At 37.6% G+C, this 288,358-nt stretch overlaps 10 protein-coding genes, 1 non-coding gene and 2 pseudogenes across 63 annotated transcripts in view; 7 read left to right on the top strand and 6 right to left on the bottom strand.

The window, feature by feature from the left end:
• Positions 1-5,022, bottom strand: part of LOC126968982 (nuclear receptor coactivator 2) — an 11,742-nt gene extending 6,720 nt beyond the window's left edge. The window contains exon 1 of the mRNA XM_050814242.1: positions 4,503-5,022. Within this exon, the coding sequence (XP_050670199.1) occupies positions 4,503-4,675 (173 nt within the window). The 5' untranslated portion in view covers positions 4,676-5,022. The remainder of the gene's footprint in view (positions 1-4,502) is intronic.
• A 26,437-nt stretch (positions 5,023-31,459) lies between these two features.
• Positions 31,460-33,332, bottom strand: LOC126968919 (pyruvate kinase-like). Its single transcript, XM_050814117.1, has one exon. It carries the CDS (start codon positions 33,213-33,215, stop codon positions 31,521-31,523), a length of 1,695 nt encoding a protein of 564 aa, XP_050670074.1. The 5' UTR covers positions 33,216-33,332; the 3' UTR covers positions 31,460-31,520.
• Positions 33,333-36,531: 3,199 nt separating this feature from the next.
• On the top strand, positions 36,532-93,543 carry LOC126968882 (serine-protein kinase ATM-like). 2 transcript variants are annotated; one of them, XM_050814010.1, is made up of 35 exons: positions 36,532-36,830; positions 37,218-37,311; positions 37,456-37,620; positions 41,460-41,689; positions 42,807-42,905; positions 43,953-44,192; positions 44,273-44,406; positions 46,573-46,800; positions 48,019-49,109; positions 49,211-49,635; positions 49,717-50,175; positions 50,985-51,305; positions 51,669-52,225; positions 53,172-53,343; positions 57,901-58,141; positions 59,833-60,071; positions 60,613-60,881; positions 61,935-62,139; positions 63,053-63,341; positions 64,027-64,494; positions 64,867-65,068; positions 67,140-67,305; positions 68,032-68,138; positions 68,635-68,742; positions 70,230-70,456; positions 77,827-78,039; positions 78,953-79,117; positions 80,947-81,053; positions 82,410-82,526; positions 83,967-84,068; positions 84,731-84,918; positions 86,400-86,506; positions 87,243-87,357; positions 91,539-91,666; positions 92,954-93,543. In XM_050814010.1, the coding sequence occupies exons 1-35, from the start codon at positions 36,630-36,632 to the stop codon at positions 93,145-93,147; spliced, it is 8,373 nt and encodes a 2,790-aa protein (XP_050669967.1). In that variant the 5' UTR covers positions 36,532-36,629; the 3' UTR covers positions 93,148-93,543. The 2 variants fall into 2 exon arrangements, with proteins under 2 accessions (XP_050669967.1, XP_050669968.1); XM_050814011.1 differs by lacking the exons at positions 49,211-49,635; positions 49,717-50,175; positions 50,985-51,305; ... (21 more) ...; positions 91,539-91,666; positions 92,954-93,543 and adding an exon at positions 47,816-47,919 and having other exon boundaries at positions 48,019-48,149.
• Positions 42,566-42,637, bottom strand: Trnaf-gaa (transfer RNA phenylalanine (anticodon GAA)). The gene has a single exon. It is a non-coding gene; the product is annotated as a tRNA-Phe (tRNA).
• Positions 93,544-96,934: 3,391 nt separating the features above from the next.
• On the top strand, positions 96,935-100,575 carry LOC126969015 (B9 domain-containing protein 2). 2 transcript variants are annotated; one of them, XM_050814284.1, is made up of 4 exons: positions 96,935-97,104; positions 97,185-97,310; positions 99,742-99,967; positions 100,046-100,575. In XM_050814284.1, the coding sequence occupies exons 1-4, from the start codon at positions 97,017-97,019 to the stop codon at positions 100,137-100,139; spliced, it is 534 nt and encodes a 177-aa protein (XP_050670241.1). In that variant the 5' UTR covers positions 96,935-97,016; the 3' UTR covers positions 100,140-100,575. The 2 variants fall into 2 exon arrangements, with proteins under 2 accessions (XP_050670241.1, XP_050670242.1); XM_050814285.1 differs by having other exon boundaries at positions 97,209-97,310.
• A 348-nt stretch (positions 100,576-100,923) lies between these two features.
• Positions 100,924-137,191, bottom strand: LOC126968907 (cullin-3-A). 31 transcript variants are annotated; one of them, XM_050814071.1, is made up of 16 exons: positions 137,046-137,191; positions 136,760-136,923; positions 134,325-134,522; positions 133,994-134,179; positions 131,559-131,762; positions 127,604-127,783; positions 122,702-122,896; positions 121,477-121,653; positions 119,672-119,842; positions 116,392-116,499; positions 114,916-115,040; positions 110,990-111,239; positions 107,930-108,099; positions 104,683-104,821; positions 103,870-104,022; positions 100,924-102,817 (listed from the first exon to the last, which is right to left on the bottom strand). In XM_050814071.1, the coding sequence occupies exons 2-15, from the start codon at positions 136,817-136,819 to the stop codon at positions 103,870-103,872; spliced, it is 2,316 nt and encodes a 771-aa protein (XP_050670028.1). In that variant the 5' UTR covers positions 136,820-136,923; positions 137,046-137,191; the 3' UTR covers positions 100,924-102,817. The 31 variants fall into 31 exon arrangements, with proteins under 31 accessions (XP_050670028.1, XP_050670027.1, XP_050670059.1 ...); XM_050814070.1 differs by lacking the exons at positions 136,760-136,923; positions 137,046-137,191 and adding an exon at positions 134,962-135,141; XM_050814102.1 differs by lacking the exons at positions 127,604-127,783; positions 131,559-131,762; positions 133,994-134,179; ... (1 more) ...; positions 136,760-136,923; positions 137,046-137,191 and adding an exon at positions 127,470-127,570.
• Positions 101,594-102,655, top strand: LOC126969018 (uncharacterized). The gene has a single exon (XM_050814288.1). The coding sequence runs from the start codon at positions 101,594-101,596 to the stop codon at positions 102,653-102,655; it is 1,062 nt and encodes a 353-aa protein (XP_050670245.1).
• Positions 136,949-141,701, top strand: LOC126969183 (uncharacterized; annotated as a pseudogene).
• Positions 141,702-142,743: 1,042 nt separating this feature from the next.
• On the top strand, positions 142,744-148,989 carry LOC126968990 (uncharacterized). The gene is made up of 5 exons (XM_050814254.1): positions 142,744-143,134; positions 143,251-143,446; positions 143,536-143,712; positions 143,811-144,223; positions 144,460-148,989. Exons 1-5 carry the CDS (start codon positions 143,130-143,132, stop codon positions 144,488-144,490), a joined length of 822 nt encoding a protein of 273 aa, XP_050670211.1. The 5' UTR covers positions 142,744-143,129; the 3' UTR covers positions 144,491-148,989.
• Positions 148,990-151,090: 2,101 nt separating this feature from the next.
• LOC126968998 (anti-apoptotic protein NR13-like) lies at positions 151,091-207,062 on the bottom strand. 2 transcript variants are annotated; one of them, XM_050814264.1, is made up of 6 exons: positions 206,792-207,062; positions 170,808-170,994; positions 166,589-166,737; positions 165,562-165,822; positions 153,065-153,223; positions 151,091-151,537 (listed from the first exon to the last, which is right to left on the bottom strand). In XM_050814264.1, the coding sequence occupies exons 3-6, from the start codon at positions 166,667-166,669 to the stop codon at positions 151,388-151,390; spliced, it is 651 nt and encodes a 216-aa protein (XP_050670221.1). In that variant the 5' UTR covers positions 166,670-166,737; positions 170,808-170,994; positions 206,792-207,062; the 3' UTR covers positions 151,091-151,387. The 2 variants fall into 2 exon arrangements, with proteins under 2 accessions (XP_050670221.1, XP_050670220.1); XM_050814263.1 differs by having other exon boundaries at positions 166,499-166,737.
• A 16,481-nt stretch (positions 207,063-223,543) lies between these two features.
• LOC126968934 (ecdysone oxidase-like) lies at positions 223,544-244,059 on the bottom strand. Of its 20 annotated transcripts, XM_050814142.1 has the most exons (4): positions 244,022-244,059; positions 241,130-241,299; positions 228,203-228,333; positions 223,544-226,911 (listed from the first exon to the last, which is right to left on the bottom strand). In XM_050814142.1, the coding sequence occupies exon 4, from the start codon at positions 226,662-226,664 to the stop codon at positions 225,204-225,206; it is 1,461 nt and encodes a 486-aa protein (XP_050670099.1). In that variant the 5' UTR covers positions 226,665-226,911; positions 228,203-228,333; positions 241,130-241,299; positions 244,022-244,059; the 3' UTR covers positions 223,544-225,203. The 20 variants fall into 20 exon arrangements, with proteins under 20 accessions (XP_050670099.1, XP_050670101.1, XP_050670120.1 ...); XM_050814144.1 differs by lacking the exons at positions 228,203-228,333; positions 241,130-241,299; positions 244,022-244,059 and adding an exon at positions 228,147-228,180; XM_050814163.1 differs by lacking the exons at positions 228,203-228,333; positions 241,130-241,299; positions 244,022-244,059 and adding an exon at positions 228,035-228,050.
• Positions 244,060-252,343: 8,284 nt separating this feature from the next.
• LOC126969014 (transmembrane protein 222) lies at positions 252,344-253,387 on the top strand. The gene is made up of 4 exons (XM_050814283.1): positions 252,344-252,609; positions 252,680-252,890; positions 252,965-253,095; positions 253,170-253,387. Exons 1-4 carry the CDS (start codon positions 252,473-252,475, stop codon positions 253,246-253,248), a joined length of 558 nt encoding a protein of 185 aa, XP_050670240.1. The 5' UTR covers positions 252,344-252,472; the 3' UTR covers positions 253,249-253,387.
• Positions 253,388-268,943: 15,556 nt separating this feature from the next.
• Positions 268,944-276,894, top strand: LOC126969184 (uncharacterized; annotated as a pseudogene).
• Positions 276,895-288,358: the final 11,464 nt, after the last annotated feature.

Genomic DNA, 288,358 nt, shown 5'->3' on the forward strand with positions numbered 1-288,358 from the left:
CTATATATGTATACTATCAGAAGACAGAATGGGTATACATACAGTTTTGTTACGAATGTAAATAAAACCATAACTAATAGCGTAATTATTACTAAACAACAACATTAATAACAACAACGGTAACAGAAAATATGTATCTAAATAACCTCCAAATAATCCTATCTAGACACTGAATACACGCAAGACGTGTTATAAGAATGAAATACAGCATTGGTTGGAGAGGCGAAGGTTAATTTTCCAAAATTTGATTTGATTACCGAATGGCGAATACCAAATAAAGAATAGAATGAGTTCGATGTGAAAGAGACAGACACAGCAGTAAAACGACGCCTGCCGACTACCGAGGAGCCCCACAAGTCACAAGGCAACCTCTCTGCGACGGGCGACCGCGCAACCTTGAAATAATAATGTTCGGAATACAACAACCGACAACGCGCCATAAGCGTGCTGCGTGACCAGAAATAGGCAGTAGATCAAACCATTTACCATTCGCAAATTTCGCTTATAAGGGCCCTTCTCTGTAGGTATATTTTGTGGCATTGAAATTATTACCCATCTACAAATGTTTGTCCACTCGAAAAACAATTGTATCTTTCTGCAATTTTGTAAGATCGTCTTGCAGTTTGCATTGACAGTGAATCAGTGAAAGTTGATAAGTATTGGCAGCGTTATGCGAATCAAGATTTCGCTTTTACAATAGTTACTCAACAGGTATTCGTCATGAATCACACTCTTCGGCCTGTTGGCGATTAACTCAATGCCTTCAACAAAATATAATGTATTGTAATAGACTCTATTCTGTTTATGATTTTATACTTTCATCATGCCTAATTATTACACAATGACTTAGTGTACCTACTATATTGTGTTACATATTGACAAACACTGATTATTCTTAATAACAAAAGCGTTCAGTACCTAGTTGTAAACTAATCTCTATGACTAAGTAACCCAGTTTAAGCAGAAATCAAAAGAAAAAGAGGATGTTTTTAAAAACTTGTTACAATGTAGATAAGAAAATTCCATGTTACGTAATAGAATACCTAGGTCCTTATTTAGGATGATTATAGATGCGTTACAATATTAATTACCATGTAGACATATTATTAGGTTTAAGTTATAGGTTCCCACTACATTAATCATGATATACAATACATGACCATCAGTGACAAAGTTGTTTCAGTATATTTATGTTTACATAGTTAGTTTTCAAGATGAACATATTACCTACTTATAATGTCGTCGTAAACGAAAAGGTTTATAGTACCTCCTCTTTTTATTGATATGATTCTGAAACATATTTGGACAAAATTAAGTCCAAATTTTACATTTAGGCGTGAGCCAAAAGCTGAGTGAAGTGATAATTGTTGCATAAACATTTTAAACGTTGCATCTCAATATAAATTTCAAAAGAAAAGTTTTAGTAACTTGAATCTTAATTCTAATATAAAATTATACAATGTGAATATTTATTTATATGCGTATTAAGTCGCATTTATAGAAAGGATTCCATATACTTATATTTATTTTTATAATTTGGAATTATAACGTATTTCGAACAAGCGTATTTAATAGACAGATATGAGTAGTTGTGTAGCTAAATACCTTAGAATTACGTTTGAGGAAAACTAACATCTTCCATGCTTTAACAATAATAATATGATCATAATGATTGATAAATCTCAACTTGGAATCAAATAGAAATCCCAAATCACAAACAACTGGTACCTTATTTAAAATCTCCTTGTTAATTTTGTAAGATTCAAGTTTTTTTTTCGCTTGGAGAATTTAATGTGTGAGCACTTGTATGCATTGTTTTCCATTTTATTATCAACACACCAATCGTATGGTCTGCTGTATCATCTATGACAATCAAAAAGAGAGTTGGTCCTAAATGGAACCCTCGGGGAAAGCAAGACTTTGCTGTGAAATCATTGGATTTATAGTCACCCAGAACAACGCTCTTGGTTCTATTTCTCAAATAATAACTAAATCATTGCAAAGGTTGCCAAGAAATCCATAATGTTTTAATTTTATTAAGTATCTCATGGTTCACTCTATCGAATGCACTATTAAAATCAGTGTAAATAGCATCAATTTCATTACCATTATCTATATACTATTTATCTAGTTTGTAAACTGTAGGTTTGATGTAGTTGAGCAATGTTTTAAAACTCAATGTTGATTGTCTTTTAATTATATTACTTAAGTAAGGAGTTACTGCTGATAAAAACGATCGTTCAAAAATTTTGGAAAAATGTGATTAATACAGGAACTGGGCGTTATTATTTTTGATGTTCTCTCTATGGAACTTTTGATATAATATAGGAACTATATTTGCAATCCACAAATCAGTAAAAATTTAAGTTTGCATGGATTAATTGACATGGATTAATCTCTAACGGTAACGTTAAGTGCTTGAAAGTTTTTAAAGTTAGGCGGAATACCATCGGGGCCAATTCCTTTCCTGGGATTAGTAAAACGTAGTAACTTAAAAATATTTATTTCTCTTGTTTCCACATAGGAAATGGAAAACTAGGGAAACGAGGAAAACTGGAAAAAAAGATTGTAACTATCAAAATTACAAACATTCATGTTATCCTTTGTAAATATTGATTGGAAATTAGTAGCAAATAGTTCTGTTATGCCTTGCCAAGTTTGTGAACTTATATCGTTCAATTACATCTTAATAGGTATTTCGGATGACAAATTCCGTTTATATTTAATAAACGGAACGAATGTATGTAATGTTTACAGGCAACTTAGCGAATTTCCTAGAAATTGAGAATCATAATGTTAATATAAGGATCAGACATAAACTTGCTACACGTACTCGGTTAAGTAGAGTTAGTAAGACTGTAGGCGATGTATATTGCTTTAACAACATGCCATTACAAAATAAAACAACAAATTTTTAAAAGAATTGTTAAAACTTAAAGAGGTGGTCTAAGTTATTTGATGATACCACAGATTGGTATACATAAAACGGTATTACTCTTCGAATATCATAGTTCTAGGTCAACTGAAAATACCCTATAAATGTTGATTCTCTTGAGATTATCGAAACTTAAAAGTTTTTTCACAGCTTCAAGAGACTGTCGACTTGAGTGTAAATTTTTAATTTCAACTCGATATATCCACGCGTTTCTGAGATAAATGTTCTTTAAAGACAAACATAATGATCCTATAGGGGTTCCGGTTTTTCCCTTTAGGGGTACGGAACCCAAACCCGGCTTGAATTTTCGAATGATTGGTAGTTTTCGCCTAAGTGATTTTAAATCCTATTTAGATTAAAATATTTGAATTTGATATTTAAATTATAATAATATGTTATGTATCAGCTCATAGTTACAACACTATGTACGGTGTAATTATCTCGTGCACCCGCACTTCTTCAGGGTTATCAGACTACATAATGGGTTTGGAAAGTACTAGGATTATTACTAATTCATAATATCATGTCGATGCAGATAATGCATAATATTGTATTTTTTGATATGATATCATCATATTATATTCATCATCATAATCATAATAGCCGGAAGACGTCCACTGATGGATAAAGGCCTCCCTAAAGATGGCCACGACACGGACGATCGGTCCTGCACTACCCTCATCCGATATCCAAAATTGAGAAACGGGAAAGCTGATTGCACAACAAAATGATGAGTGTACCTACGCACTACACAACGCTGGTTCTGACAAAGCTCAAAGAGAAGTAGGTATGAAGATAGTAACAAAATTGATACAAAAAGATACATAATATAAATAACAATGTATTGAATCACTTGATCTTGCGCAAATACTATATTATGCAATATGTACACAATAAAGGTTTTTAAACAGACTAAGCACAACAGAAACGTGATATAATTAAGTAATAGTATAACACCGAAGAAGTCTGACGTCATTTACAACAGTAACAAAAATCCTATTCGTTTCATCTGTTAACAATTTATATTTTATATAAATCATAAAATTTGTTATACAATATTTTAAAGGTGCATAATTTGGCATGATTACTCTGTAAGACTGTAGGTACCAGAATATTGAAAACCAATCAGTGCAGATCTCCATGAAAAGTTAAATAGAAAATTAATCAATCAAATGTTGTACATATTATTTTTTGTAAGGAAAGGATATTTCAAAGGACTCCCAAGACCCCTAACGTAACGATTGATTTTGTAAAGTTAACAGAATTAGGAAACCCTCAAAATTCTATTTTCGCAGACAAATTACATTTTCTAGTTCTTCTTATCTAGGATGCTTATATTATTGTTGGAAAAAGTGTAAAAAGCTTTCCGATTTTCATGACATCAACAAAGTTTTTTACCACTGAAACCACGACCCATGAAACTTTGAACGCGACTGCAGTTGCGTTATATGCGCGATACCTTATTTTCTACGTAATAATTTTATTAACAAGTACGTAGAAAGCATTCCCACTGACACATCCAAAATAAAAGCTCCTTAAGCTATGTTCAGCAGGAATCAGCGTTTACCTTGACAATGTTTTGACAACGGCTACATCAATGTCGAAAAATATATCAACAAGCTCCTCAACATCAGAATCCGATGTCGTCGGGGGTGTCAAGTGAGCCGACTGTGGCACCCCATCAGTGGAGTGGTTGCCAGCGTCCGATAGAAATAGTGCTGCCTGTACCATCGGCAACATCTCTAAAAGTGGTCACCGTCCTGCACCCTTCTGCCTCCACCGTCAAACAACTTAGTTAAACACAGTTTCAATCCGCGTCCAAACACACACTGCATTGCGCCACGCTTTCCGCGACGCTATTTTTTAAGTGCTAATAAATTACCGAACAAAATAATCCAACATTCACCACGGCTAAATGAAAACATACGATCCAGCGTTTAGTGTTCACGCTTGCCGCTTGGCAAACATTCCTTGCAGAAAACGTGCAACGTTCTTATTACGCAGCTATTAAATATAATGCGATTTCCTATCGACAAGCGAGTCGTGCAAAACGTTCGCTACGAACGACGATGAAAGTCAACTGAAAGACGAGACACACATATATATACATCCTTGTTGTTTATGTCTTCACAAATTTATCAACACAGCGCGGTGCTAGGCGTCGGCGCGATACGACACGAAACATCGACTGTAGTTACTGTACAAGACGAAAAATTTACTGGGACACACTCAAACTACTTCTGTCGCAGTCACACTTATTGCTGTTTTATATAGCTCTACGCTTCGAGGTTCTATTATTATTTTTTTATTATCTGTTATCTCTTTCGGCAAAACGATATCAGTCTTCATCTCGATAAAGTCTGAGACTGCTAGTTTTAATATTATGTAAATAAATATAACTGTATTCATAAATTTTGCAAAATAAAGTTACTACTTATATGTAAAATTTTATTTATATGTAGGTAGTTGAATTCATGTGAAGCCAAGATAAAATCACGAGACATTCAAACGATTACTAGCATAAACAGCATGCAACAAACACAGATAAAGAAACATTAATACAAATGGTATCAGTAAGCCCGAGATACCTAGATAACATGAATAGTGAATACAGTTTAGGTGCATAACTACGTATAGTCATGAAAGTGAAATGGAACAGTATTCGTGTCAAGTGCACAGTATAGATAACAAGGTCACTCATTGCATAACAATCTAGTTATATTTTTGTGAATCAATCTTACTCAATCAAATTGGTACATTTTGTGCTAAAATATGTTTAAAAATTGCAAAAAACGTATTTTGCTTTAATAAGTAGTAACTAATAAGTGACAATAAAAAATAGGCGATTCCAAAACTTTGCCTCGAGATTTCAAAATAAGAGAAAGTACAAAAACGCTACACTCACATTTTGAAAAAAATAATGACTGTTAGAAGATCTGCGAATGTTGCAAAAATAAATGAATGAAATTCAAATCGAGTTAGCAAATGATAAAAGGACATTGATAGTGAAGCAAGTAAGGAGGCATATTAAGTAGAGGAAGATGAGCGTGCGGCATGTGCAGATATCGGTGCAGGCGGCAGGCGGCGGGCGGCGGGCGGAGGCGGAGGCGGCCCCGCGCAACTATGTCAGTGGGTCACGGCAATGACGTGGCACATGGCCGCGGCCGCGCCGAGCCGCGCACTTCATTCTAATTCCGCTTCGTCGGTCTCCGTGTCATCGCTTTCCTATTTATTTACACCGTCTCCACACTGCATTCGATATTTGTCATTATTTTGATGTTACATAACAAATATGGACATGTTCTGACCACCTAATTAACAATTTTTCTTTGAATTTTTTAGGGATCTAGAACGGCTATGACTATAACAACAAGAATTCACGAGGATAACAATCGACCTTGACAATAATTATAATAATTAATATAACTAGATGATGCATTAATTATATATTGACCTGTTTAGATAGCTATAACACTTTGCATTCTAATCATAATGAATTTTAATTCGATGATCCTATATAGATGATTTTTACATAGTGAAATAGTTAAAACTAATCAAGGCTAACGAAGGGAAGTCGGAATTTACATGATGAAAAACGAAGTTTAATTGTAAAAATTAATCAAAAGGCGTAGTCCCTGACCCATGGAAGTCAGCCTTTAACCGTTCAATCCAAAAATAAAGAAGACAAAGCGGATCCGGCAAACTACTTTCCTATAGCTATTACCTCCCTGATCTCCAAAATCATGGAGAGCTTAATTAACCGCCAGCCCTTGGTATACCTAGAAGGTCACCAGTTGATTAACGACCGACAGCATGGCTTTCGCCATGGTCGGTCGGCAGTTGATCTTGGTATACCTAACACATAGAAGGTCGGCGGCTATTTGAAAGCAAGGGGGAAGTCCTGGCAGTTAGCCTAGATAAAGCGAAGGCCTTTAATCATTTATGACACATGGCGCTTCTCTCAAAACTTCCACCAATTGGGCTTCCCGAGAGTTTATGCGTGTAAGTGGACCTCCAGCTTCCTCACTGGGCGCAGCATACAGGTCATTGTTGATGGTTATTGCTCGAACCCGAAGCCTGTGAACGCTTGAGTTCCCCAAGGCTGTGTGCTATCTCCGAAACTGTTTCCTCTGCATATCAATGATATGTTGGACACCTCCAACATTCAGGAGGGCAAGGCTATATTGGCTTCAAAGAAGCTGGTTGTCATAAATACAGCACGGCAGTACTTCAAACCGGCCCACATTCTAGCGCTCTACATAGCGCAGGTCCGGCCACATATAGAGTATTGCTGTCATTATGGATCTGGCGCACCCCAGTAGTTAGTCATCACGGAGAGTGTTCCGAAGAGCTGTTTCACCTGAATCCTGCCCCCAAACTCCACCTACACACGACACGCCACAAATAAGAATATCATCCCCACCATCTGGATGAATGGCGGGTCTCCATAGTGCCGTTTACAAGGATCTTTCTTCCACTTACTACAAAGCTGTGGAATGAGCTTCCTTATGCGGTGTTTCCAGCACGATACGAAATGGGTACCTTCAAAAAAAGCACACCTTTCTTAAAGGTAGGCAACGCTCTTATGATTTCCTCTGGTTTTGCAAAAGAATGTGAACGGCAGTGATTACTTAACAGCAGGTGAACCTGTTTGCCCTATTTTTCCATAAAAAAAAGTATGGAAACGGTACTAGAAATTGAAGGAAATTATCAAAAATAAAGAAATAAGAGAAAACTATTTAATAAATTATGTAGAGCCAGCCAGCCCCCACGTATGTCTGCTAGAAAAGAGCAAAGCAACATATACAATTAGAAGTTTGTCAACATTCTTAGGAGAGAAGCATGCTCAAAGAAGAGAACAGACAGATCAAAAAAAGGTAATAGCTATAAGAGAAAAAACATGTTACAACTGTGAAAAAGCTTAAACGTAGATGGACGGGACACACAATAAGAGGTAAAGAGAAATGGATATCCACTTAAATATAAAACTAGAAAAAGAGGAAGATATTTAAGATGGGAAGACGAAATTAAAAAAATAGCAGGAATAAAATGGACTAGACTGGCAATTAGCAGAGAAGAATGGAGAAAACCCTTTACGAAAAGATACGGTTGTCGACGTCGTCTGGAGTCAGGAGCACGAGGATTCAGCTAAAACTTAATAATTTTAATTTAAAAAAAATATTAAACTATTATTATAATAATATAAAGTACGATTGAAACTGCCTCGAGTTATAGGCCAATGTCTGACAGACTACAATATCATCCGGAAGCGGCTCCTCGAAAACCAACAATACTAATAAATACTAAATATGTCATCATTTGCATAATATTCATAATATTTTGGAAAAATTTCCCCTTTTCAATTTTAACTGTATTAATAAGTTTCTGATGAAATAACTGGAAACATGTGGATTTGAACCATTGAATCGATAAAATTCAGGTATGTTTTGTGGTTTATTTAAACAACACGCATGAACAACATGATTAACATTCGAGAACTGAGAAGGACTGCTCATATCAATTTTGTTGTACCTCCGAGGTTGTTTGTAAACAAGTTTTTAATCCCATGTATGTGCTTCAACTGATAGGCTTCATAACTCAGTATATAATCTCTAATTAGTGTCTGCGTTATAAAAATTAATGTGTCCCGAAAGGTATCGCTACTTTTAAAATACTGATGAATACTTTTAACTAACATTTTCAATTTAGTTATTAGAGCACTATTAGAAGCTTATTTGTGGTTCTTTCTACTTAAACTGCATGCACCATTATTTTACAAATTAGTAACATATTTATAGGTGAAATACAGAAAACCAAAGGCAGATATCTCATTATTTTTATTGATCAATTGAAACTGACAAAGCTTCCATACAGGGAAGCTATCACATTATGTTAATAGATGACCATGCCCTATCCTAACACTAATTGATACATAATATTAGGTCAGCGCTAAGCTCTTATCCTGTAACGTAATAATTATATCTGTTGGTAAATAACAGCTTAAAATGGCCTAGACTCCCGTATAAAACCATCATTCACGTCACTCAAGTAAAACAAACCGCGCTCCCAATACATATACCACCAAGATATTTTTTATATATTTTTGAAGCGAAGATTTTATACGGACGTTCAGGCCCCTCGCCGTGCGAGTTCTTCTCGAGATAAACGTCAGATTTTCAAGCGTTACACGAAAACGTCAAATTTAGGACCGTTACACGATATATATATATGTGCATGCAGAGTGGCAGCTGCCGCGCGCTCCACAAAACCAAAACGTAAATAGTTTTCTGTATGGAATTACGATTTCGAAAACTATTTATTAAGCTATGAAAGTAATTAGTTATTATTTTCAAGTAAAAATTGGTACTCATGAAAATTATATTATTTTGTTGCCGCTGCAAAATTTATGTTAACATTCCTACCGAGATATTATATCATATGCGAACGCTGGAACGAGATAGTATATCATATCCAAAGAATATGGAATAGTAGTGTAATATGGTGTAATTCAGATCAAACAACATACATTTTTATTCAAATCGAATTTGTCTCTCTTTCTATCGCGTGACTCTTACCTCTTCTGACGACATTAGGGTTGTCTTCTTTACCTAAAACTGTACCTACCTAGTATAAGGTCATCTTATAAAAATAGCTCAGTTTTTTCTATAATATAAAGAGGTATGTTATCGTAATTATTTTATATGTATATTCTTTCGTTGTCAAACCTACATTAGTTGTAGATAGTAATGTATGCATTGGAAGACTACGACATAGTCAGACCTACTTTAGTATAGGAAATAAATAGATAGCTTTCATGAATGGTCATTTAATTATAAGAATAATCACTTTAAATTAGATTGTTTCGGTCTTTAGGAAGCTTATTTTTTTTTGTATTGCAATGTCCTTTAATATGCTATGCTTTTTTATGTTTCTCCATTTTTAAATGATCGGTCTAACCGGTGAAGTAGGTGACAAACAATTTGGCTTCGCCACACAGATGACCGCGAAATCACTCAAGGTTTCGAGACCCAGTTTTCCGATACTAGGGGAGGGACTAATGGGAGTGTTTTCGTGGAACGGTGATACGACAAATAAGGTTTAATTAAGTGACACTTCCGAGCAAACTTAGTGTTCTGGGGGTTAAATTGGACAAGTTCCACCCCATTCCGCGCAAGAGAGGACTCGATAGAAGTCAAGTTTCGTCCAGCACCGATCAGGGTTTCACGAGAGGCCTGCATGGCCCGAGTATACAGCATCTCCAGTTCTATCATCTGCATAGTAATGCATGTGGGAGGCGTCCTACATAATATCATTGGTATGTTAATATTTATTTTGTTTTAAAAGTAAAGTTTCATGTATCATGTTTTATATTCAGACTTAGGCCCCTTTTCCAATGGAATTTAATCAATAGGCAGCAACACAATATGTGAGCTCTTTTTCGATTCAACTAATGAGTTTCGTTTCTCTTGGGTGGCTTAGCAATTTGATGAAATGAGACCACTAATGGAAATATAAATAGCTAAGGGATGACGTACAGTTCATTTTAATCTCATAATAATAATTATGAAAGTAATTATTAGTCTACAACATTCCAAGCTACATACTGTCAAGCTCATTACATCATGTCAAGTACTATGAACAAAATATACTAACACTTCTGTTTAGCAGTGACTGTTCAGTATATTTCTCAATGTATGTATGTTCTCAAGGTGTTCCAATAATACAAGCTTTGTCGATGTTGATATTATTTTCCTTACAAAGAAATATGCGTAGGATTTTCCTGTTGTATGGCTCAGGTTTGACATTTCAATTTCCTCAAAACCACACCCCACAAATTGGAATACCATCCTCACCAGCCGGACTTGTAGCGCTCCAACGAACGACCGCTGAGGATTCTTGAAAAACCCAAAATTTTTCTGAGCGGCACTACAATTGCGCTCGTCACTTTGAGGCATTTGACTCATTTGCCCAGTAATTTTATTAGATACGGCGCCCTTCAAACTGAAACACATTATGTTTACACATTACTGCTTCACGGCAGAAATAGGCGTAGTTGTGGTCCCATAACCTAGCCAACCCATAATCTAGCCGGCTTCCTCTGCCTCCCACTCGTGATGAAGAGCAGCGCCATTCAACTGAATGGTGGTCCGTGAAGCTCACTGTTACCTAAACAGTCGTCAGAGTGAAAAGGAAACCTCACGAGTGCGTTGGTCACGTGGGCGTTGGATCGATCACTCGCCGGGCAGCCGGCCGCGAGAGCGCAAGCGCGAACATATGCTTTCCTATCGACCGACAACTTTTTAGCTAAGTCTTTTGAGGCAGGTTAGGCTTTCAACCTGGGGTCAAGGTCATGTTTCTTCCCGCTAAAGGTTGCACAGATGTATACGAGTGATTTCCTTCATCACTATTTACACTTATCGAGTTGCAATGCTATAAGTTTCAAACATACAATACGTTAATATCCACAGACACTGAACGAGCCAATGTTAATGACCTTTATTCAAATACCTTCAAAAGGAGAAGCTATGTTGACTTGTTTTTACTTTTATAAGGCAAAATACTAAGTGATACAATATAGAATTGTATCGCTATATTATCTAAAATATTGTTACGAGTTTATTACTAAGGACATACATAATATTTGAAATGCTGGCTTCTTACTATTTAGCATTAGTACATCGCCCCGACTTACCAGACAATTTGATTTTTTACTTTAATTTACTTTACACATTATTACATAATATACAAGTTATCAATAGTTTTCGCGGAAAATAGTTCACAACAACACAATAGGTACAGATACAGCGCGTGTTAACAGGTGAAGAAGTACTTTTAGTTTAATGTCTTTAATCTTTATTAGTTTATATTGGTTTAGAATTTAGATAATTATCTATTGGTAACTATTAGTCTTACTTTTATTCTGTAAAAAAATAGTCTTACTTTTATTCTGTAAAAAAAGTCTTACTTATATATATATATATATATATATATATATATATATATAAGAAATACACTGTCATACTTATCTTATAACGAAGCTGACCCTACAGAGGTTGTTCTATCCAAAATTAAAAAAAATACTGCTGTTTATAAACATGTCAATAGACATCGCAAAAACCTTAACCAATTAAAGAAGTAAGAAGCAAAACAAAAACGTATGTCTGAATAATTCATATATAATTATTTATGTTAATTTAGATTTGGATTTGCAGTGTCTAAGTCGTCTTTTCTCCTGATAATGATGAATTTCTATTACTGCATCTCTCAGAAATAAAATAATTTGAAGCAGTAGTTTAAGAATTATAACTAGTCAAAGTTGTTTAATTTTGTCACACACTTCACCGATCATCAAAACTAAGGTTTCATTTAGTCCTCGACCAACAACCTTAGGCTGCTAAGGTATAGATAGGGCTGCTAACGATTGTCGTCAGCGCGACGTAGCGCCACGTAGCACCACGGATGGTACGCGCTACGCTCGACGCCGGTCAAGCGAGTCAGCACTGAGTGTGCGTTCTTAGTCACGGCGCACCGCGTATGGCAGATTATTGCAGGAGGTCTACTCGCAAAATCCACAACGATATATTCGGAACGATACGATAATAATATGTTATGTTTTTAAAGTGATAACCCTCACTTCTAGGATTAATACACAAATAAAATTTTAAAAACAAAATTTTATGAACGATTTTTCAAATTTTATTTGTGTATTAATCCTAGAAGTGAGGCTTATCACTTTAAAAACATAACATATTGTTTAGATTTACAAGAGCGACATCTCAAGTCAATTTCCTAATATGCAAACATTGGGGTTGAGCAGGTTATCAACTGTAAAGTTGATCCTATAGATGAACGAAAGAAAGCCACAACCTGAGAGTTGAACAAAGCAAACAGAATTTTATAACGGAGTCGGTACTCGAACGGTTAGCTTAGTTGGTTACAGCACCGGCACGGAACGCCGGAGATCGTGGGTTCGAATTCCGCATCGTTCATAAAATTTTGTTTTTCAAATTTTATTCGATACGATAATACTCCGAATATTTCGCACCTACTACACACATACACCTCTACTCTAACAAGTGTTCGTATTCCATATCGTTTATCGTAACAACATCGTAACCATAGACTAATATGTTGAATTTTTTACTATGTTAGAGTGAATGAATTATGCGCAAACCTTGAAAATGTAAATATTATCTGTGCTATGTCGCTGTTAAGTGTCAAAAGTCATAACATAGTTTAGGCGCTAAGGATGTAAATGTAAATATTCAAAAATTTTGTAACGAATATAATATGACCATTTAAAATTGAATAAATAATACAAAACTTGCAGATAATAAAATGTAAAAAAAGTAACTCAAGCCTTCTCGTTGACTTCCTATTACTCAGGCGGCCATTTGCATTACTTTCTACGCATAATAACGATCAATTTGACTTAAATTACTTGGTAGTAAAAAAAAACCGGTTGAATATGTAATTGGTGTTTAAATATTTGTCGTATGTTTATTTATTAAATATACACCAAAAGACTCAAGAAATTGACTCCAAAAGTACAACTATTACTTGAAACGATAATAGCAACGACAGCCTAGAAGGTGTCGTTGAGATTATCTGAAAAGTGACGTTTGATTATTTGTCAAATTCGAATATTCGTTTCTGACATTTTCAACTAAGAGTAGGGTTAGGACCGATAATTCAGTTCGTTCAATCATCGATTCAACATTGATTACGATGTAAGAGTAGGATTCGACACGACTAATGCCACGATAAATCGAATATCAATTGTAGAGTAGGCCCCCAGAGCGGATTTACAAGTCGATATCTGTTCCTTGCGCACGCGGGAAAGTAAGATGCAAAAATATAAGTATGAGTATCAGAAAGATCGCAATTTACAGTTCGCAATTTCCGATAACGAAACTTATCGAGGACTGACTAACTAGTTTTCGAATTAATAGGAGTTCTACTGTATTGAGTAAAATACTGGACTTTACCGTGTACGTCGTCTAAACAGCAGGCAGTTTTACGCAATTTTGGTACATTACCCAAGATATCTCTTAAACTAATAGTCAGATTTTAATGATTTAAGGAGAAATAGTATCTACATTAAATGTTCTTTATGATAAAGTAATAATCAATAAAAAGGCATTCAAATCACGGAAATAACACTGATGAATGTCAAAAAATTACGATTTACTTAATGAATTTACCGACATATTGACATATTTTGTAAAAAGCCTACTTAAGGGTAGCTTAGAATTTTATTCTAATATATATAATTCTCGTACCCCTTTTGTTTAATATCAAACTCCTACGAAACGGCTTAACCGATTTGTATGAAATTTTGTGTGCAGCAGATCTGAGAATCAACTAACATCTATTTTTCATACCCCTAAATGATAAGGGTGACCCACTCCTATATATATATTTTTTATATTTTTTTGAGATTTTTTTTTATTTAATTATGATGCAGCATTGAAAAATATATACAACTTCACACTTTTGTGTGTAATTGTAGAACGATATTTCGTAGGTCTGAGAATCGGCCAGCATCTATTTTTAATACGCCACAAATTTTAATTAAAATTATTTTTTTTATTACTTTATATGGCAATACAACGTTTGCTGGGTCAGCTAGTTATATATTATAGATATTACAAGTATTCTAAGTTCCAGTATCTTACTTTGCAATCTTTCAAAATTATTTGAATAAAAATAATATACCCACAAAAAGTCCACATTTTTGGGCAACCGATACATAATTTGATTGTTACATTTTCATTCTGTACAAACAATACCCTGTTTATTAAATAAAGTAGCACATGTTAAATCTCGCTGAGCCGGATGAAGAAAGCGCTATTGGCCGCGGCTTGCGGGACTCTGCCCGGATTGATCGGGGCCGCATTGTTCGCGCAGCGAGCACCAGGGTCGCCATGGAGACCGCCAGCCGAAGATGCCGGCGCGCCCGACACGACGCCATCCTAATAGCTACTTTCCTATACGTACGTAGGTAACACTAAAAGTTTTGTGTAACTTAAAAATACAACATGTTATAACCAAAATATTATGTTTATTGCTTTTTCTGAATTTCATGAATTTGGCTCATACCAATCCCCAATAGTCCTCGAATTGTCTCCTAGGTAATCCGCGGGTTTTCTTATATTAGCCGCTTAACAGTGGCCACCTTATTTACGTTGACGGCAGTTTAAGGCAGCGCTTCACGAAATTCTTCATATAAAAAAACCCGATCTCTCTCTCAGATTCAGCAAACCATCGCCTCACGGTGGTCAAGCAAGGTGCTTCTCTCCCAAAAGCATTTTGAAGACGAGCGGTAGTCTTGCGGAGTCTCCTTTATACAGGATGACGGCTAGATTATGAGTACCACAACGGCGACTATTTCTGCCGTGAAGGAGTAATGTGTAAACATTATTGTGTTTCGGTCAGAAGGGCGCCGTAGCTAGTAGATTTTTCAAGAATCCTGAGCGGCACTGCATTGTATCAATAATAACCATCAACTAAACGGCCTGCTCGACTTGTCCCTTATTATCATAAGAAAAAATTAGGAAAACGGTTGTCCCTAAATGTCGCCACTGAAACATCCCGCCAATTCCATACCTAAACGCTTGAAATTGTACTTAAACGATTTTGGGCTCTTCGAGCTCAAAAATATAATTTGTTTTTCTTGAGCTCTTCGAGCGGAAAGAGTAAGCTGTTCTATGTTATGACAGAACTTCAATAAAATCCTATTTTATAAATTTTAATTTTCAAACGTGTGCCGCGTGGCGGATGAATGAATATTCAAAAGTTATCGCCGTTTGAAAAGTCAAAAAAACAATGTTCTATGAAAACATTTACATAAGCCTTTGTTAAATATTACCAAATGAACAAAAATCTGTAAATTCATTCGCAAAACATGCAAAACTGTTGTATAAGTATTTTACAAAATAACTTTCACTGCAAGCAGAGAAAATTTAAAAGTTGGGAAATTATTGATTCCACCCAGTTTTTAAAAAATCGAGTTTTCTTCAGATATCGACGTTTTTGCTTTTCTTACAATTTTTAAGGAGATGTATGTATGGCTGACTGCGTGTGTGTGTGTGTTAACATTCGGAAGGGCTTGACCAAACTGACATTTTTTTACAATTTGGACCGGTAGATTTTGATAAATCTCAAAGCAACTACGAAAAAAATTCTTCTAAATGTGTTTTTCTTTAAATAATTTTTAAACGGCTGTACTGACTGAAAATTGCGTGAAAATCGGTTTATTCATTGAAAAGTAATTTAGACTAGAACAGCTTTGAACCCTAATAGCTCAAAATAACACAAATTATATTTTTGAGCTCGAAGAGCTATAGTAGACCGCACTATTTGAAACGTTTGGTATGGAAGTTGCAGGGATGGTCTTTAGGGGCAACCGTTTTCCTATTTTTTTTATATGGAAAAGGAGGACAAACGAGCTTACGGGTAACCTGGTGTTAAGTGATCACCCCACACATTCTCTTGCAACACCAGAGGAATCACAGGAGCTTTGCTGGCTTTTGAGGAAGGTGTACGCGCCTTTTTAGAAGGTACTCATGTGGTTTGGAATTCAAATCCAAATTCAAATATTTTTACTCAAAATAGGATGTGACATCACTTATTGAAAGTAAAAAAAACTATTACCCATTCCAAAATGAATGCCTCAGACCTGAGAAGAATGGGCACAACAAATTGAGCGGTCTTTTTTTTCATCAAAAGATATGTTTACAAAGTAATATTGTACAATTAAAAACAATTCTTTTGAATAACGTAATACTTTTGTTTTGAACATTTTCTGGGATCTTGTTGTAAAAGCATATACATCGCCCCACAAAAGACTTACTAACTCAAGTTGAGTTAGCCGAGTAGTAGGCATTATAAGTTTATGTCTGTTCCTGATGTTAACGTTATGGTTATGACAGTTTCTAGCAAATTCACTTATGTGCCTATGATGATACATTACATTATCAAGAATATGTTGAGAAGCAACAGTCAAGATGTTATTTCTTTGAATTTTGCTCTCAATTATTCCTTAGGGCCTAGGTTATAAATAGCGCGAATAGCCCTTTTCTGCAGCACAAATATAGCATTAATATCGGCATCGTTGCCCCTTAGCAAATATACCATAGGACATAATATTATGGAAATAACTAAAGTATACTAGTCGCACCTGTCTATGTCAGTTAGTTGTCTAATCTTTTTACCCGCGTATGCTGCAGAACTAAGTCTGTTCGCCAATCCTTCAATATTACCCCATTGTAATTTGGAATCCAGAGTAATGCCAAGAATATAGCATTGCACCGGTTTTATCACCTCTCCGTTTAACAAAGCAAATTTTATATATTTCGTTTTCTTGCTATTTAACAATAGGTTATTAGCGCGAATCCAGTACATGATGTGAGATAGAATATCGTTTACTTCGTCATACATGTTTGGTTTCTTATCACTTTGAAAATCAGTGAAGTATCGCCCATAAACAATACTACCTTATGTTTTTTCTCTATCGTCCCGGAAACACAGCATAAGGATGCTCATTCCAGTTTGTAGTACGTGAAAAAAAGCTTTTGAAAACCGAACTGTGGATGACCGCCACAAACCCAGATAGTGGGGATGATATAATTTGTGGCGTGTCGTGCGTGGAATTCAACGGCAGGAATCAGGTGAAACAGCTCTTCGGAACACTTCCCGTGATAAATGCTGTAGAAGACACACAATGAAACGACGTCTTTAAGTGACGCCAAGTGATCTAGCCATTCACAGAGCACTAGGACCCCGACGATTCGAGATGCTCTGCGTTGTACGCGGTCGAATGGCTCGAGCTGATAATGGGGTGCGTCAGACCAGAGATGACAGCAATACTCCATAAGTGGCTGGACCTGCGCTTTGAGAGCGCTAGAATGTGGGCCGGCTGGAAGTATTGCCGTGCTCTATTTGTGACGCCCAGGTTCTTCGAAGCCAATTTGGCTTTGTCCTCCAGATGACCGCGGAAATGGCAATCACTCCAGATTTCGAGACCCAGTTTTCTGATTCTAGGCTAGGCTTTTTAGGCGTGTTGTCAAAGAGCGATGATTCGACAAATGGTTTTTTTTAGCTGTAAACGCGCAAACTTGAGTCTTTTGGGGGTTAAATGGGACAAGGTTAAATTTACCCCATTCCGCAAGAGAGAACTCGATAGAAGACACAAGTTTCTCCCGGGACTGGGCGAAGATTTCCGGAGGGAGACCTGCACGGCCCGTATATACGGCATCACCAGCGCTGTCGTCGGCATTGCAATATATGTTTGAGATGTCCAACATATAATTTATATGCAGAAGAAATAGGATAGAAGCACACAGCCTTGGGGCACTCCAGCGTTCACGGGCTTCGGGATCGAGCAATAACCTTTGACAACGACCTGTATGCTGCGCGTAGTGAGGAAGCTTGAGGTCCAATTGCATAAACTCTCAGGAAGCCCAAAAGATAGAAGCTTTGAGAGAAGCGCCTTGTGCCATCGCGATCAAAGGCCATCGCTATATCCAGGCTAACTGCCAGGCCTTCCCCCTTGCTTTCGATAGCCGCCGCCTATCTTTGTGTTCAAGGCTGTAATGCCGTTCGTTGATCAAATGGTGACCTTCTAGGTATACCAAGAGCTGGCGGTTAATTAGGCTCTCCATGATTTTGGAGAGCAAGGAGGTAATAGCTATGGGCCTGCAGTTCAATCTCTAAAGTTATTTTGTACTGTGTAAAGAGTAGTTGCTTACAAGTGACATCATTAGTCCACACTAGCTCAAGCTTCAAATTTCCAAATGCCTTGCGATATCTAAATTGTATTTTCATATGCAACTTATTATTATTATTACTTATTAAGTATTTTAATTATTAGAATCTAATAAAAAAGAGCTTGCATAGAACAGGATAGTATTCAAGCTGGCACCGTATCAACGACTTATATAGTCTGTTAAACTTCTTAAGCTTATTTTGTTAATGGAAAAAGAAAGCAAACGAGCGTACGGATCACCCGATAGGAAGTGACCATCACCCACACTCTTACAATACGAGACAAATCAGAGGAGCGTTGCTGGCGTTTTAGTACTGATAGGTGAGTTTATTATATCGTAGCGTCCTGTGAAGGAAGTCCAGTCAGTCCACATTCAGATGGTGGAGATGTCTATTCAAGTAATCTAGTGATCAGGATCAGGTCAAGCTCGGGACACTCCCTAGCGCCAAGTAATCGCGATCCAATCCAAGAGCCGTGACTCGGGCAGCTCTCGAACGGTTCGAGCTGATATTGAGGTGAACCAGGCGAGAAGTAAGAATATTACTCCATATATGGCCGGACTCGCGCGTTGTAGATCGTCTCGTTCTTGACTGTTTCTGCAAAGCCAATTTGACTTTGCCTGCCTCTAGCCATCAACATAGCCAATCGCTTTAGATTCAGTATTCGAGAATCCGTATTCCAATACTAGGCGAAGCATTAAGGGGAATGTTTTCGAAGAGCGGTGATACGACAAATGCAGATTTTTCAGTGGTTTACGCGCAAGCTTGACTCTTCAGGAGGTTGAACTGGTTGTATAAAAATCTCGAGAAGCACAAATGTAGGAAGTTTTGAGAGAAGCGCCTTGTGCCATACACAATCGCAAGCTTTTACTATATCCAGACTAAATACCAAGCATTCTTCCTAGATTGCGATAGCCGCTGCCCATCTATGCATTAGGTTAACCAGAAGATGTCGGTCGTTGATCAACTGTTGACCCACTAGGGCCTAGGCTCTATACCAAAATGTTAATCATGTTTTCCATGATTTTGTATAGCAGAGGACAATAATGCATAGGTGTTGGACCGGAGCTGTCACCTTTTTAGGAATCGATTGGACAAGGGATGAAAGCGGTAATATCGCCGACAATTCACGAGTACATGTTCTGAGCACGATGGAAGAAATGTCAGCCCGCTCGATTTCGTTTTAGCTTTATTGACTGTATACACTCAAGTTGAGAAATATGTACGTGGAAAATGCTTATGCTCAGTAATTATGCTTTATTATTCTTGCTTTGCTGTTAGGCAAGTTTCTTAATTTAATAAATAAAATAAACAATTACCCATCAACTGTTGCTACAAATGCTTTTTTGATCAATAGTAGTTACATACCTTGCATTTTCGTTGGCCACGACTTGCATAAATATGGCAAGAGTGGCGCCATTCAGCGTCTTGTCTTGATGATCCGTGGCGACTCTTAAGCAGATTTAAGACTCATGTGTAAAGTTCCTGGAGGAAAAAAGAAGGAACGTAGTTATCAAGGCCTAACTGAAAACATATTGCCTATCTAATATGAATTCCTTTAAACAAACTACGCCTAGTATAAATATTTAAATCTCACTGGAACCTCTACAAAGATGGCATTCCCCTATCAGACACGTCCTCCAGACTGTTCAGTGCTCATGGTCAAACTTGTATGCATAAATAATGTTCTAGTAATAATTGCAAATGACTTACCAAAGCGTAGAGCGTAAATACAAAAATAAGATGTTATAATTTACTTCGTACAGTAGTTATTATTATTATTATTATTATTATTATTCCTTCACAATGAAAATATAAACAAATGATGGGATAAAGTGCACTACATACGTAAAAATACATGAGTCATTGAGTACAGTGGGTGCATCAATCCAAACACACAAAATAAATAAATAAAGGTATTATGTAGGCTCTATGGATTTGAAGCGTACACTATCCGAGCGGCAGAAAGGGAAGAAGATAGACGCGTTTGAGATGTGGTGTCGGAGAAGGATGCTTCACACACCGTGGACGGCTAAGAGAAGAAACAAGTCTATCCTGGAACAGATTCGCATTGACAGTAGATCGTCCACAATCTTCTATCAAAACATTCCGGGGTATTTTGGCCATATTGCCTTTAATAATTAATTATAAATAATTTAAAAAAACTGATGGTCACAGGCAAGGTGGAGTACAAAGACCACGCGGACGATCACCCAGCTGGTGGACCAGATTAAGACAGTCACCGGCCTACTATTTACGACCGCAGCAGAGGACCGGAAGGATTGATCACTTAAGCATTACGAAAACTTTGAAGTCTGGACTCGACCTTCAGAAATGAAGAATGCGACCAAGAAGAAGATTATGCGGGCATTTTATTAACGATCAAAAAGAGGATCAATCAAAAACACGAAATTTTAAATTATAGTTTAGTTTCCGGTAACAGGATCATTCAACCACCACAAGTAGCGCCCAGTCACTAGCATGAATCATCTCCAGCCATCGCCAACTTCGACCATATTTAAGAGAAGGGAACCGCCCGCCCCAAGCATATAATATTACTTAAAACTATGATAATTATTTATTAGATGTAAAATTGTGAGACCCGTTACTTTTCTTTTAAATAAACTTCAATATTAATATATTGTGTCAGGACTACAGGATTCGGAAAACACCAGCGTAATTCAGCAAATAATTTAATTCTCATAGTAACAGGCACTACACTAGTAACACTTGGTCTCACTATCACTATTTTGCGTTATCACTATGGGACCTGTAGTCACCAGGTTACCAGGCTGTTAGATTGGGACTTCAAATCATAAATCTATGCACAACCAGAGATTAGGTCAGACAGGTCCCTACCCTGAAAATACGAACTCACATACCCCAGATTCATGCAAAAATGATGTTCTTTATATCAGAAGTTCTCCACCTACCTCCCATCCCTTGCGAACCACTTTTTGCTGGTGGAGACTGGAAGCACACTGATTGGAGCTCCAGGCTTACAACAACTAGAAGCACAAAGTTGAAAAAGAGCCTTGATAGACTGAATGTTTCAACATTTTTAATGGGAGAACAAACAAATTGGCCAACTTATTCTGCCAAAATACCTGACTTGCTGGAGTTTTGTTGTGAAAGGTATCACATCAAACTATGTCAGTATTAACTCATGCCACAACAGTAGCTCTCCTCCAGTTTTATTAACAATATCAACAACTGTACTGATCAACTGTACAACTTTAGGACCTAGGTTATATTAAGTGCCTTTAGAGCTCTTCGAGAGCACAAATTTGGTCATAATATCAGCAGCATCGCCCCATGTGAGCAACCACTCCCTAAAGACACCCTAAATCAGCACCAAATACCTAAATCTAGAAATAATATTAGTAGGCTTGATCCTCTGAAGAAAATTTGAGACATTTGCCAGACACTTGAATCTTGAATCAGGACTTCCTGATGGATCTACAACTAAAGATCTCACCTCCTAGGTAAGTACTTAGAGTGATTCGGAATCTCGGAAATAGAAATGTGCTCCGGGATATGACCTATCCCCAAAGTGGTATAAGAACTTTAGACGATAATCAGTACATTGAAAAGGCAGGCTTCGAAAAGCAATATAGTTTCGAGTGAACATATTCACACTATAAAACATATCATAGAAAAATACAACAAATATGAAAAGCCAATATACAGTTTTTATTGTCTACTCCAAAATATTTCATAGTCACATTCTGCCAGCAAGAATTGGAGGCCACCTACATCACACCTCAAAAACATTAATGACTAACCCACATAAAATTGTAATTGTTTGGTCATACTTTACCCATATACAGAGTGTTCAGATAAGGAGATCTGCTGTCACAACTTTGGGAGTTCGAGAAAGACTTTAGGAAACTGGACTGGGAAGACAATAATTTAAGGTTTGCTGATGATATAGTCTTCTAGAAGATCCCATTAAACTGAATATCATGAATAGCAATGGCTGGAACAAATATTGGGCAAGAGAACATAAAAAGCGAAAGCCTAAGCATACATATGAAAACAAAAAATGTTCAACACCTGTATTCTCCCATGCTTAACCTATGGTTGTGAGATCCCGGTCTCTTACAGCCAACCAAAGAGAGTGACTGTCAATCAGCTATGGAGAGGAATAACTCAACAGATTCAAAGTAGGTTACATTCTAAGACTCATTTACAGTATCAATGATTGCAAATCCAAAGTAGAACAATAAATTAAGTTAGATAATCAGATGCAGAAATGAGTCTGTATTATGGTAGACCTGAGACGACTTAGGAAGAGAGCATGTTAGAAAAAACAGTCCAGTGACAAAATAATATGAAAAAGAGTTGCTGTGGAGGCAAGTACCCACAAATGGTAAAGCCAAAGGGACTAGAACTAGTGCTATAAAAATAACATTGTTCTTTTTTATATGGAAAATAAGAACAAAGGAACCTCTTTCCACAGCTTTGCAGTACCTGGAAGAAAGGCACTTGAAAACAGCACTGTGGAGGACCTAACTGTGAAATCCGGCGGAAAAGAACACTCCCCATGATTAATGTGGTAGAAGACAATGAAGCGCCCTCTCTATTGAATAACAAGTGATCCAGCCGTTCATAGAGCACTGGGCCCCCTACAATTGCACACAAGGTCAAACGGATCAAGCTGTGACTGGGATGCGCCAGACCAGAGATTTCAGCAATACTTGCTAACTAATAACACTGGCTTGAAGTATTTTTGTGCTCTATTTATAATGATGTTAAACATACAAATATTGGTATGTTATTAGTATTAAAGATATAAAATTTGCGTAAAAGGTGTATTAATATAATCTCTATTAAGCTATTTTATATTTTGAGTTTTCGAAGTCAGTTTTTAAAACATACTTTTTTTTTATTTTTTACTTTTAAGTATCATTAATCAGGTAAGCTATAAGATTTCGTTGCTTTTTATTGTCATATATTAAATAGTAATTTTTTTAAGTAGCTATGGATAGGCCTACTAAAGGTTCAGGGTGCCTTAAACAGTATAGATCCCCTATTTCATGTTCTTGTGAGACACTGAAATATTGTGAAGATTGTTTGTTATCTATGAATGACAGGGCCCTAAGACCCACTTTTCAGTAAATAGGTAAATAATAATAATATATAATCAAACACCATATGAAAACTCCTAAAAAAGGCATACACAAACTAATAATAACAATAACCAAAAAATAATAATAACATCCACATTAACAAAAATATTCATAAAATGAAAACTACTGGGCCAAACTATGACAATTTTTTATGGGACTAAAATGTGCCATATAATGGCAAGCATTCCCTAACCAAATAAAGAATTATCACAAAAATCGGATCATAAGTCTCAGTGTAATTGGTATAAATACATAAAAAACAATAGAATTGCACACCAAACTTTACATTAGAAAAAATATACAATAATATAGGTACATAACTCCAAAACAAATATCCATATTTATTAGAAAAAAATATAGGCACCTACTGGGATTCGAACCCGGCATGTCTAGCTCAGTAGGCTGGGTCATAAGAAGACAATCAATAAGAAAATAAATCACACTATGAATCCCAACATTTATCAAGAATTTTTAGAATTGAAAGTGTTATTATTTGCTTTTAAAATAATATAGTATAATTGACCTGAATTTACACAAACAAGTTCGGTTTAAATTTAAATAATTTAAAAACCAAACAAATTTATTTATGTTTAAACATTATAAACCGTATTCATTCAACCCTAGTTATATGGGCAGGTATTTGATTAGTATATAATGTAGTAGTATATAAATTGTATACTGAAATGAATCCAATTCAGTATAGTTCTTAAACTGGAATTTGTATTTTTTACCTTTTTCTTTAGTAAAAATGAAAAATTTTAGAATGTAGAATAAAGCCCTCTTACAGGAGAATTTTGAGTTTTACTGAGGTGTTATCTCTCTTTTACATTTTGATTTATAAGCTTGTGAGCCAATAATTACAACAATAACATGACATTTACTACAAGTACAGCCGATTGAATAGAAAGTTATAACCATAATTAAATACAATAATTATAACGTTCATATTATTTAGGTAACACTGATGTTGTTTCAAGTTCTCTGTGACGTCATAACATTGACAGTCAATGCCAGTAAACAATCGCTATTTATTCAGCGTTGAAATTTAGTTTCTAATAGTCAACAATAATAATGATGAAGATCAAGACTGTACCTCCCATAATTCATATTTGAGACATGTAAAAAGCTTATGTTTTGGCTCGTAGCTGCAGATTACCTCCTGGTTGACACTAAAACAACTGAATAACATGGCGGCGTATTGTCGCAGCCGGTCTGATTACAATTAACGACGCACTTTAAATATTACTATTTATTTACCTTATTATGAATAAGACAGTCCAGCGGAGCGAAGCACAAGAACACAGTTTAGAAATATAAAAATACGTTCATATCTAACAAATTGAAGTAAAGTGACGTAACATTCTCAACCTTCACGGTCGCACAGTACAAACGAGTAACACCGTACCAATTTATATATTCAACATTTCACAGTAATATTCACATCACAATGGGTATGACAAAATTTAGTAAAAATCATTCCAAAATCAAGGAAAGTAAAAGAACGCGTTTTATTATTCTCGTACAGAATGAACATGACACGCAGTCAAGCAAGTCCGTAAATTGTATTAAATTTTATAAAGTATTTTACCGTCGTAGACAGACTATGACAGCAGACAAGCATTGAGTTTTTTTTTTAATTTTCTGACGTGGTAACTAAGAACTTTAAGTTATGTCGTTTTTATTACTTCATTTTTATACTTTTCATTTCACAGTTCACGTAATCTGTTTACTATGGTGATCTCTTTTGTTATCCTTCAATTGATTGAACCAAGGTCTGACATGTATTTTTGTATGCGTACCATTCCCGTTATTGTCTTGATCTTTCTTGCACATATCTAAAAAATGTAGTTACTTACGACATCACATTTAAAATCTCAAAAATAACAGTATTGCTAAATAATTAAATAGTGGCTATTTAATGGATGATATTTTTAATGGATGTTATTATACGTATATACCTTTCTCTTCAATCACTCTATCTATTATAGAAAACTGCATTAAATTCCGTTGCGTAGTTTTAAAGATTTAAATATACATAGGGATATAGGGACAGAGAAATTACTTTGTTTTATACTATGTAAGGTACTTCGAATTGACTTCTATGTCAATTCGAAGATTCCTTCATAATTTGAGATTTTTGAGTGAAACTTTTTCACATTGTACCTCTGTAGTTCTTTTTTTTTTAATGTGCAACATTCAATTATCGACTTTCAGTTGTTTATTTTATTCAGTTAAGACAACAAATATAGATACTTCGAAAATTCGAGTGATTTTTGAATTCGAGTTCCGACGCGAAACTAACGCGGTAGAAACAGCTCGCAACATCAACGTTGCGTTTGGAGAGGGGACTGGTATTGAACGCACCGTGCAATTTTGGTTTTAACGCTTTCGTCATGGAAACTTTGATTTGAAGAACGCACCACGTGGAAGACCACCCACACAGGTGTATAACAATGAATTGAAAGAGATCGTGGAAGCCGATCCGAGCCAAACTACCCAGGAATTAGCGGCATGGTTTAACGGTACTTTACCACCAATATTATCTCATTGCGTCAAATAAAAAAAAAAAATTAAAATGGGCGCCTCGTGATTTGACTGATCTGCAGAAAGAAACGCGTGTTGAGGCTTGTGTTGCCTTGTTGAATCTGTCGTGTAGATAAATATGGTTGGGCCATTACAAACGTGCGAACTGAGTCATAAAACATTACGTCAAAGGGATGTGACCATACCGCCGATATGCCAATAAGTGTGAGCGATAAAAAGGATTTATGACTCAGTTCACACGTTTGTAATGGCCCAACAATAATTAATTAAGATGTAGGTAGACATGAACATTGTCACTGGTATGACGTGAATGGTCTATATTATGATGTGACGTCATGGCGTTGGAAAATATCTTGTGGTTTCAATTCTCGCTCCCAACCTTGGATATTATAGTGGTGACGTTCCAACTATATCGCCAGATGAGTAAATAAAACGAAACAGAGACTAAGCTTCATATAACCAAGTAAAACGTTTGCACTTCTACAACCATTCATCACATATGTCCCGGATCATTATGATACGGGACATGTGTGGGTGTCCACTGGCCGCTTGTTCTTATTGCGTACGTGGTGAAACTGATTATAACTGGTTTACGATTGCACAGACAGTTGACAAGGGTTAGCTCGACACACTTATTGTTTTATTAATTGCAAGCCTGAATATTTAAACAAAAAAGGGATATTATTATATTACTAGGTTGTTAACTGTACTGTACATAATAAAGTACATAAATAATATGAGAAAAATGTGTGCGTGTAATATTTACGCGCTAAAACTTAATAATAATTAACTTAAGAATAATTTACAGATACATAAATTCGTTATAATTATAAACCATTAGGTAAAGCCGTGTTACCAACTAAGCACTCACATAGTACTGAAGAGTTAGGGGCATTGTTAGATTTATTTACTTTTTTTTTCTCGGACAAGCTGACGATATAACCTCTTTCAACCTTTTTTTTGAGCAAAGTTGGCATTATATTCTCTACCTAGAATAAAAAAATATTATTTTATTCTATTTATTATATGTAAAAGATTTCCATTAATAATTGACTCATCACGAAATCTCAGAAACGACCAAGCCTACAAACTTGGAATTTGGCAGGTAGGTTCTTAATAGGACATAAGTGTCAGCTAAGAATTTGAGAAACTCCTCCCCTAACTGTGTGGAAGGGGGGGGGGGTGAATTTTTTTTGACGTTAGAAACGTGAAAATCGACATGTAGGTTACTAGCTTTAAATAAAAAAATCTGTGTAAGTCATTTTGAGAGTCCCCTTTTTAGGGTCGTAGAATGGGGAGGTAAAGTTTGTGTAGAAAAGTTGTAATTATATTATATGGGGATGAAATTTTGTAAGGAAAAGTTTTAATAATTGTTAAACTGAAGTTTGGCAGGTCTTTTTATCGAGTAGGTACTAAGAAAAGATTTTACGAAAACACTCCCAAGGGAGTGAAATTGGGTTTCAAAATTTGGATGAAAGTCTTATGAAGTTCGGCTGTAGCTGTTTTTTTATATATGTACATATTGGGTAGTTACTGGAGGAAATTGCGCTGCGGCTGAGAGAAAGAGCTATTATTTCTCCAAGAAACGACTCCCCACCAGTATTAATAATCTTTTGCTAGAAAAGCTTCCCGCTGTTCAAATAAAATATGAATCTTTAGACACTGTATTCTACGTGGTGACAATTAATTAAGCACAGGGACAAACTTTGACTGTAGCCGGTATAAATCTCAGAAATGATTGTTTCTCGCATGGCCATTTATATTTGGCGTGTTCCAGACATAGTTCACCAGATATATTAATTATTCTTCAACCCGAAAGAAGAACTAGAAAATATGTTGTTTAGAGGGAAATTTCATAAAATAGAACTGTCAGCTCTATATTTAAAAAAAATATATAAAGTAAATTGCTACCTCTATAAGTACGAACTATGAAATGCGGTATTTACTAGCAGTAGGACTTATATATAATCTCATAGAAAATCATAAATTAAACGCAGACGAAGTCGCGCTTAACTGCTAGTAATAATAATATAATAATAATATTGACACAAAAAGAGTAAAATGTTCCTAGGATTACGCGATTTCATTTAACTGATTATTATTATTATTATTATTTTCATTTTAAATTATATTTATAATACATTAATACCATTTGCTCGTTTTAAAATTTTCATTCATCAAATAAAATAATTGAAAATAAGAAGTTGAATGTTATATTATTAATTACCACACATCAATATAACGAGGTTACCCTTTCTATATCGGACGGTGCCAATGGGCACTTGTTTTTACAAAAAGGCAGAGATGGGTAGTGCCGTTTGGCACTGTTTTACCTAACCCAGTTTTAGCGCTTATTACGTGAACAAGATGGTCTATTTCCCTATTTAATTATGAACGAATGAAATCCGATACAGATTTCGATTCGTTGCGATACAAGGCCACCAACATTCGACGTCATAGCTTTACGGACAAAGCATTTTTGTTCACTTTTTCCCGGGTGTCGCAGCGAGCGGTTCACTTACAAGACAGCGCACGAAGATTGTTCTTTGTGGAGTTATACCTATTAATCTACAATTGCTATGTCTGTATACAAAACTGCCGTTGAGTGGCAAGCTGACATATTATGTCTGCTCGCGGTAGGCGCGCGGATATATATTTTTTAATAAATATACACTGATAAAATAAATTTATATTAAATATCCTACCGAATGGTATATAAATAAAAGTCTAGAAGCTAAATATCTATTCATAAAATCGTTTTGGAAGAACGGCTTCTAACGCGAGCAATTTCTGTTGATTACCATCTTCGTGCGTATGTTTCTGCATGATATATCTTTTAATATTGAATTATTTTAAGTTTTATAAAACTACGTTACAATATATCAAAATATTACTATGAAGGCATGTATATTTTGGTTTTATTTTATAAAGAACATATAATGCTTATTACAAAAACATAAAAGTTAGTAAATAAAACAAGTAATTATCATTGAAAATCATTATTTATTCTAAAATAGCTGATACCCGCGACTTCGTCTGCGTACACACATGACTAAGTACGTAGTACTTATAAAAATCTTTATTTCTTGAAACTTTATATTAAATGAAGGTATCGCCATATTTTATCAATTAAGATAAAAATAATCTGATAGATAGTTGACAATTGTAAATAATCTACCAACTATAGTTAGCTAAAATTAAGTTTCTGTTTTACCTCTTGAGAAAGTTAAAGATATAAAAATTCTAATTAGTTATTCATTTTAAACTATTCTTTCAATTTGATTTCTGCACGACGGGGGTCACATCAAAGGAAAAATGAAAATGTTGTTTTTATTTAATTCCGAGCATTTTCATATTTATTCACCTTTTAAACCTTATCTGGACTTCGACAAATAATTGAAGACCAAAATTAGCCAAATCGGTCTAGCCGTTCTCGAGTTTTAGCGAGACTAACGAATAGCAATTCATTTTTATATATATAGAAATACCTATTTTTACACTTATTGTCGAATGAAAAGTCTGTGTGAAATAAAATAAAAACACGATATGAATAATTTATACGTGGTCTTATAGCTTGTTTCAGTGACAGACACTCGAATCACCCTAGTTATAAGCATTTTATTACTACACGTAAAATAATACGCACGGGGAGAACGCTGCGCGAGCGCCGAACGCATGCCGAACTTAGGCGAACATGTTGAGGCGGAGAGCGCCGATGGGGGAAGGGTACTGAATATTAACGAATATGGCTATATGGGCTCGAACCATTTGCCTGTTCTGATAATGGACAAAGAAACCAAAAACCAGATGGTACAGAAACGTGACGCCATCTTGCCGTAACGGACTTCCGGTTCCGTTGCATTGTCGTCCAGTTACCTCGTAATCGCGCCTAAAAAAGTTTTACTTCAATAAAAATGTATCATATTTAAACTATCCCAAGGACTACAGTAGGTATGGAAATACTTGATTATATTTATATTTGTATGATCCTATTGTTTATGGGAAGAGAGAAGTTGATCACGGTATTGCAAGGTTTTACTTAACAATTGTTTGTTGGGTTGGTTGGTGTAATATTATTTCCTTAAGCTAAAATTTTGTACACCTACATAACTTTGGTGGCAATGCAATTGTATGATATGATACATAATCTAACGCTGCAGCCAGGATTATCTCTTCAATAAAGAACTCCTCAACGGCTAGTTGCACGGTCAAGAAATTTTGTATGTAAGTTTCGTTTGATATCTAATCACTTTTTTTACTACGAAATGTTGCTGTAGTGATGATTGTCGCCTTACGAGGGTAACTCCTTATTAATTAGTAGCAAAGACGCGAAATACTGTATGTAAATATCTCTTAGTTAGCTTAGTATCTGCACCGTTTTATTTACTCATGTGATATCGCTGACAACACTGTTAATACAATGATTATTGTGAAGTTTTCCGAATTGTTCCAGCCTTTCAAATAAACGCGGATAAATAAATAAAAAAGAAATATTTCAATAGTGCAATGACTTAATCTACAGGATCTACTTTAAAGCATATACTTCAATTGAATACGCTAAAGCGAAGTCGTCAACAGATTTCCCTTAATGATCTGTGGTAGGTGCTTGAGCCCAGCCGTACGATGGTGGTGGGCGTTGAAATCACCACAAATCACGAGCTCTGGGTGGGGCAGATGCCCACAGAATCTCTAGCCATTTGGATGTGCTCAAGGAGCCGGTCTGTATCTGCGCTGCCATTATAGCAGCCATACAGGCTTGCGCAGATTAGAAGATGTTTATCGCAGTTTGTCCGTCGCACGGATAGATCGACGTCGACGATAAGATAAAAAAGACAAAACTTCCGGATAGGCCACATACCGAAGAAAACAAAGTGACAAAGCTGCTATTCACGTAGCTTGAAGGGAGATACTCATAGTTCTTTGGGCTTTCCGGCCTAAATCAGTTTTATTATAAGAGTTAAGACGCAACATGACAGCAATCATATAGTACCGGGTTAAAATAAAAACAAAAAGATCATAAAATTATATCGACGGTTAAAAATATTTTGGCAAGCATCCTCGATTATTCAAAGAAACAGACTTACAATATCCATATTATTTTATTTAGTTGCAAAATTTTATAGTATCTCAAAAATTTTACATTAATCAACTGTTATAGTGTCACGAGAACTTGCATAGAGTAGTCGTATAGCATCACAGTAGCCAACACCACGTCTAGATGCATTCACAACAACATATGCATCCCCAGCTCTAAGAATCCTCTTAGCCTTACAATAATCAAGAGCAGCATGAATACGCGACTCAACTTCTAAAACCCAAGTAGGTTTTGCTATCTCAAAGTAATGCATTGCACGTACACCTCGCCAAAATCGTAATTGTCGTGCAGTATGACAAGCTCTCGTGACTGCTACAACCGGGCATGTAGGTTTTGCGTGTGAAAGTAACTTTGCTGTACGGCCTGAGTTTGTGAGACAAATAATGACAACTGCTGATGAACGCATTGCCAATTCAACAGCATTTAGAGATATGGCTTTAGTCGGGTCTTCTAATGTTCCTTGCATTAAGTTCATTTGTCCATAAATCTTTGGCCGCCAAACAATTCTTTCGGCATGTCTACATATGACTGCGGCAGCAGCGACACACTGTTCTGCCATTTTAACACCATCATAGCCAGGTACAATTTTTTTAAGAGGTGAATCATAGTGCAGTTCTAAGGACAAAACATCTGCCCCGTCCAAAATGAGGTTGGCAATATCAGTAACACATAATGTAGGAATTTGTTCATTTAAAACAGCTTTAAATATACAAGGCTTACCCGCATAATTACATTTTGCTAAAATTATTTTCTGTGCTATAAAAATTTTTTCAACCGGTAAATCTGTACTAAGGGTACATCGATCGACATATAAGCCATCTGATTCGTTTAATATATTGTCGATGTTATCGAGACCTAAAACAGTTTCTATTCCCGCAAAAATAAGAATATGTTTTCCCTTTTCACCCAAAATATCACGGATTGATCTAATATCCATTGGACCTTGAGCGTTTGGCACTAAAACTCCATCGACATCTGAACCGATAGCCCAAGCCAGTTGCTCTTCAATGTGTTCGAAAGGTTGTTCTAAGGATCCATTAACTGATATCGTTTCTAAACTTTTATTTGTTTTCTTTAAATCTATTTCATGTGGGGCTCTTGATATATGGACTGCCATTTTTGCCCCTAGAGTTCCACCAACAGAAACAACACATTCAAGAGAATCGTCACCAATTTCGACAATGGTTAGTTTTATTTTATTTTCCGATAAACTATCTATAAATATAACGTCACCAATTTGAAGGTCTGTTAAATGGTCATAACCAACAAAAAGGCAATCAGCAGTTCCACTTTCTCGCCAACTAGTATCTGTTGTTAATCGAATATTATCTTTTTCAGTTAATTCAATTGTTGTATGAAGACCCTCCTTTAAATCCCCTGTAACAATATCAGGGCCTCTGACATCAACAAGAAGAGCCAAAGGATAAACATATTCTAACTCGGCACTATAATTATAAACAGCTTTTCTTATGCTTTGTACTAATTGCCCATAAGCGTCGGGCTCTAAATCACGTATTTTGATTCGAGCTACTGTCATTCCAGATGCTATTAATCTTTGAATTGTAGAAGGTTCTTTGTTATACAACCCAACTTCACACATAAATCCGGTTTGCAGTTCGTCACAAGGACTTTCGTGTATATTAAGTGTGCAATAATGTTTTAGCAAGGAAGGTTCAAGAGGTTTTTCCTTTTCTTTCATTGGTGGCAACGCTTCGAGTGGAATATGCCAAGGTAATGACATATTATATACAAAATTTGATTTTTTTTTCAAAAATATGTGCTATAAAAAGGAATAATACTCGTATTTAATGAAAACATTTAAGAAAAATACAAGAAATAACAAATCTGAAATTTCCTGACAGTCGGAAAGATGTAAATAGATATTTTTTAATGCATTTGAATATTTATGGTTTCATGAACAACTATTAGTATACAGTTTCCATAGGTTATTTTACTGTACATAAAAAAATCTAAAATATTCTGTAATTTTGTTGCTAAATATTTTTTTTTTTATATTTTTAATTTGTTATTGGTTTTTGTTCAGAAAATAATAAGAAATGTCAACTAATGAACGTATGCTGTTTCAAGCTGCTTTTTTTATTGGATCCACCATTTTTGCCAAGTTTAAAAAAATAAGAATTTAAATCCCTTTAACGCCACTTATCGATTGAATTAAAAGTTTTGGGGTTTTTCGTTGGAGTTTTATTAGTCGCGCATATTAATGCATTTCACCTAGACGCAAACAACCGAGGCACAATTTATACCATATAAGCTTAGTATTCTAGCGTGATATATTAAATTTATAGTTTATAATTAGATCATACTGTTAATTTCTGGATCAATATAATACCACTTAAATAATGTTCATGTTATTATATTTGTTATTTAAAACAGTTGTTCCAGTCTTCTTTTGTCTTGAATGGCCTCTTGAAATGCAATCATCGCCATTTCAGCGCTTGGAAATCGTAAACCTACATCATGATTTATATAGAACATGGCGATCAAGCAGTATAATAAATAAAAGTATATTTCACATTCCTGCACTGCAAAAATCTCTGTGTTTTACTTTAAATTTGCTGCTAGGACGTTTCTCGTAAACTTTTTCGTATACTCTGGGCGTTTCGTTCGACTTCCATAGGGAACGATTCGGATTATTGTATAAATTCATCCATGCGCTTCGGGGTATATAACCTGACTTGCTTAACTGCTAAAGGCATAACATTCTGGGGGCAGTAGTCGCTTCATCGTGTGTCTTCTACCGCATTTATCATGGGGAGTGTTCCGAAATGCTTGTTTCCAGGACGATAAGACATGGGTACCTTGAAAAAAACGCGTACACTTTTCTAAAGGGCCAGCACGCTCTTTTGGTTTCTCTGGTGTTGCAAAAGGATGTGGGCGGAGGTGACCCTTACGCTCGTTTGTCCTCTCTCAAAAATATTTTCCTTGAACTTAATTGAAAACATCAAACGAAAGACTGTAATAAAAGTAATAATAAATCTCTTGTTTCTTCTTTATCGTAGTGTGAATATGAAAACTAATTCAGATTTATGTGTCATTAGAAAGTTAAGCTTTGCTGAAGTGACAAACTGCTGAGAAGCAGCTCTTGAAAAAACTCGAAAGTAGCATTAAGACAGCTACACGAAAACAGTGTCAACCAGGAATTCGCTGGAATGCAAACGGACTTTTATAGCACATACACTATGAAATGAAATGAAATGAAATTTATTTGCAGGAAACATTGTACTTAAGGTACTAGCTGCAAGTAGTCCTCATTGCAGTTAATATTGACATGTGTCTGATTTCACAAGAGAATCTTATATTGAAAGTACATACATATATAGACAAACTTACATTCCATTACTGTATTGAATAACGCAGCACGAGGAGGGCGTGCCGTTATAATTCAACTCCACGAAATTTACAAGCGCGAAGAACAGGAAATACAAGCAGTTGCTGTTTGTGTACAAACCAAAAGATATCCTCTTACCACATTGGTATTAATACTGCCCACCAAAAGATAAGCAGCCCTGTCTCACTCCCCGTGTAGGTATCGAAAACGTAAATACCTACACGCGGCAACCACGTCGCGGTCGATGTCGGTGTGCACGAGTGCTCATGAGCGAGCACTGACGCATGCGCTTGTTTAGTTAGTCACTTGTTTCACTGATCCGATCTTTATTTTCAAAATGGAGAAATATAAAAAAATACAAAACACATGAAAGTTTATTGCCAAATTTAAATTTTTTAAGCTTCTGAAAGACGCTGAAAGGTTATCTTTTAAAATGGTTATTATTAATTATTAAATTAAACTTATTAATATTCTTTCATTTTTGCTTTCCCAAATGTATTTTATTATTATACATACTATTATTATTGCATATTAAATAAAATAAAAATTTTATTTTATTGTGGGTTCCTACGTATTTAGTAAGCCTAAATGCGGCCATAAGGCGGCCATTTTGCAATCTATTTGCCGACGGCATTGATGATGAATGGGTGCTTTGTTTTAGTTTAATACATAATGTGCGCGCTAATATTTAACATAAATATTTAATATAAACAAAATTTTATTGCATTTCTACCTATAATCTCTAGGTTTAACATTTTATTTCAATAACTTGGGTTCAAAAACATAATTTAATTATCACACATGTTGATTTTCTATACTTTTAACTACTTGTATGTATTTTTATATAGCCATAGGTTTAGACGTTATGTAATTATTTCACTTTTAATTATGATGATTCTTCATTCTGGTGCTCGCCATCGGATAATCTCAATCGCGTCATTGGGACGCTGAAGTACCTAACTGACAGCTGCCAAGGCGGGCTTTGCAGCACAGAACACTATTTCTCTAACGAGCTTTGCAGTGGTTATAAATAATGCTCAAAGTTATATAACAAATTAGTATTGAATTCGTATACATTATGGTAAAATCAATATAAACAACATACTGTCATAATTTAATTTTGATAGATGAAGCGGCCCTATTAATGGAAAACTTCCCTTGATCAAACCTAAAACATCCAAGAAATAAAATTCATTTGTACTTGATTAGAATTATGACCATAGATTATACACTACTTTTTTTTTTAATGAAAATACGGGACGAGACTAGCAGGACGTTCAGCTGATGGTAATTGATCCGCCATTGCCCATTACAATGCAGTGCCGCTCCGGATTCTTGAAATGCCTAAAAATTCTGAGCGGTACTACATACAAACAGTTAAATTTTAAGTCTCATTTGCCCAGTAATTTCACTAGCTACGGCGCCCTTCAGACAGAAAGACAGTCATGTTTACACATTACTGCTTCACGGCAGAAATTGACGTCATAATGGTACCCATAATCTATCCGGCATCCTGTGCAAAGGAGCCTCCCACTAGTATATACACTAGATAATGACACTATACCTTTTTTTTTTTTTCTTCTTTTGGCAAACACTATACCTGCGAATTGTTAGCATTAATCATTATGTCAAAATTAAAATGTCATCTGTTAATTTTGAAAGTTACCTACTAATACGGTAATGCTTCAAAATTCAAAAATCAAATTTTTGTACTTACCTACTACTTTGTGTTTGTTGTAATTCGTAGATTTTTAAATAAATTATTAATTTTATCTGGTGCATGTTATTTCTATTGATCTGATTAAAATGTCGTTAGAGTCATCATTAAGGGAAATTTGTGCTAATTTAACATCTATTCGAGCTACTGAGAGAAAAAAGAGTGCGGAAACTTTGAAAGATATGTTGAGTAGATCCGCAGTTCCTAGTTTACTAACGGATAATACCAGGAAAAAGTCCGGGTATTCTTGGAATCATCTATTCGGTGATATAAATGACTTCATTATTAAGGTTTTTTTGTGATATACTTTTTAGAACTACAATAATTATAAAATGTACCTAAATAAATATTGATTTACTACACCAAAATTGGATTGTGATTAATTAAAATTTTAAATTCCTACCAATGTGATGATATTATATCCCATAATAATGATATGAAAATATATTTCGTTACATCAGAAATATTTAAAAAGATAAAAGAGTAATCAATTTAATTTTCTCGAATTGCTAAAATTTGTTATAGTATATTTACAATATGTTGCAGAACTCTACAAAGCTTTCTTATTACATTATATTGATGATAACATAAAGTAATATTGAAAATAGTAACTGAAAACTTGAAACTCTAAAAACAAGAAATGTTGTTAATTCAATGCTTTTTAATTTATTTTGTAGGAGTCCGAAAAGTATGAAACAAACAAAAATTTTTATGCAATTCTTGGTCTCTCTACAAGTCTTTTAAATCTATGTGTTTCTGGAGCAAATAAAGGCAAGTTTACTAAAAGAGCTATGAAATACATCTTTCTTATAACAAATTTGTAATTTACCCCTTTATAAAATTAATAACCACACATAATATTCCTATATGAATTAGTAAGTGTTCTTTGTGTTCATTTTTATTTTTATGTTAAAGGATCAACATATATCAAATGTGATAGTATTGTGGTAGCATGCTTTAATATTTTTAATGATAATCGTTTGAGAAAAGCTGTTGGAGATGCATACTACACTTTGCTGTACAAACATGTGTTAAATATAGATCATTATATTGGTTTTATGTCACCAGCTTCATGGGAGAGTAAGTTTTCTGTTTTATACATTATTTCTATATACTTGATTCCTGCATCCATATTATACCTTTGCATGGCATTTCCACAAATTAGAATATCAATCCCACTATCTGGATGTGTGGCGTTCTTCCACAGTGTGGTTTTCAAGGAATTTTCTTACATGACAAGGAAGCTGTGGAAAGGGCTTCATAGTGTGGTGTTTCCGGGACTATATGATATGGGTCCCTTCAAAAAAAGCATGTATACCTTCCCTAAAGGCCGTCAACACTCCTGTGATTCCTCCGGTGTTGCAAGAGAATGTGGGTGGGTGATCACTTAGCACCAGGTGATCTGTATGCTTGTTTGTACTCCTATTAAATTTATCCATAAAAAAAATTAGGTAATTACCTCATGATAAGTTTTCATTTTTCGTACTTTGACTAAAAGGCAACAGCAGAGAAGTTACTTGCAGTTATTGTTAATATAAATTTGTAATATTAGTACCCAAGAAGAGACTTTTATTACAACAAAAAATCTGTCTTATCTAACAACGTTCAAAGTGGATCCACTTTGACCCAAGCACCTACTGAACTGCATATCAAAATGTTAAAAAAAATTACCTATAGAGTGGTTATTTTATAAAGCTCAGTTTTTGGTCTATATTATGAGTAATAGGTATGTTATGATTATTTTATTAATTCAAAGTCAAACCTACATTAATTGCAGATAGTAATTTATGAGTTGGATGACTACAACTATGTCAACATAGTTTATTTATCCTTCATATGTACCAAACTAGCTCTAAATAGCTCGTGCTTGAAAAGAACCATGGTGCAAACTGTACCTGCACACACTCTCTTAGGTATTACATTAACAATAACAAACAGCTTTTTGTGGTCGGCCATTGGTCTATGTAGGACGAACGAAACACAACTATTGGACCTACTTAGTATATAGGTAGCCATCATGAATCAGTTTAAATTATACATAGATTTTTTAGGAAGCTTAAACTAAAATTTGGATCGCAAAGACCTTTAATATGCTTTCCTTTTTTATGTTTCTCCATTTTTAAAAGATCGGTCAGGTCGGAGAAGTAGATGAAGTTCGCGCGTGCGTCACTGCTCGCTCGTGAGTCCAGTAGGGACAGGATAAGTGGATAGTCACGCTATTGTGGCCGCCGCTTGTACTAATAAGATACAAACACGGGGAGTGAGACAGACCGGCTTCTGGTTCTGCAAATTTTTTTGCGCTCGCGTGAGTTGCGTGATTTTTGTGTGTTGTGTGAGTGATATTTTTGTGTATCAAGTACTAGAATGAACAGTATTTCATGATGAAAAACTACCACAGATCGCAGGGAATATGAAGTACATATTGCCCTTCCACTCGGTCTGGAGTTGCCGACGTGCAATGTTTTCCAGCGTGGTGACGCAGACCAGCGACGATTTGTCAGGAGGAAGTGCTGGAATTGTGATGACCACGCCAATATTTATGATTTCTGCGTGAAGAGCTGAGCGAGCAGTTGGACGAGCTTTTTAAGCAAAACGTCGTTTTTTAAGCAAACGTGGTTGGTTCCAACATGACCGGGCTGCGTCCACTGGTCGAGGATGTCTCCAGAAAGAGTACGACACTTGTCGGATCGGATGAGGTCTTGTATCCTGTCGCCTGACCTCACGACGCTCTATATTTACGAGAGCCCAGATCAATACTGATTTCGATACCATTAAGTGTTACACGACGAGGATGGTGCTACATCGGGCCCGTGCAATCTCGTGAAACGTTACACAAAAAATTTCGAATTCGGTGGCGGCGCGGCGCACATACTGCGGTTGAGATACGCTCAGCAAGTAGACATAATTACAAATTGTTTTAAGTACAACATTTTTGTTATTTATTAAACATAACGGGTGATTGAGTGCAAGCTATGTGCGGTCGCCACCCGCGGGCCAACGAAGTAACTTGAATGTACTTGGCGTGTGGGCGGGGAAACACCACAGTGGTCGATGGCAGTGGTTCTGATGGTGTCCGTGGCAGCAGATGGTCCAATGATACAAGGATCCAAGCATTTAGAATTGGTTATTTTATTACTTTTTATTTCACTTTTTAGTGCTTATTTCCTGAAAGTAATAGTTAATATTACGGGATTTTTTATAACAACCTGTTTGTAGACCCCCAGATGTATTTTTTGTAAGTGTAGTAACTGTCAATTTAGGTGGCAAATTTATTTATTTAATTTTTATCACATAAGCGAAGTTTTTGTTAACAGTCATACTATAATTAATAGGTTTAAGCTCGTCAGGAATAATTATTTATGGATATGTGATCATTTAAATAAAGCAAAAAAAGCGCGTACACCTTCCTTAAAGGCCGGCAACGCTCCTGTGATTCCTCTGGTGTTGCAAGAGATTGTGGGCGGCGGTCATCACTTAACAACAGGTGACCCGTACGCTCGTTTGTCCTCCTATTCCATAAAAAAAAAAAAGGGTTCCATAAGACTACCTTGAGGTACTCCATTTTTACTAACTAAATACATTAAAAATACAAATACTTGTGCGTAGTCAAAGTCAAATAAACTTTATTAAATTAGGCTTAAACTGAGTGCTTTTGAATAGTCACTATAAATATTTCATTTAGATTACTGAATTTCCCATATTATGTTCGGAAAAAGATCTTGCAAGAAGAACATATAATAAACTAAACAGCCATACTTTTCAATCAAATAGGGTATTTTACAATGTTATATTCATTCATTCTATTTTATAAACAAAATAAAATACTATACATATTAAATTATTATAATTGAATTGAGATGCTTTAGTTAGAATTCCTATGTGTTTAAAGGGATTCTTTAGAATTCAGATTATAGATGGCCCTAATTGCGCCTATTTGCAAAAACAAATATTGTTTCGATATCAGCTGCTTTCCCCCATAGCAAAATTGCATACAACATAATGCTATGGAAATAACTGAAATAAATCAGTCTTCCTGTGTTAGCATCAGTAAGATTTTAAATTCTTCTGATAGCAAAAGTAGCAGCACTGAGCTTATTTGAGATTGTTTTAATATGAGGCCCCATTATAGTTTTTCTAATCTAATACTATTCCAAGAAACGAAGAAGAATCTACAAATTTTAAAGGTTGCCCATTTAATGTTATACTTCTTCATATTTTTTTTTACATTTGGTAGAGAGAAATCAATACATTTTGTTTTGCTCCCGTTAGGTGACAAATTATTCACCCTGAACCATTTATATATGTTTTCCATGGACAGGTTTATTTTATCTAAATTCTGTGAATGTCTATCATTATTATAAACTAATTAAGTGTCATCTGCAATTTTTTTATTTATCTTTACGATATGCTCTAGGTTTGTTAGTTTTAGTTATAATTATTGTTCTGTTTTATTTTAATATTTTTGTACAATGCTTTTATTGTGTGTCTAATAAAAGATATTATTATTATTAAAACTTGTTTAATGTGTTTCATAAAAAACAACTATATTTTCTATGATCACATCCCAAAGATAATAAGAGAGGTATCATCAAATAGGAATTTCTCATCAAAATTAAAAATACACCTTAGTCAAAACTGCTTATATTCATTAGACGAATAGTTTTGATTAAAAATTTGATATATTTTTTTAAATAATATATCTAATACTGCTATACTAATCTTTTGTTAAATTGATATTATCATAATTAGTGATTAAGAAATGAATTTTGTAAAATTTGCACGTCATAAATGTGGCGAAAATGTACTTTATAATATTGTATGTATGTGTATGCAAATAAAAACTTTGACTTTTCTTGACATAAATGCATAACATACATATAATATTACCGAGTAGAACCTCAGATAACTATTTGTTTTAGGTCTCTTGGACACCTGTATTAACTTATGTCTCACAAATACATCACAGTTGGACAACTTAACAAAGCTAAAGCTTTTATGGCTTGTCCTCAAAAAATCCTCTGGAAATTGTCAATTGATATTACCTCTCAGAGATTCTCTAGTGGGGCTCAAGAAATGTTTACTAAGAGTAGAGCAAGACAAAAAAGTTCAAGATTATGTAATGGAAATAACTTTCTTGCTTCTTGAAGTGGTAAGTTTTTATATTTTTTTTAATTGGTGTTTTATATTTATTTATTACTAGCTGACCCGGCAAAGCTTGTTTTGCCATTTAAATTATTTTAAGAGTTACACCGTTTCCTCAACATTATAACATTACTTTATTTTTCTAAAATAAAAGATTGGTCTTAATAAACGTAGCCTAAGTTAATTCTTATTACATCACCTACCTTCCAATAAAAGTCCCGTAAATCAGTCCAGCCTTTTAGGAGATAAGCCGGAACAAACAGACAGACAGACTGACAAAAATTTTAAAAAATGTTATTTTGGTGTATGTACCGTATATATATTCATATACATATAGTAAAACGGTTATTTCAATATTACATACAGACACTCCAATTTTATTTATATGCATAGATTTCCAGAGCTAAACTGGTTTGCTGATTTAACAGTTCTCTATCTTCTCCTCCTGAATATATTCTCGATGATAATGAACGTTTAATGTATGTAATTTAAGTTAAGATTGTTTGTATATCTTTGGGTAATGCCTGAAAATAAATGATTAATTATTATTAATATTATGTACAATACTTAGATCATTTATACATCTAGATAGACTATGACAGCTGTGAAAACGTTGAAATAAAATTGACTTTAGAACTAACCTCTATTTTGAGCAATTAACGCACACTAACAAGTGTTATACATATCGCGAGTGTAAGACATAGCTTGTCACGCACACTAAACTAATATTCCTGGCCTGTTTTTATCGGTTGTCTTACAGCAAGAGACTCTATCTAGAAGTATAATTTAGCTTAGGTACAATATTTAAACAACTTGTTTTTTTTTAAGTGATAACCACCATTTCTGGGATTATCTACACAAATTAAATTTGTAACACAATTTATGAACGATGCGGGAATTGAACCCGCGACCTCTCGCGTTTCGTGCGAGCGCTCTTCCACTGAGCAAACCGTTCGAGTGACGTAACCTGAGAGTTGAACAAGACATACAAGATTTAGCAACGCTGCAATGTGGAAGAGCGCTCGCACAGAACGCGTGAGGTCGCGCGTTCGAGTCCCGCATCGTTCATAAATTTTGTTTTCAAATAGGCACAATATTTGATGTAAAATTCTCAAAATTTACAGTTATCACCAGAATGCCGTAAATATGTGTGTGAATTCTCAGAAAGTATATTACCAAGTATTTTCAAGTTTTATGAGCAGAGCATGGATACCAAAAAGAAGGTGGGTTCGTTGTTTTCCGAATATTTACGCTTTTTTTTTAACCATAACTTTTATATATTAAATTTAGTAATTGTATCAAATAATTTCTTAAACAAGGGACTTTTAAGATTAATCTCGCCTTCTTTCGGGAGGCGCAGGATGTACGAGTTGTAAACCGTACATAATATTGGTGTTAGCATTTTCATTGTCATTTGCCGCGATTCATAAACGCGTGCATTTAAATTCCTAATGAAATAAAGTTAGTTATCATTCATCACTCAATCGGAACGGTTTTATTTATCATAACTCATCGTTCCACTTTATCATTTATCATTTTATACCAAATGTATGGAAGGTTAAAGCATTAGCCCTTACAATATCCTTATGAGCTATTCTGGGTATTTGTGTGAACGGCTTTACGGCCCTGCGCTTCCCCGAGGCGTAATAAGAATAGGGGAGTCCCAGGCCCAAGGGTGTCGTCAGAGGCGACTTAGGGCTTCTTAGAACTGAGAGAGTCACGCTGCCGTCTTATGACGTCAGCACAATCGGGCCAGACTTGTCGGGGTTACTTACCACACTCGCACAGAATACCGGCGTGAAGTGGCGGCCTAATACCGCTATGGTTAATGTCGAGGACCGGATGCCATTCGCACAACACGCCACAAGTTAGGAATTCATCCCCAACATCTGGTTGTGTGACACTACTTCACAGCGCGGTTTTCAAGGAACTTTCTCCCAGTTTGTAGTACAAAGCTGTGGAACGAACTTCAACGACATGGGTACCTTCAAAAAAAGCGCGTACACCTTCCTTAAAGGCCGGCAACGCTCCTGTGATTCCTCTGGTGTTGCAAGAGATTGTGGGCGGCGGTGATCACTTAACAACAGGTGACCCGTACGCTCATTTGTCCTCCTTTTTCAAAAAAAAACACTATCCATTGGGTGAAATCAGCGTGTAGATAGGCACAGTAGTTTTTGAGTTTATTAGAAATTATATGGGTAATAAATATTCAATATGTTTTCCAAATTCAATTATTTTAAAGTTTAAATAATTATCTTATTTTATTTCAGCTACTTCTGTTTCGAATACTGCATGTCGCAATATCGGTTCACCATCCATTAGGAAAGTTGTCGTCTGAAGAGGGTAGCATGGCTAACAATTGGGTTGATTGGAATAAATGCAAGCTGAGTATCTTAGAAATCGTTTGTCTTGAAATGAGCTTCGTGCACAGATCAACTAAACAAAGTGCTTATTATGCAACTCAATACTGCGATAGTTTTTATGTGGTATCAGCCCTGATTTACTACCAGGTATTGTAAGGTTAAATAATATTAAAAGAATTATAAAATCATATGAAATAATAAAATGAAATAATGTTACCATTTAATAGGTATTCAATGAGGATATGCAACATCGAATTGATGAAATCAGTGAAAATGCACCTAAAAGGCAGAAGCGCAGTTTTAATAAGCTAAAGTCGTTCAAAGATTTAGTAGAAGAACTGCGGTCACAGCACGAACCAATGTAAGATTATTTGAATAAAATATAGTTAACAAGCTGACCCGACAGACGTTGTTCTGTGCGTAATAAATATAAATACTGTTTTTATGAATTTGTCAATAATATTTCATAACCAGAAGAATTATTTTGTAAAATATACTCCTTGTCAATGACGTTTTATATTATGTATATAGAACGTCAGTGCTTCCTGTTGTTAACTATATTGAAATTGTTTCACAGGAGAACTGTCAATAAAATATCTCATAGAAAATATGTCCATACAAAAAAATGTTACAATTAATAATAATTATGGGTCTCAAATCAAAATAAAAACTATCCTATCTCTCAAGTTGGACTAAACTGCACTCGATGAAGTAATCCCCATTAAAATCCGTGCATTAGTTTAGGAGTCCATCGCGGAAAAACAACGTGTCACGTAATTTATATATATTAAGATTATAAACTTTGCTTGCTCCAAAATTAAGAATAAATTAGTTTTTAATTCAATGGGTTGATATAAGAAGAGTTTTAGTAAATATAGATAGTACTAGCTGACCCGACATACGTTGTTCTGTACGTAATAATAGTATATTACGCACCTAGGGAGAAAAGAAGGGCATTCTCACCCGCGGACTATGACAATCGCGTGTGGCAATGTCCTACTTATCTCACGTGGTGCCTATACGATTTTTTCCCACCTGGATGAAAAGGTCGCTTTAAGTACGAGGGACAATAGTCGTCTTGCCGGGAGAGAATCGGCCAATTTTGTCCCTCGTACCGGGAACTTAAAGCGATCTTTTTTTTATCAAGGTGGGAAAAAAAATCGTATACGCACCACATACATGGAAATGCGAAAAAAATTAAGTGCTGTGTTTTATGAAGTTGCCAATAATATTTCATAACATCAAGAATTATTTCGTTAAATATGCTCCCTGATGTTAAAATACTGTATCTTTCACAGCAGAACTGTCGAACCGTGCGTCAATAAATTCTCTCATAGGAAATATTTCCATACAAAACAAATATTGGAAATAAAAATAATTATGGGGAATACGAAATTAATACTATCATATCTCTCAAGTTGGACTAAAGTGCACTCCATGAAGTAATATCCATTAAAATTCGTTCATTAGTTTAGGAGTTCACTGGGAACAAACATCAGGACACAGGATTTAAGATTTAAATACTTATAGCTATTTACCTGAATGAACTCTTTTTATAGAGTTAATCTCAAGTAATCAAACTGTTATGTTAAATTATTTTTATATGGGTAGCATTTTTGTATTTTGATGAAACTAGGGACCATCAATACCTCTTTGGAACTATTTTTAGGGAGTTTTGATTTTTGAGAAGATGAGTCAAGATCATGCCTCTAATAATATTATATCACTCATATGCAGTGAAGGTAGGTAATTAAAAAATCTGTTACTTATCTGCAAAACAACATCTTATGTAGATAATAAAATTGAATGACAATATTTTATAAAGCACCTTTTGCCTACATAGATCTTGCACATTTTATAATATGTAATAATAGCTAAATTAAGACACCTTTGTCTTTTGTATTATACCTACATACCCAATGTGAAGTGAAATGGTCGGAGTTTTCTCCTTACTTTTTTATAAGTTAATTTGTTTTTTGATGTGCAATCATTATTAGTTATAAAAATACATTTATTTTCTCAAAATTGATTCCTTTAGAATTCTTTTTGATGTCATTTCTAATATACTAGATGCTACTACCGCTTCGTAACAAATGGCGCTCTCAGAGAAAAGAAGCGGTGCAAGAAACTCTCCCAGCATTCTATTTTTTGCGCTTTTTTCAATAAAAATATACAATATTGTACAGTAATTTATATCGCTATAAAATAATCATAATCTAGTCCCAGGGTGTCCGATCACTTAAATGTGAGTAATAGGATTTACGACAGAGACATTTTTTAATAAAACATTTAAATTTATTTATAGATAATGCCTGAACAGTGGCTGGGACTTTATTATAAAAGTGTATACATTTACCCTTAAAGCTAGTATGTATCTTATGAAGCCTACTAGAATTAGTTACAAGCAATCCCTTATTTCTAGTGTTATAATAATGAAAATCACTATTAAGAGCAAAAAGGTGACGATTTTTGTGAGCGTATATTAAATTTTCATAAGTGTACTGACAATGTAAATGTTCTGTTTCAGAGTCGGTATTATATATGTGTATTTAAAACACTTTGATGGATCTGTATCAACTACAGATTATGTTGAATTAATAAAAGTTGCCGAACTATTGATACAAAATCAGAATTCGAATATTAATTGGAATGAATTTAGTGGAATGGTGTGCCTTGCTATTGAATGCTTAACAAAACGCAGATATGACACTCAAAGCGACGAACATTTGATAGCTTTGTGGAATGCATGTGTTAGGTAATTTGACATACATACTTATATAATATTAAAATACTGATGTGAGAAAGCTCACTCTCAACTAATGACAATTGGACGTACTTCCTGAAAAACGTTCCAAAGCCACAAACATTACATTTTAAGGAATTCGTGCTTAAAGTTTAATAAATATTAGTGTATGTTGATTGGGCTACTAAGTCAAGATGTCATTTAAAGAGTGACAGTAGGGCTGCCATTTTTTGTCAGTCCATTAATATGAATCACGTGACCAGTTTTGTGTTCTTAACTCAATTTCGACATGAATGTGGCTTGGAACGATTTTCTGGAATAACGTCTAATTTATATATTCCTGTTAAGGCACCATGTAACGGCCTGGCCACGGGACAGTCGCTTTAGCGAATATTTGCGCAGTGCGAAAGGCGAAGCGTCTAGTGAACTATAATAAATGTATCGAAATGTAGGTACTGGTAATGAACTGTTTCAAAATCTTTTAGAGGGTTCATATTCGGGGTGTAGATAAAGTCTTGTATGCAACTGTTGATAATTAGGTATTATAACACTCATGTGATACTATTATCACATATCAAACCCACATACATGTTTTAATACCCCTTATTACACAACAGTTGCATAAATAACTATTAACAAATATTCAACTAAAATAATATTGATTAAAGATTAAGTCAACCAATGGCAGTTTGTTAGTTGCAAACAAAAGTTCACAACAGCATACCTCGTATTATGATCGAAGTTATCTAGTATAACTCCGATAACCACTGACCTGTATAATTAACACTGGACAGGCTGTTCCATATGTCTGACAGCAATTTTTTTTCTGTGCCTTTTTGAAGCGCCATTCGCGTGCGTCCAGAGAATTAGTTTTGACGCATAATACTAATGACTGCGAATTAATGGCTGCGAAGGGATACTTACAATACTCTGAAGTATTTTGCATTTTGAATTAATTTCGTTCGTTTTCCGTGTTATTTATACTTCAAGAATCAATGTTATAAAGTACACATTTTTTTGTAAACAGTTTTCCACCACATATCATTGTTTGGTGAGGTTGTCATCACTAGTTTTAGTACCGCAGACTCTCGCTAAATGGCCAACAGCACCAAAAGGGCGAATATCAAACAGGTACACAAGCACTTTGACAGCTGCCAGTCCAGTGGTATATAGTAGAGGTCAGTGTACTAGACTCTCAACACGTTCTTTATTCAAAACCCTCATTTTCAGAAATGCAGGCCAGCTCAACAGCGCGCATCAAGCAATGCATAAAATTTTGACATTACTTTTGAAATTGAACATCTTGAATTACTCAAATGTTCAACCTCTTCTAAATTATTATTTGAAAGAAGGCATGGCGGTCAACAACTACACTCTAGATACATTAATCCATGTGTATGATAAGTATTATAGTAGGATATGTTACGTCGATAAGAGACTTAAGCTGGTCACATGGATGACTCAAGTGAGGGGATCTGATGTTGATAATACACTCATGAGAGATTTTTTCATGAAATTAATTTCAAATGAAAACTTTGATCTTAATGAAAAGGACTTACAGGATAATAAGGATAGTTTATATGACCTATTGTTCAACAGCATTGAAAAAAATATCTTGTATACCAATTTTCAATACGACCTACAGGAAGATAAAAAAATTAAAAAACAAACAGAAAACAGTGTATTTGAAATAAACAAAGATGTGAATAAAATGATTATAAACTATTTGCATGAGAGATTAACTGAAATTTCGGTATTAGAGAGTAAAGTTGAGATTGCAAAGCATATTAGTCTCATTTTGTTATTTTACAATTCTTTATTAGCTTATAAAATAGTGACAGTCGATGATTTAGTGTCTACAGATTTCTATTTTTGTGTAACAAATGCCTTGAAGAATCTATTTACAAATCTTACTCGGACACTACGATCTGATATTCAAATTCCAGACAAAATCGCATTACTAAAAGAAATTCAAGTGATATTTTCCTTGAAATTATGCAGTTTCATCAATAAAATTGTTCGGTCATGTGTAGAAGAAGATTGTTTCCATAGCATTAATGAAATACTCAAGAAGACCATTGTTGATGATGAGGATCAAGAAATGTACGATGAAGATATAGAACTAGGACTACCAGGTCTCAGACATCAATGTGTATATTTCCTAGCTTCCTATTGTTCTTACGGTCACAATTACACAGATGAAATAGTGAAATGTATTCTTGATGCAGATATTTATAATTTTAATCATTCTTATGATGTGGAATGTATTTTTCGGTGTATAAATATGGTGATTCAATTTGATGAGCAGAATCAATATCTAGGTAATTTTTTACATGATTACTTTTAACTGTAAATACTCGTGTGAAATTAGCTTCAAAATGACTATGGCTTACAATACAAACTCATATCTAGTAATTTTCAGATTTAGTGTTCGAACTTTTACAAACAATGTGCAGAATGCTATTCAGAAATTCTGAAGCTAGCTTGGAGCTCTTGAAAATTTTACTAAAACTTGTGGATGTAATTTGGTTAAGAGAAAATGATGTCATGCGTCAGAACTGCATAATCATGGTGAAGGGTTATCTGAATAGATGTGTGAAATTGTTTTATCCGCCGCATGTTGCCGTCTTGGTATACGAATGTGTGGCGCGTATTGTCCAACTAGACTGCGAAGACACAATGGACCTCAATACGTCCTTTAGACATATAATTAAGGAAAGACTGACGGATAATATACTGAGTATTAGAACATACTGCTGCTACTTAGTTAAGTATATCTACAGTGACATGAATGAACAGGACGTTGAAGACATAGCGGAATACTTGAAGGACATTTTTGTAGTGAACGTAAGTCGTCAAACACTATTTCTATATCAATTGTTGTTATTCCTGTAGAAGTGCGGTGATAACGAGGCTATATTATTTCAGGTGTCCAGCAACAATGAAGATATACTGAAAGACGAAAGATTGAATAGAACCCTGAGCGTGTTGCACAGTTTCAATGCGCTAATACAGCTTAAGGAGTCGATGCTACACTATGTAGTTTTGAAAATAATTTCAACTCAAATCGAAAAATCACTAAGCTGTCGAGTAGTTAAAAGAGTATTAAACACAATTACTGATAAGACAGCTAATAAATGTTTTGATGATTATATTAATGTTAATATGAAAAATGTTTTATACTTTTGGTTCCATCAAGGTAAGAGTATTGATGGATTCCCATTTCAATTGTTGGGATATAACAACGTGGAGGACATATTTTCGAAGCAAATGAAATGGCTCGTGGCCAGTGAAATATTGTGGTGTAAGGATGGTTTCATCGAGAAAAGTGACGCGATTGGATATCTTGTTGCTAACGGCACAAAACGGATGGAGGATATCATAGAGGTATCTACAATAAATGCATATACACTGTACAGTTAAACCTCTTCAAGTTATGGTTTAAGACATTTATTGTTCCATAAAGGAATTTCCACTTAAATGGAACTTACAGGCTATTTTATAAAAAGTGGGTAACAAAATTGCATCTTAAAGCGTACAGGAAATTATAAAGTAATTAAAATAGGCTAATTAGTTAAGTATAGCTTATATACATTTCTAATTTCTAATACAAATATTAAATAAAAATCATAATACAAATATTTTATAAAAATTATAATACTAGTGGGTAGTTTTAAAACTACGTGACCATTTATGTCAGCCCATACGAGTTCAATGGGATTAAGCTCGCATAGTCTTAGGACTTCCACATTATATTTTTTGCGAGTTCATCCACAGAGTATCTTTGGTACTTCGCCTTTACGTCATTCACTTTCTTTCTTATTTTTTTTGTATCATAGCTTACTTCTTTATTACACAGCCATTCTTGAATACTTGCCATTCTCCATGCTGTGGTGGTATTTTTTTCTTGGCGTCTTGAGTGGTAAAGAAAATACCGCCACCTCATATTCACCAAGTTTTGGTAAAATATTTTGCAACCAGAGCTCTGAGCGGATCGCGTACATTGACTCATGGTAATCGCATGTGTTTTTTGACTTAAAAATATATCATCACAAATTTATTATATTTACTTTTTGAAATGTCGATCTCTTAAAGTTAGGTTAGTTAATTATTTATCTTCATTCACAGATTGGAGTAATTTTTTATTAATGTATAATAATTATTAAGGCTCAAAAGTTGAAAATATTGTTTTTCAGATGTGTTTTTGTTCCATCATAATCCTGTGTCTGCCGTACATTGTGATCGAGAAATACAAATTAGAAGATCAAAAGAGCACAAGTTTTAAGGCCGAATTGGAATGTTCGAGTCGCATGTTCCAATCTACTCGGAAAATATTAAAAAACGATAAATGGAGTAATTTATTTGTCGAGAATATGGGGGAGCTGATATTACTAGGAGCCTCACATCTCTGTGATTTTAAGGAAGCTAGAAAGGAGTTCAGTGAAAAATTAAGTTTAAGAAGCCCGACGTACACATATTCGAAAACTGTTTTTGTTGCTATACTTAAATATTTCGGCGTAAGTTCGGCCCGCACTAATAATAATACGTAGGTCACACTAGTAGTTTTGCGTATATTAAAAAAACAACATGATATAACCAAAATATTATGTTTATTTATATCTTTTCAAAATACCCTCCTTTACATATTATCGAACAATTTTTAAAAACAGGGGGACCACAGATCTAACGGCAAATTTTCTACGTGCTGATTGAACGCTAGCACTGCCTCTTCGGAATTGATAAAAGTGATACCTCTCACCAAATCTTTGATTTTGGGGATTGACTTCCGATTAGCTAGAAGTGCAAATCTTTTAGTGTGCCCCATGTACATTAAGTACGATTACTTAAGAAATCACTTATTAATATTATTTTACTTTCAGGAGCTTATCGATGGAAACATAATGGAGTATTTATGCGAAAATCAGCCTTTAGTTATTTTGAATATCCTTTTTAAACTCTGGGGAAACGTTGTCACCGAGAATGTATTGGAATACAAAACACTAAACGTTCATTCGTTCTTAACCTTTGTCGAGCATATTCCAATAGGCTTCCAATCCGATAGAGTATTGTTTAGTTTTGTTTGTATGAGTATAACGAACGCGATCAAAGCTTCGCAAACAGAACGTGAGCTAGATATTTTCGTAAGCGCTCTAAAGATCGTGCTCGACCTTCTAGCCACAAGACCGTCTGAAACTATTTCATCTCTGCGGAAGTCTGTTATTTCAAGAGCGATGTCGATTTTGAGTAGCAATAATGTAGTATCGGCAACGTCTTCAAGCAGAAATCTACATCACTGTTTCATTGAAGACAGAAGTGGCGACGTCGTGGATTACATCGACCTGGTGATGCTGAAACAGAATGAGGACAGTTTGACCGTGTCATCCACACAATTCTTAGACAAGCTTTCGGCCTACATTAAAAATATGTCTATGCCAAAGTAATTTTATGTATTTATTCATTCATAACTTGCGTTACGTGTGACTTAGTGACTAAACAGTCATGATGATATTTATTGTCAGGCTATACAAACTGGTCAGAATAATTGAGTGCCCTATCGTTTAATGTACCATAATATAGAATACGAAACTCCTGGTTGCACCACGTACTAAAACGAACTATTATAAAAACTAGATTATATGCAAGATTCAAAATAATTACAATAATAACTATGATATTCTAGATATCTTCGTGTTAGAAAAGGATAAATTGAAGAGTGAAATTATAAAATTACACGAGTCTAAAGCAGTGCCTTACTCATTTGTTTAAAATATATACATATTATTATCTACTAAACACTCACATACGCATTCACACCCACACACAAACATACACACATAATAAGAAACGCGAGGCAGCTGTTCTGTAATACAGCTTGTTGTAAAACTATTGTAAAATAATATTGTCAATATGAGTAATCTATAATGGCCTTATGAATAATGTTTTGTATTATTGTCTAAATAATTACTGTAATGCTGTTGATTACCAATAAATAAATAAATAAGTATCACATGCACCTCGTAAGTGATAGCAATGAAAAGCAGAATTATTGAGTTGTAACGTTTTTTAAACAGCCTATGAATTAATGAATTAAACATTGTTTCGACTTTTAGTATTCTGGTAAACTATTATAGATTTGAGTTGACATTGGGCAAGGACCTGTTAATATCTTTAAATTGTTACAAATTTAAATCAATTATACTACCAAGGAAGACGCTGTGTTGCTAGGCCCGACGATCTGGTCAAGATCGCCGGAATACTTTGGATGAGGGCAGCGCAGGACCGATCATCGTGGAAATCTTTGGGGGAGACCTTTAAGATGATGATGCTACCAAAAAAAAATTGCTTTTTTTATCACTCTCATAGCACCGATTTTTTAATTTCAGCTTTGATATATTAAACAACTTAAAAATATTTTTAAGAACAAATAGTTGCAACGTTAACAACATGTGTCGGAACTTGAAAATCAATGGTTTCTCTGAGGAATGTTCAAACAGTTTGGTTCATCGGATTATATACGTACTCTGGACTGTACTTAAAACGGAAACGGATGAAAAGGTAACTAAGATAATGCTATACCGACTTATTGAAGTAGTATCTACTTGCCAATGTTTATATAATGTATATTGAATTCAAAAAGTGTGTGTGTAGTTATGTATGCACCCAAGAAGTTATACTTCTTTGGCCTAACGAAGCAAAAATTATTAAAATGATTTATTCCTCGTGCAATTCTACGTTTTTAGAAAGAACAATTTTGTAAAAATCTTGCAAAGATGGTTTTGACAATGAATTATTGAATAATGTATACGGCTGTATGGGCTTGAACCCATTGCCTGTCCTAAAAATGGATGAATAAACCAAAAAAATAAAATAACGAATGACGCAAACGTCAGAAAAGTTTAGGAACCATCTTCAACGTGTTACTTTTGTGTTACAGTGATGAATTAAGTTGTTGAGCCAAGGTTTATTTAAAAAAATATATTTATTTCAAAAATTACATTGCAAGTCTATTATACAATAATCTATCTACTAACTAATTACAATCCATATATACTTATTTTAATGCTTACAAACTAAACATTAAAAAAACTAAACATTCCCCACTCTAATGTTCTAATTAAAGTGCTGAGGTGGAATTGCACCTAAAGCTAATTTGGGTAGGGCTGTCACTCTTAACTCCCCCCTCCTAAAGCGAGAAATTATCGGAAGACTTCTTAGGCTCACGATAATTTCGAAAAAAATTGAATTTATATAAAACAAAAATGACAAATAAGAAAATAATAACATATAAACTTAAAGCCCATACACTAACTTTGTCCATCACCACATATTCTTGAATTTTATTTTCACTAACACTATATTTAGCACTGTTCAAAATTTCTTTCACATCACTGAAGTCTACATTTCGAAGATCAAGTTGTTTTTCTCTTGTCTTTAGTATTCCACGTAGATTTGGCATTGATATTATTGAAAGTTTATACCTTATATCTGTAGAATTCAAAGATGGTTCAATGAAAGTATTGCCAATTTCAGTTCTACAAGCAATTCTAGCTGGATAAATTAATTTAAAATGTTTCTCTATTTTTGTAAAAATATCTAGTAATTCTGTTGAATTAATGATTGAATGATGCAAGGTATATAGTTTACTAAAAGCTATAGCAGTTTCTACCTCTTGAATGATATCAAATATTGTTCTAAAGTTATTTAGAATACTGTAAAATTTATTCATTAATATGATTTCATTGATATGATATATATTTTCATTGATATGATTCATGGATATGAAGTCAGAATCTCTCAACAAGCGCGCGTGTGCCGCCGAAGTTTTTACGTCAAGTTCATTATTTACAATAATAACGTTTGTTAAATAAAATTATAATATTGATTAACTTGTACAAGTATTATCAAAGTGAAAGAAAATATAATTTGATTAAATTCAGTGCAAAGAAGTTCATACGTATTTAAAATTTTTTTTTCTACCCTCATTAAATAAACTAGATTTTTTTTTAGTGTTGTTGAGGCATCTGATAATGCTTCAATAATTGCTATACATCCTGTTAACTGACCAGTTATATTCCTTTCGTGTTTCTCAAATTTGTTTGTGCTGCTGCAGTAGTTGTATCAATGTCTATTGATTCACTTCAAAAATCGTTGGTCGATATGACCACAGCTTTCGCCACAAGATTCGAGCAGTTCGAGAATAACATCCAAAACATTAAAAACACAGCAGCCGCTTCAAATAATATTTCAAACTTCAACGACGTAGCCGGGGACTTTTACGCTTTTCGGTCATTTGTAATTGCGTCACTGTCGACGCTTCACAGGCAAGTAGAATTACTTCAGAAAATATCTGACCAAGCGGAGATGAGGTCCAGACGTAAAATGCTACTGGTGCACGGAATACCAGAGCATAGTAAAGAGGCACATCGTCAAACAACATTCGGCAGCTGTCGTTAAGAACCTAACCCAACATCTTAAAACCCCCAAGCTGGATGTGACTTTCATTAGTAGGTCACACCGTGTTGGTAAAAATAAAAGTTATAAGCCTCGGCCCATACTTGTAAAATTTGAAGACGTGGATTTAAAAAAATCAATATGGTTTAGTAAAACTGCCCTAAAAGGGTCTGGAATTACTCTGTCTGAGTTTCTTACCCAAAGACATGAGACTTTTATGACTGCCCGTCGAAAATTTGGGGTGAACAAAACCTGGACAACTAATGGTACTATTTTCATACTTGATTCAAAGGGATCGAAACACAGTGTGAATTCTGTCGCTGAATTAAATGCTATTACCACCGACACAACGCACGAACAATTGAGAGCTGGAGAGTGTGGTGCTGATCAGAGGCAGGAGGCTGCAGGTAACACCAGGCCAAAGAGAACTAACAGGAATAAGTAAATAAGCATAAACTAAACTTAAGTAATAATTACACAAATCAAATCCTTCATTTAAATTACTTCTTACAAAGTTCTTTTTCATTTAAATTACTTGAATTAAACTCCTTGATCTAGTTTTTCTATTTCTAAGTATTAATCTCCATCTAATTCTATTTTGTTTAATGTCTCCCTACTCCTCAACTTGTATGTCTACTTTATAAGGCTAGCAACATTTTGTAACAAATTATTTGTTATTATTAAACACTGGACTCTTGTTTATAATACTAATTTCAATTTATTCAATGTTAAATTGATAACTAATTTCTAACTTAGACTTCATTTATTTGATAGAACTGAAACTGAAACTGTGAATCTTGAAATAAGTTTGTACTTTAAAGTGGTATATGATAAATGTTCTACAATATGTAAGCATTACTTGATTATATGTGCCTAGTCAACATAATATAATATTAGGTAATATTGTTTACATTTTTGTGTCACTATTTACCTACGAGAAATTTAATTAACTATATATTTAATAAACTTAAAATCAAATATTAAGTTTAGAGTTAAACTATATACTTACTTTATACTACTTTTTGGTGAACAATAAACTGCATTTAAACTTTATTTATAGTTTCTAATTGTTTGGTTCATAATATAATATATCAGTTAATCCAATTTAATAACATATGCATAAATAGACAATGTTTGTAAGTCTGTTCTGTAAGTATCTTCATTATATACCTTCTCTCTTCGTAGTGAACTTGAGAAAGCTTTTATAGATTGTGTTAATATTTTCAATGTTTTACACATAAATGCTCAGAGTGTGCCTTCTAGCTACACTGATATGCTTGCTTCATTTGATTGTAATAATATTCATGCAATTCTAGTGTCTGAGAGCTGGCTCAAACCTTGTCTTCCTTCCACTTCCTACTCCTTACCGGGTTTTCAGCTTGTCCGCAATGACCGAACCGGCCGAGTCGGCGGCGGTGTTGCAATATATATTCGTGAACGATTCTCATATTCTAAAATAAGTGTATCTCCTCAGCCACCCCCCGGCGACTCTGCGGAACATCTTGTACTTGGAGTCAGCATATCACACTCCAAAGTACTATTGGGTGTGTTTTACAGTCCTTCGTTAGGCGTTGATTATTTTAGTTCATTTGAATCCATTCTTGACTGTCTTACTCCATTATACGAGCATGTGATCATAATGGGAGATTTCAATACCTGCATGTGTAAAGTTAATCATCGCAGCAGAAAGCTCCAATCAATAATTGACTCCTTCAACTTGCAGTTACTTCCTTTAATGCCTACTCATAACCTACCTAATTGTGAATCAACGATACTTGATCTAATAATTGTATTAAAAAATAACCTTGTACATAAGCATGGTCAGTTCACCTCAGTGCCTTTTTCATATCACGATCTGGTATTCTTGTCCTATAAAGTTCGTTTACCTAAATTAAAACCTCAAACAGTCTGGCTACGTAACTTCAACAATCTTAACATGGATCGTCTCAACTATGATGCTAGCAATATCGATTGGACAGTAGTATATAATACTGACTCAATTGATACCAAAATCAGTTTTTTCAACTCTCTAATTTTACAGCTTTATGACATGCATGCGCCTCTTAGACCTGTTAAAAAGAAACATCTCCCCGCTCCTTGGGTCACAGATGAAATTAGAACATTAATAAATGCAAAAACTCGGGCATTAACAAAGTACAAAATTAGCAATTCTAGTTCCGATCGAGTTAAATATAAAAGTATCCGAAACCGATGCAACAGAATATGCAGGGATGCTCAACAACGTCAGATATTTAAATCAGTCGATAATCCCGATCCTGCTAAAGTTTGGAAATTTTTAAGATCACTTGGTGTTGGGAAACAGCAACAAACAGTTCTTCCTGCTTCACTTGACGTCGATTCTCTTAATAGGCACTTTTCAAAGTCTCCTGTTTTTCTTGATCACAATACAAAGCAAACTACACTAAATACTCTCTCTAATTTCATGAAACAAGCTCCTGAACCTTTCTCTTTCGTACCTTTTACTGAATGTGATGTCAGGAATAACTTACTATCTATTTCCTCAAGAGCCAAATTAACATATTTATAAGTACTTGTTATATTACCTAAATATATTATGTTGCATAGGTCGTAAATGGCCAATGCCTATGTGATTTTAAAATGCATGGAACTGCAATGGTTAATAAGTTTTCCTATTTTCAGATCCAAATTGAAGCATGCAGTTGTTTAGCAGAAATAGCCACATACGATTTAAAAACCCTGGTGACCGTGCCCCCCGCGAGCACCGACAGAGTACAAGAGCTGACACCCAGACAGTACTTCACATATATAACGCTATGGTCTTTATCGAGCGCTCTGTTTGATGAGAACCCAAGTATAAGTATTAAAGTTGCCAAGGGAGTCAATCGCTTATTAAAATTTCGGGACAGTGAATTAACTTTAGGTAATGGTGTATTAAATTATTAAAACTTTCGTGAGTCATTATTCAATTATCTATTAATACGGCTTTAGTCACGTTTTTGTCTGTGTCGGTACCGACTAGTTTCGGACCATTCGGAGGTCCTGCATCAGGGTGAGGGTGGTTTGCGATAACGTCCCACCTCTAACTGCGGACTTGAGCTCGGAGTGAGCGGCTGGACAGGGCGGGGGCGCGGGGTGCGCCGGTGATGACGAGCATGGTATCACTGACACTGTATCACTATTGAACACCACACTCACCCTGATGAAGGACCTCCGAATGGTCCGAAACTAGTCGGTAGTCGGTACCGACAAAAATGTGAGTAAAGCCGTATTAATAGATAATGGTGTATTGTTCGTTATTATAATTTCTTTTTACACATATTAAATTTGAAAACAAAATTTATGAACGATGCGGGAGACGAACCTGTGAACTCTTGAGTTCTGTGCGAGCGCTCTTTCCGCTGAGCCAACCGTTCGAGTGATGTATCGTTGAGAAATCTTGTCCATCTCTCAGGTTGTGGCTTCATCTACAGGATATTGTTGATACTTTTCAGTTGATACTGCTCAACCCCAATTTTTACATATTAGGAAATTAACTTGAGATGTCGCTCATTCAAATCTAAACAATTTGACTTAGTGCAAAGAGCGCTCGCACGGAACGCGAGAGGTCGCGAGTTCGTGTCCCGCATCGTTTTCAAATTTAACTTGAGTAATGAATTCCAGAAGTGAGGGTTATTTACTTTAAAACTTACTTACTTACTACTTACTTTAATAGATAAGAAACCATTTTTTTATATCAAACTATTCGTTCCTGTTTAATTTTTTTTGACTTAAACTCAGAAACCACTCTTCCGAAGTGGCAGTAGATGTTGATTTTACATCAAGATGAATCCCTAAGATTTTTGTCAGATAATATGCCGACGAGCTCTATGTTATTCATATGTTACTGTCGCAATTTTATGTATAGTTATTAGAGGGATCCGGATGGGAAGAAAGTTAATAAAGTGAACGGGGCAACCGACCACAGAGTACAGATGTGAGGAATGTTTTTTTTTTATGGAGAAGGAGGACAAACGAGCGTACGGGTCACCTGGTGTTAAGTGATAACCCCCGCCCACATTCTCTTGCAACACCACAGGAATCACAGGAGCGTTGCCGACCTTCAAGGAAGGTGTACGCGCTTTTTTTGGAGGTACCCATGTCGTATCGTCCCGGAAACACCGCACAAGGAAGTTCATTAGCTTTTTAGTACGTGGAAGAAAGCTCCTTGAAAACCGCACTGTGTAGGACCGCCACACATCCAGATGGTGGGGATGATATCCTAACTTGTGGCGTGTCGTGCGAAGATGGAGTTCGGCGGCAGGAATCAGGTGAAACAGCTCTTCGGCACACTCCCATGATAAATGCGGTAGAAGACACACAATGTGAGGAATGTGAAGAAGTGAACGGATATTGACGTTTAGGACTTAGTTTGTTAACCTCCGGAGGGCGCATTATTAATAATCATACCGTGACGGGTGGCGGTGATTGATAAGATAATGTACCATGCACACAGTCCATTGAGGAGTGACGGCGCAACTTACAAAAAAGTATTATATTAAAGGTCTGTTGTACATCAAAACTTTGTCAGTTATATAGTCAGAAAAAATGGACTGTATGAGAGTTTCGTTTTAGATTTGGACGACATTAATAAAGAAATGATCCAGCCATTGGCTCCGTCAAGTTGTGAGATTTTTGCCGAGTACACAATTGACAGTTCTAAGTTCAATTTGTACAACAGATTGGACTCTTGGGTTCCAAAGAACAGCGAACAACATTTGCAGTGGATCGCTCGGATAACTACATCTCTGTTGGACGTCATTGCTGGGGCCAATAATTTTGCGGCGGCTGTCAGTGCTGTCTGTGGCTTGAAGGTAATTTACGTCTTTAGGTAAACTCACTTTTAGTTACTCTATACAAAATATATTTCCAAAGCTATTTCTTTGTTATGTAAATGGATAAAGCTTGTATCGTATAATTCTTAATGATCTCATTTGTCCTTCGCAATATTACTGTTTATGTTATTTTTTGTCACGGTTGTAAAAACTTGATGTTACGGATTTACTCCATTTAAATACAACGACATCTTGAAGTGAACTCGGGAACGGGGCAGCTTAATACGCCTTTCTAACCGGTATTTTGTATAAGATTGTTCCCCCATCCTCCTCTCAAAGAGCTTTGTAATTTTTACTTACGCACGAATATACGCAACATTGCATTTAAAGATAACGCATGTTTTACTTCTAAATTATATAGTAGTAGTATATCTTATCTGTTTTCCTCACCGCTACTGAACACTTCATAATTTTTATTTTCGTCCTTGGAAAACCACCATTTCTTCCTCTTAGCAAGTCGTATTTTTTAAATACTCCTCATTTTGGTGTGTTCCATAACCTTTTTATCGATGCATTTTAGCCAAACGTTTGTGTGAAAATCTTACCGTCTGTGTTGGGAATCGTACTGGAGACAAAGACGGACATCCATATGCAAGTTATCAGCGAGCAAATCAATCACTTTTTCAAGTTCATCTGGGACATGACGTTTGACGACAAACTCGAGAACACCGAGGACGGCACTGGAACACGCCTCACCAGTAAACTGAATTATAATCATAAAACTATAATTCACTACGTGCTCAATGTTGTTGATTTCATCAGACTGCAGGCGAAACACTACAAGGCCAGGTCAGTTCCATCAAAATAAAGGAGATATGGTGAAGCTTGCTGAGCTGCACATGCTTTATTCTTGTCATACCTGCTTTAATAACTTTCTCCAGTTACCAACATTCATCAGTTCATCATTTCAGCCGCAAGGCGTCCACTGCTGGACTAGGGCCTCCCCCAAAGATCGCCATGATGATCGGTCCTGCGTTGCCCTCATCCAACCTATTCCGGCGATCTTGACCAGATCGTCGGTCCATCTTGTGGGGGGGCCTACCAACACTACGTCTTCCCGTAAGTGGTCGCCACTCGAGGACTTTACTGCCCCAACGGCCTGTCCATCGAGTTATATGCCCTGCCCACTGCAGACAATGAGCTTCCTCACAAGACCCATAGTCAGCGACCGCGTCTGCATTCCGTATGTCATCACTGGACTACTTTGGACGAGAAGAAATTGGACCTGCCCAATTGTATAATTTGTCCAAGGTAGACGTACTCATCAACAAATTCGAGAATACAGTTCCCAACTGCTACGGGAGTAGGTGCGACATGGACATTAGACATGATCTTCGTCTTGTCCATGTTCATTTTGAGGATACTTCCCAAGGGGAAGCTGTATTGAGCCCTTCGTGCATAGGGCTTAAGTCTTCCGTGGTCTCTGCCATGATTACGATATCTTTAAATGGCTAGCTATGACTATTAAGATGGTTTTGTAATGTTATGAAAGCTGTTGAATCAACAACACTGACGTTATCTTCAGTCGGCGTAGAAGGCCGTCCCTCACGCAGATCATCCGTTGTAAACTGTTATATTTAATACAACTAGCTTCTACTACCTTCTTCTTCATGGACTTCTAATAACTCTCAGTGTCACCCTCCTATATTTTCCTCAGTAATAGTAATCAATGCCTTATTCTCAACCATTTGCTCCGTATATATAGTCGACCGAGGCTTTCTAGTTTCTACTATAATAGCGCTTGCCATTTTAAAACGCATAATTATTAGACATCTCCAATATTAATATTATCTTAGAATATTTATGATTTAATAATTATAATGTGTAAAATGGTTTTGATAGGAGGACGCGCTCGGAAACATTAAACTATCTTCATTTAGATTACAACAAAGTAGCGTGGGCGGCAGCTCTGGCGGACTTAAACCTTGTCGCAATTTACTACGGCGAACTCTGGGCGTCTGCTGAGAACAATAATGTCCCTCCTGCTTCCCCAGACGCCACCACCAATTTGGACGGCGGTTGTCACTTACAGCGCATTTTCAGAGGGGTAAGCTTAGTATAGAAACATCTTTAAACTTGAAGTTAGATTCGTCGGCGGTGCCCTTCCATTGTCGTTAAGATTCGAGTTGCAGGCAAAAAGAGTACACAGAAGATCGGCTTTTTTCTTTTGCCGTATGCAACGATGGCAGGGACGACTGGCTGAATCTACCAACCTTTTGCAACACCAAGAGCTGTTCCAGGACACGTGGCCCTGCTGAGACTTCCGGACGATTTGCCGCTTAAAGAATCTGGAGGCACGGCTGTATTTCCTTTATCGAACTTTGCAGTTCGGATCCATTGTGGCCAGGTTTAATACGCATGTTTTCTGAAGTCAGCTACTGTTTTAACTCACGCATTGAACCAGGGCGGTGTGCCGGTTTCCTAAAAACATTAGGAAATAGAAAAAATATTTCAGATATCGTAACTAAACACACAAATGTATGAGGCAAAAAATATCTCACGAAAGTAGCAATCATTTACAATTTCATTGGATGTTATTGTGTGCGTTTGTACAATTCACAATTTTATTCATAAACGATACAACATCGCCACCGATAGTAGGTATTCCTACATTTTACACTATGATTAATAAAACCGCACAGGGAGGCTCCTTTGCACAGGATGCCGGCTAGCTTATGGGTACCACAACGGCGTCTATTTCTGTCATGGAGCAGTAATGTGTAAACATTACTGTGTTTCGGTCTGAAGGGCGCCGTAGCTGAAATTACTGGGCAAAAGAGACTTAGTTAACACCTTACGTCTCAAGGTGACGAGCGCAATTGTAGTGCCGCTCAGAATTTTTGCCCTTTTCAAGAATCCGGAGCGGCACTGCATTGTAATGTGCAGGGCGTATCATTACCATCAGCTGAACGTGCTGCTGAAACACGGAACCGGTCGTAATTACCTCTTCAATCTTGCAGTGTTTTGTCTCGATCGGAGAGATAGACGCAGTAGAAGGGTGCGGCACCGCGCACTTGACAAGTGAAGAAGAGAAGAGAAAACATCTCATAAACACGGGACAGTTCGCCGACGCGTTACTCTTGCACGACATAGCTCTGTCGTCTGCAGCGATGGACCACGAGCTGCAGTACGGCGCTGTCACGTCGCTGCACAGATCCGGGATGCATCATCTTGCTCTCCAGTACATCAAGTCTTGCCCAGACCACGAACATCTGAATGATGTTAAATACGACTGCCTTTCGTATCTGGGTATATTATTTTATATTTAAAATTAACTAAGTTACGCTTTACGAAGTAGACAGTACTCTGACGTTTTGTTTTGACTTAGTGCCGATAACCTTATGTTAGATTGAATAAAAAAACAAATGGGTATATAAAATTTAAATGTAGAATATGCTACATCTCTTGACATTACTATTTTTTCCAAATTATTATGTTTTTTATCTTCTTCTCATAAGCTCTACTTTTTCGAACATATGGTAGATTCAGTAAAAGAACTATTAAAGATTCAAATGTACTTAGTTTCATATTCTACTGTGGTAATGATAAAGTTCCAGGAATACGCACTTGTGATGCCTACTACTCAATCAAATCAATAAAGTCTTTTGCATGGCGAGGTTTATATTATGTACTATTATTACAACAGGAATCCGGAAACTATAAAACACATATAGTGTTGCGAAATTGAAAAGATTTTTATTTTTTATTTTTGTATGAATAGACCTCCCCCGGCGTATTTAAAAATACGTATTAATGTAATGCAACTGATCTATATAATATCTTTCTATTCAATGGGTAATAAATTTTGGCATTCAATAAGCTAACTTAAAATCCTATTTTTAATAAAAATTATAAGTTTGAAATTAAATATCAATAATTGTATATTAGGAAATTAGATTATCATAACCGATTTTTGTTTTGTATATTATTATAGGTGATTGGAGCGAATTCGTCGATACACGTGAATTGGCAGAAAGATCAAAGTTGACTACAAATATAAACTCCGCGACCAGAATGTTCCGGTACGCTTGTCTAAAGGATTGCCTAAACATAGTTCCAGTAGGAGAATTTAAACAGAAACTAGACATTCCTTTAAATCAAGCCAAGCAAACTATAGCTAGATTATGTCGAAGCTTAAATATGGAAAACAGTCAATGCTTTTACAAAATTATAGCCAACTTGCACCTGTTTCGTGATATTGACAAATATTTCGCTGTAAGATGTGAAAAGGCACTGTTGACTCAATTAATTGACGACTGGCGGATAGAAAACTTACCGCCTTACAAGGATTTTAAACATCTCGAAGCTTTGATCTCGCAGCGCAGTTTGATACTTCAGCATGCAGCTGAGAATTATAGGCTGTTTTCCGCTGATATTATTAGCTTACAGTTGCAATATGCAGGTATGTTTACTTTTTTTTGTATGAATACGGGACGAGACGAGCAGTACGTTCAGCTGATGGTAATTGATAAGCCCTGCCCATTACAATGCAGTCCCGCTCAAGATTATTGAAAAACCCAAAAGTTCTGAGCGGCACTACAATTGCGCACGTCACAAGATGTTAACTCTCATTTGCCCAGTAATTTCACTAGCTACGGCGCCCTTCAGACCGAAACACAGTAATGTTTTAAAATTACTGCTTCACGGCAGAAATATGAGCCGTTGTGGTACCCATAATCTAGCCGGCATCCTCTGCAAATAAGCCTCCCACTGGTAAAAAGTTCTACTACTATATACTTTCATTCGTGTTTTATACCAATACTGTTATTTTTAGAATTAGGATTGTCCAATCACAGAGTGCAGCTGGCTCAGCGTCTAGTTTCCATGGTTAAGAAGTTCCAGACGTCCAAAGAGATCATATTACTGGAAAGTAAAATAGCGTGGCACAAAGGTCATAAAGATATCGCCCTGTCATTGTTACATGAGAATGTCGTCAACCAATCACAAAATGTTAAATTAACAGCTATGTCTTTGAGGTAAGTACTTTTTTTATTAATTTATTATTTGTTTACAGCGCCAGTAAGTTGTTACAATACTTAATAAGTGTAGGTATAGATGTAACAGCTGTAACCTCAACCGCTCACACATCCTACGGTCTCTTGTTATGTATTTTTTTTTATGAAAATAGGGACGAGTCGCGCAGGACATTCAGCTGATGGTAACTGATACGCGCTATCCATTACAATGCAGTGCCGCTTAGAATTCTTGAAAAACCCAAAAATTCTGACCGGCACTACAATTTTGCGCTCGTCACCTTGAGAGATAAGATGTTAAGTCTCATTTGCCCAGTAATTTCACTAGCTACGGCGCCCTTCAGACCGAAACACAATAATGTTTACACATTACTGCTTCACGGCAGAAATAGGCGCCGTTGTGGTACCCATAATTTAGCCGGCTTCCTGTGCAAAGGAGCCTCCCACTGGTAAAACATTATTACATATTACATGATGTGAGGACAATCAGGTCTCCTGGTGGCATTTGTCGTGGATCGACCTGGGGCTCCGGGGTGAGGTGGACGGTCACACAGCACCGACCGATGCATACAAAGCAGGATTTCCGCAAAGTAACGACTACTTCAATAAATTTTCAAATGTCTTTACTCTATGCCCTAAAAAGCATTGTTTATCGTACTTTAAAATGTCGCCCAGAAAGCACAGTTTTTTGGTGCCACAGACAAATCTTGAAATGTAGTTCATAGAAATATTAGGTAATATGCAGTACATAATAGAAATATCTAAAAAGATATTTCTTAAATAAATGAGAAATTCAAGTATTAATAACAATTATGGTAACTAGAATTAGATTAATTAGAGTGTATAAAAATACGCAATTATTGTTATAATTTTTAGTGAAAATTATATCCATTGTTTTTGAAGTCGGTTGTTTTATTTTTATTTTTTATTTATCTCAACGTTGAAGTACTTCGCGCTGCATTTGTTCTTGGGTTACTGAAACTGTTTTGATTTTGCCTTTGAACTACATCCTAATATATATAAATAAATAGTAAAGTGTCCTGATGTTTGTTCCCAGTGAACTCCTAAACTAATGGACGGATTTTAAAGGGATTACTTCATGGAGTTCAGTTTATTCCAACTTGACAGATAGGATAATACTTATTTCCGATAATTATTTTTATTTACAATATCTGTATTGTATGGACATATTTTCTATTGAAGGAATTTATTGACGTACGGTTCGATAGTTCTGCTGTGAAACAATTTCATTATAACAACAGGGAGCATATTTTTTCGAAATAATTCTTGATGTTTTGAAATTTAATTGATAAAGTAATAAAAACAGTATTTATATATTATTTTTATTATATAGTATTTATATTTATTTGACGACCGATATAGCCGAATGGTTAGTGACCCTGACTACTAAGCTAGAGGTCCCGGGTTCGAATCCCGGTAGGTGCAATCATTTATATTATGATGAATATGGATGTTTGTTTCCGAGTTATAAATGTATATATGTATTTATGTATGCTTAAGTAAGTATATTGTATTAAATATATCGTTGTCTTGTACCCATAGACAGGCTTTGCCTAGTTTGGGGCAAGATAGTTTGTGTAAGAGTGTGTCAATATCTTCTAATATATAAAATTAATAGTTAAACAATGAACTCCCCCGAAATGGCTTGACCGATTCTCATAAAATTTTGAGTGCATATTGGGTAGGTCTGAGAATCGGACAACATTTATTTTTCATCCCCCCTCAATGTTAAGGGTGGTTAAATTTTTTTTTTTAATTTTTTGACATTTTTTTTAAATTTGTTGATTATGAGTCAGCATTAAAAATACATACAACTTCAAATTTTCACCCATCTACGATCAACAGTTACTTTTGTATCGCGATTTTAATATCGGCAATACAACGTTTGCTGGGTCTGCTAGTTATATTATATTTATTATGTGCAGAAAAATTACTGTCGGGTCAGCTAGTTACATTATAATTTTGCCTTATCTTACTATTCTTACAAAATGTAAGTTTTGTTGTGTTTTATATTTATTTTATGTTACGTGTATATATTTGCTATAATTTTTAGGCAGTATGGGTTGTGGATGGCGGAGTGTAAGCGAGAAAACGCGAGAGACATCATAGAAAAGTACCTCGAGAAGAGTCTGAACGCTTTGGGAGATCGGGAGCATGTGCAAACGAGGCTCAAAGTGTACTTCGATATCGCCAAGTTTGCTGATGCTGAGTATAAGCAGGTTTATAATTTTTACTATCATATCTTTACCAGTGGGTGGCTCCTTTGCACAGGATGCCGGCTAGATTATGGGTACCACAACGGCGCCTATTTCTGCCGTGAAGCAGTAATGTATAAACATTATTGTGTTTCGATCTGAAGGGCGCCGTAGCTAGTGAAATTACTGGCCAAATGACACTTAACATCTTATGTCTCAAGGTGACGCGCGCAATTATTGTAGTGCCGCTCTTTTGGGGTTTTTCAAGGATCCTGAGCGGCACCACAGAAAGGTAATTTAACAGACTATAAATGAAAAATATTTAATTTTAAAACTTTATCGGTGTAAAATACGACAAGCCGTCAAAATGCGATCAGCCGTAAAAATTATCAGTAGCAGTCGATTTAAAAATTCTTTTTTGTATTATCTATGATGTTTTAGTAACTATTCTATTACTAATTAGTAACTTTGAAATATGTTTTAGTAATAAAAAAATACTACATTCATTAGTAATAATCGAAATGTAATCTGTAGGTAAATCAAAAATAATCATAAAAAATGCATGACTGATGGGCAGGGCGTATCAATAACCATCAGCGTTCAGCTCGTCTCGTCCCTTATTTTTCGTGAGTTAATTTCCCTCGTTACTTAATGGTCCGACAGACATTTTGTAAGATAGCCAACATTGTTTATTCAAAGTTTGTCAAAGTGTCTCCGGCTATATTTATAATGTTGATTATTGTTTCACAGGTGGTAGCCTACATGAATTCGACGACGTTTGAAAACAAAGTCAAGTGTACAGAGAACATGAAGGGAACAGCGGCCTCACTAAAATCATCACATAATGCGCTCACTAAGTAATGAGATTAAATATGTCACTCTTATTGTCTCTATCTCGCTTTGTTTGCTCTCTTTTTTACTATTTATATCATGTTTTGGTAGAGGTAATATTTGTTTTAATTTAATATTCAAGGTATGTGTTTGCTGTGTGTGGGTTTATTAAAGAGTACTTATTAACCGACTTCGAAAAGGAGGATGTTTTTTTAATTCGATTCGTATTTTTATGTATGTACACTGATTACGCTGAAATTTATGATCTGATTTTTCCGTGATTCTTCTTTAGTTTGATGCGGAATGTTCGCCATTTGGTCCCATAAAAATATGACATAATTTGGCCAAATACTTTTTATTATATGAATATTTTTGTTAACGTTGATGATGTTATTATAGTTTGTGTACTGCTTTTTTAGGAGTTTTCATTTAGTTTGATTATATATTATTATTATTAACACCACTACGCAAAACACTACTGTAACACACCTATCCAATGCAATAACAATATGTTTCTTCTAGGGATGAAAAACGAGCATTATTAGCAAACAATGCATTCAGAGAGTTGGATGAGGCTGAAATCGAGAACACCAGAGCAGAGAAACTAAATTTTTTGAAGTTAGCTCTGAGGTAATCTTGGCAATATTTAGTTAATGTTATGTTATGCCATTTTATTCTCGCTTTAAATCATTTTTAGAGACTGACAACTTGTAATATATTGTATCTAATTCTCTCGGCTGAATCCCATACCTGTTTGTGTCTCTATCGTCTCGCTTTTTCGTTTCATCGAGTTTCAAATCACAATGATTCTAAAGAAGTTTCACTTCAATAAATGAAAGATATGGCATGAGCTAATATCACTAACCGCTCTACCATAACAATGCTCGGTACTAAATCGTTCATCGTTCGTTTATCTGTATCGTTATTTAATGTAAAGTCAACCTTATTTCTGGCTGTTAAGGTTTAGTTTCGATTAGAGACCATAATTAACGTGACAATTCGTTCTTTAAATTTTTCCAAACGACGAGATTTTTGTTTTTGTTTAATAATCATTTTTAAGTAACGTAAAGCAGAAACTGATGAACTAACCGAAGTCGAAGCCTGTGTTTGACTTCATAAGTAAAGTCAAACGTTTCTTTGTGGAACTACATTTCTCTTGCCGTTTTTAAGTCCGTTGCCTAGATCTAGAACACATTCTATCGTAAATAAAACCGAATACAATTGGATAATCGTGCTTATGAACTTAAGTTAACTTAGAGCATAGGCCTATTTCTGCCGTGAAGCAAGCAATGTGTAAAGATTAATGTTTCGGTCTGAAGGGCGCCGTATCTAGTGAAATTACTGGGCAAAAGGTTTTTTGGGAAGAATCCTGAGCGGCACTGTATTGTAATGGGCAGAGCGTATCGATTACCATAAGCTGAACGTCTTGCTCGTCTCGTCCCTTATTATCTAAAAAAAAGGGGAGTCATGGGGTCGAAAGTTGTGAATGAAATTTGTGATTAGTGGTTTGTTGATCTTTTCGAATTTATTCATGGAAAAAAGCACGGCATTTCAGTGAAGATATATGCAAAAAGACTTATAAGTTAATTCCATTTGAAATTTTACAAAAAATAATGCCGCATAACAATAATTTTGATCCAAATATTTCTACAAGTTTTGAAATTCAAATTCAAATATTTTTATTAAAAATAGGATTCTAAATCACTTAATGAACGTCAAAAACTACCACGCTATTCAAAATAGACTGCCTCAGACCTGAGAAGAAGAAACTCAGCGGGTCTTTTTTTTATATAAAAATTAAAAAAAGTTACAAAAAAAAATTGCAATGTAATATCGTACAATAAACATTTATAATTAAAGAGCCTGAGGGTATTCGCTTCATTCCCAGTCTGTGGGGTCATTAAGAAAATCGTTTATGTTATATACCTTTCCCCCACAAACGTTTTTTAACAATTCTTTTAAATTTCGTAACACATTTGTGTTGTACATTTTCTGGGATCATATTGTAGAAGCATATACATCGGCCAATAAAAGACTAACTTGACTTAACCGAGTAATAGGCATAACAAGTTTATCTTTGTTCCTCGTATTTAGGAAGTAAATGAATATTATTTTAGGTACTACCTGTTATCGTTGAAACAGAGTGATGAGAACAACCTGTCTGTGTTTCGTGTGATATCTCTCTGGTTCGAGAACCATTTGCTAAATTTGGAGGATGCAAATGGCCTGGGGGAGCTGCTGCAGACGATACCTTCGTGGAAGTATGTCGCCGTGCTGCCTCAAATAGCGCCCCGCCTGTCGCAGGATGACACACCGTTCGCAAAACATCTGAGAGACATTATCAGTAAGTTAAGGTTAATTACCAGAGGCTCCTTTGCACAGGATGCCGGTTAAATCAAATCAAAATCAGTTTATTCAAGTAGGTCACGAAAATGACACTTATGAATGTCAAAAAAAATAAAATATTTTTCTTATTGAATCTACCGCTACTTCGTAAAGGGTTGAGCTAATGAGAAGAAGTAGCAAGAAACTCATTGCCACTCTTTTATATCAAGATCTACAGATCATTTCAATTACAATATAATTTGTAAAATGTAAAATGATGCAACAAACACACTCAAACGTCAAATAGTCAATGTCTTACACGAGTAAGTCAAAAAAAAATGTAAATTAATACAAAAGTTATTGAGTACAGTAGCTGCATCAACCACATACACCATAAATCAATAAAGGTATTCTGTGAGCATTTTATAAGCGATTATAAATAAATAAACATGTATATATCCATACATATATATGTATACACAATAACTTTAAAGAATCTGAAACCGAGTCCCTGGCAACAGGATCATCCCGCCACCACAAACAGCGCCCGTTCACGAGCATGACGCATGAGCCAGCCATCGCCTCCCTCAACCATATTTTAGGGAAGGGGACGACCCGTCCCATGTCGCCGCCACAAGCAGTGACATTTAAGCGAGCATGATGAAACCTGTTACGAGAACTCAGCAAACAACAATAAAATAATCCTAATACATCCATATAATCCTACATATCATGCAATACTCACCAAATACCTCTACTTACAATTTGATAATTATGCTTAAACTTGTAATTAATATTATATTTTTACTAACAGTAATCAAAAGCTCAATCCTTTAGGGTAATCTAATCAAAATCACCTTATTCAGGCAGGTCAAGGAAATGACTTTTCTTTTTATATCCACCTCCTTTGAGGGTTGAGCTTTAATAAGAAGTGGCAAGAAACTCTTTGTGGCAATCACTCACAAATCATTTCAGTTATAATATATGTAAAGTGATGCAGCAATAATACTCAAACAACAAATACTCAAAAAAAAAATGTAAATTAATACGTAAAAAACAAGAGCTATTGAGTACATTCACGGCCGACTACTACTGTATCAACAATAATACCAGGCCATGGTACAGTAGATGCATCAATTCACACACACCGTAAATAAATAAAGGTATTTAGCCAACATTTTATTAGCAATTATAAAAATATAAAAAGTTTAATTTTAAAACCATGAGGCAGAGTTTCCGGCTACAGGATCATCCTGCCACCGCAAGCAGTGCCCGTTCACGAGCATGACACATGGGCCAGCCATCGCCTCCCTCGACCATATTTTAGGGAAGGGAACGACCCGTCCCACGTCGCCGCCACAAGCAGTGACATTTAAGCGAGCATGATGAAAACTGTCACAGGAACTCAACCAAATAACTAAAAACAAGAATGTTCATCTAAACTATATTCAACAACACTCACTGTTTAGTGAGTGTTGTTGAATATAGTTTTTAGTTACCTCTACCCACAATTTGACCATTTTGCTTTTAGTATAACTTATCAATTTTTCAAAAATTATTCATAATTATAAATACTTATTTAAGGGTAACTAAAGCTCAAATCTTTTTAGAGCAATTCATACCCATGCTTTCTTATCATCTAAATAATCCTTTAAATTGTAATATGATTTTTCCATAAGTTTATGTTTAATATAGGCTTTGAACTTGTTGAGAGACATTTCCGTTATGTTCTCAGGAAGCTTATTATAAAATCTAACGCAATTACCGATGAATGACTTGTCGAGTTTACTAAGTCTTACTAGAAGTGGGCATTAACAGTTTATTTTTGTTTCTAGTATTAATATTATGTTTTTCATATACCTTTTGAAATTTATTGCCATTTTTATGAACATACACTAAATTTTCATATAATATATATTGGTTAGAAACAGTCATAATTTTAAAATCTTTAAATTTAGATCTAAGCGACTCTCTTGGTCCCATACCACAAATTGCCCGAACAGCTCTTTTCTGCAGCACGAAAATAGAATCAATATCAGCAGCATTACCCCATAATAATATACCATATTATGACATAATGCTGTGAAAGTAACTAAAATAAACCAATCTTGCAGTTTCAATGTCTGTTAAGGAAACAGGTTACATCATGGGTACCATAACTGAAGGGCGCCGTAGCTAGTGAAATTACAGGGCAAATGAGACTTGACATATTATATCTCAATGTGACGAGCCTATTGGTAGTCCGGCTCAAAATTTTTGCATTTTTCAAAAATCCTGAGCGGCACTTTTCCTTACTATGTTATACTTCGATATTTAAATGTTTTTTTATAATAATAATAATAATAAAATTTATTGCCTTGAACTTAATTTAAGTATACAATATCAGCTCATTACAAAACATACATTAAGACAAAAGGGAGTAGGCTCAGCTTATGCTGCTTGAAATAATATTTTCATGCAGCGCTGGTTTTCAGCCATTCCCATCTCCCTAAGGTGTAAGGTGGGATACATAGTAAAGAGGGCAAACTAATAACGATTACAATGCAGATCTAAACTTTATCTAAATGTATCAACCTCTGTATAAATTATGAGTGTATTTGTGAGTGTGAGTGTGTGTGTTGTATAAATATATGAGTGTGTGTCAATGTGTCAGTTTAAATGTAATATGAAACGAGTTGCAAATGTTATGGTTTAATCATGAAAAATATTTATATAAGGGAAGTTCTTTCCATACACAATAATTAAAATTTTCAGCTTCCTGTTGTTTTTTTAACAATGCCATTTTATATTTACCCTTCAACTGATTTATATTTTTTATCATTCTAAGAGGTGGTGGCAAATCATTCCAAATACGGGAAGCCATGAATTTGAAGCTGGATCTATATCTTGTTGTTTTGTAGTATGGTATATTTAATAAGTTTTGAGAGGCAAAACGTGTACATTTTAAATTAGAACTTCCGCTCCAGTACAATTTTTCAAATAAATATTCAGGGCGCTTGCTATAGATAATTCTCTTTATACTACAGGCATAATACAATTCTCTCCTAGCTTTCATATTAAGTATTCGTTTGTTGTTTAAATATGGAGCCTCTGTTTGGAACATGAAAGGAGAATCGAATACATGCATTTTGTACCCGCTGCACTGCTCTCTCCAATTTATAACTAAGTCTGGGACCATATGTTGTACTGCAGTGGTTGAATTGGGAGAGGACAAGTGACTCAGTCAATGAAGTACGTAATTCCTCTTTTAGGTATGGCCTTATTTTATATAATGTTTTTAGTTTATAGAAAGCAGTTCTTATTTTATTGTTAACATGTACCATAAATTATTGCTCGCCGTCTAATGCCAGGCCCAAATTACGTGCAGTTTTTACATATTCTACTGGTATATCATTTATTTTTACTTTTTCGTTGCAGTTACATATACATTTAATTTGGTTTTTTGTTCCAAGGGCTAACATCTGCGATTTAGCTGGATTAAGTGACAGCGAGTTTTTTTTTGACCAATTGTAGATATTTTCTAAGTCCTGATTTATTTTGCGTATAGCGTCTTTGACATCCTTGCCTTTGAAAGAGTAATACAGTTGCGTGTCATCAGCGTAGAGGTGGTACTTACAAGTTTTTATATATTTGGGGAGGTCAGCAGTAAAAATGGAGAAAATTATCGGGCTTAGCAGAGAGCCCTGTGGGACACCTCTTATCACAGGCAGGAACGAAGAAAGAAGTTTTTTACCAGTTTTGTCTTCAATTTCCACCATTTGGCTTCTACCGGTCAGGAACGTTTCAAACCAACAGCAAGTATTTTTGGTGAAACCATAGTGTTTTAGTTTCGACAGCAGTATTTCTGAAGGGATACAGTCGAAGGCCCTAGAATAATCTAGCAAAACTAGTATACTACTATATCCCATATCCGATGCTTCTGTCAAATCATCAGTGATATGTAGAAGGGCTGTTTCTGTGCCGTGACCCTTACGAAACCCAGATATTTTGGTATTACTTTTATATTGTCGAGATAAGCAACCACTTGATCTAGGACTACTTTTTCTAAACATTTGGATAGTACGGGTAAAATAGAAATTGGTCGTAAATCATTTAGTCCATTAACAGTTGTTTTTTTTGGTATAGGTTTAACAAATGCGTTTTTCCAACAAGAAGGGCATTTATGAGTTAATATTGACGTGTTAATGATATTTGTTATTATAGGCAGAGTAACTTCAACGGTAAGTAAAATCATGTCAATGTCTAATTTATCAACTCCCATAGCTTTAGTTTTGATAGCCTTTAAAATATTAAGGACTACCTGCTCTGATGTAATTTTCAGTTCAAATGCTTGTTGTATACTGTCTTTTTCGTTTGTCGTAATTTCTATATCTTCTTTGTTGTATGGGGGTAGATTTAAAAAATGAGCGTTTATTTCATTTGGGTCTTTAAGGTGGTCCGGTAAAGAGGTGTTGACTGATTTAGTAATCGTAGTAATATTTTTTATATTTTTCCACAAGAGGGCTGGTTTGTGAATATTGTCATTAATAGATGTTTTTGAGGTATCAGATTTAGTAATGTTTGCTTTCTTTAGAGCTTTATCTCTTAGGTTCATCATAATTTTTAAACTGTCTGTGATCCATGGCTTAGGTGGGCCTCTTAGAACTGATCTCTTAATTGGGGCATGAAGGTCGAATAATGTTAAGATATGATCGTTAAAAGTATCAACCATATGATCTACATCATTGAAGCTGTTGATAAGATGCCTGGGAATTAAATTAAGGTCAGATTTGAATAAAGTCAGATCCATATCATGGAGATATCGTTTTGAACTTAAACGTTTTGTTAAGCCTTGGTTTTTTAATATTAAAATATGTCAACACCATTGCGTGATCGCTTAGGTCTCTGTTATGAATTATATCAACTTTCTGACATTTGGATGGAGTGTCAGTTAAGATAATGTCAATCAATGTTTCCGAGTTATCCGTAACCCTAGTCGGATCCTTAACTATTTGATGTAAATTATGTTGATAGCAAAAAGATAATAAATCTCTTACCTGTGGCAGATCTTCATTGAGGAGATTGATATTGAGGTCACCGAGAAGACAGCTATAGTTGCAGTGCCCCATCAGGTTTACTGATTCACTAATGTTATCTATCGCATCACGGACGCTGACACTCTCGGGTCTATAAGCTGTACCGATAGCCATAATAGCACCTGGTAATTGAACTTCCAGCCATAACTGTTCAAGAGCAGTGCTTGGAAGTTGTTTAATGCGAGCGACTATCCCGTTTCTGATAAAGAAACCAACTCCACCACCTCTCCTTTGACCGGTTCGAGCCTTGTGAATAAATCTGTAGTTGGTCACCGATGGCACAAGAGCTTCTTCCCCTTCTTTTATCCACGTTTCATTGAGCGCACGGATATCTGGTTCATACTTTAATAAACTTATCAATAACTCATCCGTCCCTGTATTCAATGATCTTGCATTTAATAAACCTATTTTCAAACATTTTTTTGAAGGGTTAGCCATTAGGGATTTTTAAATGAACTACTTTAATAAACAATGTGCAACTAATATTTAACATTTGTGTATGTTTATGTGTTTAACAGTTCTGTGTGTTTAGTGTGAGTTCTGTTTATAAAAATATAAGCTTTAAATGTAAGTTTAAAATAAGAAGGATAGGAAAATAAAGGCTCAAATATTAAGATTTTCCAAAAACCCGGAATAAATCATTCTCCTCACGTATCCTGGAACGTTCTTTTCCTTGCTCTTGCCGTACATAAATTTTACCGTGGCGTGTCCATACATATTTAAATTTGAGTTCGCTGGCTAATAAGCGGGCTTTCTGAAATAAGTATCGGTTCTGTCCGCTGAGACGTTCATTTATATAGAGAGAGCGTGTAGGGCCTGGAAGCTGCAGGCCTTCGGTGTTAACGCCACGGCGAACGCGGGCGGCGGTTAGCAACGCGTCCCTAGTCTCACGGCGTGTAAGACGCACGATAAGCGGTCGTGGTCTATACGGTTTGTCTTTCTCTTCTGGACGCCTGGGCCCGACTCGCTCCACGTTGACAATATCTTTCTCATTGATACTGATGCCTATTTTATGTGCAACGGTCTTAATAATATGCATTGCACTTTCGTTCTGAACTTCCGGACACCCAGAGATTTCAATATCGTTTGCTAATAATGTTTGCTCTTCTTCGACTATTTTTATACTGAGCTTCTGTATTTTGTTCTCCAAAACTGACAAATCGGTCGATTTTTCTAATTGCGACACTCGATCTTCAAGCTGTTGAATACGGGAGTTTTGCGCCTTAATGGTGTCCGTCAAATTAATAATAGCGTCCTTAATGCCAGTCATTTGTGAGTTAAATAGCTCACTCATGTGTAGTTTCAGTTCTTCCATTATTGAGAATTCTGCTGTAGTATCCGTAGTTGTAGACCGAGCTGATGGATTTTTTACACGCAACGTGACATTTTCATTCTCTGTATTTTTTTGAGTACGCTTAGATCCTTCACACTTGTTCGTTACATGTTGCCGGACTTCGTCCATTGTTGTGTCAATGTTTCGAACTGGAGTATTGGTATTGCCTCTTTTTGGTATTTTATTAAGGCACTCAGGGCAGTTCCATGTATCCTTACGTTGCATCAAACAATACAGTTTGTACGTCACGTTGGCACAATCCAAGTCGTATTGTCCTTTACATATTAAACACTGTAAATATTCTTTCTTAGGTAAGGCATTTCGGCATCCAGCGCATTTCGGGGGTGAGTTCATCGTGAAAAAGACCAAGCAGTAAAAATTCCTTTTTGCTATTTTAATGCCTAGGTAATATATTTTAAAGCTATGTATTCAAAAGATTTATAAACAACCTTATATATATAATATTATGTTGACAAGCTAGATGGCGCTAGTATGTTTTATTTTAAAAATTTAAAATTACTTAGCATATAGCAATTATATTAACAAATACAGATACTTAATAAAATAATTTATATTGTTCACACTACAAAAAGTACTTCTCTTATAATCTCCTTCAATCAGGTGGCTGTAATGTAATGTTGTGTAGGTATATTACAATAAGTCACTTAGCTTTTGAAGGATGATGCAATAGTTCCGAGCACAAGATCACTAAATTTTAACTGCACTTTTTACTATATTTAACGAATATCAAGTTTTGCTAACACTATATATGTTTTATTGGAGCTTAAACTATATTTATTAACTTAATTCACTCCTATATGTGCACTTTTTCTATTAATTTCAATTTTTAAACACTAAGTCAATGTTTACACTCGCTTAGCGCCCTCTAGTCAACCTGCATACATACATGCATTTATACTTAAACTATTGGGATACGGGCTTGTTTGTTACTAAACGACCCACGAATTTTTTAAATTACAGAGAGATGTGCCGAAGAGCATCCCCACCACACGTTACCCATACTGTTCAATCTCAAGAACTCCGATAAAGATCAGAAGTGTCGCAACCCGAACAGGTCATCAGTTACTCCGACAGGACAAGAACCCAGAGTAGTCGCTGCTGCATCGCTGGTCGCACAGCTTGCCAGCGAAGGCTTGGATCGAGTCGTGTCGCATATGGAACAACTGTGTGATGGTGAGTGACGTTCTGACCTCATATGGGTTACCAGCGCTACAGTACATCCGTTGGCTGGGAGCTGTCAATGTCAGTGATGCGATTCGGCAGTAACAATGCAAAAAGTTTTTAGGCACCTATAGGTCCCTTCCCTTTGTCGAGAGAATTTCCTTTTTGTACATTAGTATAATACCTGATTTACACCATTGCTTTGGTACTGTTTCTGCGTCCAAAACTAAACTTTTATTGAATAGGTTTGTCAGGTTGAGTTAAATTGCTGGTTTAAATGCTTTATTGTTCCATCTCTCTCTACACCTAATTAATTACTTAATCATGCCTCGACGATGATCATACATCGGAGACAGTACGACATTTGCCAAAAAGGATTGTTTGAGTTGAAGTAACGAAAATTATGAATAGAAGATGTTCGTTAACATATTTTAATATACGAGGTATTATACTAAGTATACTTACTGATGGATTACGAATAAAATATTTTAAGTAATGTGGACATACATTTGTGTTAAATACAAATTTAATCCTGCGATTTAATTATGCAACTGGCTGATGTGACACTGATGATCTACTGCGAACCCGGGAAAGCCGAGTTGCACGTACTACTTTGTATTACAAATGATTTATGTGGGTCCAGGGGCAAAGCCCCGGTGGGGGGTTGGTCAACCTCAATTCAGTTTTGATATTTCGATTGTGTTTTTATTGTTACTATTTTAGCAATTTTATCTATATTTGCGTGTGCCAAGTAAACTTTTTGCACTCAAACAACAGTTTCATTTACAAAAACACTCACGCTTAATTTTAAAATGGGCAAACGGCTCTTTTTCAACCGTAACAGCGAGCGCCAAGATACTACTTTTCCCGCATGAGTAATACAAAATAATTTTTCAATCTTCATATAAAAACGTATTAATTCCAGCAACAATAAACTTTGCGTACTTTGTGCCGACGTCAAAAGATATTGGCAAACCGTTGCCCATACCGAGGACAGAAGGAATATCCAAGCTTCAAGATTTGAACACAATTCCTGTGCCCACGGACACTGTTGCTATTAGAAAGGACTGCGATTACTCTCGACTAGCCAGTAAGTAGAGTATTCTTAAATCGTTTTAGTTCGATGGTTGATGGTGGGTAGCTCGTTACAATCCGGTTACTAGACTCTGCGGATTAAACGCCGAGACGCCTCTGTAGTCATACTACATTATATATTTAAAACGATACTAAAACTGCGACAGGTGGTTTCACCCATTCCGTGTTACTTTCGTGATGAAATGTGTAGATAAGTCTGGATCTCCAGCTCTGCATGACAAGTTTTATTACAATCGATTTAGTAGTATTTACCTTTATACCAGTGGAAGGCTCCTTTGCACAGGATGCCGGCTAGATTATGGGTACCACAACGGCGCCTTTTCTTGCCGTGAAGCAGTAATGTGTAAACATTAATGTGTTTCGGTCTGAAGGGTAGTGTGAGATTACTGGGCAACTGAGCGGCATTGCATTGTAATGGGCAGGGCGTATCAATTACCATCAACTGAAAGTCCTACTCGTCCCGTCCCTTATTTTCATAAAAAAAACAACCACTAATTCACAAATAAGCTAACATCTATATAATTATGATATACTAATATTCGAACAGTTATCGGACAGAGTAAAAAGTGGCTCACCTGATAGAACTCAAACCACCGTCCATTGACATCAGCAGTACCAGAGGTCAAGGTATGTCTTGCCGGCCTTTGAAGTAAACTATGCTTTAAACTGGAGGTCCCTAAGTCGTATCTCTTCAGGAATACCCTTCCGAAATTAGCAGTGCCGCAGGGCACTACATTTTTCAATACACCAAAACCGAGAGTGCCGTACGGCACACTATACCATCACTAAGTTCTGACTCTTATTTTGTTTAATAAGGTGGTTTATTTTTCATGGTCTTATAGCATGTTTCCAAAGCTTTCAGATACATTCACTCAAATCCTTTTTATTGGCTAGGAAGGCATGCGGGTACACCCCCCTTCACCATAGTCTCAACCCAATAAGACGTCCCAGACACGTAACGGTAGACCCGGATGACGACATCACCATCGCGAACGCGACACCCACACAAACACCGACACAGACACGCACACACCGCCTTCGCAGGCGTAGGCGCGGTCAACCACCGCAAACCACTGGCACTCGTCACTCTGACGATGGCCAGCGGCCCGCACCCTAGATACACCACACATTGTTTTGATACCCGACGAGACGTTAGTCCTCGTCCTGTAATCGTTTCACTACACTCACTAACACACGGACTGACTGACGGACTGACATACATCACTTACACAACCACAAACACACTCCACAAACAGACACAAACACAAACATACATGCACACATACAAACATACATACATACAATCATAAACACATACACACACACTTACATACATTACACTAAACATCACCACACTCGCCGGCGAGTGTGTTCTTCTCATCTTTTCATCTTCATTTTCATTTTCATTCTCTCTCCTTCCCACAAGCACACAGCCAGTCTGAGGTTCGAGTCTCCTTAGGAGACGCCCCGCGACTGTTGTTGCGTAGTCTTTGCAGCCTCCACGGCCCACGTCCTACTTCGCTGTGAAAGCCAGGGCTGCTAACAGCACAGAGGAGGTTTTAGTCGGTATGGGGCGTCCGCTTACGCGGACACTCGAGTCCGACATATTACGTAATAGTATTTCCTCCTCTCAAAAAAAAAAAAGATCCTTCTTATTATAAGCAATCTATTAATACACGTAAAATAATACGCATTGTTAGAACGTTGCGCGAGCAAAATCCCGTTTCCGGAACGGAAAGGATACACGGGCCAGTTCCCCACATAGTTCTACAAAGTGGGTGCGCGAGGCTAAATTTGTTAATGTAATTTTATTTTTGATTTCAGCGTTTGCATCATTTAACACTTATTATGAACTAGTTGGCGGAATAAATTTCCCAAAGAAGATATCGTGTCTTAGTTCTGATGGCAGGAAAAGAATTCTGTTGATAAAGGTACTATTTTCATGTTTAGTTTTATTGTCTTGCAGAAAAAAACATTAGCTGTTCCACAAAGTCGTCAAGTTTATCATGAGATTTGAAGTATTGAAGTTAAACTTCTTTAGGCGTGACTTGGGGGTAACTCAGAATATTAACGTTAGAACGTTAGTACTTCCGGCATAAAAAAGTCTATTGAAACAATTATTAACCATTATAATTTAATGGTTTAAAAAATTGTTTCAAATTGCTCAGTAATATGTTCTGAAAATCTTCAAGTGTATTTGTTCATTTATGACTACTTTGTAATAAATTAAAGTTCTCAGTCTGACGTTTGCGACATTCGTTAATTTTTCTTCGTCCATCGGACAGGCAAAAGCCCATAGAGCCATATTCATTAATATTCAATAACAACATTGTATAGATATGTGTGATATTAATAATTTAATTATTTTTATTCGATTATTTATTAATAACACGGCTTTAATAATTACGGCTATATTAATGTAAGCATATATTTAATGGTATAAATTGAATCTTCTTGTCTTTCAACTTTTTAAGAATATTTGTTATATACTGGATGTCCTAGAATAGGTGGTACAAACAAGGGGAAACGAAAATAAAATATTTTGTCTATGAGCTTTCAGATAAGCAAATAAAGTATATATATGTATCTGTTAATAATTCATAAAATTAATTATAATTAAGCTTTACTTCAATCGCGCGTGATGGTAAAAAATCGTCACGTATTCATTTCATCTGAGCTGTTGAAGCTTGTCGCGCTGACGAAGAATAGTGGTCACAGAGCAATGCTCTATGTCTGTCTCCTATTATGGATGTGATCTTATCACTAATTCCTTGCAACATATATGTAATATTAGACGCTAATAGTTATTTATGCAACTATTGTGTAATAAGGGGTATTAAAACACGAATGTGGGTTTTATACCTAATTATCAACAGGTGCATACAAGACTTTATCTACACCCTACACACTAATATGAATCCTGTATAAGAAATTCTAAAACAGTAAGCTTACTGCTAACATTAAAAAAAGCGAGTCCTAGTAATCATAATATCACCCAAAGGAGTGTTATTATGAAAACGGATGATATAATGTTGTACTGAATTTCATTACAACACTGATTTGGATGATGTAATAGTTATTAGGCCATTGAGTGTTTTAATGTTGGCAATAAGCTAACTGTTTTAGAATTTTGAATAGAGGATTTTAAGCATGGGTGTAGATAAAAAGATAAAATCTAGGGGATGTAAGCTAATATGCATGTCATAATAATTAATATAGTTAAATTGAAACATGTAAGTTGTGTATTGGGCCGCGATATAATGATCATAATGTACTGTTTGTTGAAGGGAGAAGATGACTTAAGGCAAGACGCGGTGATGCAGCAAGTCTTCAATATAGTGAACACTCTCCTGCAGAATGACCCAGTCACTCACCGGAATAAACTCCTTATTCGGACTTACAAGGTATCAATTACTGTTATGATTTGATGAAGTAATAATTACAGCCATTGTAAAATACTCTATTTGATTGAAAAGAGAGGCCGTTGAGTTTCTTGTATGTTCTGCTCACGAGCTCAAGTTTTTACGAACATAAGTAAATTCAGTAATTTAAAAAAAAATTGTAGTGACAATTCAAAACCGCTTAGCTTTGACTTTAATTTTTTTTTATGAAAAAGGAGGACAAACGAGTGTCACCTGGTGATAAGTGATCACCGCCGCCCGCATTCTTTTGCAACACCAGAAAATTACAGGAGCCTTGCCAGCCTTAAAGGAAGGTGTACGCGCTTTTTTTGAAGGTACCAATGTTGTATCGCCCCGGAAACACCGCACAAGGAAGTTCATTCCACAGCTTTATAGTACATGGAAGAAAGCCCCTTGAAAACCGCACTGTAGAGTACCGCCACACATTCAGATGGTGGGGATAACCTAACTTGTGGCGTGTCGTGCGAAGTTGGAATTCGGTGGCAGGAATCAGGTGAAACAGCTCATCGGAACACTCCCCATGATAGATGCGCTAGAGGACACGCAATGACGCGATGTCTCTACGCAACGCCAAGTGATCCAGCCGTTCACAGAGCACTGGGTCCCCGACAATTCGAGCTGCTCTGCGTTGCACGCGGTCAAATGGATGTAAAAACGCCCAGCAGTGATGGTCTCGTCACCCCTGAGCTTTTGTACTCATTGAAACTTGAACTTCAAACAGACTAAAGAGTTCCACATCATCAGTTGAATTAACAACGAAAATTACTACATTCAAAAGATTAAACGACCACGGAGATGGATGATGATGTCTACGTCTCATAAATGGCACATTTTCAACTTTCAAGTGTCTAGAATCTATATGATACCATAATTTAAATATTAGATGTGTTACGCTAACATTAAGGGCCTATATTCGGCGTTCAAATTCTAAATAACAAAAGTTTGGAGTCGAGATCTTTTTTATTGAAAATTTATCAATATTATCACGGACTAGTAAAAAAATAAAGACTCCGTGTCACCTTACATAACAGTGTAGCATCAAAACAAGCCGATTAACGTGTAAATACATAGCCCCACGCACACACTTACACTACTACAGGCCGATAGGCGGTCATTATGAGAATTGTCATCGTCTGTGACAGATCAGGTTGCGTCTCAATGAAATATTTTAAAAATGCCGTCGTGCGTTGTGAAAATGTGTAAAAACGATACTTTATAAGTATTTGTGGCTATAAATGATTATTTAAGGGAGAAAAAATTGTGTAACAAGTATCCCCCGTAACCGCACACACATTAGCATAACGGTGCTTCACTTGCTAATATCACGGCGAGGAGTCCTTATTTTTTTTCTCGTCCGTGCAATATAATATACGTTTGACGTGTGGTAGTTAATTCATCATCAGCCGTGTTAAACTGTTTCAGGTAGTGGCGTTGTCCCGCAGAAGCGGCGTTCTGGAGTGGTGCGAGGGAACGATGCCTCTCGGTGCTTACCTGATGCAGGCTCACACTTACTACAGGCCTCAGGTACGGGCATAATATGTGGCACGTATTCCAACACATGTCTCAACACGTGATCTGTGTTCAAGTGTATTACAATTTTGGCTGTTTTATGCAAAGCATAAGGGCAGTGACAACACATATTTTAAATCTGCTTGAAAACGAACCAGTGCTTTCGAATAGCTCGTCACCACAAAATGTAGACAACAACGATGACTATGATGCGTGGTTATGGTTAAATCCGAATTTAACTCTCCTGCTCTGTTTGCCCCGAGTCAACACAGATTTGCCCCCTCCAGAATACGCGGGGCTGACTGGGCATCCACTATTAGGTACAGGTCCTAGTGGACGCCTAGTGACGGATTCTCTAGGACTACATAGCCTGGTATCGTCCTGGAGTAGTCTATGTTTAGTCCGTGCTGTCATTTGTATTTGGTGGGGTAGGCCTCCGATTACCCCACACACCGGACGAAACACAGCGGCAACATTTCACGCCGGTTTCAAGTGGGAGGGTGGTATTTCTCCGGACGAGCCGGCCTAATTCGGTTGTGTCCGTTAGGAACCAACATTGCACTACCACTCATAAAATTCAGCTTTACAAATGCAAAGGCACTAGGCTCAAAGGGGCCATACGTAGCACAAAAAGAACAGAAAAAGTATGTGAACCTGTGAAACTATTAATAATTCAGGACATAACGCCGACTGCTGCGCGTCACCGGCTCAAGGAGTGCCACGACAACAGGAAGTCCAACAAACACAAGCTGATGGTGTTCAACGAGATCCTGCGCGTGTTCCGCCCGGTGTTGCACTACTTCTTCACCGAGCACTACGGAGACCCCGTCACATGGTACGAGCGCCGTCTCGCCTACACCAGGAGGTAAATCGCCATCTTGTTTGTCTTGATCACTTCCCGGTCTTATCCTCTTTTATCCATTTTATTTTTGACCCCTCTAACATCTGGCTTTTAGCAAAATCTGAGGGCCTACCTTGAACTGTTATTCCGATTCAATTGGCGACCTAAAATGAACTGCTTTGCTATTTCATACCACGACGTCATTAGAGCTTTCCAATTTAGGTTGACCTCAAATCAAGTCGGAATTTGAATCGCAAACTGTTTTATTTTGTTTATTCATTCGTACCATGAGGTGATATTTCAATCTAAACTGGATGACACATGAAAATTTAATTATTTTATTAAATTTTAGTTATTAGTTTTTAGTAATAATATTTTAGTTATTAGCAATAAAAAGGGCTTAATGGTATTATTTGACGCTATAAAGAGCAATTTTAAAATTTATTTATAGTAATTTCTACGCAAAAAAAAACGCTAAAATCATATAATTATAGAGTTCGAAACGCAACGCACATGGTTCGGGTAAGAGAGACAGGCTTATGCAACGATTGTACAGCGTCATCTCTTTCTCACACCGCGGACCACAGACAAATTTATTTCGTTCATTCTTCCATATGCGATTCAAACGCCATTCAGTTATAGGCACTTCAAGGTACGAAACTTAGCGATTCTGTTTAGGTACCTAAAAGGAACTGCATCGGAATTGAATCGCTAATTAAAAGTTGATGGTAGGCCTTCTGGACTCATCTGTGAATAGAACTTGAATACAAGCTTCGTCGTTCCAATTTCAATGATTGCGATGGCATGCGGGGCGTGTGGCGGGCAAGTGTGAGTTTATTCGGGCTTCAGTCCTTCTGCTCACAGTGTACCAGGGGCGTGCATTCATATAGACAATTAGGCAATGCTTTCCTTAATTAGAACCTAAATTAATTTATACCACTGTTTTTTATGGAAAAGGAGAACACTCGATCGTACTGGTCACCCGGTGTTAAGTGTTTCTCTTGCAATACCAGAGGAATCACAGAAGCGTTGCTGGCCTTTAAGGAAGGTGTACGCGCTTTTATATGAATGATGAAATTAAAATTATGAAGTCATTATCCATACATTTCTATCATTTCACGGAAAGGTTGTATATACATGCGTTACAAATCTGGCGACCTAGACTCAACAATCGTGCTCCTCGAAAGAAAGAAGTTTCTGTTGAATGGACAGACACGTGCCTGCCACTCATCCAACGAGCCCATCCGAATTTCTGTTTTGATAAGTGTTTACAACTGTGATCTAATGACGAGCCGCGCGTCTCCAGCGCTGAACAAACATACCGACATTAAATAATGAGTAATGGTTTACTTTCGAACGGTTGGCTCAGCCGTGGGTAAGAGCTTTGGAGGCGTTGTTTGAGCCCGGCATTGTCCATAATCGTGATACAAATATAATGTTTGTATGTAACATGTGCTCCCAGGAGTGCAAGGGAAATCATTTAATAAATACTAATTTGCTTTTAGTGTGGCGACGTCGTCGATGGTCGGGTACATAATGGGGCTGGGAGACCGGCATGTGCAGAACATATTGATCGACAAGACGACGGCACAAGTGATACACATTGATTTTGGTAAGTGCTTGTGTTTATCATATTTTTATTTGAGAGAATCTTCACCCCTCTAGTAAAATTAAAAAATATATTCCATCTACAGTTTTAGCTGGGGACTTTCTTTTAGAAAATTTCCTATCTTTCGATATTAAAATTTCATTTATTTTTTAATATATTTATACAACACACCGTCAGCTGTTTATAACTATTACAACGTTTGCGAGCGATATTTTATTATTTTAAAAATCATCTAATGTCATGTCGTGGTCGACTGTTTGCAATATTATTTTGTATGTTTTTATTTTGTCACTTTTATCATGTAAGTAGGTTTTGTTATTATAGTTATGTATCATTAATACTCAATAAATACTAACTCGCCTATATATGGTTCATATTTTCTGAGATTGCTGTCGAACAAATAAGCACTTGTTGACTAGACTTGTTCAAATATTTATATTAATAATTAATAATAAGTAACTTCATAATTATGGTTGTCTCATAATTAGGCAATTAATAATATTACTATTAATCTCTGTAATACTAAAGTAATCACTGCACTAGTTTTGCTGGCCTTGCTATTCTAGTTATACTCATAATATGGACTGTAATACTTAATATTATAATTAATAATATTTATTACTTATTAAATTAAATTGGGATATATTTTGTGGGGATTGACCTCGACTGATTTATTATTTAAAAAGGTCGTCTTATGTTATATTATCTTAAACTCGCTTACTAATAGTAATTGTTGAAGGTATTGCGTTCGATCAAGGCAAGACGTTACCCACGCCGGAGACGATCCCGTTCCGCCTCACGCAGGACATCATAGCCGGGTTCGGTTGCTGCGGCGTCGAAGGTATATTTAGAAGGTAGGTGCTGCTACAGCTGGAGGTCGTCTCCACACCAGTAGGTCTACTCGCAATATATCGTTGTCGATTGACAACGATATATTCGGAACGATACGATAATAACCCGAATATATCGCACCTACCCTAGTCCAACAAATGTTCGTGTTCCATATCGTTTATCGTAACAACATCGTAACCATAGACTAATATTTTGATGTTTTTACGATGTTAGAGTGAGTGAATTATGCGCAAACTATGTATAATCTGTGCTATGTCGCTGCTAAGTGTCAAAAGTCAAAACATAGCTTAGGCGCATAATACCATGCCAGACTCTGCACCACTAATTTGCATCATTTACACAAAATGTAAATATTAAAAAATTATGTAATGAATAATATAATATGATCATTTAATTATTTATTTGTTTACATTAAAGTTTACAAAAGAAAATACTTAAACCTAGCCTCAGAAAACCACACGGGTTTGTAATATATGCTAACAAAGAGTTAATTAAATCTAGGTACATTAACTACAGAACATTAGTGCCAGTTAGGTAAATTGTGGAAATATATTTATTTTGAGTGACTTAAAAAGTATGATTTCAGTTTTTTCTTAATATTACGAGGATTTATACAGTTCGGTACATCAGTGGGTAATTCAATAATTAGGCGAGGAACTAGGTAAGCATTCGTTCGTTCGCCATATCTATTGAGCGCGCTCGGAGCGCATAAACGGCCCCGAGTGACGGCCCGCGTGCATACAGGATGTTGCACTTTATCCCAGTATTTAGTATTGAAAAAGTTTTCTTTTAACATTGAATATTTCATCAGTACCTGCATCGGTAAATTTTTGCAATGTTTAAAAAGTTCAGTTTCGGAATAGTCACTATGATTTTTGTTAGGCAAAAGTTTTAATATTCTTTTTTGCAGCTTAAATATTTCATTCAAATAGGAGTTATATGTACGTCCGTAACTACTCAAACCATATTGTATATAAGATTGAGCTAGACAATTATATAACATTAATTTTACATTAAAGGGAATACGATTTCTTAAAATCGTCATATTAGCTAAAAATTGCCTAAGCTTATTGCAGACGTATTCAATATGGTTATTCCAATTAAATTTACTATCTATATGTAGGCCTAAATATGTAACAGAGTCGACTACTTCAATAGCGGGGCATTTACAAATGCTGTTATTTGAGTGCACTACAACTATGGTCGTGGGCAAGAATGTCATCCATTGGACGTTTTGCGAGGTTTGGTGATCTTATGGTTATTAGCTTAGTTTTACCTGGGTTAATTACCAAATCAGCAACGTGACACCACTTATTCAATGTATTAAAATCAGACTGCAGGTGGTCGCGAGCATTTTTAAGAACTTTATCAGCGATCAGAATGCATGTATCATCTGCAAATTGATAACAGATGCAGTAATTTATGCATGTATGCATATCATTTACATATGAGAGAAAATGAAGAGAGCCCAGCACTGAGCCCTGCGAACCTTTTGTAGATGATACATGCCTACTATATGCAGTATCGATCTTAACTGTAAAAGTTCTATTATGGAGGTAATTTTCGCACCATTTTAATAAAGGTCGGCGAACACCACAACTAGCAAGCTTCTCTACCAATCTCAAAAGCACGCGAAAAGTCAATAAATATAGCCAGCACATGTTCTTTTTTATTCAGATGATCGTTGACTTCATTTGTAAATTTTTAAATTTAATTAATATTAAATTATTATTAATTTAATAAATATTACAAAACTTGCGGATAATAAAATGTAAAAAAAGTAACTCAACCCTTCTCGTGGAATTTCTCAGGCGGCCATTTGCATTACTTTCTACGCATAAAAAAATAACATATCAACAAAATGACTTAAATTACTTGGTAGTAAATAAATCCTGTTGAATAGTATATAATTATTTTAATTTTATTTATTAATATATGTATATTGTATGGCAAATATATCTATACAACTTGAAACGATAATAGCAACGAAAGCTTATAACGTGTCGTTGAGATTATCGTAAAAATGACGTTTGATTGTTTGTCAAATTTTAATATTCGTCTCTGACATTTTCAACTAAGAGCAGGGTTAGGACCGATAAAATCGAAAAATGTTTCGTTCGTTCAATCATCGTTTCGACATTGATTGAATACGATGTAACTAAGAGTAGGAGTCGACACGACTAATTCCACGATATAACAAATCGATCGATGTTAGGAGTAGGCCCCCTGGCCGGCCATACTCCGCGACAATATGGCGCTGACACTCGAAACGACCGTCGGTGATTCGCGCGTTTGATCCAAGCTGATGTCTATGTTGTGGATATGGTGATAACTGTGTATCACGTTTGTTTAAAACAAAAATGTAGTACAGGTTCCGCTTGATAAAATTCTAACAGCTTTAGTTTGTGCCAGTTACTCCACGTAACGTCTATTTTACTGCGAGTATGCGTTACATGCGGTGGTGTGACACAATGTTCACACCGCACGAAATAACAATAAATGTGTTAACAATACGAAATGCGAACCCATATGTCGCGGAAGCAACGAGCGGCCTGATAATAACGCATATTATTAGACCGGAGTCTTCCTGATTCACCAGTCAGCTTGATAATTTATGACAAATTGTGTTAAACACATTTAAACTTGCTTCTTAACCCTTACATGCCCAGAACTATTTTTAGTCTCCGACTTCTTTCATTTTTGGATATATGAGTACTTGAGGGGTACTTATAAAAACTTCCTTCAAAGGTATTAGATGGGAGGGGGGAAGGGTGTTTCTTTAATGGGTCGAAAATTACCCCTAGGGCAAATGTGTTACCCATGGGTCGTGTAATGAAAGCGAGAGAAGCATTAACCCCACATTTTTTGTACGCCGTGACTGTTTTATTTTTGCACAAAGCATAGCTATCCACGTTTTAAAGCCAAAAAAAATATTTAAAATAAATTAATAATTCTATCTCATTCTCGCCGGCTGAATAAAATACATTTACCTGTTTATGTCTCTATCGTCTCGCTTTTTCTTTTATCGAGTTTCAAATGACAACGATTCTAAAGAAGTGTCACTTCAAAAACAGAAAACTAACTTTGAGACATCAGAAAATTTCGTCCAATAAGCTCAAACTTTATACTTCCATATTATTCGGCCGTGTAAACGCAAATTTAAACAACAAATAGAACAAGCAGGTCTACATGAAAGTTTTTCAACCTTTGATCATATCCACACTATGGGACAGATAATTGAATAGTCCCAGGCATTCTCACATACACAGAAAGGAGCCTAAATCTAATGAAGAAAATTGATACATTTAAAATTTCATCACAAAAAATTAAAAAATGCAATTTAAAGCGCTTAAAAGATTTATGACGCTGTGGCTGCCCAGTGATGCCATATTTGAAAAACATCTTCGGGATATCAGCAGATAAAATATGGCTAAAAATTGGGGAATTGACCACGAAAACGTTTTTGCCCGTTTAAAACAAGTTTAAGTTTTTTTTTAAAAAAAAGAGGTTTTGTGCAAGTACTCGGTACGGTACTAGATACTCGATATTTGGGTGCCACACTGCAGGGCAGACCAACTGATTTGGATATCTACTGCAAGCAGCTGGTACGATTAAAACAAGAATTTGACAGAAAGTGGGCGGAGTTTATCAATAGAACATAGGGTCTGTCATCACCATCAAGCTAGCCACAGGCCACTCAGTATCAATGAAGAGAGTTTGGCTGCGTAATCTTTTCATATTTCCATCTGTTTTGATATTGTCGCGTGGCAACATTAGTTTTAAGTAATGACTTTAACATTGCAAAATTACAGTTCCCCTCACAACCTTTCTTCTATAAATGTCAACTTCAATTTGAATTTTCATTTTATTACTCTTGCTGAGATCTTTCACGAAGAGGCACCATCTTGTCGTTTTAATATAGCAGAACCTTAACCACGCACTCAGGCTACCTAAGTAGAAAGTTTAGTAAATGTTAGGCATCTAAGTCCCCTGCAGATCTCTTCAGAATTATTTTTGCATTATTAACCTCACGTTAGCATCAAGAGTTTTTTATCAGTAGTCCCAAAATGTCTACACCAACGTGATCATGTGATCACCTACTAGATGTCACAAAGTCATTGAACAAGATTGCACATACGTGCTGTCATTAAATATAGATACACATAATTATTTATGTTTGCAGATGTAGCGAGAAGACATTGCAGTTACTTCGTGACAACCAAGAGACTCTGTTGGCTATATTGGAAGTATTGTTGTGTGATCCTCTATATCTGTGGATCGTACCGAACGCCGCCGCGTCTTCTAAGTCCAGTAAGATTGCTACTTTTATTGACCTAGAATCACACCCGCCTCATATTGATATACTTAATCTGACCAAAAATACTGTTACAATTAAAAATAAACAAAATATTACATTTGAATTTGGAATCTTGTCATTTTTATATGATTGTTCGTTTTCTCATTTTGGCGCCAATACATTGTACAATATTTAGTGATATTAAAATGGAGTGGGGTGATAAAAATAACCGAATCGCTGTGATTGCATTACACAAAGTAAGCCAAATGCAATTCATACGCTTGATATTAGTAACATGTTTGTGTACCGGGCTAATTAATAGAGATCTCCTCTTTTTATGGCAGTAAAAGATCTGGACGTCCACGTAGTGTTCGTACGAGAAAGGTGGTCAAAGCTGTAAGGAGAGAATTCGAAGAAATCCTGTCCGAAAGCAAATATTTTATCTCGGAAGATGAAGATAACACCTAGAACCATGTTGCGTATTTTAAAAGATGACTTAGAACTTGCAGTCTATACTGACGTTCTGGTTATTTCTGAACTGATAATTTAAAAAAGAATAGGGCGGTAAAATCGAAACAACTATTGAAGCGGTACGCAAAGGGAGGTCACAGAAAAATTTTGCTTACGGATGAGAATTTTTTTACAATTGAGCAATATTTTAACAAACAAAATAACCGTATTTATCTCTAAAATCTCTAAAACTCTAAGGAAGCTTCCCAATTAGTCAACGTTGCACTATCCGACTTCAGTGATGGTTAGGTGGGGTTTTAGCTATGAAGGAGTGACTGAGCCATACTTTTGTGAAAAATATATCAAAACATCGGCACAAGTGTATCAATATACCATTCTTAAGAAAGTAGTGAAGCCCCTTAACAACACCATGTTCAATAACCTAGTATGGTCCTTCCAGCAAGACTCGGCGTCGGGTCTTAAATCTCGTTCAGCGCAGTCTTGGAAACGAACGTTTCGGACTTCATCATTGATGAAGACTGACTGTCGTCTAGTCCCGATCTTAATCCGCTGGATTATGATTAATGGTCAGTTTTAGAGAGTACGACTTGCTCTAAACGCCATGTTAATTTCGAGTCCCTAAAACAATCCGTACGATTGGCAGTGAAGATTTTTCCCATGGAAAGAGTGCGTGCTTCAGACTCTATTGATAACTGGCCTCAAGGTTCAAAGGACTGTATTGCAGCCAAGAAACGAATACACTGTAAAAATTAATAAATGTTACTGGCAATAGATTTTTTTTCTTTGTTTTAGTATCTATGGAATAGGTAACATATTGTCGTATTCCCCAGACAGCCCGAGCAACAGCGACAGCAGCGGGCTGGCGCGGCGGGCGCTCTGGGCAGTGAGCAGCAAGCTGTGCGGCGCGGGGCGGGGCGGGGGGGGCGCCGTCTCGGTGCGGGGGCAGGTGGCGCGGCTGGTGCGGGAGGCCACGGACCGCACCAACCTGAGCCGCCTGTTCCACGGCTGGCAGCCCTACCTCTAGCGTGCAATGGCATCATAGAGTCCGTCTCATGAAACAAGTACCGCGGCATTTAATGGAACTAATTAAGTTTTATGCTTTTGTGTGTAACAATTTAATAAAACAATTAAAATAAATGCTATAATTGTAATTTTTGGGAAGTCAACATCGGTAGAGATCAAAGAGTATATATTCACGAGGCTAGCAGATTATCTTCGTATGACTGCAGCGCCGCGTCTGCGAGACTTCTTTTGTGAAACGGACTCTACAATTTTTGTACAACTTTCCGCCATTAATTCAATCTGTTTATTTGATTACTTTAATTTGTTTTGATACTATTTTAAATTATATTAATTAAATAATATTATTGTCATAATTATAAGTTCTTATTATTTAATTACACTTAATGTTTTATATAAAGAGGATTGTTTTATTTGTAATTTTAAAGTACTTCTTGTACGAGAAGAAGAATCCGATTAAAACGGAGGAAATAACTCTGTTGCAACTTTGAAAGCTGTGGTACGTAAGATATATTTACATGACGTATGGAGACTTAAAAGTACAAGAAGTACAACTGAGAATATATTTGAATATCTTAACGATTTAAAGCGAAAGCGCTGTAATAACAATAGAGGAATTAAAAAGTAAAACGGAAAGTAGAATTCGTCACTGGGCGTCCAACAAAGACAATTTAAACACTTAGTTCAAGAGGCAGGAGTCCCATAGAAAATGAGAAATGTCGCTTGTATGTAATGCGTACGAAATCTTGACACCAACATAATAACCTAGTGACGTAATAGCAGAGCTCCCAATATAGTAAACCAATGTAAGAGTTGTAATCAATCCATAATTTTTATCGATTACTAGCTGACCCGACAGACGTTGTTCTGTATATAATAAATAAAATAATGTTTTTAAATGAATTTGTCAATAATATATCATAACATCAAAAATTACTTCGTAAAATATGCACCCTGCTGTCGTAATGAAATTGTTTCACAGCAGAACTGTCAAACTGTGCGTCAATAAATTCTCTCATAGATATTATGTATGGACACATCAAAGGAAAAACACATTTGTTGTTTTTAATTTAGCAACATTTTCCTATTTATTCACCTTTTAAACCTTCTCTGGACTTCCACAAATAATTCAAGACCAAAATTAGCCAACTCGGTCCAGCCGTTCTCGAGTTTTAGCGAGACTAACGAACAGCAATTCATTTATATATATAGATTAACTATACTATACCAATATGTATATTCTTATATCGACAGTTACATTAATATAAATTTGATCTAATTTTAAGGTTCACTTTGTAAATTTTAAGATGGACCTAAGCCAAGTCTAACAAGTTTAAACTAGGGATACGTATAACAAAGAAAAATACAATTGACATAATTAATATTTTTTTAAATAGTTTTGTTTTACTTTGTGTAGTAGTTTTGGTTTAGACAGTCTTTGGTATTAGTTTTTCAGATGTTGCAATAAATGTTTTTGAAGTCGAAGTCGTGGGTCCTGAATCTGAAATTATAACAGAATATGTAACTATATATATAACAGAAATTCGTTAACCGTAATTTTTAGGCTTTAAATATTTTTTGCATGTACAATCCTACTATCCCATTTCCTTCTAATTTGTACTTCTTTAACGAAAAAACTACTGAATGGATTTTGAATAATGAAACTTTACAATAATATAGCTTACACACCAGAATAACATAGGCTATAATTTCAAAAATATTTTGTGAATTATCCAAAATATAAAAGAAGTGTGATGTAAGTAGAAAAGAAATCTGCAGGCTATTCATGCTTGCTCCGCAAAAATCACAGGATTTACAAATATACATATTATAATGTTTATTGAAAATGTTCATCTTAAATAATCCTACAAAAAAGTGAATAAATACAATATAAAATATTAATTTATTTCTAACGCAAATTTGATAGTAAGTGCTTTTATCGCATCTGGTATAAAGTAGATGATTTTTGTCTTTTACACTTCATTATTTGGACAAATATTTGAATAGTTATGACGAAGACGATATTATGTTGTAGTCCGGGTCTGTGTTCGAATGGCACGGGCGCAAATATTAAATCGCGTAAATATTGTAGAACGCGGGCGTGGTTGTGTCCTTAATGCGAATTATCAAGGTATTTCGTAATAGTTTTATAGGTTTTTTGTGCTTAGGAGACACGTATAGGAAGATACATTATTTTTATTAGATTACATCGGTATGTTACTTTACTTCATACTTAACAGTTACTTACAATCATTCCACGACATCTTAAATGTTTGTGGTTGTTACTTATAACCGAGCCCTATAATTAATACGGTCACATTGTAGGTATTCGTACGGTACGGGCCTCTGGGTCGTCATAACTTTTCCTGTAGAATATACGAAGGTGATCAAATACTCTTGCAGTTTTCTTTCGATGATCCAATTATGAGTGATCCTCAGCAAGTTGACAATTGTGAGGTCACACCTTTAAAAAACAGTACTGAGGATCTTTCTTCGTCATAAAAGGTGGGATAAAGGATTCAAGATAACTTAATGTGCTAAGACTTGAATTTACCGATTATTTTTGAAGATAAGCATTCTTTATTAGCTTATTATTTGTTCTTTAGGGCTTACCTTTCTTTATCCAAAAATAATTTACCCATGAAAATTCTCTTACTCCCATCTGACCGGCCAGATTTTAAACAACATATTTTACAACTTTTATTACATTGTATAGCTTAGAAATTTTCTACGCATTTATTCTATAAATAATTAAGCAAAGTACCATGAAGAATACACGATAAAGTAAAAGAAAACGACAATTCGTAACAAAAATTGTTAAGAGTCACTTTTATTTTGAATAAATGACATGTCAAATGACACTCAAACCAAAACAAACAAAAGAGTCGAATATATGTTAAAAGCGAAACAGCGTTTACGGCCATTATTTTTAGTACAATTTCATACATTTTCAAGTTTATTAGAGAGTTGCGCCAGGCTGGCGTCCACCATTAGGACCTGTACCTAATAGCCCAGGCTGCCCCGCGTATTCTGGAGGAGCAAACAGAGCAAGAGGCTCAAATCACCCTCCACATTCGCTATGCTTAACCGACTACTGGATGAGATGCTAGCATTAGACGTGGTAGAGCCGAATGATAGCGGATGGAATAATCCAGTACTGTACTACTGGCCGCAAAGTCAAAGAAAAAAAAGAACGGAGAACTTCGATTCTGCCCAGACAGTCGCAAATTAAACGCCATGCGTAAAGGTGACGCGTACCCTTAACCATTAATATCTCACATCCTGAATCAGCTCCGCGACTCGAATTTCTTGTCCTCAATCGACTTAAAATCCGCATTTTAGTAAACACCACTTTTAGACAAGGAGAAAAAAGCCTTTACCGTCCCAGCTGGCGGTCTTGTTCACTTTAAAGTATTAATGTGTTTTTTTTGTGGGTTCTATTTTGAGGTTTGAGCAAATAAAACCCATTTAAGCAACTGTTCACTTTCAATCTTAGCCGGATTATACTTCGTCACCAATTGCCTTACTGTAAATACTATTATTTTAAACTTATCACAAATCACTGCACGTTTCATACTAAATATAATTTTTTACATAGGCAGTCCCGCCTCTTATAACGTAGTATTTACATCCTCTTTGGTTCGTATTTACATTCCTTCACCCAATTACCTATACTCCAAAGAGTATAATAATATATAGGGCTATACTCTATCGATGGATGATCGGAGTCGTTGCATATCAAGTTGTCACCGTTACCATGGTAACGAATACCAGTCTACAAACAAAACAAAGATTTTCATCTTTTATTGTGTTAAATAAGTTTGCATTATTTAATATTAGTAAAGAATATCAACCTAGAATAAGATATAATTAATGGCAGAATTGCATATATTAGGACAGTTAAAATATTCCATATTTGGAAATAAGAATTCGTTATTCTGTCGATATTCATCCCAAACTGGTTTGTATATTAGTAGATTATTAGGTTTTATCATTCTTTTCCTGTTTTCATTTTAACTAGGTGTAAAGATTTTATTTAAGGGCCAAACTGGACCCTAATTTCAGGTAGTTCTGAAGGACAAACATTATCGGGAAAGCCAGATCATGAAGGGCGCGTTATTTGGTCGCATCCTATAGATTTACATTTTATAACAAAAGGAATACAAGGTTGGTTTTATTTATTTCATTTTACTGATTTCTATAGATATTTTTATTATTTTGTATGACAAACCTTGAAAACGTAGACGTAATAATTGATATTCATAAATCGATATTTAATTAAAGATATATTTTTTAAATAGCTTTCGTGCACCCCTACAAAAGTTCGTCACACGCGACAAACACGGTAAATTCGTTTAATATTGCGGAAATCCCAAAAAGTGACTGAGCTTTTGCGAATGGTATTTAAACAATGCGTTTTCCCATAAATTCGTTGAATAGCGCTTGCAGTTATCCTCGAAATATAAAATGAATTTTGTTGACTAGAGCACAGCGGACAGAAAATTGATGAAGAAAAGTAAGAACGGCGGATGGTCCCGTGAGTACTTAGAGTAAAGTCTTGGTCTGATCTTTTTTTTGCTTCACCTGTCCCTAAACTTCGATATTATGTTAATGATATTTTGTTTGTTTTATGTGTGTTCCTATTAAATGTGTTGTGGTATATAGGTATAATAAATAAAATATATCATGACTCCCACTTAAGAGGCCTATTACATTATCAATGTGATTTTTCAATAAAATGCCCTTTCAGGCGTTCTTATTCAGAGAAACTGTTATTCTTCGTCAGTTTTGTCTTATTTTATGTTAGACATATAGATTATAGAATAGTTATTAATGTCGTTCATAGAGGCCTCGCTTTTCGCAAAATTGTATAACCTATTTAATTGAAATAAATTCAAAATTCCGAAGTAAGTTTTAATAAAATGCGCATCGCCACTTTTTTAAGCTACTTATTTTTACTATGGATTGATATAATATAACTAGAAAATTTATTGAATTAGGCGTTTGTTTTTCGTATATTTCCAAAGTTTGTGAGTTTTCTTAAGTACTTATAAATTCTGCTAAGATTTGTCTTTAACCAATTCGACACGTGTTTCGCCTCTACACGAGGCATTCTCAGGAGGACAGGAGAGGATTGATTTCAGAATTTGGCCAGATAAAACTAAGCAAACGAAATGGAAAGTTGTTGCTCTAGTAAATGATTGAGATAATATTTCGAACACGTTGAAGTGGGATGGGAAGCATCCATAATAATACTACTGAAATAAAATGCACTAATTCGCATTTCTTTATTCTTAGTTATTTAATTCAACATTTAAAAAAATGTGTTTATTTACTTTTTAATAATAAATAGCCTCTATTGAAAGGGACGCAATAGTTTATGAAAGGGACAGTACATAATATTAATATCAAGAAAAATCAGTTTACACTTCACTTCACATGTGAAGCATAACGCATAAGCAAACGATAGCAACGGAATGAACGAAAAATAATTGTTTTTTTATTGGCTTTACAACTTGGTAGGGTTGGTTTCTAGCCATTTAGTCTAAAAATATTATTAATGAAGCCGTCTAGTCTGACCCAGACTGATTGTTACGTTATATCCACTGTTTTTCATTTACAATTGTCAGTTTTTAGCCTCCCGTAGCCATGCTAGCGCTCATGTAGAGTTTTATTTACCGGTACTTGTTTTACCCGTTTTGAGGTGAGATTTTTTTTTATTTTCTTGAAAACTATGCATTACCCTGTAATAAGAGTGGTAGCATTATAATCGTGGATTAGATTATCAACTACAATGTTTTTTACCTCCTAATTCTAGGGTCTACTAAGTTTTTACCCTCACTTGTTCTACAAAACTTCAACAGACAGAAGTGGATAAATTAATATTTGTTAAGAAAAGGACAACAAAAGTACCTATTATTATCAGACTCGAAATACAACCAAACACACAAAAATTCTAAACCGGTAGATTTTTTGTCTGATTCTTAAATGGCAAATATTATACTTCATATAACCTAACAACTTATAGAAAACCTATCCAAATTGTTTCATAGTAGAGTAGGTAGTTACAGCCAGTGTCAAGAATATTCTGTTTTGTAATAAAATGTTGTTAATAATCAATGCTAACTAACATTATTTCTGTTTGATATTCGCTATTTTGGCGCTGTTGGCCATGCAGCCAGCGGTACTAAAACTCACTAGTTTACACTAGTAGACACAACCCCAGTAAACATCGATAGATGGTGAAAACTATTTACCTACAAAAAAAGTGTGTACTTTATTACGTTAAAATATACATAACACGTAAGACGAACGAAATTAATTCAAAACGCAAAAATACTTCAGAGTAGTACGTTCCTTCGCAGCCATTTGTATTATATGTCAAAATTAGTTCTCTGGACGCTTGCGAGTGGCGCTTCAAATAGGCACAAAAAATTTGCTGTTAAACATAAGGACCAGGTATGTCGGATGTTCGGTTCGCGTGTGAGGATTTTTCTGTCTCCCCTCTTCCGTCTCTGCCACGCTCACTATTCAAAAGTTCAGAAAGTCAGCTTTGGCTCCACTTTCAACAGTAATAGATTAATAACTTTGTTTCTAGGTTGGCCGAAGCTACTGCTTCAAGTGAGTTGCTTGGATTCTTTAGGCCGTTCCTGGTTAGTTGGCTACGGTTGCTGTAACCTGCCTGCAGGGCCCGGCAGCCACACAATAAGAGTTCCTTGCTGGATACCGGCTGCGACTTCCATTACTGATAAACTCAGACAGCACTTCCTGGGGGGCTCTCATCAACTAGCTCGCACTGATATTATTGCTTTAGGTACAGACAGGTGCGCAGCCCTGCAATCTAATTCAGCTTTATTTAGTTAATCATTCAAACTCTCTTTGAAATATTACCTCTATTTCAGGGTGAATCTTACAACTGAGTCTACAGGCCTTGTAGAACTAGAAGTTTGTGTTGTTCATAGAAACTTTACTCAGTTTGGAATTGAATATAAATAAAATGCATCCAATCAATTATTTAATTTTCACTTTGGTGTCGATTCTAATACAATTTTGCGTAATGGATTTGATTCAAGATAATGGTGAGATAAGCAAAATTATGCGCAATACGAGCTTAGAAAACGGAGAAAATAGTCTGCACAGCGTTTTAAAAAATATCGCTGAAAAACCACATGGCCTTTATTATAGAAATTATGAGAAATTATTAAGCCCAACACACACGTATGACAATGCCTCAGTATTTGATGTAACTATCCCTATATCAACAACAATATTGGATTGGATTTATGACGAAAACATGTCAACAACAGAAGAAACATATACAACCACGCTATTTGTAGATACAGATAATACCACCGACGTATTAGATGTGACAACCACAACATTGACAACATTATTGTCGAAGAAAACGGCAATAAGTAACGACTGTGCTTGCAATATATTGGTTCGTTCATGGTTTCTAAATGTTCAATTATATTTAAAACATTGAATTGTTTTTAATTCTCATATACTTTACAGTACAAGACATGTGATATTAATTGCTGTTGTGATGTTGACTGTGGAGATATTGAAAAAGATTTATTCAGTGACAATTGTGAGAACCATAAAGTATGTGGTGACACAGAAGACACCACTCTCAACTTCTGTTCTTCTGACGCTACATGTTTAACTAAAACAACCAAATCTTATTTCGTCGACAATCTTTTTTGTATTGCAAAGACAAACTTACCCCCCAAGCAGTTAACAATTATTAAGGTAAACGAACAAAAATAAAACAGACAAATTTTGTGTATTTTTTTTTATTATCATCAATTTTTGTTTTTTTATACAGTTTGATCTGGCAGCACTTAGCATGTCTCCAAAATGGCAGAGTTTTATTCCGAAACAAGACTTCAAATTTGATTTCAAAAGGACCCTTTACAAATACAACGATGCCATCTGGTTGACATATAATGGAACAATTTTCAATAGTGGTAAGACATGATTCACTTTATTTGGTTGTAACTAAAAGTAATATACCAATGGAAACAATTCATAAGTATCGAGTATTTAAAAATAACTGATCAAAAATACATTAAAGTGTAGGTTTTCTGAATCATTTCTGCTACGGATTTCTGCTGCTTTCAGAAATTCCAATACCCACCGTTAGTGGTTACTGCAGTACAAGAAAACCAATACAGTTTTTGGTAAACGAAAACATAAAGTGTATTGTAAAATTGGAAGATCTTCACATGTTCGAGATTTACACACACACCAAAGACGCGAGTGTACTTAGTCCCAAGACGGAGGCGGCCAACAGTAATGCTGTGGTATGAGTTATGACACACTTATAGAAAATTAAAACAGTATCTTTATTTAAAATTATCTTTACACATATTAGTTATTTCATAATTAATTAAACAAACAAAGATAATATCTAACATTAAATTATGAGAAACTCTCTTTTCCAGAATATGTCTACGTTTCATTTCATAAAGTGGACTGTGATTGTTTGTGGCAGGCGCGGATGTGAGTCGTACGACCCGAGCACGCACGAACTGCGGTACGCCGGCGACCGCTGGACGAATATTGCTACGTCTGTTACCTACCAGCTTTACTACTACGACTCCAAGATAACAAACGCTTTAATAATATTGCACGTTGAAGATGTCGCCGCTGACACGCCCGCGCCTTACGTCACACAGAGCGTCCGAGTTACGTTCTATTTAGCCAACGACACTATAGATAATATCATTCAACTGAGCGGTAGTCCCGGATACGTCTGGGGTCGCCCGGTCATCATATCGACAGCTGACAACAATCACACTCAACATTTCTTCAATAATACTTACAAAAGTAACATTTTAACAATACCAGCCGCGAGAGATGGAAAGTGTGTATTAACAAAAGTATCGCACAGGATTGTTCAATTTGGAGACAACAAACAAATCAAATGTAGATTACATATTGAAAAGAAAATATCATCAAACGCTACAAATACGTGTGACCAAATACAAAATATCATTTTTGAATTGCTCAAATTGAACCAAACTATACAAATATCTGCGTATGGCGATCCACAATATAGAGTCAATAAAAACTGGTTACAACCGTACATGTTTGAGAAACAGCAAATCTATGGGCGATTTTACAATGAACAAACAATATTGTCCTGCAGTAATTTAGTAACAAGGATCGGATACGTGTTCGCTTACATTAACGTCGGCGACGCGATTGGTGGAGAGGGAAGTGAGATAGTGCAAGTGAATGTTGAAGGCGGCGCACACAACGTGACATTGTTAGTGGAGGACGCTGTCACGGTGACAGGCGACATGCTGGTGACGGTCGACACGCGCTTCATAGACGTGGTTGGGGCGACCGTCACCGAGTACGGTGTCGCGCCACATTTGAACATTCACTTGCCAAAGAGTTTCTTCGTTCCTTCGAACTGCGCCGACAAGCGAGCCGCCGGGCCTTCCTACGTCAGACTTACATTAATTTTTACTATTATGTACATGAACAGCGCACGAACGTAATGACGTCTTATCCATTTATTAATATTAGAGGCAATAAAATAAACATTCTTTTAAAACTAATAATTTTTTTATTTTTCAATAATTTAAATACTCCCGCGTAACTTTAATCACTTTAACTTGGCGTCCGCTAATCGAGAGCTTAACAATCTCGAACCTGTTGGCCTGAAAACAAAGCCACATTGTTTTATCGATTCATTATCAGCCTGAGTGATGTTGTGACATTTATATACATTAGTTGTTGTACAGTGAGCTGCATGCAGAGCGCTTTCGCACGATCCGTAGCCGTGGAAACACGGTCCGAAGAAGACGAAGAAGTATTTCTATGGTAGTGTACGTACTAGATCCGGCCTCCGTCATCCGATTGCTTTCCGTGAACCGACAGAAATAGTTCTACGACTACACCGGACCGTAGTTTCACGCGTACGGATCGGATTTGCTCGAAAGCGCTCTCACAGTTCGAAGAAATAACGATCATTTTACGCGATACGTTAGATAATTTAAACGTGTAAATAGTGTCTTGCTGTTAGACAACCGATAAAAACAGGCCAGGAATATAAGTTTAGGGCGCGTGACAAGCTACGTCTCACAATCGCGATTTGTATGACATTTTTTATTAGTGTGCGTGAAATGCTCAAAATAGAGGTTAGTCCTAATCTCTCTTTTGGCAAGTCTATCTAGAAGCGTGATACGTTATATATTTACAAAACAAAGACACAGCGCACTCGCATATGGGAATGAAAAATGGACTGTAGAAAGGTGTACCAATCATACGCTATTGAATCACGCGCAATTACTGATATATATATAGAACGACTCAAATACATACATGTACGCACCCAAAATGTTCGGTCCCATATTGCAAAAATAAATATGGCGCTCGTTCGAGGAGTACGGACTACTACTTCTACGGACGACATTTTATTACAATTTTTATTTCTATCTGGAATATAATTGGACGTAATTCCAGAAAAACGTTCCAAACCGCAATCATTTCAAAATTGACATTGACATAAAATGGCAGCCCTAATGTCACTCCTTAAATGACAGCATGACTTAGTAGCCCAACCCCCATGTATGGAGTACACTAATATATATTTAACTTTAAACACGAATTCCTTAAAATGTGATGTTTGGGGCTTGGATCGTTTTTCATGAACTCCGAGCAATTCCAAAGTCCCGTTACAAACACTGAGACAAGGGTCAGTGGTCCGTACCTATGCGACGTAGGTGTACACCTTGCGGTCGTCGGGAGTACGCGCCAGGTACTCCCGCTCGATCAGACCCTCGATCCTCTTCTTGATGACGACCGGCGACGGCAGGAACCGGGCGCGGAGCTGCTCCGTCACCTCCGCCACCAGGAGCGTGTGCTGGCCGCGGATACAATAACACTTTGTTAAAACAGAACTCCCACTCAACAAACGACATATATACGTGGTTGTGCGGAATATATTATCTAATATAATATACTTTATTTCATTTTATAATATTATATATAATACTTTATTTCATTTTTTTACACTCACTGCAAATAACTTAGATTACAAAATGTACAATATTTATTATATAATACTTATATCTTATTATCGATAATTGTAATAATACTCCGGAGAATATGTAGTTGCCGCACCGTTAAAACTTGGGATTCTGAGTAAGTAGGTTGGTAGAGTATCAAGTGTAAAAAAATTAAATAAAGTATTATTATTAAAAAATATGCGACTGATTAATTAATAAATTACGATAGAATCATACTAAGTTATCAACGAGATCGTCGCTGTAATACAAAAGATATCGAAACAATGCTATAACTATGCTATGTAATTATCTTTCAAACAAATAAACTTAATATAATTTTGTTTTGATAGGAATATTCTTTATCTACACCCATGCTTTTAATCCTCTATTAAAGATTATGAAACAGTTAAACAACTAAATTTTAACAAATGGACAACATTTCTGCCGTGTCTTTACGGTCTAAAGGGCGCTGTAGCTAGTGTAACAAACTTAACAATCAAATGTATATAACTCACAGCCATTCTTTTCCTGGCCTTCATGATCCTCACGATGGCGGCCTCTATCTCGTGCTTGCGGTCCTCGTCCACCTTGTTGCGGGTCTCGCGCCGCTCGGGCTCCGACTCACCCTTGGCCGCCACCGTCTGAATCTTAACTCTGTTAACAACAGCATCAACCTTAACGATCATCTCATTTAAAATTATATATCAGAGCAAGTCATCTGGTGCGGACTCATCCCGCCGCCTCCGCTCTTACAGCAACCAGCGGAATTACGGAGCGTTTCAGCCTGAGGAAGGTGTAACGTGTCGTATCGTTCTGGAAACAACGCAATGAAGCTCATTCCATTGTTTGGTGGTAGATGATAGAGAGTTGGCCATCAAAGCCACACTTCAGCGGAACGCCAAGGCCGGGATGATGAAGGATGACGTTTGTTGTGACGTGTCGAAACGAAAGTGGAATTCAAATCGAATCAGGTAAAAAAGGCTCTTCAGAATTCTCGCCGTAGGATAGAATATTCAAGTCGATAATTTCAGGCCGAGTCAATAATAAATATTTATCGCTTCGATTTAAAAATTTTGTTACGCGTTTCCCCACTTTAATAGTAAGTATAAGTTTAGTTGCCATCGAAATTCACACAGCCGACCGCTAACGTCCACCATTTTTTTGCTGCCAATGACTTAAAATAGTTTTATAGAAGGGTCCAGAAGCTTGGACCGGCCACTTAATGACAAGTTTTTTAATTAGTAAAGATAATGAGCGATTATATTACAAATTATTGGAAATTGAAGCGAGTGAGACAGATTGCTACTTAATTGATTCAGGAGGTACAATCCCTTGAGAGTTAATGTCTGTGTTTTCAAAATTTGCGCTGTGACCTATGTTATATTTACTATATTTCCAACAAGGAAGTATGGTATATGAAAGATAATATGGCAATACGGCCCGCAACGTTTCAGTGATTCCTCTGGTGTGGCAAGATAATGTCGGCTCACAGGTGATCACTTTACAGCACGCTAAGCGCTGTTAAGTGTGAAGGTTTAGAACACGGTCGTATAACTTTACTAACTAATACTTTTTCTAAAAAAGGTGAATGAATCACTACTTCCTTCGAATATGCGGGGGAGGACTGTCTTTCGAAAGTATTATGTATTCTGGGTGTCGTAAAAGGCGACTATGGGCTTTTTAGAAGTGGGAGAGCCACGCTGCCGTCTTATGACGTTAGCACAATCGGGCCAGATTCGTCCGGGTTAATAACCACACCCGTACAGAATACCGGCGTACAGAATCGGCCTAGTGCCGCTATATTTCGCATAGGTTAGTGTCGAGGACCGGAGGCAATGCCCCCCCCCCCCCACTCTCGCTCGGGCTCCCTTCGGATTCTGGGGAGAGCACAGAGACGCAGATATCTCGACCTAGCGATACGTCATACGTACGTATATTAACGTACCCCGAGTACAAAATTATTCACAAATATTTTGCCTCAAGCCGGGGTATGTGTGTACGTTAGGGAGGATATCTGCTGTCGCCGTCTCGGCAATTTTGAGGGTAGGGACCTCTCTACTCTCTGGCTCCGTGTAGATTTATCATCTATGCGTATGACTACAGGTCCCATAGTGGTACCGCAGAAACCAATCATCTCATGGGCTGCGTTCAAGCGGTAATTGACGACGTGCTTGCACAGATCCCCTCCGCTGAAATCTGTCTTCGGAGATTTCAACGGGCACAATGCCGAATGGCTTTGATTACGCTATTGGTATACCTAGAGGGTCATCAGTTGATCAACGACCGACATTACGGCTTTCGCCATGGTCGGTCAGCAGGTGATCTTCTGGTATACCTTACACATAAATGGGCGGCGGCTATTGGAAGCAAGGGGGAAGGCCTGGCAGTTAGCCTGGATATAGCGAAGGCCTTTGATCGTGTATGGCACAAGGCGCTCCTCTCAAAACTACCATCGTTTGGGCTTCCCGAGAGCTTGTGCAAGTGGACTTCCAGCTTCCTCACTGGGCGCAGCATACAGGTCGTTGTCGACGGATATTGCTCGAACCCGAAGCCCGTGAATGTTGGAGTGCCCCAAGGCTGTGTGCTATCTCCCACGCTGTTTCTTCTGCATATCAATGATATTATGTTCGACACCTCCAACATACATTGCTATGCAGACGACAGCACTGGTGATGCCGTATACACGGGCCGTGCAGGCCTCTCTCGAGAAATCGTCGACCAGTGCCGGGAGAAACTTGTGTCTTCTATCGAGTCCTCTCTCGAGAAGGTCGCGGAATGGGGTAAATTGAACCATGTCCAATTTAACCCCCAGAAGACTCAAGTTTGCGCGTTTACCACAAAAACCCCCATTTGTCGTATCACCGCTCTTCGACAACATTTCCCTTAAAGCCTCGCCTAGTATCGGAATACTGGGTCTCGAAATCTCGAGCGATTGCCAATTTCGTGGCCATCTGGAGGGCAAAGCCAAATTGGCTTAGAAGAAACTGGGCGTCACAAAGCGCAGGTCCGGCCACACATGGAGTATTGCTGTCATCTGTGGTGTGGCACACCCCAGTATCAGCTCGATCCATTTGACCGCATACAACGTAGAGCAGCTCGAATTATCGGGGATCCAGTGCTCTGTGAACGGCTTGATAACTAGGCATTGCGTAGATATGTCGCTTCATTGTGTGTCTTCTACCGCATTTATCACGGGGAGTGTTTCGAAGAGCTATTTCACCTGATTCCTGCCGCCGAATTCCACCTTCGCACGACACGCCACAAGTTATCATACCACCCACCGTTTGGATGTGTGGCGGTCCTCCACAGTGCGGTTTTTAAGAAGCTTTCTTCCACGTACTACAAAGCTGTGGAATAAACTTCCTTGTGCGGTGTTTCCGGGACCACATGGGTACCTTCAAAAAAAGCGCGTACACCTTCCTTAAAGGCCGGCAACGCTCCTGTGATTCCTCTGGTGTTGCAAGAGACTGTGGGCGGCGGTGATCACTTGACAACAGGTGACCCATACGACAGTGAAAAAAGTTTTTTTTTTAGTTTATTGGCCAATACAGAACAAATACATACATTTTTATGAAATAAGTACCACGAAAACCATCGTTCGGTTATAAAATAAATAAATAGGTTATAGGTTAATAATAATCGGTTATAGTTAATAATAAAAAATAATGAATGGTGTTATATTTATTTAGGTTCTTAATGAGGTACTGGCTGATTGCCTGTACGTGGTGTGGCACGTGTGTGTGCGTGTGTTGTGTGTGTCACCTGTGTAGTTTGGAGGTGAAGGCGTCGTTGACGTAGAACTGGTGCGAGGGCTCGATCTCCTTGGTCTTGGGGTGCTTGATCAGAACCCGCTGCGTGGGCTTGCCCATCGCCAGCGACTGCAGGGCGCGGACCAGGTCCTTCTCTGGCACGTCCGTCTCGTTAAGTATCTCCTGAAAACGTGCTTCTAACCATAAATTATATTTATTTAAATATATTAATAAAAACAATAACGTACTTCACAAATAGGATTATATTCATTTTTAACCGACTTCGAAAAAGGAGGAGGTTCTCAATTCGTCGGTATGCTTGTTTTTTATATTTGTTACCTCAAAACTTTCGACTGGGTGAACAGATTTTGATAATTCTTTTTTTATTTGAAAGCTGGTGCTTCATGTGTGGTCATTTGTAATTGGTCCAGATCTGACAATGGCATCCATGAGAAAACTATAAAAGTCTTAAATTTGCTATACATACGTATAGCAAAGTAGATGATAAATTTACCAATAACTCAATATCGCGCCAACCGATGATTCTTTTGTTTAGGTTCTGATTATGGAATCCATGACAGTAACGGAACTCTTTAATTCTTAGGAGCAAATTAACGATTCTCGGCCGAATCTTTTTTATGCTATTCGGATTTTTAAGTCTTCTACCATAACATAGTTATGGTCAATTAATTGTCGTAGTCGAATATGATGATCAATGGGACTCCTTAACGACTTACAGTAAGGGTGCAATCTGTGTCAGAATTTCTAACTGTCTGTAATCAAATTGCAAATCGCTTACGTTCATTGCTGCATTCAAATTTTTTTGTTAGTTAGTGTACTTCAAACTCACTAAAAATCAAAAAATAAAAAATATTTTAACAAAAAAACAACCGACTTCAAAAACACTATTCCAAAACAATAGGTATATTATGCACTAAAAATCTAATTCTAGTTACGATTATTGTAATTTTTGGAGTCGGTATCATCCAAGATAATGTAACTACATATGTATGTATTTAAAAACCTATCTTGAACACATCTAACTATGTAGTTATAGGTGATGTGCTTGAGCCGTCAGGAGGCGAGAGGCGAGAGCGGGTCGCAGCGGAAGGACACCGATTCCAAAAATAACAATAATCGTAACTAGAATTAGATTAATTAATTAGATTGTATAAAAATACGCAATTATTTTTATACTTTTTAGTGCATATTATATGTATTGTTTTGGAATAGTGCTTTTGAAGTCGGTTGTTTTTTTGTTAAAATATTTTTTACTATAGTACTTTTTCTCTAACATAATAATATTATAATGTTCATCAATCATCACCGAAATCGATTTTATAATGATTGTGGACGTTATGAATGTATTGTGGACGATCCAAAGATCAAGTAACAACTACTACACAAATAATAATACCGCGCATGAACGAGGTCGAGATCATAAGATAGATTGAATAAATGACAATTATTTATTGCACTAAAAATAATGTAAAAAAAGTTGGAATTAGTACATATTATTAGATGTCTTTGTCATGGTTTGAAACCGTAGAAAATTTTGCATGATTGACAGTAATTAAGTTGGCAATTCAGTATTAAAATTTACAGTTTACAAACCTACAAACAAAACACGATCAGTATAAAAATACGCCATTATTTTTTACTTTTTAGTGCATATTATATCTATTGCTATAGTTTTTTTAAATTCGGTTTTATTTTTGTAAATCTGAAGTACACTAACTAATTTGTCTGAAAATATGTATTGCGTATTGCAATTTGCTTACAGACAGTTCGACACTGTGACACAGATCGTACCCTTACTGTAAGTCGTTAGGGAGTTCCATTGATCATCATATTGAACTACGACAATTGCTTGATTATAATGACGTTACGGTAGGTGACCTTAATATCCGGATAGCATATAAAAGATTCAGCGGAGTATCGTTAATTTGCTCCTAAGAATTAAACGTTACTTTTCATGGAACACGTCAGACAACTACTACAACTACACTGGACGTACATTCATTCCAATTAAAAAAAGAATAATCGAAATCAGTTGGCGTGATATTGAGTCCATTTGTCACACAAATACAAAATGCAAATTTGTGACTTTTGGTTTTCTCAGGGATGCCATTGTCAGAGCAAGACCGATTAGGAGCACCACACGGGAAACACCAGCATTCAAATAAAAAGGGAATAAAACTTGGAGACACAAAAAATTGATATCCTATAGTTACTGAAAGGAAAGGAAAGGAGCCAGCCAACATTCAGAATTATAAAACGTAGAACACAATTCACCCCGATGATAAAGCACACGCTAGAAGTGTAGTCAAATACTAAATGCCTTACATGAGTAAGTCAAAAAAATGTAAATTAATAAGTAAAAACACAAGAGTTACTGAGTACATATAGTAGAATACAATAGATGTTTCAATCCACACATAGCGTAAATAAAATAAAGGCATTATGTAAGCATTATATTAGTTATTATGTAAAAGAAATATTATATAATTTTAATTAAAAAAAATATAAAAAATAAAAGAAATAAAATAACATGAAGCAGACTTTCCGGTGACAGCATCATTCAGCCACTACAAGTCTCACCATATTTTAGGGAAGGGAACGACCCGCCCCACTGATTGGTGGCACGAGATCTCTACCAAATAACAAAAAATTATGTTCATCTAAAAATTATACAATACTCACTAAATCCCCACAAACAAGTATATTTGTATTGTTATTATTACTAACTTTAAATAATATTTCATTCATAATATTTCCAAAAAGGTCGTATGTTGTATAAATATATATTGGTCATAAAGCGCGTACAAGGTGTACTTATGTGGCTTAAAGGCCGCCAACGTTCTTTTCCTCTGGTGTTGCGAGAGAACGTGGGCGGCGGTGATCACTTAACACCAGATGACCCGTACGCTAGTTTGTCCTTTTCCATAAAAATATCAGTTTACTAGTTTTAAGTTTATCACGAACAGACAGGCGCGGCCGGGGTATCAACAGTTTAAATATTGCAGATATCCACAATCTGACGCAATGTTGTTTGTGAGCGCGGGACGCTTACCTCGTAGGTGAGCCTGTCTCGCTTGTTGAACAGCAGCAGCACGCACATCTGGAAGGTGGACACCTGGATGATGTGGCGGCGGGGCGCGGGCGGCGGGCAGGTGGCGGTGACGGCGGTGACGGCGGCGGTGACGGGCGGCGAGCGCGGCGGTGACGCGGGCGGTGCTCCGCGGAACGTGGCGTGCAGGTCGGCACTGCCCAGCTGGGGCTGGAGGGACAGCTGCCGCCCGGAGTGCTTGGCGAGGTAGAAGCTGGGGCCGTTGTATAAAGATACTATTACTACCGCTTTGAATTAATTCATTAATTATTAAAGTGAATATTTTCCAAGTATAAAATTAAGATTGATAATGCGACTTTTATACCCTTAATGGAATATTATTCCAAAAAGTTTTAGTTAAATATGAAAAATGTGAAAAAAAGTTTCACTTCATAAAACCACTGCAGGTAGATGGAAAATAATTTCGGGTGAGCCTTATAAATTTTACCAGTGAAACTGGTATTTGAATATTACATTATATTTAATTAAATAAAGAAAAAGGAACAAGATAAGCTTAAAAAGTTAAGTTTCACATAAACTTTATACAAACAAAGCATAAAATAAAAGTAAAGATGTAGTAGTGAACATAATAAAAATCCAATACCAATAATTATTGTCAGTAACTTTAAAATATTCTTAACCATTAAGCAGTCCTTAATTTACGATGAAATTATCACTAAAGAATTCAGGAATATTATAATAGCATTTATTTATGAGCAACTTGTGAGTTGTCCTTTAAAATTTATCAAAAGTACTGCGTTTATAGTTGACAAATAAAATTAGAAAAACAAAATTTTATGAACGATGCGGGACTCCACCCACGACCTCCGGCGTTCCGTGCCTGTGCTCTAACCAACTGAGCCAATCGTTGGAGTAACGTATCGTTATAAAAATGTTGTTTGCTTTGTTCAACTTTCAGGTTGTGGCTTCATTTACATGATCTACTTTACAGTTGATAACCTGCTCAACCCCAATAATTGCATATTAGGAAATTGACTTGAGATGTCGCTCTTGTAAATCTAAACAATATGTTATGTTTTTAAAGTGATAACTCTCACTTCTAGGATTAATACACAAGTACAATTTGATTTTCAAATTTTATTTATATTTTTATATGAGTTTATTGTACATAGTTATTACTATGTACAATAAACTCATATAAATAAAAAGCATGCCTTTTAACAGGCAGAACTAGTTTGTTCCTTCTCTGAGCTCTCAGAGATCTTCCCTCATCCAACTTAACTGTAACATATTAAAGTTTTGAATCATAATTCAAAGAGTTGTTGGAGCTCTTTGGTCTTTTTAAGGGAATATGGCAGTAATAAAAAAATTGAATATGTCAAATATTTTAATACTAGCAACTATGGCTCCTATGACGATAGAGACACCATAGCAAACCTTTTTTTCTTCATGAAATGTTTCCCTAATTATTAATTGTTGTTATGTTATATATTGAAAACCTTCTACGGAATTTCATGGCTAAATGCTATTTTCATCTTAAATTGTTTATAACATTTGCAATTTTTTAAATGTAGTATGTCCGCAAAATCAGTTTCCAAAAGATGCGTATGCTTAAGGTGGAAATATGCTCTTCTCTTGAAGCAAAACAAAGAATGAAGGGATAACAGCAGCCGGTAATTGATTCCACAAAGTGGCTATGCGCTGCAAGAAATTTCTTTCAAAACGCGCTAATCTAGAATACCAGACGTCAATGTGATGAGGGTGATATTTAGTATTTTGACATATGTCCGGTGGTGGAATTCCCGACCAACTCCACTGAGCACTCCCCGTGAACCCAGATCTCTACGCGAGCGTCAAAGAATCAAGCCAATCGGAGATGACTTGATACGTCAAATGGAACAAAGTGGTACTGGGGAGCGCCCGCCTAGATGTGTGAACAGTACTCCATGTGAGGCCGAATCTGCGCCTTTTATAGGTGCAGGCAGTAAGAAGCTTGTAGTAAAGTACTGTCTCTCCTTACTGAGTACACTAACTTCAACTGAGGCCAGTTTGGCCTTCTCTTCCAAGTGACCACGGACCTGAACGTCACTCGATATATCGACGCCATGTATGCCGATACAGGCTGTGACAATTAGAGGAGTTTACTCGATCGAAGGGCTAACTTGTGTCGCTTTGTACAAATTTACCGCCAACACCTCTCTTTTCGATTTAGCCGCTTTCATCCATTTATGAGTAAGATAGGAGATCACAAAACAAAATCTGTAGTGGAACTCCCGTGTTAACGATACAGTAAGCAGAATAGTGATAGTACATAACTTTCAATTAACAAAAAATATCTAAATTGTTATTTATATCAATTATTAACCAAATGTTTTAAGTTTTCTTAAGTGTTAATTCCGCCAATATTTATTTTTATACAATTCGACACGTGTTTTGCTTCTACACGAGGCATCCTTAGGACATGTTGCCTCGCCAAACTGTGGCACGAGACTAACACTAAAGAAAACTCAAAACATTTGGATAATTATGGATTTCCACTAAGTAACGCCCACTTCAATTATTTTTTTTTATATCATTTATTATTATTATTTTATTAAAATGTTTACCACATTTTAATATTGTCCGCTGCTATATATTATGACATAAGTGAAAATAATAAGTGTTAAATTGCAGTGGGGCCCCATATTGAAGGATTGGCGAAAAGGCTTAGTTCTGCAGCATATGCGGTTAAGAAAATTAACGGTTAACTGACATAGATACGGCGAGATTAGTATACTTTAGTAATTTTCATAGTATTATGTCCTATGGTATATTGTTATGGGGCAGTGCGGCCGATATTAATACTATCTTTGTGCTGCAGAAGAGGGCTATTCGCTCGATTTATAACCCAGGTCCTAAAGAATCATTAAGAGAAAAATTTAAAGAAATAAACATTTTGACTGTTGCTTCTCAATACATTTTTGATAATGTTTTGTATATTCATAAGCACATTGAGGAATTTTCTAGAAACTGTGACATTCATAATGTTAACACAAGGAACAAACATAAACTTGTTATGCCTACTACTCGGTTGGGTCGAGTTAGTAAGTCTTTTGTTGGGCGATGTATATGCTTCTACAATATGATCCCAGAAAATGTACAAAACAAATGTGTTACGAAATTTAAAAGAATTGTTAAAAAACGTTTGTGTGGAAAAAGTTTTTATAGCATAAACGATTTTCTTAATGACACCACGGACTGGGAATAAAGCGAACACCCTCAGGCTCTTTAATTATAAATGTTTATTGTACGATATTACATTGTAATCCATATTTTATATTAAAAAAAAAATCCGCTGAGTTTCTTGCGCCCATTCTTCTCAGGTCTGAGGCAGTCTCTTTTGAATGGGTGGTAGATTTTGACGTTCAATAAGTGATTTTAAATCCTATTTTGAATAAAAATATTTGAATTTGAAAAGTTACAGGCAATGTGGAAAAAATAAATACGGTACTTATTATAAACTGTAAACATAACTGTTCTATTCGCTCATTCCGCGTCTACGTCATAAGTTACGATACTGCGTCGTCATATTCTAACTCAAATCAAATAAGAGATATGAATCGATCGTGGCGCTGTGAGTTATGTGCAAATATTACTCGTACAACTAGAAATGATGAAATGTGAATTCTACGAACAGTAATGAGTAAAAAAGAATTGAGTGACGTTTAAAACAACTGAAGGGTTTGATAAGCTTGGATTGGGACCTGAGGCAGTCCTTGTGCGAAGTAATGAGTCTGTCATCGTCATTAACTTGTTATTTTGGTATTAACATTGTTTTCATATTCTTTCTCATAAAAATGTACAGTTTCAGAACAGGCTAATCAAAACTGTTTTTTTTTGGCCTTACAAGTAACGGCGTATATAAATGAGTGTGTATATTGTGAACGTACCTTCTGAAGACCTCGAAGGCCATCCGGGGCGCGGCAGGGATGTTGCACTTGGGCGTCGCGCTCTGCGTGGGCCAGAAGCCCGTAGTGAGCACACGCACCGACAGGTCTACGCCGTGCAGATTGTTCTGTGCACGTCAAAATACTGTCAAAACAAGGTCTTCCGCCCAAGTTCACTGACATATTTCTACATTCAATCGTAATCCTAATTAGGCGATCCGATTGGTATTTAAGCTTTGTAGCTGTTTTTGATACTTTTAATAAATCATGTAAGTTTTAATGGAGTCAGTAAAGTTTCATGTGATTAACAGCCGCTTAACAAATGTGGGTTAATTGTTTAGTTATGTTGTCAGTGACGTATTTACGTATTCGAACAGAACCACAAGATGGATTGATTCGGAGTTCCTGAAACTTATTTAAAAACATAACCTCAGTTGTTAATCCTATCTTCCCAAACTTCCGTTCAGTATGGGACTGGATTATGATGATAATTGAAAATTATTGTTTTTCTCTATTTTTGTGTGAAAAACTTAATGCGGTTCACAGAATACATCTACTTACCAAGTTTCAACAGTATAGTTCGTATAGTCGGACAGACAGACATGACGAGTCTATATTAAGGGTTCTGTTTTTTGCCATTTGGCTACTGAACCCTAAAAACATTATTTTTTTAATCAAAACAGTGAAAATAGTTCTTTCATTTAATGAGTTATTGTTGCTAGCTAGAAATCCATATACATATCTTATCATACCAAGTGCTTTAACTAACTCTCCTATCCTCTAATAATTGCTTTTATTTCTAAGCTCAACAGACCGACAGCGCACTTCATACTACAGCGGCAGTCATACAAAATCGAAATCCGAAGATTCAGTCGACGGGTCGTAAATTTTCCTATTACGAAAGTGTTTCAGATCCAAGTTCGCGATCAGAATAGAAACACTTTATTAGCAATAAAAACATACACCTTCAATTTACAGTATAAATCTTAAAATAATAAATTAAATTAAATTAAATATAACAAAAATTATTAAACTATAAACAACAAAATTAAATTAACTGTGCAGCGCCTGCTAAAAGAAGCTGACTCTGGTTTTCAACAGCCCCTCGTGACATTTGGAGTAAACAGCTGTTGTAGTCTTGAAATTGTAATATTTTTTTTTGTCAAAGAGGATGAATATCATAATGTTAATTAATCAACATGTTAAAAATGTATAGAGTTATAAAATATAAATAATTATAATTATTCTGTCATTTACTGTCTCGTTGTTTGACAATATTATGATCGTAACTTCAACAACTTCAATTTATATGATTGTCTATGGTTCCGAAACGAAATCCACCCGCACTATTCGGATCCTAAGTACTTCGATAATAGTATTTAATTCGAAGAACATAGTTCTTTCGTTTCGGACCTAAACTTCGGCTTTCAATTCGTAATATACCTCCTGAACCCGCGGAATATTACGTGGTCTACTTACACCAGAAGATATAATATGTTCCTTGAACTCCTCCATGATTGTGTTTGAGACGGTCATGTCTTTGAACATGCCTTCAAGTTTGGATGTGAACTGGCAGCCGCATTCAGTCTGAAATAAGTACATTTCACATTGATCATAAAGTTATTATAATTTAGTACTTTGGATCCCAAATCCAAATGGTGTCGCTAGTGTAGCTGACGCGGAGATGGGCGTCGGGTAGCGGACGACGCAATGTTGATTGGCGAGTAAGAGGTATTTTGAAAGGTTTTGGATTCAAGACCGTATAAAATAACATTCTGAATACTTCACTTACTTTCAAACGTGAGATATGATAATATATCCGAACATTGTTAAAATATTAAGGAATAACTCTTAAATTGGCAAGATGTGCTCAAATGCTGTAAAAAGAACATTCTCACTTCAGCAATGACAAATAAACATTATTTCCCAGCTTTTTTTATAGCATTAGTTACTTTACAGTTTTTCCTTGAAAATAAGATCAACACTGAGCCCCTACAGGACGTAGAACTTTGTTAGGTATTGGAATCAACCCGCCGGGGTATAAGGGGTATCTTCGTCGACGAAATAGTTTATAGTTACATATATATATATACATATAACTAGTCGACGAAAAAGTGAGAATGTAGGTGGCGGTGATCACTTAACACCGGGTACGCTCGTTTGGAGGACAAACCATTTTCCATATAAAAAAAAAACTATTAAAAACTTATGATTTTTAATAATTAATTTGAATCATAGTATTTTGTAATCTGAATATATATCTACAACTAAAGACTTGCTTAAAGTCTTTCTTACTCGTCTGCAAAATTCTTTACGATTCTCATGCAAGGGTTCAAGTTGGATACAATACATACAAAAGACTTTAAGCAAGTAAATACATAAAAGTTTAGATTGACACTTACAACGAGTGGACAATAGGTATTGTAAAGAATTTTGCAGATCGTGTGTGCTTTAGGATGGGAAAGGCTATGCTATTCTTGAACCGTGTTGTCAATGTGTGAAACATCACCAATGATACAGTGAAAGTCTCTCGGTTCTATGTCTTTAAGTAGTTCTTCAGTCTGGGGAAAGGTAAAAGGTAAAGATAATACAAGGTGGACCAAAAGTTCCTCAACATTAGGTTGAAACAAGGGAATTGTAACAACGTGAGCGTGGCTCCCTGTGTGTCACATATTACAGGATTTTTTAAAAATATATATAATAAAAATAAGGGACCAGACGAGCAGGACGTTCAACTGATGGTAATTGACACGCCCTGCCCATTGCAATGCAGTGACGCTCAGGATTCTTGACAAACGAAATTCTGAGCGGCACTACAATTGCGCTCGTCACCTTGAGACATAAGATGTTAAATCTCATTTGCCCTGTCATTTCTCTAGCTACGGCGCCCTTCAGGCCGAATCATATTAATGCTTACACAATACTGCTTCACGGCAGAAATAGGCGCCATTGTGGTACCAATCTAACCGGCATCCTGTCCGAAGGGCCCGCTCACTGGTAAACATATGAATCCGCATACCAAATGATTTGAGTTTTCTTGAGTGTTTATTCCGCCAATATTTGTCTTCAAACAATTCGACACGTGTTTCGCCTCTACACGAGGCATCCTCAGGGGATGATGACTCGCCAAACTCTCGACGAGACTGACTGACTCTATTAAATGAACACTCAAGAAAACTCAAAACATTTGGATGATTAAGGTATTCCGCAAAATAACGCCTACTTCGCACTTTACGGGCCGCACCAAATGTCTCCGATCCTACCAATCCTCAAATTATTACCACACATACACCCCGCACGGAGATGGAGCGGTGCTAAATACTCCCAGGCAAGTCAGGATGGATTTACAACAAGATAATTGGAACAGCTCAAACTTACATGTATGAATATTTAAAAATAATTTCAAAAAATTTTTTGTTTGGTAAAGCTATAACATAGAGTTGATAATTGGTACAATTATCGCTAGACATTTAGAATTAAATAAATATTAGTTATAATAATTCATTCAAAATTATGATAATTAAGTTTGGGACAATCCAGATTAAATTCATAAAATATAATAATTTTAAGAGCTTCTTACTTTAACTTAAAATATCCGGACGACCGAGCCTTGCTCGGATTTTTAAGAATGTACAAAACTTGAACACAAAAAAAAACTAATAGGACATCTGGATTCGAACCGGAATCTTCTGCTTTCCGGATCACCCAATGTCCCATCTGAGCTATTATAGTCTTGTAAATAGTGTCGAAATTTACCTTTGTATTCTAATGTTATTGTAGCTGTTTCTCATTAAAACACGAATAAAACTACATTTATTTAAATTGAAACCTAGTTAGATCGATTTATCGCCCCCGAAATCATCTGTATACTAAATTTTATGAAAATAGTTGGAGCCGTTTCCGAGATTCAGAATATATATATACAAGAATTGCTCGTTTAAAGATATAAGATACACTTTTGATCCACCACATATCCTCATTAAGTATTTAAGAAACCCTCAGTAATAAATTGAATAAAAAAGATTAATGAGTGTTTTCAAATTTCTTATTTCTTTTAAGATATTATTAAAATAATAATTCTTCTACATCCCACGCTTTTTTTTATAATGAAATATATAATATTTTTTACACTATTTTCAATTTAAATTTAAATTTTTTATAAAGCGTGTTCTTTAGTTTTTTAAACTATTCTTTATTTTTCATATTTTAGTTATTTTTTTTTAGATTGAATGAAGGGATTTTAATATTTGCGAATAAAAATATTTTAGTTATATTAAAAGATCACTTAAATCAGCTAGCCCGAGATCCCCGAACTAGCTCTTATAATAATTAGCTCAGTTAAATCACGCATTAATAATTTATAATGGAAATATAAATTCACCGCTATCTATTCGCTTCTAAACGAATTAGATACTTTATTTAATTTTGTGGAACTGTCTTGACATGTCGCGCGTTTCCTTTGTAGTTTACAATAAATTACTAGATGGCGCTTATTAGTGATTTATTTATTTAAAAATTATATAAATTAACAAAAATCATATTTTGCAAATTGAAAAATTGAATAATTTTATCAAATTAGTGTAACGTCATCGGTCCTCGATAAATCTACAAAGTTTGAACGAAATCTAGCCGTTTAAAGTGGGTCAAAATCGCGCCCAAAGAAGTCGGTTACAAACATACGAACATACAGGTGAAGCTAATAAAAAGCGTGTAAAAATATCGAATGTATTTTCAATGAAAGAATCAAACATTTACATACCTTTAGCTTGGAGATCATATTCTTTTCACTGTCGTCGGACACAGATTTGTTTAGCAGAAGACGTTTAGCGAGATGTTGTTTGTAATATCTTTCAAATACATCTTTTTCTTGCAGAAATCTGAAGAGAACCATTGTCTTATCCAATACAGCTTCTATTTCTTGCTCGCTCATCTGTTCCAATACATAATTTTATTATAAATTTATTTTTATAAAAAAAAGGGAAGAGACGAGCAGGACGTTCAGCTGATGGTAATTGAAACGCCCTGCCCATTACAATAAAGTACAGGATTATTGAAAAACCCAAAAGACTGAAGTCTCGTCACCTTCAGACATACTATGTCAAGTCTCATTTGCCCAGTAATTTCACTAGCTACGGCGCCCTTCAGACCGAAATACAGTAATGCTTACACATTACTGCCACACGGCAGAAATAGGCGCCGTTGTGGTACACATAATCTAGCCGGCATCCGGTGCAAGGCTACCAAATAGTACCAATAAGAAAATAATTATATTGCTTTGTGGTTGCTATTTAGTTGCCTAAAAAGTATTCTCTAGTTTACAGCCATGTTGTGAAATGGTGATAATTTATGTTACACTCGACTAACGGCCGTTCCCAATATACTATCTACAGATAGAGATAAATTACTACCGTTTACTGTCAGTAATTAGCTGTTAATAATCTGAAGCTGTCCCAATATTCCCGATAAGTCATTCTTATCGCCTTATATTGGGACGCGTGAATTGCAATTTCCATACAAATTTCTATCGCTGGTAAGCTATTGCTCACATTGACAGACAGCGTGATACGGATAAAGTGAGTTATCGTCGATAAGTTTATAGGGACAGAAAAGTCAACGATGGTTACGATTTTTATCTCAAGTATTGGCATACTCCGGTTGTGGCCAACCGGAGATAGACTGAATATTGGGAAAGTCGTAAGTAAGCTTTACTTTTTAGATTCAATCTTAATTTGTCCATTCCAGATTAATAATTCAGTATTTTGTCTATGTTTAGCATTTCAATGACCCACATATATGTTGGTTGTATGGTGATCTATTTTATCAGTCCATTTGAGGATGAATTTTTATTGTTAACATGACATCGTCTGGATTCAAAGTAATATTAAATTAACGTTCGAATATTGAAAGCGATGTTTTGGGCAATTTTTCAGACAAGGTCGTTTTAGAATGCCTATTTATCCGAAAGTGATGGTGTTTTTTTCATTCCAATTCGATAGAGTACTCCTCAAAGTACATTTTCTAATTAGTGTTAGTTGAAACTAAAAAGTTTATCTGATGTTTATCTTGCCACTTTTTACACAAATTATCTTGCCCCATACTAGGCGTAGCCTATACTATGGGTGCAAGAGAACGATATATTTAATACAATATACTTAAACATACATAAATACAAATAAACATCCAGGACTCGGAAACAAACATTCATATTCATCATATAAATGATTGCACCTACCGGTATTCGAATCCTGGATCTCTAGCTCAGTAGACAGGGTCACTGACCATTGAGCTATAGGGGTTTAAATGTTTCCAATGTATTTACTGAGCTGGAGTCCAGTGACGATCGTTGTAAAACATCTCTATAGTGATATGTGGGAGACAGCTATGTTGAGTACATTTACAAATAAAAGAGGTTTCACTTCCATCTCTCATATTTTTCTGAGACATTGGAGCCATCAAAGATCACAGTTCTCCTTCTTCTTTTATAGGCCGGCAATACACTGGATGTCTCTGTCATGCAGCAAGAAATGTTATGTTAAGAAAACAAAATATGTAATGTTAACATACCCCCTTTTCGCCTTTCTTTAGTTTGCCATCAATAAACAGGGACAAGAACTCGGGTGATTTGTTGTTGAGATTTAAGAAATATTCGAAATCAGATGCGATCATGTGCTTGAATATCTTGTCATTGTTGAAAGAGTTGTGGAGAAAGTGATCAAATCTGTCTTTGAGGTCGAGAAGATTCTGCAAAAGATAAATACATAAGTTATTTATATATTATAATTTTAAAACTTCGTGTTTTTATGTAAGCTCATAAAATAGACTAAATAAGTAATTGGTGGCTATAAAGTTTACTTGAAAGAAATCAAGTTTCTCAAATTAATGAGCTTGTTTATGTTACTGATGTCATTAATATGTTCTGTTGCGGCTGTTTTCAATAACCAATCTATCTTTACTATATAGTTATAGTAGTTAGTTAGTCAGTACTAGAGGTAGACAAATTTATCAAAAGCCCGCTGAGTTTCTTGCGCCCATTCTTCTCAGGTCTTTTTTGAATGGGTGGTAGTTTTTGACATTCACTAAGTGATTTTGAATGCTATTTTGAATAAAAATATTTGAATTTGAATATCCTTTTACGCTTACTTACTTTTCAATAACCTATCGAAATAAAGCATTGGACATAATTATGGATAGTTAAGTTCTTGTCATTACGGTCGTTCCCAAAATTCAGTCTATCTCTTACTTGAGATAAAAGTCGTAACTATCGTGGACTTTTCTGTTTCAATAAACTTATCGACGGTAGTTCATTTTATTCGTACACGCTGTCTGTCAATGGGACAACGTACCAGCGATATAAAGTTTGTATGAAAATTTTAATTCATGTGTCCCAATGTAAGGCAATAAGAATGACTTATCGGGTATATTGGGACAGCTTCCAATTGTTGTCAGCTAATTACGGACAGGACAAGGTAGTAATTTATCTTTATCTGTAGATAGTATATTGGGAACGGCCGTTACTAATAGCATGTCTTGCGAGTAGCACAATATGTTATTGAGTTTTCTTCATTCCTGCTTGGGGCTTCATTTTTGTTATATTTTGCAATAGTGTCTTTAGCTTTAAGTAAAACAAAGTAAAAAGTTTTAGTTAACAATGAATGTATATTATACCCATTAAGCATGTCGAGTTATGCTGTAAGCGGAGTGTACAACAGCGGCTTCCCAGTCAATAAAACAACGAATGCACCCCCGTTCCCCCATAATAGTAATAGATATACTAGATTGTCATTGCGACCTGCACGTAGGCGATGGCGTTGGTGTTGTGGCTCGTGTCGGTGACTAGCGCGCGGCCCTGCTCCCGCAGGTGCGCGGACACGGCGTCGGCCACCGTGCGCAGCCCCTCGCCCACGCGGCCCAGCAGCTTGTACACGCACGCCAGCTCCGCCGTGCGCGTGTGCAGCAGCATGTGCACCACGCCGCTGTTCTCCATCTGGACGGGCCCGCGCGATTACGAGAGGGACAACAATCACTTGCGAAAATTACAATTATTACTTTTTTATACATTTAAATAAGAGGGGAGATAAATTCAGTCAGTTAAGTCTATGTTCATTAAAATTTTTTTGTTGGACAAACTGTCTGAGCTCGCTTATTACCTTCTCAAAATGGTCCCGCGCTGGCGTCCGTTTCATGTCCGCACTTGCGTCTATAGTTGCTTGTTGAGCTTCCTGGCCACTGATACTTCTTTGATATTTTTGGTTTTTATTAAAATTAAGTCTTATTATTTTGTTCCCACGTATAGCTAGGGAAATTTCCGTCCACTCCAGCGCGGCCCCTGTTGCCGGAGTGAAGCCACTAAATACGGGTACTGGGGTTGGACCCGGATGCACAGGATGCCGGTTAAATGATTGTGGGTACCACAATGGCGTCTATTTCTGCCGTGGAACAGTAATGTGTAAGCATTATTGTTTCAGTCTAAAGGGCTCCATAGCTAGTGAAATTACAGGGCAAATGAGGCTTAACATTTTATGCCTCAAGGAGACCAAGCGCAATTGTAGTGCCGCTCAGAATTTTTGGATTTTTCAAAAATCCTAAACAGCACTGCATTGTTTGGGTAGAGCGTATCAAATACCATCAGATGAATGTCCTGCTCGTCTCGCCCTTATTTTCATGAAAAAAAAACCGTTTGCGACATCACTTCCCCGGCACTATGCAGTCCTCCTGTATGTGTGTGTGTGTCGTACCCACCTCGACGATAATCTGCGTGTATATCGTGCCTACCTCATCGATGGTCTGTGTATGTATTGTGCCCACCTCGACGATGGTCTTCATGTGCCGCTCGATGAGCTCGTGCTCCAGCACGGCCACGACGCGCGGCTCGGTGCTCTCGTCCAGGTAGTGCCGCGCGCGCTCCGCCTCCTGTGTGTGTGAGTGTGTGTCGTGCCCACCTCGACGATGGTCTTCATGTGCCGCTCGATGAGCTCGTGCTCCAGCACGGCCACGACGCGCGGCTCGGTGCTCTCGTCCAGGTAGTGCCGCGCGCGCTCCGCCTCCTGTGTGTGTGAGTGTGTGTCGTGCCCACCTCGACGATGGTCTTCATGTGCCGCTCGATGAGCTCGTGCTCCAGCACGGCCACGACGCGCGGCTCGGTGCTCTCGTCCAGGTAGTGCCGCGCGCGCTCCGCCTCCTGTGTGTGTGAGTGTGTGTCGTGCCCACCTCGACGATGGTCTTCATGTGCCGCTCGATGAGCTCGTGCTCCAGCACGGCCACGACGCGCGGCTCGGTGCTCTCGTCCAGGTAGTGCCGCGCGCGCTCCGCCTCCTGTGTGTGTGAGTGTGTGTCGTGCCCACCTCGACGATGGTCTTCATGTGCCGCTCGATGAGCTCGTGCTCCAGCACGGCCACGACGCGCGGCTCGGTGCTCTCGTCCAGGTAGTGCCGCGCGCGCTCCGCCTCCTGTGTGTGTGAGTGTGTGTCGTGCCCACCTCGACGATGGTCTTCATGTGCCGCTCGATGAGCTCGTGCTCCAGCACGGCCACGACGCGCGGCTCGGTGCTCTCGTCCAGGTAGTGCCGCGCGCGCTCCGCCTCCTGTGTGTGTGAGTGTGTGTCGTGCCCACCTCGACGATGGTCTTCATGTGCCGCTCGATGAGCTCGTGCTCCAGCACGGCCACGACGCGCGGCTCGGTGCTCTCGTCCAGGTAGTGCCGCGCGCGCTCCGCCTCCTGTGTGTGTGAGTGTGTGTCGTGCCCACCTCGACGATGGTCTTCATGTGCCGCTCGATGAGCTCGTGCTCCAGCACGGCCACGACGCGCGGCTCGGTGCTCTCGTCCAGGTAGTGCCGCGCGCGCTCCGCCTCCTGTGTGTGTGAGTGTGTGTCGTGCCCACCTCGACGATGGTCTTCATGTGCCGCTCGATGAGCTCGTGCTCCAGCACGGCCACGACGCGCGGCTCGGTGCTCTCGTCCAGGTAGTGCCGCGCGCGCTCCGCCTCCTGTGTGTGTGAGTGTGTGTCGTGCCCACCTCGACGATGGTCTTCATGTGCCGCTCGATGAGCTCGTGCTCCAGCACGGCCACGACGCGCGGCTCGGTGCTCTCGTCCAGGTAGTGCCGCGCGCGCTCCGCCTCCTGTGTGTGTGAGTGTGTGTCGTGCCCACCTCGACGATGGTCTTCATGTGCCGCTCGATGAGCTCGTGCTCCAGCACGGCCACGACGCGCGGCTCGGTGCTCTCGTCCAGGTAGTGCCGCGCGCGCTCCGCCTCCTGTGTGTGTGAGTGTGTGTCGTGCCCACCTCGACGATGGTCTTCATGTGCCGCTCGATGAGCTCGTGCTCCAGCACGGCCACGACGCGCGGCTCGGTGCTCTCGTCCAGGTAGTGCCGCGCGCGCTCCGCCTCCTGTGTGTGTGAGTGTGTGTCGTGCCCACCTCGACGATGGTCTTCATGTGCCGCTCGATGAGCTCGTGCTCCAGCACGGCCACGACGCGCGGCTCGGTGCTCTCGTCCAGGTAGTGCCGCGCGCGCTCCGCCTCCTGTGTGTGTGAGTGTGTGTCGTGCCCACCTCGACGATGGTCTTCATGTGCCGCTCGATGAGCTCGTGCTCCAGCACGGCCACGACGCGCGGCTCGGTGCTCTCGTCCAGGTAGTGCCGCGCGCGCTCCGCCTCCTGTGTGTGTGAGTGTGTGTCGTGCCCACCTCGACGATGGTCTTCATGTGCCGCTCGATGAGCTCGTGCTCCAGCACGGCCACGACGCGCGGCTCGGTGCTCTCGTCCAGGTAGTGCCGCGCGCGCTCCGCCTCCTGTGTGTGTGAGTGTGTGTCGTGCCCACCTCGACGATGGTCTTCATGTGCCGCTCGATGAGCTCGTGCTCCAGCACGGCCACGACGCGCGGCTCGGTGCTCTCGTCCAGGTAGTGCCGCGCGCGCTCCGCCTCCTGTGTGTGTGAGTGTGTGTCGTGCCCACCTCGACGATGGTCTTCATGTGCCGCTCGATGAGCTCGTGCTCCAGCACGGCCACGACGCGCGGCTCGGTGCTCTCGTCCAGGTAGTGCCGCGCGCGCTCCGCCTCCTGTGTGTGTGAGTGTGTGTCGTGCCCACCTCGACGATGGTCTTCATGTGCCGCTCGATGAGCTCGTGCTCCAGCACGGCCACGACGCGCGGCTCGGTGCTCTCGTCCAGGTAGTGCCGCGCGCGCTCCGCCTCCTGTGTGTGTGAGTGTGTGTCGTGCCCACCTCGACGATGGTCTTCATGTGCCGCTCGATGAGCTCGTGCTCCAGCACGGCCACGACGCGCGGCTCGGTGCTCTCGTCCAGGTAGTGCCGCGCGCGCTCCGCCTCCTGTGTGTGTGAGTGTGTGTCGTGCCCACCTCGACGATGGTCTTCATGTGCCGCTCGATGAGCTCGTGCTCCAGCACGGCCACGACGCGCGGCTCGGTGCTCTCGTCCAGGTAGTGCCGCGCGCGCTCCGCCTCCTGTGTGTGTGAGTGTGTGTCGTGCCCACCTCGACGATGGTCTTCATGTGCCGCTCGATGAGCTCGTGCTCCAGCACGGCCACGACGCGCGGCTCGGTGCTCTCGTCCAGGTAGTGCCGCGCGCGCTCCGCCTCCTGTGTGTGTGAGTGTGTGTCGTGCCCACCTCGACGATGGTCTTCATGTGCCGCTCGATGAGCTCGTGCTCCAGCACGGCCACGACGCGCGGCTCGGTGCTCTCGTCCAGGTAGTGCCGCGCGCGCTCCGCCTCCTGTGTGTGTGAGTGTGTGTCGTGCCCACCTCGACGATGGTCTTCATGTGCCGCTCGATGAGCTCGTGCTCCAGCACGGCCACGACGCGCGGCTCGGTGCTCTCGTCCAGGTAGTGCCGCGCGCGCTCCGCCTCCTGTGTGTGTGAGTGTGTGTCGTGCCCACCTCGACGATGGTCTTCATGTGCCGCTCGATGAGCTCGTGCTCCAGCACGGCCACGACGCGCGGCTCGGTGCTCTCGTCCAGGTAGTGCCGCGCGCGCTCCGCCTCCTGTGTGTGTGAGTGTGTGTCGTGCCCACCTCGACGATGGTCTTCATGTGCCGCTCGATGAGCTCGTGCTCCAGCACGGCCACGACGCGCGGCTCGGTGCTCTCGTCCAGGTAGTGCCGCGCGCGCTCCGCCTCCTGTGTGTGTGAGTGTGTGTCGTGCCCACCTCGACGATGGTCTTCATGTGCCGCTCGATGAGCTCGTGCTCCAGCACGGCCACGACGCGCGGCTCGGTGCTCTCGTCCAGGTAGTGCCGCGCGCGCTCCGCCTCCTGTGTGTGTGAGTGTGTGTCGTGCCCACCTCGACGATGGTCTTCATGTGCCGCTCGATGAGCTCGTGCTCCAGCACGGCCACGACGCGCGGCTCGGTGCTCTCGTCCAGGTAGTGCCGCGCGCGCTCCGCCTCCTGTGTGTGTGAGTGTGTGTCGTGCCCACCTCGACGATGGTCTTCATGTGCCGCTCGATGAGCTCGTGCTCCAGCACGGCCACGACGCGCGGCTCGGTGCTCTCGTCCAGGTAGTGCCGCGCGCGCTCCGCCTCCTGTGTGTGTGAGTGTGTGTCGTGCCCACCTCGACGATGGTCTTCATGTGCCGCTCGATGAGCTCGTGCTCCAGCACGGCCACGACGCGCGGCTCGGTGCTCTCGTCCAGGTAGTGCCGCGCGCGCTCCGCCTCCTGTGTGTGTGAGTGTGTGTCGTTCCCACCTCGACGATGGTCTTCATGTGCCGCTCGATGAGCTCGTGCTCCAGCACGGCCACGACGCGCGGCTCGGTGCTCTCGTCCAGGTAGTGCCGCGCGCGCTCCGCCTCCTCACTGATCCGCGCCTCCACGCGCGCGATGTATACGGCCGCGCTGTTCTCCGCTAGGAACTTTTGAGACTCCATCTGTCAATCAATATTGTACATACAGTATGTATTTTGCATTTATGAATTAAATGTAGCCATATACATGTAACAGCATTTGCTGACGATGCACAATACATGAACAAAATCGGTGCACTAAGTAGGTCAAAATGTAGACTTTTAATTTTGAGCCAATATTAACGTGCTGCACATTGTACAATCAGGTCACGGAGTCACTGGGTCAATACTCAATGATTCAATGAACTAGAATCTTTGCAGATCAAAATGCGATGTTGCCATCCCGCGCGCTTCAAGTCCAAAAACAGTTTGTCAGATAGAACAGAAGCGATGTTGCCCTTTTTCTGTTCTCTTCTCGCGGTGACTTCAAACGTGTCAGACCGTCCTAAAGCGAAAGAACGCGAACGGGCTTAGGGTAAGGCACAATCTATCGATAAATAGTTTTTTTTTAAAGGAAATACTACCCGATTGATAAAGCTATTTAACTTTAAATACTTAGCGCACAGTAAAATAAATATCGTAAAAAACCTTAAGGCACTACGCTTAATAAATTAGTTAAATACTGAGTGTATTTAATGAAATGAAATTAAAATGAATTTATTTCAATTATTTTTTTGCTTAAGTGGTAAACAGATAATAATTATAAACAAAGGAGAAATATACAATAACGTGTTTTAATGTCTTATATGTTATGTAATACAAAGCAACCAATTTTTCAAAAACCGTACCAACTTATCCGTTGCTACTCAAGTTTTTTTTAAACGGACAAATGAGCGTACGGGACACCTTATGTTAATTCATCACCGGCCTCCACATTCTCTTACAACACCAAAGGAATCAAAGGAGCGTTGCCGGTCTTTTAGAAAGGTGTACAGGCTGATTTTAAAAATATCAATGTCAAGGAAGAAGGTTCTTTAAAAAAGGCAACGCAAAGGGAACGCCTGACATCCTGATTGGGGAAATTATATCTTTATTTGTAGCGAGTCGTGCGAAAATTGAATTCGGCGGCAGGCATCACATCAAGCAGTTGTTCGGAAAACTCCCAGCAACGCCAAGTGATCTAGCCGTACACAGAGCACTGGATCCCCGACATATCGAGCAGCTATGCGTTGCATGCGGTCAATAGGTTCTAGCTGATACTGGGGTGCGTCGGACCAGAGATGACAGCAATGCAGGCAGGAACACCACGAACACACCTACCGAAATCGAAATTGCCGAAACGTTGACAGCAGATGTCCTCCCCAACGAACACACATACCCATATTATTATTGACGCCGGTTTTTTGTGCGAGAGTCATACTGTAGTCATAGGACGACTGCATGACTCTGCCACATCAAAAAACCCTTGTAGTCACTCACAACTCACATAACAGTAGTTTCGTAAGTTTAATTGCAAAAAAAAAGTATCGATAAACTATAATCGTGGGGTATTCCCTATTAAAGACTTATTTTTTTAGTTATCGCGAGTCTTCTGGGCGAATAGATTATGTGTCTGCCTTTCGAAGGAATCAAGCTGAAATGGACACTTACTACTACTTTATGTGCGTGTGTAAATTGTTTTCAAGTTTGATAATTGTTTTTGCTATTTACGGTGAATTTGACATTTATTTTTCTTTTTCCAAAGATACATGAGACAATGGACATACTACTAGCACAGTTGACATATGTACCAGTATGGAAACTAAGCCTTGTTGATAAAATACTTACCCACACGTGCGTACACTCCATTGAAGTAATAGGGTTGTCAGGCTATTTTTCATAACCAACTATAAAGAAGGAGTAGGTTCTCAATTCGGCTGTATTTTTGAAAGAAAGTTTTGAAGATGGGGCGTTGCGGAGTGTATAAAAGAAAAAAGCGTAAGATTTGTAGTGTATGTATGATGGTGTCTAATATAAAGTCTACATGATGACTGTTATGTAATATTTTTAAACAAGATTTTATTGAATATCTTGGAAATATTTTTTTTAATTGTCGTAGAAATATTTTATTTGAAATATTGACGGGAATAGCTTTGGAATATGTGTTTTTAAGCTTTGGCCGTGGAAGTTTCACTTCTATCAGTCTTAAGAAACTCTTCTCTGCAGTCATCCCACGGACATGTCTAGGCGGGGCAATATTTGTTTTCGTGAGTTAAGAACAATTAACATCTAATTCGAGATATAAGATGACTTTTTTAATGAATTCAATATAGGTATCATTTTCGAGGTTTTCGGGAGTGTCACTTACAAATATGACACCCATTCCAAGTTCCAAGATGGACAGACATTTTCGAGATTTATGGAGTATCGGTGAACACACAATTTTATTTCAAAAGTCCAGCATTATCGGTTTCAACACCCTCGAGAATCATGAAAATAAGACCCATGATAAAAAAAATATAATATCTAATTTCATGTAGCTCCAACCTGGATTTACATTTTGACGGCACTGTCAGTTTCAACATCCTCAAAAACTATGAAAACGACACCTACGACGAAAATTTGTCATTTTCTTGCAGCCGCCATTGGAATTACATTTTGACAGATCTAGCTGGTATTAGTTTCAACGCCCACGAAAACCATGACGAAACACACATGTATGTAACTATTTTATGTCCAAAATAAATAAATATAAAAAAAATCTTCAAACCACACTCTTAAAAAAATTAAGTTGGTTTGGTTTGCAGCCGCCATCTTTGTTTAACATTGTGAATTATGTTCACGAATTTATTATAATTGATCTCACGGACTTATAATTCGATGTTTCATGTTTGTGTGAGTGTGTCATTTCGAACAGTTTCCATACTGGTACATATGTCTACTGTGCTAATAGTATTGCACCCCTAGCTAATCGGAACTATTTCAATTTCGAATGTTATATTTGTTGAAACGTTGCAACCTTCTTAGTAATAAATACAACAAATGGCGGGAAATCATTTGTCAATTGTTTTTATCACCCATCAAAGTTCCGTACGCAACGAAAATGGAATTAAGTCAAAAAGATTTTAGAGCGATGATTTTTTATGATAAAAAGTTCTCACTCTGCTCAAGACTGTGCCGCTCGTCTTCAAAATGCTTTTGGGAGAGAAGCACCTTGATTGCGTTGAGGCGATAGTTTGTTAAATTTGATAGAGGTCGGGTTTCTTTACATGACGAATTTCGTGAAAGGCGGCCATCAACTGCCGTCAACGAAAATAATGTGGCTACAGTTAAGCGGCTAATTGAAGAAAACCCGCGGATTACCTATGAGACAATTCGAGGACTATTGGGATTGGTATGAGCCAAATTCAGAAAATTTTACACGAAGAATTGAAAGTTCAGAAACTTTGTTGTCGTTGGATCCCTCATAATCTCAATGTCCTTAAAATATAGTGGGGTCACATTTTCCTTCGTGTAATTTAAAGTACTATGTAAAAACTATCTAAAACGATATCTAATATTGTAGGTACATGTTTACTTCATATCCAAGAAGCGGGTCTGTTTCACCCCCCGCTGTGATTGTGTTCTGTATTCTCACTATGTGTAAAACATAACAAATTGTTTAGAAATCTAAATGTAAGTTGAGATGTTGTATTTACAAGAGCAACATCCCGAGTCAATTTCCTAATATGCAAATATTGGGATTGAGTAGATCCTATAGATAAAGCCACAACCTGAGAATTGAACAAAGCATACAAGATTTTATGACGATACGTCACACGAACGGTTAGCTCACTTGGGAGAGCACTGGCACGGAACGGAGGTCGTGGGTTCGAGTCGCACATCGTTCATAAAATTTTGTTTTCAAATTTTATTTGTATTATAATATCATATTATATACCCGATAAAATTCAGCAGATTGATGTAGGAAAGGTTTTTCAAAGTCCTCCTCATAGACAGCTCTCGAGTTGATGCCCAGCACCATCAGCATCTGGCAAGCGTTCCGGATGGCAAGGCGGTCCACCACCTCCCCGCGTCGTTCCCGAGCCACCAGCTCCAGTAATGTCTGTCGCAGGTGGTCCCGGATGCAGCCGTACCGTACTACCTGCCATATCAATAATAATCTTAATTCAGATGTTGTTAACAATCATTTATATCACATGTTCTTTCCCGACTGGCACCAATACTATTTTTTGTATTATTATTTTTATTATTGTAATTGTATATTGTAGGGTCTTTAGGTATAGCTTCACGTTGGTTAAATTAAATGTAGCAGTAATTATTGATTGTGTTAGGTTATAATATTATAAAACGAAACCACTGAAATATTTGCATATGTGTGAAGACGAAACATGTGCCTACACTTAAATTTGTAAATTGATTAAGCTATAGATTTAATGTAGCCCTAATATCTAGGCTAATTAAAAGTTCCTGTTTTAAGTAATAAAAAACACTCTGTAAGGTGAATGTTGGCTTAAAAAACCTAATTCTATAAAAAAACCACGGAGCAAATAATGGTTTATGTGTATATTGGTGGAACAAATCTAGATCTAATTATTCATTGTATTAATGTATTCCCCAGCTACGGGGGGCACACCCTTAGCCACAGTGGAAATCATAAAATCATAGCACGAAGTTCGAGTTAATTTAATGTACTGTCACCTCACAAATTCAACATGATGGGTCAATGTAAGAACAAATGAAAATTATACAATTTAAAATTAAAGGAGTAATTATTATTATGAATACCTAATTGTCCTGAAACTTTCAGTGTGGCCCACATATTGTTTCTTGCTTTTGAATTGATATACATGAATAATTAATCTTAACTATTTTGTAATTTTTGACACAAATTTCTTAAAATTTCAAAATAGGAAAAATATTTCGTTTGATAGTCACATCCACATGCATATTTATAATTATATAAGAAAGAAAGAGATGTCTTTTATTCTGCAACTTAAACCTAGTATACAGGTTGACTTATTATTTATTTATATTAGAATACAGAATCATATTACGCTCGCTTATCCGACTTTTCCATAAAAAAAAAAAAATTGCACATGCAAGAGTTTGTTACAGATTAACCCACTTGTATAAGTAAAGTAATAGTTCTTTAATAATAATATTTGTAAGTATTAATAAATGTATTTTAATGAAAAAAAAACATGGGGTTCTTGATGTCACAGTGCTTTAAATATTTAACTGACATATTATTATTATACTAATAAAATATATTGGTAAAAGTAGTCATTGTTCATCTTTAAATGCACCACAAATTTTCTTTACCATAAAATACATTTTTTGTTACATAATCACACTAAGTATTCGTAATTTATGATATATTTTTTATTTATATTTTATTTATGTACGAGGAAGACTAAGTGATCACCGCCGCACACATTCACAGGAGCGTTCCCGGCCTTTTAGAAAAGTGTACGAGCTTTCTTGAAAATACGCGTGTCGTATCACACTGGAGACACCAATATTAAAATGGAGTGGGGTGATAAGGAGAACCGAATCGCTGTGATTGCATTACACAAAGTAAGTAGGTATGGAGCCAAATGCAATTTTTAAAACTCTCCATACGCTTGGTATTAGTAAAATGTTTGTGTAAGAAAAAGATCTGGCCGTCAATAATAAGAATTAGAAGAAATCCTGTCCAAAAGCAAAAGATTTTATCTCGGGAGATGAAGAGAGCACCTAGAACCATGTCGCGTATTTTAAAAGATGACCTAGGAGTATAAGAGACATACTGGTTATTTCTTAACTGATAATTTAAAAAGGGATGGGGTGGTAAAATCGAAACAACTACTGAAGCGGTACGCAAAGAGAGGTCACAGAAAATATTTGTTTACAAAGAGAATTTTTTGTACTATTGAGCAACATTTTAAGAAACATAAATAAATCGAATTGAGATCCTCGTCCCTTTCGAAATTGGTTAAATTTATTTATTTATGCTCAAAGCTCTAAAGAAGCTTCCCAGTTAGTCGACAGAGTGCAACATGGGCACTATCCGACTTCAGTGATGGTTTGGTGGTTATGAAGCTATGAAGGAGTGGCTGAGCCATACCTTTGTGAAAAAAGGATGAAAACATCGGCATAACATTCTTGAGAAGAGAGTGAAGCTCCTTAACAATACCATGTTCAATAACCAAGACTCGGCACTGGGTTGTAAAGCTCACTCTACTCAGTGTTGGTTTCTTTGTTTCAATATTTATGACAAGACTAGCTAATATAAAGTGTGTAAAAATAGAAATGTTGTGATTCCTGTCCTGTTTATAATATATAAAGAACATACATATTACGTAGCAATTTTTAATAATGTAAAAAAATCACCTGATCCCTAAATATAATGAGGCCTAAGTTATAAACATTATCCACATCGTTTTGCTGTACATAAACTCTGTCCATATACATCAGTATATCTCTGATCATAACCATGCTTGTCTGATGATCTGTCCAGGCATTATTTAATGTTTGCAAGAATCCATTATGTAATGAGTGTAGAACGTCTTCTCGGACCTAAAATTTGAAACAAATTAAAAACAACAATATAACATTGAACCAATAATGCAAATCTATAGGGCTCTGAATTGGCTGTCATAAGACAAAAATTATTAATGTAATATATATCACACAAACAAATATCTGATGGTTTTATACTGACTTTTGTTTCAAGGTGATGTGTGACTACTTCTTTTAATCCTGTGTATAAACGTTCACCATGCTTATGTAATACCATAGTATATGCATTTCTATATAATTCTTCAAATGAAAGGCCTGAATTATTTTTCTTCTGAATCTCCTGTATGGCATTTTTTAGTAAACTCCATATACTCTCCACATACTTCTCATCCATAGTCATCTGAATAATGTACAAACAACTTATGCATAAGAAATTTTAAGGGGATTCATGAAAATATTATACAACACAATTTATATCTCAGATCATTTATATGTCTAGATAGACTATAACAGCTGTGAAAATGTCCAAAGATATATAGACTTTAGAAATAACCTCTATTTCGAGCAATTCACACATAGTAACACAAAGTGTCATACAAATAGCGACTCTAAGACATAGCTTGTCACACACACTAAACTATTATTCCTGGCCTGTTTTCATTAGTTGGCTAACAGCAACAGACTCTATCTAGATATATAAATTATCTAAGATTTATATAATATAATTCCTTAATTATAATAATATTAGAAATTATTTACTGTGTAGTCCATGTTAATAATGGATTATTGATTTAACACATTACATAACATAAATAATAACTGACACAGTAGGTACAAACCCATGTATCTGGATACATTTGGTAATAAGGTTCCGAATAGTTCCATACTTGAAATTTTCTAGTCATCTTTAGAGGAGAATTTACTTTAATCATTACAAAACTATATTTTAGTACCAAACCTAAATGAAATACATAGTAATAAACAATTTTATAAAAATCTTATTGTAGACTGATTTTTCTTGTCAAATAAAATTATGTCATTTTTATCACAAAAATTTTGTTTAATTTTTATTGTTGTAATATAATGCTTCTATATTTGAACCTCATGTCAATAATCCTCACAGATCACTCATTGCACTTTGACTTGTTGTCTATAGAAATAGGTTGATTCAAGTAGTATTTAAGTTCAGATAATCATTTTTTTTGTATACAATAAATAAATAAAGAGTTTATCTTTTAATTTGAACATTTATTACATTCATTTCATCACATTAATTATTTTTGGTATATTTGTAACCTAGAAAAAGTAAAAAATGGCTTATTTCTCCACAGTTAACTTCGTTATAAAAATATAATAAACGAAACACTAGTTGAGTTTGGGATTTAAATATATATTTATAAAATTTATTGATGACAAACCACCATCATAAAAAAAATATGGGTTGCACTCTGGGAGTGAAAACTTGAACATTAGCATTGTTGAATATTTTGGAATGTTTAGGGAATAATTTCCCACAAATTGCTTTATTTATCAGTGTAAAAGTACTAGCAGTTATGTGGTTAAATACTATATTATTATATACTATTATTATTATATTATTCAATTATCATACACAAATAGGACTATAATATTTATTAATATTACATAAAAAATTTAACACTTCAGAACTATTACAATTATTTTACATTAAAAAGTTTATCTCTCATAAAAACTTTCATCCTTAAAAAACTTATTTCACGGCTGAGATTCAATCCCTGGACCTTGAGGTGTTTCGGCTTCACAATCACAATGATTCAACTTCTGGTCCAATGACCATATGATCATTAAGTTGCAATAGCCAAATTATAATTAGTAATATATATAACATAAATCTTTCATCCACAATTTTAACAATTGTCTTACAAATTTTCCATTAGGCCACATGTCCTGACCGGAGTTTATCATTTTATACCCATGCTAAGAAAAGTGGTCAAATCCGCTAGAGAAGTTTTCACTTCAATAACAAAATATTGTGATAGTAAATAAAGATGCCTTTTTTCAATCATAAAAATATAGATAATGTAATTAATTACTAAGATACTAAGTGGCAATTATTGACACCAAGACTACATTGGGTTCAGTAGGTCCAATATTGACTATTTGTAATATACAAATGGCACTGTAACTATGTATTATTGATAAATTATAAATAAATAACTAGATTAATAAAAGAAAAGTGTTCATATATTGAAAATATCAATCTCGTCCCAATGATCTTTAAAATGTAACATAATTCAGAATAAATTATTATTCTTAATTTTTTATTTAATAAGGAGTTATTCAGTTTAATAGAAAGAAAAGTAACAACAAAGATACTCATTGTGACTACCATAGCATTTATATAATCATTCTATGGACAAAATTATGTTAAAATAGGTATAAAGAGTTATTGACCATCTAACTTCTGATCCGAGGGTGGAACATATTTTACAATGAAGGAATGAATTATAACAATTTAATATTTTTGGTTTGGTTTGTTATTGGTATAAATCAAACAATTGCGTGGATAATCCGCTCCGGAAAGACACTTTAGAGTGAGTTTTGCGTAGAAATAGTATCAGCTACTACATTTCACCAGCTAAAAACATAGGTACTTACGGGAAAGGCCCTGATCCTCATTTTTCCAGGTTTATCTTTGGGTATCGTACTTTTCAGCATAATAACAGATTTTCTTTAGCAAATTCGTGAAAAAAAAATTAAGTATTCGTTTTTGTATTTACTTTAATTTACACACACAATACATTGTTCTTCTAAATTCAAGTCTGAAAGAGCAAAAAATGTTGTTAAATGGTGCAAAAGCAAACGTCATTCGATCCAGGTAATGAACGTATACTGAAAAGGATATTTGAGCGAATATTATACAGCAAATATCTGCATGTGTTACCTGTTTGACTATCGGCTAGTATAATAATTATTTATAATTAGCACATACTTTCAATAGCAATGTTTAGTAAAATTATATTCGTAAATAATGGCAATGGATGAAAGTATGAAACATAGACATTTTTTTTTTTTTGGTTTTGTTCGTCCATCTGGACAGGCAAAGGGGTCAAAAGCCCATACAGCCAATGAAACATAGACAACAAAATTAATAATTGACAGACTGACAGTTCGCTATCTCTCTGATTTCTGAAATAGACAAACGAGCACCATTATACAGCCATACACCATAGAGCCAAGAATATTAAATTGAAGTTTAGTAGAATCTGATCGAGCTAGGGATTCAAAGTACGTCGCCCGAGTCAAAAAGATATATTGCGATCGAGTCTTACACTCTTCTTTTCATTACTGAAATAAAACACGCCTCATAGATATTTAAATTCTTTCTTAAGTTTTCAAAACAAATGCTATTATTAAATAAAAAATAAAGTAACAACTAAATTGAAATTAAATAGTATATAATAATAAACCAACTAAAAACCTGTTTTATTTACATTTGAGACATTATCGCAATTATGAAAATTTATTGATACAGTTTTATTAGGATTAGTTTTGTCGTTTGTTTATATTCTGTGTTTGAAAGAATGTACGAACCTGGCTCATTTTGAGGAATATGTGAAGGTGAATCTCAATGTATGGATGTAGATGGGTGCGGTGACAGCGGCATGAATGGATTAACTGAAGGTTGCAATTTAATGTTTACCATGATACGTTCACATGTTTTCGCTTTGTTTTTTTCTTTTTAATCTTCTATAAGCCCTCTGCTCGCTTGAGAACAGATATGCAATTCTCTAACGTAACCATTCGTGGCTCTACTCTACGGCGAGCTCGACGTCAAGCTAGCCTTCAATTCGCCGTCGAACTTACAGCTGTTGAAATTCATATTCACAAACTCATGACAGCTCGACGTCGAACTGGAGGTAGTGTCGTTCGTCGCTATTCTCTAAGGCGAGTTGTAACGGTAAGATTTCTTGCGACACGAAATTCATATCAAGATTTAAATTTCTTTAATATCCCAAGCCGTAAGACAAAAACTATCTCTGAAACTTGTTTAGGGTGTAGCTTTACCTACAACCAATAATATCAATTAATACAAATGTCTAATATCTAACTTGTAACGTAGCGTTATAGATCGTAGAAATAGTAATCGTGCATTATAACTGTAATAAGCGTATGCCGAAAGATTCGTTCTGAAAAGAACAATTTATTTTATATAACGTAATTTTAGTTCTGATAAGAACATTTTATTTTGTATAACGTAATATTAGCTCTGATAAGAACCATTTCATAATGCTGTACATCAACTCATATAATCATACAGATCACCAGTAGTCATCTCAGTGAAGTTTCAAGCATCGCACTTTCTCTCGACGATCGCAGATATACTCACGTGATCAGTCATATGCTCCGCGTTACACAACCGCACAGCAAGGCCGAGCGGACTCAACTGACGAGTGAAGTGTCGGGACTCGATCGCTATTCATGCAATTTTAATCAATGGGCGACAACGTAGGTGCGGAATGCTCATTGACATCGTATGATCGAGGTTCGACGCGAGTTTACACAAACTGTGATAGCATTAGTTTTAGAGCGAGATAGAAAATTGCATAGAACAAGGGTATTACTATTATTCGGGAACATAAAACTTAGATATTCCACCACGCACGAAGAGCTACTAGCGACTGAAATCAGTAACTAAATGCGATTACACTTTCCCAAATGCGTTTCTATTAATTAGGCTTCTAAATGATTCAGTCATTCAGAAACCATCCTTACTTCTGAATTTAGGAAGCTACGTTGCTGAATGGGATTATACTTGTCTAAATTCAGTAAGGACTAAATTTAGACGACTAATTTCAGTTGTGTAATGTAATAAATGTAATAAGCGCCTTAGAATTAGTAACTCTTGATTTTAGCATAGAGGTCAAAGAGTATAATAATATATAGGGAAAAGAGAGCCCTCTCTACGCATTATGAGCTGTATATATGAAAGCTGGCGCCATCTGGAGATTGGCCCCGAAAAGAACTATATATAATAAGCTCGAAATTATAAAATTCATTTTTAATGTTCTGACGCAATTAAATAACTAACTCTACTTTTTAATGTAGGTATTGCAATTTTTTACCATGTTGATATTGCGCGTAGAGTTAGTAATCTAATTTTGTCACAACATAGAACATAAAGGATAGATTTAGTAGTGTAAATGAACACGAGAGCTACAAACATATGCAAACGCTAGGCGTAGCCGCCTTTTTATGACCAGTGGGCAGTATCAGAAATAAAGAAAAGTTGAAAGGTTTCAAAGCGAGTGACAGCTGCCAAAGCTTTCATTTTCGGGCCATCTAACAGATGGCACTACAGTCTTCTGAAAACGTCACTTTAAGGAGTCAGTCCCAAAGTCTGTCTGAGTAGGTACTCCAAAGCAGTGTTGCCAGATGTACCGCTTTTCGGTTCCGCTTTTTTCGAGACTAGTTCAATGTCATGTTTAACTTTGAACAAGTCTGTTTTCGTTTGTGTAATGTTAATCTGTGGTAGGTAATGTGCACATCTATGGTGCAATAATCTGTGGTGCATGCAGCGCACAGCGACAGCACAGACTGCGTAAGCATCATATTAGTCTGTGGCACAGACAGCAGGCGCGCGCAAAGCCGCTAAGTTGCAAGAGTAAAAGTTGGTGGATTAATTTACTTCTACGAAAATTTTGTAAGTAAGTAGGTAGGTACTGTTTTGTGGGTGTTTTGCTTTTGCTACATTGTGCATGGAATATCAATAATGGGTGATACTAACACTGATAGTGACAATACTAATGATGGATTGCCGGGCCCGTCCTGTCCAAAGAAAAAACGAAGTGCACACAGGTTTGCCATGCAATACGACAAAAATCTAGAAGAAACTTATAAATGGATACATCCAGATGCAACAGATAAATACAAAGCCGTCTGCAAATTGTGTGCAAAATCGTTTAGAGCGGAAACGTGAGTAAATTTTCAATAAATTATTTTAGTAGACTAATGTTACCATTATTTTTATGTCATTACATCACCATATATTTAGGCATGGCATCTAATTTAATTCTGTATGTAGGTATATTTGTACCAAGATCGCAGTGATTGCAGAATTTGACAGTAAACAGCAAATTTCACCATAGCACATTGTAATAGCGAGTAGACAGATATCACCCACGTTCATTAATCATCATCAGCAGCCTGTATCCGTCCACACGTCCACACGCTGCTGGGTCGGTCAGCGGTACCATGGATTCCTACCTAACGTACGTTCTAATCATTGTTTGTCTATGGTGTGGGGCTGCCAGCTTGCGATAATAGTTCTCATTTGTGCGGAAATTTTAGTCTCAAAAATTTTAAAATACAATTTTAGACATACAGTCTTAAAGTTTTATTTTACAGATCTGATATCAAAAGGCATGCACTAACAGCAAAGCACCAGGCTAAAATCAAAGCTTGCGCTCCAAGCGCCCAAAAAAGTGTCGTAGACATGTTTAAAAAATCTACTCTCTTAGAAGACAAAGTAAAACAGGCAGAAATAAAACTCGGACGTTACTTTGCAGCCCATGATGAACCGTTTTCTCGCATGGATCACCTTGTAAATATATCTTTTAATACCTCGATTAAAAGATATATTTCCAGACTCAGATATCGCGAAATCTCTCGCCATGAAGCGCACTAAAACAAAAGGCGTAATAGTCAACGTTATTGGTGACAGTGAAAAAGAGGTACTTGCGGAAAATTAAGAAACATGAAGTTTTCAATTTTAACTGACGAATCAACAGATATTGCTTGTGTAAAGACAGCGTGTTTCATGGTTCGATACTATGACGAGATGCAAGGGCGCATTGTAAGCCGTTTTTGGGAGCTGGAGCAGGTTTTTAGCGAAAATGATGCTATGGGTGCCGAAGAAGGTGCCACTGCTGCCCGACTTTACGAAGCAATGATTGCCACTTTTAAAACAAGAAATATTACAATAGATAATTGGTTTTGGGTCCGATGGTTGCAATGTGATGATGGGAAATACGAATTCGGTTAAGACTCGCATGATGGAGCTATGTCCGGGAATTCGCATTGTCAAATGTATATGCCACTCATTGCACTTGTGCGCCAGCGAAGCGTGCAAAGTGCTACCCCAAACTTGTGAAGATTTAGCAAGAAATTGTTATAACTTTTTGAAAAATTCTTCAAAGCGGCAGGCTCAGTTTGCACAGTTTCAAAAGTTTTTCCAACTGGATGTACTAAAACTATTACATTCGAGCCAAACAAGATGGTTATCGCTCAATGCAGTAATAGATCGCATGCTGGAAATGTGGGAGGCACTAAAATTATTCTTCGCTGACATATGCCGCACGAAGCGTCTACGAATCGCCGAAGACATTCATCGTGCGTTATGTGATCTATTTGTTACCTACTACTTGTTTCTACAGTGGGTACTTCCAAAATTTACTCGGTTGAATGAATACTTCCAATCCGAAAAAACTGTTGTAACAGTAGTGCACGAAAAAATGGTGACATCATATACGGAGTTTTTAGTGATGTATATGAAAAGTGATTATGTCCATCAGACTCCAGTATCGGAAATCCAGCCTGACGATAGCAGCAAGTTCTTAGCCACACATCAGATTTATTTGGGAGTAGCCACTATGAGACAAATGTCAACACCAGAAGCAATGCAGAGACCCGATATCATAGCTGATTTTCAAATGAACTGCCAAAAATTTCTCATTACAGCTTGTCTTCAAATGAAAGCGAGGTTATATTTTTGTTTCGTAATTTTATTAACGTTTTATTTATCCAATAAAAGCAAATTTGTATCACGTGCCACCTTTTAACCTTGGTCTTTTTTTCAGGTATGATTTTGGTGATCCTGTGCTCACTCAGTTACCATTATTGAGCCCCAAACAAGCATCGTCTCTCAAAACAAGGGAACAGGTGCCTAGCTTATTGCCATTGGCTATGCTGTTGAGTCGCTGCACTGACCAATCAGATGAAACTTTACAAGCTATTTATGACGAATGGCGAAGATTACCGTTAATAAAGAGTTGTTAATTCTTCCAGACGAAATATTAACTTCTGAAGAAGCTGACCATTTCTGCCATAAGGTAAAGACTCTAAAATGCGCTTATCTGTTTATTTTTTAACACAAATTTTACTGTACATTAACCGATTTGGTATCTCATAGTTAATTCTACTTAATTTTTTATTAACAGATTGGGCAGCACAAAGACGAAATTGGTGAACGGCTGTTCAAAAATCTTCCAAACTTCGCGCTCACAGCTCTGTCAGCTATTTCAAATGCAGATTGTGAGAGGAATCGAAAGGAATCGAAAATTTCGAATCGAATCGAAAAGGAAGAGGAGGAGTAAGAATATAATACCTATTATGCACTCAAATCTTTATGATCACTGAGATATTTCCTTTATATAAATATGATGTTTAAACAAGTTCCGCTTTTTTTTGAAAATCCACATTTTTAAAGTACTGCTATCGCATTTTCAACTTTCGTATCTGGCAACACTTTTCCAAAGAGTAGAAGGTTTTGGCCTATGGACTTGCATCCCGTGCCACTAAATAAATTAAAAAAAAAAAAAGAGTAGAAGGTTGTTTAGTTTTGGCTAGTGGATACTGGATACTATGCAGTTATGCACAGCTACTATGTGAAAATTGACGAAAACGCGGGCTGTAGTTAGAGCGTTTGATTTCTTTTTTGTTATTCAGCCGGTGGCCCGACTATGGGCCGTCGCACCAGCTAGTCTTTTAATCAAACAATAATTGCGTTTGATTTCTTTGGCGCTGACACTTTCAAAACTAAGATGTTCCAAATTCAAAAAGTGCGCGGCAAAGATAATTGTGGCGCTCTTTTAAACATCATATTACAATCTCATTATTGCCTGCTCAAAGTTTCATAATTTCAGAAAACACCACCTTTGGGTGCACTTATAGGCGAACCAAATCACCCTTTGCGAATAGATGGGATGCAAAAGTGTTAAACTTTGATAAATAATTGATAATACGAATAATGGCGTAAGTATTCTCATAGAGTTTGTGTAATACTTTTACATTTTCAGTAAACTTACAAACTTCTTTATTTCAAGCGCGTACTTTAACGTGCCAAAGTATTTTAAGCATTATTTTTACAGGGATTCGCGTCGAAGAGTGACTTACGGTCAACTTGAGCTGCTTTGGGAATATCTCAACCAAAATAAAGCCTTAGCGACGGGCTTTAATAAAACAACCCAAGCTAGACAATTTTCAAAAAATATGTGGCAGAATATAGCCCAGACTTTAAATTCTTACGGTGATGGTGCCGTTAAAGATTGGAAAGGATGGTGCAAAGTTAGTAAAAAGAATATATTATCTAATAATAATTTATTTTGGTTAAAAAATATATCTATGAAATTTTCAAAATAATGTACATTTTTTAGTATTGGAATGATTATAAATCAAAATTAAAGAAATTGGCTGCAACTACTAAGGCATCTCACCACCAGACGGCAGAGGAGGGCAGAAAATTGACGGACATTGAAAAAAAATTCCTTCAGATATTAGAAGGTGACTTTGGGACTGGCCTGCTTGGTATGAGGGTCAAGCCATTTGAACAAGTGAGTATTATTTTTTATACTTGCTTATTGGTTCATATTCATAAAAATATTTGGTCTCAGGTCATTTTAATTATATAAATAAAGGAAAAAATTTGCAGGATATACAAGAAACAGAGGGTTCTTTAGACATGGCATTAAATATTGGGGCAAGTAGTATTACAACACAGCCCATAGTTCTGAAAGAGGAGATAGAAGAGGAGGAGAGCATACTGACACTTGGTCCAGTAGATTTTCATGAAGGTCCAGAAATCATGGAACCAGGGCCAAGCAGAGTGACACACCCTCCACCTGTGTTGTCACCTTCTGGTGCACCAGAACTAAAGATCACTCCTCTGCGGTCACAACACCGCCGCCGACACATGCGACGAGAGCCACCAATGACACAGGATGCGGCTCTACGGGCTCTTGTTTGTGTATCTGAAAAGAGAGCCAAGATAGAAGAACAAAATAGCGAAACCCTGAAAAAACTATTACAGGAAATGAAGGAAATAAAAGAAATATTGCGGTTGAGGTAAGCTTATATTTATATTTAACACTGATTGTTATAATCATTATTATTTATTACAAATACAGAACCAATGAACTCCTTATAAGTAACCATAGCAGAGTCCATAATAATTATAAATACTAATAAAAAGCATCTTATATAATAAAAAGCGAAGAATATTTTAAGCATAATATACTAGTATACTATGTGTGTTTGAATGTGGTTATTCTATAATAGTACATTGTAAAATATCATTTTAGGTCAGTCAGGCATCCCATAGACGGCAAATGAGGTTGTTCCTGAAGGTCACACCATGTTCAAGAGCCTGGTTGTTACTGCTAATACTTTCATGAGTATCAGTCATATTCAACTGCGTCTGGGCTTGAAGTATGTCTTCGTTATTTAATTCTGGCACAGGAATGTTAGCTCTATTACAAATGTTATGCAGAATCATACAAGCATTAATAAATGAATCTATAATGATATAGATGGCAACTTTTGGTCTGTAGTCTAACACTCTGTGTACTAGAAGGCAACGAAAACATGCTTAAAGAAGCCGAATTGTTCACTTAATTATATTCCTAGTCTGGACATACATTTTTGTTTAATGACTCTCTGGTGTATCAGGATTTGCATTGAAATGGGCGTCATCATGTAACTTCTCAAAGGATATCCAAGTTACCTGCGAATTATTATTATTTAACTTTATTTACACTTAACACTTTTTTTATAAGTCTATTATAATTAATTAGGACAAAGAAATTCTTTGTATTTGCTATGTCACCTGCAAAAAGGAAAATTCATAAAATATCATATATATCATAACATAATATGGGGTAACTCAACAGTAACAAATAGAGTCTTAACAGCGCAAAAATATGTTAGAGGGCTGCAGCGGGAAAAGGACCCCTTGAAAGCTGCAGACCCGTATTTAAAAAATATAATATATTAACAGTTTTTCAATTATATATATTTGGGTGCTGTATGTTTGTTTGAAATAATTTTAGCGAATTCAGTAAACATGAAAACACTTCTCTTTTCCCATCCAGGGACTCCACCAACCACAAGTACATAGCTGTAGAACTACATTATTTCAGAGAAATTGTTTTCTTAAATACATAAAAATCTATAATCACAACCCAAAGATAATAAGAGAGGTATCGTCAAATAGGAATTTCTCATCTAAATTGAAAATATACCTTATTAAAAACTGCTTATATTCATTAGACAAATATTTTCAATTAAAAGCTTAACATTTTTTTTAAATAATTTAATAATAATAAATAATATTGCTACTAATCTTTTGTTAAATTAATATTATTGTAACTAATTATTTAGAAATGTATTTTGTAAAATTTGCATGTCATAAATGTGGCAAACATGTACTTTATAATATTTATCTAACATCAATCTAACATGTTTATGCAAGTAGAAACTTTGAATTTGACTATGAAACCAAAAGAAAGGCTCCTTAAAGGCTGTCAACGCTCCTGTAATTCCTCTGGTGTTGCAAGAGAATGTGAGCGATGGTGATAACTTTACACCAGGTGACCCGAACGCTCGTTCGTCCTCCTTTTCCATAAAAAATAGTGAAACGTGGGTGGAAAAAATACACCTCTGCCTAACACTTCAGGAATACTGTCGTGAAACTGTGTAACGTTATGTAATTTCTTATTTTGTGTATCTATTACCCGATAACAGGAAGTACGTTATTCTAATTGTATGTGAAATACATAAACACGTGCTATTGTGTGATTTAGTCTAGCGTGCATACCCCTTAATCATAATCCCAAATTCAATAGATATTTTATTTAATAGTATTTATACTTTATTTATGTTCCGACAGTCGTGTTTGTTAGATCGTCGCGCTGGACTTTGGATTGCAGTATTTTCGTATGATAATCATGGCAGATTATGGGAACAATGAATACAGCCCAATACCCACGGTGGTACAATACGCAGCTCACGAATTGTACCACCGTGGGTACCGGAATAGGAGGCTTCCCTCGTACGCCTGTTTCCGAAGATTGGTGCACAGGCTCCACTCAACTGGGTCGTTTTATAGTTCTGGCTGTGGTGGAAGACAGAGGAGTGATGCTTCGCTTAAAGCGGAAGAAGTAATTTAAAAAATTTTTGACGACACCCGTGGTGCTGCAGCTAGTTAAGGTGTACACAGATGAGCGCGTGGCGTGCTCTAACGAGAGATAGGCAACATCCATACCACTACCGGCGGACACGGGAGTTAACGGTGGCTGACTATACACCTCGACATCGTACCGCGACCGGGTCGGTGCCGACGAAAATTTTGGCAACAAAATTTTATGCAGTGATGAGGGATCCTTCACATGGCATGGGCTGTTTAATAAGCACAATGAACATGTGTGGGCGCACAAAAACCCACACACGTCTCGGCAGTCAGTTCAGCACCGTTGGCGTATTAACGTGTGGGCCGGTATCATCGGCGACAAATTAATTGGCCCAGTATTTCTTCCTGATCGCCTTAGTGGGGAGAATTACTTGCAATTTTTAACAGGCCCCCTAGAAGAGCACTTGGAAAAATTGCCACCAAGCATGTACCGGAAATAGGACGGCGCGCCAATCGACAATACCTGGATCGCCGATTTACGAAGTGGATCGACCGCGGTGGCACAGTGGCTTGGCCGGCACGATGTCTGGACTTAACCCCGTTGGACTTCTTTCTGTGGGGCTACCTCAAAGGAGTAGTTTATACCACTGACTGTGAAACTGCTTAAGAGATGCGAAACAAAATTATTACTGCTTGTAGCACGGTCTCCGCACAAATGCTCCATAATGCGACACGGTCCGTTGGTATCCGAGCCGAATTATGTATTGAGCGGGAATTAAAGCACATTGAACCCACCACTAAAGTGGTGTTGCTACAAATCCTACCTACCTCTTTCTAACTGTATCATGTATGATGTACCTATCCATATATATGTATATGGTCAGCGGGGTTGTATTAGGCAGCATCAACATGGTTTTATAACTGGGAGATGATCTACCAACACGAATTTAGTTACCTATACTGAAATGCAAATGAACTCTTTTAACCAAAAAAGGAATTGATGTAGTCTATACAGACTTTAGCAAGGCATTTGACCTGGCAATACTGGATCTATTTTGGACTTTTAAAATCATACCTCAATAATAGGTGTTGCTGTGTTGTTGCAAATAGTTATGACTCTATACATAACATATGAAGTTCCTCAAGGCTCGCGCTTCCTTTACCTAACACCTTTATCAATGACCTGCCAAATAGTTTTCATCACTCAACACCCTTCATGTTTGCTGATGACCTCAAACTCCTTAAAATCATTGAGGACTTTGAAGATGCTAAACTCTTACAGGAAGATCTAAATATATTGTATCATTGGTGTAAGTTTAACGGAATTGTACTTAACACAGGAAAATGTTCTTTTCGTTCCTTTAAAACGACTGAATATTATCAGGGATCTTGGATGAGAAGCTAACATTTATTCCACACATAGATAATATAGTCACTAAAGCCTCAAAGATGTTGGGTTTTGTCCTGAGAAACAGCAAAATATTCCGAAATATACACTAAAATAGTTTTCATATAACAGCTTAGTAAGAAGTATAATAGAGCATGGTAGTGTCATGTGAAGTCACATTATGCAACACACTGCCTGAGAATAGAAAGGATACAAAGGATTTTTTATATCATCTGGCTTTCTCTGAAAGAAAAGCTAAAGAACTTTCTTTGTACAAAGAAAGGCTAATATATTTTAATAAGCTTGCGCCAAAGAAGAGATTTGTTGGATTTGATGTTTCTATATAAAAGTCTTAACAATTAATCTATGATAATCCAGATTTAGTATCCAAGATTAAATATAATGTTCCTCTCGATTTCCACGCAAAATATTATGTGATAAATTAAATAATTTGTAATATTAACGAATTATAATAATTGACTGATTTTAATATAGTAAACTGCTATAGTAATTATTTTTCTTCTTTCTTTTTAACTTTAGATTGAATATTGTATTGATGCTTGTATTAATGTAACTAACACGTCTTGTGGATTGAATAAATAAATAAACAATGAACAAGTAATATTTAACATTTGTGTATGTTTATATGAATATGTGTTTAGTGTGAGTTGTGTGTAGAGAGTGAGCATTATTTATACTTTGTTGTGTAGGAAAAGTATGTATACTTTTTCTACACAACATGTATACTAAAAGTATGTATACTCTCTGCATAACAGAAGGTTGTACATTACAAAAATATAAGGTTTAAATGTAAATTTAAAATTAGAAAATGTATAATATTAAGATTTTCCAAAAACCCGTAACTAATCACTCTTCTCAATCCGGAAACGTTCTTTTCCTTTCTCTTGCCGTACATAGATTTTGCCGTCGCGTGTCCATCCATATTTATATTTTAGTTCGCCGGCCGATACACGGGGTTTTTCATAGTTATTTACGTGACTGTTGTGTAATACCTAGTTATCAACAGTTGCATACAAGACTTTATCTACAACCATAATATGAATCCTCTAAATGATTCTGAAACAGTTAGCTTACTGCTAACATTAAAACAGCCAGTTCTAGTTACCTACTACTAGTATCTACTAAATATTAGGTACTATCAGTAATAGATGTTATTTGATGATAGTAACGTACTATCATCCATTACTGATTATATACAAATAAACTAAGTACCTATTAATGAAAGAATTATTTATTTTAGTATTAATTAACATGTTGTATATATAGCTAGTGCAATTATTAAAAGTCATTTGAATATTATGTTTTTTAATGTTGAATGGTCCCGATCCTGATGTACCTACTCGGCGGAATATTTATATTTATCACTTCACTATTTTTATTTTGTATGGAATTCGAAACGTGGATTTTGTTGGCTATAGAGTCATTAATGTAGCCCTCAGCAACAGATGTAGACTTCCATCCGCCGTGCCGTTTTAAACTTGTTATGTCTCCTCCAGTATTTACTAATGTTGTGGCAGATGTTCTGGGAAAGCAATGTGCTGTATACAACTCAGGATTATGAAGTTGTAAAAAGTTAGCTATTGTTTTACCCAAACTGCTAAATGTGTTTATACCCATCCTTTGTGATATACATTTTTCATATCTGTATTGTAAAAAAAACTCGAATTGCTGCATGGATCCGGTTGCAATGCTATATATTTTTTGCAAATTTCTAAATATTTGCCCGTAATGGTAAATATGCGGTTTGTTTTGGTTTTTGTAATATTAACATTGACCACAATTTCAGTTTCTATCCATGTATAGCCTTCTCCTTTACATTTTAAGAAGGTAATAAATTAAGAATATTTTGAGATATCCACGTTGTGATTAATACTCAGCGTGGGTGGTTTGGAGCATTGAGTAAATAGGGATGAAGATTTAAATTTCTCTGATAGGTCTTGAAACAAACTACTTGAAAGTACTTCTTCAGAAAATGATTACTTACCCTTTTTTGATATTTTCCAATTAATAAAATCTTGATACGTTTTTACATAACGCTTTCTTGATTTTTAAAATATCTGGCGGTGTGCTGTCAATAATTGAATCGCTTAATGGCGGGGAATCGAATAACTTACTTTTTGTTACGGCGCGCGACGTTCTGGTAGTGTGGAACGCGCGTATACGCAAATGTTTCTTTTTTGAAATTCATACAGATACCACGGATCGAGCAACAAGAATTTGGCTGTCTGTTGAAACTCTTTGCGCATGAATCGATCGAAAAAAAAAATAAAAGAGTGTTATTATGAAATTCAGTACAACATTACATCATCCGTTTGGATGATGCGGCTTGTCTTGCTCTTCTGGACGCCTGGGCCCCGCTCTCTCCACGTTGCCAATGTCTTTATCCTTGATGCTGATGCGTATTTTATGTGCAACGGTATTAATAATATGCATTGCAATTTCGGCTTCCGGACACCTAGAGATTTCAATGTCGTTGGCTATTGTTCGACAATTTTTATTTTATACTGAGCTTCTGTATTTTGTTCTCCGAAACGGACACATCGGTCGATTTTTCTAATTGCGACACTCGATCTTCAAGTTGTTGAATACGGGAGTTTTGCGCCTTAATGGTGTCGGTCAAATTAATAATGGTGTCTTTAATGCCAGTTATTTGCGAGTTAAATAGCTCACTAATTTTGTGTAGTTTCAGTTCTTCCACTATTAATAACCTGCTGTAGCTTCCGTATTGTAGGTCGAACTATCCGAAGAAGGTCACTATTTCTGTAATTGATATTGCAGAGTGAGTCTTCTGTACTTGTACTATTATAATAATAATAATAAATTTCGTTTATTTCAAAGATTACATATACATTTTTTAGTGGTTGAGACTTCCCAGTAAGTTGTCTTAGGACACTTGTATTGGGAATATCAAAATATAATATAAAATATTCTTCACAGAGATTTATGTTCTTTACCTTAGATGGGATAAATAGGCGAAAATTTATTCTAAATCAAGATAATGCCCGACCCCACTCCGCTGCACAAGTTTGACAATATTGAGAAGAGGTTGCGCTACGTACCTACCATGAATTGGCCAGCACACAACCCGGATCTTAATCCCATTGAGCATGTTTCGGACAGTTTTGTGAAAGCAGTACTTATAAGTAGTTATGCGAAAATTCCTGTGCATGGCAAAAACAGTGGCATGTAGATACAATATCATGCTGTGGTTCTGTAACTGTTATATTTATTAATTCAATAAATGAGTTCTTGTGTAGATTTAAAATGCAAGCAATACTGTGTGTGCACAATGTTGTGGCGCACGAAGAGAGAAGTACTTTGAAAAAGCATGTTCAACATGACGATTCTGAGATGTCCTTTTTTATTATTGAGGTATTTATAAGAAAAACAAATAGGATAATAAATACTTAAAAATATATTTCTGTATAAAACACGTTCTGCATTTGTACTTGCTATTAGGTACTATAGTTTTGATTAATTACATAATATAATTATGCAGACATTTTGTACTTAATTAATGAGTTGCTATTTGTTCTTTAGTGAATGATAGTAATGATCCAAACTAAAATACATCGTAAGAGTCTTCAGCAACTGAACAGATTGAAAGTTTTATGAGGAAGCAGGAATAGACAACTTTTTTCATTTAATAATCACAAGAGAAGGAAATATAACGTAAATTCTAATGTTATTGAAACTAAATATTGTATGCGGGATGTGCGTGCAGGACCCAGCGGAGGAGGAGCAGGGCGACGCAAGCTATCACGAAGAACGACACCATCACGCGTAGAGTCTTCTCTGATCTTTGGTCTCTCTCACTAGTACGTAGACGTTCGATAAGTCCGTTCTGAAATAAAATGAAATAAATAAAGTAAGTAACTGAAATTTCTATGTAAAATGTTTGTGATAGATATAAATATAAATACGAATTGATTAGAGAGGTAGGCTAACATCATTCTGGCTTCATCCACATTCTAAAAGTTTTCTTATTCCTCGTCATCTAGACTCATACAAAACAGAGAGGGGTTATAGATGTTTCTCTATTTCTATCTCTTTTTATTAAAATTTGCATCATTTGTGTAGTAGGATTCAAAGAGTAGATATTTATGGAAAAAGATCAATTGGCTCCATCATATCAATGGGTGTACCTACCACAGGGCTCAATCTTATATGCCTTTATTGTTCTTGGTTTATGTCGATGATTTGCCATTTCTAAATCAAAATACACTTTTTGCTGACGATACATCTTTGTTATTCAAAATGAAACGCCAGAAAAAAATTTAATTAGGTCAGTCATGCCGACATTGCCGAAGTAGTCAATTGGTTTAATGTAAATAACTTACGTTTAAACGAAAGGAAAACACAATGTGTTAAGTTTATACTTCAAAATAAGGTTGAGTCGAAGGAAGAGGCTATTACGGTGCGTTTGGACATAGCGAAGGCCATCGATCGGGTGTGACACAAAGCGCTTATAGCGATATTGCCATCCTATGGGCTTCCCGAGAGGTTGTGCAAATGGGTCACTAGCTTTTTGGCCGATCGGAGCATCAAGGTTGTTATCAACGGCGACTTAAGCCATAAACGCTGGTGTCCCGCAAGGCTACGTATATCCACTACACTGTTTCTTCTGCATATCAATGATATGCTGCAAATCAGCAGTATTCATTGCTATACAGACGACAGCACCGGGTATGCTTCCTACACCGACGAGAACCAGAACAAACTTGTGTCTGAAATCGAGAATATGGTTTGCAAAGTCTCGGAATAGGGCCGACAAAATTTTACCCAATTCAACCCCAAGAAGACACAAGTTTGTGCGTTTATCGCTAAAAGTATCCCTTTGTCGATTCGATTCCCCTCGATTCGAAATCACTCCTCTAACTGCCACATCCTGTATCGGCATACTTGGCGTCGATATATGGAGCAACGTTTAGTTCCGTGGTCACTTGGAAAAGAAGGCTAAACTGGCCTCTAAAACCTTGGTGTACTCAGTAAGGCGAGGCAGTATTGCACTATTATCCACAGCCTACAATTATAAAAGGCGCAAATTCGGCCTTACATGGAGTATTGCTGTCACCTCTGGATGGGCATTTCCTAGTACCAGCTTCTTCGATTTGACCGCATACAACGAAAAGCGGCTCGAATCATCCACGATCAAGTCTTCTCCAATCGGCTTGATTTCATTGTCATTGCGTAGAGATGTGGGTTACCTCTGTATCTTCTACCGCATTTATCACGGGGAGTGCTCAGAGGAGCTGTTCGGATTGATTCCAGCGGCCGAATTCCACCACCAGACATTTATAAAAAATGGTTATGAAAAACTAGTGCTTTGAATATATATTAATTGAAGTTGTTACAGAGAAAACATTAATACCCAGCCCCCATTGTTGGCGATCCACGAGCCGGGTTCTTCGTGCAGCAGGTCGCCGACCGCCGCGGCCGGAGCTGCCACCAGCTCCAGTGGCGGGTCGCTGTCGGCGGCTTCTGCAGCCTCACGCGCCAACGCTCCACAGATGCAATACACCGCTGCAATCTAAAATTGAAATATTGAACTCTCATTATCAGTGCTAGAGCTCCCGGGCCATTACATCGACAAGTAGCGCGCCCATCACTAAAACGAAAGCTTCCCTGATAGGGATGTATTTTAACAGTGATTATCGTTTGTTTGCTTTTGTTTACGCGCAAGTGATAAACACAAGGTGTTTGTATTTCATAATATTTTAATCGACTTCAAAAAGGAGGAGGTTCTCAATTCGATTGGTATTTCTTTTCTATATGTACACCGATCAGAGATTTATGATCCGATTTACATGATGCTTCTTTAGTTTGATGCGGAATGTTTGCCATTGTTCCCATAAAAACTGGATATGGTTTGGCCAATCGGTTTGCTCCCTTCAGGGCATCCGGGCCGAAGCTCCTCGCAACTGCGGGGGTCTGGTCAGTGTCACAGATGCCAGTTATACGGGCACTCGGCACGCAACTGCGAACACACCCCGAGGTGTGTGAAGTGCCTCGGAAAACACGGCACGCCGGAGTGCCCTCGACCAGCGCAATGCGCGGAGCCCCCGGCCTGCGTCTTGTGCGGGGAGAAGGGGCACCCCGCGAGCTATCGCGGGTGTCCCAAGGCACCCAAACACAAGCGTCACCCAGGGCGCCGCCAGCCGCAAGGCAGAGCAGAGAAGGTGGAGTTCACTCCGACCTTCAAATCTGCGCCGCCTCCGAAGGTAAACGCCTGGGCGAGGTCTCCTCCGGCTGCCAACGCTGCCACAGAGGCCACTCTCGCGGCCCCCGCGCCCCTCCGGCCTCCGCTAGCGTCCCGCCGGCGGCGTCGGTCCCGCGACCGAGGCCACCGGCGCCCGCGTCCTCGGCAACAGGTAACAAAGGCGGCAGCACCTTTGCCTTCATGTTCGAACTGTCAGAGCTGTTCGACATTGATGACATCACAGCCCTGGCCAGCAGGCTCGATGCTGTCCGGGACGACCCGCCGTCGCTCCTGCAAGTTATGGCAGACAACGGCAAAATATTCCGTGCCCTCACCGATATAGGGCGAAAGTATAAAAACATTCGCGATGCCTAATTACGTAAGCGGACGGGTTAAACCACATACGCTCCGTATAGCGTATTTTAACGCCCAAGGCCTTAAGCTTCAACTAGACTTGGTGAAGAAGTTCGCTCACGAACATCAATTAGACCTATTCTTAGTGCAAGAGACATTTCTAAAACCACGTATACGCGATCCGCGTATCGCTAATTATAACTTAGTCAGGAATGATCGCACCACCCGTATGGGCGGCACCCTCATTTATTTTAAAAGGTCTCTACACTGTATACCTATAGATCCTCCGGTCCTCACTAACATCGAGGCCTCTGCCATCCGGGTCAGTATGGCGAATCACCAGCCGATCACTGTTATTTCAGCTTATCTTCCGCCCAACAAAAAAGTATTATACACAGATATAGATGCATTACTCGGCCACGGGGCTGCAGTCATAGTGGGTGGCGATCTTAACGCCAAACACTCCAGCTGGAACAGTAGAGCCACAAATAGAAACGGAATCTTAAAAGATTCGCTGACAGACACGCTGAACTTTTCAGTAATAGCACCCGACGAACCAACACATTGTCCGGATAACGTCGCGCACCGACCCGACATTCTAGACGTTGCGTTACTTAAGAACGTAACGCTCAATGTAAATTCAATCGAGGTTTTTCACGAATTAGAGTCAGACCAAATAGCCCGTCGTCCTAAATCTAGGCCCACCGGTTAACTTTCAACCACCGACGAAAACAGTGATCGACTGGCAACGGCTGGAAAAGGATCTCGAGTCTATCAAGTCAGACGACCTTGACCTTATACCGGACGTCATCGACTCGGTCGACACGGCTCACAGTGCTATCTCTCATGTGACGTCACATATACAGAATAGGATCAAGGCCTGCTCCAGGCAGGTTCCGACGATGCAACCGCATCGCCTAAACCTGCCTCCAGAGGTCAGGAACTTACTCACACAGAAGCACAGAGCCACTAGACTTTATGACAGGTATCTGTCGGTCGAGAATAGGCGCCACCTCCGCTACCTACAGCGGGTGGTACGGAACGTATCGCGGAACTCCGCGGCGAACGTTGGGACCGCTTGCTCGGCAACCTTAAGCCATCACATGTGGCTTTCTGGAAGCTGCCTCGCGCGTTCAAACAGGAGCCGCCCACTGTCATGCCTCCTTTGGACAGACCGGGACTGCAGCCGGCGCTCGATGACGATGAGAAGGCTGAATGCCTCGCCGATAGTCTCGAGAGTCAGTGCTCTCCAAATGCAGCAGCCGACCCGACACACGTTGACGAAGTTGATCGTGAAGTTGAACGTCGCTCCGCTCTGAGCCCTTCAGGCGATGTAATAAAACCCACCTCTTACGAAGAGGTGAAGCTAATCATTAAGGAGCTTCACTCAAAGAAGGCCCCGGGGCCCGACACTATAAACAATAGGGTTCTTAAAATCCTACCCTCGACTCTTATTACTTTATTGGTTACCATTTTTAATATTCTATTGTCTAATAGCGCGTTCCCCGAACAATGGCAAGATTCCATTGTTATCGGTATCCCAAAACCCAATAAACCTAAAGCTAATCCGAGTAGCTATAGGCCTATTAGCTTAATTAACTCGATCGGGAAACTTTACGAAAGATTAATTCTCGCGCGTCTTAATCATTACATCACGGAGCTCAACCTGATACCCGACATACAGTTCGGATTCAGAACCGCTCACTCGTGTCCCCAGCAGGCTCACCGACTCACCGAGTACATTCTCGTACGGCGTCAACTTCACGCTACCACGGCAGCCGTGTTTTTCGATGTCGCGAAGGCATTCGACAAGGTATGGCACAACGGCTTAGTATTCAAGCTGTATCAACTGGGAGTGCCAGACAGGCTCGTGCGCATCATACGAGCCTACCTTACTGATCGCTCCTTCCGATATCGAGTAGAGGGCACCCTATCCTCACCCAGACCCATCAGGTCTGGCGTGCCACAGGGTTCAGTCCTCTCTCCCACTCTTTTCTCGCTCTTCACGAGCGACATTCCCAAGTTTCCGAGTGTCCAGCTCGCTCAGTACGCTGACGATACGGCACTCTACTTTGGCTCCGCTCTATTGAACCGCTCAACCTTGAGCAGGAACATTAAAGTACTTCAAGCCGCCGTCGATGAACTAGGCAACTGGTTCAGAAAATGGCGGATTGAAGTGAACCCCACCAGGAGTGCAGCGGTACTCTTCGGTAACGCGAATAGCATCCGCGCTAAAAAACGACCGACCGACGTCATTAAATTGTATGAAACACCCATACCGTGGGTGAAGGATTACAAATACTTAGGAGTCACGTTCAACAGCAATATGAACTTCAAGAAACATATTGATACGGTATGCAATAGAGCCCGATTTGTCCTCAGTCGCCTTTATCCACTTGTGTGTGGGCGAAGCAAACTTCCGCTCAAACACAAAGTGACGCTGTACAAAACCATCGTACGGCCCATACTGTCATCCGCAAGCGCCGTTTTCGCGCACACCTGACCGAGCTACTTACGTCGTTTGCAAGTAGTTCAAAATAAATTCACGCGCATGGCAACCGGAGCCCCGTGGTTCATCCGAAACGTTGACCTTCACCGCGACCTAGAGCTTCCGACGATAGCTCAACACTTTAAAGAGATCTCGCGACGCTTCTTTGACAAGGCGCCTAACCATCCCAACATCTTGGTTAGGAAGGCATGCGGGTACAACCCCCTTCATCATAGTCTCAACCCAATAAGACGTCCCAGACACGTAACGGTAGACCCGGATGACGACATCACCATCGCGAACGCGACACCCACACAAACACCGACACAGACACGCACACACCGCCTTCGCAGGCGTAGGCGCGGTCAACCACCGCAAACCACTGGCACTCTGACGATGGCCAGCGGCCCGCACCCTAGATACACCACACATTGTTTTGATACCCGACGAGACGTTAGTCCTCGTCCTGTAATCGTTTCACTACACTCACTAACACACGGACTGACTGACGGACTGACATACACCACTTACACAACCACAAACACACTCTAAAAGCAGACACAAACATACATGCACACTAACATTTACACTACTTACACACATACAAACATACATACAATCATAAACACATACACACACACTTACATACATTACACTAAACATCACCACACTCGCCGGCGAGTGTGTTCTTCTCATCTTTTCATCTTCATTTTCATTCTCTCTCCTTCCCACAAGCACACAGCCGGTCTGAGGTTCGAGTCTCCTTAGGAGACGCTCGCGACTGTTGTTGCCTAGACTTTGCGGCCTCCACGGCCCACGTCCTACTTCGCTGTGAAAGCCAGGGCTGCTAACAGCACCGAGGAGGTTTTAGTCGGTATGGGGCGTCCGCTTACGCGGACACTCGAGTCCGACATATTACGCCCCGTTCCGGGGCGTAAATACGTAACAGTATTTCCTCCTCTCAAAAAAAAAAAATGGTTTGGCCCAGTACTTGAAATTTTATGAATATTTTTGTTTACGTGGATAATATAATTATATTTTGTTTACAGCTTTTTGGGAGTTTTCATTTAAGTTAATTATATATTATTATTAAATATCATATATGTAAATATAAAACCTATGTCCGGTTAAGTGGGCCTTAGGCTACCTGTCATTCGTAGCTAACAAACGTTCTTCACAATATTGCAGTGTCTCACAAGAACGTGAAAATATAGAGTTTCGCACAGCATTTTTTCGGAGTCGATTCCTTTTTCCGTTCCCGTTTCATGGGATCTATATTGTTTAAGACTATTTTATTTTAAACCGACTTCAAACCTATCAATAGGTAGTATTTAATTAATATATATTTTTTAAATATTATGTTAATATTATATAGTCGGTTTTTTTAACCTTTTTTTTATAATCAGGATATTCTTTATTAATCATTTCAATGTGTCAGTGATGAGCTTAGATCACTATGTTTCGTTTTTTGATAGTGGGAAAATCTTTTCGCATATAGTATGTAAAATCTTGTAATAAAACTACGCTAAGGTGTACTATTTGTATCTGGCTGGTTTTGATGATATTAAATCTTTCAAAAACAGAAACAAATAAGTAAAATGTTATTTCTAGATTTAAGTACTTTTTTTTCTTTCAATAAAATGAGTTTAATTAATTTAAATTTAAATAAGGATGAAATTCGATAGTATATATTTCAATATAAGAAAGAGGACTGTCAAAACTAATTGTCCCGTTTCTTTGATCACAAGTTCTGGAATTTCTACAGCAACGGAATTATGTCACTACCTACAAGATGGCAAAAAGTCATCGAAAAAAATGGCACATATAATATTATACTGTAATTAAATGTAAATAAACATAAAAAAATGTTAGGTTTTCATATCAAATAGAAGAAACTTTTAGCCAACCAATTGGTGCTGCCAGATCCGTCACCTTGATTAAAGCAGAAGAACAAAGAAATATTTCCCAGAGATTTGAACGCTATTACTCAGAAATTTCTAGTTGAAGTACCGAATTTCATAAATTATATTTTATACAGTAGAGAGGTAATCAGGCACAAGACTCAAGTAATGATGTGGCAGCTCCACTACACAGAATTCTCCACACGAGTGAACTGTGTAACAATCCTTCTGTAGGCGGCGCCCAGAGTGTTGGAGTGTTTTATGATACCTACTAATCATGAAGATAGAGTAATTAATTTCTTATTTCATTTATTGGGATCAACCAACAGTGATGCGTTAGAGTTTACTAAATAAAATACACCACAGTCGAGTCACAAAAATTAAGAATGTTAAATATACTGACACGGGAGTGGGTCAGCGATTGGAAATAATACTCCGCTTATAGGAACGAGTCTTTATTTGCGTTCACTTTTTCTGAACTTGCACTTCGCCGGTCTGCCGCTGTTCCTCTTGTGGGCGGCGGTACCTTCAACGCGTCACACTGCACCGAACACTACTTCTCTTCTGTCTTCTTCTTCTTAGAACACTTCCACTTTTCACTACTTCTTCTTCTTTACACTTTCGAGTCAGAACTAGAACTGCCGTAGGCCACGCTTAGTACGGCTTATACGACCCCCGGATCCGTTCTATTTTCAAAATGATTCTCCCATTCCATTTTAAATTTAAATTGTACTAGAAAATTCTTTTAACTATTTTTATCCTGCTTACACATTTTCCATCCCTTTTTTTCTGTTCGATTTGATCCTGAACTTACTAGAAATTTCCTTTAACTTTACAAAACCCAAAAAAAATCCATACACTGGTAGGTGTATCGAACCCGGGTCTACAGCGTCTAAAGTAAACACTTCCGCTGAGCTACGAGTATTGCTGACGGAGCTGTTGAAATTAACAATGTCTTGAAGTTTGACAACTCTCGTCATATACTTCGAAGGGTTGCTACGCGACACTGCCTCCTCCCAAGACATGATCGTCCCGATCATCGTTGCTTCCGTAGTACTTAGCCACCCGATCGACATGTACGATTTTCGGGGGACTTCGAGGGGTACGCTGGATCCTGAGAGTCACATCATTTATCCTTGTGATTACTTTATATGGTCCCTCCCAACTTTGGTTGGAGCTTCGGAGACTTCCCCTTTCGCCTTACAGGATTGTGTAACCAAATCAGGGTTCCCTCTTCAAAACTAGGAATATTAGCTCTTCGATCGTAGCGGGTCTTCATCCGTTCACTTGCCTTAAGCCCAGTTGTTCTAATTTCCTCGTAGATGTCAACCATCTTTTTCCGTAACTCATCCACATATTCTGTTATACTTTTCGGAGTATCCGGTGGACAGCCTGAGAGTAAATCAGCTGGCAATTTCAATTCCCTTCCAAAATTGGCGTACGCAGGAGTCACCGTTGTTGTCTCGTGTATTGCGCTTCTATACGACATAAGAAACAGTAGAATGTACTCATCCCAGTTATCCTGATGACTGTCCACTACTTTTGCCAGATGTCGCTCCAGTGTTTGGTTAAACCTCTCCACCATCCCGTCCGACTGTGGATGATATGGCGTTCTGGTCTTATGGATTCCCAAGATCTTGCAAACTTCTTGAAATACTTATGACTCGAAGTTCCGCCCTTGGTCAATGTGCAACTCCAAAGGCACACCAAATCTGCAGAAAACTTCATTCACCAGCTTCGTCGCAACGGTAACTGCTTCTTGATTCGGTAGAGCAAATGCTTCCGGCCACTTCTTGAAATAATCCATCACCACCATTATGTAACGGCTTCCAGCTTTGGTGACTGGAAACGGTCCGGCTATATCCAGAGCTACTCTCTCCCACGGAGCCCCAACAATTTACAACTTCATAGCTCCTCTGCTCCGGGTCTGAGGTCCTTTGGCAGCAGCACAACTCTTTCATTTTCGGCACCAGTTTTCCACATCATCACGGCAATGCAACCAGTAAAATCGTTCTTTAATTTTTGTGAGAGTTCTTCTTATTCCCAAATGTCCACCTGAAGAACCATCGTGATAAGCTCTCAGGATCTCGTTCACCTTCTCCCTGGGAACGACCAGTTGCAGATGGCAATCCTTTCCTTGCGGGGTTTCCCATTTACGGCAGAGCAACCCGTCATGCATCACCAAACTGTTCCATTGTGCCCAGACACTCTTGGTAGTCGTACCGTGTCTAGCCACTTCAGACCATTTTGGTTTAAGGGATCCACTTGCTAGCCAATGTAAAAGTGGTTGAAGATCCTTATCATTTTCCTGAGCTCTCCTCATTGCATCGTTGCTCCAGTTCCTATCGATCGAATCTGTTCTGATCAGTCGGATTATTGGATTTTCTTTCTCCTCCTGACGAATGCAATGTTTGCATTCCGTCGGACAAGGTCTTCTAGATAAAGCATCTGCGTTTCCATGAGTTTTTCCTCCTCAATGTTCGATTTCAAAGTCGTACTCTTGAAGTTGCTCAATCCATCTTGCCACTTGTCCTTCCGGATTCTTGAATTCTAGTAACCACTTCAAGGCGGCATGATCAGTCCTTACGAGAAATTTGCGACCCAACAAGTACTTTTTAAAATGTTGTAATGTCTTCACCACGGCAAGTAACTCCCTACGAGTTACACAGTAGTTTCTCTCCGGCTTCGATAAAGATTTGCTAAAGTATGCAATTACAACTTCTTGATCTCCCCTCTTCTGAGATAACACTCCACCAATTCCAGAATTGCTAGCATCAGTATCTACTATGAATCTTCCCTCCGTGTCAGGATATCCGAGGATAGGTGATTCACATAGTCGTTTCTTCAACTCTAAGAAAACTTGTTCGCAGTCTTCATCCCAGGAAAAGGCTCTTTTCTCCTCCGTCAGTCGATGTAAGGGTTTAGCAACATCGGAAAACCCTTACACAAAGCGTCGATAATAAGAGCATAGTCCAAGGAATGCTCTCACATGTGTCTTTTCTGTCGGCGTCGGCCAGTCCTTGACAGCACTTATCTTGGCAGGATCCGTCGCAACGCCTTGCTCCGAGATAACGTGCCCCAAGTAATTCACCTGACGTTGAAAGAAGGAACATTTCTTTGGACTCAACTTCAAGTTGGCACCCTGCAGTTTTGCGAAGACTTTTTCGAGCTTCTTAAGATGATCTTCCAAACTTCGTCCCATAATGATTATGTCATCTAAGTAGACAAGGCAGGTTTCTCCCAACATACCTGCCAGCACATACTCCATCAACCTTTCGAAAGTAGCTGGGGCGTTGCATAATCCGAAGGGCTTTGTTTTGAACTGCCATAATCCTTTTCCGGTTGAAAAAGGTGTCTTCTCCTTGTCTTTAGGGTCCAGATCAACTTGCCAGTAGCCACTTTTCAAATCCAGAGTAGAGAACCACGTCATGCCACAAAGTGAATCTAAGGTGTCATCGATTCTTGGCAATGGATAACTGTCCTTCTTAGTAACATCATTTAGACGCCGATAGTCCACACAAAATCTAGTTGATCCATCCTTCTTCTTCACCAGAACCACTGGAGAACACCATGGACTCGACGACAGTTCTATCACACCATTTTCTTTCATATCCCGAATCATGTCTTCCACTTCTTGTTCGCGTGCAAACGGAATACGTCTTGGTCTTTGCCGTGTCGGAACAGTGTCTCCTGTGTCGATCTTGTGTTTCACCAAACCAGTTCTTCCGATGTCCCCGTCGTTCTTTAAGAAAATCCCGGAGTAGCGTAGCAGGAAATTTCTCGCTTTTATTAACTGTAGCTTGGTAAGATTGTCCTTACAGCCATCCAGAAGTTTCTGTATGTTCACATCCTGGTTTGCAGCTTCGGTCTTCCTCCCTTCTTCACACTTTCTTAACCAAGCTATCTCCTCACAAGCTCCGATCACTGTTCCCTTCCTAATGATTTGCTTGTCCTCATGAGGATTAAACACGGGAACCATCGCAATCTGGGAGTTACCCACAACAGTCCTGGCTGGGATCCATGTCGTGTCCGATGTCTCTCTTTCTATTAAAGCGCATTTACAAGGTCTTCCTCTGTCATCCCTTGGCAGGATTACCGGGACTAGGGTCTGCGATCTCGGATTTAAAGTAGTGTCTCTTAAGCACAACACTTTCCCAACAGTTCCGCCTTTTATTGGAATTTCTTCACTTCCATGCTTCAATACACCATGTTTCATGTCAATGGTACACTGATGATTTCGAAGAAAATCCAGCCCAATGATGCAGTCATCTGTGATATCCGCGATTACCACTTTTTGCCAGTACAACGTATCCCCGATTTTCATGGCCACAATCTTCTCTCCCTGGACTGGTATGCGCTGGCCGGTAACTGTTGTGAGTGTTAAGTTTACATTTTCTCGCATATGTCGTCTTCCGATGCTCTCTAGTCTTCTTTGGCTAACGACTGTACGTGAGGCTCCCGTATCCAAAGTGAAACGGCAAGATTTTCCATTTATCATTCCTTCTATAACTAAAGTGTTTCCGTCACATGTCTGCTTAACGAATATCCTTGGGGCTTTGCTTCTACCGGCCAGCGCCCACCCCACTGCCCTGGCCCTTTCCTGCTGCTCCAGCGGTGATGTTGAGACCGTCGTATCCTTCCTACCTTGCGTTATGCTCTCACGCCTGGGGCAAGTGCTTCTAATGTGTCCTCGCTCCCCACAACCATAGCATGCTGGGTTATATGCTTGCCTTCGGCTGGAATCTGCTGGTACAATTTTGCGGAGTCTCAAGGCCCGAGAATCGTGGCGAACCGCTTCCACTTCCAACGCATGTGCCACCGCTTTCTTCAAGCTGGTATGATGACTCAATCGTACGGGTGCTCTAACTTCGGCGTCCCGTATTCCATCGATGAAAACTTGGAGCAACATTTCTTCTATTGTAGCTGGCGACGACTGATATGCTTTACGCACTAGTTTCTCGGCTTCCACGGACCACTGCTGAAGAGTTTCGCTGGCCCTTTGACTGCGGTCCTTAAGTTGCGCCCGGTACACATGTTCGAGGTGTTTATCACTATAGCGTGCCTCCAACGCGTCAATAAGGTCTGTGTCACTTCCTCCTTCCCAGCGCCGAGTGCTTCCAATACGGAGAGTGCTTCGTCACGGAGCGCTAGTGTGAGGGCAGAGTGCGCTTCTTGGTCACTCCAACCGCAGGCTCTTCTGACCGTCTCCAATTGTAGCTTAAAGGCAGCCCAGGAAGACTTGCCGTCGTAGGTACTTTTAAATTTCTGCTCGATGTGGTTCCGCAGGAAACTCCTGTGTTGGCTGAAGGACACACGACCCTCCCACTGAGCTGATTAATAGTAACTTCCATCTCTCCCATCTTCCGTTGAAAGTTCTCTTCAACTTTGTCCATCTTCTTTTCCACACTGTCAATCCGGGCGATCTCTTTTTCCACAGCGTCAATACGGGTGGAGTTTTTCTGCGGATAAAATGTCTTTGGAGAGGCCTTCATGCAGGCCTCGCAGCTGCTCCTCCTGTCGGCGTGCTTGTTCCTCCTGTTGGCGCGCTTGCTCGTCTTTCAAGCCCCACAAGTGCTCCTCTTGTCGGCACGCTTGCTCCTCCTGTCGGCGCGCTTCTTCCTCTTGCAAGCCCCGCAACTGCTCCTCCTGTCGGCGCGCTTGCTCTTCCTGTCGGCGCGCTTGCTCCTCCTGTCGGCGTGCTTGTTCCTCTTGCAAGGCTCGCAGCTGCTCCTCCTGCCGGCGCGCTGCCTCTTGCATCATGGCGGCCATCTGCTGCATGAGCGCGCTGATGTCTACGGCAGGAGCCTGCGGTGCTAACAGGGTCGCACTAAGTCCAGAGCCGGATGTTTCGTCCTCTGCCGCTGCAGCTGCTCCCGCTCGCGTGGTCACTCCCTTCTCGTTCCTGGGCACTAATGGCATCTTTCCAATCCCACTTCTGACACCAATTGACACGGGAGTGGGTCAGGGATTGGAAATAATACTCCGCTTATAGGAACGAGTCTTTATTTGCGTTCACTTTTTCTGAACTTGCACTTCGCCGGTCTGCCGCTGTTCCTCTTGTGGGCGGCGGTACCTTCAACGCGTCACACTGCACCGAACACTACTTCTCTTCTGTCTTCTTCTTCTTAGAACACTTCCACTTTTCACTACTTCTTCTTTTCTGCTTCTTCTTCTTTACACTTTTGAGTCAGAACTAGAACTGCCCTAGGCCACGCTTAGTACGGCTTATATACCCCCGGATCCGTTCTTTTTTCAAAATGATTCTCCCATTCCATCTTTAAATTTAAATTGTACTAGAAAATTCTTTTAACTATTTTTATCCTGCTTACACATTTTCCATCCCTTTTTTCTGTTCGATTTGATCCTGAACTTACTAGAAATTTCCTTTAACGTTACAAAACCCAAAAAAAATCCATACACTGGTAGGTGTATCGAACCCGGGTCTACAGCGTCTAAAGTAAACACTTTTCCGCTGAGCTACGAGTATTGCTGACGGAGCTGTTGAAATTAACAATGTCTTGAAGTTTGACAACTCTCGTCATATACTTCAAAGGGTTGCTACGCAACAATACTATTCATTTAAATATTACATTACAAGTTTAAAATTAAAAAAATACAAAAAATTAGAACGAAAATGTGCAACAAACTATAAATTTTAAACAATACAAAAGATCTTTTGATGATGATTTATGATTTTAATGCTTGTACTAGGTATCAATAGGTATTTGATTTTTAAACATTCCAGCTGACATGCACAGAATATCGTTATGATAAAAATTTGCATTATACCTAAGCTTGACCAATTCGTTATAACAGCAAGCGTTTTCCTCTATCTAATTACTATTATTTTTAATGTATCATATTGTATGTATTGTTGTAATCACGTTGGTAATAAGGTATATTATATTTAATTCAAGACTTGTTACCTTTGACCAGGTGATGTTTTCGCGGGTTATTCTGCGGGCTAAAGCCAATGACAATTCAGCCAGCGCCGTGTCTGAGCGCAGCATGGCAGCGGGCGCCCGCGTCGCCTGCCTGGCCACGTGCCGGAAGGCATCTGGTCGTTTTCTCTCAAGTGCTGCACACAGCGCTCGCAGGGCTGCTAGAACTCCAGCATCTATATTATTTACAGCTTCTTCACCGCATTCTGTTTCGATCATTTGCTGCAACCGTTTCAACACGATTGGCTGAAAATATTTGAATTTTTTATTGCTATTGGAATTTTGTATTTAAGGAATATTTATAACTTAATAATTATTTGATAACCAAGTGTTACGCAAATTAATTCGGTACAGGAAAACAAGACTATGCCACGACTTCATGATTCAATCCCCTGGAATAAATCATGATCTCTAGGAAAATTTGAATATGAAATATAAGCCTTTTTCTACCAGCCTTCAACTAGCTGCTGCCCGCGACTTCGTTCGTTTAATTCTTATTGCGCCCCCTCATTATCTCTACATATAAAATGCTCTACCTATATTATATCTGAGGGATAAAGGCAGGGAAATATCAACATTGATTCGCTAGTTAAGCCGTGAAAGAAAATAGGCAAACAGACACACAGTTTCATTCATATTTCAATAATAGTATAGGTATCAACGTACCTACCTGGTGATATAATAAATCAAACAGGTTATCGCTATTTACGGAGATGTTCAGTAAGAAACAGTTTATTCTCATAATAATTGTTTAACTGTTTTCTGATCTTACACGTGTATCTTTGGTTGCGCATAACAAAGCATAATGTGATATTTTGTCGGAGGTGAACTCATATAGATCTCATTGTATTCCTTGACAAAAGTCGACCTAAATAACCGCTGTTTATTCCCCTCAAATAAAATGTTTTTCTGAATAAAATACCTTTTTATGACACGAGGAAGATCGACGTATTTGTGTTTTAATATACTGCAGACACAGAGCGCGCCCTTGCCTCACAATCTGCGGCTTCACCTGCGTGGGGGTCGCGAGACACCAGCCGATGGTGGCGGACAGACGGCGGGACACGGCGGTCGCGGCTGCACTCGTCACCATCGTACTGAACCTTCTCCTGGTGCGCTCTACTGGCGACAGCGAGCGACTGGGCGAACACCGCAGACTGTCTACAAACATTTCTAATTCTACAGTTCGTTCTTCCAACAGTTGACAGCTCATGAGTCAGGGGTCAGCTCTGTTACATGAGTAAATAAACGGTACAGAGCTTCTTTGGAGCGGGCAAAATTGTTACCTATTTAGGTAGGGTTGTCACTAAAAGTTAAGATAATTTAAACAAAACATTTTTGAAGTGAAAACTTCTTGTTGCACACCGCAGCCATGTTTTTCGTTGGTAGTAAGTTAGGCAGATACGTCACGCTCTGTTCGTAGTTTTAGACAAATTTTCTAAAAACCTAGACATCACCATTATATAGAACTAGCAGCGAAACCCGGCATTGCTCGGGTTAAATTACATCCCATTTAATGGTATAAGAAATATTTAAGGATCCATTTTCTAATGTAGACAGATATCATAGATTTCTATCTAAGATAATAAGACTTATCTACATATTCGACCACTTAACATTCGGTGTAAAGTGTATCAAATTAATTAATCTATTATTGTATCCAAATAATTATAAGTTGAAATAAGAAGCACTTTAATAAATAGTAAATTTATATATAATTTACACAATTATTTACATATGACAAACACACATACATATTCCATATTATTATATTATGTATTTAAACTTTTTATTTGATTTACATTTTTTATTTATTTTGAACTTTCTAGATCTTTCCAGAAGTAGTAGTAGACGTTTCTTTTCCTTTCTAATACATCCTAGATCAATTTCAACAACTGAAAACATTTTAGAACTTATTAGATCATTTTAGAAATTTTTAGGATTTTCGGTTTAATTTTAATTGTTGCACGCATTTTGGAACTTCCCAGATAATTTCAGAAAGTCTTGGAACTTTCTAGATCATTCCAGAAAGCCTTATAACTTTCTAGATTGATTACATCAGTTGCACGCATTTTGGAACTTTCTAGACCATTCCCGAGATTTTCAGAATTTTACAGAAGTTTACATTAGTTAGAGAAGGACAGATGTATATAATTTGACATTTTTGCCACCCACAACCACCCATCCCGACCAAACTCCCTTATGCACACCAGGGGACCGAGGGGTATTTGCCATCCCAACGGGAATTTGATCGAAGTTGCGGATGATAGAGAAAATGGTGGATATACGTACGAACATTAGCATTTTATATAATTTATTAAGATTAAGATAAGATTTATAAGATTAAGCTTATTTAAATTTGTCTCAAATTTCAAAAAAAAATTGTCAAAAATTTATAAGCAAAGTAACATTGGTCGTCATTGTTAGTAGAACAAGTGAGTCTAATTGATAATATATTGAATGCATGCGCATTGTGCTACGACTATCAAGCGTGGCGTGTGTAAGAGTGACGCGGTGACAGTCACAGTTCTCCTCTTTAAAATCAATGCAGTTAGCACGAGTTGCCAATGAAGTTTTCAATCCTGCCGTGCGATTATTGATCGATTTGATTTGGATCATCGATATTAAATAACTATAAACTCTTGCGGATGGAATTTTGGTAATCCGATCTTAGCTGACCTCTACTCGGTAAAAGAATTAGTATTCCTACCAAATTTCAAGTCGTTAGCTCTAATGGTTCCAGAGATATCGTGATGAGTGACTATATATGTGGAAATCTCTGATATATATATATAGATAACTATATTTGATACAAAAATAACCGTCAAAAACCCATTTTAAAAATGATGCCTCAGACTTGAGAACAACGGGCGTAGGAAACTCAGCGAACTTTTATTCTCATAAAATATGGTTATAATGTAATATCGTACAATAAATCTATTATTTAATAGCCTGAAGCGCTTCATTCCCAATCTGTTTTATCATTAAGAAAGTCATTTATGTTATATTAAATAGTAACCATATAAAGTTTTTCTTTAAATTCTTTTGAATTTCGTTATACATATTTTAACATTTTCTGGGATCTTGTTGTAAAACCATATACATCGCCAAACAAAAGACTTACTAACTCGACTTAGCCAATTAGGCATTATAATTTTATGACTGTTACTGGTGTTAACATTATGGTTATGACAATTTCTGGCAAATTCAATTATGTGCTTATGTACATACATAACATGAAGAATATACTGAGAAGCAACAATTAAAATGTTTATTTCTATAATTTTGTTTTCAATGATTCTTAAGAACTTAGGTTATAAATAGCGCGAAAAGCACTCTTCTGTAGTGATAATATACTATCACTTTTATGTTAAAATATTCAAGTTTGCAATTAATAAAATAATACGGGAGTCGCGCTAACCCTGAGGTTGTCGACTGTCTGTGTGATCGTCAACCGGTTATATTTAGTCTCGCTGCGTACGCAAAAAGCGACCAGTGGACACTCACACATCACACAGATCATTGTAGTAGTGGAATCATTTGTTGTTGTATGATGCTTAGTCTCTGTATTGTTTCATTTACTCATGTGGCTCTGTATTAAGAGTGCGACCATAAAAATGGCCTCGTGCGATATTTAATTTCGTTCATTTCGAGCGCTCGACTGTCAAATATCGCTCTTCTGAATTATGAATTATAATGAAGCGACATAAATCAGTTTCTTAACTTTATTCTTTATAGTTATTTAATTGAGTTTGAGTTTTAAGAGTCGATGAACGCATACCTACCTCTCACGTATTGATGGTTTATAGCCCACGTAGGTATTAAATTATATATTTGATTAATAATAATGTATAGTAATGAACCAATAAATAATAAAGCATTATTGCAACCAACACAACAATAAAACTGTAATCCTAATTGATACAAATGGATCATGAAAGCCGAACTGCAACTCACTTCTAAGGTTTCATGGTTAGCGTCAACGAATGAAGAAAATATATAAAATATGGCATATAGTATGCATATATAAATTAAAATTACTTACATTAAATTATAAAGTGGACGGAAATCACTGGCTTGCTCTGCCCAAGGTTTACTCGTGAGCCATCCAGAGGGATTAATACATTAAAAGTGGCTCTTTAGTCGCTCCTAACGGAAATCTCCCGATCACTTATTTGGTTGAGTGTTTTTGAATAATATTATAAGATCCGAATAGTAAAATTATTAAAATAACTTATTGTTCGTAACCAATACTTTTCGTTCACTCCATAAAAACCTTAAGTTAAGTTCAGTAGTTCATGCGTTCGATGACCTCCATCTCAATGAATTATCTCTGGTAGTCTGTACGAGATATTTGTTTAGTATTTATCAGCCGTTCCCAATATACTATCTACAGATACAGATAAATTACTACCAGAAGGTAGTAGAAACTGTCACTAATTACCTGTTAATAATCTGAAGCTGTCCCAATATACCCGATAAGTTATTCTTATCGCCTTATATTGGGACGCGTGAATTGCAATTTCTATACAAATTTCTATCGCTTTTAAGCTATACGTCGTCCCATTGACAGACAGCGTGTACATATAAGGTGAGTTACCGTCGATAAGTTTATTGGGTCAGAGAAGTCAACGATAGTTATGATTTTTAACTCAAGAGACAGACTGAATATTGGGATCGGCCGTAAGAAAGTAAGAAAAAGTAGACTATATATCACTCACTATTGTTTTGTACACGTTGCCAGTCTCACAACAGTTTTACAATATTGCTTCTGTTTGAAATGTTATACTTATCTTGGAGTGATTACACCAGAATACATCTGTTGTATACATTTTTTTGTTTTATTGTTTCAGAATAGCATAGATTCGTTACTTACCTATATAATATTTCAGCTTTTAGTAAGGTATTATATATTATATAAATTTCGAATTTGTTACATAATATTGATATGAGTTATGAGTATGTGTTGTGGAGGTGGGTCCAGTATGAAATTTTTTTATATGACAATAAGGGACGTTCATCTGATGGTAATTGGTATGCCCTGTCCATTACAATGTAGTTACCGCTCAGGGTTCTTGAAAATCCCAAAAATTCTGATCGTCACTACAATTGCGCTCGTCTCATGTTAAGTTAGTTAGTTTAGAAACACAAGACTGCTTCATGGCAGATAGAGGCGCCGTTGTGGTACCCATAATCTAGCCGGCATCATGTGAGTACACATAAATACGTACCAAGTCTTAGACTGTCAGCTCCTGGCAGACCACTGATGGGAGTGCTGAGCTTCCGCCGAGCTCTCAGGACCGGTACGAACTCGTCATCTTCTTCTCCATCGGGTGGAGTGACGTGTATTGCTATGTTGCTGTCCTTTGGAGTTGTGTTCCCATCGGATTGCCATTTCAGCTCAATTATTGGCCCAATCTGAAAATAACGTATTTATATAAGTGTAAGATCAGTAAGATAACAACAATTTATTATTTTCATGAACTCAATAATAATTTGAACGATTTCAAAAGTTATGTATTCTTTATGTATATATTTCTTGTGTGCGTGTGTATGTCACTGAACTCCTCCTAGACGGCGTGACCGATTTCAATGAAACTTTCTGTGTGTCTTCGGGTGGATTCGACAATAGTTTAGATTCACAATTGACCTACCTCCTATACGGCTGGACCGATTTTGATGATTTTTTTGTTTGTTTCAGTGAAATTGAGATTGGTTTAGACTCTCAATTCCGTCTATATAATATAATTCTCCAGCTCATGTGTATGTCAGTGAACTCCTCCTAACGGAGGGACCGATTTTTCAAATTTAAGACGTGTGTACAGGACAACGTCTGTTGGGTCCACTAGTTTTATAAAAAACAATAAAGATAGTGATATGTATGAATGTTTTCGCCCCTTCTCGCATTCTATCTAGGCTTGCTATCTAACTGATCGCGCTCCTTCACTCGATCGAACCTTACTCACCATAGCGTGACAGTTCAGTGTCATTCTATATACACAACATAATGTGCTCAACGTCTGTGTGCTACATACACAGACGTACACTTTTATCTACTTCAAAGCGTAAAACATTCAACCCAGCATTCAAATTCAAATATTTTTGTTCAAAATAGGATGTGACATCACATATTGAAAGTCAAAAAAATTACCACCCATTCCAAAATGAATGCCTCAGGCCTGAGAAGAATGGGCGCACAAAACTCAGCGGGCTTTTTTTTTCATCAAAAATATGTTTTACAATTAAAGTAACATTTACAAAGTAGCATTGTACAATAAAACTTATTATTTAAATAGCCTGAGGGTGGTCGCTCCATTCCCAATCTGTGCCTATCATTAAGAAAGTCATTTATGTTATAGTAACCACACAAACGTTTTTTAACAATTCTTTTGAATAACGTAATACTTTTGTTTTGAACATTTTCTGGGATCTTGTTGTAAAAGCATATACATTGCCCCACAAAAGACTTACTAACTCGACTTAGCCGAGTAGAAGGAATCATCAGTTTATGTCTGTTCCTGGTGTTAACATTATGGTTATGACATTATCTAGCAAATTCACTTATGTGCCTATGAACATACATTACATTATCAAGAATATATTGAGAAGCAACAGTCAAGATGTTAATTTCTTTGAATTTTGCTCTCAACGATTCCTTAGGGCCTAGGTTATAAATAGCGCGAAAAGCCCTCTTCTGCAGCACAAATATTGTATTAATATCGGCAGCGCTGCCCCACAGCATTGTTCGACCACTTAGTTTTAAAGAAGCCTCGAAATAATAAAGTCTGCATTGTTTTTTGATATTGATTTATTTGATGTAAATGTCGACGTCGGAGTAGACCGTGGTGTGACATCAAGAGATCACCGCCATACTGCTGCTAGCCACTCACTCATCACTCATGCTAGCCACTAATAAAATATGTATTTACTCAACTCTTACTCAACACGCGGAGGCCATCATTTGTCACGCCGGTAATTTAAATTCACTTTTCAATGCTACAGATAGTTTTGCGTTGGTAGAATACGTAATTCATTGAGGTAATATATCTCTGCAATCGCATTTGACAGAGTTTCTATCTAACGTGTAAATTATCTCACTTCTAATTTCACCCTAATTCTGCAGCTATGTTTTAAGGCAATTCAAGTTATTTATTCACAATAATACATAAATAACTATAATATTTATTATAATTATTAGGGTTCCGTAGCTAAATGGCAAAAAAACGGAACCCTTTTAGATTCGTCATGTCTGTTTGCTTGTCCGTGTATTGCATACACGGACAGGCACTTTTTACCAAAACTATAAGAACTGTTGAAACTTGGTAAATAGACGTACTTATTCTGTAAACCGCATTAACATTTTCACACAAAAATAGAAACAAAAATAATAAATTTTGGGGTCCCCATACTTACAACTGAAACTCAAAAAAATATTTTCATCAAACCCCATGTAAAATGTGTCCCCCCCTGTAACTTATAAAATGAAAGAATGATAAAATTATGTACATTACTATGCAACTTCCACCGAAAATTGGTTTGAACGATATCTAGTAAGTAGTTTTTTTAATACATATAACTGATGAGAGTAAAATTTTTTACCTTTTACATTTATATAATTTAATATCATTTTATTTTCTATATAACTTTATTAATATGTTACTTGTTGCTACGGAACACTTCATGGGCGACTCCGACTCGCACTTAGCCGCTTTTATAATGTATCAAGAACACTGGCGGCAGTCCACGTTGCATACCCAGGCTGATCCGTTGTCCGAAAACGTCAGCGCTTGGGTTTCCAGTAGTTGTATCGAGACGAGTAGATAGTAGGTACTTTGTACCTGAACCACCTACAGCAGCCTGGACATGAGGAGGAGCCAGTGTTCTTCCCACGGCAGTGCCATTGCCCTCTGTATTGTATATTAATAATGCCGTGCAGAAAATTACTATTATTATATTATTTACATCTACATACTATTTTAAGAGATTTTTAATAATTTAAATAAAAAAATTCTACAAGATTATTTGTGAATTGAGCTATTCAACTGCATTAAAGTATTATTTTATGACGTTTAACAATAAAATGGGTTCCGAAGCCTGTGGCGAAATAGCGAAGTGATCGCTGGAGTTTCAATTCAGAATTCAATCAGGGTACCATCTAATGCTGGTAGAAACTTGTGTTATTGTCAAAAAGCTAAAGTCGGGTGTCCTCAATGGTGGTGGACCTGCCACCTCAACAACCCTACCTGTCACATATAAAAAGTATTCTAGACAGGTGAAGCAGAAACCTAAAGCGAGCAGGTCCAGTCTTTTCAGACCATTCTTTAGGCCAATAAAGTGTGATTTGATTCTTCTTTAAGACGCGGGTTTCCTTTAAATTGAATTTGAACTCTGGCCTCTCTAACATTGGGCAAACCAAAGAACCATCTTAAAGAACAAACACTTTGCAGATATCCAACAGTTTGTGAATCACCACATCTACTTCAACCGACCTACCATAGGTTGCTCCCAAGAATGATACGTTAAAACATTTAATTTAAAAAAAAAAACATCCAGATATTAATAAATAATACGAGCTGAAATAAACTTACACCTAGTATACAATAGCTTCTCAATAAAACCTAAAACTACACATACCAAATAAGAGAACCAGTCGTCACACAACCTCCTAAGCAAAAATGGCGCTGAACTTCACAGTAACTGTGACTACTATCCCAACTCCTGTCAACCGTAGTCTTATAATTCTTCATTTCAGAGTTGGAGAAAAGGCGAAAGTAACTCCGTTTCTGACGAAAGTCAATACATTTTTATATTTTGCTGTTAATCCTTTGATCTTCATTTCAATATTATGTCCATCTACCAAAAGTTCCTAAAATAAAGTTCAACATTAACATTTAACAACCTTGGTTTATTGAGCACTCAACACTTATCTGAGATATGGATATTTGTTATCACAGGATAACGAATAATGATGTCCGCCTAATACAAAGATACCACCAACATGAAGGAACATTAGGTACGCTGTTAACCAGAACAAAGAGAGCTTAAAACGAAAAATTAGTTGATAATAATAATATCAACAAATGTACTGAAAGAGTTGATTCTCGGTCACTGCTATTCCACTAGGGCTGCCCCTGTAAATATGACTGAGTGTCAAAAAATGTTTGTCAATAATAAGGAAACTATAAAAGTAAAAAGTATGTTATAGTTATGTGGCATCGCTAAACTAAAAGTAACTTCATAGCTTTTACAAATAGTAAAATGACGACCTGCTAACGTATGCTCGCTTTCTTCGGACACGTATTCAAAATTCAAATTCAAAATTAATTTATTTGTACACAGTCATTTACAATCACATATAAAACTCTCCTGGTAGATTTAGATAATCTGTGTCAGGAGAGAATCGCTCATTGCAAGTTATACAAAACAATATTAAAAACTAAAAGTAAGGAAGTTAGTGTCTCTAGTGAATTGGTGTAAAACGTATAAGGGTGAGGTAAGGGTAGCCCATCCTTAAAGCGTCCATAAAGCGTCTAGTCGCCCAGGGTCGAACCCTTGAACTTTGAAGTATATCCTTTCCAATAAAAAAGGAATAACCCAAATCGGTTAGTGTAATATTAAGTTATGCGTACATTTTTCGCCCACATACTTAATGCAGATTTCGCACTTATACGATTTTCTAATGGATGCCATTGTTAGAACTGGACGAAACTTAAATGGGACCACACGGGAATCAACAAAATCGGTTCACCCACTCTAAAGTTACGAGGTAACAAACATAAAAAAATATCATTGAATTGTGAACCTCGTCCTATTTTGAAGTAGTTAAAATATCACCCAGTTTGACGGGGTAGTGTAACAGTAACAGTAACACGTTCGAAGACCTTCAAGGAATACAAGAGCTTTGGCAAATGAGAACGAGTGCATATACGTACTTGTACACTTTTACAAATAATAAATTTTATTTTGAAATTTGAGATTATGAGGCGTGCACTTTTGAGTTTTCCAAACTTTTTATAAATTAAGTACTAAATATACTTAATACTCAGTGGGCACATGTGAAACTGATGTCTGTTTCTTGCATTGTTTTCAATTGTTATCAATTTTGATTATCCCAAAAATTCAAATGTTTTTGTTACAAGTGCCAATGTACTGACTGTGTTAATTAAAGTTTATTATGATGAAAATATTATTTATATTTATGTTTTGATTTGAAACTAAAAGAGACTGCTCGCAAAAAAGCTAGAAAAGAAGTGGGCAAGAATGCTTAAGACATAGAAGGCACAAGGAGTACGAAGTTAGCCGATTTGATAATATAATGACAGGGGAGCTATGCCGAGAGAAGTTTAAAATTCAATTCCTTCTGTCTACTCGTATACATATATGGCAATGTTATAGTAAACCATCCAAGTTATTATTCAAAATCATAATGTTTGGTCTTCCGTTGGCTGTCAACAAGGCGACTCTCCTGGTCCAGCAATATTTAACATAGCCATTCATTCCGCCATAACAAAACTAAAATCAAAATTTAATATTTGGTACTTTGGGTGGTGAAGTGAACTCTGTTTTACATGATTTGAAAGTTTTAGCTCATTCGGCCTTGAGTTAAATTTTTCGAAATGCGGACTTTTTATCGGCGATCATTTCCAAATTTCAGACCGGGTTCATATTACCAATAAATTTAATGTTTTGGCTCCCAGTATTAAAGTTTTGGATAAGAATTCACTTCATCTTCTTGGAGCTCCATTACTTCTTATTTCAATTCCAACGATCTTAAACGATCACATTAAAGAAATTAATAACGTTTCTGAAAGATTACTTAAAGTGATCATCATGTAACGGACACGGGAAAGGTACCAACCAGCGATCAGCACGGAATGCATCTAACAAGTTCATCATCTCTTTACGAGTCCCACACTACCGCTTCGATAACAGTTGCTTGACTAATGACTTAGAACTCGGTGACAGCTACTAGTAATTAACATGAGTAATTTAAATCAATAAATAGGTTTGGCGACAGCGGCTGCTTTATTTTTTCTATGAAAATTAAGGACGAGACGAGCATGCCGTCCATCTGATGGTAATTGATACGCCCTGCTCATTACAATGCAGTGCCGCTCAGGATTCATGAAAAACCCAAAAATTCTGAGCGGCTTGAGACGTAATATGTTGTCTCATTTGCCTATTAATTTCACTAGCTACGGCGCCCTTCAGACCAAACACAGTAATGTTTACACATTACTGCTTCACGGCAGAAATAGGCGACGTTGTGGTACCCATAATCTAGCCGTCATCTTGTGCAATGGAGCCTTCCACTGGTAAACATTTATTGGGTGCTGTTCAAGTGTTTTAATAATAAATGACACCTATGGGTTCTGTAATTGATAACTAAGGAACGCTATGATATTGTTTGTGTAATAGGACGACATACGAGCAGATAGACCTAGTGTGTGGGATCAGAATCTTGTATCACACGAGCGTTGCCGAACCCGTATATAATAAGTCCCGCGCGCCCGCAGAAGCCATCTGCTGAGCTGTTTTAGCGCCAAATCCGGCGCCGCCTTTTGAAACATGATACCCACTTCTGGATATAATACTCGAGAGTTGTACGAGAAATTGTGACTATTTTGCTGAACGCGGCACAATACAAATATTGCAATTGAATTGGGACACGTTATAATAAGTTCTTATGACTTCTTTCAAAAAAAATTTTATTTCTAAAAGAAAATTTGGTTCCCGTTCCCCCAAAATAATGTTCCCGTTGTATACTAAATAAAAATGGCTACCTCCAGCTTAAGCCAAATAAATACTAATATATTTTGGCTCTTAGAACCAAGACCAATTAATAATACACCCGGTAAAAAAATCTCTCTGATGTGTTTGTCTAGGGATACCTACGTAGATATTGGTAGCTTTTTGACGGCTGTCTTGCTGTGTCCACCATTGAACACCATAGAATTGTTTGCCGTGTTCGCTTGTGTACGTGAAGCGTATGGGAGGTTAAAATTAAGTCTAATACAAAACAAAAGTTTTAGGTACTTCTTATGAATTTCAGTATATTTATTTTTAAATGTTTTAAGCCCATCTGCACCATGTCTGGTATTTTATTTAGGTACTCTTCTCTTGACATTCGCTCGATTGGAGGATTTTTGGCTACTGGTATCAGGTACCAATTATCAATAAATACTTCTAGATCATTGTATCTTTCAAGCTGTGACCAATTAATTTTGCTATCTTTAGAGTATGTCATTATTTCGAAGAAGAAAGAATGCCGTCAACAACATAACTTGTAAAACAAACCCTTACCCGCAACTCAGTTCTTCTACCGAAAAAGTTGTGAGATCAATGTAAAACCATGTCGGTCAATATATTCAGTCCCTACTTAAGGGTCCTTCTGTATTAAGTTATAACGTAATTAGCTTACCTAACAACATCTTATAGTGAACATATCAATATTTAAAATATTTTATGTTTTAAATAAATGAAATTAACTTAAAATATATGTCACAAGTAATACATATTAAATTAAATAGATTGTTTAGTGCAAACGTGATAGAGACAAGTGCTTACTGCTAACTCGAAATAGATTATCTGGAATGTGTTGAAAGACGTAACAACACTGAGAAATACGCGCCTTAATGTAAAAAGCAATTTACATAACAATATGGAAGTTGTTAAGTAGGTACGAACACAGTAATGTACTTAGAACTAAACATGTATAGCGATCGGTGTCGCGCCGCCCGTGACGCGTCATTGTGCTCGTGCAAGTTCCTTGTCACATAGCACGCACCGCACTACTGGGTCACGCTGGTTGTTTGGCGAAGTGTGTTTCAACAACGAATTTTTGTACGAAGATATCGCTAGACTCAAGTTTGCGCGTTCACCACTAAAAAGTCTATCGTAGGGTAGGGAGGGGGGAATAGCGCTCACTAGATAATGGCGCTCACCTTTGTAACTCTGTTAGAATGGAACGTAGTAACATGCCGCGTCCCTTGAACCAAGGGGGAAGGTGGTATCTAACAAACAGCAATACAAACAGACTACCAGCTCGAGTCATGCGTTTCTTCGTTTTCGGTCACGCTGATTAATATTTGGTTCAGTGTTTTTTGTCGGAAAGTCCAATACTTTAGTGCTAATTTTATTATAATTTTTACTTTTCTGACATTAGACCATTCTATTTTGTGATAATGCAATCAATTTCCAACTATTGTGTATTTTTTAAGCTAATTACAAAAAGAACGTTTGGGGTTATACCACCTGTTCGCTATTACCCCTTAGTAACTTATATTTTTATTGTTGTAGATTTTGATGAGATGCTGCAGGTCTTTTCAATAAGGCATACAAGGCAAGGCATAAAAGTAAAATAATTTAATATATTTTTTAATTAAAACAATATATTAAATTATTTTACTTTTATATTCAGAACGGTCAGCGTTTAGTCTAATATTTATAATTATAATTCATATGTTGAATAAAAAGTGGAATGAATAAGTTCTTACTTTACTTCATTTCTTTTCTCATCTGTCTCGTTATTCAATTACTTTTTTATCCGCGTTATAATATTCGAACTTCATATCAAACTTCACTTTTTTACCTGACGGCCAATCATAGAACAATGAGTTCTTATATGCGGATAAGAACTCCTTGTTACAGTATATATATGAGTCTTACCTTATCATACGCGATCCGGTGTAAGTCATGGCTCTAATTTAAGACCCCTGCTCTTCCTAATCATATATCGTAAACGATCTTCCAGAATGTATTAAATATGCAAAATGTCTATTAAATGCCGATGAAGTAAAGCTTATCTTTGAAATTATTCCTGTCGAAGATTGCCTCAAGTTGCAACGCGATGTTACAGCTGTTATGTATATTACTAGAGTGAAACGAACAAAATGGAATTCATTCGTGACAAATTTTAGGTCATGATCTTTGCTAGAGTTCTGCGTCCTTTGATATATGAGTACAAAATAGATGGGATTCTTATCTCAAGAGAAGAGAAGGTTAGAGATCTGGGCGTAGAGATCTTTGACAGCCAATTAACCTGAGACCATATTAACACAGTAGCAGCTGACACATTTCGAAGATAGGGATTCGTACTGCAAAACTCTCAAGAGTGCCATAGTCCATTTGTAACACAATTACTATATTATGCCCTAGTCCGTAGCAAACTGGAAACAGGCACCTGTGTCTGGGATCCGTACGAGAAAAAGCACGGACTACAAAAGTGTAGCAGGCCTTCGTAAGATACCTCTACAAACGTTGCTATAGATATTATACTGTCATGTATTAAACCAAATTTCTCTTAGGTTTCAATTCCTTGGAGGTCAGGTGGACTTGCGACCAGCTAAAAATTATGTGTCGAATTATGCTAGATGCATGCATGCTTTGCTAGATAGATGCTCCATGAGCAATTGTATCGTATACGTGCCCCTAAATGTAATAATCTACGCCCACGACAGTAAAATGCCACTATGTTATACATATTATTATTTGTAGACATAGTTTTTAACAAAGACTTAGAATATACTAGTACATGGAAGACCTGATGGTAGGATATTGCTTGATCAGTTTTGATTTGTCAATGTGTGCACTAGCGAGTGAGTAGAGGAGCTTATTACAAGCTTGGTCGACTGTTAACGATTTGTCAATGAAGATAGATCGGTTATAGTAACAAAAGATTCGGTTTCCTTTTTTATCTTGCTGTATCTTCGTAAATAAATGATTATAATCCGACATCAGCTGGTACAAGATTTATAGTTTTTTTGTAATTCAATTATATTTTCTTTACTACGATTTATTATTAATTTAATTATATGTAAATTGAGATTACTTTATTTTTAATAATTGTGTTAAAAAAATGGGTTTTATTAAACGGAAAATTTTTAAAGGAGTTTAGTACACCACATTTTTCATTACCAAGTTATAATATTTGTATTTGTAAGAGACCTGCACATCATTAAGATCTTTTTCCTCTGCCCTGCTAGCACACTGCCAGAGCCACAATTGTATTCACCAGTAACAAAATTATTTGAGTCATTTACGAGCCAGTTTTATATTTACTTCCAAAAGTTCCCACCTCTGTACAGTTCTTTGTTCTCAGTTTAATGTGGTGATTGTTTATGTGAGCTGTAACGGAGGCTCATAAACGGACACAGTCGTGCATTGTGCTCGTTGAGATCTCACGATATTTTCATAAATTGCTTTTTAAGAACGCTACAATACTATGATCCAATTTTTGCATATGTTTGTATGGAGTTGGATTGAGTAAGCCATCCCCGCTGTACACACATTCGTATGTAAATCCAATCACAGGAGCGTGTTCGCGTTCATATATCGGTACCCGGTACCTGCAGTGTACCTATATATGTTAACATAACTCATCGGCACTTTTATGAGACGACGTCACGAGACGAACAAGACATACGATGCTGGGCGATACGAGGTGTCCGTTACACGAGCGCCGCTCAGGATAATTGATTGAAACCAAAGTTCAGTGCGGCACCGCTACTACTTACATTCGTCACTTTGACACAATTTGATAAGTCTCATGAGCCCAGAATTTACCAGTGGGAGGCTCTTTTGCATCAGTGGGAGGCCCGTTGTACAAAATGTCGGCTAGATTATATGTACCACAATTTCACTAGCTACGGCACCCTTCAGACCGAAACACAGTTATGTTTACACATAACTGATTCACGGCAGAAATAGGCGCCGTAGCTAGTGAAATTAGTAGGCAAATGAGACTTGACTCACGGTGACGAGCGCAATAATTGTGGTGCTACTCAGAATTTTTGGGTTTTTCAAGAATCCTGAGCGGCACAGCATTGCATGGGCAGGGCGTATCAATTCCCATCAGCTGAACGTCCTGGTCGGCTCGTCCCTTATTTTCATAGAAAAACATCCCGAGCTTGAGCTACGGCGCCCTGCCGGCTAAACTTCTGTAGTTATAAAGAGATGTCTGGTCCATGCGTCACTGCAATGATTGATAATTTGAATAGAATAATATAACATACCGGTTAACAACATCCACATGTTGATTAAATTCACGTTTACTACTGTGTTAGTTATTTGCAGTGTGTGTGGATGGATCCTTCTAATGCACTCGTGAGATGTGACTCCACTGAATTGAGTGACACGTTCTTCAGGTCGGTTGGGAACATGGCACTGACTTTTTTTAAATAAGAGGGGGCAAACGGGGGACAAGCGGACATCCGTAACACTGTCCAGAGATATGTTGCCGGCCTTGACATGACCATCACTCCAGTTCAGCGCGTTTTTGTGAACAATTATATAATAATAATAATATGTTCATGAAAATGTCTACTGGGAAAAAACTGCAAAGAAGAACCATAACAGCATTAATACAATTTTATTTTACAGGCTAGAATTACATGTATTACAATTTTTGCTCTTAATGATTTCTTCGATAATTTATACATCTAGATTGAGTATTTCGCTGTTAGAAAACCGATAAAAACAGGCCAGGAATATTAGTTTAGTGTGCGTGCCAAGCTACGTTTTACACTTTTCGACGTTTTCACAGATGTCATAGTCTATCGAGACGAATAAATATGTATACAACTTCATTGGTATAAATGGTCTAAGTTTGGAACTTCTGTCGATGTATGTACGGCTTGCATAAATTTCTTTTTCCAATAGCTAGCAGCATCCTCTGCATCTTCTGAGAGAGTCGGTAGTTGTCTTGTTAATGGATTGTCAACGGATTTTATTTTTCTTCTTTTTGGTTTTGACTCTAAGGATAATTCGCATCGTATCAACCTGTGGTTAGTATTAAAGTTTAAGTTTTTAATTTTGTCAAAATTAGTAAAACATGATGGTGATTTAAATAAAACAATTTTTAAATGATTAAAACGTGTATAACTGTAACTTTGTTTTTACTTAAGATTTTTGCGTAAATGTTACATTTTTATTACTATTTTAGTTAACGTTTCAAGACCTTTCCAGATCTCGTTTCCAGGAGGACTGAAACGTCGGGTTTACTAAAATAATAATAAAAATGTAACTTTTACTCAAAAATCGAATGTAAAAACAAAGTTACAATTACACGCGTTTTAATCCTTTAAAAAGTGTTTTATTAGAATGTGTAACACTCGCTTTAATCAAAGAAAATACTACACTGGCCTGCAAAAGTAAGTATCACACTTTTCAAAATTTTTTTTTTCTTAACTATAGAAGGTGGAGATTTAAGATTAAAAACGTTTTGTTGCAAATTTTATAGGCTTTAATTCTTAGAAACTAAAATTATACATTAGTAACATTTTAAACTTAAAAAAGATAAAACAATGAAAATAGACATTTTTAGTTTAGTGTAAAAAAAATCATCTAAAATGTATTACATGTTATTTAATTTTTAATAACTGGTATTGTCTCCTCGAGCTCTGATTACTTCGAGCCGGTTTGGCATACTGAACACTAGGTTTCGGAGCCGATGTTGGGGAATATTCTCCCATTCTTCTACCAGGGCCTGCTTTAGTGCCCTGAGGGTAGTAGGTGGTGGTCTGCGATTTCTGACTAGCCTCCCAAGCTCAACCCAGGCGTGCTCAATCGGGTTGAGATCAGGACTTCTTGATGGCCAAGCCATCACGCTCATACCGACCTCCTGAATATACTCTTGTACGATATGAGCCGTGTGTGGCCGGTCATTATTATGCATCAGCATCGATCCATCACCCATATTTACTAAATACGGCCCTGCATACTCATTGAGAATCTCTTGAGCATATCTTTGCCCAGTGAGGGTGCCATTTTCTATGGCTACTAGCTCTGTGCGACCTTCTAGAGATATGCCAGCCCATACATGTACACTGCCTCCACCGTATTGGACTCTTTCTGAGATGCAGGCTTGAAGGTATCGCTCACCAGGTCGCCTGTAAACACTTCGCTTTCCATCAGAAGTGTAAAGGGAGAATCGAGACTCATCTGCAAACAAAATTCTTGACCATTCTTCTTCATCCCACTGCATGTGTTCACGGGCATATCGCAGTCTCGCTACTCGATGCTGTCTCTCTAGTTTTAGGCCACTCGCTGGTCTTCGGGGTTTCAAATTTGCTTCAGCAAGTCTTCTTCTCACTGTACTGTCACTAATGTAGTCCCTCCGAGTCTGAAGTAGCTGTTGCTGGACTTCAACTGCATTTTGGTGGCGATTTCTTAACACAGTGAAAATAATATAACGATCTTCTCGGGCACTGGTACACCTGGGTCTGCCATTACAAGGTCTCCTCAGATGGTGTCCAGTCTCTTCGTACCTTCACTTTACCTTTTGGACCGTTCGTACCGTCACACCCACCATTCTTGCAGTGCGACGCATACTGATGCCTAGTTCCAGAAAAGCCATGATCCTAGCACATCCTTCAACTGAAAGAGGCATGATAAATAAACGTTATGTGCTTTTTAGCATAAATTTTTAAAACAAGACTCATCGATCTTGAAAAAAAATTAAAACAGAAAGAAAAATGTGAATGGTAAAATTGTAATTCGGAAACGACCACTTTGAAAAAGGAATGGTTTTGTTTTTGAAGTTTTTTTTCAGCCAATTCTTAAAAGAAGGTTACCGACTAAAAAGTTTTTATGTACAAAATTAAATTCTCTTTGGAGTCCTTTTTATTTCGAAAGTATATCTTGTGAACTTAAAACGTTATCCCAATTTTAAAAGTGTGATACTTACTTTTGAAGGCCAGTGTATTTATAGATATAGTTTTAATTGTAGTTGCTGTTTTTGCAAGGTTCATAATGTGATCGTGGGAATGTTTTTATGTGTTGCCTATTTTAATATTTAATGTAAGTGCTTTTATTTATACAATTTTGTGGTGTATGTTTTTGGACGTGTTTTGTAGGAAACTGCTTGAACGCATTTTCGATCGAATTTTTACTCATAATCACCAATAATTTACACTCACATTGTGGACTCCTTTAAAATGAGTTCCCGAGTTTCAGTTAACGCGGACGAGGTCACGGTTCGAAGCTAGCCTCTCTCTGTTTCAAGCACAGCCGTTTATTTAAAACAAATCGTTGCATCTTTTGTTGTATACGTTCGTGACACAAATACATCGAGATTAAAATGCAACACCGCATTAGTACTCCATTATTTAAAACAACGATAATAGAATCTCAATCTCGTGAATAGATATTAAGCTCGAAGGCATATGATTCAAATAAGTAATTTTTTTTTTAAATCTACACGTTACAATTTTGCTTGTATTTAATAATAATTTTATACTAATAGTAATAATAATTGTCCCAATAGTCGTTTCCGTAAACGTCTTATAGCAAAGAGCCTCGACCATCATCTCAAGAGGCTCTCGCTTAATAACTGGATAAAGGGTCAGTTACAGAAAGCAGCTGATTTGGGAACGGCACGAATCGTGCGGAAGTTCCTCAGTCTGTCGCCGGCGGAATTGTCGTGAACTAACGCCGGCGGGACGTTTTTTGTAAATATGTTATATATATAAATGTATACAATAAGATGAAATTATAATAAAGAGAGTAATAACAATATTATTATAATATACAATATAAATAATAATTTTGAGCATATAAAGAATTTTTCAAAAAGTGCAATATTTTCACTGTTCGCGCACACCAAACCGCCAAAATGGCACGCGTCTAAAAAGTGTCCGCGTTGCGTCGGTTGGCTTTTTTTATTAATATTTAGAATACTTTGATTTATAATTGTATAGCGATCAATCAATATAATTTTTCTGTGTGCTCTACACACTTCATCCATCTATGTTCTAAATCCTTAATTCTATCCTCATAATATAAATAAATACCTCATAATATAATACTAACAATTTGTCGAGTTGGGATTCAGATGGATGTGCGTGCGCCAGATCAGGGAAGCCGGTCCAATCATCGGGTCATTTATTTTGTCCAAAACATTGAAATCAGATACTCACTTCTTGATTCCAGTATGTGATGGTGGAACTAATATTGTTGAGCCAGTCAAAACATTTTTGACAAATACGCACGCGAGCGCTTTTGTGGTGAAGTCTGCTCCCCCTTCAATACTTTCATATTCAAATATTTAATTACGTCTTTTAACTCTTTTATAGGTTATTAACTGTGTATGTTTTGAAAAATCCGCAACAACATTGTATTAATGACGGTTGTCTGATAGTGACAAAAAATGGGCGGAAAACATATAACATGTTACCAGTGGGAGGCTCCTTTGCACAGGATTCCGGCTAGATTATGGGTACGACAACGGCGCCTATTTCTGCTCTGAAGTAGTAATGTGGGAGCATTACTATTTTTTGATCTGAAAGGCGCCGTAGCTAGTGAAATTACTGGGCAAATGAGACTTAACATCGTATGTCTCAAGGTGGACGAGCGCAGTTTTAGCGCCGCTCAGAATTTTTGGGTTTTTCAAGCATCCTGAGCGGCACTTCATTGTAATGGGCTGGGCGCAACATTATATTCTTTAAAAAAATGTAAGTATCCATGGCCAGAAAATTGATGAGAAGAACTTTAGAAACTCATTACATAATAATAGATAATAATACCTAATAAATAATTGAAACTGGAAAATTTCCTATCGAATGACACCGACGGATAAAAGAGATCCGTGTTATAAATAAGATGTTCTCGTTCTTTCTATGTCTCGCTAGAAAATTCTTCTCTTTTACTCTTGATGATCTTTACCTGGTGCCCCAATCTGATCAATGAACATTTAGATATTATTATTATTATAACGTATAAGTTAGACAATATGGTCTCTGACCTCTATAAGAACCAATAGGTATGATAGATATTGATTGTTTCCACAAGAAGTAAGTCTCAAAACAACGTGAAACATATTTTTTAACATGCCTTCAAAGCAAAATGGTAAAATATTTCAACATAAACAATTCTTTTTATTTATAATCGGTTACAATACCGTTTAGTCTTCAATACTTCTGTGATACGTAGACGTACTATGGCTTCGATGTACGTAGAAGTACTATGGCTTCGATGTACGTAGACGTACTATGGCTTCTATGTACGTAGACGTACTATGGCTTCGATGTACGTAGACGTACTATGGCTTCGAAGTACGTAGACGTCCTATGGCTTCGAAGTACGGAGACGTACTATGGCTTCGAAGTACGTAGACGTACTATGGCTTCGAAGTACGTAGACGTACTATGGCTTCGAAGTACGTAGACGTACTATGGCTTCGAAGTACGTAGACGTACTATGGCTTCGATGTACGTAGACGTACTATGGCTTCGAAGTACGTAGACGTACTATGGCTTCGAAGTACTTAGACGTACTATGGCTTCGAAGTACGTAGACGTACTATGGCTTCGAAGTACTTAGACGTACTATGGCTTCAGTGTACGTAGACGTACTATGGCTTCAGTGTCTGTCCATCCGTCGTGGATCACCGTAATAGTTAGTCGACCTACGTGTGTGTGTTACAACTGCCGCTATGATAACAATTAATAAAGGCCAAGATGTCGATGTCATTTATTATTAATTAAATTTTTGTCATTAACACCGATTCAGGAACCTGTAGATAGTTAGAGAATCGTTAAGAATCGTAACAATAATTGCTCCTTTAAATTTTTATATTACAAACATAATATAATCACAAGATAGGTAAAAGACACTAGAATGACCATCACGCGTTATTTGTATGGGAAATACTGTTGCCACTCGATATTATACTTCACGCCTTAGACACGCCCTATTCAAATAAATACAAGCATTCGCACACATACGCAACCACTAACGCAGCTCTATAATTGGTCAACACATAGATAATTGGCATAAACACGCCTACTTTTGACATTTCACGCCTATGAAGTTTCATATTTTTTAAGTTAAAGTCATACAGGAGTATAGTGACGTGCCACGCAGAACGAACAACCCGACTTTCAAAAATCGGTATTGACATTTAAATCGAATATTCAAATTATTTAAATAATTATTGTTACGCATGGGTTATTTATTCACAAAATAAACTTTATTAACAGTAATGATTGCGGGTCAGTCCTATACCGTCAGCTGACAGCGCCGTTATTTTGAAAAAAAAAATATATATGGATACCACATATAGCCAGCCAGTCTACATTGTGTCGGTCAGCCATTTTGTAACAAGTATGAGTTCTGACTCCACGTCGTTAGCGCTTTGTATATGTTTTATTTTTTTGATCGTTGAAGGACTTGGGATTGCCAACATATCATTGATAATACAAACATATGTCGCAACGTCAGATGATCAAAACCGTTCATAGAGCACTGGATCCCCGACAGCTCGAGCAGCTCTGCGTGCAGCGTTCAAATGTTTTGAGCTGAAGAGTTCAGAGATGACAGCAGTACACCTTTTGTATCTGGACTTGCGCTTTGAAAAGCGCTAGAATGTGGGCCGGCTTGAAGTGTTGCCGTGTTCTCTTTACTATAAAAATGTAGTTTAATCCTTGTTTTAACGAGAAACAGCTACAATAACATTAAAATACAACAGTAAATTTCGCCAGTATATACAAGACATATTAGTTTTTTTTGTTCAAGTTTTGTGCATTCTTAAAATCCGAGCAAGGCTCGGTCCTCCGGATTTAAACAATTAATTATGAACACTAAGTATACTTACAGTAGTAGGTAGTGATGAACGATGATGATGATAATAATATTGAATTAGTTTTAGTTTTGGCTCCTATATTGTAAAATAAATAATCTTAAGTTCTAATTCTTTATTGCACGCATCGTGCATTCTTTATTGCATCCTTACGTTAAGATACTTTTCAATAATTGCTTTAGTCTGTCACATGGTTTGCCATAATATGATACTGTCCAATTTTATGATAAAGTAAATCTTTATATATTTCAGTTCCTATAAAGTGGTGCATATTATTATTATAGTGGTGGATTATTAATATCATTTTATTATTATTGTTTTCTCGAAGCAATTCAGAGCACTTTCGACCGCCTATAACTTTGTTGTGGATAAAAATAGATGCCTCACTGAACAATCTAGACAGATTTTTAATGACAATTTTATTTCACATCTTGGGTTACATTATTGCGTTTTATTAAACATCCCTATTTTTGAAAATGTAATACAGCCTATATCAGCTTTTAATGATAAAAGAATTTTTGAAATCAGTTCAGTGGTTTTTGTGTGAAAACATTACAAACATACATACAAAAACACAAATGTTTCTTCTTTATAATATTAGTTTAGATAATATGTATTACTTGTGAGATACATTGTATTTTGAGTAAAAAAAAATGATGTGGTGTCGTGGGACACCAGGTAGGAACGAAATTCCTTCGGCTAATGTAGAATCGAGACAAATTGTAAAAAAAATCGTTCTAATATTGCTATAATCGTTATCATATATTAATATAATAATATTGATAATATATACACTACTCGCTTGTGTATGCGACTGTCGCGCCTGCGCACGTCTCATTTAACGGTTTTATTCCACGCACTTTTCCACGCACTTTTTACCACGGATTTTTTCTTACGGTTTTACTATCACATTTTTATCAGTTCGGTCGCGCAGCAAAATCCCTATCCCCAATATATCCAAGCCTGCCGTAAGGAACTTCGTTCCAAAGAAATAAAAAAAGATACAATTTGCTTTCGTGTTATGGCGAAGTTAATCTATTTATTTAAAACATAAAACATTTTCAATATTGATATGGTCACTATAAGATGTCAGACCCTAAAGTAGGGACTAAATAAATTGACCGACTTGGTATTATATCTAATACCAATGTATCCATGGATCTCACAACTTTTCACCGGTAGAAGAACTGAGTTGGTTTTTTTACAAGTTATGTTTCATATATATATCAGGCAGTATGTCTACAGGCCTCAAGTTTCCTTCTCTTGATTATTACATATACCTTTAACCTCATATTCATTATTATACAGAATCAATTATTGTAATGATTACATTATGACAGTAATTAGCGACACAAGTGCCGAAGGCCGAAGGTGGCACCTTCCTTAAAGAACAATATATTATAACTGTTCATTTGCATGTCGGCGGTTGAACCGACCGTGACGTGTAGGTGACGTTATGTGGCGTCCACATTATGTATATTTTTATGTTTTGTCAAGGATTTAAATCATAAATTACAATAAGTAAGATATAATTACCTACAGGCTACATTTGGCCATTCTAAGAATCAATCAAATCAAAATCAATTTATTCTACTAGAATCCTGATCAAGGAAATTACACTTATGAATGTCGGAAGTTTTTTTTACAATTACGACCCTTCGGAATAGGTTAACCTTTAATGAGAAGTGGCAATACACTAATTGCCACTTTAAAGACGAACATTTACAGGGTCGTGGTTTCAGAAATTATTTTAGTTAGGAACAACATATAGAAAGTGGTGCAACAAAAATACTCAAACGTCAAATACTCAAAGCCTTAAGAGTAAGTCAAAACAATAAATGTAAGTAAAGTTATTTTAGGTACGCTTCCACGTAATGATAGTTTTAATTTTATGTAGTCATAGTATTGTAAATATAGTTATAAGATTTGTTTAGTCTCCAATGAGAATACTTAATTTTATAACAATGAGATTTAAGTTTAAATGTAAGTTTATAAATAAAAACGCAAAAGACAATATTTAGGGAAGGGAACGACCCGCCCTAGGACACCGCCACAAGCAATGGCATTTAAGTGAGCATGACGAAACCTGTCACAAGGACTCAACTAAATAAGAAAAAGGAATGCCATCAAAAACATAACTTGTAAAAAAACCAAGGCTCTCAACTCAGTTCTTCTACCGTAAAAAGTTTTAAGATTACCAGGTTGGTCAATTTATTCAGTCTCTCCTTATGTGTGGGTCCTTCTGACTTAAGTTATTACATAATTCGCTCACCTAACAACATCTTATAGTGACCATATTAATATTGAAAATATTTTATGTCTTAATAAATGGATTAACTTGGCCATTCTTTGAAATAGTAGGTATAGTATTTTTTTTAAAAACACAATGTATCTATTTATTTATTATGGAAACAAACAGATATATCTCTATATTAAAAATGAGGTTAAATAAAATTACAATATTGGATATATCCTAGAATAGTTTCACTGAGAACACATAAGAATACAATTATTCAAACATGACAACAGAACGTTAAGATAAGTAAACAATAGAATATTTAAGCGAAAACACAATATTTTATAAATCAAGACACAGACAGACATACTAGTGCATATATAAGCAATTCACCGCAGCAGTTTGTACGCGTATTATTTGCAAATAATTCCAAAAAATTTTAAATGCTTCCCAAATTTGCTATTCCAGACGGACGAAGTCGCGGATAAATACTATTAATATATATAATTAGATTGACTACCTGATCTGCAGGCAGGCTGGCGACCTGACGCTATTTATTATTATAGTTTGTATTTTCTTATTTTTTTTATAAAAAACGGGCAAGAGGGTAACGGGACGTGGAGTAGTGAGGCAACTGCCCACGGACATCCGCAACAACAGAGAAATCCAAAGAAATAACGTGAAGTCGTGAAATTTTTATATGTGCGTGTAATTGTAGTGACACGTAGATCTTTGTGTGTGTTATGTTGCTAATATTTGGAGATAAATGGCAATAACTTTTAGAACTCTTGCCTTGCAATATTGGTAGATACACAAGTACTATTTTCGAATTGAAACATCTTTAGAATCGTTGTGATTTGAAACACGATGAAACGAAAAAGCGAGACGAAAGAGACAAACACGTAAATATATTGGATTCATCCGGCGAGAGAATGAGATAGGAAGCATTATAGTGTTTTGATACCAGGCGATCATTGTTGAAGAAGAGGTTGTCTTATGTATGACGCGAGTATACCTTAATACGTTATGCGCACGACGTATTACTATATAGACACCAAGAGAACATAAATATGGTAGCGGTGATAGTAATGTCTTTCGTAGCGGTTGATATTATGTGTCATCCTAGCAACATGTACCAGAACTTCATATGCAGTTTAGAGGTTAAATGTAAATTTTGCATCGGATACAGTGACTCCGTTGATTGAGTTTTTGGACGCCAGATTTAATTTGAAAATGTCTAATAGTCACTGGCACTGTATCAATAACAAGATCAACAACAGTATTTGGCCCAGTATTCCAAAGATATATTGACAATAAGTGGGTAACACTGAAAATTTTTAGAACTAGCCAGTTAGAAACATTGGTAATGAAAACTTTTCTTGAATTTCAATTTTAGAACTCTTTGACCTTTTTAACCTGATGTAGTATATTGCATTCATTTGTCATTTGTTTTTGTGAATTGGCGGTAAATCTAAAACTCTTGTTACACGTGAAAATTAACTTAACGCGAGAAAATTTTCGGTCAATGATTTATTATGACTTTCGTTGTGGGCTTACTCAACAAAAAAGCTATGATAGGCAGCGATTAGCATAATTAAGCCCTATCTCGTGCCACTATTTACAATTGTTTTTATGAGTTTAAGCGTGGACGTAGCAATCTCAATGATGATCCGCGTGAGGGACGTCCTTTAACAGCTACTGCTGGAGATAACGTCAGCGCTGTGCGACGCATGATAGAGGAAGATAAGAGGGTGATCAGCAGATACGGGTAAGCCTAGGCATTGGTATGAGTCAACTTTAAAAAATATTACACGTACATTTAGGCGTCAGGAAGCTTTGTACCAGATGGATTCCCCATACTTTAATCGACGACCAGAAACATCTTCGCATGGACTGGTGTCGCCAAATGTTAGATAATTTCAATGGCGATGACTCAAATGCTATGTTTGACATCGTCACAGGTGATGAAAGCTGGATATATTGCTACGAACCCAAAACCAAAAGACACTCAGCTCAGTGGGTGTTTCCTTTCGAAGATCGGCCAACTACGGTAAAGAAAGGAACAAGTCAAGGAAAAAAGATGATTGCCTCATACTTTGTTCGGAAAGGTCATTTCGCGACAGTTGTGCTAAGAGATGGAAGGACAGTTACTGCAGACTGGTATGTCAATTGCTATTTGCCTGTTGTCTTGCAAAAAATTTGACAACAGCGCCCTCGAAGCAGGATCCTCCTTCACCACGACAATGCTTCAGCACACTTCGCAACACGGACTGTTGAATATTTGACTATGGCAGGTGTCGAGATAATGAGTCATCCGCCATACAGTCCTGACCTGGCGCCCTGCGACTTTTATTTATTCCCAAGAACTAAAGATAAAATTCGAGGTATTTGCTTTACGAGCCCTGAGGATACGGTGAAAGCGTACGAAAATGCCATAGAAGAGGCCCTAAGGAAGAATGGGCCCACTGCCTATCTCAATCTCTCTCTTATCGTGGTTTCATCGAATACGACGATGGTTAGAGAGGAACGGAGATTACTTCGAAATACAATAAAAGTATTGGCAACTTTCTACATTAAGCCGTTTTTCATTTTCTAAAAATTTTCAGTGTAACCTAGGTATTGAGACCAAAGTATTTATTTCATACATTAGTTAACATAAGCCTCTTGTATCATTTATCGAAAATATAAGCCTGAAATAATCTATGTCATATATATGAATAAAATGTAAAATAATTATCAAACTTTGTATCATTATGATCGTTACTAAAACCTACAATCATCCTCTTCCCCAAAATTTTACATTCGTCTCATTATCTTGAAGCCAAATTTTTTTAAGGTTTTACACTTCTAGAACGTGTTTATTTAGAATAGTGGTCACCAAAACATAATCATAAAAATAACACAAGTTAAATGGAACACTTATACCTGATTATGTCTTTATTTAATTTAGGTTTTTTAAAAACAAAACAATAATTGTCTTTATTATTTTATTCTAGCTGACCAGTGACCCGACAGACGTTGTTTTGTCTCCTAAAATAAAGAACGGATTTTTATGGGGATTACTTTATGGACTGCAGTTTAGTCCAATTTGAGAGATAGGATAGTTTTTATTTCGATTTGGGACCCATAATTATTTTTATTTCCAATATTGGACACATACAATACATATTAATTTATTTACGCACGGTTTCACATTTCCGCTGTGAAATAGATGACACAATATCAGTAGTGTTGTTATAACAAAAAATTCTAAATATTAAATAATCTCTAAGTATCGCAGTCATACTTGTATTGTAAGTTTGAAGATTTAGTTTAGAACCACCAACTCGCATCAACACTCGGTTCAGACAGATGTAGTGGTATTCTGTTCTTCCATGCTCTTATAGGTTGTGATACAGTATCCGGATGCTGTGGGATAGGAAAGAAGTCATTTTGAAAAACGTGGAAGTCCTTCCCTGAAGTAACAAAAGTATTCGAAGATATCACGGCCCGTACACTAAATTGAAAGCCATCATTTGGATTTTTTGGCAGGGTACCTTATCCCAATGTATGATAACACAAGTGACGTGGAGGATATCGACATGTTCATCTTTGGATGTGATTACAAGCCTGCGTGATACAAGCATACGTCATGCTGGATGTTTGTAATATAATAATTATTTTAAAAACAATTATGGTACTTAAAAAAAGCACTCCGAGACTTTTGTGGTATTTTATTCAAAATTGCGTGGCAGCAGTGCAAAAAAATGGCTCGAGAATATATTCACACCATGATTCTTGCATTAGTTTATACTTTAAGTAAACAAGAAAGTTGTCACAGAAATCAATTGCGTCTGGTGATGCAGCTCCATCTAGTAGCTCTAAACATTTGTCTACGAAAGTTAAGAAAATTCGAAGCGTTGGTAAGAGAGTAACAAAATAGCTTTTAAACCAAAAGGCAGCTGCTGTCTTGCCCAGATTTTTTTCAAAAAGTAATATGAGAAACGTCCTCACACGCCGCTTGACGTAACCAATGAGTTTTAGAAGGCCTCAAATATAGAACTTATTCAGCTCACAAATTCAATTTCAAATATTTTTATTCAAAATAATCTTATTTTATGATATCACTGATTGAAAGTCAAAATCTACCACTCGAAAAAGTATGTCTCAAACCTGTGAAGAACGGGCGCAAGAAAACTCGGCCCTTGTTTTTTTAAATGGTTTAAGTGGTACGTATGAACGTATGTCTTCATGTAACGGAAACTTTGAATTCTACTTTTAGCCACTTTACAATGTTGTATTGAATTGAAACTTTGCACTCTTATCACAGATCGATGACAATACAATAATTTAAAGAGTCTTTTCCACTTTTATAGGCTTGGTATCTATATCTGTTTGTATGTAACGGAATTTTTAAACGTGATTGTCGAGTACTTGATACCGAAACTACAAATAGTGTGATTATATAACAAATAAATGTTATTTATAAATGTAGTATTATGTCCTATGGTATATTGCTATGTGGCAATGCTGCCGATATTAATACACTCTTTGTGCTGCAGAAGAGCATTTTGGAATACTTGTCATTTTTTATATAAATCGGCTTACTCAAGGTTCATCGGTGTTGGTATCGACTAGTTTTTGACCATTCGGAGGTCCTTCATCAGGGCGATTGTAGTGAGTTCTCGGTGACAGTTCAGTGTGAGATGGGGACATCACTGATGAACCATGAGTTCACCAATAAATAAAGTTCATAATGTCTTACAAAAGTTGTAAGATGTGCTCATATTATCTTTATTTTTTAAAGGGTCTATATACTTACTGTATTACGTATCTATTACTGAACTGTACTGTATTATTACTGAAATGAAAAATTCAAAAAAAAAATTTAAAAAAACGTTTGTGTGATAAAGGTTACTATAAAATAAATGACTTTCTTAATGATACCACAGATTGGGAGTAGAGCGACAGCACACAGATGGGAAGCTTCAAGGATAATTTAAATTCTGAATGGCCCAACAAGAGACCACAAACCTGCATCTAAATTCATATTTAACTGCCATTCAAAATATTATTTACAATACAAGATTCAATATCTGCAATTTAACAGACAGTAACACACCTGCTGAAACTATGAAGTTATTGTTAAATGTGTTGATTAGTACTAATTTATGTGTTTGCTATAAAGTTTAACAAAGCACAGTTCTCATGACTATTATATTGTTTATTGAGTGAGTATGAGGTAGTATGTTATTTACAAAAGTTTACCCCAAGTCTCAAATTAAAATTCAAATATATTTATTAAAAAAAGGATTCAAAATCACTTATTGAACATCAAAAACTACCACCCATTCAAAATAGACTGCCTCAGACCTGAGAAGATCGGTCGCAAGAAACTCAGCAGGCTTTTTTTTAATAAAAATATTATGGTTTACAATGTAATATCGTACGATAAACATTTATAATTAAAGAGCCTGAGGGTGTTCCCTACCTTCCCAGTCTGTGGTATCATTAAGAAAATCGTTTATGCTATAGTAACCTTTCCCACACAAACGTTTTTTTTTAAATTTCGTAACAAATTTGTTTTGTATATATTCTGGGATCATATTGTAGAAGCATATACATCGCCCAATAAAAGACTTACTAATTCGACTTAACCGAGTCACAGTTCCTAGCAAATTTCTCAATGTGCTTATGAACATATAGATCATTATCAAGAGTATATTGAGAAGCAATAATCAAAATGTAAATTTCTTTAAATGTTTTTATTGTTTAGGACCTAGGTTATAAATAGCGCGAATAGCCCTCGTCAAATTATTCTATTCGGGATAATTATTGATATAGTGAGATTGTTCTTTTCGCAGACGACACTTCATTAGTTAGAATAAATCTGTCCTTGAAAAACATAACGCCAGTAAAAGAAAAAGTGTTGAATTCCCCTACAAAATGTAAAAAAATTATCAAGGAGTATAATATTAAATGAACCTTGAAAACTTGTAGATTCCACCTCGTTTCTTGGAATAATAGTATTACATGGAAAACCTCAATGGGGCGTTCATACTGAGGCAGTCTTAAATAGACTGAGTGCTGCTACTTTTGCTATCAGAAGAATTAAAAATCTTACTGATACTAACACAGCGAGATTGATTTATTTCAGTTTTGTATTTGCATTATGTCATATGTAATTTTGATACGGGGAAAAGCACCTGATATCGAAACAATATTCGTTTTGCAAATTCAAATATTTTTATTCAAAATTGGATATGAAATTACTCATTTAAAGGCAAAAATATTATTCGGAAATGAATGCCTCGAAAAAGGGCGAAAAGGCCGTCTTTTATCTGAATTCTAGAGAATCCCTTAGAAATACACTTTCAATTTTTGCAGTAGCATACCGATTAGTTTATAATGATATAATAATAGAAGGAATAAATACATTCAAAACAAAGGTATACATACCATCAATACAAGAAATAAAAATAAAATCGCTATTTCAAAAACGAGACTCGGTAAAATACATAATTCTTTCGTATTCCTCGTTCTTTAATAAAATTCCAAATAATATTACATATCTTACAACTTTTAAACTCAAAACAACATCAAAGAATCGCCTTCTTCAACAAGCCTACTATACGATTAAAGAATATAATATAGAGGATAAAAAAAACATGAATATAATATATTATTTTGGTATTATACCTAATCAATTACTTTTGACATCAATGACTTTTTAAAAATAAAAAGAGTATCCAAAATATGGTCCGGTACCGGAGCGCGTCTAATGGTTTGGCCGGACCAAATTCGGCCATACTATGTATGCATGTGGCTCTACTTCTGGCACGCGGCCGTTTCGAAAGTTTCATTGCAGGTACTCCTCACTAAACAAAATAATTAACAAAAATTGTGCGACAGATAATAAACTATCGACTGTCTTAAAAGATGACATGGAAATTGACATTGAAAAAAGGCCAAGGAAAAAGAGAAAATTGAAAAAGATAAATTGGTTATTAATACGCAAACGAAACTTAATAATAATTATATTTAAATATTTCGTTAGGACATTTTATGGCAATAGGTACTACGTTAAAAAATATACCTATGTACAAAAGTTATACAACTTGTACTTATCACACCACTAACGTCTTAACGACACTATATCTTAATATAAAAGTGTAGTAAGACCCGTGGTGTAAAGACGAGGAAAAAAACATTTTCTGTCCATAGTCATTCGTTTCCCCTATTCTGTGTCATTCGCTATCTAAACTTTAGAGAATGTCGAGATCATGAGAATAGAAATTGACACATCACTAATATCAATTACCAACAGGATGCAGTAAAACCCTGTGACGACGAGGAAAAAAAAATTACTGGTAGTAGGAATGCTCTAGTTGTGTGCAACATGGGATTGAGGATTGATTGTATGTTGAAAATAAGAAAGCAAGATAAAGTAAGAATAACATACATAAGAATGAAAACAAAAATGGAAAGTGTAGAAAAAACAATTAAGCAACTAAAATGGCGTTGGACAGGACATGACAAACATTGTGATAAGAAGAAAATAAGATAAATGGACAAAGGACATTGTAGAGTGGTATCCAAGATATGGAAAAATAAATAGAGGGAGACAAACGATACGATGGGAAGATGTTTTAAAAGATTGCTAGACTAATATGCAGAAAAACAACTTACGTCAGGAAAATATGGAAAGATCTAGAGGAGACCTATGTCGGCGGACAAGTGAGTAAAGATTAACATAAGATACCTATAACATATATCAGATGAAATATAACTATAATAATTTTTCCTGTAACCTGTTTCCTGTAACAAATTATCGTTTAAATCAATTGAAAAATTGCCTCAGTTCCAATTCTTTATTCCTACCTCAACTTAACTTAGATGCCAATGCAATGTACAACATATTTTTTCAATCATTTACTAAACTGTTTAACTCTATTTTCATTTCAAAATCATTTATTCCAAAAAGTACTTTATCTTTTAATGACTGGGCTTCCGTCGATTTACACAAACGTAGACAAACATTGTATAACTTATATGAAATGAAGAGAGGCGATTTAATACAAGTGCAAAATTTAAAAATTATGTAAGGTTATATTCTAAAGAATTCAAGAACGATTGTAAATTAGCTAAGTCTCACAACATAAGTTTAAAGATTAAAAAAAACAATGACAAAATAAAAACAACTTGGAAAATTATAAATGAGGAGATCGGTAAACTAATAAGAGAAATAATGAATTCAAATTAAAGATGGTAACAAAAACATAAAAACAGATTCTGAAATTGCGGATACATTTGAAAAGTTTTTTACTGATTTACGGTCTCTACGACAAAATATCTAAATTCCTCACCTATATCTGCAATGAAACTGCTCCAGAAAAACGTATCTTTATGTAATACAAACTTTAAATTTAAGCATGTTGATTGCATAGAGATTATTAAAACGTTTAGACTAATTAGCGTTAAGAAAACTAAAGATCTCTGGGGAATCTCTGTTAACGTAGTGAAATCTGTAAAAGAAATTGTAGCCAAAGACTTAGCTTTTATTTACAATAAGTGTGTAGATTGCGGTATATTTCCAAACCAAATGAAACAGAGCAAGATCACTCCTCTATTTAAGTCGGGAGATAAAGCTGACCCCACCAATTTTAGACCCATATCAGTACTACCAACGTTTAGCAAGATTTTCAAAAAAATTATGTTAACGCAATTAATTAACCATTTTTACAATAATAACCTCATGCATAATAAACAATATGGTTTTTACTAAATCTAAGCCTTTCAACCACAGATGCTAGTATCGAGTTAATAAGAAATATTTTGAATGCTTGGGAGGATTCATGTGATGCGTTAGGAGTGTTTTGTGATTTGTCCAAGGCATTCGACTGCGTCCATCATGAAACCTTACTTCAAAAATTTCACCACTATGGGGTTAGAGATGTTTCACTAGATTTAATAAAATCATACTTGTGTAATAGGATTCAAAGAGTAGACATTAATGGAAAAAGATCAACTGGCTCTATCATATCGATGGGTGTACCGCAGGGCTTAGTCTTGGGTCCTTTTTTGTTCCTGGTTTACGTGAAAGGTTTTACCATACCTTATTCGAAATAAACATGATATTATACTGTTTGCTGACGATACATCTTTGTTATTTAAAATAAAACGCCAGCAAAAAACTTTCTGTCAGATTGACGACGACATTGCTGAAGTAGTAAATTGGTTTAATGTTAATAACTTACTTTTAAACGAAAGGAAAACAAAATGTGTAAGGCTTACACTTCCAAATTTAAAGCACCAACCAACACCTATAAAAATTAATAATGACAAACTTGATGTAGTAGAAACGACAACATTCCTAGGCATTACATTAAACTTTAAGCTACAATGGGGTGCTCACATAAAAAACTTATGTAATCGACTTAGCTCTGCAGTATTTGCGATAAAAAAAATTAGGCAGCTGACAGATGTTGAAACGGCTAGACTTGTATGTTTCAGCTACTTTCATAGTGTCATGTCTTACGGAATTATATTGTGGGGTAGGGCTGCAGATATTGAAAACATACTTGTGCTGCAGAAAAGAGCAATTTGAGCAGTCTATAAAATGCGTTCAAGGGATTCATTGAGAGAAAAGTTTAGTGAAATAAATATTATGACAGTACACTGCCATATACGAGAACCTCCTATACGCCCATAAAAATATTAGCCAATTTAAAAAGAATAGTGATGTACACAGTGTCAATACTCGAAACAAACATAAACTCGCAATTCCATCTACTATCTTTTAAAATGGATTGTGTTATATTTTATAATAAACTCCCAAATGAAATTAAAATGTTACCTATTAGAAAATTTAAACGTATCGTAAAAAATAAATGCCTATTATAATGTGAAAGATTATTTGAATGATAAAGATACATAGTTGGAATTAATGTTCTAAATTTTTGTTATTGAATATTGTTATACTCATTTGAATGCTATTGTAACTTTTGTACTTCATCCTGACTTGCACTAAATAACTTATAATGTTTTACAGTGAATAAAGATTTTTTGACTTTGACTTTGACTTTTTAGTATATTAAGTTGAAGCATAAGTAATGAATGTACCTTTTTAGTATGCTTACAATAAAGGATTCATTCATTCCGTTGTATGTAAGTTCTACAGGTTGTAATAATTTAATTTGGAATATTCTAAGTATTCAAATGATTCTTATCGGCCATTCTTTAGATCTTGTGCAAACCTTGCGTCGTAATAAAACACGCCAGTTTAAGCTCCAGACGAAATTTATAATAAACCTGAATAAACAACGCTACCTTTCTTTTAAGATAAAATGAATGTTTCGGGGACAACGTGCACACAATTGAGTAAAGTTACGGTTACCTGTTGTAAGTAACACAATCTTTGATCAAATTTGCTTTTTAGATAAGCGAGGTTCGGTAAACCTCTGAAACAATTACTGTACAGCTTTATTATACGTTAAATACATGTGGGACAGTTACCACAGTAACTTATTTACGAGGACATAACTAAGGACGTCATAATATGTTAATCATTGAATGAAAGTTTTCAAATATTGAAATGATCATGATCTGATTCAAATCCACCGCTGTCGGTCATGCGATCAAAGTGATCGTAATTAATTTAAAGGAGAATAGCGAGAATGGACCCACATAATTTAAAAATTAAGGAAGCATCGTCAAGTACAAGTTTATATTAATTCTAAACATAAGTTTATACGATGTTTATATAAAAAAATATTTATTAAAAAATAAGTCATCGTGCACTAACGGAACGTTTTGCGCAATTGACATCTACATTTTTTTGACATGACAGCCCTTGTCATGTCAAAAAATGCGATCATCAATTTCGATGTTACGTCTTGCGACACCATCGAACTATCGATACCTACTTAAATCAATAGTAATTCACAATAAGATTATTATCGTTTTTTGATATTAAATGAGTAGGTAACTTCTTTAAAAGTATCGATACTTGCTTGAAAAAAGTATGAATTGTTAATCCTCAATTATTTTAGCACTTTTTACATAATATTAATCTTACTTAATGTCAACCTTCCACATATTATAGATATATATTATCTTTTAGCAGACAGTAGTTAGGCATAGACTTAAGATACAAATTATCGTTTAATAATTTTAGGTTATGTATTACTTTAAGGTATATCTTTTTTCTCCCACCTTTTTAGACTTACTTACGATTTGCTTTTTTCTTAGTTTTGTTACGTTCTATAATTATTAATAGGTTGCCATGATGTACGCCACTTCTTTCAGTGGGTCCCAAAATACATGCGTACTCGTCATCCTCCTTTAAGAAGGAAATGTTATTTGGGCATATCAATTTATATATAAATAACTTCCTGCCCCAGCAAACGTTGTTTGGCCATAGAAAGTAATAATAAAAAAAAATAATAAAAAAAATTTTTGGGGTATAAAAAATAGATGACGACCGATTCTCAGACCTACCAAATATATCGTTCTACTGCGAGCTTACAACCCTATAGCGAATGGAACAGAATAATATAATCTGCTGAATCATAATAAAATAAAATTTAAAAAAATTGTCAAAAAATATATATTTAAGGGTGGGTTCACCCTTAACATTTGGTGGTATTAAAAATAGATGTTAGCCGATTCTCAGACCTACCCGATATGCATACAAAATTTCATACAAATCGGTTAAGCCATTTCGGAAGAATTTGGTAACAAACACCGGAACACAAGAATTTAATAAATTAGATATAGTACCTACGGCCACGTCATCATATCAATGTTAACAAACGTTCATCGGCCGTCATTCTAATTCAAATTTGGAGTAGCTGTTGGATGATATTCAGTGATTGCATGGATGTTTTTATGTCAGCTATCAACTATCAAATTCAAATATATTTTGCAGAGTTTGATTTTAAATCCTTTATTGACCGTCAAGGTCATACGACTGTGCGCCTCAGATAAGAAGAACGGGCGTAAGAACCTCAGCCAGCTTCTTCTTTATTTAGATCATAGTTTCTCAACCTTATTTACCTAGAGTATTTTCGGGTATTTTTTGGCCTTTTTAGACTATATTTTTTTATCTACCCACGCCCCATCTGCGCCATCTCAATGCCCCCTAATTTTCTTAAACGCCCACAAGGGGGCGTTATCGCCCCCGTTGAGAACCTGTGATTTAGATTCCTCCCGCTCAGCACTTTAGGAACAGACTTTCTCTCGAACTCTTCTTCTTATTTGTGACGAGGACCAGCGATTAAAAAAATATATTATTGTTCAGCATTAAAAAATACATACAACTTAAAATTTTTCCCCGTCTACGCTCAACACCTATTTTTGTATCGCGATTTTTATATTATTCTGTTCAATCCACAGATCCGCAATTATAGGGTTGCAAGATGGTCATTGAATACAATAATAATTGTAGTTCGATAAATTTTATGCACGATTATTATTACGATTTATATATTTGGTTGGTCTAAAATCGGCCGTAGTCTATTTTTATACCCCAAAAATTTAAATTATTGATTTTTTTATTACTTTAATTGGCTTATCATCAATAAATAAGAAAAAAATATAAAATCAAGAACCTGATTATGTGTAAGTAAGTTTTTATATTCGAATGAATAATAATATCAAAATATAACATATCATTCTTTGTAAAATATATAAAATAATATTAATTATATTATACACTAGTAAGGCATTTTTTTATTTTAGGTAGAGAAAATGCCAACTTTGCTCAAAAGATAAGTTATATCGTAAAATTTTCCGAGAAAAAAAAATAGCAAAATTCTTACAATGCTCCTAGCTCTTCATTAATACGTGTGGGCTTAGTTGGTAATACGGCTTTATTAAATGTAAATTTAATGTAATATATTAATGTATCTGTTAATTATTACTAAAGTTAATTATTATTAAGTGTTACTTCAATCGCGCGTAAAGATTACACGCACACTGTTTTTTTTTTTCTAATTGATTTTATCGCCACTTCGTAAAGAGTTGAGGTAATAGAAGAAGTGGCACCAAGCATAACAACTAACACGCACTATGTGTAAGTGTACGTTGGTTATGTAGATATAATTTAAGTGTCTCTTTGCAATGTGAAAATGTCAGCTTCTCATTAAATGCATTTTTCACTAGAAGGAACCGCCCGCCAGGAGCCAGTTCTCCCCTCTCAGTCTCATCGCTCGTCTCAGATGTGAGGTGATGAAATCATGTTCCGACCATATTATGTCTGAAATCTGAATCGCGCGAAAACTCAGCTCATAAGAGAACAAACTTTTAATATTTTGGTCTGTCTAAAAAGGCGGGAACGTTTTTGTTACCGTTGGCACTACTACCCCATGATTTATCTAATAAAAAGGTTTGGGGTCAATAAAATCTAGGCGAACAAGCTTAGAGGCGGCCCTTAAAATAATATTAACTTGCCGAGTTACTAGTTTGTTATCAATATTTGAACAATATAGGTAAAAAAGTAAATAAGCAAAAAACCAGTCAGACGACTTTTATGATTATACGAATATGACAATAACAAATTCGAGTGGAGTTTTTTAAAATACTCACATTTTAATTACTTTTATATTTGTTGCTTGGTTATCGTTGTTCGTTCGAGTCGCGGGTCGCGGGTCGCCACAACACCGCTAACAGGTCGCGGACGTGCCTTACGGTCACTCTCTTGCAACACCACAGCACTCACAGGAGCGGTGTACTATATTATATGTCGAACAATGCAAGCTGTCTGTTTTTAATCTCATTCAAAATATTTCGTTGTGCTAGGAATGTTTATTGAATAATTTCCGACGAAAAAATTACTGCGATTACAAAAATGAAAGGTGGCTTGTGGCTGTGGAAATCTCTGGTTAAAAATATTGTAATAAAGGCATACATTTGAAATAGATTGATATACATAAGCGTGGCTAAGGCACGTAGTGTTGACTACCATAATACTAAATCTAATAATCAAATTGACATAGAACCTTCTTGGTTTTATATTTTTGAGTGAAACTTTTTTCAAAATGTATTTCTTCTTCTATCTCCTATCGACAGTTGCTTTTTTTTATTCAGCTTAAACAAGAAAGATTGGTACTTCCTTAGAATAGCGTTAATATTCTAAGGTTACTTCGAAAATTCGAGTTGGTTTTGAATACGCGGAACTAACCCGGCAGAAAGAGCTCGCAATATCAATGTTGCGATTGGAGAGGGGACTGCTAATGAACGCACCGTTTGATTTTGGCTTTAACAATTTTTCTGATGGAAACTTTGTTTTGAAAAACGAACCATGTATATAATATATATTTATTTAACTAATGATTGTATCCTGCATGACAGTGGTCTTATAAAATGGCGTTAAGTTGGCTTTGTAACGCACGCGCTTTTAAATAAGGCCACTTAACAGTTAACAGAACCCTGGGGATACATTTGTTCAAATGTCTGTACCTCGTGCTGGATGTCGTTCGTAACATTAATCGCAAATTTGGACATGCTGCTAAATCTTTTTTTTATGGAAAAGGAGGACAAACGAGCGTACGGGTCACCTGGTGTTAAGTGATCACCGCCGCCCACATTCTCTTGCAACACTAGAGGAATCACAGGAGCGTTGCCGGCCTTTAAGGAAGGTGTACGCGCTTTCTTTGAAGACTGGGAATGAAGCGAACCTACTCAGGTTTCTGCGATATTACATTGTAATCCATATTTTTATTTAAAAAAAAAGCCCGCTGCGTTTCTTGCGCCCGTTCTTCTCGGGACTGAGGCAGTCTACTTTGAATGAATAGTTTTAGACGTTCAATAAGTGAGTTTGAATCCTATTTTGAATAAAAATATTTGAATTTGAATATGGAACAATGTTTACAGAGAGCTTGGCTCAGATTCATGCGATTGTCGAGACTTAGTTGTCGTGAGTCCGACGCTCGCTATTGAGAGTCATTGCATATTAATTGATACGCTCATCACGGTGCTGCTTTTGTTAAGGAGGTAACTCGCATCACCATGCTACTGCCAGAGCAACGCTACCTCTTGTGACCCGTTTTTATGTAGTTCGCGAACTAACTAGTTTGAAAGAGCACTCCCACAGACGAACTACGCGCACTAGTTCCCGGACCCTCGCTCATTGGTTCTTTAGTTTACTATCAATCCTACGGATGCTAATTATCAGAAATCTGTGCTTCGTATCCTTTTTCGAATTCCAATACCGTTATGTACTTCTTAAACTAAAATTATTGAATTGTTTATCTTGCGCAGGTTCGATGTACGAAATATTCTGCTCAGTTTTAGTTCGCATCTGGGGACGTTCACTGTAGTACGCAGTTCTTTTGTAAGCTACATGAAAAGCTGTATCGGGCGAACGATCGGATTAGAGAAAGGATCTACGAACTAAATTGATCGCTTCCAGTCGCGAACTAATATGCGCAAGCCTTAGTTGGTGAGTGTGTGTGGTGTGCTACCACCCGGGTCGCTGCTGGCCGCGATATCAATTTTTTTATGAAAATAAGGCACGAGACGAGCAGGACGTTCAGCTGATGGTAATTGATACGCCCTACCCATTAAAACGCTCAGAATTCTTGAAAAAGCCAAAAAATTCCAAACGGCACTACAATTGCGCTCGTTACCTTGAAACATAAGATGTTAAGTCTAATTTGCCCAGTAAAACCACACAGAAACACAGTAATGTTTACACTGTACTGTTTCATGTCAGAAATAGGCGCCGTTGTGGTACCCATAATCTAGCCGGCATCCTGGGCAAAGGAGCCTTCCACTGGTAAATGCTACTGCCAGAGCAGCGCTACCGCTTGTCCCCCGTTGGAGTGTTCTGCCACCCGGGTCGCCTCTGCTCGCGGTATCAGTTGTACACCCGACGGCCGACACACAAAGGCCGACATCCAAGTATGTGTGTTTATATCATCATGTGCTTTATATGAGATGCTGGACATTCGCTGGCAGCTCTTCCACCACAAGACCACAACGAACAACAAACAAGAAATTATTATATATCGCCTGTTGTGAAGGCACTTAAAACAATTTTTAATATATTATGAAATCTATTAAATTTTATGCTACTACTATAGTCATTTAACTTTTCGATGATAAAACTACAGATCGAGAGGCAAATAGACAGACCTGTAATAAACTGTTCTGATGGTATTCGAGGTCCCGTTTAAGTTCTCCTAATTATGTTTTTGTAGCACAATTACTGCAATTGCGCGGTTAATATTGCAAAGATGTATACAGTACCTACCTACCTATGCAAAACTAATATAATATTTTGCGAAATTAACTAAAATCGTGCGCAAGAGTCAGACCAATAAAATTACATTGAAGTAATTAAAAACTTAAAGAATTTTAATATGTCCATACTAACTAAAACTTAAATAACTTTGCCGACTTAAATAAAAAACAAAAATTACCTTGAATAAATCTTTATCGCTAAATTCGAAATCCTAATCTCCGTTTCAGCTTCACTGATACACAGCTGTTGCTTCGAGATAAAACCTTCTTGAAAATGAATATTGTATGACGAGCACCGATCACTAGGTAAATAGCTTCGATAGCGAATACCGGCGACAATCACATTAGCTGCTGTTGCACGAGCGATGCGCGAGGCGCGCGTCTATCAACTGTGTTACGAGTTACGACTTACGAGTGACGAGTGACGACTGCGGACTGGCTAGTGGTGAGTGGTGGCTGGATACATTATGAACGCCGGTGCCGGCTGCTACGAGACGCATCAATACCTACATCGCTTTGTAGGATTCAAAATGAACACTAATCCGTAACCAATATGCTATTACAATGATTTAGAAGTTGTTCATTCTAAAATGAATAATTCGTTTCACGCGTTCCTAATTCAACTGACCGCGACCGCGAGTAGAACGTGGCTGGACCGAAAACTAATTGATTATCGCGGGCCGCGGTTCTTGTACTTGTACTGGCGGCTATCGTACGTATTGTTGAATGATTTGAAGTTATTCTATTTGTTTTTAATGTTGAAGTGATACTTCTTCAGAATCGTTGTGATTTTAAACTCGATGAACCGAAAAGCGAAACGTTCGAGGCGCCGTTGCCAGCTATTATTTATAAAACAATTATTTTGGCCGCCGCACCAAATTATGATTTCAACAATATGGATATCGTGAAAACGTCGAACAATAATGGGTTGCACTCCGGGAGTTCCGGCGTAAGTGAAAACTTGAACATTAACGTGGTGCGTTTTAGAATATTTTGGAAAGGTTAGGGAATAATTTCGTACGAGTTACTTTATTTATCAGTATAAAAATACCAGGATTACTGATTAACAAAGCAGTTCGTACTGTCTTACGAATTTTCGATCAGGGCCACGTGTCCTGACGCAAGTTTAACATTTTATACCATTCCCAAGAAAAGTGCTCCAACGCCGCTAAAGAAGTTTTCACTTCAAAAATTGAGGTTTAAAGTTACCTCTATTTTGAGCAATGGACGCACACTAACACAATGTGACATATAATGTAATGTAATATCGCGAGTGTAGACGTAGCTTGTCACGCACGTGGTCGAGCAGCAAGAGGCAAGAGCCTAGGTATTAATTAATTTAAGATAGCAATGTCGTTCTATACATAAAACGTCATTGTAAGATAGGATCATTTGACTAAAATTGTGTCTTTATTTTTAGCTTTGGCAAGCAATGACACATGTCACTGAATGAAGATTGTCAAGCAAGTGTCAACCAATCCGTCGTATTTTCTTTGAAATGAAATGAATTTTTTTTTATGAAAAAAGAGAACAAACGAAGAAGTTGAAGTTAAGTGACCACCACCACTCGAATTCTCTTGCAACACCAGAGGAATCACAGGAGCGTTGCCGTAATTTTGGAACTAGTTTCCATGTCGTATCGTCTTGGAAACACCGTGCCTACAATAATTATTTGCATGAATTGTGGTCATACAGTTCTTAAAATTGGTAGTTGGACAGCACAATTCGCCCATAAATCAGCATACAAATAGGTATTGAATTGTCAATATTACATTTATAGTTATTTTTGCAATTTTTGAGTAATAAGGGGTACTAAAACACGAATGTGGGTTTATCTATATTTATGTTTTGTGTGATAATAGTATCACATGAGTGTTTTAATACCTAATTATCAACAGTTGCATACAAGACTTTATCTACACCCATAATATGAATCATCTATAAAAGATTCTGAAACAGTTAGCTTACTGCTAACATTAAAAAAGCCAGTCCTAGTAACCATTACATCACCCAAACGAGTGTTGTAATGTTCTACTGAAATTCATTTCTTTTTTTTTTGTTTTTATTATGAAAAATAGAATTACAATTTATTATTATATAACAGGCCAAAAACCACAGAGGTTTGTCCGGCATGTTAGAAGAAATACTATTATCGTCTACAATAAATATTAATATTAACTTATAAATACACAATTTAATAATATAGGTACAATACAAACGAAAAAATTAATGTAGGTACAACAACAACAGTACTTATTGTAGCACGGGTGAGTCGCATGGCCTGCCACCGCAATGTATTGAATTTTTGAGTGACCGTCTGTTTAGATATATTTTTTGGTAAACAATACTCAACTTACATGAACCTTCATAACGAATAGTTAAGTACTCAATTGCGGATAGCACATCACGCTACACACTAATCATGGCTTCGACAACGAAAGGCAACTCAAGACATAAAGTTATGACCAATATACAGGTTGTTTAAAAAGAATAACTTTAATTTAGTTTTAATATTTTTTGTATTTATCTTGTTTCTTATTTCTGGATTGATTGTATTAAGTAGGCGGGGTACTAAGTATGCTGTAGTTCTCTCAACGTATACATTTCTGGCTTTCACCGTTTTATAAAATTTATGTGTTTGATTGCGTGCAATGGTTTCATGATTATATTTTTGTAGAATGTTCTCATTGAACATTTGTTCTTTTAATATATTGTAGTAAAATTTTGATTGTACTGGTAGCACAGTGTTTGAATAAATTGAACTCATCATTTTGGTTAGTTTCTTTTATGTTTTTTGAAACAATTTGTTTTAAAATTCTGTTTTGCAACTTTTCGATCTCATTTAAATACGTTTTGTAAGTTCTACCGTACGAACTAATACCATAACTTACTATTGTATCGGCCAATGTGTTATAAACCAACAGTAACATTTTATAAGGTAGTTTACTTTTAATTATTTTAATATTTGCGAGGAAAGCTCTAAGCTTTTCACAAACTGAATTTATTTGAGGGTGCCAGTTAAATTTATGGTCTATAATTAATCCAAGATATGTGTGCGTTTTAACCGAGTCAATTGTAGGACAGCTGCAAATACTAGGGTCCAAGTTGTGGTGAAAGCAAATGTGACTATGCGCTTTTACTATTTGGGTAGTATCAATTGTTGATTTTATGTACGGGGATCGAATATATATTAGTTTGGTTTTTTTAGCGTTCAGGAGAAGTCCGTTGTCATGGCACCATTTATTGATTAAATCGAAATCGCTTTGAAGTTTATCGAGAGCATCTTTGACATTCTTTTCACCTATTAACAGATATGTGTCATCTGCATATTAGGTGCAATATGCGTATGAGGTGCAATATTTTAGAACACTCGTCATGTCATTAACATAAGCAATGAAATGAAGCGAACCGAGCACTGATCCCTGAGCTGTGCCTTAAGTGACGGGAATCACCTTGCTAGAAGCATTTCCCACCTTTACATAATATGACCTATTTTTGAGGTAATTTCCACACCATTGAGGTAGATGACCTCTTATACCGGAGTCTTCTAATTTGTTTATTAAGCAACCATGATCTAAGGTATCAAAAGCCCTGGAGAAATCTATAAATAGTGCTAGCACATGCTTGATATTGGATTCCTATCCAGGAATTGGTTAACAGTATCCGAAAAATCTGATAGAAGGGATGTTGTGCTCTTTTTTGGCTGAAAACCATATTGAGTCGTGCATATTATTTTATGTTTAGAATAAAATGACTGTATCAAGGCACTTATGTATTTCTCCACTACCTTATCGATGGCTGATAGTATAGAAATGGGTCGATAATTACTTACTTCATCTTGTTTACCATGTTTATATATGGGGCGAATAAAACTACGCTTTAATTCGTCAGGGTAATTTGCTGTTAGAATGCTGCAATTAATAAGATGTGAGATTGTACTTGATATTTTGCTAGAAATAGATTTCAAATCTTTAATTTTTATACTGTCAGTACCGGGAGCTTTTGAGTTATTCAAGTTACTGATAATTTTCTCTACTGCTTCTTTCCCAGCTTTTCTGAAGTTTAAGCTCACATTAGACATATTGTTAGTTTTATGTTCTAATAATTTGACGTCACAGGTTGGAAGTATAGATTTTTACTGCGTCCTTAAATTCGCATGCAAAGCGATTTGCAATATCCGAGTGTGATCATCCGACACATCGTACTGTGGCTCGCACCAACTCACCTATACCGAGGTCTCTCTCTGCTCTCAACGCTCTTCTTGAAGCCAACCCTACTTGTGATTTATTTGCGGATGGATGGCAGACGATTTTAACAGAGTGCTTGCATTTTTGTGAGAGGAATGGATGAACGGTATCTGGATGTTAATTAATTGTTAGTTATTGTATCTGTGTATTTATTAACTATTATTTGTGTAATATGTCTAGTTTGTAATTAATTCTTACTTTAATATTGTAATTGGCTTACGCCGTTTTATTAAAGTATAAATAAATAAAATTAAATTAAAATAAAATAAAATAAGTGATTCTTTTGCTGTATTAAATGCATTAGATATAACATCATCAACACTATGCGAAATTCTACCACAAACAGAATTTATTATTCGCCATAGTTCCCTGGGATTTTTTGCATTCATATTAATTTTGTTTTGATAGAATTTATTTCGCTCTAGTTCCACTATTTTAGTTATTTTATTTCGAATTTTATTATATCTAACACGAAGACACATGTTTGATGTATCTTTTTTCCATTCTTTGAAAATATTTTCCCTTTGATTTGATAACTGAATAATATACGGTTTTATCCATGGTTGCTTAAAATTCTTCACTTTGTATTTATCGTTATTAGGTCTGCGGGATTTTATATATTTTGCTTGGACATGTCATATTTACTGTGCTAGACCAGTCTATTTTATTTAATTCTTGTTGCAAGGTTTCACTATCACAATAATAAAGATGTTTTTTTTTTTTTGGAACACGCTGTATATTGCTCATGCCTGGACACTCGCAAGCTAGTACAATAACACGATGATCTGCCAGAACTGTATCGACGGTCGCCGTACTCGGATTCAAATGAATGAGCCGCGTAAACAAATGGTCAATGCAACTTTTTGTGACTTTATTTAATCTTAATTCGATTCTAGTGTAATCTGATATTCCCATAATGAATCCGAGTTTGGAGAGCATGTCCACTTAGTTTTTGTGCTGTGGTCACATTTTAAGTTAATATTCGTGTCACCTAACACGAATGCATCTTCAGTTTTAATATTACCTAAAATTCGTGATAATTCGTTTATGAAAGTTAATTTATCCGTATGTGGTGGTCTATATAATGCACAGAGAGTGACCGGGTGATTATTTGCATTAATTAACGTGCCAGTTATTGTCTCAAAGCTTGTTGTTTTGGTGGATATTGTAAATGTAAATTTAAGATAATTTTTAACGTAGACTATTATTCCTCCTCCCCTTTGTTTAGAGCGAAGCTCACTGTGCATTCTATAGCCTGGTATATTATATAAATTGATGGTACTATTTTTTAAGTTGACCTCTATTAAGTTGAATAGGAGTTTTACATGATTTGATCAAGACTAATAACTTATCATAATTCTTGATTAAAGATCGAATGTTTACATGCACACATAACAAGTGAATTTGGTTAAATGGAACAGAATTGACAAATGTATTTATGGTTGAACAATTAAATAATTCAGTACTTTTGAAGGAAGTGCTTACAGTATCCATTATTATAAAGTAATAGTCTTATTGTTAAATAAAATCTAGTGATCTGAAGGAGATATGCAGCTAATAATTTATTATTGTTTACTTGCTAGGGATTCAATATCTGATAGAAAGCGTATGATGTGAGGGCGGCTCTTATCATCTGTTTTTTTAACATAAATAGTACCTGATTTACACCAAATGAATTTATAGGTATCTTTCAACTTTAGTTTAGCATTGTATAGTAGATTTTTTGTTCGGTAGGTAAGTGCTTCACGTATAAATAATCGACGAGCAGCTTGGTCTCCAGGAGCTCGCTGTACGATATCTCCAGCTGTAATATCCTTACTCTTAGAAGACACCAACCACTGGTTAGCACTGAATCGGACTTTTCTTCAACTAATATGTGTCCTGGGTGAGGGCGGTCCTTTGGCTTAGGCATTCGGCGACAGGTTACAATATCAGACGGGTTCACTTCCAGTTTTTGAGCTATACATTGCATTACTTGATCATATTAGGGATTTCTGGAACGCCTGCTATTTCTATAGAAATAGCAGCTAGTACTATAGTACTAGCCAACCATTTTTTGTTCGATACCACTAATCTGTTGCTCTGCGGCGGCTAGACGGAGTTCTAGGTTTTTGTTTCTATTTATCAGCTCAATATTTTTGGTAAGAAGTGATTTTATGGTAACATCTTGCTGTCTTATAATTTGTTCTAAATCTGTAATTTGGCCGTTCATATGGTCCATTGCGCTCGTTAGTTCGTATAATTCCGTTTTAATTACTTTTTGCATTTCACGAGTGATACTGGCAACTAGCTTTCTATGGTTAAGTACTGAGTGTGGTCCAGTATCTTCCTCGTCGGAACTGGCTTCAGGAGGTATAAAGAAAGATGTACGGCGGGTATATTACCGAGACACTGTTCACAATTCCATTCTAAGCCTTCAGAATTTCGAAGTGCCGCTTTAGCGGTAAGCTTTGCACATGTGCTTTTTGCATGCTGCATTACAACACTCTTTTGGATGATGTAATGGTTATTAGGACATTGGGTGTTTTAATGTTGGCAATAAGCTAACTGTTTTAGAATTTTAATAGAGGATTTGAAGCATGGGTTTAGATAAATATATTTTCGCATTAGGTACCTTTATTATCACACATTATAAAGTTATAAAGCCATCAAAAACAAAAAAACAAAAACAAAAAAAAAACATCAAAAAACTTTTAATAAAAATCAAGTCTCAATCAAATCAAATCAAACTCAGGAGGTCTACTCTCTTTCTCCGAAACGAAACTTCGAAAACAAACAAAAATTAAACGAAGTTTCAGCAGTGACCCTACTCTATTTTGTTTTCGGACACATTGACGATGTTCATTCACACATTAAAAGCATTCTTGAAACCATTTCAAGCAAATCCAATTTCAATCAAAGCATCTTTGGTTTCGTCAATTTGAGGTTAAAATTCCCAACAAACAGCTGTCATATTAAAATTTCTAACGATGACGTTCGGCACAAAACTTTGGAACGAATAGAACCGTGGAAAAACCCGAATATTCGATCGAAACTTCATTTTTCGTTGAATAAGAGTAGGCACAGTAGACATGTCTAATGTTGAGTAGGTTTAGAAATTCGAAATGTCAATTAATGACGTTCGGGACATAACTTCAGAACGTCCCGAAATTTCGATTGAAACTTCGTTTTTCGTTGAATAATAGTAAACACCAACACCTTTACACCAACTTCTGCCGAAAAAGTTTTGAGATACATGTAATGCCAAGTCGGTTAATTTATCACTAGATATTGTGCTAAAAATTCAAAATTTTCAATATAAAAATTCTCTCTGGATACTTAGAAGTATAAAGTGTGTCGATAACATCTCGGTCGGTTTTCTAAAATGGTCGCACAGCGTGCGTGTACAACAAACAGCTTCAGTTCCACGAAGTGAGCGACGAGCTCTGGTCTGACTGCTGCTGTTACTTTAGAAATGTTAATGACTGACCGACACCACCGGTACTTATGAAGTTATATCTTTTTATTAGATACAGGATTATTGGTAAATTCAAATTCAAATATTTTTGTTCAAAATCACTTATTGAACGTCAAAAACTACTACCCATCCAAAATACTGCCTGAGAACTGAGAAGAACGGGCGCAACAAACTCAGCGGGCTTTATTTTGATAAAATATGGATTACAATATAATATTGTACAATAAACCTTTACAATTAAAGAGCCTGAGGGTGTCCGCTTCATTCCCAGTCTGTGGTATGTGGTAATGATAATTAAGAAACACGTTTATGTTATAATAACCTTTCCCACACAAACATTTTTTAACAAATAGTAGGAGTGACTATTAGCGATAACCTAAACCGAAATAAATGTTCTCTTTAGCATAATGAATATTGTCATTATATTAAAGTGAAAAATTTTTGAGTCATCAGGTTTTTCGGCTTTTTTAAATAAATCTAAAATCTTCAAAAATTATTTAACGAAAAGTATCAATTTAAATCAAACTCTTTCTTCTGATTCAAAATAATGGTAAATATATCAATATAATCACAAGTGTCAGTTTAAATTTAAAAATGCGAGGCAAAAGAACGATAGGTATTATTTCATATTATTTTTGTCAGATTATTTTTCACTAAAATGCCTGAAAGTAAAAAACACCTTGTCAAACTTGGTTTGAAGTTTTTTTAAACATAACAGTTTTCTTGGCTCTCCTAAAATGTCAACTAGCTATTTGTTTCAAAGAAACTGAAAAAAAAATGGTTCACAAATCCGAACTAAACTTAAGGTCATTCTTTAAAATTTCCATAAATCTAATTAAAAATAAAATAAATAAAAAAAAATCGTACCTAGAGAAAAATAAAAGGTTAATGTGTCTTATTTCGATATGTTAGTTTATTATATTATATTTAATAATAATAATAATACTTTATTCCACAACACTTATTTAACAATCAAATGATAGCGGCTTAAAGTTCTTAAAATCTAGCGTTAGTTTTATTTAAAGTGACCAAATTATCTATTTTTTCTTATATAATTTTGGTTATGGACCCCATTTTGGGTATTGGTCTCCCCCTACTTTTTCCACTTTTCCCTTTCCTTGCCCTGATCGATCCAGTTTCCCCCACCGCGACCGCTTGCACGATGTCATGTGCCTATCAGTCGGTAGGAGACAGGGTGCGTGTACGTCGTGCAATGTACACAGGATGGATTTCTCACTGCTGGTCAGGCGGAAGACCTGACTCACAAAACCAATCGACTGACGGCTAAAGGTTTCCTGGCTGCAGTGAAGTAAATAATCTTAATAATAGCATTTTTATTATGTACTACATACTACTTCATCTGTACGCACCACGGAACAAAAAAAACTAGTGGAAGTGGCATGTAGGCGTTACCCTGTCTGAAGTACCTATTCGAGGCTCAAGTGAGACCAGTCGTTTGATGTCAATTGAAGCATAATTATATTTTTATAAAATACATAAAATGGCTTACTGTGCCATTTTAGACTGTAGAAATCATAGCCGCAATAAAAATAAGTCCAACGAAGGGATTAACTATTATCGGTAATTATAATTTTCCGATTTAAATACAATTAATATTTTTTATGTGTTGTGCAAAATATAAAATTAAAAATGAACCATACGTCGTAATTTACGACGTATGGTTCATTTACCTTTCAGTTTAGTCGATGTAACTTTGTTAGAATAATTAATGTAAACAATAAAAATATCTTACGACTCAAGCGAACAAGTGCATGCATTGCACATATCGATATAATTTTATCGAAATAAATTTTATCTTTATAAATTGTATTCAACTATTGCTCGTTTCCATGCATAATGCGATAAGTAAGAAAAATGTTAAAGTATGGTTGTGGTAATTGTGTACAAGAGAGACTACGATTAATTCAAATTAACAGTTTTAATTGTTTCTTAGGTACATCTATTTCTTATATATCATATATGTGTAAGATTCCAGTTGAACTATATAAATATATTGGAAGTATTTTTAAAAAATGAGTTTTGGCCAGAAGGTGTCAAGTATCGAGTTTTTCATGATCGTAAATATGTTAAGAACGTTTCTATAAATAATGATGAATAATACGCCTATTATTAATACCACAATAATATCTTTTAATTGTAAATCAATTAAGAGGTCCCCACTAACGTAATGGTCTAATGTATTCGCGATTTATGTCGTAAGGCAGATATATATTACTTTTGCAGGAAACGTGGTAACTGCTCCACGACTTGGATTTTATACATGGCATAGATAATGACTTTTCCTGTGCTGCAATTTCTTCTGTTGAGGTTTCAGCTGGCGTATTTCGGGGCCGACCATATGGCGGTCTTACCATTATGTGGCGAAAAACTCGATTTTCTGACGTCTCTATAGTTAATTGTTCTATGGACAGGCTTATGGCTATACGGATTACGCTAAATTCAAGGTCATTTTTAGTTTTTAATGTGTAATACCTACAGATGAATTAGATAACCTTCCCGAATACACGAATTGTTTAGCAAGAATTAACGCCATAACTGAAGAATCTAACGTCTCAGCAGTGTACATTTTAGGAGACTTTAATGCTCATCCCACTGCTAGTTTTGGTAAGGAGTTGAAAAGTTTTTGTGACGAGCAGCAATGGATTTGGGCAGATATTACAAAATTAGGTATAAGTTCGGACGCATTCACCTTTATAAGTGAGGCCCATGGAAGTCATAGGTGGTTGGACCACTGTGTAACTACACAAGCAGCATGGGACACGATACTATCTATCAACGTGTTGTACGAGGTCACGTGATCAGACCATTTTCCAGTATGTGTCAAGTGCAACATCAACGAAGTTGCAGAGGGATCTATCACTGATGACGGCCATGCTGGCAAGACGGGCATTCGCTCGGGTGTTAGGGATAACATCCAAATAGATAAATATTACAATTACTGTAAAAATAATCTAGTCAATATAACTGATAATTTTGAATGTAAGGAATGTGAAAGCTATTGTGATAATTTAGGTAAACATTATGTTTTTATAGATCAATTGTATAGTCAAATAGTTGAAATCATGCAACAAAGTGCAAAAGCTTCATTAGGAAAAGCTTATAATCAAGGTAATACCCAGAATAAGAAACAAGTGACGGGCTGGAATCTGCATGTTCAGGAAAGTCATAAAATTTATAGATTAAATTTTGAAATATGGTTAATGGCAGGTAAACCTTCCACTGGAATAATATATGATCAAATGGTTATTACACGTAAGGATTTTAAAAATAGACTTCGCTGGTGCCAAAGGAACAAAGAGACTACAAAACTAGACATATTGGCTATGTACAGAAAGGAATGTAATGTTCCAAAATTTAGGAAGGAAACCAAAAAGTTTAACCACAGACAAAGTCTGCCTATAAAGGTGAATGGGTTACATGAACATGCACAGATAGCTTTATGTTTGCTAACAAGTTTAAAGTACTTCCTCGACCGATAGATGCTGACTTAAGAGCTAAAAACTGTCATCCTTCAGTTGCACCCGATAAACCTGTGGTGCAATTTACTCCTGACCAGGTGACTAAAATAGTTCGCAAAATGAAACGTGGTAAGTCACCAGGTCATGATGAGCTTAGCTTAGAAGATGTACTCTATGGAGGTGAACAATTGCACATTATATTATGTAGGCTATACAATTTGTGTATAAGATACTGTTTTCTCCCACAAGACCTAATGAAGACAGTAGTAGTACCGATTGTCAAAAATAAAACCGGTGATTTGGCTTCAGCAAATAACTACCGCCCAATCTCACTAGGCACTATCACCGGTAAAATTTTGGAGCAGCTGTTACAACCCGATCTGCTGAAGAATATTGTGATTGATGATGCGCAATTTGGTTTCCGTCCTTCTCTCTCGACGGATTCAGCAATTCTTAGCTTAAAGTATGCCGTAGACTATTATACACTTGTATAAGAAGAATAAGTCGAGAAACATCAGTGTACGCATGTTTTTTGGACTTGAGTCAAGCTTTCGACCTGGTGAATTATGATATTCTCTAGGCGAAATTGTATCGTTCACAGGTTCCAAAAGATGTTGTGTGTGTGTGATGATAATGGTACGGAAACCAAATAAACAATGTTAAATGGGGCGACACGACGTCTAATTCCTATAGATTAGACTGCGGAGTACGTCAAGGAGGTATCACCTCTCCGGATCTATTTAATTTGTATGTAAATGATTTGATAGAGGAGTTGAGAACCACAAATATCGGATGTCACATCGGTCAAACGTGTTTTAACAGTCTCAGCTACGCCGATGACATGGTGGTTCTCAGCCCGTCTATCAAGGGACTTAGGAAGTTGCTTTCAGTCTGTGAGCATTATGCGAATGCTTACGGTCTGAAATATAACGTTAATAAGACAGAAATGTTGGTATTTCGTGCGGGCAAAGGTCCGGAGAGGGTACCTGAGGTGTTGTTGGATGGCTCAGCGGTTCTTACAGAGCACCTGAAGGATGACTGTGATATTGAGAGAGAGAGGAGGGCACTCTCGATTCGTTGCAATATGTTGGCCCGAAGACTTGGTAAATGCAGCAATCCTGTCAAGATTGTACTGTTTAATGCGTATTGCCAGTGCTTCTACACCTGCCAACTTTGGACGAAATTTCTCAAAAAGTCATACACGACAATGCGCGTGCAGTACAATGATGCTTTTCGCATATTGATGGGATTGCCTAGGTACTGCAGTGCCTCGGGTATGTTTGCTGAATCGAGGGTGCCTGATTTCTATGCTGGGATTAGAAAAAGAGTTCCTTCCTTCTGGGATAGACTCCGCAAATCTCAGAACCGCATTCTCCAAAGGGTTTGTAACGGGATGCCTAGCAATATTTTTTCATATTGGCTATCCGTGCATAAAAACAAAAATAGTAAATAAATGACGGTGCCATGACCAAGACGCCTGGGAAGAGCTTTATTAACCTTTCCAGATAGATTATAAGTTTTTGTGTATATTTTACCTTTTATCTTTATATAATATATTACATTATTACAACTTATTTGTTTCATAATATTGTGGGTAATTTTTCCTTTAATAAAAACTTATTATTATTATTATTATTATTGATAAAGTTTAACCCAAGACTAAGTAGTCTGGGAACTTACAATATGCCTGAATAGAATTACTATTTCAAAATTTTTCATCACTAGTCTCTACTAATACACAAGTATTTAAAGTCGTCATAGAAAATAATCAACAGTGCTCCAATTGGCTCCACCCGAATTTAAATACTCTTTTAATAGTCTAATCTTCTGTCTTTGGAGTGTTTGAATATAGGTTCCTTTTTAATTGACTTCACAAAATGGAGGATGTTATCGAGTCTTGTGTATTAGTTTTATTTTTCATAAATCCGCCGGGTTTCCGATTTTTATTTCTATTTAACTGTGATGCACAGTATTCACGAATGGCAACAAAATACGAAAGCCTTGCTAATAAATACTTACCTTGAACGAACTAAGCTTATCCTAGCCGTTTTTTAGCGTATTGGAACTGTAGTGTGTGGTGAAACAATTCAAGATTCTAAATTCTGTTACATTTAAAATTACCTTATTTTTCTACGTAATGTAATGTTTATAAAATTTGCATGTATTTGTTGAACTTCACTAAATTAAAATTAAAATTAAATAAGTGTTATTTTATTTTTATTTTGATGGAATAGGAGGATAAACGAGCGTACGAGTCGCCTGGTGTTAAGTGATCACCGCCGCCCACAATCTCTTGCAACACCAGAGGAATCACAGGAGCATTGCCGGCCTTTGAAGGTACCCATGTCGTATCGTTCCGGAAACACCGCACAAGGAAGCTCATTCCACAGTTCCGTTTAACAAAACACTTAAAAAACCTCATTACATCATGGAGTAGAGGAAATACGTTATAGAATTGAAAAAAAAGATGGAAAACCATGAATTCTGGGATTGTTTGCCATTTTTATAGCATAATATGTACATCATAATATAAAATATCATATATCGCAAGAAAAACATGATTATTAATACTTCATCAGTACTTATAGCTTCTCTTTTTATTAATCGTTCTGTTGTTATTAACCGTTACTGTTTGTTTTGGAAATTTTCTTTTCGCATGCGCAATACGTATGGAAGCAGTACGTTCTATAAAATCTCATGTCTTACTGGCCCCTGGGTTTATACAGAATAACTATGAATACTATATATTGTGTACTATATATTGTGTACTATATATGTGTGTACTATATATTGTGTACTATACTTATAAACAAAACTATGTATTGTGCGTATATTGCTTCCCAAGTAAATATAATATTGGTATTGTAACTTTCCAAGACTATTCGTGTACGCTGTCTTGATTTTATTTGATTTTTTAACTATACCTTAGAAAAAATATTGAAATATTATTATTAACGTAATTGTATGAAGTTCGATATTAATGTAAATAAATTTGTAGGTATGTCTTTTCGTGATTGTGAATTTAGGGCTATCATAAACCCGGAATTAAGTGTGTGTATTACTTATTTAATGGATAAATGAATGAGTTTGGCGACATCGGTTTCCATAGTAAAATGTCATCATGCCACTTCTACTAGTTTTTTCTGCTCTGTGGTACGTTCTTTATTCAAAAAAAAAAAGATGTGGTGTCGTGGGACACCAGGTAGGAACGAAGTTCCTTCGGCTAATGTAGAATCGACACAATTTGTAAAAAAATAAATAATTACTTTAAAAGAATCGAATTTCAACATCGTAGAAGTCCTCACGCTCACGTTCTGTTATGGTTGGATAAGATACCGGGAGATTTATTAGATAACAACAAAGATTTAATTCAAATAATTGATGAATTTTTCCGTATCAGAGTTAGAAGCGTCTTGAAATATAAAACTCTAAAATCACAAACACACTTTTACATGTTATAAAAAAATGGACCTTACACTACTCGCTTGTGTATACGACTGTCGCGCCTGCGCACGTCTCATTTAACGGTTTTATTCCACGGACTTTTTCTTACGTTTTTACTATCACATTTTTTTCAGTTCGGTCCCGCAGCAAAATCCTTATCTCCTCCAAGCCTGCCGTAAGGAACTTCGTTCCAATAAACAAATGACTGATTGATTGGACGCTCCGCTACTAAAAAAATTAAAGAAGAATGTGTCTTTTGTTATATCGTATGCCCAAGTTATTAGCGATTCAGTAATTTTTTTGGTATTTTTATGTGTGTGTTTTATTTTTTGTTTGTTATTGTCCGGCGCTCTGCTTGGCGCTGAGCACTTGCGAGCCAGCAAGTATTAACCTCAACTGCATCAGCTGCCTCAGAAGCACGCTGATTAGCTTTTAGATAGGAATGCTCGTGCCGTCGAGAAGCTACTTCTTCAGCTATTTCACTGACACGTTGATACGCCATACATACACTGCGTATTCTTGACGCCGGGAAGTTGTTTCTACACGAATCTCTAATGGACGCTGAGTGGCTATGCGGATAGCATTTTCTTGACGTCGAGTATCACAAGCCGATTTCTTGAAGCACAGAACTTTCACCAGCTCTGACTTCTGCTTGACGTGCTGCTGTTCAGCATGTACATTTGATTCTTGCTGTCATAGGTCTAGCTCTTTGAGAGCTCGCATGTCATAATTGCACCATAATTAATAAACTTATCTAGCTATGTAATAGCTATAGACTATAGAACTTACAACAAAAATAATTAAACTACCTTCGCTATTTGTCAAAAATATTAAACAAAGAAATTAAAGTACTAAATTGTCCAAATCTTTGAATTTTAACTGATAAAAAATGTCTCGTGCCAGATTTTGTCGAGTCACCATTTCCTGAGGATGCCTCATGTAGAGGCGAGACACGTGTCTAATTGTTTGAAGACAAATATTGGTGGAATTAACACTAAAGAAAACTCAAAACATTTGGATAATTATGGATTTCCGGAAAGTAACGCCTTAACTAACGTACCTACTTCAATAAATTTTCTAAAGTACTAAACACAAGTCACAAAATAATAATAACAAAACTCAGAAATTATTTGCTGAAGATCACTTTAAACATAAACAAAAGGAAGCTTAAAAATAAGTCACCAGTGAGGAGTTCCGGAGACACCTAACACCTCGATTTTAAAATGATGTCATTTGCACAGCGCCATCTACGGTAACATTCCTATAAATTCAAGGCGATAGGACTGAGAATTCCGAGAATTCGAATTCAAGTGTTTTTATTTACAGGAGTCTTACTGTAGTGAAAAACACAAGAACTTACCGCGTACGTCGACTACGTGTGTCGTACATTACCTATGTATGATTTACCCTAAAAGTAATGTTCACATTTTATTGTTATAAATCACAAATATTATCTAAATTAAGTGTTCTTCATGATGAAGTAATTACATTTAGTGAAAAGTAGTGATATATCGTCAATAAAACCACCTAAAAACACCATACAATTTTATTAAGTTTTGAAATATAAAAGTAGGTTCTGTGGCTAAACCGTAATAGAAAGATATAGTGTGTCGTGGATTTTTTGTAGATAATTAAAAGTTCTATAATTCTTTACAACATTTTATTTTTTATCTGTTTTCGCAGCGTTTACCAAGAAAACTCTTTCTTATTTTATTTATATTTATATACAAATAATGTATATACATATAAAAGTGTTAATCCAGGGTGTCAGCTTCCTGCATACCAAATTTTATCAAAATTTGTTCAGCCATTGGCGCGTGAAGATGAAACAAACATACACACACACGTAATGTGATAATATTATACATTACATTATACTAATATCTGTAACTGTCCCTACAATTTTTGTGCCGCACGCATGAATAGCTGGCAGATTGCAGATTTATTATAATAATAATAAATCATTTTATTTAAGGTCCATAAAATAAATACCTTATAGTCTAACATACATATTTATTTATTATTATTTTATGATAATTTACACTATAACTTTATAAAAATAGGTATGTGTAATACTGATGTATAAGCTTTATTATTCTAAAGTTTCATTAAAATCCATTCAGTAATTATTGAGTTAAAGAGCAACATACATACATTCTTACAAACTTTCGCATTTATAATATTAGTAGGATTATGATTTTATGTTGTCTTTTGTCGAAAAATAGATAATATTTGATTCATTCATGTCTATTAAGTTTACATTCATTTATGATAACTGAGATTTTTTTAATAAAACGACGTGTATTCAGTTTGGTTATTTATTTTGGATTGGACCTAAATATAATTAAGTAGACTGTATGCATTTAGAACATTAACTACTTACTACTCATTAGTTCTAAAGGTTCCTTACACCCGTCACACATACATCTATTTGGACAATTCATAAACGCGTCCTCAAAATACACACTGTTTTTTTAACTACCCTCATACACATATACAATTAGATTTATTAATAACTTAAATAAATAAAAGTTAAATTGTTAATGGAATAGTCGGAAGTAGCCTCTTTTTTATGTATATAAACATTTTACGTTAATAATAGGAGTTAAAGTATGAAATTCCCATTTAATTGTAATAGGTGCTTCGAATTGACATAGAACCTTCATGGTTTGAGATTTTTGAGTGAAAATTTTTTCACATGGTACCTATGTAGTTCTACTTTAAAAAAATGTGCAACATTCCATTATCGACTTTCAGTTGTTTTTTTTATTCAGCTTAGACAAAACGATGGATACTTCGAAAATTCGAGTGATTTTTGAATACGAATTCTGACGCGAAACTAACGCGGCAGAAACAGCTCGTAATATCAATGTTGCGTTTGGAGAGGCGATTGCTAATATACGCACCGTGCGATTTTGGCTTAAACGCTTTCGTGATGGAAACTTTGATTTGAAGAACGAACCATGTGGAAGACCGCCAACACAGGTGAATAACAATGAATTGAAAGAGATGGTTGAAGCTGATCCGAGCCAAACAATTACTGGCATGGTTTAATTAAGCGGCATCGTTACCTTGCCAACAATATTGAATCATTTGCGTCAAATCAATAAAATAAATGATATGAAGAATGGGTGCCTCATGATTTGACTGATCTGCAGAAAGCAACGCGTGTTGGAACGTGTATTGCCTGAATTGTGACATGCGTTGAAAGTGGATTCTTTTCGATAACCGTAAGCGATGCATGATCGATAAAATGTAATGGCTGACCCCAGGTCAAACGTCGCATCAGTGTCCTAAAGTAAAACTTACCAATATAAAGGTAATGGTAACTGTTTGGTGGTCTCAGCATGGTGTTATTCACTATAGCTTTCTCCGATTTGGTCAAGCAATAACGGCAGATGTCTACTGTGCCCAACTCCGAACAATAATATCAAAACTTGCCATAAAACAGCCCCGACTCATGAATCGATCTTCACTATTAGAGCTCCATGATAACGCGAGACCTCATAGAGCACGAGAAACCGTTTTAACTCTACAGGAATTGCAATTAGAAACCCTCCGTATTCGCCAGAACTTGCTCCAACAGACTACCATTCATTTCGTGATTTGGACAATTTTCTACGTGATAAAAAGTTGTTTTCTCAGGAGGCAGTACAAAATACTTTCACACAGTTTGTCGAATCTAAATCACTACAGTTCTATCGCAAAGGCATAACTACCTTTATATTAGATGGCAGCAATGATAATAATGGTAATTATTTTGATTGAATATATATGTTAAATTAAGAAAGACGAATTTCAATTTTTCAGTACAAATCTACAATTTCATACTTTAACCCCTAATAATAACATTTAAGCAGGCAATGTAAAATCAGAGCCTAGCTTTAAATAAATATTATAGAGCTTCCAAGTAAAGTATCAGGCAACTGTTGTCGGCTGTTCCATGTTCGGCATCCATCATCAATCAGGACCGGTGTACCGGAGGCGCCGCGTCCTGCAGCACCATGTCGGCGGCACGTTCGGCCACCGCCAGCACGGTGGCGGCCATATTCCCGCGCGGAGGCCGCGGCAGTACAGAAGCGTCGGCCACCCGTAGGCCACGCACGCCATGTACGCGCAGGCGTGCGTCCAGCACGCGGCCCAGCGCACACGTGCCGACTGCATGGTGCGGCGAGTGCGTCATGTGCCGCACGTAGCACGCCCAGTAGCGCGCCCCTGCCTCCGCCCGCGGACAACCCCGCAACTTGTATCGCAGCAGCGTCGCGTTGCGCTCCCGGAATGGTGGAGTTCGTGTCAAGTCGTCCAGTACGCTTATAGCTCTCACCATCTCTTCCACGTCTCTTTTGTCTGCCAGGTAGTTAGGAAATATTAGTGGTGGCCGCGCAGGATCGGCGCTGGCTAGGTGCACGAGACCTCGTGATTCTGGCGCCAGCACGACGGGCGCGATCACTAAGACGTCATTGCGCTCGTTTTGGCTCACAGTTTGCTCAACGATCAGAGGGTCGTGCTGTTTGATACGCTCGTAGAGCCGCCTCGCGATGCGTGTGATCCCCCTATCCATGAAAGCGTGGATGATCTGTGTCGTCGGCACCTCGCACTCTGCTCTGTCGTTTACCAATTGCCTCTTTATGAAATCGTAGCAATTTGTATTTAGAAACGCTGTGATATCAGTCAGCCCTATGGAGGCCAGGGGCCCGCTGCGCGTCACCATCCACTGCACTGCATGCATGGCCTTCGTTAGCATCGCCAATGTATCTGACTGAACCCCGTGATGATCCACTTTCATGTAAATCAATGACATTGCGTGATCAACCATATCGACACCAACTGATAAGTTCATTTTTACTGGAATATTTAACTCCTGCAAGTGGTCAGCAGGCCCCACCCCCGACAACATCAATAGCTGCGCGGTTCCGATCGTGCCTGCACTCAGGACAACTTCTCTGCTCGCGTACAAATGGATATTCCGGTAGCCATCGGAATGCGCTACGATGACGCCTCGCGCAATGTTATTCTCATCGATAATGACCTTCAAGCACTTCGTATTTTTGGCCACTTTTAATTTTCCTGTCTCTCTTGCCAGGTCGAGGTATGCTTCTGCTATGTTGACACGCTTCCCGTTCGATGTGTAACTTAATACTCTAGAAACACCGATCTGGCTGTCTGCGTTGACGTCCGCGTTGTGAGGGAAGTTAAGTAATTCGAACCCTTTTATTATTCTCTTTTTCCAAGTGTTATCTGCATCATCAGAGAAGCTCACGGGAACAGCTCCTGTACTGTTATGAAAGTTTTTAGAAGAATTTGGAAAATTTTGAGGATTTTCAAGTCGTTCAGATTTAAAAAAATAAGGTTCTACGTGTTTCCAGGTCCAACCACTAGAGTTACCAAAGTCAAAATCATTTCTGTTGCCTCGGGTGTACATCATATGGTTCAGGGCAGACGAGCCACCTAGCACGTTGCCACGGGTAAAGCGACAGCTACCACCGCGTGACGACAGACAGGAGAGTCCATTCGCCGTCGTCTCATAGAAGTAATCAATGTCAGAACCCGTCAGACTCACGGCTGCTCCCGGTATCTGTAAAATTGGTCTGATTAATAGCCAATGTCATAAATAAGCGTAAATGTAGATGCACTATATTTGGCTGGCTCCAACAGCAGCATGTGGCGCGTACCTGAAAGAGCAGCGGGGCGTCTCCGCCCGCCTCCCGCAGCAGCACGTGTCACGTACCTGAGAGAGCAGTGGGGCGTCTCCGTCCGCCTCCAACAGCAGCACATGGCCCGTACCTGAGAGAGCAGCGGGGCGTCTCCGCCTGCCTCCAACAGCAGTACGTGGCGCGTACCTGAGAGAGCAGCGGGGCGTCTCCGCCCGCCTCCAACAGCATTAGCACGTGTTGCGTACCTGAGAGAGCAGCGGGGCGTCTCCGCCTGCCTCCAACAGCAGTACGTGGCGCGTACCTGAGAGAGCAGCGGGGCGTCTCCGTCCGCCTCCAATAGCAGCACGTGGCCCGTACCTGAGAGAGCAGCGGGGCGTCTCCGTCCGCCTCCAACAGCAGCACATGGCCCGTACCTGAGAGAGCAGCGGGGCGTCTCCGTCTGCCTCCAACAGCAGTACGTGGCGCGTACCTGAGAGAGCAGCGGGGCGACTCCGCCTGCCTCCAACAGCAGTACGTGGCGCGTACCTGAGAGAGCAGCGGGGCGTCTCCGTCCGCCTCCAATAGCAGCACGTGGCCCGTACCTGAGAGAGCAGCGGGGCGTCTCCGTCCGCCTCCAATAGCAGCACGTGGCCCGTACCTGAGAGAGCAGCGGGGCGTCTCCGTCCGCCTCCAACAGCAGCACATGGCCCGTACCTGAGAGAGCAGCGGGGCGACTCCGCCTGCCTCCAACAGCAGTACGTGGCGCGTACCTGAGAGAGCAGCGGGGCGACTCCGCCTGCCTCCAACAGCAGTACGTGGCGCGTACCTGAGAGAGCAGCGGGGCGTCTCCGTCCGCCTCCAATAGCAGCACGTGGCCCGTACCTGAGAGAGCAGCGGGGCGTCTCCGTCCGCCTCCAACAGCAGCACATGGCCCGTACCTGAGAGAGCAGCGGGGCGTCTCCGTCTGCCTCCAACAGCAGTACGTGGCGCGTACCTGAGAGAGCAGCGGGGCGTCTCCGCCCACCTCCAACAGCAGCACGTGGCGCGTACCTGAGAGAGCAGCGGGGCGACTCCGCCTGCCTCCAACAGCAGTACATGGCGCGTACCTGAGAGAGCAGCGGCGCGTCTCCGCCCGCCTCCAGGAGCAGCACGTAGCCCGTACCTGAGAGAGCAGCGGGGCGTCTCCGTCCGCCTCCAGCAGCAGCACGTGGCTCGTGCCTGAGAGAGCAGCGGGGCGTCTCTGCCCGCCTCCCGCAGCAGCACGTGGCCCGTACCTGAGAGAGCAGCGGGGCGTCTCCGCCCGCCTCCAAGAGCAGCACGTGGCCCGTACCTGAGAGAGCAGCGGGGCGTCTCCGCCCGCCTCCAGCAGCAGCACGTGGTGGCCAGCCAGTGCAAGGCGCGCCGCCACCGCGCCTCCAGCCACTCCGCCTCCTACCACCAAAAATTCGAACTGTGCGCCCTCTATAATGAAAAGAGGTATAATAAGACAGTTTAATAATAGGGGTCCAAGTATGAAATTTTTGGTTTGGCATACGGGCTTTTTGAGATTAAAATAGTTGCAATCTCGAGTTTGCAAAGGGTGGGCGCCTCTTGCTTTAACCACAAGCAAGAAAGATTATAATAACAGTGTGAGTAAACTACCTGCCTAATATGAAATGAAATAGAAATGAAATAACATCCAGTCCTTCTATATCACTTAATTTGTAGCGTAGTACTTCCAGAAACTTTTTAACTATCTATACTAATTAATTATTTGACAACATCTATGATTACAGGTTTGACTTTACCTAATGCGACAGAGTACGAAATTTATAAAATTATATATTATCATATACAACATATTATTTAGTAAAAGAAAAAACTGGGTAATGTTAACCTAATTAAACACAAACAGTACAATAAGCAGCTCTAGTGAGAGAACACGAGAACAGAGGGTCTACCATCAACTTTTAATACGCGATGCATTACCGATGCAGTTCAGTTTAGGTACCTAAACAGAATCGCTGAAATTCGTACCATGTAGTGCCTTTTTCTGAATGGTGTTTGGATCGCTTATGAAGAATGAACGAAATAAATTTGTCTGTGGTCCGCGGTGTGAGAAAGATATGACGCTCTACAGTCGTTGCATAAGTTTGTCTCTCTTACTCGAACCATATTATGCGTTGCGTTTCGAAACCTAAAATGATATGATTTAAGCCAATGATATTTAAAAGTATAGATAGGTTACCTAGACAACATTCGGTGTTTGTAAATGATACACAAACGCCCACATGAATCATTTAACATTGCAATAGCACACTACATTACGATTACACGTCAAAGAAGAATAGTAAATGCAATTATCTCAAGAGAAAAAGTGATAAGTCTAATTTGCTAATTGCTCCGTATTTGCATAATAAAAACACAGAACCATTCACCAGATATTATTTTTTTACTGAGTCATGTCTAAGTCATGAGTTCATGTAATAAAAGTTATAAAGTAGTAAAACTACATTTAAATTAGGTAAATTAGGTGTTACTGATTTAAAAAAAATAATAAGGTTGATTAAAATATAAAGCCATATTAATAATATAAATTATTTGTACATAAAATAATAAAAAACATACAGACATATCAAAACAAAACCGAAATGTATTAACAGTAAGGGTTCCATTTTTACAATTTTACTAACGACGGCTCCCAAAAAGTTTTGAGTTTACAATTATTATTTCTTGTATATTATATTATTTATGAATGTATTTTGTTGAGGATTTATTACAATAAGATAATGGGAGAAACAGAAAATGATCCATTGATTCTTCTGCAGTTAGCATGGGATATACCGAAAGGGCAGTTTTACTGAAAAAACTCCTACGCAAACAGATAGCACTTACTGTCTACGTCCGCTACTTACCCTAAAACTTGTTTTTGTAGTTTGATAGTTCAGCTTTGCGCACTTGTTTATTAAACAATATTAAATTTCGTATTACATTCACTGCAACAACGACTTTTTTACATAATTTCCTAAATTGTCCTAAAATATACTACCTCGATCATCCCGCAGCAGACAGGGTAGTTGCGGTATATTCGGAGTATTATCGTATCGTTCCAAATATGTCGTTGTCGATTTTGCGAGTAGACCTCTAAGTACGTTACATACATTCCAAGATTAAGTACTAATAAAATATCAAATAGCCTGTTATTACTAATCTCATTCTATACCACCTTTATTATAAGACTTTGAAAGCCAGAACTTATTATAATTATCTTAATATTATTTAAGAAAGACGCTCACTAACTAACAAGAAAACTCAAGTTTCGCAATAAAGCGGTTACAACCGCTATATATTCTGCCTACGATTTCACTTCTGGTTGATTAATCTATGACACAACTATTTGTCCTTGTCGCGCTGCAGTTGACATCATATTCTCTATCTTGCTCGAACCACCACGTTAATAATTCGAGATTTATTTGTAAATAAGAAATAAAATCGTGATAAAATACAAATACGACGTTCTTTTATATAATTTCGTATGGTATGAAATACCCTCACTCTTATATATCTTGCAAACATAGTTTTTACATTTTCTTAACACACAGGTTGGCATTTTAGATTATTATTGTCACGCCACGAAAACGTTCGGCTTAGTTCGCTGCTATTAGCCGACTAAATGAAATTACGACAATTGTCTGAATTTGTCTACAACATTTTGCGCGCGCTAGTGCGATATCTACCTCTTTATTGTATATAATATCATTGATTTAAGCGTTTTAAGCGTTTTTTTTGCGTAGAAAATACTAAAAATACATATTAAAATTGCGCTTAATAGAGTCAAATTACAAACCATTAAGTGCTTTTTTGTACTTATTAAATACTGTAGTAATATAAATAAATATAGTTCTTTGAATTACAAATTAATTGTTTGCTTAGATGTTTTCGTAAAAATAACATTTATGACCTCCATTGATGTTTGGTTTGACAGGACCACAGAGTGCATTTTTTTAATTCGTTTTTGCGAACAGGCTATAGCCCGGGCTCTTACTGCCTCGATTTTTTTATTTTCATTTTTGGTATTTATTCTCAGTATGTTTTTTTACAAAAAAGTCCAATAAAGTATTCTCATCTCATATTTCATCAATAAAATTTTCCTTTTCTGTATGTTTTCACTATTTCTTAAAAGTTATTAACAACACGATTCACTTTCCTCTAAGAAGTAGCAACTTATTTCGAATCGCTCGCTTTGACACATAGCTTATCCAGTATAGGTTGAAATATTACCTCATGGTACGAACGAATGAACGAACTAAATCAGTTTGCGATTCAATTGACATAATTTTTGTCATTCAATTGACATCATTGCGATTTAATCAGTTGATTTGACGTCAACCTAAATTAGATAGCTCTAATCAAGTCGTGATACGAAATAGCGAAGCAGTTCATTTTAGGTTGTCAATTGAATCGCAATAAGAGTTCATGGTAGGCCCGCAGGTCTAATTTTGGCACATCGCGTTGAGCAGCAGGTTGTAATGACTCCAGGAGCCCAGGACTGCGTATCTCTAATTTTTTTATGAAAATAAAGGACGTGTCGAATAGGACGTTCAGCTGATGATATTGATACGCCCTGCCAATGGGCATTGTACCTAATTAGGTACAATACAGTGCAGCCCTCAGAATTATTGGAAAACCCAAAAATTCTATAAATAAATAAATAAACACATCCAGATGGTGGGGATGATATCGTAATTTGTGACGTGTCGTGCTATGGTGGAATTCGGTGACAGGAACCAGGTGAAACAGCTCTTCGGTACAGTCCCCGTGTTAAATGCGGTAGAAGACACACAATGAAGCGACGTCTCTACGCAATGCCAAGTGATGTAGCCATTCACAGAGCACTGCGCTGCACGCGGTTAAATGAATCGAGCTCATACTGGGGTGCGCTATACCAGAGATAACAGCAATACTCCATATATGGCCGGACCTGCGCTTTGTAGAGCGCTAGAATGTGGCCGACATACTGCAGTATTCTCTATTTATATTTATTTATAAGTGCTCTATTTATGGCGCCCAGCTTCTTCGACGCCAATTTGGATTTGCCCTCCAGGTGGCCACGGAATTGGCAATCGCTCAATCGTTCGAGAATTCGAGACCCAGTATACCGTTACTAGGCGAAGTTTTAAGGGTGCTGTATCTGCCATAGGCCTTGAGTGTCTGGGCGGAGCGAGACGTTGTCCCCGAACCTACCGCGCTCTCGATATATTTTGCGGAGCTTGCCGCGCGGCCACCCTGCAATCTGCTACCGGGCCATCATCTATAATATCTGTAGGGCTATTGAATATTGAGGTTTAATATTTATAGTATAGTATTGCTGTGTAGTATACTATCTATAGTATTGCTGTGTGTCGCAAATATCGGTACAGTGTGCAAAAAAGGTTTTGTTTCTATTTTAATTTCTCGTACGAAAACAAACACTTAATATTTTTATTTTTTTAAACGTCTAATGTATGTCTATTATTAAATAACATAGGTGCATACATCGGCATTAGGTAGTAACTTGTAATTGTTAATTGGTTTATATGGAAATAAAACAAAAATATATAAATAAATAAAAAAAATAACTATAAAAAAATCGTATTTTATGTATGTATATTTATAACGTTATACGTTATACGTATTTTTGTTTGAGATTTATTTATTTTTCACAGTTAAAAAGTTATATTTTTACTATCTTTTACTCTATTGCTATCATTGTCATCCATTAGAAATATCTATTTGAAGAAGAACAGTCCAAATGTAACAAAGACAGCAAAAATATTAAAAAATACAATTACACACATTGTTATCCTTTAAACACTATTTTATATAGATAAAAACTTATCAAATATCTAATAATAATAACTTTAGAGACACGTGTAACTGTAACTGCAATCATATCGCTTAGTGTGTTAAAAGTTATAACAGTTAATATAAAATGTTACATTGAAAAAAATAATAACCTTGTTAAGGCGAGGTTTTCCCAACACTTAAGGCAAAAATCACTCGAACGTATTTATCTAGTAAGTAGAACATCTTCCCTACTAGCCTTGTATCGTGCATGTTTTTTTTTAATTCCAAGATGGCCGCCGCGCAATATTATGATTTCAACAATTTGGATATTGAATCCGAGCTTCTCGAGGATGCAGAGAATGAATTTGAGATTATTTTTGAAATCTAAGATGGGAGCCACGCAAAATTGTGATTTCAATTATATGGATATCGAATCTGAGGTTCTCGAGGATGCAGAGAACGAATTTTGGATCATTTTTGAAATCCAAGATGGCCGCCACGCATGATTATGATTTCAAAAATTTGGATGTCGAATCCGAGGTTCTCGAAGACGCAAAGAATGAATTTGGGATTATTTTTGAAATCCAAGATGGTCACCCGCATAATTATGATTTCAACAATTTGGATGTCGAATCCAAAGTTCTCGAATATACAAAGAATGAATTTGGGATTATTTTTGAAATACAAGATGGCTGCCGCGCAAATTTATCATTTAAAAATATGGATATCGAATTCGAGTTTCTCGAGGATGCAGAGAACGAATTTGGGATCATTTTTGAAATCCAAGATGGCCGCCGTGCAAAATTATGATTTCAACAATTTGGATGTTGAACCTCGGACATGATATCCATATTGCTGAAATCATAATTTTGAGCGGTGGCCACCTTGGATTCAAAAATGATACCAAAATCGTTCTCTGCACCCTCGAGAACCTCGGACACGATATCCATATTGCTGAAATCATAATTATGAGTGGCGGCCATCTTGGATTTCAAAACTGATCCCAAATTCGTTCTCTGCACCCTCGAGAACCTCGGATACGATACCCATAATGTTGTCATCATAATTTTGCGTAGCGGCCATCTTGGATTTCAAAACTGATCCCAGAATCGTTCTCTGCACCTTCGAGAACCTCGGAAACGATACCCATACTGTTGTAATCATAATTTTGTGCGGCGGCCATCTTGCATTTCAAAAATGATCCCAAAATCGTTGTCTGCACCCTCGAGAACCTCGGACACGACATCCATATTTTTGAAATCATAATTTTGTGCAGCGGCCATCTTAAATTTAAAAAATGATCCCAGAATCGTTCTCTGCACCTTCGAGAACCTCGGATACGATACCCATACTGTTGTAATCATAATTTTGTGCGGCGGCCATCTTGGATTTCAAAAATGATCCCAAAATCGTTGTCTGCAACCTCGAGAACCTCGGACACGACATCCATGTTACTGAAATCATAATTTTGAGGGGCGGCCATCTTGGATTTCTATTTCCCTAAAGAACATACATACAAAAATCCCGCGTGGCATAATATTGAAAATAATATTAAGTAAATTTTATTTTAGTACTTTCCGACTTCCATTTACCTATATATTTTAACAAATACGCTGTCGCATCATCATTATTTTTTACAATGATTCCCGCTTTGTACTTGTTTGCAAAAATCTTACGTAATGTGAGCCCGAGAGACACGAACACAGTGCCTTCCTTGACAGTGGTCACGGGCGTACTGCTGGCATGAGCGAGCATGCAACCAAGGCATCGCGTTTGGTTTATTACGAAAAAAATTAATATAAAATAGTTCACAAAGCGTATTGATAAAACCCACAATGAAAATTTATAAATACTAATAAACTATCGAATAAAATAAGTTTTGTGTTTATAGCTATCATAGTTTTATGATAATATAAAATAATTCAAATAAAAAAGACTATTTTTATACGCTTTATATTAGCTTCACCTGTATGTTTGTATGTATGTTTGTGTGTTTGTAACCGACTTCGTTGGGCGCGATTTGGACCCACTTTAAACGGCTAGATTTCGTTCAAACTTTGTAGATTTATCGAGGACCGATGACATTACACTAATTTGATAAAATTTTTCAATTTTTCAATTTGCAAAATATGATTTTTGTTAATTTATATAATTTTCATCTATAGTCGAAGGCAGGAATTGATATTAAAGTACTTAATAGTTTTAAAAATACGTTTTCATAGAAAATTTTACTAAAAATAGAAAAATAAATAATAGTTAAAAAAAAACTAAAAAGCACGCTTTATATAAAATTCAACTAAAAAATAGAAATTATATTTAAATTGAAAATAGTGAAAAGAAATATATTTTTTTGTAAAAAAAAGCGTGGGGTGTAGAAGAATTATTATTTCAATAATATCTTAAAAAGCACCCCACGCTTTTTTTACAAAAAAATATATTTTTTTACACTATTTCCAATTTAATTTTATTTTCTATTTTTTAGTTGAATTTTATATAAAGCGTGCTTTTTAGTTTTTTTTTACTATTATTTATTCAAAAAATAAATCTATCGAGATTTTTTTTCGTATACGTGTTTTCGAAACTGCGATAATTTAGATAAAGAAATGAAGATAAGTAAAAAAATTGAACCGTAGTATTTGTAGAAGTATTTTAAGAAGATTTTCAAAAATGTTACTTCTTAGGACTATAGCGCCTTAATATTAAATGCTATAAAAGAATAAATTTAATTATAATTTTTTAAGTTAATTGTGATCTGTGATCAGTTACATCTATTAACAACCAAATCCTCCTAATAATACACTCGATAAAATGAGTTTTAGATTTGAAAATACTATCTAAATATTTTGTGAAAGTGACACTACACACAATGCAGTAATAAAATAGTACTTGAAGTTTGAACGTCAAACAAGAGCGTCCGAATTAACGCACGCACCAATACACATACACAAGATTTACACACGCGATAATTATGTAAATAACACGTTGTAGCTAGGTAGAGACTTGGCTAAAAATCCTACTTCCCAGGAATCGATCCATTAACTGGAAAAAACCCTATGTAGATTGTTGTTTATAATTGCTAATAATAATAAAATAATGTGTTAATGTTAAATTAACAAATGATGATATAAAACCACGCAGTAAAATGTAACGCGTCAGTTACTTTAAATTTTTAACAGAGTTATAGTAATTAACGTTTTAAGTTAACAATTTTAACGATAAAACCAACTCTGCTACTGTCTCCGACTGTCAAGACCGAGCGAGGTATCATGTTTATCGTACAAGTAACTCATAAATAGGTAGGTACCTATTTATTTAAGAGAAATGGCACCGTGTGCATAATTTTATTTAGCATGTAGTATAGTGCTCTCAAAAGATTAGGTAAGTTTATACTAGGTAGTTTAAAACAAGATGCAATCTTAACTGTTTTTGTTAGTTCCAGTAGATCGGTCGACTAATGCAGCTGGATCGATTACAATGAAATTTGTATAGAAGTAGTTTGTAGGCTGGGGATGTGAGAAAATAGGAATTTTTGTATCATCTTTCGCCGAATTAAAAATCAAAGGAAAATTAAAAGTAAGTTTAAAAGTCATAAATGCTTTCCCCTGAATGGGAAAATTGGGAAATAAACGTTTAATTTTTTACTGAAAACAAATTATTGATTTATTATATAATATATCAGGACAAATAAAACATTTCTCCCATCTTCCCCTAAATGATAAATTTGAGGGAAGAAGCTATATATTACCAATTTCTCCCATTTTTGATAAAGCATGCATGTTTCGCGATCTTTTTTTAACACCCTAGGTAAACAAATGGTAGAATACTACTCGGCATTAACACTCTTTTCATCTTCTTTTTTTTTTTTTTTTTTTATGGAATAGGAGGACAATCGAGCGTACGGGTCACCTGGTGTTAAGTGATCACCGCCGCCCACACTCTCCTGCAACACCAGAGGAATCACAAGAGCGTTGCCGGCCTTTAAGGAAGGTGTACGCGCTTTTCTTGAAGGTACCCATGTCGTATCGTCCCGGAAACACCGCACAAGGAAGCTCATTCCACAGCTTCGTGGTACGAGGAAGAAAGCTCCTTGAAAACCGCACTGTGGAGGACCGCCACACATCCAGATGGTGGGGATGATATCGTAACTTGTGGCGTGTCGTGCGAAGGTGAAATTCGGCGACAGGAATCAGGTTGAACAGCTCTTCGGAACACTCCCCGTGATAAATGCGGTAGAAGACACACAATGAAGCGACGTCTCTACGCAACGCCAAGTGATCCAGCCGTTCACAGAGTACTGGGTCCCCGACAATTCGAGCTGCTCTGCGTTGCACGCGGTCAAATGGATCGAGCTGATACTGGGGTGCGCCAGACCAGAGATGACAGCAATACTCCATGTGAGGCCGGACCTGCGCTTTGTACAGCGCTAGAATGTGGGCCGGCTTGAAGTATTGCCGTGCTCTATTTATGACGCCCAGTTTCTTTGAAGCCAGTTTGGCTTTGCCCTCCAGATGGCCACGGAATTGGCAATTGCTCGAGATTTCAAGACCTAGTATTCCGATACTAGGCGAGGCTTTAAGGGAAGTGTTCTCGAAGAGCGGTGATACGGCAAATGGGGTTTTTTTAGTGGTAAACGCGCAAACTTGAGTCTTCTGGGGGTTAAATTGGACAAGGTTCAACTTACCCCATTCCGCGACCTTCTCGAGAGAGGACTCGATAGAAGACACAAGTTTCTCCCGGCACTGGTCGACGTTTTCCCGAGAGAGACCTGCATGGCCCGTGTATACGGCATCACCAGTGCTGTCGTCTGCATAGCAATGCATGTTGCCGGTGTCCAACATATCATTGATATGCAGAAGAAACAGCGTGGGAGATAGCACACAGCCTTGGGGCACTCCAGCGTTCACGGGGTTGGGATTCGAGCAATAACCGTCGATAACGACCTGTATGCTGCGCCCAGTGAGGAAGCTGGAGGTCCACTTGCATAAACTCTCGGGAAGCCGAAATGATGGAAGTTTTGCGAGGAGCGCCTTGTGCCATACACGATCAAAGGCCTTCGCTATATCCAGACCAACTGCCAGGCCTTCCCCCTTGCTTTCAATAGCCGCCGCCCATCTATGTGTTAGGTATACCAGAAGATCGCCAGTTGACCGACCATGGCGAAAGCCGTACTGCCGGTCGTTGATCAACTGGTGACCCTCAAGGTATACCAAGAGCTGGCGGTTAATTATGCTCTCCATAATTTTGGAGAGTAGGGAGGTAATAGCAATAGGCCTGTAGTTTGCCGGATCCGAACTGTCAACTGTACTTGTAACTGTACTGTCTGTCACTTGTACTTCAAGTGGAGTTGTGCAGATGGGACCGGAGCTGAGAAAAAAATGCGATCATTTTTTTACCATCGTTTCTCGCCTGCCTCACTTTGTTGGCCTGTTCTCATTTTCAAACACCCATTCACAAGATTGCTGTTTTTTTTTCGGGTTCAGAACAATAAATCCATGTTTCGTCTACTGTCACAATGTTATAAACAGCATTAGTATGTCCGTTGGTCGTACTTCATTAGCATCTGTGAGCACCATTCCACGCGCTTCTGCTCCGCTGCCAGCTCATGAGGGATCCAACGACAACAAAGATTCCTAATTTTCAATTCCTCATGTCAAATTTTCTGAATTTGGCTCATACCAATCCCCAATAGTCCTCGAATTGTCTCATAGGTAATCCGCGGGTTTTCTTCAATTACCCGCTTAACAGTTGCCACATTATTAGACACATTATTAATACACATAGACGGGAGTTGAAGGCCGCCCTTCACGAAATTCGTCATGTAAAGAAACCGGACCTCTCTCAAATTCAGCAAACCATCGCCCCACGGTGCTCAAGCAAGGTGCTTCTCTCCCAAAAGTATTTTGAAGACGAGCGGAGAGAGAAAAATTTTAAAATCATAAAAAATCATCGCTTTAAAATCTTTTCGACTTAATTTCATTTTCTTTCAACTTTGATGTGTGACAAAAAACAATCGACAAATGATTTCCCGCCAATTGTTTTTTTATCACTAAGGAGGTCGCAACGTTTCAAAAAATATAACATTCGAAATTCAAATAGTTCCGATTAGCTGGAAGTGCAAAACTATGTGTATAAGTGAACAAAAAAAAATATATGTTATTTATTGGACACTAGCTGACCCGGCAAACGTTGTTTTGCCATATAAATTGTATTTATCTTTTCCTTGCTAGTTGATCAGATTTGGCGCTAGTTGTATTCATTAGTAACAATCACACTTCTTTAATATCTTGTATAATTCACACTATAGTTTTCAAATTATAGCTTATTTGTTATTTTGGTGTGTAAGCTATATTACTGTAAAGTTTCATCAAAATCTATTCAGTAGATTTTGCGTTAAAAAAGTTCAAACATACATCCAGACATACAAACTTTCACATAGTAGGATTAAAATTTTAGTTTGAACGTTTGAAATAATTTTTATAATGTCATAAATAGATGAAAAAAATCTCAAAGTGAAGCCTTTTTTTTTCAATTTTTGTAACTACTTCTAAACGGCATTGAATTTCAGTATTTATCTTTCGCATAAATTTTTGACTAGATTTTTTTCACACAGTGTACGATTGGCGACTCGCCAATGGCGAGTCAATAGGTTTTGGGACTACTTTTTAGGTTAAAAATAACTATTCCTTGTTTACTATACAAATTCGCATGGGCGGGTCCTTGCGCGAGCGACGGGCGGCAATGTAAGTCGGACTGTTGGACGGAGAGGTGACGCTACTTGTTGTAATTTTATGGTACACTAATTAGCGCATCCCGCGTCAGTGACACTTGTTTTTATTGAAAATAAGGGAAGAGACGAGCAAAACATTCAGCTGATGGTAATTTATACGCCCTACCCATTACAATGCAGTGCCGCTCAGAATTCTTGAAAAATCCCAAAAATTCTGAGCGGCACTACAACTGCGCTCGTCACCTTGGGACATAAGATGTTAAGTCTCATTTGCCCAGTTACTTCACTAGCTACGGCGCCGTTCAGACCTAAACACAATAATGCGTACACATTACTGCTTCATGGATGAAATAGGCGCCTTTGTGGTAACCATAATGTAGCCGGCATCCTATGCAAAGGAGCCTCCCACTGGTATATCTATACCGGTAGATATTTCTAATAGATGTCAATGATATTGATAGAGTACAAATAACAGATAGTAAAAATGTAACTTTTAAACTATTGCAAATAAATAAATCTCAAACCAACTACGAATAATTATTTTATATTTTTTTATATTTATTTTTATTTATTTATATATTTTTGTTTTATTTCCATATAAATCGAATAACAACTACAAGTTACTACCTAAAGCCGAAGCATGCACCTATGTTATTTAATAATAGACATACATTAGACGTTTAAAAAAATAAAAATATTATTCGTTTTTGTACGAGAAAGTAAAATATAAACAAAAACTTTTTTGCACACTGTACGTTGCACAAACAACATTTGAGCCAGGTGTCAGGTTGATTCGCCCGAGTTGTACTATAAAAATAAAATGTACCTACCTAATAAAAATGACAGGACCCACAAAAGTGTTTCAGTTCGATAGTCTTCCATTAATAGGATATCGATTAATGAGGAAAAATAATATCAATAAGCTATCGATATTTTCGATACACAGCAATACTATCAATATAATACACTAATTTTTAACCTAACTTACTAACTAGTCAACATAAATAAGCGTCCAAGCGCGGAAAATGAAATTTACAAAAAAGGCTTCACTTTGAGATTTTTTTTCATCTATTTATAACATTATAAGAATTATTTCAAAACTAAAATTGAATGTCCAATAAATAACATATATTTTTTTGTTCATTTATATTCACTCAATAAAAAACAGTTACACGGAGAAAACCTCTTGTTGGCACATACAATGGCCTTAAGGGAAGTGTTGTCGAAGAGCGTTGAAACGACGAATGGGGTTGTTTTAGTGGTAAACGCGCAAACTTGAGACTTCTGGGGGTTAAATTGGACAGGTTTCAAATTACCCCATTCTGCGATCTTCTATAAAGAAAGACAAATAAAATATATCAAACTTTAAACTAGAACCTGAAGTGCCATGTATCTAGTAGCGTAGAATGTTTTGTACGCGGCGCCCGTGCACCTGATCATAATGTTTACGCAGATATTTCATTTGGACCCACTTTGTTTTTGTATTCAGACTACTAAGCGTGGCCGTGGCAGTTCTCTTTTTGGACTCGAAAGTGTAAAGGAAAAGAAGGAAGATTAACAGTGAACGTAAATAAAGATTCGTTCCTATAAGCAGAGTATTTGATTTCCAATCCCTGATCCACTCTCGTGTCAATATATTTATTGATACGAGTAGTACCGTTTGTGTCCAAAATATATAAATAAATGTCATTTGAGTTAAGGTGACATTAAATTGTAAATAGACACCTTGCGGCTGATAGTTCAAGGGATCCCGAGTTGCCGGGACCAGCACCAGCAGGCAGTGCGCCGCCACCAACCCCAGCAGACCCAGCAGCCACCAGCTCCCACCAGAGGCCACTCCTCGGCAAGTGTCGGCGGTAGCTCGCTCACGACACTCCTCTGTTTTCGCTCCATATCTGTAATTTTAATAATCCATATCTGTAATTTTAATAATTCTGATACTTTGAGCGCTAACCCTTGTTTCTTTTAATTTAATGCCCACAGATAAGCGGTTTGTCGACCCATATTATAGTCCAGTGGTAAGTGACCCTATCCAGTGAGGTAGAGATATTTGTTTGAAAGAAGAGCGATGTTTGTTCCCGAGTCATTAAATTTTATCTGTACTTAGTCTGCGGGCCTACCATGAACTCTTATTGCGATTCAATTGACAACCTTAAATGCCTTTGCTATTTCGTACCACGACGTGATTAGAGCTATCTAATTTAGGTTGACGTCAAATCAACTGATTAAATCGCAATGATGTCAATTGAAGGTCAAAAATGATTTCAATTGAATCGCAAACTGATTTAGTTCGTTCATTCATTCGCACCATGAGGTAATATTTTAACCTAAACTGGATAGCTTATGTGTCAAAGTGAGCGATTCGAAAAAAGTTCCTACTTCATTAGAGGAAAGTAAATTGTGTGAAAATGAAAATACTAAAGACGAGGCAGTAAGGGCCCGGGCTATAGCCTGTTCGCAAGAACGAATTAAAGAAAATATAGTCTGTGCTCCTGTCAAATCAAACATCAATGGAGTTAGTTATCAAAACTCGTTATTTTTACGAAAACACCTTAGCAAACATTTAATTTCTAATTCAAAGAACTGTATTTATTTATATTACTATTATTTAATTAGTACAAAAAAGGGCTTAATGGTTTATAATTTGCCGCTATAAAGCGCCATTTTAAAATGTATTTTTAGTATTTTCTATGCAAAATAACCGCTTAAATCATATCATTTTAGGTTTCGAAACGTAACGCATATGGTTCGAGTAAGAGAGTCTAACTTATATAACGACTGTAGAGCGTCATCTCTTTTTCACACCGCGGACCAGAGACAAATTTCTTTTCAGAAAAAAATCTTCATAAGCGATCCAAACGCCATACAGTAAAAGGCTCTTCATGGCACGAATTTTAGCGATTCAGTTTAGGTATCTAAACTGAACTGCATCGGAATCGCATCGCTTATTCAAGTTGATGGTAGGCCCTTTGGGCATAGATACTGTAGCAATTAAAAATAAACAAAATATTAGGTACATTTAAATTTGGAATCTGTAATTTTTATATGATTGTTCTTTGAGTTTTCTCATTTTGGGGCCAATACATTCTACAATATTTTGCGATATTAAATGAAGTGGGGTGATAACACAAAGTAGGTTTGGAGCCAAATGTAATTTTTCAAAATCTCCATAGGTATTATTGAAATGTTTGTGTACCGGGCTATTAATAGGTACAATGAGACCTCCTCTGTTTGTGACAGAAAAAGATCTGGCCGTCCACGTAGTGTTCACACGACGTGACGGAAGCAGTAATTCCTGTCCGAAAGCAAAAGATTTTATCTTGGAAGTTCAAGATAGCACCTAGAACCATGACGCCTATTTTAAAAGATTACTTAGGACTTGCAGCCTATAAGAGACATGCTGATCATTTCTTAACTGATAAGTTAAAATAGAATAGGGTGGTAAAATCGAAACAACTACTGAAGCGGTACGCAAAGGTGATGAGATGAGATGATTAATATCAGATTTTTATTATATTAAATACAAATAATTTTTAGGCTTCGCCAACAGAAAAAAAATACATAGACAACCTAGTTCAAGTATTTAAATATACTTAACTATACGGGAAAGCAAATTATAGTGACAGAAAAAGGATTTTTTTTTATAAAAGTAATATTAAGACTAATTAAACATCTACCATTAAGTTGGATTCTAACTATAAAAGAATCGGTACATATGAGGCTATGTCGAAACGGGCGGGGCTGTGTGTTTGCGTTAACGTATTCTGTTAGACATCCGAAGTCCAACCCCCTTCCTTATTCATAATGGTCCGCTAACTTAAAACAGCCGCTAAGGAGTGTTTTTCTCATTCTGACTTAGGTCAATAGAAGAAGACAGAGTGAGAATTAGCAATGCTTCTAGTTAGCAGACTATGAATAAGGGGGAAAGTATGTAAGATGTACTCTACATCAACTTTTTTATTCGTCATCCTCTTCGGGTACAATTCTCTGCTTTCAGCACCAATCTTGGCCTAAACTGAAACTAACCTTTGCAACTTATGTAAGTCAAGCTACCATTTCTGAAATAAATGTTGCGTCATATGCTTGAGTTTTACTTACCTACGTATCGTGAGCGGCTTGTCTTATCAGAATACTTTCGACATTAAAATAGAGAGTTAAAGCACTTTCGCACTACATCCGATCAGAGTCCGATCTGTATCCTTAAAAAAAATAGTATCAAAAAACAACAACCGACTTCAAAAACACTATTCCAAAACAATAGATCATCCTGTTTATTTAACTAAAAATAATTGTGTATTCTTAGACAATCGAATTGATTAATCTAATTCCAGTTACGATTATTGTTAATTTTGGATTCGGTGTCCTCCCGCCGTGGCCCCGCTCTCGCCGGTCACATCGCGCGTGCGACTCAAGCACATCTCACCATGTAGTTACATAACATACATACAATAATCTTAACTAGAAATAGATTCCAAGATAGACTCTACGAATATCCGGGAGGCACTGTCTTCATAAAATTGATTGCAAATACTTAGTCGCGCTTTAGCTTTTGTACCTACATACATTGATAATAATTATGTGTACGATAACATAATATGTTATGCAAAGATAACTCACGACATAATATTGCTGAACACGATCTTCCCAGCTAAATATCAAACAAACAATGCTCTTTCTTGAACATCATCAATAAACAGATTTGTAAAAAATTGGGGAAACATTTTACGTCATATTATAATTAAGATGTTGTTCACATCAGAGGTCGCCGTAAAAAGTTGTAATGAGGCATTAGTATGATAACGCAGCTCGGTAATAATGCGGAACGGACTGCGTTGTTCACCCCACTGTGACCTCAGCACTTCCTGATAGGTTTGGCGGTGATACCAACCTATGCCGGGATGCTCACAAACATTCAGCTCTTCTGTGCTAATCTGAATCGCGTGCCGTGACATCTCGCACCAAGGAGAGTGAACTACATCGTCCATAAAAGTGAAACTTTCAAACCTGTACTTTCCCCGGGGCGTAAAAAGAATAGGGGAGTCCCAGGCCCATGGGTGTCGTTAGAGGCGACTAAGGGCTTTTTAGAAGTGGGAGAGTCACGCTGCCGTCTTTTGACGTCAGCACATTCGGGCCAGACTCGTCCGGGTTATTTACCACCCTCGCACAATATACCGGCGTGAAGTAGCGGCCTAGTGCCGCTATGTTTCTCATAGGTTAGTGTCGAGGACCGGTGGCCATTCTCCCCTCCACCTGAATATGACAGCGGATCTAAAAAAGATTTTACCCCAGGAGGGTACCGGCTCTACCAGAGTCGGAGAATCCCTTCCCGAGCACTCTAGCTCGGGCTGCCCTTCGTAATCTGGGGAGGGCACAGAACCGCGCATGACCAAGGACAAACGAGACAGTAACACCACGGCACCCCGCTCCACACTCAACGTGGACTTTTGAAATATCAGGGGAATTCACTCCAATTTAAACGCCGTCCACCACCACCTTGAGACGGCGCAGCCGGTCTTGTGTTTCCTTACGGAGACGCAGATATCTCGACCTAGCGATACGTCATATTTAACGTACCCCGGGTACAAATTTGAGCACAATTTTTTGCCTCATGCCGTTATATGTGTACGTTAGGGAGGATATCTGCTGTCGCCGTCTCGGCAATTTTGAGGGTAGGGACCTGTCCACTCTCTGGCTCCGCGTAGATTTAGAGGACCGCGTCCGTATCTATGCGTGTGTCTACAGGTCTCATAGTAGTAACGCAGAAACCGATCATCTCATGGGCTGCGTTCAAGCGGCAATTGACGACGTGCTTGCACGGATCCCCTCCGCTGAAATTGTAGTCTTGGGTGATTTCAACGGGCACAATGCCGAATGGCTTGGATCACGTACCACAGACTACGCAGGGCGATCTGTGCATAATTTTGCAATGGCGTACGGTATGTCCCAATAAGTTGAGTCACCAACGCGGCTCCCGGATGTGTATAGCCACATACCGTCCTTATTGGATCTTCTGCTGACTACATATCCCGATGGTTACCAGGTCTTTGTCGACGCCCCTCTCGGAACGTCCAACCATTGCCTGGTCAGGAGTGTAGTGCCTATCCGACGCCAACGTCGCAGACCACCAGCAACCCGCCGCGTTAGGCACTACAAGTCAGCAGATTGGGATAGGGTGCGTTCCTTTTTTGCATCCTATCCTTGGGGCAGGGTTTGTTTCCCTTCGGATGATCCTAATGCCTGCGCCGTTGCAGTAGCCGATGTGATACTGAAGGGCATGGATATTTATACCAAGCTCTGTAGTACCGATCGGTGGCAGATAACAGCCCTGGTTCGATGCGTAAGTTAAAGTAGCATCTGACTGCAAAAAACAGTCGTATCGAACTTGGGTTGCGGCGCTGGGCACAAAGGATCCGAACTGCATAGTTCTTAAGAGGAAATACAACCGTGCCTCCAGATTTTTTAAGCGTTAAATCGCCCGTGCAAAGTCAAAACACGTCGTCAAAATCGGCGAGCAGCTTCCGAGTCTTCTGAGCAAGTTCTGGTCGTTGTCGGAAGCTGCTCTTGGTAACTTTAGCCAGCCGTCCATGCCGCCGTTGGCATGGGCCACCCTGGCCCATACGGCAAAAGAGAAAGCCGATCTCTTGTGCGCTCTTTTCGCCTCCAACTCGACTCTCGACGAAAAAACACCGCCGACCATACCGCGGTGTCAGAGCTCTATGCCTGAAGTACAGTTCAGACAGAAAACTGTTCGGCGAGCTCTGTTTTCGTTGGACGTCAGGAAGTTGAGCGGACCAGATGGCATTTCTCCAATCGTGCTTAGAACGTGTGCCCCTGAGTTGACGCCGGTGCTAACGCGTTTATTCCGGCACTCTTATTCTAAAGGCGTAGTCCCTGACTCATGGAAGTCAGCCCTTGTCCATCCGATCCAAAAAAAAGGACACAGTTCGGATCCGACAAACTACAGGCCTATTGCTATTACCTCCCTGCTCTCCAAAATCATGGAGAGCATAATAAGCCGTCAGCTCTTGGTATATCTAGAGGGTCACCAGTTGATCAACGACCGACAATACGGGTTTCGCCATGGTCGGTCGGCAGGTGATCTTCTGGTATACCTAACACATAGATGGGCTGCGGCTATTGAAAGCAAGGGGGAAGGCTTGGCAGTTAGCCTGGATATAGCGAAGGCCTTTGATCGTGTATGGCACAAGTCGCTCCTCTCAAAACTTCCATCATTTGGGCTTCCCGAGAGCTTGTGCAAGTGGACCTCCAGCTTCCTCACTGGGCGCAGCATACAGGTCGTTGTCGACAGATATTGCTCGAACCCGCAGCCCGTGAATACTGGAGTGCCCCAAGGCTGTGTGCTGTCTCCCACGCTGTTTCTTCTGCATATCAATGATATGTTGGACACCTCCAACATTCATTGCTATGCAGACGACAGCACTGGTGATGCCGTATACATGGGCCATGCAGGTCTCTCTCGGGAAATCGTCGACCAGTGGAATGGGGTAAATTGAACCTTGTCCAATTTAACCCCCAGAAGACTCAAGATTGTTCGTTTACCACTAAAAAAACCCCATTTGTCGTATCACCGCTCTTCGACAACACTTCCCTTAAAGCCTCGCCTAGTATCGGAATACTGGGTCTCGAAATCTCGAGCGATTGCCAATTTCTTGGTCATCTGGAGGGCAAAGCCAAATTGGCTTCAAAGTAACTGGGCGTCATTAAAAGAGCACGGCAATACTTCAAGCCGGCCCACATACTAGCGCTCTACAAAGCGCAGGTCCGGCCACACATGGAGTATTGCTGTTATCCCTGGTATGGCGCACCCCAGTATCAGCTCGATCCATTTGACCGCGTGCAACGCAGAGCAGCTCGAATTGTCGGGGACCCAGTACTCTGTGAACGGCTGGATCACTTGGCGTTGCGTAGAGACGTCGCTTCATTGTGTGTCTTCTACCGCATTTATCACGGGGAGTGTTCCGAATAGCTGTTTAACCTGATTCCTGCCGCCGAATTCCACCTTCGCACGACACGCCACAAGTTAGGATATCATCCCCACCATCTGGATGTGTGGCGGTCCTCCACAGTGCGGTTTACAAGGAGCTTTCTTCCACGTACTACAAAGCTGTGGAATGAACTTCCTTGTGCGGTGTTTCCGGGACGATACGACATGGGTAACTTCAAAAAAAGCGCGTTCACCTTCCTTAAAGGCCGGCAACGCTCTTGTGATTCCTCTGGTGTTGCAAGAGATTGTGGGCGGCGGTGATCACTTAACAACAGGTGACCCGTACGCTCGTTTGTCCTCCTATTCCATAAAAAGAATGAAAAAAATACTAGTACATAGAAAATACGGTTAGGAAGTGTGTACGTGACGCCAGTATGGTCGCAAGTCGCAACCCCTGTAATCCTGCTCTTCAAGGATACTCAGGCGTCGAGAGCGCACGTCTCCTCTCACGTCATGTAGCGCGCACACCGGCCACAATAGAAATAGTCGGTACTTAGATTAAAGACTCACAGACGACCCGAGAGCTTAAAATTGCTATTACGACCGAATGGGAGCGTTTTACCCAAGAACTCACAATAAACCTCGTCCGAAGCATGTCACGACGAATTGCATCAGTTATTTCAGCGAGTGGAGGCCACACTCGATATTAATTAATTTATTTTATTGTTTGTTACTTTTACTTTTAAGTTTGTACTTTAACTTTTTACTTTTACTAGTAAGTAAAGGAGAAAGTCAATTGAAGTTACATTATTTTTTGTTTGTGAAAATGAGCAACTTCCTATAAATAAAAATAAAACAAATTAAGATCGACTTAATTACCAAACATAAGTATTTTTTGCAACAAAAACATAATACCTTTAACGTTAGTAATTAAAGTTAACTGTTAGTAATAAATGTACTCGAATAGTGCGCGTTTTTTTTTTTGCAAAGGAGTTTATATGTAGATGAACATTTTTTTTGTTATATGGCTTAGTTCTCGTGACAGAATTATTCATTCTCGCTTTAATGCCACTGCTTGGGGTGGCGTCTTGGTGTGGGTAGTTCCCTTCCCTAAAATATAATATAGTCGAGGGTGGCGATGGCTGGATGATCCTGTTACCAGAAAATCTGCCTCATGTTTTTTACTAAAGCTATTTATATTTTTCATAATCGATTGTAAAATGCTCGCATAGTACCTTTATTTATTTCCGTTCTGTGTGGATTGAATCTACTGTACTCGATAAAAACTCTTGAGTTTTTACGTATTCATATACATTATTTTTTTAACTTAGGTACTCTTGTAAAGCGTTGAGTAATTGACGTTTGAGTATTTGTATTACTGAATGTGTTCCAAAAGACCATTCAAGACGTCTCTCAGGAAGTCTTACAATATGACCTCAGCATAAGGTTCTGATGACACGAGTGAGCTGATAAATCAGGGGTTAAATCAATATTGCAAATACCTATTGGCTTTTGCATATTGGAAATACCTAGAAATTCCATTAATGTTTGATGCATTATTTTAAAAAAAATTGGCGTCTAAGCAATTAATTCCGATGCCTGCCGGTGGCCGTGCAGCAAAAATCCTTAATCTACAGACGAGACACCCCGGAGCGGCAGAAGAGTTCTAGCCTTATGAAGAGGGAGGAGGCTTCATATTTAGTTTGCCGGTTAGCAAATTCGTAACCTTTTATGCTTATCTGCGCCCTGAGTTACTTTTATACGCTGGCATATAAGATGGACGTCATAGTTGAGACAACCAAATTAAGCCGGTACGCCCTAAGAAGTACCACAATTCCACTTAAAACCGACGGCAAAAAGTGACTTTGCCCCTGTATTTCCTTCGTTGTGTGGGCTATAGATAAAGGGCAACACCGGGTCCAAAAAGAATACTTCAAGAAGGTACCAGACTAACCAGTCTGGAAAATGCATCCCCTACGTATACAGTTAGCACCTACAGCTAATGGTGGATGTCTGGACTGCCTGGCGTACTCTGGGGGGAGACTCAAAACTATGCTGACTCAGGGCAAACAGAGTAAGAGGCTCAAATAACCACTGCTGGTGTGTGTCAAAGAAGATATCTGTTCTGGACGTCTGAGTATACTTGAAAGATATTGGACCTATCTGTTCTCTGTTTGCACATAGACTACGATGACCATCCTCAAATCTACGTATCCCTGTATAGATCCCATAACCATTTCTGTTTATTGGGAAGATGTTACATCAAATCTCACATAGCTGACAAAATTCGATTTGCAGTCAAATTATGTTTTTAACCAACCAAAACTAAAACAAAACGAAACTCACCAAAGCAAAAGAAACTTTCCATAGTAGGATCACTGCGCCGTTGCCTGCTCGGCACTCAGCATGACTTGTGTAAACAATAATATTAGGCTATAGCTATTGCAATGCCAATCTACTAAATTCAGTGGGAAGGCTTGCGCATAATAGGTCGCGACTGGGAGCGGTCAATTTAGTTCGCAGCTCTTTAACGAACTAGGTCAGTCTTAAATTTGTTAGTTTTTTCTCAAATCCCATGCAGATCGTTCGCCCGATCCGGCATTTCCTGTAGTTTACTAAAGAACTGCTTACTATAGTGAAAGTGAAGATGTGAACTAAAGTCTAAAACTATTATATGTAGTTAGTGAACATAATTGGATAACTACTGACAACTATGCGCAGAATATAGTGTACTTATATCGATCGAGTGTAATTCAGTTTGCGAAGTACATGAGAAAGTCTTGGAATGCTAAAAAGGATTCGTAGCAGTCGTAGCAGAAATCACTAATATTATGTAGCATCCCTAGGATCGAGAGAGAACTAAGGAGCGAGGGATATGGGAACTAGTTCGTCTTTGGGAGCGCTCTATCGAACTAGTTCGTTCGCAAACTACATGTACGAGTGGAACATCGCACATCACGTTGCGCCCTGTCAGCAGTTGCGCTGGCGCGTGCCGTGTTTCCACAGTACACGTTCGAGCATCAATCGGTTCGCGTGTGCTCATAACCATTTACCATTATAACCATTTAGACTAAGTTCAATAAACTAATTGTTCTTAAGTCTAGTTTAATTTATGAACCAAACATAAATTAATCTGTACGGCAACCAGAACACCGTACACTACATATAACATAAGAATTTATAAATACATATATCAATGAGATGATCGAAGTCCTACATGGGTAACACTGAAAATGTTTAGAACTGGCCAGTTAGAAACATAGCTAATGAAAAGTTTTTTGAATTTCAATTTTAGAACTCTTTAGTAACCTAATGTTGTCATTTGTTTTTGTGAATTGGCGGCAAATCTAAGAACTCTTGTTACACGTGAAAATGAAGCTAACGCGAGAAAATTTTCCGTCAATGGACTTTCGTTGTGGGCTTACTCAACAACAAAGCTATGATAGGCTGCGATTAGCATTTTTTAATGAAGCCCCATCTCGTCCCACTATTTACAATTGGTTTAACGAGTTTATGCGTGGACGTAGCAATCTTAATGCTGATCCGCGTGAGGGACGTCCTTTAACAGCGAATACTGAAAATAACATCAGTGCTGTGCGACGCATGATAGAGTAAGATAAGAGAATGACCTATCAAAAGATACGGGCAAGCCTAGGCAGTGGTATGAGTCTAGTTCAAAAAATATTACACGAACATTTAGGCGTGAGGAAGCTTTGTACCAGATGGATTGGTGTCGCCAAATGTTAGATAAGTTTAACAGCGGTGACTCAAATGCTGTATTTGACATCGTCACAGGTGATGAAAGCCGGATATATTGCTACGAACCCGAAACCAAAAGACAATCAGCTCAGTGGGTTTCTAGGATCGGCCAACTAAGAATAAGAAAGTAAAGAAACGAAGAAGTCAAGGAAAAAAGATGATTGCCTCATTCTTTGGTCGGAAAGGTCATTTCGCGACAGTTGTGCTAGAAGATGGAAGGACAGTTACTGCAGACTGGTATGTCAATCGCTGTTTGCCTGTTGTCTTAGAAAAAATTCGACAGCAGCGCCCTCGAAGCAGGATCCTCCTTCACCATCCGCCATACAGTCCTGACCTGGCGCCCTGCGAATTTTATTTATTCCCAAAAACTAAAGATAAAATTCGAAGTATTCGCTTTACGAGCCCTGAAGATGCGTTTAAAGCGTATAAAAATGCCATAGAAGAGACCCCTTAGGCAGAATAGGCCCACTGCTATTCTCAGTGGGCCCAATGAATGCTACAATGTGTCTAGAGAGGATCGAAGATTACTTCGAAAAACAATAAAAGTATTGGCAACTTTCTACATTAAGCTGTTTTTCATTTTCTAAACATTTTCAGTGTTACCTAGGTATAAGCTGAATAGTTCATTCTCATTCTGATTTCTGTGTTAGGAATAAATTCCTAAATCTCATATTTACTACTATACTTAATAATTTATTACATGAACTACACAAGCAGCCTAGTGAAACTCTCTAAGAAAAAAGCGATATTAATCATGCAGTCATTGATAGATTGACAGATGACGGCCATAATCTTGTACAAAACGGAGATAGCTGAAATCCATACGTTCAAGCAACTGTTCGCTTTCAAACTTAGCGGATTCAACTCGTCGCAAATTGCCATACTGTAATTTCAAATTACTACTATAAACTTATGTCAAATCACTGCACGTTTCATACTAAACTAAACTTCAATTTTTACTTAGGCAGTCCCGGGCCGTTGTTATAGTAAAAATGTTCTGTAGTCCCGTGGCCCGCCTCTTAATACCTAGTATTAACATCCTCTTTGTACACAACAACTTTGTACAAGTTTTTTAAATGATTTTCATCGTCTATGATTTTGTTTAACATGTAAATTGTATTATAAAAAAAGACTTGACTTAAAGGTCTTAGTTACCAGGTCATAAAATCCCAACAAAAAAAGAAGTAAATTGTATTTGTAGTACATAGGCCAAAGAGTATAATAATATATAGGGATATTATTATACTCTTTGATATAGGGAAAGAGAATTTAAACATAAACACTGCGTTCAGTAGTATGTAGTACCTGGAAGTTTATAAATTCACTTGTAAACTGCAACAATAAACTTAAATAATGTTGTTAGAATGATGAGCGGCGACCATAGTATGAATAACGCCTTGGACGTCAATGGTCCTGATGAATTAGTATTGATGGATCCCGTTGACCACTGCCGAGCTCGATACCCTTACTGTGTGGTGTGGACTCCTATTCCTGTACTTACGTATGTGGTTTCACACTCTGAACATATTATCCAGTCTATTGTTAATTATTATTAATATCATACTTTGTAGTTGGATATTTCCATTTCTTGGACATATGGGCATTTGCACGTCAAATGGAGTAATAAGAGATTTTGCTGGGCCTTACTTTGTATCTGAAGATCTGATGGCATTTGGAAACCCTACAAAGTATTGGCAACTGACACCCAAGAGAGTTTCCAATGGACAGACTGGGTGGGATGCAGCAGTTTCTGAAGCCTCTGAGATTTATAAAAAAAGAATGGTAAGTTGATAGCTGAACCTGGCTGTAGTAGGTACTGACATAACATATTCATTTTTATTTTGATGATTTTTTAGCATATCATATTCTATGATAACTGCCATTCTCATGTTGCTACTGCATTGAACATTATGAATTACAATGACTGTAAAAATTGGAATATGGTTAAACTAGCTCTCTGGATGATTCTGTTCTCCAAATATGTCAGGTAAGAGTTGTAAGAACCAATGATTCTAAAACAGAGTAAAATGAGCTTTATGTGTTACATTGATTGTTGATCAGTTTCAGTGCCTGTGTGAGGACATGGCTACCATTCTTCATACTTGTGGTTATCATATCCACCTTGGCGTCATATCTTTGAACATATTGGTGAATTGAATAAATATCAAATGAATGACCTGCATGACCTATGTATAATATAGAGAGAACATTTTAATATATGTAAATAATATTGTAGTACCATAAGGTGCACTCTTATCAAATAAATGTTGTCTAAAGTATGTTTCTTATTAATTAAAAACATAAAATGTAAGCTCATGATTATTATTGTTTAACAACTAATAACATTTAAGATTTAGTGGTTTTCAAGAAAGCAATGTGGAGTCAGAGTGAATGATAGTGAATATAGTTGGAAGTGTTGGTAAAGACCAATAACATTCTATACATACTGGGTGGCCGAGAAGTTGATGTCCAAAGCTAAAATTTGAATTTGGCTCATTTTATAGGCATTATTAATGTTCTGGGAAGTTTTTAAAAATAGTTAGAAGAAGAATTTTTTGATACCTTGAACATTTTCATGAATTTAGCTGGAGCAGTTATCTTGAACTTACGGCTCAATCTAAACTAGTTACCCATTGCCTAAACTATTCATAGTTTCTTATGTGGTTATTGCAACTGTAGTTAATAATTATCAACAATAAAATTAACTAAAAGTGTTCAAAAAAATTAAAAAAAGTCCTAAACCACAATTAGGTGAAAAAACGGATAAAAGGGGAAAAAAATATTATCTCCTAAACTATGCAAAATTGTAGAACATACATAGGGGTGATTTGGATACTCATCACCATGAGGCTTTCAAATTTTAACTTTGGACATCAACTTCTCGGCCACCCTGTATAGACAATGCACCTCATACAAAATCAAAATATGGCACATGCCACAAATGACACCATAATAACATAATAATTTCTGTGTTTACTCCAGTTTTTTTAAATATTATTGGTCAATATGCAGCAATGCAAGTGTAATCAAGACAGTGACATCAGTGGAGTAGGAGTTAGGTACTTTTTTTAAACCAGATGAAAAAAAGTGTTGCTATAAGTTTTACATTCGTCAGTCTGTCCATATTTTCCTATCAAGATCTGTTCAGTTGAGGGTTTTTTACGTTTTTAATCAAAAATTACACTCATATTATAAATATTGAGTAATTCTCAAATGTGTTGCATACATTCTTATAGCAAATTTAAGACTTTCATGGTTTTCTCATGGTTGCCATTACCAGATCTGAACCAAATTGCGATGCAAATGGGATCACACGAGAAGCACCAGCTTTAAAAAAATCAATTATCAAAATCGGTTCACCCAGTCGAAAGTTCTGAGGTAACAAATATAAAAAAGCCTCGATGAATTGAGACCCACCTCCTTTTTTGAAGTCGGTTAAAAAGAGTGACTCTATTGTTTTCATTTCTGACTGTGTCCTTTCATCTGTCCCATTCTGACAAGCGGATCTTGTCTGGGAATTGTCAACAATTGTACCAAATTTAATGGAAAAATATTAATTGAATTACTTACGATTTTTGCATATATCATATATAAATAAAATAACCTTACCGATAAGTCCCACCATCTTTTTTAGAGTCGTTAATGAATTATTTAAGCACATTTTATAGTACGCTTAGGCTTGTTGATTGACACACAGCCAACACATGACTAAGGAGAAAAGTGTGCTTACATTGTCTTTAAGCACACTTTTGCCATTCCACTGTCAGACTGCGAATGCTAAGGACATATTCCTTAAGTATAGAATGCTATTGGTAAAGAACAATTTATTGGCCAGAGTAATACTTTATGCAAAAGTGTTAGGTGATCACCACCACCCATGTTCTCTTGCAACACCAGAGGAATCACAGGAGTTTTGTTAGCCTTTAAGAAAGGTGTATTTAAGGAAGCTTCTTGCCACTTTATGAAATCATTATGTACAGCTTTTCATATTATATTTATACAATAGGTATAAGCAAGGTGATGCAAAAAAATTACTCAATCATTTCTTTGTAGTTGTAGTAGGAGGTTGTAGGAGTTACAAGCGCAGAAAATGCATTAATCTGCATATTAATAAGTAAATTGACTAGTAGTAAACTGATGATCACTTAACAACAGGTGACCCGTACCCTTGTTTGTCCTTCCATAAAAAAAAAACTAAGGAAATTATTAGAAATATCCGACTACCCTCATTGTAGTAAGACGAACGCTAATCGCGATCTCTAGTCAAAACAGAGAAAATCGTTAACATCGTGTAAGTTTCTTGATTGCAATGTGAGTTGTCAGTACTTTATAATAAATTTAGTCATTTTAATCATCATGGGACGTACTTTCTGTAAGTATAATTAGGACAGTAGTAAGTCTTATTCTTTATGAGAAAATCGAGTCAGAGATCCGAAGTAGTTGGTGGCCCAGTTTATTTGCTGTCCAGTGTATATTCCATTATCAAAAATAAAATCTGGACAAGTTAGAGAGCCGGACAATGGTCTAAAAGTCTGGACATGTCCAGATTAATCTGGACGGATAGTAACCCTAAGTGCAAGTAATGTAAGTTTGAGTTTTAGCAGGCTTCTTAATGAATTATAAATAAAATCTTTATAGACAGGTTTATCCTGTCGCTGCCATTCTGCTACAAGGCTAGAAGAATCACAGGAGTTGTAGGCCTTTTGGGAAGGTGTGTAGACATTATTCAATAGTGTATGGGAAATGGGAATAAGGATAATATTTTATAAGGATCCCATGACATATTGTCTTGGAAATATCATGCAAGGAAGCTCATTAGTGTGGTTGTATGGTTGAAAACAACACTATGCAGGAACAGCACACATCCTTAGGTGAGGAAGATATATTTTAAGTTTGTGGTGCATTGTGCACAAGTTGAATTAGTTGGCAAGAATCAGGTCACCGGGGAGGGTTTGAGTGATCTCTTGCATGATGTGTGGTCAATATATAATGGATTGAGCCTTTCACAGAGCACTCGATCTCCTTACAATTCAAGCATAGATGCTTGTGTTGCATGAGGTCAAATGATTCAAGAGAGACCTGAGATGTGTTATCTCCAGTGTGGCTGGACTTGCACTTTGTAGAGTGCTAGAGTATGAGCCAGTTTGAAGTAGTGCCTATTAAATTGTGATATTTATATTCAATTGCACAAAATATATACTAAACCCTTTAAGAATATATTTTAATATCTTTATTCCTTTTACACATTAAATAGATAATAACACTTCTCAACCAATTTAATAGCCACTAGAAACATAAAAATAACAAATTACAAAGTGCAAATACTTTTCTAATGACATATATTATTCAAATAAATAAATTCAAAGTTATATATTAGAAATTCATTTTCTACCTGACTCATGGCTGAGTTCATACCTGCAACTATGTTTGAACCGACCATTAAGATTGGGAACAACTATTGCTTTGACATATTATCTTAAATTCACATAAAGCTGTACAAAATTTTTAACAGTAAACCAGGTCATCTAATACATCATATCCACAACACATAAGTGTTAAATTTAGAAAAATATATTGACAGGAGCACAAATATTGACAAACAGAAAAAAAATAACTGTTTAAAATTTGAGTGTTGTAAATACAAATGAAAGAATTTAAGCAAAATATTACTGTATTATGAAATATTCACAAAGACCATACAAGTTACACTCTCTTAAGGAATGGGGGTAAATGCTACCTGCATTATGATATTTTTTTATCTTTGTTTTTTTCTCTAATAAAATAAATTCTTAATGTCAAATCAATGCTACTTAGTAAGAAGAAAATAGCCTCAAATTTGTATATTCAATGATGCTTGTCAATATAGAAAAATGTATCACCTTGTTAAATAGTTATTTTGATTTTATAGATTGTTTGAATTTCATTAGTTATTTCTTTCATACATATTGCTTCAAAATGTTGTAAATAAATATATATATATATATTTTATGAATTTCATACTGAATTCTAATTATAATGATTCTATTATTTTAAAAATTTGATAGAGTAATTTTTTTAAATTAAATTTAGGAAATATTTTGAGTATTAAACTTAATATTAAACACACACCCTACTTAAAATTGCTAAGCAACAAAAATATTAATTTTACAAAATCACAAGTTGTACAATAATATTTGAAATATACACAGACAACAGTAAATTTTATTTAACACTCTTTTAATACACTCCTTTCCACTGAAAAGTCGTAATTATAACTATTAAGATTAATTTTATTACTGAGAAAGGCTAGAAGGTCGCCAAATTCTGTTACAAACACATCTCTATTGGAGTACATCTGCAATTCTCGCGACAGTGAGAATGGCACTCCTTGTAAATAATTAAATGTTGTATCAACACGGTGCGTTCCCGAGCCCGGCGGAGCAGGCGCTACTCTCTGGGGATAAGGTAATGGCATGTTCGGGTACAGCCCAGCTCGAGAGGCTGCAGGTACAGGGTCCACAACAACAAATGAGTCATCTGTCTTTGGTCCAGGTATAGCTGGTGTGTCATCTTCAACAGGCGAAGACCTCCGTTTGCCAAATATAGCCGAAAACATTTTACAATATTTACAATCAAAATCTTATTCTTCGTTTTAGGTGATGTACCTAAACGGAAAACTATCTATAAATTTTGCAATTGTTTACGTGATGCGTCATACAAATGCAGAACTATTTATTTTTAAATTAGTAAAAAACAGCATGAAACTTCGGAAACGCCAAATTGACACAAACTGAACCAAAGAGAATTTAACGTACGTAGTCTACTGTGAACCTCGTAGAGTAGAAGTGTTCTTAGTTTCAGTGTGAAAGAACACAATTGACCAAAGGATCTAAATAAAAAAATTGAAATTAATTTAGTCTGAAACGTGCAGTGAAATTTGACATAAGTTTGAAATAGTAAATACAATATAATATGACGACGAAGTATAATCCGGCTAAGTTAGAAAGCGAACAGTTGCCCAAAACGTAGTGGATTTTGGCTCCGTTTTTTACAATTTATATTTTAAATTATAGCCGTCATCTATCAATTTCACGTTTCATACAATCGAGTGAATCGCTTTTATCGCTATTGTGATGAGATTTGACAATAGCCTAGAATCACAGTAGACATGTGTCTACTGTGCTCGAAGTAAGAACCACGTTTCAAGTATAACTGGAACTCTGTGGTCTGTGCACAGAACACTATTTTATTTTATTTTATTTGGAAAACTTACAGTGTTACAATAACTTAATTACTAAATAATAGTGTGAACATTTTACACCATTTAATAGTTTTCGCATATTGTTTCTAATAACACATAGCGTAATATAGGTACATCTTTTTTATTTATTTTTTCTTATACAAGTATTATATATAATATGTTAATAATTACATAGGTATTACATTTATTATGTTCAGAGAGAATTTAAACACTACGTTCAATTATGTTTATAGTAACAGTTTGGGAAACACATTAAACCAGTTTTTAGTATTTTTGATCTGATGGAATTTGTGGATGAATTAAACAGGTCAAAATCAGGAAAGCCTTTAAGATTATTTATGCAGTGAGATGCTCTTGAGAAGAATGAGTTTTGTTTGTAATTTGACGCACAGTGGGGTATATGTAAATATTTAGGATGTCTTGCAGAGATTCTGGGAATATTTAAATTTATATTCGAGAGAAGATGGGGAGCGTCAATGTGACATTGTGCTATTTTTGTTAAGAATAGAATATCAGCTATTTTGCGTCTCTCGTGGAGTGGTAATATATGATATCTCCTGCATCTTGAATCATAATCATTGTCGTATGTCTTGCACTTATATTCAAGGTATTTAACAAATCTGCGTTGGATTGATTCTAATCTGTTAATATATATATCATACTGAGGGTTCCAAATTTGTGTACAATACTCGAGTATGCTACGAACATATGTACAATACAACGTTTTTATAACCTTGATACTTGAGAATTGGGAACAGGATCTCTTGATAAATCCTATACACTGGTTGGCCCTATTAGCGATGTTTTCAATGTGTTTATCATATGAAAGCTTAGAGTCGTGAATTACGCCTAGATCACGTATCTCATTTACAATTTTGAGTGGATGACCATTAAGTGAATATTGAAATTTAATAAAATTAGGCTTACGGGTAAATGTTATAGTGTAACATTTCGGAACGTTCAGGTCTAGTTTGTTGATGCTACAGTATTTTTGAAACCTGTGCATGTCTTGTTGTAATAAAAGACAGTCATCTACGTCACGAATTTGTTTAAATATTTTCATATCATCTGCGTATAGTAGGAATTTGGAATGTTGAAAACAAGCAGCGATATCGTTAATGAAGATATTAAACAACAATGGAGCCAACAAGGATCCTTGAGGGACCCCAGAGGGCACGAAGTTCCATTCTGATGAGTATCCGTTGAGAACCACAGCCTGTGATCTGTTCTGAATGTACGAGGTAAACCACCTATATAAATTACCATGAATTCCTGCCGAAAGAATTTTCTGGAGTAGTATTTTATGGTCAATTCGATCGAATGCCTTGCGAAAATCTGTGAATATAGAGTCAACTTGACCCCCAGAATCCATGTTAAATGTTTTGTAATTTAGGAATGATAGTAGATTAGACGTAGTTGAGCGATTTCTAATAAATCCATGCTGTTCGGGGATAAATAAGGTTGATACACTATTATAGACTTGGGTGTAGACTAATTTTTCAATAACTTTAGCGAAAATGCATAACTTTGAAATTGGCCTGTAATTTTTAATGTCATTTCTGCTGCCATTTTTGTGTATGGGGGTGATAAATGCAGACTTCCAGATTTTCGGAACTACTCCTTCCCGTAATGAACGTTTGAATAATATAGTAAGAGGTTCCGTTAGTACATCTGCGCATTTTTGTATAAATAATGGGGGAATTCGATCAGGTCCTGCTCCCTTAGTAAGGTCTACAGATTTGAGTTGTTTATTAAGCTCATCTGGTATTATTTCTATTTCACTTAATGAGAAACTAGAGTCTGGCTGAGTCCTGTTCTGATCGCTTCGGTTAGTAGTGGGTGAAAGAAACATCGATTGAAAATAATCTGAGAAGAGACGACAAACTTCTTCTCCTGTGTCTGCCGATTGATATTCTTAAAAGAGACGGGAGGGAGGAATGTTAGAATTGTTTTTTATAGATTTTGTGAATGACCAGAATAATTTGGGATTTTTTGTTATTGATTCCTCGCATCTTTCTATATAGGTTTTATAGCATTGATCCTCTAGAACCTTCGCTCTTTTGCGCAGTATAGAAAATGTATTGTAATCAGATGTATTGCCGTAAGTATTGTATTTCTGAAGAAATTTGAATTTTTCTTTGAGGACCTTTTTTAGTGATGCGGTGTACCATGGTGGAAAGTTATTGGGCGAGTAAAATTTGTGAGGAATATATTTGTTTATAGTATCATATAGATTTTTGTAGAATACTTCTATTGCTTCTTCTATGGGATTGATTAGTAGATAGTCGTCCCAAGCCATTTTACCTAATATTAATTTGATATTATCGTAATCACCTTGTTCATACATGTATTTCTGTCTTTTGTTTGTCTTTAGGTGATTACGATTTTCTAAATTTAAGATTATTCTTAAAGATTTATGGTGGGAGTCCTCTGGTATCAAGGGGTCATCACAAGAAGAAACTGCAAGGTAAGCATTACTTAGTACTAAATCTAGGACTCTGTTATTAATATTATGGCATAAGTTATATTGTGTGAGGTTACATTCAGACATGGTATCAACAAATAATATCTGTGCTTCACCTGAGGCACCTGAGTGTTCCGGGTGATCATGAGAGCCAGGTGACCATTGTATGTTACTCAAATTAAAGTCTCCCATTATAATAAATATATCATTTGGACAAGAATTGATTATGAGAGATAGGTTTGCTGTAAAATTATTTAATTGTGAGTTAAAGGAATGACCAAGTCTTTCACTACATAAATAAATACAACAAAAATGTATTTTACATTACATTAATACTGCTAAGCAACCAGGTTTCCGTCAATGAGATAACATCATATGAATTTAGTTGTATGTTTCTTTTAAATAAGTGTGTTTTTGTTCGTAGCCCTCGAGTATTTTGATAGTAGATATTAATATTATTAGGCGCCATTATTATTAGCTGATAACAAAAGTCTCAAGCAAATCTTTATATAAAAATAGTATTTTAAATAACAACAATTTGTGTAGTTAGCATCCCGTAAGGAACGATAAAATATTGACCCATTTAAATTAATTGTGATTGTAGGTGAATTAATACAACATCTTAGTCTGTTTTTGTTTACCAGTAACACACAGAGTTGGGAGAATAAATGTATTTTAATTTTGTAATTTATATGATAAGAGCTAGTTTTAGTAATGTTTCCCAAACTGTCAAGTTTAAGTTTATACAGTTGAAAAGGTATTTTAGTTTTAATTGGCCTAATAACTATGTTATTTTTGTTAGATCGCTTTCGCATTTTATAAAAAATATTGGCGAAGTGTCTGATCGTCTAGCCATTATTTTGCAATGCTTGACCCATATATACTGGAAATTCTTCTCCCTAGCTAGAGCTCTCGCTTTACTCAAAAGATTTTTATTGCGCTGCGTCAAATGGTCGTTAAAATAGAAGCTGCCTGCAGTACTGAAGCCGAGGCTGGTTAGATTTAGTTTCTTGTTCTTACGAGAAGCTGCTACAAGTTCTTCCTTAGAGTAACGGCAGTTGAATGCGATTACTATAGGTTTTTCTGTGTTAGGTGCTCGTGTTGGTATGCGTGCAATATAATTTATTTCTTCCTTCTTTATATGAACATCACAAATTTGACCTATTTTCTCTGCAATCTCATATAGGTTCTCGTTTTTCTTCTGGGGAATCCCTCTTATCTCCACATTATTTGCTCTTGGTTTATATTTTGGTATTATTGGTCTCCATCTTGTAGCTCTCGATTGATTCGGGCGATTTCCGATTTAAGAGCAGGTACCTCCAGCGTTATTTTTTCTGCCGTTATCAGTCGAGATTCTAGGTCTTTGACTTTTTCTGATTGAACGCCAATGAGGTGGAAGGCCATCTCCAGCGATTCCTTCATACTAGTTACCTCGTTCTTTATTGTTTTTATATCTTCCGCTAGGGAAGTCAGCGGAGTCAATTGGAACATAACTTTATTAAGTTGTTCATGAATTTTTTCCAGCTGAAGGGGTTGCGGTGATGTGGTGGCTGGGGTTGCCGATTGGCTGGTTTTGCATTTGGGACACTTCCAGGAGTTCTTCCTGTCACCCAGTTTGCGGTAGCCCACCTCGGAAACACCTGAGCATTGGTAGTCATATCGCTGCTTACAGACGCTGCATACCGTTCCGTCAGAGTGTTGTGCTCCACAGCTAGCACATGCAAACATATTGATGGTAGTCTTTGAACAACTATATGTGTAGCAAATTTACAAGTAAATTTACGTGAGATGCTCAGTAGAGCTGAAATACGCCAATGTGTTACAAACAAAAAAAAATGTCTTAGATTACTGGGATGCGAACTCCGTCCATCGCGTTTGAGTAGAACCTCAAATATACCTACAACGCCACTTATGATTTTTTATCCAAATTGAAAATAGTAAATGGTAGTAGTGATGGATGTCTCTGTTATACCTATTTTTCTGTCTCTTGGCTGGACCGGTTTGTACACTGTGACGCCGACACTGCTAATCACTTGGATTCTTTTTGCACATTGAACCTTACAAATTACGTTTAATTAATCACAGCACTTCACTTTTCGTTATAGATTTGCTTTTTAGGTGTTGGTGTATTTCTTAACTGACAAACTGTGTAGTATTTCTGAGGAAAAATACGCTTTATCCCACTATTTGCGAATTTAATTCGAAAAGATTACGAGTATGTGTCTTAACTGTTCCGCGGTGTGCGGGGCTATGACATTACTCTAATTTAAGTATCTAATTTAAGTATCGAAATTATTATTTTTTAATTATTCTAACTACATAAAAGTACTCTGTGCACAGAACACTACTAGGTACTCTGATTTCTGACGAGTTAAGAACGTACTAAAAGTACTCCGTGGATAAGAACGAATATAGTGACGTACGTAGTGAATAGTGATTAAGAAAATAAGAACACTTTTGATTCTTCTTATTCTTCATGGTTTATTGGCTCCGTACGATGGGTAACTGATATTGTTCAGATTTAATAAGTTAAGTTTTCATTTGTATAGATCATTTTGCTTGCTAGTCGATAAGAGATGGCGCTAGTTATAATTTAAATCACACAAACAATATTTGTATAAATTTTGTATGGTTCAAATATTTGGTTGGGTGATTCCGCTACCTGCGCTTGAACGGACGAGACGTGTTTGCGCGCTGGTTTCTGCTGAACTTATTAGCACAATTCCGAGTATTTTTAATTACACGCGCCCCTTTGGCGCGCTTTTTAACGGTTTCGTAGCAGTTTATTAATTAGTGTGTTGAACTCTGTGTCGCAGGACATGAAGAGGGGCTGCCCTAGCCCCGGTGAGCAACCCGCGGCGAAGGTGATCGCCGAGATGGATGTGGACAGCCCGGCCTCGCCGCCGGAGCAGGAGTCCGGCCAGCGGCTGCACGGCGGACTGCCGGACTGGATCGCCGTGACGCGGCGGCGTGCGGCCAAGCCGCGCCCGGACAACGGACGCCCCAAGCCGTTGGCAACGGCCAACGTATTCAAGCCGCTCCCGGTACAGGAGACACCGGGAGCCAAGGTAACGGCCAAGCCCTCACAGGCGAGGCCGACTCCAATTGTTATCTCTAAGGAGAACTTCGATTTTGAAAGATGCCGAGCGGCGCTTATCGCCGCGGGCATTAAAAATTTTAATTTTAACATCCAGCCACATATGGCACAGCTGTCCTGCAAGACTAAGGCTGATAAAGAATCGGCTCTTGCAGCGCTCAAAGGTGTGGAACGTTTGCAGTTCCACACATATAAGGACGACAGAGCTCACATCTCTGTCGTCCAAGGGCTGTACTACAGCTCCGCAGAGGAGCTAGGTAGTGCACTCCTAGAACTGGGGTTCAAACCCACGAAAGTTGTCGCCTTCAAGGGCGATGCACTGGTACCAAGGTACCAAGTGACGCTCCCGAAGAGCACTGATATCGGTGCCTTCAGGAAAATTAAATATATTTGCCACCAATCGGTGCGAATCTACAAATACAAACCAAATAATAAATACGGCACCATGTGTTCCAGGTGCCAGACTTTCGGACATGCAGAACGGAACTGCAACCGGGCCGCCCGCTGCGTCAAGTGCACGGGAGCCCACCTCACAGCGGAGTGCGACCGGAAGGAGGAGGCTCCAGTCCGGTGCTGCAACTGCGGCGAAGAACACGCGGCCTCGTACCGCCAGTGCCCCCAACGCCGCATCTACCTTGCGGCCGTCAAGGAGCGCCAGGAGCGTTTCCAGACCCGCCAAAGCGCACCACCCCAGCCCCGCCTGTTCAAATCGAACATGGCGAACGGCCGCGGGTGGAACTCAGTTATGACAGGGAACGCCCCGTCACCGTCAGGCCTTCAGCCACAGGGCCTTCAGCCACCCACAACGCGGTCCACTGCCGGACCGCCGCCCCTCACGGGCACCCAGTCCGGAAGACAAATCTTCCCAGGCCTTAGGCCCACTGGCCCTATGCCAGGTGGCTTTAAAAGAGTCGAGACAGACTCAGCCGCCTTTGAAACAACCGAAGAGCCAGACTCGGAGGAAATGTCAACCCATGAAATCATAAAATTAATTAAAATCGCAGGTCAGCTGAAGCCTCTGCTCCGCCGCAGCATGAGCTACGAGGAGCAAATCATCACAGTATTCGAGTTCCTGAGCATCCATGGATGAAGAGACGGCAACCCCTCCCCCGACTGGCACTGCTCGTCCTCTACGAGTAGCGTCGCTTAACATAAACGGTATTGTGAGTAGGAAAAGAGAACTCATACATTTCCTAGGTACTCACAACATCGACATTACACTCATACAAGAAACACACCTCGTTCCCGCACGACGTTTTTCAATTCCCGGTTACACCTGCTACAGACGTGACGGACAGACAGACAACCGCGCCCGAGGTGGCGTCGCAATTTTTGTCAAGTAAAATATATCGCATCATTCACTCCCACCGGTGGAACATGATATATGCGATATAATTGCAATTAGATTAGAGTCTCACCGCGGACAGACACCCATCACAATAGTTAACTTTTATTGCCCTAAGCAAGACAGTAGAATCACGACAGCCATCGCAAAAGCTCTCTCTCTCGGCAACACCGTCATCTGTTCCGGAGATTTTAACGCCCGCCATAGACACTGGGATTGCAATCGAGCAAATTCCAATGGATCGCGTCTTTTTAATCACTTTGCAGGTCACGAATATAATATTTTAATTCCGGACAAAGCGACCCACCTCCCCTCCAACCCGAGGCACTCTGCCGCTAAATTACAACTCACCCTTGCCAAAAATATCACTAACGTTACAGACCCACTGACTTACGACGTTATCTCGGACCATTGTCCTATTATTTTCGAAATTAATAGCCTCATCCCGCGCATCTCGCGACCTATTTTTAAATACGGTAATCCTAAATGGGACACTTATAAAAAACATATTAACGAAGCCCTCCCCTCCCCCGGCTCCTTAAAATTACACCGACCCGAATTAGTGGACAACGCCATACAAACACTGACGGACGCTATAATCAAAGCCCGTAACGCGAACATCCCGACGTTCACACCGAAACAAACAAACAAACTTCCACACGACATAACAAGACTTATCAAACTAAAAAACCAATACCGACATCACGCACAGAGACTCCATACGCGTCGGTTTAACACGATTATTAATTCACTTCAAAACCAAATATCTTTTAAAATAAAATCTCTCACTTCCAACGAATGGAACAAAAAGCTCGAATCGCTTGACACCCGCGACAATTCCCTCTGGCAGTTCGCGAGACGCCTCAAAAACGTACACACCCCTCTACCCTGCTTCAGCACCCCCTCGGGCCCCGCCCGGTCGGACGCTGAAAAGGCCGAGGCCCTAGGCACACACTTCGAGCGACAGCATAGACTCACCGTGGATCTGAGCGACCCCGACACCGAACGCGAGGTGTCGCGGTCTCTAGACCACCTTTACAAAATAAACGGACCGACCGCACCTACGCCAGTTGTACCTCGCGAAGTAAAATTAATTTTAAAAACCTGTAAACCGCGAAAAGCCCCCGGGCACGACGACATACAGAACATACTTCTAAAACACCTCCCTTCAAAAGCAATAGACACCTTAGTTAATATATTTAATGCGTGCCTTCGTCTTACCTATTTTCCCTCGTCCTGGAAAACAGCAGTAATCACCGCGATTCACAAACCGGGAAAAGATCCCACCTCCCCCGCGAACTACAGACCAATTAGTTTACTTTGCACACAAAGTAAAATATTAGAAATTTTAATTAATAATAGAATAAACTCACTTATAGAATCAAACCTACCTGACGAACAATTCGGTTTCCGAAGGTCACACGCGACTACTCACCAACTGGCGCGCGTAGTCGAACATATAACACACCAATTTAACTTGAGACACCAGACTGGTATGGTTCTACTCGACCTTGAGAAAGCCTTCGATACCGTCTGGCATGATGCCCTAGTTCACAAATTATTCGAAGCACAAGTCCCTTTTGAATATTGTAGAATAATAAAATCATTCCTTACGAATAGATTTCTTAGAGTTAGAGTCAAAAATAGTTTATCCCCCCCACATCCAGTAGTAGCAGGTGTTCCACAGGGCTCCATCATCTCACCGAGGGCATTTTTACTCTATATGAGAGACATCCCAAAACCTCCGAACACGGTCCTCGCCCTCGCTGATGACACAGCTTATCTGTGCAGCAGTAAGAACATCAAATCTATAGTCTCCCACCTTAATACAGCCCTACATTGTGTAAGCAACTACTTCTCTAAGTGGAAGCTTAAAATCAATGACACAAAGACCGAGGCGGTTCTTTTCTCATACAAAACTTCCCGTAAACTCAATATCTCTTTAAAGCCACATATTAATAACCACCCGGTCGAATGGCAGTCACAGGCTAAATACCTAGGACTTATCCTCGACCGGAAACTTTCCTTCACGCCTCATATTAATTACGCCCGCTCTAAGGCACTTACTGCCTTGAGCCTGTTGAGACCCATTTTCTACAGGAATTCCACTCTCTCAACTAGTAACAAGCGTCTACTATACCAGTCGTACATACGCTCGGTCATGACATACGCAAGTCCGGTATGGATTAACACAAATCAAAACAATTATCGTAAACTACAAACTGTGCAAAATAGATCCCTTAAAACCATCTACCGGACCCACCCGCGTACAAATCTTAAACGACTTCATGTAAAGAAAAACATCCCAACACTAGAACAACACATACAAGAGATATCTCATAGCTTCTACAGAGGGCTACGCCGACTGAAGGACGGAATAAACCCCGCCCTCCGGTCGACTTGTAGTCGTAAGTCACTCACAGAGTACTGCCTCAGCATAAAACGTTATAAACATGCATTACCACATCACAACTGGTTAGAGCTCACAGAACACTAGCGTATACACAAACACACACTCACGCACACAGAGTTCTAGCTAGGTCTGAATAAATGTAAAACCAATATATTGTAAATTGGTTTAGTTATAAGAATTAAATAACGGCGAAAACTGGCCTCCTATTCCCTCTCCCTCCCTCCCTTTCCCAAGACCCCCCCCCCACCCCACACCCCTCTTATATTTATATATTATATATGTATGTATACATATCTATGTATTTATTTACCTTAGTTTTTAAGTTAGTTTTTAAGTTCTAGTCATTAGTCTTAAGTTAGGTTAAGTGATAGGTTAATATTACGTTATATCAATAGCAAATAGCCAGGTTTTCCCAGTTTCCTGGATTCCCCCCCCCCACAAACCTCATGTATTAGTTTTTTAAGCATAATAAAGTTTTATCCCTCAATACGTAGATAGGGTTGTAGAAATAAGTTTTCTGATACCTACATATATAAGGCTTAATTGTAAATTGCTTTAATAAGTAGATTTAAGTAATTTTGTTACAATTTAATACCAAATATAGAAATCTTGAATTTGAATTTTTTTTTTTTTATTTGGTTGGGTAATATATCGATTTCTAGTCTTGTATGGATTGTTTTATTTCGCATCCACTAGAGGAGCTTTTTGGGAACCTGTTCATGGTCCTCCAGAGTCGGATTAATAGTACAATCGCGACATCGTGAGTGCAGTGATTAGTGTCCGAACTAAAGTGCTGAAGCTGTAGTGGATCGCTACAGAGGGCGCTTCGCGAGTGCAGTGATCAGTGTCCGGTCTATAGTACTGAAGCTGTCGTGGAGCACTACAAAGGGCGCTTCGTGAGTGGTTCCAGTCCAGGGCGTTGCGGGGAGCTGTCACTGCTGACGACAACAAGGAGTTAAGTGGTTTATGTGTGTGAGTGACGACAAATTGTGAGTACTTTTTCAATATCTACTTTAACTTATGAGAAATTAATCAAAATTTCAACTTAGAAAATTTCTAAGTATTGAGCCAGGGACTTAGTTGGATTTAGGGCAAAAAGTGAAGTGACGGGGAATCCATGCCCGTGTTTGCCTAGAAGTCTCAAACACTTAGAATATTTTGTGTGCGATATTCATCTTAGAAAAAATCAAGGAATCTACAGTGATAAATTTAAAGACTTTATTTACAATAACATTGTTAATTTTAAGGTGTTTTACAATTTAAATTAATCATTAAAATGGCAAACTTAGATAAATTACAATTAGAATTAAAAAATCAAATAGAAAAAGGTAGAATTCATTTCAAAAAGACACCTAAATCTAGACTAACACTATGTTACATTGAGTCAAGATTGGAAAATCTTGACCAACAGTGGAGTACTTTTGTAGATAACCATAGTAAAATAATTTGTGAAGTCACACAGGATATTTATGAAAAATCTAGTTATTGTTCAAATGATGTTTACGGTGTTACTGAGGAATGCTATTTAGATTATAAGTCAGATTTGCGAGAAGCTCTAATGAAAACTGAGACTATTTCAGTTCCTTCAAAGTCACAGGTTTCCGAAACTAATCAATTTTGCCCGGTAAAATTACCCAAAATATCTATACCTATGTTTTCTGGAAAATATACGGAATGGAGCAGTTTTCGTGATTTATTTATATCTTTAGTACATAATAACAAATCTTTAGATGATGTACAACGGTTGCACTACCTCAAAGCTAATTTAACTGGGGAAGCAGAACAACTATTAAGATACGTACCTATTACTTCTAGTAATTACAGCTTATGTTGGGCACAGTTGGATAAAAGATATAATAACAAAAGGCATTTATCCAACTCAATCCTAAATCGTCTTATAGGTCAAAAATCGTTAAGTTCTGAAAATTCTAACGCTATTAAAGAGCTGTTAGATACAACAACTGAGTGTCTTAATGCTTTAAGAAATATTGGGGTAGATGTATCATCATGGGACATTATAGTTATCCACATTATCAGTTTAAAATTAGACACTGAGTCCAGAAAACATTGGGAATGCAAAATAAGTGATGCAACAGATACGTTGCGTCAGTTCACAGAGTTTCTAGAACAAAGGTTCAGGTCATTAGAGTTTCTTGACACATAAATAGTACTAAGTCACTGCACGTTGCCACTGAGAATTGTCCGTTTTGTTCAGAAGGACATAAATTGTGTAATTGTAAACGATTTGCTGGTGAAAATGTTGAAAGTCGCCGTAATTTTGTAAAAATTAACCGAATTTGTTACAATTGCCTCGGTACAAATCATTCAGTCTACACATGTCGTCAAAATACTAAATCTCGTATTTGCAGAAAAAAACATCATTCCTTACTACATCCCAATAAAGCTCAATCAGTTGGCTTTTCACCGGTTTTATCTCAACCAACTGATAACAACGTTGTTAATGTTACAACAACGTCACAGGATAACGAGACGATAAATGTAGTCTCCTGTTTTGCGACCAGCCATAGCCAAGTGTTGCTGGTTACGGCTCTAGTTAAGGTGCAGTCGCACAAAACAGGTGACCTCACACTAAGATCTTTGCTGGATCAAGGATCTCAGGCTTCGTTTATTACGGAGTCAGCGGTTCAATTGCTAGGACTGCAAAGAATACCAAGTAAGAGCCTTATCTCAGGGCTTGGAAGCGACAGAGGCACTTCAATGTCCTCACGGTGGGTGGTAAATTTGAGAATTCAATCGCTTCAAGATCCCAGTTTTTGTATAGATGTTAAGGCTCATGTTTTAAATAAGATAACGAGTTTTCTTCCTGGTAAGAAACTTGATATCAAGTCCTTGGCTAATTTCCCTATAATTAAATTAGCTGATCCGACATTCAATCAACCTAATAAGGTTGACTTACTGTTAGGTGCCGAAGTCTATGCCCAGATTTTATTGGATGGTTTTTACAGAGGTCCACTTGGGTGTCCCGTGGCACAAAATTCCAAATTGGGTTGAATTTTGTCGGGTTACGTTACCTCTGATAACAGTTTAGATTATTCGGTCCATACAGGTAGTATTATTAACTTACATCAAGTCGCTTATGATGAAGGTGTTCAGATTACCCTGACAAAGGATCGAGTTTTTAAGGAAATTTACAAGAACGATCTTATGTCAGTGGGTGAACGAGTAGAAGACAAAATTTACGAAGAAATGACATCATCATTGAATAAAGGTGGTTTTGAACTCCAAAAATGGTCGAGCAATAGCGCAGAATTAACTCACAAAATTAAGGGAAAACAGGGCAAGGATAAAATGGAACTAAAGGTAGATGAAGTTAGACAAATTCTTGGGTTAGGTTGGGATAAAAATACGGATACTTTTCAGTATTCTGTAACACTTCCAGACATCTCTACACCAATCACCAAACGTAAAGTGATATCAGACATTTCGCGGTTATTTGACCCATTAGGTTGGATAGCCCCAACTATAGTTGTGGCGAAAATGTTCATCCAGAGATTGTGGATGTCCAGTGTAGAGTGGGATCAGGAAGTACCTGCTCAATTATTGAATGACTGGATGGCTTATCGAAAGAGTCTGCCGACCTTAAAAGATTTTAAGTCGCCTAGATGGAATCAAACGAGTGACGTTGACGTTTGTAGAGAACTCCATGGGTTTTGTGATTGTTGTGGAGTTGTGCAGAAAAACAGGGATTTCGCCGTTAGAGCCATCACATTGAAAACTAAGGTGGCTTCTATAAAACAAGTATTCATACCCGGATTATTCGACGCAGTATTACTCTCCAAGCTGTCGATCGAAGTAGCTGAAGCTATGTCAATTTCCAAAGAAAACGTTTTCGTCTTGACTTATTCGTCGGTGGTTTTGGCTTTGCTCAGTAGTCACTCAAGTTTTATGAAAATATTTATAGCGAATCGTGTCTCGGAAATAAAACTGGCTTCGGAGAGTACAGAGTGGCACCATTTTAGTTCCAGGGACAATCCTGCGGATTGTGCCTCTAAGTGTTTAAGGGCTATAGATTTGACCGAGCACAGGTTATGGACAGAAGAGCTAAAATGGTTAAGAGACGACATAATTGTTTACAGTTATCAAGAAAGAAAGGATAGTAATTCAGAAGAAAAGCAGAAAATGGTTTTTCACATTACTATTTATCTATTGCTATTGCTACGGGAGAACAAAATAAAGTCTGGACTAAGTATTTCTCTACTGAAAAGTCAGTTCGCATCATAGCTTATTGTAGGACGTTTTTACGCCTAAGAAAATGGGTTGACACGGAAGCCAATATTTGGTTTAGTCATGAAGTTCAACAGGACGCACTTAATGTGTGTATTCATCATTTACAACAAGAGCCTTTTAGGGAAATGATATGCAGTCTTACTGAAAACGCTACCGTAAAAAGGAAGATTAAACTTTATTCCTTCACTCCATTCATTGATGCGAAGGGTATTTTTAGAACGCGGTACGTTTAAAGAATGCCGACATCAGTGATAACAAGCGGCATCCAGTATTGCTGCCTAGGAAATGTCATCTCACAGACTTTATCACCGCGGATCACTTCAAAACGCTACATGGCGGACCGCAGTATCTTAGCTTAAGGAAACTTTTTGACGAGGAACAATGTAACGTCATTAATGAAATTGCTGAGTGGCTAGTCAATAACGGCACTAACTGGCACTTTATACATCCGCATGCTCCGAACTTTGGAGGATAGTGGGAGGCAGTGGTAAAGTCGACAAAACATCACCTCAAAAGAGTTATTGGCGACAATAAGCTTACTTTTGAGGAATTGTCAACAGTGCTGTCGCAAGTTGAGGCTTGCCTTAATTCAAGGCCACTTCTTAAGGCCAACTCGAATCCGAGTGATCCATAACCGCTGACTCCAGGTCATTTTTTAATCGGCGAGCCAATTGTTCTTCTACCTGACTGTAACTTCGAACAGTCAAATATCAGCACTATTCGTAGATGGCAACTTACACAAAAACTTGTACAAAATTTTTGGCGTCGTTGGTCATCTGAATATTTGGTGCAGTTCCACCAACGACACAAGTGGAGTCGTCAGGAAGAAGAACCAAAAATTGGAGATGTGGTATTAGTTAAAGAGGACGGTCTTCCTCCGGCAAGATGGCTTTTCGGTGTCATTGTGGACAAGCATCCCGGGCTTGATAATCTTACGCGCGTTGTAAGTCTAAAATGCAGGAGTAGCGTTATTAAACGCCCTATTTCGAAATTGTGCATTTTACCCGTGACCGAATAATTGGTACCGATTGCAATTGATCACGCTTAGGCCCTTACAGCATATTTTTTTGTTAATTATGGTTATGTTTATTTAGTTTTATTTTGTGATTTTTATATTTTCCTTTTTAATGTGTACTTTATACAACTAGTTTTTAGACAATTAATGTTACAAACTCAGTTTAAGACCTTTACAATATTTTTGCAGATATGTATACAGTCCATTTAGATTTAGTTTTAGATTTTATTTTGGTTGTAAAGAGTTTAAGAGTATTTTGTAATCAAGTTTGTATAGTTTACTTGAGGTTTATACAAGTTGTTTGGTTTGGTGACTGGTAATGTTAAACAAATTGTACTTTTTTATGTTGTTTGCTTTGAACTTAGATGGACAATCTGTCCATGGTGGGCGGAATGTTCAGATTTAATAAGTTAAGTTTTCATTTGTATAGATCATTTTGCTTGCTAGTCGATAAGAGATGGCGCTAGTTATAATTTAAATCACACAAACAATATTTGTATAAATTTTGTATGGTTCAAATATTTGGTTGGGTAATATATCGATCTCTAGTCTTGTATGGATTGTTTTATTTCGCATCCACTAGAGGAGCTTTTTGGGAACCTGTTCAGATATAGACCCGCTTGAATTTTTTATATTTAAATAGTTCTTCGTTAGTTCTTTATTGTTCGAATATTTAACTTGTAATTTCATCTTTTACTTATTTAGAACTAATAAACTATGTAAGTGCGGAGTCTTCTAAGGGTCCGTTCACACAGACCGGCTCGGAGAGGAGAGCAGATTTTTATCACGTTGGAAACAGTGTTTTGAGTGATTGTAGTAAAGTTTATTTTTGCATTTGCACCTTTTTTGTCATTAAAAATGCCTGAACGCGCTTCGTGTGAAGTAATAAAAGGAGCCGACCGGCTCCGCTTGCGTGCTCTTTCTCGCTCGCGCAGCCGATCGGCTCTGATTGCGTGCTCTTTCTCGCTTGCGCAGCCTGTCGGCTCCGATTGCGTGCTCTTTCTCGCTCGCGCAGCCGATGGGCTCCGATTGCGTGCCCGCTGCGGCCGCGCCGACTGCCATTTTGATAGCAACATTTGAACGTAATAGTTGTGCGTACTTGTACGAAAAGATGAATGATGAAAAATTAATAATACTCGTGTCAAAATATGAGTGTTTATTTGACATAACCAAGCCATCATATAGCGATCGGATAATGAAAGACAATGCATGGGAGGAAATTAGCAAATGTCTCGGAATAAGTGGTAAGTAAGGTTTTCATTGTTTTACACCTACCCCCAGATACTCAAACGAATTTTAAAGCAAGGGCTTCTTAAACTCGTGCTGCGACGTGTTAGATTCAAAGTCAAAATAGGAATAACATGAGTTTAAATGCGCCCTTACTTTAAAAACTCGTTTGAGTATCTGATCGTTAGAATATACTTATGTAGTAGACAATTTTTATTAAATATAACTTAAGAAACTCGCGTAGCCACTTGATCTTGCCAATCTAAAGCACCACTTGATGAAAAATAATCCTTAAATTTATTCCTTGTGGTTAGAACTGCGTCGCTATTAGAACTGTTTTCATTATTATTGTCTGTTATTGCTGTTAATAAATTTATATTGCTGTGAAATTCATTCTCTTGTCCTGGCGTCCGATTTTCTATTAAAAAATTATGTAAACATGTAGTTGCTAATATAATTAAATCACAGTACTTCGGCTGAATTTTCATTCGTTTTTGATAAATTTCAAATCTTTGAGTTAGCATTCCAAATGCACATTCTACGACTTTTCTTGCCCTGCTTAAACGCAGATTAAATACTTTTTTTGATAATTCTGTTCTTGCTTGTTCTCTTGGATACGGCCGCAATATATTATTGCTCAAAGGAAATGCCTCGTCTCCTATAAAAACATGTGGTAAGCTTTCAGTGGTACTAGGTAGAGGTTTATTTGGGGGCAGCTTTAACTTATTGGTGTTGAGTTTTTTCCAAAATTTTGAATTCTGTAAAATTCCGCCGTCGCTATTTTTACCATATGATCCGACATCAACAATAAAAAAACTGTATTTCGCGTCGACCACAGCTAGTAACACTGTACTGAAAAAGTTTTTATAATTATAGTATAAGCTTCCACTATTATCTGGTGCCTGTATATTGACATGCTTTCCGTCTATAGCGCCCAAACAGTTAGGAAAATTCCAAATATTAAAGAAATCACGTGAAACCTTTTCCCACATTTCTTCATCTGGCATCTGCATAACTATGGGCATCAAAACATCACAAATTACTCTGATTGTCTCATGAATAATTGAATGAACTGTAGAAATTCCCATTCGAAAATTAAATGACAAGTTTTTGAAACTGCAACCAGTGATGAGGAATCTGTAAAAATAAAACAAACACACAAAATAGAAATATAAGACTGCCGTACCAAAACGAACTATAAAATAAAAAAGAGTTATGTTATTAATTTTTCATTTCTGTTCTTTCCAGTGACGCAGTGCCAGGATCGTTGGAAGAAACTGCGAGATAACTTCAGAAAAGCCTATTATAACCGAAAAGGCAAGAGTGGCGATGGTGCAACTACGTCCAAATTGATAAAATTTGAAAAAGAACTTTCTTTTATAATACCATTTTTTCGCAATCGAAACCAAATATCTAATGTAACATTATCATCGGATGATTCAGAGCCTGGCACACCAATACCACCACCATCGACATCATCTTAACGTTCTGACCATTCTGAAGTTGAATCGCTTGCAAGTACTTCTGGCTCGAAAAAGAGACCACGCTTAAGCAAAGATGTTGCTACGGTTTTCGAAGAGTATCTTGAAGAAAAAAGAAATACTACACCCCGTGACAAGGCATTACGTAATTTTTTTTTGTCTATGTCAGATACAGTGGAAACATTCCCAAAAGAAGTCCAAGCACGAATTAAAAGGCGCGTGTTTAACATTGTTAATGAAGCTGAATTAAGTCTGTATGAAAATAGTACAGATTTGAATTATTCTTTGTCTATAAATTCACCGCCATCGACTAATCAATCTACTTACCTAGTGTCAAACGAAACCTATATTCCTCAAAACTATCCAGATCAGACTACTTACGGGTACAATACCAGCACACAAAATACAAAATAATAAACAATCAAAAACAATAATAATTATAATAATAATAATTAAACACACACAAATCTGTACTATTTAATTACATTTCATTAACGTAAATAATGCTTAATAAATGGAGGGCTGTGATTTTGTGATCTATTTAGATGTTTGTGTTATTTAACATGATTAGTATAAGTAATTTACATTTCATTAACGTAAACAATGCTTAATAAATGGAGGGCTGTGATTTTGTGATCTAAATAACATGATTAGTATAAATAATTGTTTTTTATTTACCTTAAAGTTACCGTTAACCTTTCTTCGGCTGTAATGGTGCAACGATAATTTGTAGTCTTTTTTGTTATATGTACTCTTAACAAATCTGTCAATTTCAAAAATTGCCAATATTCCATACGATAATACTCATAAAATTTTAGGCTATCTCTCTTCAATTCCTCGAAAATGGTGTGAAACTCCCCATGGATTAGTCTGTTTTTCCAAATATGTTTTACCCATATTTGTTTCCGCTTGCGCTTACGTTTCCTATGTTCTATTTCAAGTAATCTTGCTAACAAATATATTTCTTCGTCGGAGCTATCTAAATCCATGTTTCGAAAAGCACACGTTAACACACCGAAAACAAAACTTAGACTGCGCGGAATACTGGCACTGCCTTTGTAGTGTATCCACCCGACTCCGAGCGCATCCGACCGGCTCCGAGCACATCCAACCGCACCCGCTTTCAGATCTCTTCCAGCCGGTCGATGTGAAATAGTTGGCGGCTCCGCTCCGGCCAATTCCAAGCGTATACGACCCGGTCTGTGTGAAAAGAAAAAAGCAGGCCGATGCTCTCCGAGCCGGTCTGTGTGAACGGACCCTAATACAGGCGCTAAAGTGCTTAAAAGAAGGCTCCCTATAATAAATCATGAATATTGATTTATGTGCTTTTTTCTTTTATATGAGAGGGGGCAAACGGGCAAGAGGCTCACGGGATGGGGAGAGGTGAGGCAACCGTCCATGGACATCCGCAACAACAGGTGTGTCAAGAAATTCGTTGCCAGCCTTTAAGGTGGGAGTATGCTTATTTCTTGAAGGTCCCTAAGTCGTATCTGTTCGGGAAGACCGCTGCGGGTAGTTGATTCCACAAAGTGGATGTGAGAGGCAAGAAATTTCGTACAAAACGCGCGGTTGTGGAATGCCAGACGTCTACGTGGTGCGGATGGTACTTTGCACGTAATGTCCGGTGGTGGAATTCAGCCGCTGGAATCAACCCGAACAGCTCCTCTGAGCACTCCCCGTGATAAATCCGGTAAAAGCAGAGAGAACCCACATCTCTACGCAATGCTAGAGAATCAAGTCGATCGGAGATGACTTGATCGTCGATGATTCGAGCCGCTCTTCGTTGTATGCGGTCAAATGGAAGAAGCTGGTACTGGGAAGCACCCGCCCAGAGGTGAGAATAACTCCATGTGAGGCCGAATTTGCGCCTTATAAAGTTGCAGGCGGTGGCTTTTAGTGAAGTACTGTCTCGCCTTACTGAGTACACCAAGCTTTTTTGAGGCCAGTTTGGCCTTGTCTTCCAAGTGACCACCGAACTGAACGTTGCTCGATATATTGACGCCAAGTATGCCAATACAGGCTGTGGCAGTTAGAGGAGTGATCTCGAATCGAGGGGATACGACGAAGGGAGACTTTTTAGTGGTGAACGCACAAACTTGTGTCTTCTTGGGGTTGAATTGGACTAAATTTTGTCGGCCCCATTCTTAGACTTTGCAAAGCATAGTCTCGATTACAGACACAAGTTTGTTCCGGTTCTCGTCCACGCTATCCCGGGGCATGTTGGCACGGCAGGTGTAGGACGCATACCTTGTGCTGTCGTCTGCATAGCAATGAATATTGCTGATTTGCAGCATATCATTGATATGCAGAAAAAATAGCGTAGGGGATAGCACGCAGCCTTGCAGGACACCAGCGTTTATGGGTTTTAAGTCGGAGCATGCACCGTTGATAACAACCTTGATGCTCCGATCAGCCAAAGAGCTAGTGACCCATTTGCACAACTTCTCGAGAAGCCCATAGGATGGCAGTTTTGCTATGAACGCTTTATGCCACACCCGATCGAAGGCCTTCGCTATGTCCAAACTCACCGCCAACGCCTCTCCCTTCGACTGAACCGCTTGCGGCAATTTATAGGTGAGGTATGCAATAAGATTACCAGCTGAGCGACCCTGACGGAAACCGTACTGGCAGTCGCTGATCAGCTGGTGCCCCTCTAGGTATCCCAAGAGCTGGCGGTTGATGATCGACTCCATTACTTTGGAGGAAATGGAGGCAATGGGGCGGTAGTTGGACGGATACCACCGCATTGGCCCAAGCCTGAAAGCACTCCTGCTTTCGACGAGAGGCCATTTTCCAAGATCAAACCATGGTTGGGACCTGCCACCGATAGGCACAGAGGTGGATGGAATGAAGAGTTCCATACCTTACAGTACCACATCAGCAACAGCGTCGGCAGCGGCATCTGGATCTCCCAGCGAAAAACAGATCTGCCTCCACGGGTAGGATGCAAAAAAGCACCGCATCTCGTCCCACTCTACTGACCTACAGTGCCACACGAGGCGACAGCCTAAGAAGCGGGGCCGTGTTAGGCGCGTGATCGGCACGGTGCTCCGGATCAGGCAGTGGTCCGATGATCCCAGAGGAGGCTCAACGGAAACTAGGTAGCCGTCCGGATGTGAGGTCAACAGAAGGTCAAACAGTGAAGGTGTATGATCTTGCACATCTGGGATTCGCGTTGGCGCAATAATCAGTTGCGTCAGACCATATGCTAAGGTGAAGTCGTGAACAGATCTCCCTGCATGATCGGTGGTACGTGAGCCTAGCCATTCGGCGTGGTGGGCATTAAAATCGCCAAGAAACACGATCTCTGCAGTGGGGATCTGCTCCAACACGGAATCTGTAGCCATTTGGATGTGTTCGAGGAGCTGGTCAGTTTCTGCGTTACCGCTATGGGACCTATACAGGCATGCGTATATTCGCGGATGGTAAACGCAGTCTACATGCAGCCAGATGATGGATAGGTCCTGTCCTTCAAGAAAACTCAGGCGTCGAGAACAGACATCCTCCCTGACGTAAACGCACACGCCAGCCCGTGGTATAAAGGAGTGTTCCAAATTATACCCCGGGTATGAAAGGTAAGATGAATCAGCCAGGGAGGATATCTGTGTCTCGGTTAAAAAGAGCAGGGCCGGCTTCGCCGTCTCCAGGTGAAAGTGGACGGCATTTAAATTTGAGCGAAGCCCCCTGATGTTGCAAAAGTCCACAGCGAGTGTGAAGGAGGGTGGTTTGAGCATCCTGCTCTGTTTGCCCCGAGTCAGCGCAGATTTGCCTCATCCAGAATACGCGGGGCAGCCTGGGCATCCACTATTAGGAACAGGCCCTAATTGTGGACGCCCAGGGACGGATTCTCCAGGGCTGCATAGCCTGGTACCGTCCTGGAGTAGTCTATTTTTAGTCCGTGCTGCCATTTGTATTTGGGAGGGGGGGTGAAGGCCTCCGGATACCCCACTAACCGGACGAAACACAGCGGCATAGCCGCTATTTCACGCCGGTTTCGAGTGGGGGAGTGGTATTTCTCCGGGCGTGCCGGCCCAATTCGGTTGTGTCCGCGAGGACCCAACATGGCACTACCACTCCTAAACTGCTTACTTGATAAAAAAAATAAAATGGTATATCTACCTTAATGCCAGGTTTCCTAGACTGTACCACACTGAACAATTAAAATTCTAACACAGTGCGGAACGAGGTTGCGAACACCTCATACCACGCACCTCCTACCACAACCTACGCAAGCTTCACGCAGTAAGTGTTGTGCAACGTTCGTTGAGTCTGACAGAAAAAATCCTATTACAAAAAATTTTCTATGTGGGATGTTAAGCTTAAGAAGAAAATATTTGCCAAAGAAAGTTATTGATGCGAAAATATATATGGGCCAGATTATTTGAAAAAATAACACCTTTTTGTTAATTTTGTTCCATTCCTTGTGAAAGTATTGAAATGGGTAGATAAAAGAAAAGTTTAAATGTTGACTACGTGCAATGATCATGACGATAGCCTAGCAGAAACTACGAAAAAGAGGAGAGGCACTAACGAAAGCATAAAAAACCCGGATGTGTTCCAATTTACAATGGAACAAAAAAAAAGGAATTGAATACAGTGGCCACATGTCTTCTTATTATACAACATTAATGAAAGGAATTAAGTGGTGGAGGAAAGTAATAATGTCATATATTTTGTAAAGCTCGCTTATTTACGCCTGGATTGTGTATAATTCAATTAATGGTGATAAAAAAATGCCAAAAAGGCTATTTTGTGGAACATCTTACTGAAGCTTTTACAAAGAAAGACTTGTCTGTGGATATAGGTAATTTTCAACTATCCTAACTACTCGTTATATCGTTAATGGAAACGTGAATGTGACATGTTGAGTAACTTTCTTCAAATAGGCTGATGATCATGATGACTCAAATTATTAAAGGGTGTTTGTTTATTGAATTAAGTAGCGTACTAGCTAATCTCTCTTGCTCATCAAAGTTTAACTCTTTTGCTCAACTCTACCTAACTCTTCTCTACTCTACTTACTCTTACTCTACTTAATCTTACCCTAATCTACTCAGCTCGGCACTACTTTTTATAACCCACTGTAAACAAAGCACATCATCTCGAAAAGGGATCGAAAAAGAGGGGATGTGTAGGATGTTCTGAAAAACTCTGCACCTTCTTAACAAGTCATGAGGCTCACAGCTACAGAGCCACATTTGCCAGTTACCTTGCAGGGCACAGTGTGAGGCTTTCAGATCTTGTTACCCCAGTAACCTCGTCTCACCAATATTGTTTAACAATGGACATATCGCTCTTATCTCGGAGTAAAATGCAACAGCTATTCGTGGCGCTATTATTCTGGCGAAGCTCTCAGTACTGCCTGTGAGACGAGGTTACTGGGGTAACAAGATCGGAAAGCCTCCCACTGTGCCCTGCAAGGTAAGTCATGAGGCTGACAATAAAGTGAAGAAAATTCTCACAGAATGCACTGGTTGCAAAAAAAATATTATTTTTATGAACTTGACCTTTTTTTATGAATAACATCCATAAAATTGATAAATAAATACAATAAAATAAAATAAAATCGATATTTCGACCTTTGACAGTTGTAGTGACAACACGCGGTCCGTTTCCTTATGAATTTTATAATAATAATTAGTAGTGGAATATTTTGAATATAAAGATTAGTTCGATTTTTTAATTTTTTTTTGAGAGGAGGAAATACGTAACCGTATTTACGCCCCGGAACGGGGCGTAATATGTCGGACTCGAGTGTCCGCGTAAGCGGCCATGTATGAGTGACCCCATACCGACTAAAACCTCCTCTGTGCTGTTAGCAGCCCTGGCTTTCACAGCGAAGTAGGACGTGGGCCGTGGAGGCCGCAAAGACTACGCAACAACAGTCGCGGGGCGTCTCCTAAGGAGACACGAACCTCAGACCGGCTGTGTGCTTGTGGGAAGGAGAGAGAATGAAAATGAAGATGAAAGATGAAAAGGTGATAAGAACACACTCGCCGGCGAGTGTGGTGATGTTTTGTGTAATGTATGTAAGTGTGTATGTATGTGTTTATGATTGTATGTATGTGTGTTTGTATGTATGTACGTAGTGTAAATGTTTGTGTGCATGTATGTTTGTGTTTGTGTCTGTTTGTGGAGAATGTTTGTGATTGTGTAAGTGGTGTATGTCAGTCCGTCAGTCAGTCCGTGTGTGAGCGAGTGTAGTGAAGCGATTACAGGACGAGGACTAACGTCTCGTCGGATATCAAAACAATGTGTGGTGTATCTAGGGCGCGGACCGCTGGCCATCGTCAGAGCGACGAGTGCCAGTGGTTTGCGGTGGTTGACCGCGCCTACGCCTGCGAAGGCGGTGTGTGCGTGTCTGTGTCGGTGTATGTGTGGGTGTCGCGTTCGCGATGGTGATGTCGTCATCCGGGTCTACCGTTACGTGTCTGGGACGTCTTATTGGGTTGAGACTATGGTGAAGGGGGGTGTACCCGCATGCCTTCCTAACCAAGATGTTGGGATGGTTAGGCGCCTTGTCAAAGAAGCGTCGCGAGATCTCTTTAAAGTGTTGAGCTATCGTCGGAAGCTCTAGGTCGCGGTGAAGGTCAACGTTTCGGATGAACCACGGGGCTCCGGTTGCCATGCGCGTGAATTTATTTTGAACTACTTGCAAACGACGTAAGTAGCTCGGTCGGGTGTGCGCGAAAACGACGCTTGCGTATGACAGTATGGGCCGTACGATGGTTTTGTACAGCGTCACTTTGTGTTTGAGCGGAAGTTTGCTTCGCCCACACACAAGTGGATAAAGGCGACTGAGGACAAATCGGGCTCTATTGCATACTGTATCAATATGTTTCTTGAAGTTCATATTGCTGTTGAACGTGACTCCTAAGTATTTGTAATCCTTCACCCACGGTATGGGTGTTTCATACAATTTAATGACGTCGGTCGGTCGTTTTTTAGCGCGGATGCTATTCGCGTTACCGAAGAGTACCGCTGCACTCTTGGTGGGGTTCACTTCAATCCGCCATTTTCTGAACCAGTTGCCTAGTTCATCGACGGCGGCTTGAAGCACTTTAATGTTCCTGCTCAAGGTTGAGCGGTTCAATAGAGCGGAGCCAAAGTAAAGTGCCGTATCGTCAGCGTACTGAGCGAGCTGGACACTCGGAAACTTGGGAATGTCGCTCGTGAAGAGCGAGAAAAGAGTGGGAGAGAGGACTGAACCCTGTGGCACGCCTGACCTCACCCAGAGGATAGGGTGCCCTCTACTCGATATCGGAAGGAGCGATCAGTAAGGTAGGCTCGTATGATGCGCACGAGCCTGTCTGGCACTCCCAGTTGATACAGCTTGAATACTAAGCCGTTGTGCCATACCTTGTCGAATGCCTTCGCGACATCGAAAAACACGGCTGCCGTGGTAGCGTGAAGTTTACGCCGTACGAGAATGTACTCGGTGAGTCGGTGAGCCTGCTGGGGACACGAGTGAGCGGTTCTGAATCCAAACTGTATGTCGGGTATCAGGTTGAGCTCCGCGATGTAATGATTAAGACGCGCGAGGATTAATCTTTCGTAAAGTTTCCCCATCGAGTTAATTAAGCTAATAGGCCTATAGCTACTCGGATTAGCTTTAGGTTTATTGGGTTTTGGGAAACCGATAACAATGGAATCCTTCCATTGTTCGGGGAACGCGCTATTAGACAATAGAATCTTAAAAATGGTAACCAATAAAGTAATAAGAGTCGAGGGTAGGATTTTAAGAACCCTATTGTTTATAGTGTCGGGCCCCGGGGCCTTCTTGGAGTGAAGGTCCTTAATGATTAGCTTCACCTCTTCGTAAGAGGTGGGTTTTATTACATCGCCTGAAGGGCTCAGAGCGGAGCGACGTTCAACTTCACGATCAACTTCGTCAACGTGTGTCGGGTCGGCTGCTGCATTTGGAGAGCACTGACTCTCGAGACTATCGGCGAAGCATTCAGCCTTCTCATCGTCATCGAGCGCCGGCTGCAGTCCCGGTCTGTCCAAAGGAGGCATGACAGTGGGCGGCACCTGTTTGAACGCGCGAGGCAGCTTCCAGAAAGCCACATGTGATGGCTTAAGGTTGCCGAGCAAGCGGTCCCAACGTTCGCCGCGGAGTTCCGCGTTACGTTCCCGTACCACCCGCTGTAGTTAGCGGAGGTGGCGCCTATTCTCGACCGACGGATACCTGTCGTAAAGTCTAGTGGCTCTGGCGCTGTGCTTCTGTGTGAGTAAGTTCCTGACCTCTGGAGGCAGGTTTAGGCGATGCGGTTGCATCGTCGGAACCTGCCTGGAGCAGGCCTGGATCCTATTCTGTATATGTGACGTCACATGAGAGATAGCACTATGAGCCGTGTCGACCGAGTCGATGACGTCCGGTATAAGGTCAAGGTCGTCGGACTTGATAGACTCGAGATCCTTTTCCAGCCGTTGCCAGTCGATCACTGTTTTCGTCGGTGCTTGAAAGTTAACCGGTGGGCCTAGATTTAGGACGACGGGCCGGTGGTCTGACTCTAATTCGTGAAAAACCTCGATTGAATTTACATTGAGCGTTACGTTCTTAAGTAACGCAACGTCTAGAATGTCGGGTCGGTGCGCGACGTTATCCGGATAACGTGTTGGTTCGTCAGGTGCTATTACTGAAAAGTTCAGCGTGTCTGTGAGAGAATCTAATAAAATTCCGTTTCTATTTGTGGCTCTACTGTTCCAGCTGGAGTGTTTGGCGTTAAGATCGCCGCCCACTATGACTGCGGCCCCGTGGCCGAGTAATGCTTCTATATCTGTGTCTAATACTTGTTTGTTGGGCGGAAGATAAGCTGAAATAACAGTGATCGGCTGGTGATTCGCCATACTGACTCGGATGGCAGAGGCCTCGATGTTAGTGAGGACCGGAGGATCTATAGGTATACAGTGTAGAGACCTTTTAAATAAATGAGGGTACCGCCCATACGGGTGGTGCGATCATTTCTGACTAAGTTGTAATTAGCGATACGCGGATCGCGTATACGTGGTTTTAGAAATGTCTCTTGCACTAAGAATAGGTCTTATTGATGTTCGTGAGTGAACCCCTTCACCAAGTCTAGTTGAGGCTTAAGGCCTTGGGCGTTCAAAGTCGCGGGACCGACGCCGCCGGGCGGGACGCTAGCGGTGGCCGGAGGGGCGCGGGGGCCGCGAGAGTGGCCTCTGAGGCAGCGTTGGCAGCCGGAGGAGACCTCGCCCAGGCGTTTACCTTAGGAGGCGGCGCAGGTTTGAAGGTCGGAGTGAACTCCACCTTCTCTGCTCTGCCTTGCGGGTGGCGGCGCCCTGAGTGACGCTTGTGTTTGGGTGCCTTGGGACACCCGCGATAGCTCGCGGGGTGCCCCTTCTCCCCGCTCAAGACGCAGGCCGGGGGCTCCGCGCATTGCGCTGGTCGAGGGCACTCCGGCGTGCCATGTTTACCGAGGCACTTCACACACCTCGGGGTGTGTTCACAGTTGCGTGCCGAGTGCCCATATAATTGGCATCTGTGACACTGACCTGGCCCCCCGCGGTTGCGAGGAGCTTCAGCCCGGATGCCCTGAAGGAAGCAAACCGATTTTATTTTGAAAATTTCCTTTCCCTCTTGCGTGAGGTCAAGGACGACGAGAACCATGTTAAATGGTTGTTTGTTGGTGGTGCCGCGCATACGGTGCACCTCGTGTGCCGGGTAACCTTGCTCTTTGAGGTCCGACAGAATGTCGGCCTCGTCTATCTCTCTCGGTACGTTCCTAATAACGACCCTCAGACGCTTCTCCTCAGGCAGGGCGTACGTGTGGAAACCCACACTCAGCTATCTAATTTGATGAGAGATTGGTACGCCCTCGCCTGGAAGGAGAGCGTCTTCGGGATCCTATTTTGGATCACCAACCAGCGGCCTCGGTCTCCTATAAAAATAGGGGGCGGGCGCTTGGTCGGAGGCGGTACGCGGGCTTTAGCGGGCGCGGGCGCGGGAGTGGAGATAGTCGTGGCCGCAGCTTTTTTGGCGGGCGTGCCATCGACAGAAGGCGATTCGCGACCGCGCTTCTTTTTACGGCTCACGGTGGTGAAGCCGTCCGTGTCCGACGCGACACTCTCCGCTCTCGACGGTAGAGCGGTTTCCGGCTGGGCCGGTGAAGCGCTGGAAGCCTGAAGGCCTTCCGTGCGGTCAGGAGTGACTGCGGGGACCTTAGGGGTCGCCTGCGCGTCAAAGTAATTCTGAAGGACAAGCGGGCGGGCTGTTCGGGTGATCACCTTTTTCGGTTTGACCGAGGCCACGGAACTAACATCGGAGATGTTGCCTAATTCCATTTCGGATTCCCCGTCGGAACCCGAAACGTCAGACGACGAGTTAGTTAGTTAGTTTTTGAATTTCGCTTTGATAGCGGCATCCACTGTCTTATTTATTGTCTCAGTCATTAGCGGAGCGATCTTCTCCGTAAGGAACCTTTCAAGTAGAACGCTGAAAAAGCCCTCGTCGGCAACCATTGGTGAAGCCATGGTTGTAATATTTAGCAAAGTTGAGCGGGTGACAACCCCCGCTGCCCGAGTCAGGCAGAGGGGGAATATAATAATTAAGTGGACAACTATAGTTAAGTTGTACACTTGCACATTAATAAAATACTATTAATAATAATGAAATATACAAAAATTAAAAGAAATTAATAATAGTAATTAAGCCCAAGACTTAGCTTTACTGGATGTAGACTGGCTGGGCCGGAACCCCGATGCACGCTGTGCAGACCCCCGCGGAGAAGACACACACGGCACGAACTGCAACTCACAAACACACACGATTAGCGTGCAGAATTGCGAAACACAGCACACCAACACGATCGTAAAACCGGGTAATTAACACTGATAATAACTAAGCTACGTTCCGCGAAGGAACGTAACAGGTGCGAGACTCAAAGAGTCCCGAACAATAGCGCGCGATAACAATAGCTAGCCCATGTGGCCTGAGCAGATAGTGCGATAACGCAGGTAATAAAAATATTCGAAGGAGGACAGATAACGCGGCACGTGTGCTCGCGTTGCCTGCCTGAATCGAACTCCGTAAAGTTAGATAATTAAGTCTTAAAATTAATCAGTACAGTGTTCTCTTAATGTATTGTGATATAACTAGATATTTTGTGATTTACCTTTGACACTAACGAACAGCTGATCTGTGCGCAACCATATATGACAAAACAGCTGATTCAGTGTTTCATAGGTATTTTGGGTTAATTCAAACAAATTTAACCTAATTGTGGGTATTTCATAATATCAAAAATCCTTCTGCTTCCTATATATATTACTCCAATATGACAAATAAGTGTAACTCATGTGGAAAGTTTGTGTCGTTAATGGATTCTATAAAATGTAATAAGTGCAATGTCGTTTTACATAAACTATGCAGCAGCCCTATGCACGTAATACTCCTAAGTGGATGTGCAAAGCATGCAAAGTCAAACATGCAAAAGCTTCCCCCGCCAAAGAAAACCCGCCGGCGCGCGCAAACGAAGGATGATAACAAAATATATCAGGACGTTGAACAGCAGCCGGAACTTTCTCTTGTGCACGAAATAAAGATGCTTCGTTCCGAACTCTCTAGTTTTCGATCAGAGATGTCCCGCCTATCAGCCCTTGTATCAACTTTGAGTAGAAGAGCGAGTATCACAGCTCGAAGACGCTTCGTGTTCATTAGAGGCGGCTAACGAGCAAGTCTTGCAAAATAGAAAATGCATTGAGATTTTGCAACAACAAATAAATGTTTAGAGACTGAGCGTTTGGCGCTTAAATAAAACAACTGCTTGACTGTGAGGAATATGTGGAAGATATATGGAAGATATGATTTTTTTTTTTTTTGAGAGGAGGAAATACTGTTACGTATGTACATTATGTCGGACTCGAGTGTTCGCGTAAGGGGACACCCCATACCGACTAAAACCTCCTCTGTGCTGTTAGCAGCTCTGGCTTTCACAGCGAAGTAGGACGTGGGCCGTGGAGGCCGCAAAGACTACGCAACAACAGTCGCGGGGCGTCTCCTAAGGAGACTCGAACCTCAGACCGGCTGTGTGCTTGTGGGAAGGAGAGAGAATGAAAATGAGGATGAAATGAAGATGAAAGATGAAAAGGTGATAAGAACACACTCACCGGCGAGTGTGGTGATGTTTTGTGTAATGTATGTGTTTATGATTGAATGTATGTTTGTTTGTATGTATGTAGGTAGTGTAAATGTTAGTGTGCATGTATGTTTGTGTCTGTTTGTGGAGTGTGTTTGTGATTGTGTAAGTGGTGTATGTCAGTCCGTCAGTCGGTCCGTGTGTGAGTGAGTGTAGTGAAACGATTACAGGACGAGGACTAAGTGAGGACCGGAGGATCTATAGGTATACAGTGTAGAGACCTTTTAAAATAAATGAGGGTGCCGCCCATACGGGTGGTGCGATCATTCCTGACTAAATTATAATTAGCGATACGCGGATCGCGTATACGTGGTTTTAGAAATGTCTCTTGCACTAAGAATAGGTCTAATTGATGTTCGTGAGCGAACTCCTTCACCAAGTCTAGTTGAGGCTTAAGGTCTTGGGCGTTAAAATACGCTATACGGAGCGAATGTGGTTTAACCCGTCCGCTTACGTAATTAGGCATCGCGAATGTTGTTTTTATACTTTAGCCCTATATCGGTGAGGGCACGGAATATTTTTCCGTTGTCTGCCATAACTTGCAGGAGCGACGGCGGGTCTT

This window comes from Leptidea sinapis, chromosome 17 (genome assembly GCF_905404315.1).
Source record: "Leptidea sinapis chromosome 17, ilLepSina1.1, whole genome shotgun sequence".
In the NCBI taxonomy this organism is placed as follows: domain Eukaryota; kingdom Metazoa; phylum Arthropoda; class Insecta; order Lepidoptera; family Pieridae; genus Leptidea; species Leptidea sinapis.

What these genes read in the sequence shown, in the direction of transcription:
- LOC126968934 (XM_050814142.1), bottom strand. Translation starts at nt 226,664, where the DNA reads ATGATGTACACCCGAGGCAACAGAAATGATTTTGACTTTGGTAACTCT.
- LOC126968882 (XM_050814010.1), top strand. Translation starts at nt 36,630, where the DNA reads ATGTCGTTAGAGTCATCATTAAGGGAAATTTGTGCTAATTTAACATCT. An exon ending in AAACGGAAACGGATGAAAAG is followed by an intron (nt 53,344 to 57,900) that starts GTAACTAAGATA and finishes TCCTATTTTCAG; the next exon opens with ATCCAAATTGAAGCATGCAG. An exon ending in TTTTTGAAGTTAGCTCTGAG is followed by an intron (nt 68,743 to 70,229) that starts GTAATCTTGGCA and finishes ATATTATTTTAG; the next exon opens with GTACTACCTGTTATCGTTGA.
- LOC126968907 (XM_050814070.1), bottom strand. Translation starts at nt 135,054, where the DNA reads ATGATTAAAGTAAATTCTCCTCTAAAGATGACTAGAAAATTTCAAGTA. An exon ending in AATCTGCTGAATTTTATCGG is followed by an intron (nt 127,784 to 131,558) that starts GTATATAATATG and finishes ATTGATTGACAG; the next exon opens with ATGGAGTCTCAAAAGTTCCT. An exon ending in ATATGATCTCCAAGCTAAAG is followed by an intron (nt 116,500 to 119,671) that starts GTATGTAAATGT and finishes TACTTATTTCAG; the next exon opens with ACTGAATGCGGCTGCCAGTT.
- LOC126968919 (XM_050814117.1), bottom strand. Translation starts at nt 33,215, where the DNA reads ATGTCATTACCTTGGCATATTCCACTCGAAGCGTTGCCACCAATGAAA.
- LOC126968990 (XM_050814254.1), top strand. An exon ending in GGGTCAAGCCATTTGAACAA is followed by an intron (nt 143,713 to 143,810) that starts GTGAGTATTATT and finishes AAAAATTTGCAG; the next exon opens with GATATACAAGAAACAGAGGG. An exon ending in AAAGAAATATTGCGGTTGAG is followed by an intron (nt 144,224 to 144,459) that starts GTAAGCTTATAT and finishes ATATCATTTTAG; the next exon opens with GTCAGTCAGGCATCCCATAG.
- LOC126969018 (XM_050814288.1), top strand. Translation starts at nt 101,594, where the DNA reads ATGTCTACGTTTCATTTCATAAAGTGGACTGTGATTGTTTGTGGCAGG.
- LOC126968998 (XM_050814263.1), bottom strand. Translation starts at nt 166,669, where the DNA reads ATGGTGACGAGTGCAGCCGCGACCGCCGTGTCCCGCCGTCTGTCCGCC. An exon ending in AAAACATCACCTGGTCAAAG is followed by an intron (nt 153,224 to 165,561) that starts GTAACAAGTCTT and finishes TTTCAATTTTAG; the next exon opens with ATTGCAGCGGTGTATTGCAT. An exon ending in TCGCCAACAATGGGGGCTGG is followed by an intron (nt 151,538 to 153,064) that starts GTATTAATGTTT and finishes ATTTTATTTCAG; the next exon opens with AACGGACTTATCGAACGTCT.
- LOC126969015 (XM_050814284.1), top strand. Translation starts at nt 97,017, where the DNA reads ATGGCAGAATTGCATATATTAGGACAGTTAAAATATTCCATATTTGGA. An exon ending in TCGATATTCATCCCAAACTG is followed by an intron (nt 97,105 to 97,184) that starts GTTTGTATATTA and finishes ATTTTATTTAAG; the next exon opens with GGCCAAACTGGACCCTAATT. An exon ending in TATAACAAAAGGAATACAAG is followed by an intron (nt 97,311 to 99,741) that starts GTTGGTTTTATT and finishes CTTTGTTTCTAG; the next exon opens with GTTGGCCGAAGCTACTGCTT.
- LOC126969014 (XM_050814283.1), top strand. Translation starts at nt 252,473, where the DNA reads ATGATGAGCGGCGACCATAGTATGAATAACGCCTTGGACGTCAATGGT. An exon ending in ACTCCTATTCCTGTACTTAC is followed by an intron (nt 252,610 to 252,679) that starts GTATGTGGTTTC and finishes CATACTTTGTAG; the next exon opens with TTGGATATTTCCATTTCTTG. An exon ending in AGATTTATAAAAAAAGAATG is followed by an intron (nt 252,891 to 252,964) that starts GTAAGTTGATAG and finishes ATGATTTTTTAG; the next exon opens with CATATCATATTCTATGATAA.